Source organism: Macrosteles quadrilineatus, unplaced genomic scaffold (genome assembly GCF_028750875.1).
Source record: "Macrosteles quadrilineatus isolate MER2022 unplaced genomic scaffold, UCM_ALF_1.0 Scaffold_1__1_contigs__length_201487025, whole genome shotgun sequence".
In the NCBI taxonomy this organism is placed as follows: Eukaryota; Metazoa; Arthropoda; class Insecta; order Hemiptera; family Cicadellidae; genus Macrosteles; species Macrosteles quadrilineatus.
This window is the reverse complement of record NW_026542594.1, coordinates 173,790,128-174,078,485: the sequence shown is the minus strand read 5'-3', so window position 1 is coordinate 174,078,485 and position 288,358 is coordinate 173,790,128. Positions and strand designations below refer to the sequence as shown.

General features: G+C 33.7%; 4 protein-coding genes across 6 annotated transcripts; 1 reads left to right on the top strand and 3 right to left on the bottom strand.

The window, feature by feature from the left end:
- Positions 1-67,011: 67,011 nt before the first annotated feature.
- LOC128990216 (stabilin-2-like) lies at positions 67,012-84,038 on the bottom strand. 2 transcript variants are annotated; one of them, XM_054412512.1, is made up of 7 exons: positions 83,934-84,038; positions 77,438-77,617; positions 76,613-76,798; positions 74,699-74,887; positions 73,948-74,039; positions 72,942-73,044; positions 67,012-67,896 (listed from the first exon to the last, which is right to left on the bottom strand). In XM_054412512.1, exons 1-7 carry the CDS (start codon positions 84,016-84,018, stop codon positions 67,685-67,687), a joined length of 1,047 nt encoding a protein of 348 aa, XP_054268487.1. In that variant the 5' UTR covers positions 84,019-84,038; the 3' UTR covers positions 67,012-67,684. The 2 variants fall into 2 exon arrangements, with proteins under 2 accessions (XP_054268487.1, XP_054268495.1); XM_054412520.1 differs by having other exon boundaries at positions 73,948-74,030.
- An 8,347-nt stretch (positions 84,039-92,385) lies between these two features.
- Positions 92,386-93,081, bottom strand: LOC129002663 (pickpocket protein 28-like). The gene has a single exon (XM_054430642.1). The coding sequence runs from the start codon at positions 93,079-93,081 to the stop codon at positions 92,386-92,388; it is 696 nt and encodes a 231-aa protein (XP_054286617.1).
- A 72,667-nt stretch (positions 93,082-165,748) lies between these two features.
- On the top strand, positions 165,749-270,054 carry LOC128990201 (atrial natriuretic peptide-converting enzyme). 2 transcript variants are annotated; one of them, XM_054412493.1, is made up of 16 exons: positions 165,749-165,859; positions 206,760-206,786; positions 224,286-224,472; positions 251,300-251,513; positions 252,328-252,529; positions 254,047-254,207; positions 256,015-256,120; positions 257,157-257,295; positions 257,848-258,054; positions 258,948-259,155; positions 261,319-261,467; positions 262,281-262,452; positions 265,115-265,217; positions 266,438-266,576; positions 267,687-267,805; positions 268,674-270,054. In XM_054412493.1, exons 1-16 carry the CDS (start codon positions 165,818-165,820, stop codon positions 268,848-268,850), a joined length of 2,352 nt encoding a protein of 783 aa, XP_054268468.1. In that variant the 5' UTR covers positions 165,749-165,817; the 3' UTR covers positions 268,851-270,054. The 2 variants fall into 2 exon arrangements, with proteins under 2 accessions (XP_054268468.1, XP_054268475.1); XM_054412500.1 differs by lacking the exon at positions 206,760-206,786.
- Positions 270,055-271,904: 1,850 nt separating this feature from the next.
- LOC128990229 (pyridoxine/pyridoxamine 5'-phosphate oxidase-like) lies at positions 271,905-288,024 on the bottom strand. Its single transcript, XM_054412532.1, has 6 exons — positions 287,932-288,024; positions 276,369-276,526; positions 276,039-276,138; positions 275,002-275,073; positions 273,076-273,278; positions 271,905-272,244 (listed from the first exon to the last, which is right to left on the bottom strand). Exons 1-6 carry the CDS (start codon positions 287,932-287,934, stop codon positions 272,112-272,114), a joined length of 669 nt encoding a protein of 222 aa, XP_054268507.1. The 5' UTR covers positions 287,935-288,024; the 3' UTR covers positions 271,905-272,111.
- Between the last annotated feature and the right edge of the window lie 334 nt (positions 288,025-288,358).

The following is a 288,358-nucleotide window of genomic DNA, read 5'->3' as shown; positions in this document are numbered from 1 at the left end:
AAACATATTTAAATCACCATTAAAAATAAACGTTTCAAAAACAAAAAAAATTGGAAATACTAAAGATTAGGACTACATAACAAATTTCATTATTATCGGACCACAGGTGTAGTCTGTAGTTCTGTACACATCCATACACCACACAGACATTACTTCGAAAACCACTTTTTTGGGTCCAAATGCACCCAAAACTGACATATCTACTCTAAACTCAGAACTCAAAAAATGTTGACGAAATCAAAACTTCTCCATATACTATGTATAGGGGGAGAAAGTAAAAATTAGTAGTGCTGCATCCTGTTGTTAAACCTTAGACCTTTTTAATGATATTGAATATCATAGGACCAACTTGTGTAATTAAAACAGCTTGCAAAATGCTTTAATTAGTTTTAAATATGACTACTGATAAGGTTAACATGGGAATCTGTAGAGCTACTAGGGCGGAGCCCAAAAGGATCTTTGAGATAAGAGTAAGTCTATATGTTAATCGTGAACGTAAGCTATCATGATACTAAATTTCAGCTCAATCCGACCATTAGTTAATGCGTGATTTAACTTCAAACAAACAAACAAACAAACAAACTCACAAACTTTCACTTTTATTAGTAAGATATCCAAGCATTTTACTTAACACTTACTTAACTCATTAATTTATCATCGGCTATTAAGAGTAACTAATCCAAGACGCTATTGACGCTATAGGTTAAAAGTATAAGGTTATACATTCAATGCGTAAACCACCAAGATAAGGTTAAGGTAGATAAAGACAGAAGCTGCATAATAAATGAGGAAAGGTAAGAGGAAACTTGACACCAAACAAGATATTATCAACTGGCCATAACTAGAAGATGAAGACCACTCTGTTGGAAAATATAGACTTAAATATACTACTGTCAATAAACATTACTATTTCATTATGATGCGCAATGACTTGATAAAGAACACAAATCGTACAATATTAAATTTGAGACAACAGTGCATTTTCTCATTATAAAAGCTCCATAAGTTTTTTTTTAATACATGTAAAATCATTAGCAGAAGGAGTTGATAGCCAATAGTGAACATTATAATGTTAAGATATGTAATTATAATTTCAATAATTTTCCTCTATGTTATTTTTACAGCTGTGCTATTATTATTAATGCAGCTTTGTCATATAAATAAATGATATGAGTTTGTAGGTAGATGTGAACATAGCAAAATGTCTAAATACATAATTATTCTTTCCTGTATCAACAGTGTAGTTATTTTCTTTAATTCCAACATGGTAGCAGAGCTTTGGTTTCGTTAATTTAACAAAAATGTCTAAGCCCAACCATTCTTTCCTCATCTTTAATTTCAACATATGAAGGTTCACAGGGGTAAAATCAAAACTAAATTATTCTTTCACCATAGCATTTTGAAATATAGAAAAATTTAAGGTTGCAAAAAAATAAAAAGTAATTTTATAATTTGCATCCTGATTTCTAAAATACTGTAACTAATATTGTTACTTTCTCCTCATATACATAGTAAATAAAGAAAGTATTTCTTTTTCGAGAATATTGTTTAAGGTGAGTGTAGATAAATTTTTTAAATAAAATGTTTAACCTCTAAGTAATATGTCAAATCCCCTATTGCCGTACAAACCACATTTTAAAAGTTATAAAAACTTTTATGATATCCCCTATAAAAATCATAGCTACTCTCACCGACAAAAAGGTTTGTTGACAAGCTATCAGGAGAAAGTGTGTGTCAGATTGTTCATAATGTAAATTGTTTCTGTAATAATATTTTTGATTGTCAAAGCTGTCAACGTTATCAAATCGTAATGTCAATATTCCAAGTTATTTATTTAGAAGGAATTTAACAAACCTTTTTTCACATACTACGTACATTCGTTGAACTCAGGATGTTTCACATTTACAAGAGGAATGTGACATTTCTATGGGGACATTTCTGTTATGAGCAATAATCCACATTCCCATGTAAACCATCCACTAAGGTATGTGGAAATCTGCGTTACGTGTTAAAAACATGTTTATTATACTTATTACAGACATAAAAAAGATGTTGAAAAATCACCTAAATATTCTTTACAACGGATGTTCAATGGATTATCATATTAATTTTTTTTTTGTTTTCATTCAAAACAATTGTATAATATTATCCAAATCATACCATATATAAATTAACATATCGAATAATACAAACCTACACTACGTGACACCTACAATGTACAATACACAATACACAATACACAATACACAAAACACATAGCGTGGCCATACTAGGAAAAAACTTGAAAAATTATTTTTCAAAATTGGACCGTCCAACACACAGTTTATTTAAAAGGTTGTTTATTCTATTGATCTTTTTATTAAATTAAATGTTTCAAGACCAAACAAAATTACAACTAAAGGGTTTTATTTAAATTTAAACCAGATCAGTATTATTTTTCTTCTATTTCTTGTTGGTAAATGGTTGTTGAACATGCGTAAGAAAATACCAAAGGGAATTTCAATTAGTGTGATGTTCGTTCCCTTGACTGTCTCTAATGCTTGATAAATGGCACTGGGCTCTTTTAATTGTGGTCAGCCTTTCTGCAGTGCTTTCTGCTTGCTATATCTTAAGATATCTACAAAGAAAAATATTTAAATTATAAATAATGTTTTCCCTCGATTACACCATAAATCTTTGGTGTCTAAAATAGGTTTAAAGCTAAATTCATAATAATATACACAAGCCAGAGAAAAACTTGCAATGTCTAAATGCTCTTCTGAATAGGTTAATGTAATAAAACTACACTGTAGTAATAAGGATAGTTATAAAGTCATTGTTGATAGATTATTTGATACTTTGGTATTTAACGGATTAAATTGATAAGATTTAAATTTTTTTAAGTATCAAAATCTTCCTAACTTAACTTAAAAAATAGTCCACACTTAGGTTAGGTTAGGTAAGGTCTGGTTAGGTTAGGTTATAGTTTTTGGGTGTAGTCAGTATAATACCGATTATTTAACATAATATCGCATGTTACTATTCTTTAAGAGAGGACGCAGTTTCTATTGTAGACATGAGTGGTTTATCCATTAACATTATATGTAATGTTATTAACCGTTGTGTCTAAATTCAATAAACTTTAAACGTTAGAGAAATATATTTTAACATTGTAAAAAGTACAAACACTGAACAAAATACTAAATTGAACGACTGACTCACGATGAAAAAACAATAAATAATTAACCAATAAGCTGATATTAAAATATAGGAAATGAGAATATTATTAATTCCCAGTAGATTGAAAATATATATTACTAACAATAGTAAGTAATAATAAGTTTTGCCTTTCACAATTAACATAAAACTACTTGAAAAAGGTGATACATTTTCAGACCATTTAAAATATAACTTTAAGCATTTTTTCATATAATTGTTAAAAAAAAATGTATTGAAGTAACATAATGTTAAATCAACAAAAACATAATTTATCATCCTCCATTGCAGGATCTCTACTATAGTAATGTAATGTTGGTGTAAAGACATTAAGATATTAGTAGTACTATAAACACGGATACAATTTAAATTACACAAAGCTACAACCAATGAAAATTATACTAACCCGAACGTTATTAAAAATTATGCATTATCGAAAATTTATGTTTATCAAAGGAAAATATAATTTTGAAAGTTTGAAACTGCAGCAAGAGAAAATCAGTATTGTCATAACAAGAATTGCAATATCTGCACCAATTTAAACTTTTGCACATTCCCCTTGTCTCTAGGATATGACCAAGCAAGATTGACTATTGTTCTCTTTATTGTTTTCCTACAAAAGTGCATCAACCCTTTAATTTTGTTTTTATTTTGATTATCTGCAAAGTAAATTGTACCCTTGAGCAAATAATAACTAATATCAAAGTATTTCTAATCAGGCTTTATAAAGTATTATGAAGCATTTTATACGCAAATGCTACTAGATATACTAAGCTATTACCTATTACTTACATAATTTGGTATTTTTACATGCACATATTAGAATGAGTTTTTCTCATAAAATATATATTCATTTACGTAGTTTTCTATTAAATGTCAGTGTTTCAGGAATTTTTCAGCGTATTGTTATTTTATATGCATTCATAACGTAAAAGCGTATACACTGTAATTGAAAGGCATCTACAGGAGTAACACCTTGTTTCTAGATTGTAAGTTACTACTTCCTAAATCGATCCTATCATTTGAAATTACTGAACAAACACATCTAAAGTACAGTAAGAAAAAACAAAAAAGAACACTGGTAAAGTTTAAACTTAGAATATTTTTTTTACTTATTCCTAGAGGCCACATAAGGGGTATGTTATCTAATATACATTAGTTCTTATTCAAAAGACACGTACGTGTCCAATACGTCGCCTTGAATGGGTGAGCTATGTTTGATATTATATCAATAGTTTTAAGCATATTTTTATATATTTAAATTTCTATAAAATCCAAAAATATTTATAACTTAGTCAACATATAATTTTACAGTTTAAGGTCGTATAAGTTATAAGTTATGAAACAATATAACCACTACTATGTTTATAGAACTTTCTACAGTATTATAGCTTTAGTGAATGGAAATAGTTAATTAAACTGTAAATATAAGCACGATGCTCGTTACTTTCTCCCCCTATACCATAGTATATGGAGAAAGTATTGTTTTCGTCAAAATATTTTAGTTTGAGTTTTGAGTGGATATATTCGTTTTGGGTCCCCCTGGACCCAAAAAAGTGGTTTTCGAAGTGAAGTCTGTGTGTGTGTGTGTGTGTGTGTGCGTGTGTGTGCGTGTGGGTGCGTGTGTGTGTGTGTTTGTGTGTCTGGATGTGTACAGAGCTAGAGACTACACCTGTGGTCCGATTTCGATGAAATTTGGTATGTAGGTTCTAATCCATGGTATCTCCAGGCGTTTTTTCATTTCTTTGAAATTTTGATTTTTAATGGGGATTTTCTCATAAAAACCCACAAAAACCGGAAAAACCGGACTTTCTCAAAAATGGCCCGAACGATTTTGATTAAAACTTAGTATGTTGTAGCCCTTTAAATTCTGAACAAAATGGTACAAATCCCATTTCTATAAAAATTACGGTTCAAAAGTTATGGTAAATTATGTTATTTTCCCATAAAAACCTCATAAAATAACGAAAAATAGGATTTTAGACAAAAATCCAGTTTTGATTTAAAATAGTAGGTTATGATCCTTACAATTTTGATAGTTTTTTTAATTTTTTTGAAATTTTGATTTTAGATGGGGATTTTCCCATAAAACCCCATAAAATAACGGAAAAATAGGATTTTCCCAAAAATGGCCCAAACGATTTTGATAAAGATTTAGTATGTTATAGTCCTTTATATTCTAAACAAAATGGTACAAATCTCTTTTCTTTAAAAATTACGGTTCAAAAGTTATTGTAAATTATGTTATTTCCCCTTAAAATAACGGAAAAATCGGATTTCCCAAAATTGGCTTGAACAATTTTGATAAAAATTTAGTATGTTATAGTCCTTTAAATTCTTAACAAAATTGTACTAATCCCATTTCCGTATATTTACTCTCACCGTTTACACATGATAAAGGTTGTTGACAAACTTATGGGAGAAAGTATGTGTCAGAATGCTGATAACGTTTATTTTTAACTATGTAAGCCCAGTGATATAAGCCTGACAAGTGAGTTCAATGGGAATTTCAATTAGAGCAATGTTTGTCTACTGGACTGTCAATAATGCTTGTCAAATGGAACTGGATGATGTTTAATGAGGTTGGATTCTGTTATTTCAGCAAAAAAAATAAACTTAACTGATGCTCATTAACTTAACTCAAATGCTATTATTTACAGGTTTGATCATGAATTCCTAACTGTACTTCAATCACTTCCCTATACATGTGTACTTCTGGTCCATCCTGGACTTCCGGTAAGGATCAAATTCATCATGTTAAATTATAAGAGTAACTCCTGTTTTATGAAAACAATTTCAAACAAGGGATAATAGTCCTCCGTTCAGTATGTAGTTATGAAACAGTTAAATAGTAGTTTGCCCTGAAGATGGGTAGCAGCTACACTTTCGAAACGTCGGCCTCTAGCTTAGCTTATTATTATTCTCATTATTATTATAACGACGCGGTCATTACCCAAGGACCTAGATTTGACAATAAGGAAAAAGTTTTTTGCGTTGATTAAATGGCGTTTCCTCAAAACAAAAGTGACATGTGACAAAAAAGCAATGCGTTGTTTGTTATTAGATGTTAATGTAAATAAGATTAGATGTTCTTTATTCTACATAAGGTCGTTTATTTATTTGGACTCAGCCTTTGACTGATTTAGCATTGGGAAAATATTTCTCAAGCCGGACAATCTTGAGGGATGACAATAGTAGGCGATATTTCACCAGAGAATGACCACCTACCAAGTTGTCACTTTTAGTTGGGCCTCCACTCCATCTTTTGTTATAAGAAAAATTGCCAACAGCAAGGCTAGATGATATTTTTCTTACAAGTTTGGGACTCAACAATTTCCTAAGTCTGTAATGTTAACAATCTGTTAAGTTGTACCGAAAAGCTGGTGTACCAGACAAAACGCTGAATAAGACATTTTTATTTTATTTATCTTCTATCGAAACGCTACGTGTTTATGATATGATTAAATTTGCAGATTAATTTTACTCAATGCAGAGAAAATTATTACAGTTTTCAATTAATTGTTATATTCATTACTAATACACAGTGGCCTTTACAATGAAAGGTTATTTTGCAGAATTAACCCATTTTTTTACTTGTGTTCCTGATGGTAAGTAAATTGTAGTTTCTATTAATAGTAGTGGGACGGAAAAAAAAGTTTGCAATCTTCATAAGTTTCTAGATCGCAAGAGAATATATTGTTTCTCGAATTACGTAATAATAATTTAACAAAACTGTGAAGTTAGTTGATTGAGTAAACAGTTGTGTCATAAGTATTAAGTTGTAAAATTGTATTTTTTCACATTACATTATCTGATTAAAAACAATCCAACAGTGTCGGTAACTTTAACATTAAAACATACCTCATAATTAATTATTATGTTGATCTTTATTTATTTCTTTTTATTATTATGCAGGTTATAAGATAAGTGAATATAACGTTATTTCAAGCGAAATTCAATTCGTGAGACAAAATTAGTTAAAAGAGGTTTATATTACAAAGTGAAGACTACTAAGCTTCTAATTACAAGTTGACTTAATAAAACATCTTCCACGACTGCAACTATCTCATTAAGCTAAGTTTTATTGTTTTACTGTTGTAAGCCTTGAGGATTTTATCTCTGATTTCTATTCATATCTCCTTGGCCACATTTTCTGTTAGGTTAAGGTTTACTTAAATACGTTTGTACAGTATTGAGATCCCGAATAGAATGTAAAAAAAAAAACACCCTCAATATAACCCGAAATTATTTCGTTCAAACAAAAAAAAAACTATTAGGACAATTAAATGTGTTTTATTATTTTTATTTTTTTATTGTTATGGTAGATGTGTTATCATCATTAGTGGCTAAGTAATTTTTTCCTTTGAACATGTACAATTGTTTTTATTAAGTTTAAACCTTTAACATTGATCATGTGTATTTCATTGACGTTTTTTTAAACCTTTAACATTGATCATGTGTATTTCATTGAAGTTTTTTCGTAAGGGCACTATATTCAAAGAAAACTTTGGTATTCGAAATATAGAACAACTTTAACTCATATCGTAAAACTAATTAAATATAGCATTCAGTTTTTAGCCATGGCTGACTAATACACCAAACTTATTTTTCGTACAACAATTAATTATTACTATTATTAGGTGTTATAAATTATTCGTATTATTTTTATTTATAGTAATAGTTTAATAATTACTTAACTTGTTATATATGCTGTGTTGGTTTAACCTATAGTCAATGGTTTAACTATCTGGTAATTGCCAGCTGTTGTCAATCTTAATATTGTATGCTTACTAATAATTAAAACACATGTTATTAATTTAAAGGAGAGAATGTAAACAAAATAGAGTTGAGTTTATGTTGGTTTATAATGAAGATGGTAGTAAAATGGTTCAAATAAATTATTGTCACTACTTTCACTAAGTACTCACATTTTTTTGTCAGTCTATTCGTAACATAACTAATTGGTCAATTAATTCAATTATTCGTATTATTTTTTTTGTTATAGTAATAGTTTAATAATTACTTGACTAATTGGTCAATTTATTATTGTATGGCTTTTGGCTTAGAGAGATAACCCTGACATAGGATATCCCTTACCTACTTTTCTTGATTTACTTGTTATGGTGATATATTTTTTAGGTTTCGAACGTCCTAGTCATGGTAGTAACAAATAGGTAAACACAATTATAGTGACTAGCGTTAAATGAACCTATTGTACTAGGCCTGCGGGATATAAATTCCTTAATATCTAAACCAGCCGCATACCTATACTCTGCTTAAGTCGAGGCCTTTGTTTGACCTAAAATAACAACTACCATGCACATGCGAAAAACCATCCCTCATACGGATTATCATTTAATCAAAATATGCAAAGGGGAAAAAGTTAACAATGAAATTTAAGAGACAATATTTAAAAATAGGTTTACAAAGCCGGCAAACATATTTACAAAGACTGAAAAAGCAATAAGAATGGATTACTTTCAAACACTGTGGGATAATCTGTAAAAAATCCTTAAAGAGTTACGCCAGTTTAGAAATTTATTTATTTTTGGTGATGAAGGATTTAAACCGCTTGTATCTTAAACGTATTAAAACGTTGAAACATCACTGTGACTCTTGTGGCTTTTGGCTATTAATTTTGTTCACTATTATAAATTCTAAAATAATTATATATATATATATTTCATTACTTTCTAAAAGTTGTGAAACGTAATTTCTTGATAGCAAAGTTTAAAATTATTACGTACTTTTAGTTATATATCTAACCTACCTTTTTATGTACGCAAGTAGTATATATATCCTCTACCTTAACTACTACTACTATAGTTTGTTGTTGAGCGGTGTTTGGGCGTTGTCCGAGTTGGTGGCTATACTCGCTGTGCCCAGCGGTTTCTTTGGCTAATGTGATATTAGGATATTGCTGTGTGCTGTCGACCTTGTCTGGGTCGCTTGATCTCAGCGCTGTTGGAGATGGAAAGTAAGCGTTGTCAATATTGCCTTGGTATACCTTGAGAGATTTGGTTGGGAGTAAAAAAATAAGACTAAAGTAAAAGAAAAAAAACTTATTTTATTGTTAGTAGTAGAGTGATCACACAAATTAATGTTTAAAAGTATTTATAAAGCACATAGAATGATCATTGAGAGAACATTGGTTAACATATTGTATTTTGAGTAAAAGCGATTGGTGTAAAACTGACTCAACTTGAAGAATCCTTTGTCTGAAACGATATCGGTCCAATAAGCTGGTACACCTCCGATCTTCGTAGTTGGAGAAGTAAAACGTAGTGTCAAGGGGATTCGAAAAGGTGAGTTCCTTTTTGTGAGACATGCTGCAAGAGAGCTGGAATAGGTCTGCCGATTGTGAATATGGGGTATTGTATTTAAAGACAAAAATTGAGTAAGAAACATATATTTTGGTCTTAAGCCCTACACATATTTAACAGATCTTGATGAGTTACTTCTGGAGATAAGATGTATCGACCAGTGACGTCTTGGTCTGGTGGAATATCTCCACGTTGTTGTTCGTCCTTTTCTGATCTCTGCTGATCCCTGAAGCGAAGGTATGCGCAAAACGGTGAGTTGTAGTTGTGATCGCCGATGGGATCGTCTCCTTCTTCCCATTTGAAAAGTCTTACTCCGCAATAGACACATTTGGTAGTATCCTTCAAACTGACCATTCTGATGAAGCCTCCTTCGGCAAGATGTTTGGCTGAAGGTGATTTGAGTTTCCAGTCAGTAAATGTTTTCTCCCTCACTGCAGGATCGTCTATGTCTATTAGTTTAGGGTTTTTTGAACACCAATCAGCGAGAATGTGAGCGTTGGACTGTGTGCAGTAGAAACCGGGTGCATACAAATGATGAAACAAACACTGATGTGCTTGTTGTTCATCAATGGGTGGGAGTATTAAAATGTCACTAGAAAGCGGTGGACATCCCAAAGTCTCGAGACTGATCACCGCTCGTTGGTGGTCCAGTATTTCTTCTAAAACTTTTGCCTTCTCATTTGAAGCAGCATAAAGTAGCTGTGTACTACAGCAAATGTCCTGCAGTGCAGGAAGTAGAGATTCATATTCGACACTCCCTGTGTCAAATCCGATGCCGTGATAGTGTTTGCTCAGCCACCTATTATGTCCTTCAAACGCCGAGGCGTACCATTCACCACAGTCAGGTTGAGGTCCAGTATATACTGATGTGCTTGTGTCCTTAGGTAATTTAAATATCCAGTGTTGAGCACATCTAGAAGCCAAGTCCAAAATTGTAAGCTCCTTGATTATAACCTTCTTGTTGTTTCCGACAAAAGCACTGAAATCTATTACTGCCTTAGCAATCATGATTGTGTTGCCCGCACCAACTGTAGGAAAACGTCTGAGTGAACTAACTGGAAGCTGTGGGATATATAGCCTTTCCCCCTCCACACTTACATTATTTTGCGAACCAAATTAGTGGAAGGATCGTATGTGAAAGACTTGTCGTGTATGATTAAACAGTATGCAGTAGTATTGGAGGGAAAAGCTTCACTGGCTTCAAACTCCAAACGAATATCGACCGGAGCAGACCTGAGGGATTCGTTCTGCTTCGAGCAATCAATTACAACTACAGGAGCGTGATTTATGAAACTGCTAACGTTCAAAAGTGGTTGTGAAGGAATATTGTAGTACGATTCCTGGAAACGAGTGTACATATCGTACAAGATTGCGTACCGGTTCTTACTGATATTCAGTTTTAAATCATCATAAGGATAATTTATGGAATTAAGATGAAGCTTAAGATTGGATATCTTACAGTGATCAAAACATGCTGCTGACTTCTTGATGTTGTTTTTGCGCCCTTGCTGGAACGCTACCATAACATGCCTAGGTTTTTCCAGTTGAGAAGCAGTCTTTACTGACCATGACTGTTTATCAGACAAAGGTAGGGAGGGATACTCATAGAGTTCCCAGCTTCTAAATTCTACAGGAATGCTTGTACCCCGTTCCAAATGGCGAAGCAAGGCGATCCTTTGTTTGTCACTCAGTGTAACTTATGGGACTCTCCAACACAGTTTTTCAAGTTTAACCTTAACGTCTTCAGGAGTTGTGTCAGTAGCACTGGCAGCAGTCCACAAAACTGCATTCTTATCGCCTTCGGATCTGATTAGAACCAGTTCATGGCGACAGTTGACAATTACTTTTCTGTAATCTTCTGCAAACCCTAAAAGTTTACTCAGTGGTATGCAAAAACTGAAATTTCCTTCGGAATCTACTACATGTGCTTCTAGTGTTGATGACAATCGGTCAACTGTAGATGGCCAGCCTGAACTCCCTAATCCCTTCAACGAAATCTCGTTTAATGAGGCGTAACCTTTAAGTGTAGATGTTATACCAGGATTTTTTACACGATCGATCTCTACACCATTGATTTCATACCGTATTTCATCGAACAAAAAGGCAAAAGCGTTTGTTGTAAATCCAGTGTTTGCAGGCTTAGCGTTGTCTTTAGTAAGAAGATTCCCTTCGATGTACAAATAGCTCATTGAAGGGAGAACGCACAGATCTTGTTGTTGTATAGGTATTCTAATTTCATCGCTGTTCTGCTAGAAGCATATGGGAAATGAGTGTGGTATTCCATGTGTGATATTGTATCATCAAATGGAACACTTTCCAAAATGTTTAATATATCCATTACTGAAGTACTTGAAATCCCAACGAGCGTAAAAACCGTTGATTAGTACGTGTTAACCGCTTGGGTGGTTGACTAACACTGTTTACCCTTGGCTTGCGGGTGTCCAATAAATAGCCTTTGTTCTCTCTCTGCAGATTAGAAGCACACTTTGAAGGTGTGGGTGGGAAATAAACATAACCCATTGTGATGACTATTTCAATCCTGTGACTCTTCTAATATGTAAACAGGTTGTTATACGTTCACCTCTGAAATCCACCAGTCTTTCGTCCTGATCAACAATCTTAAGCGTAATGTTACTAATGATCTTAGTGGTGATCGGCAGGTAAATGACGGAGTTTGGAACTTCAACCAGCTTATATCCGGGAGGTACAGAGGGAAAAAACTGATAGATGGTGTGCGCTTGTCGATTATTTACGTAGGACCCACTCGGTATATTACACTCCAGTCTTATTGTGTTTATTTTAAAGATATCTACTACGTTCTTTGAGTAAATTTCATTCCCTGGCTCTGCAACTTCCTTTTGGAAACCCAAAAGAGATCCTACAGAGTTTGGTTGAGAGAAATCCACCTGTACAGTGCTCTTCATGGAGGTCTGTAAAGTATTATTGTTAGTCCCTAGGCGTATCCAATACTTTTTCTCAGACGACTGTGGTAATAGCTTAAACTTCTCCCTTATAAAGCTCTCAATATCCTGTACCTCATAAGTGCCGGTAGGGATTTTAATCACTTTCCCATTGTCAAAATGAAACATATTATTGGTTTCATCAATATTAGGTATCGAGTTGTAAGTCTCAAAGCTGAGAAGGCCAATCTCGTACTCACAATTTGGATCCAACTCAACCGGCGGGAAGTAGTCAACAGAGAGTGTAGAACTCCTACCCGAAAGCACAAACGTCAGAGACATGACTGGACGGGAAGGGACTAAAACATCTTATTTATAACAGATATTTATTAGGTTGTAGACAAAAAATATAAACACAAATGCCCACAGTTTTCACTCTTATTGTCTACATCCTGATAAGCAGTCTTGTTGTAGGAGACATAATTCCCCTTCAGATATTTGTGAAGTTCCAATGGTGGTGTAAGATCTCCGTAGCTGTCAAAGTACCTTACAAACTCCCCATTTTTCTTGTAGCAGACCCAATGTGTGCCGTGACCAGTGCTGTCGTCCAAGTTCACTATTGCAGACTCATTTTTCCACGGGCTTCGTGGTAGCCTATCCCGCATAAATACCCCTCTAAAGTGTGGAATCTTTAATTTCCTTGCCCAATACACCAAGTCAAAATCGTATAAAGCACGTTTGGGCAAGAAGTTTATAAGTTTTTTGGTTGCTTCTGGTATGGGGCCATGTAAATTCCGAGTCCCTTTTTGTAAGGTCTAAAAAACAAACCCTTTCCATTGCGTAAAGCGATAGCTTCCATGGTTTCGTTATGTCTCTGCAGCTCTCCCAGGCGTTTCTTTGCATCTTTGGCTTCAGTTATTGATTTAGCCACACCAGCGGCCCCACCTGCCAAGCTACCCAGTGCACTCAAACCTGCGAAAATTGGCAATAACGGCAACACACCTCCTGACTTGGGTAATGCGAGGATGCGTTCTCTACGACGCAAATGGTCAAACGCAGCACGCTTTCCTCTTCGCATGGATTTGATAGCTTGTAGAGCAGACGTGGCGGCCTTTTTCAAACGACGTCTACCTCCATCTTTACTTTCCTTATAAAATTTCAGTCCTGAGCCCTGTACAGCGTCTCTTGCCTGTCGCAATATGTCGGAAAAGGTAAAAGGTTTGGAGGTTAGTTTCTTAGTAGCACTTCTCCTCTTCTTTCTGCAAACGGTCCTTCTACGTTTAGTGGTTGTACCCATTCCAGACTTGGCTTTGCGAGCTCTTCTCCCTCTCTTCACCGTACCCGCACCGAGCTTCAACTTTGCATTCATTGCACTGGCGACGACCCAGGAGGCGAGCTTCTCACCAAACGGTACACCTTTAGAGCTAAAACGTGTCCAAGCTTTGTCAGCAAGAACTCTGTCTGCAGCTTGACGACTAGGAAGATCTTTGTTCTTGCTATAAGCTATGTCGTGTTCTTTACATGCCCGATCCAACAAGTTAATTCCTTGATCCCCACGCTCCAGACGCTTCCTCAAATCTGACCCAGGGCCACAGTACTGATACCCGGGCAAGTGAAGTTCGATAGGCAAAGAGTCTATCCCGCGATTAAGTAGTCCTCGACCTCTCGAGATCCTGATCATACTGAGCTAGTGATATATCACTGAATCCTTATATATCACAGCTGCACTTTGTATGTGACGCTTGTGGTGTAAGGATGAAATTTCAAAAGCAACGTGACACGTTCACTGTGGACAACTCAGTGGACAAACTGATCACCACTGACAGTGAAGTTGAGAAACATGGCAGCCTCCTTCCTCGGTCCATTAGGTCTATTGTGTGTGGACCGTCAAACTGTGGTAAAACCAACTTAATGTTCAGCCTTCTGACTGAACCGAATGGACTAAAATATGCCAACATATATGTGTTTAGTAAATCACTAATGCAACCAAAGTACAAGCTGTTAGAGCAAATAATTAGTAATCTTCCATATATTGGGTACTTTACATTTAACAACAGTGAAGAGGTACCGGATCCAGGAGAGGCAAAACAGGACTCGATAATGATTTTTGACGACGTGGCTTGTGACAAGCAAGATAACATGAGAGCATACTTTAGTATGGGTAGACATAGAAATGTAGACACATTCTATCTCATACAAACCTACACCCGCTTGCCAAAACATCTAATTAGAGATAATGCAAATCTCATAATTCTGTTTAAACAGGATGAGCTCAACTTACATCATGTCTACAAAGATCACGTAAACACCGATATGACGTTTGAAAAATTTAAAACGCTTTGTAGAGCTTGTTGGCAAAAGCAAAAGTATGGATTTGTAACCATCAATAAGGACTGTGAAATAAATAAAGGTCGTTATAGGTGTGGTATAGACACGTTCATTACTGATATATAAGGTCAACTGCTTGCCTTCACATGTTATAACAGTATCAGATTGGCCAAGAGAATGGACGTATATACTAGTGTCCCGACAAGAAAACGCCCTAGGAAGAAGGTTGGTAAAAAATTCAAGCTTAACTTAAAAACCTACCAACGACCACCGAGTAGAGAGCAGGCGATCAAACGAGAACTGCTGAGGTTGACCGATTCCGTTCGAAAGAAGTACAGACAACTAAGGAACAATGCTGAGCATGTAGAACAATTGTTGGAAGCCCAAGCCAAACCGCTTGTAAAACCCCTACAAGAGACTTTGGAAACACGTCTGAATGACTCTTATAGATACATTAAGAAGGAAGAACCGGAAGATGTAAAAAAAGAAAACATTTTAATAGAAAAGATACAAAACGAAGAATGTGAAGTGGATAAGTCAATGGACATGTCTACACAAACACCTTCACCTAGTCAAATACAAAAATACCTTAAACGACTTTCCGGCCCCTCATATAAGGACAAAATAGACTCCACATATGGAGTTAAACTCGATGGGAGAGGTAATATGACCATTGGCAGTTTAAGGATAAAGTTTACCAACTCGCATGTAATTGTAAAAGATCGTAGCTACGAGGCTACACCAGGACTCCTGGAACTTCTTTTCATGCAGGTTCCCGACAAAGCTTCCATTACACAACAAGACCTACAGTCTTATAAGGAGATACTGCAAGCTTCCAACGCCCATCGTCAAATGTATTCCGCAGAAAAACCTATAAACAGCAACAGAGGTAAAAAGTACTCAACTGTTATTTCAGTGCTGTTTCCACCAAAGTACAGTGTGGCAACATCGGCATCACCCTCTGGGAGTGGAATAACTGTAGAAAGCATTGAACCGTATAAAAGCAATGCCAATCTACTGGTAAAACGACTTAAGACCTTAATTCTCTCGAAAGAAGCAGGTCACACAGCTCACAGTGAAGAAATACAATACATAATAGGTTTGTTACAATTAAACGGAATAATAGCTTGACACAATGAGTGACTTATCAACTAAGGAGTCTTTGTCGGCATCCAAGAGAGGAATTGTCAACGAGCTGCATAGACAAGCCAGAAAGAAATTCGTTAGAAGAAAGGTTTTTGTACGCGGTATAGATGATTTGTGGCAAGCCGACCTGATAGAAATGATTCCTTATGCTAGGATAAATGGAGGGAAAAAGTATGTTTTGATGGTGATAGATGCGTTATCAAAATATGCATGGGCAGTGGCGTTAAATAACAAAGCTGGAAAAACGGTTGCATCAGCATTGGAAAGTGTGATTGAAGGAAGCAGTCGGATACCACGCAACATTCAAAGTGATCTCGGCACTGACTTTTACATTAAAGAGGTTAAAACACTAATGAAAAAACATGGTATCAACCACTATAGTACGTATAGTCCATTAAAGGCCTCAATCGTTGAAAGGCTGAACAAAACGATAAAGAACTGGATGTATAAAGAATTTAGCGTACAGGGTAACTACAAGTGGCTAGAATTACTTCCTAAATTGATTAAAAAGTACAATTTTAGGGTGCACAGATCGATAGGTATGAAACCAAAAGACGTCACCAAACAAAATGAACAGTTTTTGGTAAAAAAGTTAAATATGTCTAAGACTAGTAGTGTCGCTAAGTTTAAAGTAAACGACAAAGTGAGGATCTCAAAATATAAAACGTTGTTTGAAAAAGGCTACACTCCAAATTGGAGTACCGAGCTTTTTAAAGTAGTTCGTGTACGTCAGTCATCTCCCCCTGTATACTACTTACAAGACGAAGAAGGAAACGATATAAAGGGCGCATTTTACGAGCCTGAACTACAAAAAACTAACTATCCCAACACATTTCTTGTTGAAAAAGTACTCAGACGTAAAGGAAACAAAATATACGTAAAGTGGTTGGGATTTCCATCTCGGTTCAACTCTTGGGTATAGTAAAAACGAGCTACACAAACTAACTAGGACGTCTGACGGGATCAAGATTTATGTCAAACGCCTTGGTTTTCCCTTAGTGGGTTTAAATAGGCTAATATCATGTTCGTTTCACCATTCTGGTTTGGATATTGTTATGATAAACATATATTGTACAAGCTATGATCAGAAGACACGTTATAGACAAGTTTGGACACTCTTTGTATCAAGAACAGAAGCGTCACTTATCTGATGATGAAGATGACGATGCGTATGTGTTGAGTGATGATGGAACCAAGAGGTTCAGAGCTGCAGTGGATCCTGACGTATCACGTCAAAAAGTGTCTAAAGGTTATCTAAATCGTTTCTATGTGAACAAAGACGATTTGAAAGAGGTAGAAGGAAAGTTAAAGACATTTGCTGTTAGCCTCGAAGAGCTAAATCAAGCAGTTAAGGATGTAAAAAAATCAATAGTCTCCATAGAGGAATCTATTAAGACCGACCTAAACGACATAAAGGAAAAACAGGTATCCTATCACGATAGACTAAACAACTTACAAGAATCGGATAAGAAATCATCTAAATTAATTACAGCGTTGGATGATAAGCTCAAGACGCTACAAGACTCGGATGAAAAAACGTCTACATCTTTAGTATCTTTGGATGATAAGCTCAAGAAGCTGAAAGACTCAGATGAGAAAACGTCTACACGTTTGATATCTTTGGATAAAAAAATCAAAAAGCTACATGAATCAGACGAGAAAACTTCTGCATCGTTAGTATCTTTGGATGATAAGCTCAGGAAACTACAAGACTCGGATGAAAAAACGTCTGCATCTTTAGTATCTTTGGATAAAAAAATCAAAAAGCTACACGAATCAGACGGGAAAACATCTGAATCGTTGGTATCTTTAGAAGAAGAGATAAAGAAACTGCAAGAATCAGATGAGAAAACATCAAAATTATTAGGAACCTATGATAGAAGGATAAACACGTTGGATGAATCAGATGTCAAAACTTTAAAATTGCTTACAAATATTGATGCAAAGCTCACTGTATTACTTACGACACCAAAATTATCTCTCTCTTAAAATATCCGCACGCGCGCGCGACCTGTCTAGACTTGTTTTCAGTTCAGTGGATTTATCCTTGACGCCATCTGCATCGCAAGGTCGATGATCGTACCTGTCCAGACCTGCACTCCGTATAAAACCTAGAACTGGTTTGCTGGTTTAGCCAGTATGGAAGCGTCAGTGAAGCGGTCGGCACCAGTTCCGCGTAAAGATCTTTCGCGAGTGAAACGTAAACGTACTAAAGCTCCGCCTGCTTTACCAGTGCATAATGTAATATACTCCGATGTAAATACTATGGACATTGACCAGCTTCTTGCATCTTTAACTGGTGAGACTCTACAAGACGTATCTGATTCCGTACACACAACAGCAGGTGCGGTCGAAACAAATTACTATACCCGCGAGTGCAGTCAAAATGTCAACGCAGTGGAAGAGGATTACGGTGCAAAGGATGTGGAAGAGTACCGGCCGGAACAACCGTCAATTCAGAAAACACCATCCAACTCGTCAACAACAAAATCTACCACACGTGCTAGGTCGAGCCAGGTTTTTCGCCAGAAAGATCATCAAGGTAATCTACATGCCTCAATTTTGCCACAACTGCCGCCGCCGCCGCCGCCGCCCCCTCAACATTCGCAACAACTATTACCATCAGCAGCTAAGTTATCTTCATTACCAGCCTCAACGTCGTCTTCAGTGTCATATACGTCTTCGCCGTCAGCACCGACAACATCTGTGGTGAGTCACTCTCATAGTATACACCAGCCACACAAAGCAGCTGTGCGTTCTGATCAGCAGCCTAACTCATGGGAACCACATCTTTTACTTAGACAGATTTATAAAGTTGCAAACCAGGCTCATGCAGCTGTTGGTCTCGATTCAATTAAAGACTTTTCTCCCTCTATTTGTTTGGTAAATAATCAAACCTCAATTGAATTGACATTTGAAGATCTTTTGAGTCTGCAAAGCTCTACAGTTCACCACTCTATCGACAAGTTTTACTCCGATGAAACTCCATTCAATCCGTTCTATCTACATACAGTCATATTAGAACAAAGACCAAATGGATTAGTATCATTTTGTAACTATCGTCTGAGAAACAAGCCGGTTAATCACAATTTGAATTCCGTTACACTTTCAAGACCTTCAAGTGAATCTGATATCATTCGACAGACTCCCAGAGTGGTTCTTCAAAATGATGGATGGATCTCTTTAAAACGGTTGTTCCCATCCCTTGAGAGCTACTTTAATATCCTACTTGAAATAAACCCAACTGTGCAGTTTCTGATCTCTCGTTACACACGGTATTTTACCAAACACTATAAGGTAATGGCTCTACTTTCTTCAAACACTACAAATGACTTAGCTTCAATGTCATTGGACAAACAACTCGTTCGCCACATTACAAGTGATTTGCCACGATTACTTTCTGACTTGAATGAAAGAAGGTTGCCTGCAGAGCAGAGACTCAAGATTTTTGGTATGAACGGACGGCACTTAGAACATCGATGTTGCCGTGGATTGATAGCGAGGTTCGACGATTCTGTGTAGCAAACATTATAGAGGCTGTATTAGAGAACATGAAGTATTTGTCAAAATGGTAAATATATAATTGGTGTATTGAATGTATCTTATTGTAATATATATTTTTACTGTAAACTTTTGCTCCTTTATTTATCTCCTTTACCTTTAGCTAAGGTACAACAACAATATAATAGATGTCAATTTACTTGATGAGTCAGGTATACAGTGGTAAAACACTCATTGATTTTGTTAACAAAGATTACTTTACTTGAACAGCTGGTCAAGATCTAATTATTTATGACACAAGACGTAAGCCTGTGTTGTCAAGACCCACTTAGTAAGGTGTATTAAAGTACAAGAGAATTCTTTTCTTCTTTTTTATTTGAAATATTAGTACAGATGTATATATACAAAGGTCATATACAGTTGACAGAACCAACAGTTCAACATAGTTGCAATATTCAATACAAGATGATAAAAGCAAAAAGAAGTTTAAAAAATAAATACTGAACGATCACAAGTATAGAGTATGTTTGACTCTAAATAACCATAGTTTACACATTTAAATATTCTAGTTAATCCGTTTAATTTTAAATAAATACATAGAAAACAAAGTTGAACACAAAACATAGTTACAATATTCAATAAAACATTAGATGATAAAACAAGAAAAGACATAACAACTACAATATATGGACTATGTTGAGTCAATTTTACACAAAGCACATGAAAAAATTCAATTGTTAATCTGTTATATTTTACACAGAACATAAAGTTGACAGGGTATTTAAAACATACAATATTTAAGTTAATCTTTACAAAAATACTTAGAATAAAAAATTAATAAAAAAAATTTAAACCCTCAGAGAAGACAAACATCGATCCACAGGTTGTCAACCGTGTGATCATAAATCTAATAAGGTCTGTAAATTTCAACTCGCTCGAAAGAGTCGACAATTGATTCGTCACCATCACTGTCGTTGTCCCAGTCGTGTACATGGGTATGTTCTGTACATGAATCCAAACTGTACAACTGGAACAACGGTGATAGTACGCAATAATCGCACCAACTGCTTTCTTGCCTTAGAATATCTCTTACGAACCCACTGGGATCGACACCAAAGTGATGTACTGTACTAAAGAATCGCCAATTCAAGGACTGCCAGTGTTCTTCATAATCGTCAAGTGGATCGGAGGGTTCACACGTTTTTATAAAACACCTTTTACATAAACGGTACGTACTAGTGTTACCTATAATATGCTCGTAGTATTCAAAAAATACATGGCCTTTATCTGAATACGATGGCCAAAACTCTGGGTGAACCCTACTGTGATGATGGGTCACCATAAGAAACTCATACTTGTCTAGTTGGTTAAAATTCAAGTATCGGTATTCAAATTGTCTGCGACTAAATGGAAGACAATATCTCTGAGACATCCAAATGTGTTTGAGTCTCTTACAAACATCGCGTTTTATTGAGTTTGGCAGTATCGATAGTATTTCTAATTCATCGAGACTATCTATATTATTTATACTATCTATGGCTAGACAAGTCGACGTAAGAGTTAAATCATATAAAGTCATCGTCGTTGTTTTCATTGCTGTCCTCCTCAGCAGTAGGTTCTTCCGCGATCGTCCTAAGTTTATAATGCCCGTAGGGAAGCGTGTTGATTCGGTCATTAGTAATTACTCTCTTGTTGTCTGAAGCGGACAGAGATAGTTTAACAACTGTTTTCGTTGTAATCCTGAATAGCCGGCTTTGGATTAGATTGAATTCGGCTTTTTCCGGTTCAAATCCTTCGAACAATGTTCTTTTATAGTCTTCAAACGATAGGTAACGTTTCACGTAGGATGATTTTATACCCTTTGCTTTTTTAGAAGTGAACTCTATTTCACTTTCATCCGACCCGTAGCGATAAATGTACATTTTAGAACGTAGACCGACGTACTCTTGAATTTGTTTTCCTAAACGCGATTCGTCTTTGAAACAACCGATTTTACCTTTGTTTGTGTCGTCTTTGAGCGGATGTCCTACAGGATATACTGACATATCCAGGTATGCAGCAAGTGTGGGCTGTTTTAATACTTGGAAAAGATCGCGATCAGTGGTCAAGTGCAGCAGATAACTATCTGTGTCTGTGTACTGCAGCCTTAACTCTTTGTCTGTAAAGTGGTTACAAAGTACGTCGTAGTAGAACTGATACATGTGTACTTTGGACAAGTCAAGCACACACATTCCTGCATAGATAGGAGCGTTGAGGATCACCGTTTTTCTTTGCATGTACACAAGTACGATGTTTTGGTCGATTATAACATGTTCCACGAATTGAGGGTTCCGAATAAGCTTTTGCAATGTACTGTCTTTAGTTACAATTCTGACGTCGCGGTGGTTACGCTTGTTCATAAGCAACCTTCCGTAGTTCGCATTATTCATCAATTTGAATATGCTTTTGTAGAACTCGTTTGTCGACTTTGCTCTCATTTCCGCGTTAAAGTCTACAAACTTTTTCATAAAAGGTGATTGTGAAAACGAGATTGCTCTGTGGACCTTTGTTACAATCAATCCCAGTTTAACGGCCTGTTGAAACACGGAATAATGAGCTACATATTTCGTTTTATCTTTTAGTGTCGCAAGCAGCTTTTTGTCCTTACTTCCCGGGGGTGCTTCTAGCTCAGGCAATGGCGGAAGGTACTGCAAACGATCGTGAACATTATCAGGGACTTTAAGATCACACTCTAGTATGTATCCGGTTGGATTATCCGAAGGGACACTGGACCAGTCTAGGTTTTCGGGTGACTCTACAAACTGAAAGTGTCCAGTTGGAAGGTATTTGCTTTGGGATGCGCCATATAAGTTTATGGCATCAAGCATAAGAAGCCAGCTCTGCTTTTCATTGGGATCGTAGTCAGCGGTATTGATTAAATGAGGGTTGTTTGCTTTGGCATAGCGGGTCACACATTGGACTAACCCACCTCGTATGCCACTTTCAATCATCAGTAACATATCAGGATCGGTAAGTAACTCAAGGGTTACACGTGTCATACGCAGCATCGCTTTGTAGGCAAGTCCAGGTGCGGTGTACATATGACAACAGTCGATCTTGTACGCTTCCAAACACGTTTTCCTAAATGATGTCAGAACGTCTGCAAGAAGGCAGACGTCAAGTTTCAAGTAAAAATCATGGAAATATCCAAAGGTTTCCATTTTTAATTTTTCCCAAACTTCCATCGCAAATGTGTAATCTTCCACCGAACACGGTTCGTTATTGAGTTTGTCATAAAATGCATCACGGTTTGGTAAGCTTATTTCATCAAATACTTTTGCTGACGTTACATAACTATAAGGATAAACCCCTTTACGTCGGATGAGATTTAAATTTTCAGTGGGTACGAGTTTCGACGATTCTACGAGTTCATTTTCTGACAAGGTGTCGGCCAGTTTTGCCAGACTCAAAGACATCAGTCTAAAGGAATCAAGAAAGCGCAGCCACATACGACCCACTCGGACTGATATCGATATGTACTTATCGTTTGTACAAGGGATAACCTTTACTTCACAGTCTGGGACTGATGATAAGCTTTTTATGATAAAATTACCATCGTAATTCGACATGTTGTGACAATACACCGGGATGTAGTTTATGGTAGAGCTACGTAAATTGCATTTACTGCAGATCACGTGTCTCATGTTACCCGATATATGACAGTGGTCTAAGACCCTGACACAGGTGCTGTCATTGAAAGCACGATCACACAGCTCGCAAGCCATGGTTGATTCGAAGCGCTCCGTCTCTTGAGCTGTTAGTGGTTTGACCGGTTCGAAACGCGTATAAAGTTGTTCGACACTCGCTGCAATTTGTTGCATATGAAACATAAACGACTGAGCAGCATTGGGACTACGGTGTACCTGCGGCTCCGTACTGATTCCTACTTCGTGCAATTTCTCGTCAGGTAGTGTTGACTTTACTAAGGTAGCATAGGAATTGGGTTCGTGACATTCGAATGAACGATCAGAGCCTACTATTGGTACAAGAGTAGCTTCAAAGTCGGCAATAACAATGACCGGCACCGGGATTTGATTTTCAAACTCCTCGTATTTTAATAGGTTTTCACCTTCCTTTGGTAGGCGAGTGTTTGCGAGTTTAAATTTTTTACAAAGTCGTAGGTGCTCTTCGAGCCATGACTTTGGATCCGGTTTACATTTTCGAACCTCACGGTGCGTCGAACACCGTTTGCAAATTACGATCTGATTGTGTCCGGCAGCCACTTGTGGACGTATCAGTTTGGAAAAATTAGATATATAAACATAGTGAGCGTTTTCGGCTGACTCGCGATACAATAATAAATCTATGTGGTCCTGTTTCTCATCAACTACCCGTAGTGGTGTTATATCACAGCCTGGAGCTGTTTCGAAAACATTTACCGAGGTATTGGGATTATTCAATTCAAACTTTGCGATTGACGACACTGTCACAGGAAATTTTATTCCCTCAAAGTTGTATACGTGCTCATAGTCAACGAACGATTCTTCAGTCAAGACTGAATTTACATCTACGTTCGGGAGGTGTTTCACTAGTACACTATATTTAAAACATTTAGAGTCTGTATTACGAACATTGATTGTGGCTTTCCTTTGTGTTATACGTTTTGGCAGTACTGTGTATGCTTTCCCAGTGGGTTTCTTAAAAGTAAACCTACTTACTCTAAGCGTTAGCGTTGACGGATGGTCCAGTGTCCATCCAGACCCCTTCCCTTCGAATTCAGACTCCTCAGTGAGTAGCTTGGCACCGTCTTGGGCGAGAATGTCTTGGAGATCATCGCTGCCGCCGTAGACTGTCCTGGTAGATGTTTTGAAGTTGAATTCTTCTTGCGTTCCTTCATGTTGATGGTTGAAGACTGACAACACCACCATGTTGTATTTGAGACTGGGCGATGTTTTAAACTCTTCTCGAAGCAGTTTCTCAGCAACCGGAAGTGCAACACTCAGGAACGCTTTCGTGTCACGGTAGTAAGCGTTGGGATTGTCAATGATAAAATCCCGACAACTTAGTAGACCTCTTTTCATGTACCATTTTAATCGAGGTGGTGTTCCAGACTGCTGTGATGTGGTGGCGCTCTGTCGAGTCGTATGTAGTTGGACGTTTGTAGACGTTTCTGGAGTTTGTAGTCGAGAGGTTGGAGGCACAGCTGCAGACTCCTCGAATCTCTCAGCAAGTGGTGGGCTGCTGTTCCGTAGCTTCTTTCCTCTAGAAGACGGATGAGCAACGTCCTCATCAGAAGACGATGTAGATAGAGTATGTTTCCTACCCTTGCTGAATTTTTTTGAATACACTTTAGTAGCAAGACACATTTGCTGGTGTCTCGCAAACGCTTTCACTGATATAAAATATGCTTCATGACAAATGGAACATTCTATAAACTCCATCATAAAAGAACATTTAACACACCGAGTCACACACACAAACACCGAGCACACAGATGTTACTACTACTCTGAGCACTGAGCGAATGAGTGCTGATCACAGAATGCTGAGGGTATTTATGTCGGGGTGTACCCTTGACACATGGTCGTCCTTAACCTGAATCGTACATTGTCATTGACCCATTTTAAGGGTTGTCCTCAACCCCCTTTTGTGTCCTCGACCTATTAGTGGATCAACTTCCTAGACCTCGAAGTTTGCATATAAACACGTTGAGGATTACTGGAGTACTCATTCTACTCTTGGTACTCGTACTCAACGAACCTTCCACACGCTGGTGAGTAGCAGTTGTTTGTCTCTCTTGATTACTAATTACTACTTTATTTCAGCTCTATTTTTTTAAAAAGGTTTTCGTAAGAATTAACGATAGTTGTTTATGAACTGCCACAGTCTTTTGCAAATTGTGCTGGCAGTTGTAAGAGGCATTTTTCCAATTACTGCCTACAGTTTTTATCATGTTTACTGCGCGGCTCGGTTTTATTTGTAGGTTTTAGCGTGGTTTTGTGTATACATACGTTTTTTATAAACAGAAGCTGAAGCGTGTACAAGTTTTGTGAGTTTGACCATTTTATGATGCATGCTAAACTTTATTTGGTTTACAGACCTCTTGTTTTCTGGTTTCTAGTTACACTACACTACTTTTGGGTTGTGAAAGTAACAATAACAGTAAACAGCAGTACATTTATTTTTATTTGAATAAATCGATAATCTCGTTATCGTCTATACTATTATATCCTGACGACGATGATAATGACGACATCAATTCGTCAAGCTCTTCTGTCAATTCATCATCGTCGTCAGGTATCACAATTGGCGACGGCATACGTGGTGGTGCTGCTGTAGAGGTGTGTGGTGTGTGTGATGGCTCAGCAGTGTCTGAGCGTGGCTGCAGCGGGGGGGAATTGAGTATGGAGCAGAGCATCAAACATTGTTTTTTTGTAGGCGGGCCCTGTCCCTCTGTCGGTCTCTTTCCCCCACGGTATCGAACCAGTGATTCGTGGCGCATAGCCGCCGCCATTCTTCCAGCTGTAACAGATTGTTTAGTTTAGAGTACAGTTTGTCAAATCGGCGTTTTACTGTGGATATTGGTGTGTCTTGGTTTACAAGTGTTGTATGAGTTTTAACTATAACATTGACAAAATAGTTTATCTGGTTTACAAAGAATATTACCGTTCACTGCCTAGTTGTATTTTTAACATCAAATACTTTGTGGTTTTGGCTGGAGTTTTGATAGTCGGTGGGAAAATAGTAGTTACGCCTTGATCAGATTTATAATATTACTGTCATTCGTCTGGCAAGTTTACCGTAGTGCTGGATCGTAGGTTTCTTAGGAAGGTTGTTATTTTCACATATTTACTTTGACTACGTTTGTTAATCTTCAACTGCTCAAGTGTTATTCGGACAATACTACAATAGTATACTTCATAGCTAGGGCCAAAAATTAGGTTTTACCAGCTCGAGATATTTTTAAGTTTGAGACGAAGTCGGGAAGGAAGGTTGTTATTTTCTCGTATTTACTTTGACTACGTTTGTTAATCTTCAACTGCTCAAGTGTTATTCGGACAATACTACAATAGTATATTTCATAGCTAGGGCTAAAAATTGGGTTTTACCAGCTCGAGATATTTTTAAGTTTGAGACGAAGTCGGGAAATCGATCGAGTGCTGCAAAACCATTTCGGTCCGTGGTACGAACGCTATTTTTCACCACACCCTATTACCACTTTTCACGACTATAGCCAACACAACTACAACTTGTTATGTTAAGAAATAATTTCAGGAATCAGCAAAAATAAAAGTTGTTGCTAGGCAACGGTGATAATAACACAATTCTATTGCAATGCTATGGATTTTGATTGTGTAAAATGCGAGGGCGTTGGAGTGCGACCATGTTGGATTTTTACCTCCATAAGAACAATGTTAAACTTAAACCCAGATATCTCACTTATTTGCCAATATAAAATTGTGAACTATGTTTCAAATTAAAGGCATATTTGATACACATCATTATTGCGGGAGACTTTTTAACAAAAGTAAAGGGATTTCTAGGAATATAGAATACAAAACCTATATATTCATCAATTTATTTTAGCTTTGCTAGGACGTTATAGAAGAAACTATTCCGCAAACATGATCCGAAATGTTATTAAGATTAAAATAAAATATATTTCAAATCATTAAGTCAAACAGTAACAAAAAATATGCTTTTAAGTGAAGGCATGTTCCGCACATTTCAATAGGAAATTGCCACTGGTTTGCATGCGCTCTCCTGGCATCGTTAGTGTCAGCGAAGATTTTTATTCTGACTCCAACGCCCTCTTGCCACCCTATAAAAACCTGCTCGGTCCCCAAATTACGATGACAGCTGGCTAGCAAAACGTAACTTTCAGCCCGTATGTAATACAGCCAAAAACATAGTGTGGTGAAATCTCAATTTAGCGTACTAGATAAATAAACCCCGGTCTCCAAACACAAAACAGCGGCAAGTGACACGATCGCAGCACTAACAGGATTATATGTTTCAGAACCATGTCTGCTGATCTCCGTACAAAACTGAACAAGCTAGTGGTTGTCGAGGGACCCTCTAGAATCGCAATGACCGAACTTACAAACCCTGCTGGCTACACAATTACAGCGGCACGATTACACAGCCACGCACAGTACGGGATTAGCGTTATTCTAGAGGTATTAGTGGACAACATAGTGAGGATGGTGTTTCTTCCAAAACGGTTCGGACAAACTCTGTCCCAATCGGATGTAGATACGCTGGGTAACGGGACATACAAAGTTAAATGTACCGGCATCACCAACCGCTCTCCAAATGTTGTAATATTTCAATGAGAAAATATAGACACATATTAACAGACATTTGTTATTATTCCACTACCTTATTTACCTGGTGAATAGCTGGTGACGTCTTCTACCACTTCGTACGTCTTTGAAGGTACAACATCGAAGTGGCGTCGAAGCTTCGCCAGAGCTTCCCTCCCCTCGGCGATGGACTCGAACTCAAACAAGACGTTGAAGATCATGTTTCAAACTGATGTTAAGTTTGGAGTACTTAGTCTTTATACTATCGGCTCCACTCACCGGCCATAACCCGAATTGCAGTTTTCGGTTACCTTGAACTGCACACACCTTGGACTAATAACCGCATTGCAGCTGCACTTGACATTACACAACGGATCCGCTAACCCACTGACTACACAAGGTCGCCGCACCGGTTCGCGGCCACTGCAATATCCTAATATCACATTAGCCAAAGAAACCGCTGGGCACAGCGAGTATAGCCACCAACTCGGACAACGCCCAAACACCGCTCAACAACAAACTATAGTAGTAGTAGTTAAGGTAGAGGATATATATACTACTTACGCAATTTGAATTATTGTTGAATTTTTCCACAAGGTAACGAAGAAACTTATTTTGTTCTATCTAGTGCTAATGTAAATGATGTTCACATAAAAAATCGAAAAAAAAACAATGAACAATAGCGTGTGGATGAAAAATCTACTTGGACGACCTTGGGATTTTAATGTGAGCACTTTAACTGCTTGGCCGCCTAGACGATTTGAAACTATAAGCGTGATTTATTTATTATAAAAGAAATATTGATTCTGATCAATCTTTTTATCACTAAGCTTAAGCAAGATAATATAGAATTTAAGGGGAGTAATAAATGCCTATGAATTGGTTATAGTTATTTATAGACATGGATATTTATATGTTTGTGGAAATAAAGCAACAATAACAGTAAGGTTACAAGATTTTCACTTTGGTTCCAGACAATGCGAGAAGTTTAAATTGTATCTGTGTTGTTACTGAAGTTGTTGTTATTATGGAACAAATTTGCTCGGAAATGGGGCTTAAGACATTCCATTTCTCTTAAACTGCATTTCGTATACATAATAAGTAATTTCATACATTTATTGCAAATATACTGTCAACTTTAAAAATATTCCAATGCTTAATACATTTTTATTTTATCATTACAGATACGGAATAACAATAAGGGGTTTTTTTATTTAAACCCCAACCCAACAGGTAAAATTCGTTGGTAATTTCTTTCACCTTAAATCCCTTTTAGATTCATAAAAGCCACGTTTCGATCAAGGTGTAGGCCTATTATGCGTCATACCAGTAGCGGCGTATGTTTAAGCTTCCGTTATTACATTTTAAGCCTCTTAAACAATGTTTGTTGTTGTCATTTCTTTGTTGTATCAACTTTAATTCCTTTGTCTTCTTTTCAAGCATCATAAAATTAACGTTATATTATGTACGAGATTATTTATTAGTTATATAAAGCGGTTATAAATTCAAAACACACTTTTGTAAAACGTCTTAGAATGTTATTAAAATTGTTTGCTAAGAAAAAACAAACTCTTTTACAGGTATCAGTATTATCCAAATATATTAGGTAACTAACTAATTTACCCTATAGTAAATATTTCATAGTTTACTTTTCTTTATTTGTTGTATAACAATTAAAAATATTGAACGATAAATCCCCAAACAAATGCACAAAACAGTAACCCAAGGTTAATGAATAATTATTTCAAATGGAATTTTGCAACATTTACAACAACATTTATTATTTATAAATGGTGTAAAAAGGTGGTTTTATATTTATATAAGACCCCATAAATACTGCATACTCAAGTAATAGCAATTTACCAAATGGTTATTACAATAAACTAAACCAAACAACTATATGTTTATTTAAAAGCAATATAAACCAGTCTCATTACCCAGATAATTATGTCTTTAGATATGCAAGCAAAAGACTGAACAGTTCTTGATCCAAACTAATGCGTTAAGTAATCATATTAATTAACAATCGACGTAAGAGTGTAGGATTTTTTTTTTCAGTGACATCTCATACCAAATTGTAATAGAAACTAAAATTAACCTAAAATTAAGTTTCTGCTTTGCTTGTAAGGTTGGCAAGCTTGTTTTCTTGATCGGTTTTGTACGTGCCAACGTAGAGGAACGTGTCTTCTCAACTGTTTTGCTTTGCTTCTTCACCTCTGAAATTGGAAACAAAGACTTATGGGCTGAGGAAATGTTTAAAACCGAAAATATTAAATTCATTTAGGATTAAATTTAATACAGTTATAGGATGTGTCATAATACAAACCGCAGCTTATAGTGACTAACGTGTATTTTTGAAATTATAAATTTTATATGGTAATTCAGTAAACTTACGAAATAGTAGACAGTTAAATCATCGACATAAATATAATTCTATGGTATAATATTGTTAAATAAAAATAATAAACAGGCCTTGAGATGTACGCTGTTCCAAATAACTAACTTAAAAAATAATTTTAACTATAACATATTTTTAATACATGCCTTCTCTGTAATTTAAAAACCCATTTCACAATTGAATAAAATTATCATTGGAGCTTATACTTTCGGTTACATTTAAACTTGTAGCTAAAATTACTTAAATCTATACTTATTTAATACGCAAGCAGGATTTTTGTGACAATTACTCCTCCGAAACTACTGAACCGATTGACATGTTTTTGGTGTCATTGGAAAGAGCGTAACGTGAAGTTGTGCAGGAAACTTTTTGTTTAGGTAAATAATTAGAGAGTGAGGCCCTGGGACCCTTTAAAGTTTCTTATTTCTCCATAAGGATAACATGGGAGATAATTTTTATTTACAGAAACATATGATGTTACTTGAAAATAGTCAAAGTCTACTACATAATAATTGCTGTGTATTATGACTCTTAATGTATACTACATTTCAATCAAGGATTGTGTACCTTAAAGTTTACCCATAATGGATCTTACTACTTTATTTTAATGCTGGGAATAGTAAAATTTAGTTGAGAATAAGTTAACATGATTTAGAAAACTTTGCTATAATAATTTATGTATTTAAAATCACAAATCTTTGACATTATTAATTCATTTGAAACTAAACAGCTGATCGACTAATCAAACAAATCATCTAGCCTAGACTTCATGTGAATAATGTTATTACACAAAACTAGATTTTTTTTTACCAATAACTTGATTCTTTTTTTACTTGTGGGTGTATTTTGAGTTTGCAGAAAGCACCAAGCCAAGTAACTTTTATCTAATTTTCTGTATAAACTAACAGTATTAATGAATTACTACATGAACTTGACAAGCCAGGTAATTAATTGTCAGTATACCAAGGGGAAGAAGAGTGGGTCCTCGAAAACAGACGAAGGCGGAGTCACCCATCTAGAAAACTCTGACCAGGGTAATCTTTCTGAAGGTAACTTTATGACTAAAATCGTAGTATTCATGGAAGTGCTTTTGTGATAAAAACATTGTTTTTTTAGTGTTTATTTTTAAAAGTGTGCTTTCTTCAAAGCAGCATTTTATGACCCTCAAAATAAGCTATATACCTATTGGTTGGATATAATAAAATGTTTTGTTAAATGTGTTTTAAAAATCTTAAAAAAAAACTACCCTATAGCCTTGCTCGCCGCCTATAACAAACTTGAACTTGGAACACTTATTAATTTACTAAATATAATACACATACATCTAGAAAATGGCTGGACTGCTCCTCTTCAAAGGCTTTATGATTACTGTATTTAATTTTCGACGTCGAGTCAATATATAACACGATGAATTTTTTTTCTAAATTCCTACGTTATTTTGCGGCGCATTGAGCCGCACAGGTTCACTAGTATATTTTAATTTATGTAATGATTACAATGATTTTCCTAACTCTAAAATTTAATTGTTAAAACATGTTTTAGAACAAACTCTGCTAATCTCGACTATTATGAAAAACTTGTAAATTCAATGCAGAAAGTTAAAGGCCGAAATCATGGCTTGACAAGCTTGCTGGCAGTTACATGTAATGTCCAAAGTTTGGTTGTAAAGTGACGAAAGTGTATGGTTTCTTGTGCCCAGTCTCGAGCTAAATGCAGATTTTAGTAAATAATTTCAATGTCCTTATAGTATAATATTTAACTGACATGTTTCGTAGTTATTCAACACATTAACCATTATCTCACATTGAAAAGACGTTGAAATTAATTGTTGAATAAACAAGTGTTAATACCGGTAAGATTAGAATAAGGGAGCCTTAACAATTAATTAAAGGAGGTTTTAGCTTATTGTTGTTATTCCAATAGCTCAGGTTATTTTAGGCTACGCTTATTTATATGCTACAAAAAATTAAGCTATGTTATGTTATGTAAGACAGGTCGAAGTTTGTTAAAATAAGTAGTTTAACTTTGTTAGCTGGGGTAGTGTAGTTATTTTTTAAATAAATTATCTACTGTTTAACCTTTTACCCTTCTTTATGAACTGCATGTTGTACGTGAACCTAATCATTCAAAGCCAAGTGTTTATCTGGTAGAATAAGAAAATTATAAATAGTGAGTAGTGGCACCGAACCCCAAGCCCACGGCATCTTAGTCTGTTATTCAATGTCCGTTTCAATACTGACTAAAGAACTAAATCACCTAATGCACTTTTATCAAATAGACTACTTCTTTATTCTATGATTGTGGCCTTTAGACTATTCTAAATTACAATCAGCTCTAGAAGGAAAGACTGGTAATGTAGGTATGGCATAGAAATCATTCTACCTGAAATTGATTAACAAGAAGCAATTACATACGTTCTACAGGTTGTTGAACAATCAAAGCAGATTCCATCATGTATACTAATTCGGAAATCTCTTAAAAAAAGGTTTTTTATTGTGAAAAACAAATTATGAAGCTGGATGCAAAACATCATCCTCATTCAAATGCTAAACAAAAGGTTAAGAGTAATTTGCTATGAAATCCCGCAGTGTAAACCGACGAAACAGAAGAATATAAAAGACTCAACTCGAAAATACAGTAAGCCTGCATGGCATAAATGTGGCTTATAGTAGTCTTTATGCAGCTTTTTCGTTTGTTTGTTGAAAGCATTTTATAATATACATAATGAATTTACATCTCTTTAACATCAAGTCAATAGTCTAAATGTGTTTTTAACCTAGAACAAATATAAAAACAAAATTACGTTTATTCTTTGGATTCAGCATGTTTCCTTTACAAGTAGAATGCGACATTTCTAGTGTTGTAGGCAATAATACACATTCCCTTGTAAACCATCCCCACTGAGGTATGCGGAAATGTACGTTATGTGTTATACAATATTTATTACACTTTTAAATTACAGACATAAAAAGATGTTGAAAAATCACCTAAATATTCTTTACAACGGATGTACAACGGATTATCGTATAATTTTTTTTGTTATTTTCATTCAAACCAATTTTATAATACTGACCAAACCATACGATATATTGAATTAACATCTCAACTTATACAAACCTAAATTACGTGACATATACAATACACAATACACAATATACAATACACAATTCACAATACACAATACACAATACACAATACACAATACACAATACATATAGCGTTATCAGACTAGGAATAAACTTTGAACAATATTTTTCAGATTGGACCGCATAATGTGTAGTCTACGTGCAACCAATACCAATATCAAATACCCCCGCCGCAGCAAACCTACCGACTAAGCGAATTTCCATTTGTCTGAATTGATTTTCAGTTAAATATATTTTAATAACATTAGGTTTAACGAGTACCTAGGTTTGCTGCTACAAGGAAACTAATAAAGTGTGTTTTTGAGTAAAATATTGATAGCTTAGTACAAAATAAATAAATTTGCCAAGTTTGATCAAAATATATCCACAAACAAGCAAACTACAACATTTGACAATATTTTCCATAAGAATAACATGGGAATTTTAAATTTACAATTTTTTAATTTTCTCCGTTACTAATAATCGAACAAAAATACTTGTATATACTAAATTATTTGTTTTTTTAAGCTCTTTAATAAGGTCTAAAGAGAAATCGGGAAATTTTTTGTTTTGAGGGTCAAAAGTGAGAAAAACCAATTTTTACCCCATAAAACCCCCCGTAAAGCCCCGTTCCCATGGTCCGATCGTGCTGGTTCGCGAACTCATTCAAGTTTATCCCGCTTTACACCTTTAAACCAAATTTCATCAAAATCGGACACAAAATACTCAAGTTATCGCGTTCACGGACGTATATATATATATATATATATATATATATAAGTATATATATATATATATTTATAAGTCTATATATATATATAAGTCTATATATATATATATATATATATAAAAATTTGAACGAATGGTGTTTTTGGCCTCTGGGGACATCAAAATGAAAAAGTAAATCAGTCCCGGGTCTAGGTCTTACCGTGCCACCTACGGTAATAGCTACTTCCCTATAGGGAAATTCGCTAAAAATTATACTGAACAGTGTTGAGAAGTTTTTTTTTACGTTATTGCAATATGTTATTATTAAATAAAATGTTTTAAGTCCAAACAAAATTACAACTTAAGGGTTTTATTTAAATTTAAACCTGATCAGTATTATATTTCTTCTATTTCTTCTTGGTAAATGGTTGTCAAACATGCGTAAGAAAATACCAAAGGGAATTTCAATTAGTGTGATGTTTGTTCACTGGACCGTCTCTAATGCTTGACAAATGGTTCTGGGCTCTTTTAATTGTGGTCAGCCTATCTGTAGTAGCTTTGCTTTCTGTTTGCTTTATCTTAAGATATCTACAAAGATAAATATTTAAATTATAAATAATGTTTTCCCTCAAATAGGCTACACCAAAAATTTATAATGTCTAAAATAGGCTAAAGCTAATTTCATAATAATTTACACAAGCCCGTGAAAAACTTGCAGAGTATAAATGCCCTTCTGAAGAGGCAAACTAAATAAAATAACACTGTAGTAATACGGATAAATATAGACACATCATTGATGGATAATTTAACAAAATACCACATGTTACGATTGTTTAAGAGACGCAGTTTCTATTGTAGACATGAGTGGTTTATTCTTTACATAGCCTACATTACGTGCAAACGATTACGTTACTAACGATAGTAACAAGAATAAATACAATTTTTTTCAAAAATTTTATATAAAACCGCGTAAAAAATGTGATACATTTAAGAGCATTAATATTAAAAATATAATTTAAAGAAATGTTTTCATTTATTGTTAAAAAAATATATCTAAGTAACATAAGTTAAATTAAAAAAGAAATGGATCATCCTCTGTTAAATGGTCTCTACTATAGTACTTACGATGTTGATGTAAATACATTTTTAGTACAGTAGTACTATAAACACCAATAAAATTTAATTAACACAAAGCAACAACCAATAAAAATTATGTCAACCCAAAAATTATTTAAAAAATTGCATGTTTATCAAACGAAAACATAATTTAGAAAGTTTCAAACTGCAACAAGAGAAAAATAGTATTGTCATAACAAAAGTTTTACTATCTGCACCAATTTAAACTTTTCCACATTCCCCTTGTCTCTAGGATATGACCCAGCAAGATTGACTATTGTTCTCTTTATTGTTTTCCTACAAAAGTGCATCAACCTTTTCATCTTGTTTGTAGCTTATTATTTTTTTTATAGCAGTAATGCAAAATGTACCCTTTTCTTAGTATAATACATCAAATAGTTTTTAATTGGCCAAAAATATCAACCGTATAAATATATAATTTTTTATTACAGTATTTTACATGCACATATAGAAAATAAATTATTCTAATAAAATATTTTGTATATACTTATTTTTTTTTATTCAAACATGTTTGTAACTAATTATTAACAAAACCAGTTCATTATGTGTGAAATGTACTTAATTTCACAATATTTTTACAAGTAAATTGTTGTAATTTTATTTTTATAATACCTAAACTTCCTCTAAAGAATTAATTAAACTATAAAATTTATCGTATCGTTATAATTTTAACTTAATAAATTATGCATTCATTACATTAACCCGTTTTAACTGTAATTGAAAGTCATCTACAGAGGTCACATCTATTTTCTAGATTGTAAGATTATATTTCTTAAATCCAACCTATAATTCTATATGATTTAACCAACACATATTTACAGTTCAGTAAGTAAAACTAAAAACACACCGGCAACGTTTGAGCACAGGATGTTTGATTTACGTATTCCTATAGGGTATATAAGGGGTCTGTAATCTAATATACGTCAGTTCTTATTCAAAAGACACGTCAGATATGCCCTAGTCCCTCGGAGTAATACGTTGCCTTGAATGGGTGAGATCTTTTATTTTATATCAATAGTTTAAGCATAGACATTTAAAACTTTTTTAACTTCAAAAATTATTGATAACTTAGTGAACATATTATTTTACAGTTTAAAGTCATATAAGTTATGAAACAATATAATCACTACTATGTTTACAGAACTGTATAGAGTATTAAAACTTTACTGAATGGAAGTAGTATATCAAACTATAAATATAAGCACGACGCACGTTTTTAACTAAAGAAGTCCAGTGATATAAGCCTGACAAGTGAGTTTCACTGGGAATTTCAATTAGAGCAATGTTTGTCTGCTGGACTGTCACTAATGCTTGACAAATGGAACTGGATGATGTTTAATGAGGTTGGATTCTGTTATTTCAGCAAACAAAATAAAGTCAACTGATTATGTCAAATGCTGTTAGTTATTGATGAGCTTCTTAATGAATTCCTAATTGTACTTCAGTCACCTACCTATACATGTGTACTTCCGGTCCACCCTTGACTTCCAGTACGGATAAAATTCATCATGTTAAATTATAAGAGTAACTCCTGTTAAAAAGAAAACAAATTAAAACAAGGGATAATATTCTTCCGCAGTTTGTAGTAGTTATGCAACAGTTAAATAGTAGTTTACCCTGAAGATGGGTAGCAGCTACACATTCGAAACTTCGGCCTCTAGTTTAGCTTATTATTATTATTATTATTATTATAACGACGCTGTCATCACCCAAAAACCTAGACTTGTCAAATTAGGAAAATGTTTTTACGTTGATAAAATGGCGTTTCCTCAAAACAAAAGTGACATGTGACAAAAAATCGATGCGTAGTTTGTTATTAGATATTATTAAATAAGATTATGGGTTCTCTATCATACATAAGGTCGTTTATTTATTTGGACTCAGCCTTTGACTGATTTAGCATTGGGAAAATATTTATCAAGCCGGACAATCTTGAGGGATGACAGTAGAAGGCGATATTTCACCAGAGAATGACCACCTACCAAGTTGTCACTTTTAGTTGGGCCTCCACTCCATCTTTTGTTATAAGAAAACTTTCCTAAGAGAGGCTAGATGGCATTTTTCTTACAAGTTTGAAACTTAACAATATCTTCTATCGATAAACTTCACTTGTTTATGATATGGATTACTTTCGCAGAAAACACAATGAGTAAAAATAAGTATAAATAGGAAATTTAAGCCTAGGATTTTCATTACTAGGATACAGTAGCACTAAAAGGTATATTGGATGACGAATTCATAATTGTATTTCACTAACCCGTGTTCCTGATAGTAAGTGAATTGCAGTTCCTATTAATAGCAGTGTGTTAAAAAGAAGTTTGAAATCCTTATAAGTTTCTATATAGCAAAGGAAATATTTATTTCTTGAGCTACGTAATAGTAATTTAACAAAACTGTGAAGCAGAATTGAATCGGTAAACAAGTGTTTCATAAGTATTTCATTGTAAGAATGTAATTTTTAACATTGATTATCGGATTACAATCAATCCAACAGTTAGGTTAATCGTAATATTAAAACATACCTCATAATTAATATTTATGTTAATCATTATGTATTTCTTTTCATTTTCACGCAGGTTATAAGTTAAGTGAATATAACGTTATGTCAAACCAAATTTAATTCGTGAAACAAAATTAGTTATAAGAGGATTATATTACAAAGTGAAGAGTACTAAGCTTCTAATTACAAGTTGACTTAATAAAACATCTTCCACGACTGCAGCTATTTCATCAAGGGAAGTTTTATTGTTTTACTGTTGTAAGGCTTGAGGATTATTTTGTATTTTAATCTTAGATTTCTACAGAATTTTACAGTATTTTTTCAGATATCTTTAGATATTCCCATCTACTCAGTCCTTTTTATTTAAAGGTTAACTTAAATACGTTTGTATTTAGGTTGCAAATAGAACGTGGTAAAAAAAACACACTGAATATAACCGGAAATTGATTTATTACAACAAATAAACTAGTAGGACAAATGAATGTGTTTTTTTTTATTTTTTTTTTATACAGTACTAGATGTGTAAACTCCATCAACGGCTAAGTAAATTTTCCCTTACGGATATGCACCGTTGTTTTTATTAAGTTTAATTAGTTTACAATGACCGTTGTGTATTTAAATAATTTTTTTTTGCAAGAGCATTATATTCAATCAAAACGTTGGTTATATAACTATGGAACAACTGGCTTTAACTCATAGCGTAAAACTAATCTGAATAAAGCGTTTAGTTTTTAGCTATAGCTGACTGTTTTACCAAACTTATTTTTCGAATAACAATTAATTATTAGCTGTTATAAATGACTCGTATGATTATTTAGTTGCAGTAATAGTTTAATAATTACCTAACTAATTGGTCAATGAATTAATGTATGGCTTTTGGCTTAGAGAGATAACTCTGATATAGATATCCTTTACACCCTCTTATTGTATTTCTTGTTATGCTGAAATACGTTTTAGGTTCCGAGCCTCCTTGTCACATTATTAAAAAATCTATCAAATCTATCAGTAATTGGTGTAAAAAAAAACCTAGGCCGTGGGACAGAAATTCTTTAAAGTTAAACCAGCCGCACTCCTGTATTCCTACTCTACTTTATTCTAAGACTAAGCTTTACTTACACAACAAGTATAATGTACAGGTGAAAAGCCATCCATCATACGGATTAACCTTTTAGCAAAAATTGTTAAGGGCAAAAGTAAACAATGAAATTTAAGAGAGAATGTTTAAAAATAAGATTACAGCGCCGACAAACATATTTACAAAGACTGAAAAAGCAATAAGAAAGGATTACTTTGAAACACTGTGAGATAATATGTAAAAAATCGTAAAAAAATTAAGCCAGTTAAGAAAATGTATTTATCTTTGGTGGTGAAGGTTTTAAACCGCTTGTATCCTAAACGCATTAAAACGTTGAAACATCCCTGTGACTCTAGTGGATTTTGGCTATTAATTTTTTTCTTTATTATAAATTCTAAAATAATTAAATATATTTTTCATTAGTTTCTAAAAGTTGTGAAACGTAATTTCTTGATAGCAAAGTTTAAAATTATTACGTACTTTTAGTTATATATCTAACCTACCTTTTTATGTACGCAATTTGAATTATTGTTGAATTTTTCCACAAGGTAACGAAGAAACTTATTTTGTTCTATCTAGTGCTAATGTAAATGATGTTCACATAAAAAATCGAAAAAAACCAATGAACAATAGCGTGTGGATGAAAAATCTACTTGGACGACCTTGGGATTTTAATGTGAGCACTTTATACTGATTCTTATATTGTTTGTTAAAAAAAATCCAGCAAATTTAGTTATAGTATGTAAGAAGCAAAATTGATTTATTTTAATTGTTTGTAGTGGTAACATTGTTTCTTTTTTCATTTCCCTCACTAAGTTTGATTTCATTCATAATTCTGTATCTCATGGCAGGCAAATCTCGTAGACATTGTAAGTACAAAATATTATTATCCATTATAATCTAGGAAAGTTAAATCTGAAATTAAAATTTGTTTTAAAAATACAATTGAACATGGATATGGGAAAATAATATTCACTGTTGGTTAACCTCAAATACATATTATGTTAAATTAGGTTATAAGTATGTTAACTTGCAAAAAGCATTGTACATTGTACGAAAGAAAATGGTAATTGAAATTTATATTTAGAATAGTTATATTAGTAATATTTATGCATTTGTATATTTTTTTACAGACGAGTTCCTGTATTAAAATAGAGCTCTACGGAAGGCCATCATAAAGTAAGACTGTTTCAATTAAATAATTAGGTATTTAGGGCTGAGATACAGAGGTATAATTTAACTAAAGGAAAAGTATATATTTGTTATGATTTCATTTATTTTGTTAATAAAATGTCAGTGTTATACATGAAAATGAAATGGCTTCTTTTTAACTTAGGCTGATTCCTATTGAAGTTATATAGTTCTGTAGTATAAATCATTACATTTATACTTTTATTGGACCTTACGAGTATAACTTTAACTGCTTGGCCACCTAGACGATTTGAAACTATAAGCGTGATTTATTTATTATAAAAGAAATATTGATTCTGATTAATCTTTTTATCACTAAGCTTAAGCAAGATAATATAGAATTTAAGGAGAGTAATAAATGCCTATGAATTGATTATAGTTATTTATAGACATGGATATTTATATGTTTGTGGAAATAAAGCAACAATAACAGTAAGGTTACAAGATTTTCACTTTGGTTCCAGACAATGCGAGAAGTTTCAATTGCATCTGTGTTGTTACTGAAGTTGTTGTTATTATGAAACAAATTTGCTCTGAAATGGGGCTTAAGATATTATTTTGATCTTAAACTGAAATTCATATACATAATAATAATTTTCATACATCAAGTGCAAATATACAGTAATCTTTAAAAATATTGCAATGCTTATTCAATTTAGTATTTTATCATTACAGATTCGGAATAACAATAAGGGATTTTCTTATTTTAAACCCATCCCAACAGATTAATACTTAACAACAGGTAAATTTTGTTTGTAATTTCTTTAACCTCAAAACCCTTTTAGATTAATAAAAGCCATGTTTCGCGATCAAGGTGTATTATGCGTCAGACCAGTAGCAGCGTATGTTTAAGCTTCCGTTATTACATTCTAAGCCTCTTAAACAACGTTTGTTTTGTAATTTCTTTTATGTATCAACTTAAAGTTCTTTGTCTTCTTTTCAAGCATCACAAAATTAACGCTATATTTTGTACCAGGTAACTATTTAGTTATTTAAAGCGGTTAAAAATTCAAAACACATTTTTGTAAAACGTCTTGGAATTTAATTATAATTTTTTGCTTAGAAAAACAAACTCTTTCACAGGTATCAGTATTATCCAAATATATTAGGTAACTAATTAATTTACCTTATAGCAAATATTTCATAGTTTACTTTTCTTTATTTGTTTTATTACAATTAAAAGTATTGAACGAAAAATCCCAAAATAAATTCACAAAACAGTAACTCACGGTTAATAAATATTGATTTCAAATGGAATTTTGCAACATTTACAACAACATTTATCATTTATAAATGGTGTATAAAAAGGTGGTTTTATATTTATATGGGACCCCATAAATACAGCATACTCAAGTAATAGCAATTTACCAAACGGTAATTACAATAAACTAAACCAAACAACTATGCGTTTGTTAAAAACCAATATAAACTAGTCTCATTACCCAGATAATTATGTCTTTAGATATGCAAGCAAAAGTCTGAAAATTTATTGATCCCAACTAATGTGTTTGGTAATCAAATTAATTAACAATCGACGTAAGAGTGTAGGATTTTTTCAGTGACATCTCATGCCAAATTGTTATAGAAACTAAAATTAACCTAAAATTAAGTTCCTGCTCAGCTTGTAAGGTTGGCAAACTTGTTTTCTTGATCGGTTTTGTACGTGCCAACGTAGAGGAACGTGTCTTCTTAACAGTTTTGTTTTCTTCTTCACCTCTGAAATTGGAAACAAAGATTTATGGGTTAAGGAAATATTTAAAATCAATAATATTAAATGAATTTAAGATGAAATGTAATATAGTTATAATAGGATATGTCTTAATGCAAACCGCAGCTTATAGGGACTAACCTGTATTTTTTAAATTATAAATTGTATATGGTAATCCAAAAACGTATTATATGGTCGATGAGTAAATCCTCAACATGAATATAATTCTACGATGTGATGTTGTTCAATAATAATAATAAACAGTAAAAGGCCTTATGCTGGTATAAATAACTAACTTAGCAATTAATTTTAAATAAAACATCCGAAATCATGTAAGCCTCCTTTACAAAGTACATATTGAATTAAATTTATCAACGGAGCTTACTCTTTCTGTTACATTTGAACTTGTAGCTAAAATTACTTAAATATATTTTAATTTATGTAATGAATTACAAGTTAAAACGTGTTTTTAGAACAAACTCCGCAACTCTCAATCATTATGAAACCCTTGTAAATTAAATGCAGAAAGTTAAATGCCACAATCATGGCTTGGCAAGCTTGCTGGCAGTTACATGTAATGTCCAAAGTTTAGTTGTAAAGTGACGAAAGTGTATGGTTTCTGGTGTTCAAACTTGAGCTAAATGTAAATGTCAGTCAATCATTTTAAAAGCTGTATAGTATAATATTACACAATCTACTTCACAACTACTCAACACAATTAACATAATCCCGAATCGAAAATACATTAAAACGATTTGTTGAATAGTTTTAGTAAACTATTTTTTATACCGGTTAGATTAGGTTAAGGTAGCCTTATATAAGAAGAGGTTAGGTTTAGCTAAGTCTTGTTAATTACAATAGGACACGTGATTTTTGGTAAGGTTTAATTATATACAAAAAATATTTAGTTATGTTATTTTGTGTAAGACCGACACTTAAGGTCCAAAGGTTGTTTATATATTTTATAGCTTCTGATTTGGGTTAAGGGGTATATTTTTTACTTTCTCTCCTCATGCATAGTTTATGGATAAAGTAGTATTATTTTCGTCAATATTTTCAAATTTAAGTTTTGGGTAGAAATGTCTGTTTTAGGTCTCCCTAAACCAAAAAGTAAGTTTTAAAGTGATTTCTGTTCGTGTGTGGATGTGTATCGAGCTACAGAATACACAGGTATTCCGATTACGACTAAACTTTGTCTTTTGATACCAGTTTATGTTGTTTCTAGTTTTTATTAATTTCTTTCTGAAATGTTATAACTTGTGACTTGTTTACACATAAGATAATAGAAAAATCTTACTTTTAAAAACATATGTCCCTCTAATTTGATTACAATATTTGGAAATGGTTCTTTTAATTCCAAACGTAACTGTACAACTATCGCAGTAAAAATTACTATTTAAAGTTACTGTAACTTTGATTCTACCCATACCTACTCCCACCGCTGACATTGAGGAATTTTACAAGATAATTGGAGAAAGTATGTGTCAAGGCTTATTTAAACCTTGCATTTACACGCACACAAGAGACACAGGTATGTGGATGTAACCTATCATTTAAATCCAAGTGTTTATCTGGTAGAGTAAAATATTTCTAAATAATAAGTAGTGGTGCCGGACTCCAACCCCACGGCATCTTAGTCTTGTACTTGAAGTCCGTTGGGATACTGACTAAATAACCAAATCACCTGATGCACTTTTTTCAAATACAGTATTACTTTATTCTATGTTTGTGGCCTTTGGAATACTTTTAATTTTACAATCATGTCCGTAAGGTAAGACTGGTAATGTAAATATAACATACAAGCAACTGTACCTAAATTTGATGTACCAGAAGCAATTACAAACGTTCTACAAGTTGATGACCAATCAAGGCAGATTCCGTTACTTTTACAGTTTTGGAAATTTCCAAAAGAAGTTTATTATTGTGTCAAACAAGTTAAGAAGCTGGATTTAAAACATCAACTTCATTCAAATGCCAAACAAAAGGTTGAGGGTCATTTACTTTGAAACCCCGAAATGTAAAACAACTTTAACAATAGAATATAAAAGACCGTTCTGGAAAATGCAATAATTCTGCATAGTATAAATGTGGCTTACAGTAGTTTTTATGTGGCTTTGTTTGGTGTTTGTTCATTGCACACAGTTTATTAAATTGTCATAATGAAATATTTCACTATACGGTTAAATGTATAATACTAATTATTGCCTATTTGTTTATTAAAGGAATATATAATTTTGAATTTTTGAAACTGCAGCGAGAGAAAATCAGTACTGCCATAACAAGAATTGCAATATCTGCACCAATTTAAACTTTTGCACATTCCCCTTGTCTCTAGGATATGACCCAGCAAGATTGACTATTGTTCCTTTATTGTTTTCCTACAAAAGTGCATCAACCCTTTTATTTTGTTTGTAGCTTGTTATTTATTTTCTTTAAATAGCAGTTAAAATGCGAATTGTACCCTTATTACACATAAAATAGTTTCTAATTAGGTAATATAAAGTGTAAACGTATATAATTTAATATTAGAGTATTTTACATGCACATATTGAAAACCAAAGTTATTGTAATAAAATATATTTCATTTATGTATTTTTTATAAGGTGATTGTAATTATGTAATAATGTATTATAACAGTGCATTGTGTGTGAAATGTGCTTAATTTCGCATTTGCTTTACGAGTAAAGTGTTGTGATATCATTTCTGTTACCTTTTCACTTTCTCTAAGGAATACTTCATTTTAGAAGGATTTGTTCAGTGTATTTCTATTATTTATATGTATTTATTACGTAAATCCGTATACACTGTAATTGAAAGGTATCTATAGTCACGCAGAGTCTCTAGATTGTAAGTTACTATTTCCTAAATCGATCCTATCATTTGAAATTACTGAACAAACACATCTACAGTACAGTAAGAAAAGACAAAAAGCACACCGGCAATGTTTGACCGCAGGATATTTGATTTACGTATTCCTAGAGGGTACATAAGAGGTATGTAATCTAATATACGTCAGTTCTTATTCAAAAGACACGTCAGATATGCCCTAGTCCCTCAGAGTAATACGTCGCCTTGAATGGGTGAGATCGTTTATTTTATATCAATAGTTTAAGCATAGACATTTAAAACTTCAATTACTTCGAAAATTAATGATAACTTAGTGAACATATCATTTTACAGTTTAAAGTTATATAAGCTATGAAACAATACAACCACTACTATGTTTATAGAACTTTCTACAGTATTATAGTTTTAGTGAAGGGAAATAGTTAATTTAACTTTAAATATAAACACGACGCACGTTTTTAACTAAAGAAGCCCAGTGATATAAGCCTGACAAGTGAGTTTCACTGGGAATTTCAATTAGAGCAATGTTTGTCTGCTGGACTGTCACTAATGCTTGACAAATGGAACTGGCTGATGTTTAATGAGGTTGGATTCTGCTAGTTCAGCAACCAAAATAAAGTCAACTGATTATGTCAAATGCTGTTAGTTATTGATGAGCTTGTTAATGAATACCTAATTGTACTTCAATCACCTACCTATACATGTGTACTTCCGGTCCATCCTGGACTTCCGGTATGGATCAAACTCATGATGTCAAATTATATGTGTAAAACAAATTAGAACAAGAGAAGATTATTTTTCGTGAAACATGTAAGCATACATAAGTACTGTATCTAGCTATGCAAGAGCTGAATGGTAGTTCGTCCTAAAGATGACTGATACGCACTTCAAACATCGGCCTCTAGTTTAGATTATTAAATGGCACAGTCACCACCCGAAAACCTAGATTTTACAATGAGGAAAAAGTTGTTGGTGTTGATTTTACAATAGTATTATCTCAAAACACAAGTAATATGTTACAAAAAAGCTTTGCATTGTTTGTTATTGCATGTTATTGGATGTTCTCTATGATGTATAATGGTTTATATTTTTTAAATTTAACCTTGGAAAAACATTTCTTCTCAAACCTGACAATCTTGAGGGATGACAGTAAAAGGCAATATTTTACCAGAGAATGACCGGCTACCAAGTTGTCACTTTTAGTTGGGCCTCCACTCCATCTTTTGTTATAAGAAAACTTTTCTAAGAGAGGCTGAATGGCATTTTTCTTACAAGTTTGAAACTTAACAATATCTTCTATCGATAAACTTCACGTGTTTACTATATGGATTAATTTGGCAGAAAAAACAATTAGTAAAAATAAGTGTAAATAGGAAATTCAAGTCTATTTTTCATTACTAGGATACAGTACCATTAACAGGTACATTGGATGATGAGTTCATAATTGTATTTCACTAACCCGTGTTCCTGATAGTAAGTGAATTGTAGTTCCTATTAACAGTACTTTGTTAATAAGGTGTTTGCAATTTTCATAAGTTTCAAGATCACATCGGAATATTTATTCTTGAATACGTTACTGGACAAATCATACGATATATTAAATTTACATCTCGACTTTAACAAACCTAAACTACGTGACACATACAATACACAATACACATAGCGTTACTATACTAGGAACAAACTTTAAACATTATTTTTCAAATTAAACCGCATAATGTGTAGTCTACAATCAATGCCGAAAAATCATACTAAAAAGTTTATTTAAAAGGGTTTTTTTACTATTGCAATGTCTTTGTTATTAAATAAAAAAAAATCCAAAACAAAAGTACATCTAAACTTAAATTTAAACCTGATTAAAATTATTTGTCTGGACTTAAATTTCTTGTTGGTAAATGGTTGTCGAACATGCGTAAGAAAATACCAAAGGGAATTTCAATTAGTGTGATGTTTGTTCACTGGACTGTCACTAATACTTGACAAATGGTTCTGGGCTCTTTTAATTGTGGTCAGCCTTTCTGTAGTAGCTTTGCTCTCTGTTTGCTTTATCTTAAGATATCTACAAAGCAAAATATTTAAATTATAAATAATGTTTTCCCTCAAATACATCAGAAATTTATGGTGTCTAAAATAGGTTGAAGCTAATTTCATAATAATTTACACAAACCAGAGAAAAACTTGCAGAGTATAAATGCCCATCTGAATAGGCAAACGTAATAAAATTAAACTGTAAAAACACGGATAAATATAAAATTGTCATTGAAAGATAATTTTAAAAATATCTTCATTTTTATGTTGTTTGTTGTTGTTCCGGATCGGTATGACATACAATATAAGGTTAAATTACATGTGTCTGCCAGTCGATCCTTATGTGCTGTATCCTATTACTAGGATTACTATTACTATTTAATAGGACACAGCGCATAGGATCGACTGGCGGACACAGGTAATTTAACCTTTTATTGTAAAAAAAACCGCATGTTACTATTGTTTAAGAGACCATGTTTCTATTGTAGAAATGAGTGATTTATTCTTTACATACAATACGTGCAATGTTACTAACAATAGTAACAAGAAATAAATTTAACTTTCCTAAAAATAATATAAATCTACGTAAAAATGTAATACATTAAAGAGCTTTATTAATAAAAATTTTAAATAATTATTTTCATGTATTGTAAAAAAATATATTGAAGTAACATAATGTTAAATTAACAAGAAAAATTATTTAGCATCCTCAATAAAAACAGGGTCTCTGCTATAGTACTTATAATGTTGATGTAAATACATTATTAGTAGTACTATAAACACGATATGATTTAATTTACACAAAGCTACAAAAAATGAAAATTATACTAACCCGAACGCTATTAAAACGATGATGCATTATTGAAAATGCATCTTTATCAAACGAAAACATAATTTAGAAAGTTTGAAACTGCAGCAAGAGAAAAGGAGTATTGTCATAACAGAAATTGCACTATCTGCACCAATTTAAACTTTTGCACATTCCCCTTGTCTGACGGATATGACCCAGCAAGATTGACTATTGTTCTCTTTATTGTTTTCCTACAAAAGTGTATCAACCTTTTCATTTTGTTTGTAGCTTATTATTTTATTTATAGGAGGAATGCAAAATGTACCCTTAACTTAATATAATGTATCAAATAGTTTTTAATTGGCCAAAAATATCAACCGTATGAATCTATAATTAATTTGGTATTACAGTATTTTACATGCACATATAGAAATTCAATTATTCTATTAAAACATAGTATATTGTAGAACATAGAATATTGTAACTAATTATTAACAAAACCAGTTCATATGAGTGAAATTTACTTAATTTCACAATTAGTTTACAAGTGTTGTGATTTTATTTCTATAATACTTAAACTTCCTCTGAGAAATTAATTAAACTATAACGACTTATCGTATTGTTATAATTTTAACCTAATAAAATATGCATTCATTACATTAACCCGTTTTAACTATAATTGAAAGGCATCTACAGGAGTAACACCTAGTTTCTAGATTGTAAGTTACTATTTCCTAAATCGATCCTATCATTTGAAATTACTGAACAAACACATCTACAGTACAGTAAGAAAAAACAAAAACACACCGGTAACGTTTGAGTGCAGAATATTTTATTTGCGTATTCATAGATGGTACATAAAGGGTTTGTAATCTAATATACGTCAGTTCTTATTCAAATAACACGTCAGATATGCCCTAGCCCTTAGGGATAATACGTTGCCTTCAATTGGTGAGATATGTTTTATTTTGTATCAATAGTTTAGGCATATTTTTATAATTTAGTGAAAATATCAATTTAGAGTTTAAAATTGTAAAGCTATGAAATAATATAATTACAACTAGGTTTATAGCATTTTGTAGACCATTAATTAAAACTTAAGTGAATGGAAATAATAAATCAAACTGCAAATATAAGTTCGACACGCGTTTTTAAAATAAAGAAGCCTAGTGATATAAGCCTGACAAGTGAATTCAATGGGAATTTCAATTAGAGCAATGTTTGTCTGCTGGACTGTCACTAATGCTTGACAAATGGAACTGGCTGATGTTTAATGAGGTTGGATTCTGTTATGTCAGCAAACAAAATAATTGATAATGTTATATTTTCTAAATTATTGACGAAGTTGTTAATTAATTCATAATTAATTGTATTTCAATCACCTCCCTCAACATGTTACTTCCGGTTCAACCTTGACCTCAAGTATGGATCAAATTCATCATATTAAATTATAAGTGTAACTGCTGTTTCATGCAAACAAATTAAACCAAGGAATAGGCTCCCTTACAGTTTGTAGTTAAGCAACAGTTGAATAGTAGTTTGCCTTGAAGATGGTTGGCTGCTACACATCCGAAACGCCGCCGGCTTCTAGCTTAGCTTGTTATTATCATTAGGCAAGCATGTTTTCTATTCACCCAAGCCAATCTGTAATGTTTGTTATTAAATGTTATACAATAAGATTGGATGTCCACTATTATGCTTAAGGGTTTAATTTTTTGAATTTAGCTTTGGGAAAATATTTCTCAAGCCGGACAATATTGAGGGATGACAGTAGAAGGAGATATTTCACCAGAGAACGACCACCTACCAAGTTGTCACTTTTAGTTGGGCCTCCACTCCATCTTTTGTTATAAGAAAACTTGCCAACAGCAAGACTAGATGATATTATTCTTACAAGTTTGGGACTTAACAATTTCCTAAGTCTGTAATGTTAACAATCTGTAAAGTTGTACTGAAAAGCTGGTGTACCAGACAAAACGATGAATAAGATATTTTTTTATTTATCTTCTATCGAAACGCTACGTGTTTATGATATGGATTAAATTTGCAGATTAATTTTACTCAATGCAGAGAAGATTATTACAGTTTTCAATTAATTTTTATATTCATTACTAATATACAGTACTCTTTACAATGAAAAGGTATTTTAAAGAATTAACCCATTTTTTTACTTGTGTTCCTGATGATAAGTAAATTGTAGTTCCTATTAATAGTAGTGAGTTAAAAAGAAGTTTGAAACCTTCATAAGTTTCGATTGCAACGGAATATTTATTTCTTGAATACGTTTTAGTAATTTAACACAACTGTGAAGCAGAATTAAATCAGTAAACAAGTGTTTCATAAGTATTTCGTTGTAAGAATGTAATTTTTAACATTGATTATCTGATAACAATCAATCCAAAAGTGTCGATAACTTTAACAATAAAACATACCTCATAATTAATTATAATGTTAATAGTTATATAAACTTTTTTCTTTTTTATACACGTTTGTAAGCTAAGTGAATATAACGTAATTTCAAACGAAATTTAATTTTTGAAACAAAATTAATTATAAGAGGATTATATTACAAAGTGAAGAGTACTAAGCTTCTAATTACAAGTTGACTTAATAAAACGTCTTCCACGACTGCAGCTATCTTATGAAGCAAAGTTTTATTGTTTTACAATTGTAAGCCTTGAGGATTATTTTGTATTTTAATCTCAGATTTCTATGCCCATCTACTCAGTCCTTTTTAAAGGTTAACTTTGTATTCAGGTTGCAAATAGAACGTGGTAAAAAAACACACTGAATATAACCGGAAATTGCTTTATTACAACAAATAAACTAATAGGACAAATGAATGTGGTTTTTTATTTTATTTGTTATACAGTACTAGGTGTGTAAACATCATCAACGGCTTAGTAAATTTTCCCTATCGGATATGCACCGTTGTTTTTATTAAGTTTAATTATTTTACATTGACCATTGTGTATTTAAATGATTTTTTTTTGTAATGGCATTATGTTCAATCAAAACGTTGGTTATATAACTATGGAACAACTGGTTTTAACTCATAGCCTAAAACTAATCTGAATAGAGCGTTCAGTTTTTAGCTATAGCTGACTGTTTTACCAAACTTATTTTTCGAATAACAATTAATTATTAGCTGTTATAGATTACTCGTATGATTATTTAGTTGCATTAATAGTTGAATAATTACCTAACTAATTGGTCAATAAATTAATGTATTGCTTTTGGATTAGAGATATAACCTTGACATAGATATCCTTTACCTACATTTCTTCATTTAATTGTTATTTTGATATATTTTTTAGGTTCCGAACGTCCTAGTCACTGTATTAACAAAAAGGTAAAAACTATTATAGTGACTAGCGTTAAATTAACCCATTGTACTAGGCCTGGGACCATTATAAATGCCTTCAAATCTAAACCAGCTGCATTTCTATACTCTGCTCGAGGCATATGCTTTACCTAAAATAATAACTAAAATGCACAGGCGAAAAACCTTCTCTCATACGGATTAACTTTTTTATCAAAAGATGCTAAGGCGCAAAAGTAAACGATGCAATGTAAGAGAGAATATTTTAAAACATTTTACAACGCTGGCAAACATATTTAACATAGTTACAAAGACTTAAAAAGAAATAAGAACGGTTTACTTTAAAATACTGTGAGATAATCTGTAAAAAGTCCTAAAAGAGGTACGTCAGTTTCTTTATCTTTGGTGATGAAGGATTCAAACCGCTTGTATTAACGTATCAAAACATTGAAACTTTGCTGTGGTGGATTGGTGGATTTTTGCTCTTCTTTTTTCTCTATTATAAATTCTAAAATAATAGTTATTATTTATTATTAGTTTCTAAAAATGTGTGAAAGGTTGTTTCTGGATAGCAAGGTATAGAGTTATTACTTTTAGTTCTATGTTTAACCTATCTTTTCAAATTATATCTATGTACACAATATAAATTAATAATGTTTGTCATGAGTGAACGTTTGTGATTCTAATCTATTTAGTACCAATGTAAATAACGTTAGCATGTTTTATCAAAAACAACCAATGAAAAACAGCGTTGGGATCCAGAATCGACTTGGACGGATATAGACCTAAAATCTCCTTCGGCAACTGATCCCTCAATATCAAGTACTGTAACAGCTCGGCTGCTCAGTCAACAATTTTGAACAATTTAAGGGTGGTTTATTTATCATAAGATATGGAATCTGAGCTATCTTGTTATCATAGAGATTAAGCAAAAAAGTGTATTGAATTTAAAATTCGTTGAAAAGAAAATTGGAAGTTTATAAATTAACTATAACTTTTGTCATAACTTTTGAGAGTACGTTATCCTAAAAATTTAAATTGTTTTAGAAATAAAGCAACAATATCAGTAAGGTTACAAGATTTTCACTTTGGGTTCCGACAATGGAAGAAGTTTAAATTGTATCGGTGTTGTTACTGAAGTTGTTGTTATTATGGAACAATTTTGCTCTGGAATGAGGTTCAAGACATTATGCTGCTCTTAAAATGCATTTGGCATTAATAATAAGTAGGCTACTTTCATATCTCATTTACAAATATACTGTCATCTTTAAAAACTGTTAAGTAAGTTTCAAGAAAATGTTATTATTTCTTGTACTGTATATAATTTATGCATTTGTATTTGCCGCCGACAGAGAGAGAGTAGGGGTTTTCAATTGAACCTAGTGGGGTCAGCACAATGCCCATTGGTGAACTTGGCGGAAGGATATTTTTGCGAAGTTTTAGCGTCGCATCAGGACGCTTGCCGAGTCTGTTGGTTGCCGGGTTTAACTAACACATGCCACTCTGACATAATTCATTTTTTCTGCCATTGCGGATTTCGCTCTCATAGTTTAATTCTCTATTATTGCCACTCGGATTAGTCCGTGGCCCCTTTATGCAGTACTCATAACATTTTCACCTCTTTAAATTAAATCAATTTTATTAACCAGTGTAAAGTCAGTTTTAGCAGTGAATCCTCCCATTCCATTCTACCGCGGTCATAGGAACTTCTTGTGAGCGCTCATTTTGGCTGTATGGACTTTTAAACGTGCGTTATTTTGTCATCAAGATCAAGACACCAACATAAGAAGATAGTGTCAAGTGTTGTGCCTTCGTCTTGAGGACATTCTACCATCTACCATCGCAACTCGAAACCCATGTTTCGATCAAGGTGTATTATACTTCAGACCGGTAGCGGCGTATGTTTAATCATCCGTTATTACATTTTAAGCCTCTTAAACAATGTTTGTTGTTGTCATTTCTTTGTTGTATCAACTTAAAGTTCTTTGTCTTCTTTTCAAGCATCACAAAATTGACGCTATATTTTGTACCAGGTAACTAATTAGTTACTTAAAGCGGTTATAAATTCAAAACACATTTTTGTAAAACGTCTTAAAATTTAATTATAATTTTTTGCTAAGAAAAACAAACTCTTTCACAGGTATCGGTATTATCCAAGTATATTAGGTCACTAATTTAGCCTATGGCAAATATTCCATTATTTTTTTCTCCATTTGTTGTATAACAATTAAAACTATTAAACGAGGAATTCCAAAATTTAATCCTAAATCCTTAATCCTAAAAAATTAATCTAAAATTTAAACGTAGCACAGAACAGTAACTCAACAATAGTTAATAATTATTTCAAATGGAATTTTACAATATTTACTAAAACATTTATCATTTATACATGGTGTGAAGAATGTGGTTTTATATTTTGTTGAAGCATAATAAAATCTTTTATATGACCGTATAGGTACTGCACCCTCAAAAGTAATAGCAATTTGCAATTACATTAAACTAAACTAAACAACTATATATTTATTTAAAAGCAATATAACCAGTCTCATCACACAGATAATTATGATTTTTAATATTTTCGCAAAAATCTGAATTTAAAACAGTAAAAAAATAATTATAATAAAAAATTAAAACAGTTCTTAAACCGAACTAATACGTTTAGTAATCAAATTAATTACCGTTCAACATAAGAGTGTAGGACTTTTTTTAAGTATAATCTATAAACAAATTATTGTTATAGAAACTAAAATTAACCTAAAATTAAGTTCCTGCTCAGCTTGTAAGGTTGGCAAACTTGTTTTCTTGATCGGTTTTGTACGTGCCAACGTAGAGGAACGTGTCTTCTCAACTGCTTTGTTTTTCATCTTCACCTCTGAAATTGGAAACAAAGACTTATGGGCTGACGAATAATTTAAAATCAAAATATTAAATGAATTCATGATTAAATGTAATATAGTTATAGGATATGTCTTAATGCACATCACAGCTTATAATAGTGACTAACCTGTACTTTTGAAATTATATATTTTATATTTTAGTTCAAAAACGTATTAAATATTTGATGAGTAAATCCTTGACTCAATAAAGATTCTACAGAATAATATTGTTGAATGGAAATAATCAACACTAGTAGGCCTTGAAATGTAGGATGGCCTAGATAGCTAAATTAACAATTAACTTTAACAATAAAATATCTAAAATAAAAGCCTTCCTCGTCATGTAAAACCCTTTTCACGTAATAAATATCCAATTAAATTACCAACGGAGCTTATACTTTCAGTTACATTTGAACTAATAGCTAAAATTTCTCTAAATATATTCTGATTTTTGAATTATTACAATGATTTTAAAACTATAAAATTTAATTGTTAGTTTTTATAACATATTTATAACTGCTACTCTCAACCATTATAAAAACCTTTGTAAATTAAATGCATAAAGTTAAAGGCCGCAATCATGGCTTGGCAAGCTTGCTGGCAGTTACATGTAATGTCCAAAGTTTGGTTGTAAAGTGACGAAAGTGTATGGTTTCTTGTGTTCAGTCTCGAGCTAAATGCAGATGTTAGTGAATCATTTCAAAATCCTTATAGTTTAATATTTAACACATATTTCGGAATTCAACACATTAACCATTATCTCAGATTGATAAGACGTTGAAATAAATTGTTGAATAAACAAGTGTTGATACCTGTAAGATTAGAATAAAGGAGCCTCAACAATTAAAGGAGATTTTAGCTTATTGTTGTTATTCCAATAGGTCAGGTTATTTTAGGCTACGCTTATCTATATTCTACGAAAAATTAAGCTATGTTATGTTATGTAAGACGGGTCGAAGTTTGTTAAAATGAGTAGTTTAACTTTGTTGGCTAGGGTAGTGTAGTTATATTTTAATAAAATAGCTACTGTTTAACCTTTTACCCTTCTACATGAACTGCATAATGTACGTGAACCTAATCATTCAAAGCCAAGTGTTTATCTAGTAGAATAAAAAAATTATAAATAATGAGTAGTGGTTCCGGACTCCAATCCCAAAGCATCTTAGTCTGGTACTAGAAGTCCGTTGGGATACTGACTAAATAACCAAATCACCTAATGCACTTTTATCTCATAGAGTATTACTTTATTCTATGTTTGTGGCCTTTGGAATACTTTTAATTTTACAATCATGTCTGTAAGGTAAGACTGATAATGTAGGCATAACATTCAAGCAACTATACCTAAAGTTGATGTACCAGAAGCAATTGCAAACGCTGTACAAGTTGATGACCAATCAAAGCAGATTCCATTATTTCTACCGTTTCGGAAATTTCCAAAAGAAGTTTATTATTGTGTCAAACAAGTTATAAAGCTTGATTTAAAACATCAACTTCATTCAAATGCTAAACAAAAGGTTGAGGGTTATTCGCTTTGCAAACCCCACAATGTAAACCAACTTTAACAATAGAATATAAAAACCGTTCTGGAAAATGCAATGATTCTGCATAGTATAAATGTGTCTTACAGTAGACTTTATGTGGCTTTGTTTGGTGTTTGTTTATTGCACACAGTTTATTATATTATCATAATGAAATATTTCACTATACCGTTAGATGTATAATATTAATCATTACCTATTTTTTTTAGATAAAAGGAAATGAAAATCCTTTATTGAGGTGAATTTAGTACCTCATGGTCCTTTCATACAGTGAACCTCTAAAAGAGGATAAAGGTTGGGAACCTATTAGTTAATTGGTCTAGTGTTACTGGACTTATTTATATAAAATTTACCCTTAATTATAATATTGAATTAAACCTTTGATACGACAAAGGAATGTATGATTAAACCTTAAGTTACTAACCACACACAAATAATGAACTTAGTAATTCTAATAAAAATAGTGTCAGAAAAAATATACAAAATAAATTTTTAATTAGTTAAAATATTTTCATCGATGATAATGTTTTAGAACAAATCTGGGCATTAATTAGTTAAACATAATGTTGTTAAATTCTATTTGTTACAATTCAAATAAGTAGGCAGATACTTTGGATAAAATCATAGTGCTCTCTGCAGCACATACTCTCTCTCTCTCTCACTCGCATCCGGTTGAAATGTACGTCGATAATAATACAATTTATGTGTTTAAACGATACAAAAAAAAAACAGTAACAAAAAAATTATATTCGTAATTAATTGCGCATTCATGGTAAAAAAAAGTATCTCTAACGATAAAAACTGAATGTAACAGGAATTCGTAATACAATACCCTACTTTACCACTTCCGTTAACTCTTTTAAAGAACGATTTATTTAAACAACATTTTTTCACATACACCATATAACAACCATCTAGCGTTAAAGACTTTTTTATGCGCATCAATGTATAATGCAGAGTTCTGACAAACCAAATAAATAATAGCAATGCAGAAAACATAAGGCAGAAAAACAGTTTTGTTTCATTCCCCTCTAAAGCTCTATAATGAACCAGGATATTGTACTGAATAATTAAACAATATTCTTAAATAAGGGTTGATGCGTTTGGTAAATGGTATTTATGTTTGTTAATAGATTTCTCAATAAAATGCTTTGAAAATATAATATTGTTATTGTAAACTTTTGAACGTTTGCTGAACACGTATTGAACTATTTGTGTTTTTAGCGCTATTTAATTATATATTTTCACAAGTTAGGTTATATTTACTTAGGAAATGGTATAGTATCATATTTTTTCAATATTTATGTTAATGTAAGATTTTGATTGGCTCTATCTCATTTTGAGTTTATTTGTGAGATAATCTATTAGGTTGTGATTTCCATTTGTGTCAAAATGTAAAGGTTTTGAGCAATATTTTATTTATGATAACATTTTTTTTATTAGTAGATTCGTGGTTGGGTCAAAAACCAGTTCTAATGAGTAGGTAGATATTTTAAACGCTAAACAGAAAAAAAAACTGAGGCTCTCAGTAGTCTTAATTACATTTGGTAGAAGGGTATGTGGATTATAATGGAATGGAATGCCAATTAAAACTTTGAAATCAACAGCGTGCAATTAAGTATACAAGCCTTTTCCCCTTTTCTGTCTGATCTGATATAGATTATTAGATTATATAAACTCTATGTCTCTATGTCAAACAAATAATTGGCCAACAATAATCTTAAATCTGAACTAAAGCAAGAGTAAGTAACGATTTTTTTACTGACTCAATTCTGGATATTGATAGAACGTATTTAAATACTTTACTAAATATCATTGGATACCTTGAAATATCTTTAAATATTCTAAAGGTATTGTAAGGTATGAAATACCTTCTATCAATATCGTATATTATTTAGAACTGTGTTGTAGTATAAATATTCGCTATGGATTCAGCACGAAAGTTAAACAAAATAATGCAAAAAATATTAAATAGCACATATTTCTGATAATATATATTCACTGTATAACACTATATAATTACAAAATCATAATTGGGCTCTCTTTCACTATTTTACATATTACTGGTTGTATTCCCCGAGCAAAGCTCGGTCCCCAGATACTCTATTTAAATATACGTATATTTTCAACTAATTAAGAATTAGATTTTGTGTTTTCTGTGATAGTTGAATTTTAATACAAAATTATATGTGTACGTTTCAGTTTTTATAATCAACGTGTTGTATAATTTGTAATTGCATTCGAACTGTTATACTGTACTTATGTTACTGGTATGTGGATCTGCTAAACATCTGTTTAAAACTAACACATCATCTGCATATTGAATAGGATCAGCTGTTTAGTTGTCACTGTTGTAAACGACGTCGTCAGCACCCAAACTGTTTGTTACTAGAAGTTATTCTTGTTGTTGCACATGATGTAAGATAAAATGTTATCCAGATTACACCCAAAACATAACGTTTATTTCTAGTTTATTAACCTTACCTCGTAATTATTTGTATATTTGATACTTGGCTGAAATACTTGTTCTTACATTATGCAAATACATAATTTTATTTTATAAGGTTTTACTATATCTCAATTAAGTAGTATTTATGTAATGTTATTAGGAAATAAAATCATCCTAATAATCCATTGCGACATCGACTTCCAACCTGTTATAAGATTATAATTTTCATTGTGCTTTTGATGTACAATTATTTAGGTTTTTTATCAATATCCAGACACAACTGCCCACATTCTGTACTATTAAAACAACCGATTTACCACATCAAAATGCAACTGTTACCAACAGAGAGTGTTACACATATTGTGTGTGATTAACCACAAAATTTCGATTATTTTCATTAACATATTTGCTATAGTTTTATTGTTATTCTAATACGATACATAACCATGCACAAAGTAAAATTAAGATATGCTTCCCCCCTCAAAATCGTAAATAAACTGTATACGGTAATATAACAGAATCTTCTTTTAAGTCTACACGTTTTAGATGTACAATACAGAAAGAAGATGTTCATCATTCTTTGTTACAAGTCATTCTCTTCGACAGCTGATTTCCGCAAAAGCGATCAATTGTAATTTGATATTTGGCTGCTTATTTAAAAATGTATTTCACTTTGTTGCTTTTAATGACATTGCTACCAATATTTCCTTTATATATAAGTATTAAGTTACCAAGGTTAACATGTGCAGACAATAGTTGTACCAAAACTTGTTTAAGTAAATATATATCAGCAATTCCAATGAATGCATTAAATAAAACTCTCAACACTTAAATCAACAATCTTTCATCTTTGTTTTATATCGCTTATTCAGTACCATGTTGTGACAATTTAAAAAAATGATTCCTTGGTCCTTTGTCATAAATAATTTACACTTTAACATATGAAAAAACGCTTCTACACTAAATAATACAACTCAGCAACACACATAACGTATATTTACGATTCACATTTTTTAACATATTATTTACAAAGTGGTTGCAGCTTCATTTTAGCCCGTGTATTACAATAATTTCCAATCGTACGCTATGTTTATTCACAAGCTTTAAATGGCGTGTTGAATCAAAACTTTTCTTAAAATACTCGGTGTTTAATTTGAAATTCTCTACTCAGCCTTACACCTTGAGGCTAAAAAGAACTACTTAAGACCATCAAAACTTGTAATAAAAAGCAGCTGGTTCCGTTAGAGTAGGGAAAAAATAAAATAAAATATGTTTGTTTCAAATATTTCACTTTACCAGTTTAGGAGTTCAGTAATGAAGGAACGCACGCAGTCATACTCTAGCGTCAGTTTACGGGAGAAGTTGAGAAGCGTTAAACTTTGGCTCGAAACCCTCTAGCCTTAATTGTGGACAAGTCTACCAACTTTGCGAAACTAGACAGATAAAAATATCCCATATTTTGTTGAGGCTTTGTTACTAAAAACTGGCGGACATTAAAAAAAATGCAGTGTATAATATTTTTAAATTGGATGTTTTATCTTATTCTATCTACGGACTAGATATAATGCAATATGAACGTGATATATTAATGTAATAAATTTCCAATTGATCTAATTTTGTTCATATTTGTTGGTATAAATTGACCCCCAATTAATCATATAATACACACATTACCCATTTTCATTAGTACGAGGAGAAAGATTCCTTGATAATAAATACACATATCTATAAGACCTTAAATCCTTTATCAAAACCGTCTTCACTTCTTGTTTGACAGATTGAGTCTCCCTTTAACACATAAGGACATAATTATATAAAGTAGCTATGTTTAAAATATATCACTCTAATAAAAAAAAATGTATAATTTTTTAAAATATTTAACTAAAAGTCAAAAGCAACTGACTGTTAAACTATTCACAAAAAGTTTTAAAATATTTTATACAGTAATACTTTGTTTTATTGTAAACCTTGTCACAAAAATTGTTAGGCTCTACATCTGTAAACATTCCTTATATCATACAATAACGTCTTGATATTAATAATTTTATTTTAGATTTGAAAGCCACAAATTTTGGATTCAAAACCTAAGACAGATGAGGTTATTTGTCCAGTTGAAGGACTGACCGACTTGTTTACTAGAACCTCCACGTGTTAATGGAAAAAGTCTCGTGTTTTAACTTTTATCTTGTTTGCTTCCTTGAACCTAGAAACTTGACTGATTCATGCAGAGCTTAAAAGGACAGTTGTCAGCTGTTTCACACTTTAAATAGATTATTTTGTCAAAAACACAGCAAAATTAATGCTCAAATATATTTGGTCTAATCAGTGACATGCCATGAGGTAACTAGTCAAATAACACCCCAAACAAAACTATTTTAACCCATTTTTTAAGTTACTCCACTTCAGTTTGTCAGGAAACGTAGGCCTAATTAGCTACTGCACTTTGAAAAGGCCAACCTTTACAAAGTTTGTATTTATATAAATAGTTAATTGGTTATATAAATGGTGACAGAATTTAAACCCTCAAAAACTCTTCAATTGGGGTACCAGATGAGAGGAGTTCTTAATTTTACTTTAAGATTTAGAATATAAGACGATATAAAAATGCAATGGTAATTAACTACTTAACTTTAATATATTTAACGGAAATAGGTTTATTTAAATAACATTTTGCACTAAATAGCAAGTTTAAAGAGTATTGTACAGCAAAACAAACCATATTGATCTTTGTTTGTAGCGTCTTAATAAATAAATAAATAAAGGGGGGTTTTACGCAACCCAAATCCGTACCCTGTGGGTGTACGAACGTAGGTATTAAGCTAGATGCCAAACATAATTGTAAATTTGCATAACTTTGGATTCGTTGTTCTTTGTCGAAAAGGTATCTTATTATGGCTGAATTTTTTTTAAGTGATTCTGTTACATAATATATTGTTTTTGAGCCAATGTTTTTTTTTAGTTTAACTTAGTAATACACCACGTGTTAAACTAGTTTTAATTTTATTACATATAATTTGTGAAATAGTCAGTTGTCCTAGGTGTGGCCTGGCAAATAAATTAAACACGCGTATAATTTAAGATATATATAGTAATTACAATCGATAGGAGCTATTTTGGTTAAATACTGTTGATACTGTACCTCAAGCCGTATTCTAAGATATTTAATTATGTTGAAAAAATTCGTTTAAAGGGCAAAGACGTCCAGACTTTGCAAGACGAAGACAACTTTATTAAGGCTTAAGTTAATACAAATACAAAAACTTTCTTAATCGCCCAATTTTTGCAGGGAAGCAAACTGGAATTTGTTAGTTTTTTAATAGTTTTTTTAAGCAAGGTAAGGTTTTATAACTACTATTTTAACACACCTTATAGAACGATTTTTGATTTATGATTTATGATAACACATTTATGATTTATATATTTTTAAATGAAACACTAATTCATTTAATATAAAGCTATTTAGGTGATATTTATGTTATAATGTTTCGAAGCTCAGTCTGCGTTCAAGGAAGTAAAATAGACAGTTAAGCTGAATTGTTGTCAAAAGTTTTTGTATTAATTTTTTTTTATCTTACCTCATTAAAAAAAATGTGTGACGGAAATAACTCAACAGCATAAAAAGTGAGTTAAAGTAAAAAATAATGTAATTTACTAAAGAAAATGAGACTGAGATTACATCATAGACATCTTACAATTTGCAAGACTTGTTCCATGGGCATGAATATAAAATAACTATTTGAATTGGTTGAATTACACAGTTTAAACAATCTCTTTCTTAAGGAATGTTTAACTGAGGTTGTTTATTTATTTATTTTTATTAGATTTTTATACTTCAGTTTTTGTGGTATTTTGACATAGACGATATGTTAATATAAATGCATCATATTACTGTACTTTGTTCAATAAATAATTAGACATAAAGAATTTAATTTTACACAGATGAATATTCATAACCATTATTTTGAAACTCTAATTTAATCGCTCTGTTTAAGTAATTACAACCTTATTTGTATAATCCGCGAAGTTACAGGCAGCTGTATGTAAATTGTTTTGCTACTTCGAATAAAGCTAAGCCAACTTTTCCCTTTCTTGAAACACGTCATATTTTATGAAAAAAATCTATGATTTTTTTACAATGGAAATCTGTTAAAAAAGATTGGTTCTTTGTTTTTTAACCTTAAAACAATTTCTTTGAGTTTCCCTTTTTACTTACTGGACACCCTGTATTTAAACTGTTAACTTTCATCGTAATAATAACAGTACTCACTTGATATGTTATCTTCACTTCATAATGTATTCTATATATGTATGAAAATACAAGCTTAACCAATAGGTCATTCTTCAAAAGCGGCCGAAGAGAAGTTTTTTAATTTAACTACTTAGCCGTTCACTTAAATATACAGCATCTCTTTGGTTGAAGTAAAACATTATTTCTAAAAACACACATTTCTACATAAAGTAACATATTATCGTTAAAGTAGGCTTTAATTTCAATATTTTAAGAAAATTGTAAGAATTGCAAACATTTCTTTTAATGTTACCTAGGGCCTACTAACTGTGCATTACGTCTTTATGTCAATACATTATATAAAATATATATTGTTTTCTAATGTTACAGAGTAAGCAATAACCAGAACATTTGCTTTAGGTTATCCAATTCAGTCGATATTTCTTCGTAACATCTTATTACCAACCTTGGGCGAGTCAGGTAAATTGGATCTCCAAAAATAAAGTATATCTAGTTTCCCCTTTCAGAAAATTTTGTTTTGTTAATAAAAGAAGGATATTTACAAACAGAGTTTGAACGCAAACGAGACATCAATAATTGTATTGTATATTGCAATTTAACTCTACATTTCTTTTAATTATCTCCCTAACCGTTAGGCATACTAATACTTCGATATTATACATTATTTTTTTAACCTCTACAAAATGGTTTCAGAAGGATTTGTAAAATTTTGTGTTTTGATGTAAGAAAACTTAAAAAAATGTTACCTTATAAAACCCTGTTCAATTAGTCCGATCATACTGGTTTGTGAAATCGTTCGAATAAACGTAGGTTTCCACGTTTGCTCCAAATTAGATCCTTTTTACTCAAGTTATTGCGCTAACGTACACATACTTAAATATATATATAGGTACAGTATATATATATCTGAATTTGAACGGATGGTGTTTTTGCCTCTGGTACCTCAAAACTAAAAAGGTTATTGGTCCCGGGAGGCTTACCATAAGACCTACAGTAATAGCTTAATCCCTATATGGGAAATTTGCTAAAATGTATATACTTATTTCTAAGTGCTGTAAATTATTATTTTTACTGCAGTTATGAAAACTCCATAATGATGAAAATAATTTTTAAATAGATAATACTAAGCAAATTTCTGACACAGAAAATTTATTGCCAGAAGATATTTCTCGTTGCATATCACTTCTTAAGTTAAGTTGCATTAGTTATGTTTGATATTGAGCTAAATAATTTTAGTCTTTCGTAATAATGGGTTGTAAGAGCATACCCCAATGAAGTTCAATGGAATTTCGTAGTATTGTAACTGAAGGAGTGAACACGATACCTACGGCCTACGATGATGTTCTAACATAGACAAATACCCTGTTATTATTCGAACTGCCTAATGAAATTTAAGTAATTTAGTATTATTGTTACAACCGCTCAGGTACCAAAAAACAGGACTTTATACATAAAGACTGTAAATTATTTTAAAGGGAGAAATCTGAAGCTCTCAAATTTGTGTAGGTGGGAATGAAAATTTTAATACCAAAGTCCGTAGCACTAACGTTACAAATGTGCCAAATTCTTTTGCCTAAAAGTTATAACACAAAACAGCTGTATTCCTTATCTCAATGGCTTTCATGTTATGACATACAAATTTAAGTTTACTCTACATATCGTATCATATTCAAACGTGGTTTTGGGAGAGCTTTCGCACTCTATAATTTAGTTTTATTTTTTTACCCATTTGTTTCTATTAAACTAACCGGATACAAAATTACTTTGAACAATCTACTACTCACTATAAAATCACCTCTTAGACACATCATCAAACAAATTAACAGGGTTGCTTTCCAGCTTCTCAAGTTTAAAGCAAACTTGTGATTACGAAACTCGATTCAACTTTTACGTTGATTTTGACGGATAAGGGGATGTCAGCAGCAGATAATATTGTTGGATTTAAGTGTAAATTACTTTTTAAACAGCTAGTAGATTTATATCAAGTGGGGATTTTACTCAACTGGACAGTTCGATGAAAATACATTAATTGTTTAAATAGTTTTTTTTTTTTTTTATTATTATTGTATAGTTACCTCCAGCTAGATGTAGTAAAAACTGTGCGCTAAACTTCAGAGAAGAGCAATATCGACTCTACTAAAGTAATGATGGCCAAGTCTATATTGGGTTTCAACAACACATTAGCAAACTTTTGATCCTTTTATAACTCACACAGCATAGTTTGCTTGATTGTTTTCCCTAGGTATTTGGAAGATAAAGAAACAATGGTACTGTCCATTGTTTTTTTTTTGTTTATAATTATTTAAATACCTATTTAAAAATAGCCTTTATGTTTAATGAGGTATATATTTGCTTTAAAAAAAACTTGCTAAACTAGGTTGAAAATTTTAGGTCAACACAAGCTCTTATGGCTTAATTTCACAGACTATAATTTATGGATACAAAAGAAAAGACTGCTTATTACTTCAGCAAAATAAGGGGTAAACACATTATTTTGTCTATGTAACCTAAGGTTTTTGAAATGTCTGTCTTAATTCGTCTTCAATCGTTTGTCAGATGTAATAAAGGTTACTTTAGTTGTGAGACGAAGTCTCTGGTTTGGAAGTTTTTGAATGACATGATCCCCCTTGAGGGCTCGTAGAGTATCAAGAAATGTGTTTACATTAATGGGTAAATATTAAATATATTCTTTATTTATTTTATATTTGAATAGCGTTACACTTACCTGTTATTGAAAACTACGACGATATTATTAAAACGAATGAATAAGTCACTATGCAGAAATGTTTTTTTTCAAATAACTCATTAAGAGTTCGAATAATGGTTTATTAGGATGGATCGTTATATTTTCTAGTACAAATATTACTGATAGAAAAATATAAATAGAACTTTCCATAACTTTTTAGATATGGTGGTGACCGAATGCTTTAGCCCTTTTTTAGGTCACATCCTAAAATTATAACGTGTATCCATCATAGTAACAATGGTTTATCAGTACTTATATTGAAGAGTTAGGATCGTTGAAGAAATTATACTGACAGATGACTAGAGGACGTTTGCCGTTTCTTTACAACAAATCCATGATAAATTACTTAATTATGCTAGTATCCCAGGAAACAAATGAGGCCATTTAGGACCCCGTTCAGCAGACATGCTCAGCATTTAGCAGTATTAGGGGATTCTTTTTATTGAGATAAATTACATCGAGGGGGCATCATTTAACATAGACATTGTAAGTTTCTTACTCGCAAACGGCTGCGAAAGGTTTTAATTTTGGCTTAACTTCTGGAAATAGTATGTCTACTTGCAGTCCTTGCTCACCTTGGAATTGATGTGTTAAGTGCAGTTTATAAAATGGAAATGTTGTGTATATTTTATTTTAACTCGATCACATTTTTAAGCTTGATTGACCAACCTGGTCTGGTATTCCTTCAACATGAGCTCATTAGCTGTAAAATTGAATACAAGAATAACACAACTTAAGTTTTACCATTTAAACTATCTATGCAAATACGAGAAAAAAATATTTTTAACATGTGATACAACCTACGAGTTTGTAACGGCTACGTTTTGCTTTAACTTAATCAATGTACATCAACCTATAATAGAGTCTTAACTAAATCATAGGTACCTAATTACAGGCCAATGGATAATTAGAATCTATGATCGAGCAGTCTAAGGTGAGACATCGTCATTAACTGTCTCCGTTATGTAAAATTAAAAAATTAAAAAGAGCAAGCCATGGTTTTTAAATAGTTAATCCATTGACTATGGACACGCTACTGTGATATTCGTTAAAATCCTATCTTAAAATTGAAACTAGTTTTACAAAGAAAAATATTTAATCCGGGTATCATTCAAGTTGTCATCAGTAATTAGTTTATATTGTTCGTGGATAAATGTTGTTGAAAAATGATATTGTCTCAGCATGATAAACCGAAAGTGCAAATATTTAACTATAGACATATGAGTTTAGATTATATATCAATCTTTCTACCTACTATCATAGATTAAAGAGTACATACTTCACGTAATGCTAAAATGTGTTAACACTTTTTGGGCCAAAAAAGCAACTAAAAAAGCAACCTACTTATGTAGAAAAGGTTAATGAGTCATTTAAATTAATTCTACAGTTTTTACTTTTATTAATTTTCAACACATAACTAATTTACAACCTAATGAATCTTTCCATGCTACAATATTAATCTAAAAACAAAATTTAATGTAGAATTAAAACTTATAATAAAATTCTACATATGACAAGGTATTATACATTTTAGTTATTATTTTACAAGTTCACTAAAACATAATTAATATGTAGTTTTTCCTCTTGTCATTTGTTAACTCAAACTAAAGACACTAGTGGTGGTAATGTAATGTTATATAAAATTCAGTACATATATTAACGATTGTGTATCCAAATCACTTAATGTCAAACCCATGTATATTTATGTTAAAGATGAAAAACACAGAAAAGACCTTGTATGGAAAATGTTCGTCAACTAAGATCATGGACGTTTTTCTATCAATCATAATATAATTTGTTTAACGAAATGGTAAAGCATAGCTTAGCTGTAGTATTCGAAGTAGCAAAGCAGTTAACGTCCTGCTGCCTGTAACTTCGGGGATTATACTAATAAGACTTTCATTAATTTATATACAATTTTAAAAATAAAACATGTAAAAAAAGAAGTCACAAGAGTTGTAGTATTACGCTTATCCTTAATATTTTATAAACGAATCGTCAAAATATCACAATACACATAAATTACGTAAATAATTGCATCTTTACAGTTTTTGCTTTTAACCTACGGTTACACCTGAGAGCAAAATCAAATCCTCCTCAGTCATCTCATCTTTTGATGGTGGTATAAAAACCCGAAACCTAGTTGTAGCAAAAAAAAAGTCACGTAACCCTTTGACACATTAACATAAAAAAACTGCGGATTTGGGAACGGGAGGTTTTATGGGGTAAAAATGGGGTTTTCTCATTCTTTAAACATCTCATTATTCTCTTTCTTAAAAAAAAAACTCATTTCTTAAAACACAAAACTTTTATATTTATCTCTAGACCTTTTTAAAGAACTTAAAACCCCAAATAATTTAGTATATCAAATTGTTTTTGTATGGTGATTGGTTACGGAGAAAATACCAAAAGTTGTTAATTTAAAATTCCCATGTTATTATTATGGGGAATATTGTAAAATGTTTTAGTTGACTTGTTTATGGATATATTTTGATCAAACTTGGCAGATTTATTTATTTTATACTAAGCTATTATCATCTTAATGAAATACACAATTTATTAGTTTCCCTGTAGCTGCAAACCTATGTACTCGTTAAACATAAATGTTAATTTAATAAATTAATTTAAAATCAATCCAGGAAAATGGAAATTCGCTTAGTCGGCAGGTTTGCTGCAGCGGTGATATTTTGTTTTTAAATTGTTTTATATAGCAAATTGTATGTTGCATTCAGTGGTTCACTTGCACATTGATAAATCATATAAATGTGTAAAATAATTATCTAAAGTGTAATTAAAGAGCAGTTAAATAATCGTACCTCGTTCTTAATAAAATAAAAGTTTGCTTTCCTCCAAAAAAAGGTGCGATTAAGAAAGTTTTCGTTTTTGTCTTAACTTAAGTCTTAATAAAGTTGTCTTCGTCTTGCAATGTCTGAACGTCTGTCCTTGACAACGTTCAACATTCATGTCCAACATGAATACATTTGTTAATATCTTAGAAAACGGCTTGAGGTACAATGCACCACTTACCATATTTTAAATTTACACGTACTATACATAGAGGAAGAAACTAAAAAGATGTTTGATGTGATTTGACATTTTTCTTTATTTGAATGGAAGTTAAATATCAATTATAATGGCTGAATAATAAGAAAATAAAATCAAAACTGAGAAATATTATACATACACAACTTATAATATTAACTTGACATACATACATAGATATACATATATAAATATATATTAATATATGCACATATAAATATATCGAATAAACTGTATGCGTAGGATCTAGTTTAGGCATTAGATTCTCATCAATAGATTTAAATTTTTTCACATACAAATTGTTTAGCCCAGTCACATTTGAAGTTAACAAAACCAAAAGAGAAAGCTGCCAAGCAGTGGTAAGAATCATCGTCAGGCTTACCATGCGCCCAATGATATGAAACTTGTTGTCCAGTTGATATCCATACGAAATTCGGATATTGGTCAAATTCATGGCCACCAACCCATACTGAATTTATCTCTGTATATTCTGTAAACATTAAAGATATTATATCCTATTGTGGAAAACAAAATAAATGGTATCTGCAAACCATAAATATCATACAGCATCATCTGACTCATAGGAGGCCGTCCCCCTTAGAAGTTGCTTATGCATTAAAAATTAACAATAACCCCACCGCAGCAAACCTGGAGTCTAAGCGAATTTCAACTTGTTTGATTACATTTTTACTAAAATATTTTCATAAATAAGACACATTTATTCCCAATTTAAATAACATTAGATTTAACGAGTTCTTAGGTTTCATGCTACGGGGAAGGTAAAACGTGTATTTTGACCATAGGTCAATAGTACTGGTATAGGATGAAATAAATAGATTTGCCTAATTTTATCAACATATATCGTTAAACAAGTAAACTACAACAAATTTCATTTTCCCCTTAAGAATAACATGGGAATTTTTAATTACCTTTTTTTTTAATTTTCTCTGTGACTGTTAGGGGTACAACAGCGCTTCAATATACTAAATTATTTATTTTTTAAGCTCTACAAAGAATGAAAGCTTATGGTTTATAAAGAAATTGCAAAATCTTTGTTTTTAGGGTCTATAAAACCCCCTAAACCCCTGTTCCCGATTGTGTTGGTTCGCGAACTCGTTCAAATAAATGTAGGTTTACACGTTTGTACCAAATGTAATCAAAATCGGATTATATTTGCTCGAGTTATCGCGTTAACGGACACACACACACACACACACACACACACACACACACACACACACACACACACACACACACACACACACACATATATATGTATATATGTATGTATGTATGTGCACATATATATGTATATTATATTTGATATTGTTCACGTGTAGGGCTACTGTAATTAATATTGATAAATAATACACCATATCACCCTTTTATTAATTATTTTTAATGACTGATGCATTTTAACACTAAGGACATGGTCACAGTCTTTCACAATTTTATTAAATATCTTATTTAAATTATTTATTTAATAACATTGTGAAAGACTGTGACCATGGCCTTAGAGTTGAAATGCATCAGTCATTAAAAATAATTAAAAAAAGTTTCTATGGTGTATTATTTACTTATATATATAAATATATTTGAACGGATGAGGTTTTTGGCGTCTGGGGACCTCAAAACGAAAAAGTAAATCGGTCCCGGGTCTAGGCCTTACCATGAGACCTACGGTATAGCTTATTCCCTATATGGGAAATTCGTTAAAAACAATAGTGCTGCACTCTGTTGCTAAACGTTGTAGCTTTTTAATGCTATTGAACATCATAGATAGATAGAACCAACTTGTTTAGTTGAAACAGCTATTCATTCCTTTAAAATATGAATACTCATAAGGTTAACATGAAAAACTCCAGAGCCACTGGAGCGGAGCCCGAAAGGATTTTTGAGATAAGAATATGCCTATATGTTAATCGGGATTGTGAGCTATCATCATGCCAAATTTCAGCCTAATCCTACCATTGGAAAAATGCGTGATTGAAACTTAAACAAACAAACACACAAACAAAACACAAACTTTCATATTTATAATATTTGCCCGTCGGCTCACCTGACACACTTTTAGGGTTTTTTTACAGCTATAACCCCGCTAAAGTTGTAACTTCGCTACGGAACTACTCTATCTGAAACAGCCTACATTAGGTTTTTACCAAAAATACTATTCCTGTTCTGTTTCCTTTCACTTAACTTTTAGGGTAATTATACCCTAAAACAAAATTGCCCTAAAGTCCAGCTGGTTTCCTCATTAACCCTTTAAAAAGTATTAGATAACCTATCTTAAAGTAGCATTAACCTTTCTTTTGTGACACTATGTTTTCTGTCTCTGTATTGGCATGCTTCTGATTTGATAGTATTGTTGAATTTTGCCATCCCTTATTTTAAAATTTCTTGGGCTACCAATATTGCATTTAACCATTTTTACCTTAGTTTATGTAGGCAGTTTTGGCTACGTATCTTATTATTTGTTTTTTAAGAGACTGTTTATTTTAGGGAAAGGAGGGAAATGCTTTTACGCACACAGGTAGCAAGCCTGCATTGTGAGACTCCTGAATTTATCAGACTGCTCACTAAAAAAACCCTCTACTCTGTTGGATACAGAACTGGAATTGTTTGTCGTACATTACTTCAACTCAGGCCAACGTGTGACCTAAGCCATCAGGGCTCGCTCTGTTTCTGGCATTAAGATTTTTTATGACCTACACCGCATCCCGGTCAAGGTCGAGCTTCTTGGCACGGAGAATAGCCTTAATGTAATGTGACACACAGGTCCAATTGTCCTCACCCTCCGTCATCATCGGTATGACCGTGGCCACTGACAGCAGTCCTACTAACTGTTGAGCCTCCAGGCGGGGCCTTTCCCAACGCTGGCAGTGGAAAAAAGTATGTTCTATGTCATTGGTAATGCCTGGGCAGTATATGCAATCGGGTGACACGGCTTTGCCCATCCTGAACAGGTTCGACCGGAAAATGCCGTGACCCTTCAAAAAATTGGGTGAGGTTAGTTAGACGTTCACCTCTCCGCACCACCTATTAACCCAGGTTCGGACTTGCTGTATAATTTATCTGGTCTAGCGTCCCCGTGTCTCCTGTTCCCAGCTCTCCTGCCACAGCTGGTAGGTGCGGGTGTGTTCCTCTGTTCGTGCCTGGTCCTCTCCACGTGCTGATAAATTGCCTTTCTCTCCGCCACCAAAAGTTTGACGGGGATGATTCCAGTAACCACCAGGACGACGGGTTCGGACACTGTTCGGTAGGCGGATCCTGACGCTGCACTCGGGCGAGCCGCATCCTATATACCTCCTTATTGAGAGCGTCTGACCACACCTCAGCACCGTACAAGAGTACGGACTAGACCGAAGACATTAACAGCCTTCTACGACTGCACCAAGGCCCTCTGACATTGGCCATCAACCTATTAAGGTCGATTCACACACATCAGTTACGGCACGTCACAGTAAAGTCACTTCAGGCACGTCACAGTTAACAAAAATATTCTTTGATGGATTTTCTATTGCGCTATCTACACTCATCCGTTGCAGTCCCGTCAGTCACTCTGCTGGCATCCGTCAGTCAATTTCAGATTTCTTTCCAACGATACTTTTTGATTGTTCGGACGCCTGACGGAACTGTTTGAGGTTAGAAAATAGTGTTATTGTTATTTAAATGGTTGCGTTTGTATTTTGAGTACTGTTTGTAACAATCAACAAGATGGACAATGATAATTTGATAGAATATAGGTTTATAACTTTAAAATTTTGACTATAAATTACTGTGAATTTTAGAGACGGAAGACTGACTGAAACCAACTGACGGACAATTGACTGATAAATTGCGGATGCAACTGTGACTGGACTGTAACTGGACTGTAACGGAACTGTGACTGGACTGATGTGTGTGAATCGACCTTTAAGAGTAGAAACCACCCTAGCGGCCTTGTCCGCCGTACGGAACATCTGATCCCGCCAGCTAAGCTTGCTGTCCACCATGACCTTAAGGTACCCAAGGTAGGAAAAGATTGCAACACATTATTGCAAAATAAATAAATAGTTTGTTTTGACATGAGAAAAATGTAAACAAAACATCTGATCGGCTGTTATGATCTTATCTTGGTTAAAATCTGTTGGGAATAGGCTGAATGCACAGGTGTGCTATAATTTATCCCTGTATCAACATTTAACGAAATCTATAAATAATGTTTACGAAATATTTTACAACAGTTTGGCTAACTGTAAACCTACTAGGTACTAAAATAAAGTTTTAGAATTAAAAATTTAAATTTTTTTAGGTTACGGCTTTTATTCGGTACGTATTTCGGAAGAACTAGCATTAGCAATAACTCATAAAATGTAATAAAGTCCGTACTTTAAGCACTTACAACATGTTTTAACAGCTTTTTTATTGATTTATGTATTTTTATAACGTAAAATATACTGCTTTGTAATGGAAACTTTGTAATCGTGGTAAAATGGCTACTGCCTAATTTTAAGGTGCCAACATAAGTAAAAAGTCAGTTTTTACTGTTTTAACTTTAAACTGATTTTACTTGAAAACCATCTGAGATAGAAAGGAACTGGGAATACAAAATTTGTAGATAATCTTATCCCACACTGACAATTTTCCCTCATATTTAAGATTGAAGCCTTGGTTCAGCTCATACAGACCAAATTTAAAGTCTTGCATGGTTAAATTTCACCAGAAATAGCCCTAACCCCCCCCCTAAACCCCTCTTAAATTTAGGATTTCCAAAACCCCCTCTTATTGCACAGCAACAGCATACAAGAGATATCCATGCCAAATATGATCATCCTAGGCCTTAAATGTTTTGAGATATATAGTCATACATCTGTCAGTGAGTCGTATTTTCGTTTTATTTACAAAGTGTTTTTTTTCAACTCGCAACCCAAATTAAAGTAACTGTGAGACACATTTTAATGACGAAACAACCATATGTGTTGGTATTCCTGTTTTCTTTACTTCATTTCTGATCAGCTGATATGCGTTGTTAAATTTATTGTAATCAAGACACAAAACTGCGTTTCCCCAATCTCGAAGAGGTAGAATAATAAGTAAATCATAGATTTTATACATAGAAAGGGTTAAATTGAGTTTCCAGGTGTGATTCCAGTACCTAATAAACTACCTATTATTGACGTATAAAATTTTAAGAAAACCGAATCGGAATTAAAGGAAAACTTTAATTTCTAAATTTTAGCGAAAATCAAATCAAGCAAAAGGAAATTCGCTTAGTCTGCTGGTTTGCTGTGACAGGGGTATTTTTGGTTTACAACTGATTCGGTTTCTTTAAATTAGTATTGACATTTCCAAATTTAATAAATAAACTTTTTGGGTCCAGAGGGTGTACATAGTATACGTAGCTATTAAAGAATACATAGTTTACATTTTTCCATATGATATGTATAGGGAGGGGAAGTAAAATTCGTTTCGACAACTGCATGAATAATGTTGTTACTGGCATACTGTCATAATAAGTGCAATGATTGAGTGTGATGAGTTTAATAAGCTACTTACCCCTGAGGGTGTCAACAAAGTCGTTCCATTCATCATTACTTTCGATTGTCGCTAGTTTCATTCCACGATAATTGCAATCCTTAAGGGCGTCCAACCAACTTTTCTGTAACATATAAATGGACTATCATCTATTTACAGGTTGAATCACTTCAAAAAGATTTCTTGTATTTCCCCCCTTAGTACGGGGTTGGCGTATAAGTAAACAATTATTATTGCAGTTATACTCGTGTTTTGGGTTTGCAATGGGGAAGGACACGGTTTAAGGAAATTAGATTCTTTAAATTTACGGTAAGTTTTAGTTAAAAAATCTACCAAAGCAATAACGTTCTTCAAATACACCTAAACAATAGAAAAAAAGTAAATGATCCAACCTATGTATCGTGTATAGCGTCGGGGATTAGTTGTCCGCTTGTCACTGTGTTAACGTCACGAAAACGATTAACCAACGAAACACCCTTGCAATAATAGCGTTTGAATGTTGCACAAATAATTATGTTACCTCTGGGAAGATGACATTACAATACTAGACGAATCCACTCAGTAGTAATTATACAATGTAAAAAAGCTAGTTTTAAATTAACACATAAAAATAGCTTTAGAAGCTACCTTCTTCTTTTTATTTGTTTAAATTTTACGACCAAAATTTTTTTTTATTCTAGTTGTTTACTCTAGACAAAGAGAACGACTTTTCTTCTAAATTCTCTCATACATAGAGTAAAAAGGTTGACGTCTATGGATATATGACATTACTACTTAATTCATACTGGCCTGCGACTCGTGCGTAAACATTTCCTTCGTGTGAAGCTAAGTCCCACTTCGCACACTAGTTACACTAATAACTATTTCCCAAGAGTTTCATTGTATTGGCTAGAGAACTTTGGTATGCAAAATACACAATTTTGCTCCCCCCGCCCCCAAAAAAAACCCTGTCACCTGGGGCAAACGGCCCCCCTGCTCCCATATCTGCGTTGGTCCTGTTTGCAGTCGGTGAACTTAATATACTGACCTCTTCTTCAACACGTATGAAGGTTTTCTTTTCTTGTATTGGCTTTTGTATGACTTCCTTATTGTCTGTTGTTGTTATTGAACCTGCAACAGCTTCACCCATTGTAAATTTAAGTAATTTTCATCTAAAACTACATTCGTGCTTTAAGTTGATCCTTGAAAACTAAACTAATCTGACGCAGGGGTCATTAAAATAAACTGCTATAACTGAACTATCTTTAAAAATTGTAATGGTAAAATCCACAACTAAACAGTTTTAAAAGTCTGTGGTTTTAGAAAGTGCTATGACATAACTGGCTTTTATAAATCTGCGACTATAAGCTATAATATAATATAAAATACTGTAATTTTTTTAATGCTTAATCAAACTTAGAGCCTGCAGCAAGCTCGCCCATTATACACCATGCTTATTATTTTAAAGAAAATGCAGCTTCAGTTTTTCCGTGTTTAAAGTAGATACCCTTAAATTTAAGAAAAACAAATCAAAGAAACAGTAGGTTTTTATAAATTACAAATGCCAAAAAATAACTTATCTTGTAAGGTGAGTGTGGCATGATAAAACTCTTTTACGTTCTTTGCCAGTGAAAATACCTAGGAAATCTGTTCCGTAATCTTGTAGGATGACAAATTAAAAAAATAATTTTACTGGAATTTGGTGGACGATATTAAGTAAACGCTTCAATGATGGCGATCCTTGTAGCTTCAAAGGACACTATTTTTGGGTAATTTCATAGCAATTCTATTATACTCACCATAAGGCACACATTCATTGTAGGCATCTCCTATGAACCCAACTTTACATGAACACACAGGGTAATGGTTCTTGACGTGACATTCTGTGTTGTTGCCACACACTCCGTCTTGACAAGGATCTACACACTTCTGCAGACGACATGAGCGGTCTTCCGGACAATAAGAATTAGTCTGACATTCCGGAATCCCTGCGACACAAGAATATCACAACTATATAGCTGTTGAAACAGTCCAATACATGTTGGATTGATATTCTAGGTCCCCGGTGATGAGATCAGAAAAATACAATACTAGAACTGTTGGAGGAACCGAGCCCACCAAAACTTTTTGTGTTGATTTGCCAGATTCAACGTGAAAACGAACCATCTCTTGACATTTTAAAATTCAATAATGATACATTATTAACTGTAATAAATACATGTAAAAAAAACAGTAATGACAAACTGTTAATGGTAAACAGCGAAACGTAACGCTAAGGTTTTTACAATTAAATGATAAACAAACTATCTACAACAAAAGATAACTAAAATACCTACAGTAATCTTACGGAACTAGTTGAATCACGTTGATGGACACGATAAATAATAAGTGCATCTCAAACTCAAAGAGATCCTGGCAGCAGGTGTGGCCAACCTGGCCTACGCCGACTCTCAATAGTGCTGAGGTTGTCTATCCCTGCATAACATAAGAGGTATTCGCAGGTCTAGAGAGACTGGTGCGAGAGAAGAGCACGACTAAAGTTTCAACCACTGGTGGCGCGAATATACACCGAGTCTAGGGGACGTTGGACCGCCAGGCTCATCCCCAGCACCTGGCAATGGGTGAAACGGCAGCCAGGCGAGGTTAGGTATTTTGTGACCCATTTTTACACAATATACCCTTATAATTAGATTAATTCGTAAATAACAAGGCAAAAATGTAGTTCAGATTCCACTATAAATTATAGGTTCCTTAGTCGACAGCGCAGACCTGCCTATGGAACATGTCGTCCTTAGTCACTAAAAAGACTACAAGATCGTCACACTCATCGCCATTCATACTTGGCTTAAATACCTACCTATGGTCACCATTCCAGTTTAAAAATTCTTTAATATTAGACTAGTCACAATTACTACCGGGCCTTCTTGCACAAAATTAAGCAGACCTCCTGCCCGGACTGACTGTACTGTCCCAGCAAACCAGACACGGCCGAGCAAACCTTCTTTTTCAACAAGTGGTATGTCCACCGAGCTTCTTTAATTGTTGAGTTTGGCCTTGACATTAAAACACCTCACTGATTACTCCCAACAACATCGTCGGAGCTATGCCATGTGGAGAGGGCACCTCCTCGACCAGCCTAAGCCTTCGAGAGAAAAAAAGAAGGAATGTCCTCATGGGATAGTAAAAAAGGCCTTGCCCGAAGTAATGTGCTAAACTGGCAAAGGCTAGTGTCTTGAAAGATGAGATCTTTAGCCAGTATTCCGGGTATATTAAGCCCGTTGGGATCTGGCACTACCAAAAGAATATTTTATCTCTCAGTGTGTGTAAACGCTTTTTAACCTCCTCCACACAGAAAAGATAAACTCACAAAACATTTTTAAGCACAGTCCTACCAATCTAGTATTATATAATATGCCACAACGTTCTTCATCACAATTTTTTTTTTAAGAGGTTGGTGGCCTTGTTTAACCTTGCATTTGTCCGCCCACATAGACTACAGATCTGTGCGTGGAACGTATCCAGCAAAGCAAGGTGAGCCGGTACAGTACAAAGGTGAACTGTACTGATAAAAGTTAGTGGCAGTGACCGGGATCAGAACCCACGACACTACTGCCTTGGGCCCGACGCTACCGAATGAGCCACCGACTCACCAAATTTAAATTTATCAAAGTTTATTTTTGAAGTTAAATTTATCAGGTGAAACATTTTCTTACTCTTGGGACTGCAGCCTATGTCTTGATTATAGAAGAATCCTTTGAGGCAGGCACACACTGGTTGATGGTTGACCACTCTACACACAGTATTAATGCCACAATAGTTCAGACAGGGGTCTACACAATTGTGACCAATACAGCTCTTGTCTGTTGTACACATGGAGTCGTCCGTGCATTCTGCATTTTCTATAAGCATAAACAATATCTTAAAAACATTATATAGAAGTATAATAAAAGAGGATGTTGGTTTGTATATTTTAACAATTGGCGGTAATAAACTCAGACATCTTGGACCAATGGCCACAAAACTTGGTACATACAAGTATAATTTCATGCAGTAGGTTTATAAGCCATAAAAATTTAGGGCTTAGCCTTTGGACCATTTTAAAGAAACCCATGTCAGCGATTTTGAAAGAATTTTATTTTTAAAATAAAAAATAAATAAAACAGTAGTAAAATAAAACAAAAGCTCATTGAAAGTAACATTATAAATTCTCGATCCAAAAATATTCTCCTTAACAAAATAATATTTCACGTTTGGGTAGTAAAATGATTGAAATAAATTAAATAATGATTTTTATTATGATCCTTAGTATCCTGGGAGTTTGTTTTGACATGTGTACATGGTGACACATCAATGAGATAATAACAAAAATCAAATCACTCTCTTTCATTAGTTATGAAATGAGGATAAATAAAACAAAATATGTTTTATAAACGTATTCTAACGTCTTTTTCTAGAGTTTAGTACTTTTTCACCTTCTTTTCTTTGTATTCGATTTACAACCCCGAAGAGCATAAACTTGTACATCTAGTCCCACATACCTGACTTACATTCCGTAAACGGGTCTCCTTCGTAATTGGGCTTACAGAGGCACAAAGTAGCTCCTTCGTGTACCACACATATTGTGTTCAGCCCACACACTTTGTCACAAGGATCTTTGCATTTTTTAGCTATGCATATATTCCCTGAAATACACTCATCGTTCGTGAGACACTCAACCCCTGAAACATAGATATAGAAGATGATTAATTGAACGAAACATTTGATACATTTAATAGCTTTAAGAATTTGTATATTATCATACTTTTATAGTGTATATGGTACGAAAAACATAAAACATTACTCCCTCTGCAGCAAACCTACAAACTGAGAGAACTTATATTTGTCTAATTGGATTTTTACTAAAATACCTCCACAGACAAGACATATTATTTTCCATTGAAATAACATTATATATAGCGAGTGCTTTGTTTTGTTGCTACAGGAAGAATTACATAGGATTTTTAAATATAATTTTTTTTTATCTGTAACCTCTAATTGTACAAGTTTTCAATATACAAAATTGTTTATTTTTAGCGAATTTCCCTATAGGGAAGAAGCTTTCACCATAGGTGGCACGGTATGACCTAGACCCAGGACATATTTAATTCATCATTTTGGTGTTTCCAGAGGCAAAAAATACTATTCGTTTTAATATAAATAAATGTATATACACTGTATCCAGCCTAAGGGGTTCCAATAGCTATTTTTTATATTTTATGCCTGATAACTTCTTAACGGGGGCCCATTTTTTTTCTATTTTAGGTATGTATTTCAATTTTTAAAATGTTCTGTCATTTTCCCAATATGGCCTCCAACTTAGTTTTTTTCTTATGGAGACCCTGTTTTTGACGATTCTTTTAGAAAGTAAATGCAATAAAAAAGTTTTTATTTCCAACATGTTTTCTCTGACTACTTGCTTAGAAGCTACCCGCTGTTACAACTAAGAAACAATTACTTGCAGTGTACATGTAGCTCCTAATCGAGTAAGTTAAGGGCGAAAATGCGAAGAGTAACTAAGTTTTAAAATTGCATCTACATTCTTAAAAAACCATTAAATACATCAAAGATAATTGTTCCATCGTTTCTAAAATGGCCGCCCTTTTTCCAAAATGGCAGCAAATTTGAAAATATGAAAAATTTATATTGGATGGCGGTACATATAGTATACAGGGTGTCCTGAAACTCTCTGGAACCCTTTTGTATATTTGTTCCTTAGGTTAAAACAAAGCAAAACACCACATAAACATGGTTATAAGATGCCTGGTTTTCTATCTGCGTTGCTGTATGTGATTTTCATAAATGTATCCATAACTTTCAAACTCCTTAAGCGATTGAATCGAAGCTTAGTACGTAAAAGATAAGTCCAATGTTTACACAAAGCATCAGATTTATAAATTGTACCAATACAAATTGGTGGCCATTTAAAGTTTTTGCCTTAAATAACTTTAAAATAAGTGATGATACAAAGGGTATCAAGGATAAGCGTTTTTAAGAATTTGTATGACAAATTCAACTGGTTAAGTTGTAAAGATTGGTTACAAAACAAACAAGTTATAAAAGTTTTTGTGAGACCGTGTATATGAACGTAACGATGTTTTAATGTTTTCCCATTGTTGCCACGTTGGTGAGTAGTACAATCATATAAGGAATTTCCCAGGAAAAAATTCCCGAAGATTTTTTCTTAGTGGTTTCTAATGTATTTTTTGGCGCTGAATCCGATTTTAAACTTTGCCACCTCGCCAGAGGTGAGCTAACTTCAGAAATCGCGAAAAACTAATAAAATACTGTACTTGTTTTACTTTTTTGCGTATAACTCACAAACGGAGTATTTTTTTGCAATAACTGTAATTAACTAAATTAAAGTACACTAAATTCCCTACAATATACGTACAATAACTTTATTTCTACGATGTTCCAAACTGACGCTAGAGCGCGCTCAAAATTCATCATTTTCTTTTACCTATTGGAAAACGTAGGAAACACCATTATAAATCCTTGGATTAGTCACCCAACGAACTCTATTTAATGAATATTGATTATTTTATAACTATATGGTACCATTAGGTCACATTTAGTGGTAAACAAAATTTAAGTGATGTTTATAGTCCGTAATCATAGCAATAAATAAATAACAAAACAATTTTCAATTTAAACTAGAGGACCCATGCTGCTCCGCAGCGTTAAAATAAATATAATATCCGAGAAATAATCAAATTTATGACTTTTGATTGAACAATACAATATCTTGATCGCTTAAATAAAAGCCGATATTTTACTAAAAGTTCTTAGACCAAAACATATAGGATTATATAATTATAACTGGTGAAATACATCTTAAATTGATGTATGAATTCGAAAATAATCAAATTATGTTTTTTAGTCGAGTACAGTAGGTAAATATATGCCGATGCTAGATGTGAAATATTTGCGTGCATGGCATCAATTTGTGACCTAAATCATTAAAATCGGTCAGGTAGAAGAGCCAAACGAACTCGATAAAGGGAAACCAAATTTAACTCCAATAAGAAATACATGGGAAGTGATTTCGTTTACGTATACGCCGAGTGTTATTATAGATAAATATATACCGATGCTTGATGGCAAATCTGTGGAGCATACCTTCATATTTACCAGTTTGAGAACTCAATCATGAAAATCGGTTGGGTAGGGGAGCCAAACGAACTCGGCAAAGAGAAACCAAATTTATCTCCCATAAGAAATGCATGGAGAGCAAATTTCGTTTAAGTATAACCTGAGTGCGATTATAGATAAATACATGCCGATGCTTGATGGAAAATCTGTGCGTGCATACCTTTAATTTAAGACCTCAATCATGTTAATCGGTCGGGTAGAAGAGCCAAACGTAGTCGGAAAAGAAAAACCATTTTTTTTTATATATAAGATACCTTTGAAAATTATTATTGTAAATCATTGTGTCAATTATAAATATAGTTTAATATGCTGGGGCTGCAGTATAGATGCCATTTTCTCCATATATGTACATTATATAGATAGTATCTTTATAAAATGTACACACTATATACAGAAAATAGACAGAGATGTTGACTGAAATGCTATAGACGAGCTTCTATTTATTAAATTAACATGTACAACTATAACTTTTATTTTCCTATTTTCTCCTCACTTGTCGTCTTTATTTTCTTGACTGGCTAGGGGTCCTCGGATGTGGGCTGAGCTTTGAGATGGATGTTCTGTAGAAGGACCTGGGATGTTGTCCTCATCCAAGGGAACGTCTTCCACTTCATCATCTACGATGGTTGGTTCGGAGTTGGAGTAGTTCCTCTCACATTTAACACATATTTTTGAGCAAAAGAGCCCTAGGTACTCGTCGGCAGCCGCAGTTACCTTCTTGCATGAGCATGCTACCAGTTTCAAGAGATCATCTGGGGCTGGGCTCCGTAAGGTAGTAATAGGAACAAATGAGTTTGCAGTCTTTCTCCAGCCCCAACCCTCGGGTGACAACTTCTTTCTTGAACTTGGTAAAACACCCTCTGGGAGTGTTGTTCAGCAGCAGCTTCAGTTGGTAGATATTACCATTCATCTTATAAGCTGATATAATACAACTCTTGAATCGCAGCTTATTCAGCTTGTTAGTGATATGGTTACCACCATACAAGGCCACCAAGAGTCTCTCCCCTGCCTCGGTAATTTCATTTGTTGTTGAATTGGGATTAGATAACCGGCAAAGATAGGTATAGAGGTCGTTATGTCTTATAACTGTCTTATGACTCGACGTCCGCTCTATTCCAACAAGGTAAAGTAAAGGCACTAAAGACAGTCAAGAAAATAAAGACGGCAAGTGAGGTGAAAATAGGAAAATAAAAGCTATAGTTGTACATGTTAATTTAATAAATAGAAGCTCGTCTACAGCATTTCAGTCAACATCCCTGTCTATTTTCTGTATATAGTGTGTCCATTTATAATGATACTATCTATATAATGTACATATATGGAGAAAATGTTATCTATACTGCAGCCCCAGCATATTATACTATATTTTTAATCGACCCTATGATTTATAATAATAATTTTCAAATGTATTTAAATTGAAAACTGTTTTCTTATTTTCCTATGCTATGATTACCGACTATAAACTTCACTTACATTTTTTTTATTACTAAATGTGACCTAATGATACCATATAATTATAAAATAATCAATATTCATCAAATAGAGTTCGTTGGGTGTCTAATCCAAGGATTTATAATGGCGTTTCCTACGTTTTCCAATAGGTAAAAGAAAATGATGAATTTTGAGCGCGCTCTAGCGTCAGTTTGGAACATCGTAGAAATAAAGTTATTATACGTATATTGTAGGGAATTTAGTGTACTTTAATTTAGTAAATTACAGTTATTGCAAAAAATACTCCGTTTGTGAGTTATACGCAAAAAAGTAAAACAAGTACAGTATTTTATTAGTTTTTCACGATTTCTGAAGTTAGCTCACCTCTGGGGAGGTGGCAAAGTTTAAAATCGGATTCAGCACCAAAAAATACATAAGAAACCACTGAGAAAAAATCTTCGGGAATTTTTTCCTGAAAATATAATCTTTTTTCCTCATATGCTTGGACTAGAGGTATGGCGCTAAGGACTGTACCATGCGCGGTCTCACAAACATTGTTATATTTTGCTTGTTTATTGACGAATCTTAACTAATTAAGTACCATTGGCCTTAATTGTGCCACAAATGATATCTCAGAAGCCATTAGATTTTGAGAAAACCCATATTGGGGAATATCAATTATTTATGATATTCAAAAATATTAATTTCAAATTTCTTATGGGAACCCCTACATTTTCGACATAGTTCTGACATTATTTAATACATCTTCCATACCTATACTTTATATCAACTCACTGCAATAAATAATTGCTTAATAAATAAATAAACAAAGAAAAGTAAAAAAAAATAACAGATGGTTTGTTTTTAAACAGCTTTTTAGTTAAAATAACATTCATTTGGAAAAATAACTTATCACCCGTAGAAGAAATTTAAAAAAGTAAACAGGCTAAAAAGCTAGTGATGTAATTTTTCTAATATCCGTGATAATTACTTTCCCTCAATGAAAGCTTTTATTTCCTATATCCTTTTATTCAAACTATAATATATTTAGTAGGAATACAATTGATATTTTGCTTACATCAGCGCACCCAAATGTAACAGCACATAAACACACGCTAAACAACGTTTTATATTTTACAATTGGATGGTAAGCCTACTTGCAGTATTCAAGGTCAGTTATAAAATAGTGTTTAAATATATATGTTATGCATCTGTTTATTTTTGCATAAAACCCGTCATAGGTCGTGGTAGCAATTTAAAATTGTTATTCCTGGTAATTCTTCATGTCCTTGTGTGATAGCATCAATTGTAATTAATTGTAATTGTGCATTGTAAAAAGCTGTCCAGATGAATTGGTACATGTAAACATTGTTATTATCCTACTCTATCCTAAAAAAATGTGAGCAGTAAAATGATTTGCATAGGCCTCTCTTTGAAGACTCGTGGGTGGACCCTTGATTTGTACACTGCAATTGTCTCACTCATCTCTACGAATCTTACTTATTTCCTTTAATCAATGGCAAAATAATAGACTAACTAAAATTATCTCTTAGTTCCATCGGATCTTTATATCCATCCAGCTGTTAGTTCAAACAAATTATATTGCACTACAACAAACCCAACATTTTAAAGACTAATCTGAAAAATGTATTAGAACGTCTAGTATTTTCCTATGTATATTGAAATAATCTGTCATTCTCTTACCGAATAACGTATCAATGATTATAGCATTACACATAGTATGAATAAGTCAACCCTATGTAAGTCATTTCATTTTTATCCAAATACTGAATTTGTGTCACAAATGCTGAATGTAAAGCAGGTGTGTTAAGCAAATGGTATAATACCAAAAGATACTCTAGAATGTTAGCGTCGGCTACTGGACTTATCAAAAATTAAAACTTAATTTCTAAAATAAACTGAATTTTTAAACTAAAATTATGGCTTCAACATTCCCTAATTCTACAAATTATCTTTCTATCAACACAAAAATCATGAAATTCCATCAAGTGATTCAGAATCGTGAAATAAAAAAATACCCCCGCCGCAGCAAACCTGCAGACCAAGCGAATTTCCTGCCTGATTGGATTTACACTAAATTGCCTCCTTCAAAATATCACATTTGTTCCCTATTAAAATAGAATTGTTTTAACGAGTACTTAGGTTTACTGAAACAGGGAGGGTAAAATAGTGGTTCCCCCCTTATTTTAGTTACTGAGATAGCTGGGATGGCATAAAATATATCACAGTTTACAATTACTTGGCCTTTTAGTTTGGCTTGTCTAAAGATTTTGTGTTTTGCAGAGATCAGTAACCTATACCAGTCAATTCTGTCAGTGCCTCAATACATTTAACTAACTGACACTTGCATACGTATTACGTAGATTTTAATAAAATTATTAAAACATTTACCTGTGGTGGTGTTGTTTACAGGCTGAGTCCTCGACTTGACTACAAACAACACCAAGAGACACAAACACACAATTCTCGAATCCATCTTGGTCAACTACAGTATACCTCCTGAACTGAAAAGTGTTTGTGTTAAAGTTTTATAGTACTTTGTTCCGCAGATAGCATTGTATCACATTTGACCTTTTGATAATGACTATTAAAATGCTGATTCTTTCTAAAATTGCATCTTATTTACGAGTACGACAAATCTATAGACTAATCTATAGAGATTTTGGATCGTATGTTATGAAGTAGTCTTCCTTTTTACAAACTTAGAACTGTAAATAGAACACTGCGCAGGGTAAAAGTGGTGGTCAATGAGACCATGTGATATAACTAATACACATTATGTCGTTAAGGTTTATAATAAAAAATGATTTAACAAAAAATATATGTTATATTTTATAGCAAACGATTGAAAACATTTATCAAATATTACATGTTTTCCCTAATTACCTATCGGTACTGCTATACTTAATTAAATAGTTTATATTAACCTGGGGTAGTAAGTAAAAAATGGTATTCTAAAAAAATTGATTGTGTAAAGTATTTTAATTTCATAAGAGAGTTTGTGAATGACTAATCAATTTACAGGTATAATAGTAATCAATAGTAAGATACAGTGTATTGTATGATTATTTAGCGATTAAAATTATATATAATCAGTTTAAAAATAAAAATAATGAAATGTGCGAGTCAAATACACGAAACGCACTATCTTTTTGCAAGACATTTATGCAGAAATTATACATAGAAAAATACGTTAACTATGCCTAAACTAGATTGATGCGTTGCCATGTTCTGGCCTAAAGGTTGAAGTTAAGTAATTGTATTGAATTCTAGCTCAGGGCCCCAGCATAACCCTTTGTACATAGATAATGTAAAATATGTTAGTGATAACAAATAAAATTGTACTATGAATATGTAAAAATAAACTATTTATATTCCTAAATGTTCTCAGTAATTTAATAATAATTTATTTTGCAGCATATGTTTTGCGATTGACGCAGAAACAAATTTAACATACGTATATTTAGAATATGTTCCAAAAAGTGTAGACTAAATAATTTCTCTATTCGTATAAGTTGACGTGTTTTTAAATTTACAGAATATAATTAAAATTTATCTAGCAACACTTGAAACATTGTATTAACAATGGCTTATACTGTTGACTCACAGGATGGTAAATAAATGTAAAAGATGGCAATTAATCGATTTCGATTAGACGCTCCAATCATCACGAAATGCGAATGTCCGGAACGTTCCCAATACGCCTGTTGGGTGTGATGATGATTGGTGTGTATCCAAAAATGTAAATTTAAATAAGTAAATACAAATAAAATAAACATTTCATTCATTTAAAATGTATACAGGGTGACATTTAACCAAAAAAGGTTTATATCATGGTAATAAAAAGCTAACTATTTTGTGTACATGGTGATCGGATGTCCCCTATGGTTGGCGGCCCATAAGGAATATGTTGAAAATCTTAAAGGTAAGCATAGGTACATTAAATTAAATGTATTGTTGAACTTAAAACATGCCACATACCGGGCATTAAAAGGACAATCGAGTCAAAATGGCAGCTGTTCAAAGATTCATTGAATTTGCATTTCTATTATACGCTACTCTCTCAGGTTCTGCGCCCGCTAAAAGACGGAATAGAATCATAAACGTAAGCATAGGCCAATATGTACATCAAATTAATGATCTTTATTAGTATATATTAGTTTATTAGTTTATTAGGATATAATTAGGAAAATTTTAACTCAAATGAACAACTTGGTATAATATTGCAAGCTTTTAAAGATTTAAAATGGTTGATTCGATAACTCCCTCAACAGCTGCCATTTTTTACTCGCTTGTTCCGGTTGGCGGTTTGCGGTATTGTTTTTAGATCAACCAGACCTTAAATTTGATGTACATATCAACCTATGCTTACCTTTGAGATTTGCAACTTATTCCTTATGGGCTGTCCTCCATTGGTGACATCTGATCACCATGTACACGAAAAGGTTGGTTATTATTACCAGTATTGATATGTAAAATTTGGTTTAATTATCGCCCTGTATACAGATAATACTAAGTGAATTTCTAGCAAATGTAATTTATTGCTAGAACACATGCCTCGTAATGACAGTAACATATCAATCCAACTTATCTGTAAACTTGCAACATTACAACCATTTTCACATTAAGTTAAAAGTTCATTCCTTAGTAATAATGGAATGTCAGAGCTTACATCAATGACATTTTCAATTAATGGATGGGCTGAAAACTTCCCGAGTACAATTTTACATTAGAATTCAAACATGAAAACATGTCCTGAAAAACTTATTATTTGATTTGCCTAATACAATTTTAGTACTATTTTAGTATTTTAATTTTAGTATTTTAGTAATTTTAGTACAATTTTAGTACAGTCTTGCTAGTATATCAACAGCCCGGGGAACAAATGAGTATTTTATCTGTGAAAATTTTAATTATTTTGAAGAGGGCAGTCTGATGCTCTCAGGTGTGTTTAGGTGTGTAGGTGTGAATATAATTGTAAATACCAAAGTACTGTTATCACTAACGTTATATAGGTACCTACAACATTCTTTTGCCTATTGGAAATTATAACTCGAAAAAGCTGCTGGATACTTTATCATAATGGTTTTTATGTTATCAAATTTAAATTTGTGTTTACTCTCGAATCGTATTATATTAAAAATAAAATACGTGGTTTTGTGAAAACTTCCGTACTGTATAATTTAGATTTTTTCAATTAATTTGTTTCTATTAAACACAGAGTAGATACTAAATTACTTTTCTACTCACTGAAAATCACCTCTAAGACTCATCATCAAACCAATTAACAGGGTTGCTTTCCAGCTTCTCAAGTTTAAAGCAAACTTGTGATTACGAAACTCGATTTAACTTTTACATGTTGACGGATAAGGCCATGTCAGCAGCAGATTACATTGTTGGATTTAAGTGTAAATTACTTTTTAAACAGCTCTATGTAAATCAAGCTGGTATTTTACTCAACTGGACAGTTCGATGAAAATACATTAATTGTTTAAATATTTTTTTTTTTATTGTATGGTTATCACCAGCTAGATGTAATAAAAACTATGAGCTAAACTTCAGAGAAGAGCAATATCGACTCTACCAAAGTAATGATGGCTAAGTCTATATTGGGTTTCAACAACACGTTAGCAAACTTTTGATCCCTTTGGCCCCGGGTACGATACGAGCGGCGAGCGGCGAGCGGTGAGCGGCGAGCGGCATGAGCGGCGCCGCTCTGACATCGGGTCTCATTTGGTTGCGTGTAAATTTGTTGAGGGTGGCCACCATCGATGTATATAAAACTAACATGTCGATGGTGGCCACGATACGTCTGAGCGGCGAGGGGCGGTGAGCGGCACCGCTTAGTGCCGCTCATGGTTCCAAGTCAAAACCGATTCTCGCGAATACGCCGCTCGCCGCTCAGGTGAATCATGCTTCAGTTCGGCCTAAAACGACAGGGAAACAACAAACAATTTCAACAAATTCAACAACAAATTCAATTTTGCAAACATGCGATACGAGTCGATACGTGAGGTGCAGTCCAGGTAATGTTTGTGGAATGACCAGCAAGGAAGTTTCAAAACACTTCAGTCACCAGAAAAGTATGGGGAAAAATTAGGGTTAAGGTTTTTCTAAAAACTAAGTTTTTCTTTAAAGGTAAACAATTGTCAGATAGCAACCAAAGTTGCAATACGTCTTGCAGGTAAGCAAAGTTTACCATTTTATACTAAACTAACTCATAAACTTGGGAAACTTGATTATCGTTATAAATGTGCCGCTTGTATCGTAGCCACCACCGCCGCTCAGGTTGCCGCTCACCGCTCGCCGCTCGTATCGTACCCGAGGCCTTTATATTTTACACAGTATACCTTGCTGGATTGTTTCCCTAGGAATTTGGAAGATAGAGCCACAATATTAAGCACCGAAGCATTTTTGTTTGAAATAACAAAATATCATTAGTAAATACCTATCTAATAACATCCATTATGTTGTTCTATTATTTTGTCTTTTTCAAAGTCAAATTGTTGTTATAATTAACGGCTTTTGGACCAGTACTAAGCTTTTATTTGAACGAAAGTAGGTTACACGAATAGTCTGGGCTGATTTACTTCAACATTATATACAGGGTGGAAAACAGTCCCGGGACAGTTAAATATTTCAACAACCTAAGATGTAATAAAAACCAAAAAGATGCATGGTTATTGTCACAGATTATACGATGGAGGTTAAATCTTGCTGAGACCATATAACAAAATTAGTGTCTAATAGTCACAATTCTCAGTGTGTTGAAACCCCATTCAAATTAAACATATTTCTGACAAGCATTCAAAGCATAAAACTTATTTATTTTGACATCTGGCTGAGAGAGATCAACATATTTGTTTCCTTTTTATTAGCCTATCCATATTTTCCTTGTTTAAAGTAACTAGTATCCACAGAAACCTTAACCTAACTTTTAAAAAGAGCTTTAGATTTGTTTTAGTTAGTGTCAAATATAAAAACACGTTCACTTTTATTAAGGTCACTTTTATTTTGTAAAACACTTTCGAAAATCAAAATAAATTTATATTACACCATCCTTGGGGTGTAGCGTAAAAACGTCCCTTTGCAAACGGGTTATAAAAACTGTCAAACAATGTTACTTTTCCTGTTTTCAAACGGGACAAGCTTTTAAAAGCATTTAAAGGTAAAATAATTCCGTTCGCCAGCAGCTGTGGGACACATTAGCAGAGTTTATTTTTAGTAAAAACACAGTCCAGGAATAAATCCAAAGAATTGGAGACAAAAAAGTACTGGTATTTTCCGAAAATTTCAACTAAAAGCTGTCAAATTACTTTTACGAGTGATTTAAAAAGTTATAGTATTTAATTTGAAAATAGAAAGCATTATTATGAGTACAGTATTACAGGAAGAGGGGGAAAGTAGGATACAGTACTTACAGTACATCACAGGTTTTACATCAGTGCTTGGTTTTTATATAGAATAACAATGGCGTTCCTCTTATACCTTTAAAGTTTGATTCTTTGGATTAATTTTATTTACCTATCAGATAATCCCATACAATAATTCGTTGTTTTGAAGAATATCACATATATTGTAATCACATAATGGTTTTTTGCTTTATAGTTTCAATTAAAAAAACCCTATAAAACTCTTCTGTCACCATTCAAGAGGTGTATCATAAACAGACACATATATGTTTTAATACATTCACCATTTAAAGTCCAAGCAAAACCATTACAATATAGTTCATTCCTTATTGCTACTTAATAAAGAAAGCCACCCTTAAGAGAAAATGGAAGAAAAGTTAATAAATTAGTTACTTTAGGTGAGTTTTTACGGAAAGTTATTTTGAATAAGAGGACGCCACTTCTACTGAATTCGTTAACAAAACTCCGGAATTGAATAATTATTTCGTTTCAGTCAAACTTTTATTTACAGCTCTCCAAAACACTATTAACTTTCAAATTTCTAATCGAAACGTTTCCCATTATCCTTGAGAGCATTTTATAATTTTACCTGACTTTTCAGGAAAGGCTATTTAGACATATTAAGGTTTTTTTAACCCTAATTAATCATTTGAAGTGCAAAAAAATATATTCCCAAAAACTGGAAATAATTGTTCATCTTTTATTATAAAACAAATTGAAAGTGGGTGACTTTTAATTTTGTAACTGTGTAAGAAAGATGTTATCCTCAGTAAATTTATTTTTTATTTAATATTGTCGTAACTAAATGATCCAACCGAAATTATTATTAAGATACTAAACTTCAAAAGTTAAGTTTAATATAGCTTCACTTTAATTAGTACTATACTTAGTAAGAGCTGTATCTATTGATCGAAGGAAAAGAAGATTCAATAACCCAATACAGTCAATATCATTAAGTTAAGTGAATATTGAGAAAGTAGGCCAACAAAACAATAATGGACCTGGAATAGGAAACTTGGTGCGACCATAACTCTTTTTGTCTATGGTGATTTACCACATACAATGATCAAGAAAACAACCACAGTAAAAATATTATTCACCAGGATTGAGGAAACAACAAACCTAATTTTGAGAAAACTAATTTACTCCGTTAATTAGGTTAAACATTGACTTTGAATAGTAACGTTTGTACTCAATATACGTAGACCAAGTGTAGACAGTGATTGTTTGCTTGTTTTTGTTTTTATTACAGAAAACGGAATTAATAAAAGTAGTTACTTTCAGAGGGTGTAGAATTTTTTAATCTATAGTTAATAATTAGCTCTTTCAGTCTTGTATGCTGAGAAAATAGTATTTTTCAGCAATATCCATCGGTGACCAGATAAACTATTTTTCCTTGTAAAACTGGTTGCAATTTTAAAATATGATTTTAACGAATTTCGCAGTAGCGTGTCCATACTCAATGGACTCTTAAAATCAATGGCTTATTCAGGGGCCTTGCAGTTGCACATTTCACACCAGGGGATGCAAACTCTCAGTTTACAGTGATTTTCCAACTTAGACTGCTTAGATAGCCAAATAGCCAATCATAGCTCAGAACTAACAATACATTGGCCTGTAATAAGATACCTATGATTTAGCTACCGCTTTATTATAAAGCAATGGACAGTGATCAAGTTAAAGCTAATCGTGGCAGTTATAATCTTAACTCATAGTTCAGAAAGGATATACTTTTTGGTTGCCACTGTAATCCTTGGTCAATGAATACACAAACTATAGTTTGTGTATTCATTGCCTTGGTCGTCTGGATGTCGACCAGTTTCGACACTCAAGGTAACATTGTCCAGGCTTAAAACGTGTTGTCACTCCTAGGAGGTTATCATAAAGTCCTTAAAAAATGTATACGAGACACAAACAAACATTTTAACGAATAAATAACACAGTATGGCCATACAAGAACACTATCAAGGCGAGGGAAGCGAGTTCAGGTCGCCATCTAGACGACTAAGGATGGTTAACAGTGGCAACAAAAAGGTCTCTAACCTCTAGAATAATAATGTTAAGTAGTCCGGAAGGCAACACCTCAAAAATGAAGTCATAGTTTGAAGCACATCCTAGAAATAGCTTTCTGTCGTATGTGTTGGGTTGTACTAGCATAGGTACTCGAGAAAGTGAAGTTTTGGTTTTGTTTTTCTTGTGTACAATATTACAGCCATTTTTCCTAAATTTGATGATGGAAAACGAGACGAGGTTTGATGAAACAAGTTTCTATAAGCTTAAATAGGGGATCGAGTAAAAATAAAATATACAATAATCCTTCCATTTAATACAATGTACGAAACACATCAATATTGAGTATAGCAAGGATAACATGTAAAAAACTAAGGATTAAGGATGTCAAAACTAAAACCTTTCGCAGACGTTTGCGAGTAAGAAATTCACAATGTCCATGGTGAATGACGTCCCCTCGATGTAATTTATCTCAATAAAAAGAATCCCCTAATACTGTTAAATGCTGAGAATGTCTGCTGAACGGGGTCCTAAAATAACCTCATTTATTTCCAAGGATACTCGCCTAATTGAGCCATTTATCAGGGATTTGTTGTAAAGAAATGGCAAACTTGACTCCCATCATCTGTCAGTATTATATCATTAATGAACCTGAATCTTATCTATAAGCATTGACTGTATGTCAATGCTATCGTCAATGCTATAAGTGATTACATTCATACCACATGAGAAATCATTGCTAAACATTAATGATCAATACTACACATTATAACTATGGGATGTACCTAAAAAGAATTTAGGTGGATTGCACAGTTTAGTGAGTTATGTAAATAAGAACAACTAGTCATTATAAAATGTGTAATTGTGAAGATCCAACTTTTAGGAATAATTTCTATAAATAGAAAAACGCTAAATTACAGCTTAATATTTTTTTACACTCAACGGAAAACATTTTTATTGTTTTCAAGTAAATTTGAAACCTAGATATAATCTAATCTAATGAATAATACTAAATAAACATGAAAATAACGAAAATCCTCCAAAATAACGTAAAAATCGTATTTTATGAAAGAAAGGTTCAAACTGTTTTAAATAAAATTTAGTTCTTTTAATTAGTTTTCTAATCACAGTTAATGTTAGTTTCCTTATGAATCATAGTTACTTCCAACGCTTCTATAATAATGGTTCTAGACCAAAAATATTTGAAAGATTGTTGATACAGTACTATTTAATATAACTTTGCTAATAGATTTGAATAGCAAGCATAAAAACAAAGTTTTTTATGAAGCCTGAATAAAGAACAAGACTACTTGAAGCTGTTCCATGTTAATGATAAGTGAGAATTTAAACCTTAAGAGTAATACCTTCAAAATGCATTTTTAACTTACATGATACAATGCAACAGAAAAGCCATGCAATATTTAATTGATCCTTCTAATGGAGCCCCAGATCCTCAGCACTACGAAGTACATAATTTCCCACAATGCCATTATACTGAACCCATTGAACACTCCCAGAATTCCCGCACTGTACGCTATAAACTCTTCCATGCTGTTGATACTGTGACGAAGAGTTGTGGAGAACGTGTTGTATTTGTAGACTACCTTCAACCTGAAGTGGACGTCAGAGTGCTCGTTGACGTTTTTCTTCAAGCCATGTTCCTTTAGCTGAATGGTATAATCTAGGGACACACAGTCCGGCAGACAGTTGCAATGTCCACACCATACGCCGGTCAGACAGTCCCGATACTTGGGCTTACCACAGATATCTGTAGTGTTGAACCTAGGTTGGTTGAAAGTCACACACCCGCACTTCCTGATGGTGCAGTTCAATCTACACTCGAGTAGACAATTCTTTTGAGAGTAAAACCTGAATATTGATAGCCTTCTCTCGTGAGAAAACAAACAACCTTTAGTAGAAGGTTTGAGAGAGTGGAAGTTCTTTTCTGGGACGATTAGCTTAGGAATTGTAAGTATAATTACATCCTTACTGGTAGAAAACGCTTTGTAATCGAGGTTTCCTAAGGTGGGAATCGTTGCAGGGCTGTGGACGCTCAGTAGAAACTTTTCATCACTCCAGACAGTTCTTTTTTTTCTTTTATTACTTTTGATGAGCATTTTCAAGTGGAAGGATTTGTTTGTGTAGACCAGTTCGTTTCTACCTTCATCGCATTTGGGACTCAACACATCTTCAAGAATCCATTTACAACCACTCAGCTTGTCAACAATTGACTGGTTCACTATGTAATACACCACGTTGTCGTTTAAATTACTTTTGTAATGTAGACCATTATATGTTCTACAAACGAACTCATCATTCAGTAAAAAAGGAGGACTTGTATCGACAGTGGTACTTAAAAAGTCAACATACTCTCCAACATTGGTGTCATAAATTAGCGAATCCGTGGCAATGATTTTTCTAATTGTATCAAAAAAGGTGTTCTCATCTGCTGAAGGTATTCGCAGTGCTGTTGAACAATGCAGAATTTCCTGGTTGGGCAGGAACAAACAAGGACGAAATTAGGAAAATTGCAATTTCCTCTTCGTTGCAGAACATGGTTAAAAAATTAACGTTTTTGGAATAATTTTTGATTTTTGACAAACATTTTTTTCTAAGATCCACCTTTTCTGGGTAGTCAATGCTGAGAGAGAAACGGACACAATAAATGACAGCTGGAATTGGAACGTCACTTACATTCGTCAACGTGTTTGTGAGACTTTGAACTGTTGGAGAACTCTGCCAAGTGTTGTAGGCATTGTAGATGTAGTAATAACTCACAAGTAGAGCTGCAAGATGTACAAACCCCCATAGAAACTTGTGAAGCCAATGTAGTCTGCTTTCTGCCACGTAGTGGAGACCAGGGATGTTGAAAGTGCTAAGTTCCTCCAGCAATTTCGGTGCTCGAAAAGACTTTTTCTTGCTCTCTCTCTTGTTTACGGTACAAGATTTTAAAAGCACTATCTCTTTTTCTAACACTACAATTTTCTCCAAGCAAGATGTTTTGAACGAATCAACATTATCTTTTGTATCTTTCAATTCTTAATTTGCTGAAGATCTGACTTTCGGTCTGGTTCATAAGTCTCTTCTTTAGACATATTCAAATTTGTCTTGCTCAATGTTTATGTTAAAACAAAATGCTGTAGTAAGTGTAGCCTACCTTAGTAGGTATATATATTTAACTAGTATATATATTTAATAAAGAAATACATTAAATATCTCACTCATATAACTTTAGAACATTTTACCCAGTGCGACTTGAACAAAAACAATTTGAAAGTGAGGTAATAAACTGAAAACGTGATATTACAGGGGCGTTGTTTCACGGTCAAAGCTAATAATAATAGACTCGTGTGAAGCTCGTTGCATGGGTGTTTGCCTTTCGCGTTATGTCCAGTGTTAGTGTTCATTAGAGTTATGAATAATGTACCGTTTCTCTTCTGTGTTACGTTATATGTGGATTAGTTTGAGTTTAAGTGCACAAACGTATTTTTGTTATGAACCATAAGTGTACCAGCTTTCTAAAGGATTCATGAGTATTCACAGTTTATTTAGTATTGACGTAATACAGGTTGTTTGATAATATACAGTGTGTAAATTAAGTATGGAAACAAATCTGAATGTTTAAAACCGAAATATATAGAAATATTCAGTTTGTGGCATTGGTTGTTAACAAAGGTTTCGCAATCTTTTAAATTAAAAATATATTTTAACCCCCCTAATTGGGTAGGGGTGGCTTATTTTTCAAATAACAACCCCTATTGTGTGATCCCTCATTTTGAAGGGTTTGTCAAGAGAAATACAATGACATAAACCCGAGGTCAATATCTCAGCTATAGCCAAAATGGCAGGTATTCCAAATTTGGACTTATGTGAAAAATCGCCCATTTCAAAAATTCAAAATTTGAAATGGCAAAGGAGATTGAATGGCTAGGGGTGATATGTACCTCGGGTTTGCGTCACAGTATTTATTTTGACAAACCGTTTAAAATGAGAGGTCACTCAATAGGAGCTGTTTTTTTTATGAAATTGTCACCCTCTAACCCCCCTTGGGGATTAACAAATATTGTTAATGTAAAATATCTTGTACAATTAACAATTAATGCCAAAACTGAATAATTCTGTAAAAAAACACAGATTTGTTTCGAAATTTGTGAAATTGGTGCTAATTGACATAAATCAAATTTTGGAATACCTGTCATTTTGGCTAGGGGTGAATATCTACCTGGAGCTTGTTTCATTGTATTCCTCTTGGCAAACCCTTTAAAATGAGGGGTCACTCAATAGGGGTTGCTATTTAAAAAAAAGTCATCCCCTATCCAACAAATGTTAGGGGGGCTAACACATTTTTTTTATGCAAAGTTCTGCGGAACCTTTGTTAACAATCAATTCCTTGAGCATAATATTTCTATATATTTCATTTTTTTATAAAGATTTGGTTCTATACTTAATTTACACAATGTATAATTATTGTACACCATAATTTTAAAGTATCAGATTATCAAATGTATGGTATGTACTCTTTATATTTTTTTTATCATAGTATTAATTGAACAAACAAATATATTGAGCCCTCTTAATGAACCAGCAGCCTCTTTAAGCGTTATTTGAAATTTAGCCTAAACTACTGACTTTACTAACTTTAGAATTTCCTTGGTAGAAAGTTAGCTTCATGTGTTTTCTAGTGTAAACTAAGTTTACTCTAGTTAACTGTGAAATGGATAAAGAGTAGGTTACATATGTACAATTTATATTTAATATTTACTCTTTATTTATTGTTAACATAACTGTATATTAACCATCATTTTATTCTCCAGTAAGGCTCAGTAGGCGTCATGTAATTCCAAAACTTCCAAACCAGTGACTTCGTCTTCCAACCAAAGAAATTCTCATGACATCTAATGTTTGAACGAAGTGGGTTGGATACCACCGAAAACGAAGATTACGTTTAAAACAATGGTCTTCCCGCTTATTGTTCTGAGGTAACCTTTTTTCAACACCCTGTATAAATGAATGCCATAAAAATAATTTCACATTTCAAACACTGTAAAAATTTAACACTAAACTTGTTTTAGCTAGCTTTAATTTGACTTCTCCTTTTAAAATAGGAAAAGTAAAGCTTTTTGATAGTTTTTAAACTCGTTTCCTAATAAAAGTTTGTTTACCTATTGTCACCCGACAAAATGGGCTTCTTTGTACAGAAAGCTGTTAATTGCTGCATTTACTTACTTTTCCGCACACGTTTTACTTGGTCGCACAGTTTTTATTTTGTTTCACACCAGTATTCCAACCAAACAACACAAAACAGCGAGCTTTTATTATGCACGTAATCCGTGTTCGCTTGGACATAAACTGGCAAGACTTTTAAGTTAGGCCTATTACGAATACGATCAGCTGGTGCAGCGCTTCACATTTCGTTAAATGTTCGGATTTAACCCAACCTAAAAACGTGTTGTACAGTGTTTGAAGACCAATTATTTATATGATTTACCTAACCCGCCATGTTAAACTTCCCTATCCCAAGCGTGATGTATATAACTTCGTTAATTCTCGAGTGGTGTAAAGTTGAAAAAAACTCACTCGGTGATGTAATGAAACCCATTTAAATAACATTGAGTGCTTAACTTAAAAAATATACCTCTATGGAGCCAACGACGTTCAACGATAGAAATCAGCTGCGCGCTTGAATTTTATTGTTATGTTTTGAAGAATTTTCCTAACCTAGCTTTTGTTCGTAAATGAACGTTACTGTTAGAAGATGAGTGAAATGGATAATGAAAAATATTGTTCGTAACCTCCTGTATATTGTCAGGTCAGGTAAAATCTTGTACGTTACGCGTTACGCAAGAGCGCGTTTACATCACTTAGGTAAATTATGCAACTCGCCTAATTTATTCACCTAATTATTCACCTGCGTGATGTAAAAACGCTCTTACTACACTTGTAAGGTAAATAGCTATTATAGTAACTGTAGAAACAATATTACACATGATATTGTTTCTACAGTTACTATACTACACAAGTGCAAACTGTCTTTGCGGCACTCCAGAAACTTTCCACACTTGCCAACGGCTCGTACGTAAACATTTCTCTCGTGAGCAGCAAAGTGTTAACTAGTTACACTCGTAACTGATTCAGAACATATTACAAGAAAGGCGTAAAATACCCTTATTTTTATTTTTTAAAAGTAAATAGTAATGATTGATTTGAAAATGATTAAGATAACTCTGAAGTCTTTTTTTTTACTGTAAAAGAATTTATAAACACATTAGAACGATCGTTTCAGCAACGTACATATGATGCCCTTCAACGTTAATCTTTCGTATTCTAAAGGAAGTGTTGTCCTGTATTAAACTAATGAAAAGCTACGCGTTAATTTCCGCAACACTTCAAAACGACGATGGTACATCGTAAAATGCAAATAATTCGCTTTATTAGCAAGAGAAATATATATTGGGCAGTTGTTACTGTCAAGCACCTAAGGAGAAATAACTGCGTGATGTTGAAGGTGCTTAAACTCGTAAGAGAAAACGTGGCAAATATAAGTCCTGTTTTTTCTACATCTTTTGCTATCTGTAGAAACATCTCAACGAAGAAGATGTGTTTCCTGGTTACAATATTGTTATTTTGTTTTCTACAAACAATATTTCCTAAATGCTTTTGTTTTTTTGTGTGTTTTATTGTATTATTTCTTGAAATTGTATATTATTTTTAGAATTCTAATAATGTTTTCCTAACACTAGAACAATATTTGTTGAGTTTGCTTAATTTTTTACCATAGGTTTTTTGGATATATTTATATTTTAAAAGTCAATAAACCTTAAAACACCCCCGCTGCAGCAAACATGCAGACAAAGCAAATTTTTCTTAACCTGGTTGGATTTTCACTAACATATGAGTTTCGCAACGGGGTGAGTATTCAACATAGAATAGTAATGCTCTTTAGATCAGCTGCATGAAGATATATATTATTTACTTTAGAAACAAAAAAAAGCTTATTTGACAAATTTATATTGTAAATGTATTTTCTTTTTTTATTCAGATCATGGTGTTAAAATGGTCTGGGCAACCAAGTACAGTGCATAAAGTGGTAAAGCTGTTGCGTGTTTAAAAATACTTAACTTTATAATTTGATTTGAAAAGATAGGCTAAACTTATTTTTAAATGAATAGACTAACTTTCTTTCAATACCTTACTTTTATATATGAGGTCAATAGATCCATAAGAATCTAACATACCGTAGTGTTGCAATTAAATCAGTTACTCCTCTTCCTTATAGGTAAATGAACATTACCTGTTATTACCTTAATTCTTCAACTGTATTCAAGCCTGTAGCTTGTTATATTAATTGTAAAGAAAGCTATGAGCGAAATTCTACAGATAATTTATTAACTTTCTTTGAATAGACATAACCCTCATACAAAATAACTCACACATTTCCACATTGAAAATAAAACACCATAAACAGCTCTTTCCAGTAAATATATAAACATCTGTTAATTTTATTGACCAGCTGTTGATCAAAATTAATTGTAAACTTCGAAAGCATGTAAGACGGATCCGTTTGGAAATCGGCCTGTGGTGCAGAGTCCTTGGAAAATCAGTTCATAGATATACTTTTTGGCAACTTCATTCTCTGAGATCATTTTAATGTGTAATATGCCTATATTTTTATTTTATTAGTGACCTTAAACAATTAGGCCCTACCACAAATTTGATTTTATCACTTTAATAATTAATACAATAGATTTCCTTAAAACTTTCAGACTTATTTTCTTTAAGTACTGTAATATTGTTTTCATAAAGTGGATTTTTATTGATATGTTAACAGATTACTAAGTTCTTGATCAGCATTGTAAGCGTTATAAAATTTACGGAAAGTAACTAAAGGAAACTTCTTATAACACTTAAATCATATATTTACGCTTATACCGTTACTTACAAGACGGTAGACGCCTATTGGGTCTGATGATTATGAATGTCCAATCGAAATCGATCACCACTTACCATCTTTGATGTATATCTACCGTCTTTTGAGTAACAGTATAAGCGTAAATATAAGTTTTAAGTGTTATAAGTTTTTTTTTTTTTTTTCATTAACTATCCGACACAGAGTAGCATAAAATAGACAAATTTGCCAAAATATTTTCATGATATATCCCTAAACGAGCTAACTACAACAATATACAAATTTATACTGCATAAGAATAGAATGGGAACTTTAAGTTTACATATTTTTGGATTTTAAATATGGAGATAAATTATAGTCAATCTACAGTAAATATTGAAAAATCTTCATTTTAACCTTAAAATAATGTGTTAAATTGTTGACTAGTTTACACAATATTCCTTTAAATTCATCGGTTTTATAATTTATACGTCCTCTAAGAAACTTGTATTCCATTTAGATTAGGTAGCGAATAATATAACAGTGAATCCAAGAGTTTGTTTTTCTCCCACCTACCTTAACATTGTAGTTACGGGAAAACGTGATGTTGGGAAAACACTTTCCCGTCGACGTGGGCTTCAGACTCGTTTTGCTGGTAGGGCTTCAGACTCGTTTTGCTGGTAGAGTCGACGTGGGCTTCAGACTCGTTTTGCTGGTAGGGCTTCAGACTCGTTTTGCTGGTAGAGTCGATGTGGGCTTCATATTCGTTTTGCTGGTAGGGCTACAGACTCGTTTTGCTGGTAGAGTCGACGTGGGCTTCATATTCGTTTTGCTGGTAGGGCTTCAGACTCGTTTTGCTGGTAGAGTCGACGTGGGCTTCAGACTCGTTTTGCTGGTAGGGCTTCAGACTCGTTTTGCTGGAAGAGTCGACGTGGGCTTCAGACTCGTTTTGCTGGTAAAGTCGACGTGGGCTTCAGACACGTTTTGCTGGTAGAGTCGACGTGGGCTTCATATTCGTTTTGCTGGTAGAGTCGACGTGGGCTTCATATTCGTTTTGCTGGTAGAGTCGACGTGGGCTTCAGACTCGTTTTGCTGGTAGGGCTTCAGACTCGTTTTGCTGGTAGAGTCGACGTTGGCTTCAGACTCGTTTTGCTGGTAGAGTCGACGTGCAGACTCGTTTTGCTGGTAGGGCTTCAGACTCGTTTTGCTGGTAGAGTCGACGTGGGCTTCAGACTCGTTTTGCTGGTAGGGCTTCAGACTCGTTTTTCTGGTAGAGTCGACGTGGGCTTCATATTCGTTTTGCTGGTAGAGTTGACGTGGACTTCAGACTCGTTTTGCTGGTAGGGCTTCAGAATCGTTTTGCTGGTAGAGTCGACGTGGGCTTCAGACTCGTTTTGCTGGTAGAGTCGACGTGGGCTTCAGACTCGTTTTGCTGGTAGAGTCGACGTGGGCTTCAGACTTGTTTTGCTGGTAGAGTCGACGTGGGCTTCAGACTTGTTTTGCTGGTAGAGTCGACGTGGGCTTCAGACTCGTTTTGCTGGTAGAGTTGACGTGGGCTTCAGACTCGTTTTGCTGGTAGAGTCGACGTGGGCTTCAGACTCGTTTTGCTGGTAAAGTCGACGTGGGCTTCAGACTCGTTTTGCTGGTAGGGCTTCAGACTCGTTTTGCTGGTAGAGTCGACGTGGGCTTCAGACTCGTTTTGCTGGTAGAGTCGACGTGGGCTTCATATTCGTTTTGCTGGTAGAGTCGACGTGGGCTTCATATTCGTTTTGCTGGTAGAGTCGACGTGGGCTTCATATTCGTTTTGCTGGTAGAGTCGACGTGGGCTTCAGACTCGTTTTGCTGGTAGAGTCGACGTGCAGACTCGTTTTGCTTGTAGGGCTTCAGACTCGTTTTGCTGGTAGAGTCGACGTGGGCTTCAGACTCGTTTTGCTGGTAGAGTCGACGTGGGCTTCAGACTCGTTTTGCTGGTAGAGTCGACGTGGGCTTCAGACTTGTTTTGCTGGTAGAGTCGACGTGGGCTTCAGACTTGTTTTGCTAGTAGAGTCGACGTGGGCTTCAGACTCGTTTTGCTGGTAGAGTCGACGTGGGCTTCAGACTCGTTTTGCTGGTAGAGTCGACGTGGGCTTCAGACTCGTTTTGCTGGTAAAGTCGACGTGGGCTTCAGACTCGTTTTGCTGGTAGAGTCGACGTGGGATTCAGACTCGTTTTGCTGGTAGAGTACAAAATTAACAGTATTGATAAATCATTAGGGACGAAGACTCGAATTCAAGCATAAAAATGTCTTCACGCTTACTGATTGAATTACGAACTCACTATATACAATGTTTTCGCTTAGAGCATTACTTCATGTAATTTTAAAGACATTTAGAAACTAGTTTCAATATTTATAATTAGATGAGCTTAGTACTAGTTTTACGGGAATTTATGCACGCATTTGTCAAATGCAATTAAAAATGCTATAGACTGTTTAACCGACGACGATGCTCTCCTCATATTTTATAAATGTTCAAATATTTTTTGTTGTGTACAAAAATAATAACTCAGGAATTTAATGGGATGCTCATTCAAATGCTAACAAAAGGTTGAGGGTCATTTGTTTTGAAATCCCGCAGTGTAAACCAACTTTAACAAGAGAATATAAAAGAAAAAAAAACTTGAAAATGCAGTAATCCTGCATGGCATAAATGTGGTTTACAGTACAGTAGTAGTCTTTATGTGACTTTTGTTGTTGTGTGTTCAATAAAAACTGATAATTATATGCAAAATGAAACGTGTGTGTTATAAAAATATCGAGTACTGTTCATTAAATATCCTATATTGCTTTTGGTGGAAATATATTGACGAGAATCCAATGTGTTCATTTTTGCAGGACGTATTCTGAACGTAATTTTACCTAATCATAATATTATGCTGTGGGTTGTACAAATGTATAAGGCAAGGAATGAATATATGATTAAAATTTGTATTGTAAACCCACGATGCATAAATACAGAGCCTGTAATAAGTTAGCATTTCTTAATGACAGTTATGTAATAGTAAAACTCAGTAAAACCAATATTGAAATATAAAAGATAATTAAGTAATTTAAAACAATCCTTAAGAAAAAAAACCTTAAATTAACAACAAATAGAAACCCATACCCTACTTTTTTCCATATACTGTAACACAATTGAAAATAAAATAAAAACAAAAGTTTAACAAACTCTAATTACAAAAAAATTCTGATGGTCAAGTATTTTCATTGAATTAAAAATGTTGAGAACTGACAAACTAAATAATGGCATGCATAAAACATAAAGTTGGATACTGTTTTGTTTATTTTTCTGCCATAAACTCTGTAATGAACCAAGAAATTGCACTGAATAATTCAACTATATTCTTGAGTAAGCTTAAGGGCCTTTATATTTGTTGCTAAATAGAGTGTTAGCATTCAGTTTTTAAAATTTGCTACAAATAAACTAGTGACATATTGCTAAAAACATTTGTTTTCGTAGAGCTATCTAAGGGTATTATTTTCCAAGATTGTTTTAGGTTAGGTTAAATTTTAGGAAATGATATTTTATATTCTTTTTTGAGATTAAGGTTTATTTAAAATTATACTTAAACACATCTCATTTTCATTTATTCACATGATACGTCATTTTTTTAGAAGTTAATTGGATGTAAATGAAATAGGGAGAGTTTTTTTTTTTCATTGTCTGGGGTGTAAAAACATCTGTTTGTTACGTTTTTCATGAGAAAGTTGAAATAGTAGTTTTCATCATTAAAAAGGTGTATGAACAAGAAACAACAGTATCTTAGCAGGGCTTTATACGGTACATTATCTTTCTTAATTTGCAACAACAAGAAGTAACTTCAAGTAACAAACAGTTTGTGTGCTGACGACGTCGTTTACAACGACAACTAAACAACTGATCCTATTCAATATGCAGATGTGAGAGTTTCTGACATAACTTTAGAATATCCACTTAACAACACAAGTATAACACTGTGTTTGCAATTACAAGTTACACGAAAAAATGTGTATAATTAAAATGAACACAACACTTGTTAAATTAGAAAGAGGTTGTTTATCCGAAAAACTATGTTTATGATAATTCAAACATTTATGACTCATAACAGATACGTCAGGAAAGGGAGGTTGGCTCTTTTCCTCATTAACTGTTTATTTCAAAGTTTTAATTGTCATTTTGTTGCACCGCAATCCAAAAAAAGTTTTACCGGATGCGAATAATACTGCAGCAAGCACGAGAGATATTTTAAGTCATCTGAGGTATTTAGAACTCTTTTTCATCATACTGTCCGGAAAGCAGTCGTTTTTAGTTATCTAAATCATCAGCAATATCATCGTTTTCGGCTAACTTCAAATAGGGAAGAGGAAAAAAACATATAGTAAATTTTTCACTGTATGATGAAAATAGGGGGTTCATCACACGGAGCTAAAGTGTCTTTTTGGTACTTAATCGTATTTCCAAGCTCGGCTGTGTCTCAATTGCAAAACACGATTGCGTAACAAAAAGAGCCACTTTCGCTACGTCTTTTAATATAACAAATTCACGACACTTCACAAAGCTGAATCAAGACTTAGATCGTAAATAAATAAGAGCTTAAGAGTTTATTTCAATTCATATTTGTATAAATTCGTCAATTGAACTGTAATGTAAAATCAACTTTGTTACCTCTCACTGGTTAAAGAAAATTATTTAAATGATAATAGTTTCGTATTTATACAAAATATAAAATCCCAATTCAGTAATTCTTTACAGAAAAAAACTAGCAAAGTTTTTGATTCAGATTTGTTAGACACCTTATAAATAGTTTAAAAAATATAAAATGTATCTAATTGAGAAAATATGTATAGTACCTGTATTAAAAAAAGTAACATTTATTTTAGTATCATTAAACCACATAGCACGCATAATTTATCAAATAAGGATGATTTTAACCTCAGAACAGTATTTTTGTGCTGTTATTGATGACAAATATAATTGCAATGAAGATAAAAGTAGATGACAATGTAAAGGTTTTAGAGATACTACTATTTTACATGAACTTTTAGGAGGTAGGAATATTGGCGATTCTTTAAAAGGCTGTAACCATTCACCATTCATTTCAGCATTTGAATAAAGATGACCTTTACAGTGTCAATTTAGTTATACTGTGTGATTTGCCTCGAATATCTATTCTTACATAAGAGGATAACCGATGATTTATATTTATGTTCTAAAATTATGGTTTTTATGCTCAATAAAATCTTAAACACATTAAGAGCACGAGGAGGTCGAAACCAAACTTGACTCTCTATGTTATAAGAAAAACAAAAACTTATGATGGACCATAATGGATCATTGAAGTTATTAGAATTATTTATTTATATAAGATATCATCATAATTTTAAATCACTCCTAATAATCCCATTTTAAAAGTTAATTTCTAAAAAATAAAGGACAGAGACACCGACAGACTATTTAGATGGAGTCGACTTTATTAAGACTCTAAGCTAATACAAATACTGAAACTTTCTTAATCGTGCAATTGTTTTGCAGAAAAGCAAACTTTTATTTGTTTTTCGAACTCAGATTAATAGTTTTATAAGAGTAAGGTTACTACTTTGTAATACAATTTTTTTTCAAATATTCTATTTACTTATATGTTTTACTTTTTTTAGCTCATTACAAATTAAACACTACGTTCAAATTATAGCTAAGTTACTAAGTAGTTATAGTGCTCACCTTCTAATCAATTACCTGACAGCAGCAAATATAATTTATAAGTTTTCTTCTTCTTAACATTAATTGTAAAAAACAGACCCTACCTAATTTCATAGGGTAAAGTAATAGTCTTAAGAGTTTTTTATTTGTAATTAGTAGGAAAATTTTAAAATAGACAAGAATATTAACGAGTGTATTAGTTGATTCGAAGTCGATGTTGAAATTTATAAAACTTATTATTTAACAGTTTATGAACAAACAAATTAAAAATTAGTCTGATCTATCGAGCTTCCTTTTTCTACTAAAACTGATTTGTCAAATGCACTTATCAATTATTGAAGGTTTAAGTTTGTAAGCCTCTTAAACAACTACAGAGATTAAAACACAAACCTATCTCTGTTTTTCTTTTTAGAGATAACCTTCACAATAAAGATAGTATTATTTAGTTATTGTAGATAAACTGAAAATTTACCAATTCGCATCAGCGATTTTGGCGAATTTCTCTTTAGGGAAGTAGCTATTTACCATAGGACCTATGGTAGGACCTATGGTTAGGACCTAGGCCCGTACCCGATTTATTTTTCATTTTGATGTCTCCAGAGGCAAAAACACTATTCTTTAGAATTTTTGTCCCTAAACTACTCGTACTGCTTTTGTAGAATTGTTCCTTGCATTAAAACGAACAGAATTTTCGAGACCCCATGCCTAATTTTCCGTCTATCAGTTCGTATGCGTTTTTTACAAATTCCCTTATAACTTCTTAACGTGCCAATTTAGAATCTTTTAATTTGGTACAAATATGTAAAAATACATTACAATGAACCTTACAGATAAAACAGTTTGTATTTATTTACTATTTCAAAATGGTGGCAATTTAAAAATTGTAATCTTTAATATCTCGAAAACGAAAATGTTTAACGAAAACAGAAATACAAAAAGTTAGGCCTACTAGATCAAAAGATATATCATATGACACCTTAATTAACCAAATCAGTAGAAAAATAACAAAGTTAGGACACCTTTTTTTAACCAGTATTTAATTATAACAAACTATTACATTTTAAATGATTCTTTACGTGGACTTGTGCATGCTATTCAGCTGTTACTTGTCCTTTTCTTTTAACTAATTAATCAGCTTATAGTACTGTTTTAACAAAGAAATATATATTTTGCTACCACTGCTTGGAAATTATCACATTGACAGGCATATAAACATTACGTAAAATAGATACGATATCATGATTTATTACAATTGTTTAGCGTTAAATAAGGTTAAAGCCCTTTTTGGCTGAAATCTGTGATAAAGTTTGATAGACAAAGGGTCATTGTTTAAAATTATAGTTTTTATATTAGAACAGTAAAATATAATATTTATGGTATTTGGTTTTGACCAATGAAACAAGTAAAACAATAAATATATCATTTACCATAACGTAATAGGTCAGATACGACGTAGTAAAAATAACGGTTAAGAGTCAGTTAACTTCTGAAATTATAGTGTCTACTGGCTTTGTATGAGATATTGTAAGGCACTGACTATAACTAGCAGTTTATTGTGAATTAATGTACATTGAATGTGTGACTTACTATTTAAGTTATTTTTAGTTACATCCTAAAGTTATAAAGCGTATCTATCATACAAATTAGTTACAATTATTTCTCATGAGGTATGTATTTGATTACAGTACTTATTATGAAGATTTAGGATCGTTAAATAAATAATAATGACCGATGACTGGATGACTTTTGCCGTTTCTTTACAACAAATCCATGACAAATGACTCTATTAGGCGGGTATCCCTGGAAACAAATGAGGTCATTTGGGGCCCCGTTTAGCAGATAGTCTGAGCATTTAACAGTATTAGGGGATTCTTTTTATTGAGATAAATTACATCGAGGGGACACCATTCACCATGGACATTTTGAATTTCTTACTCGCAAACGTCTGCGAAAGGATTTTAGTTTTGACATCGCTTATAGAAATAATAAATGTAGGGCTTGCTAAATTTGTGATTTATGAAATGGAACGGTCATGTATATTTTATTTTAACTCGGTCTCGTTCAAATCTTTGTTCTACCCGACCACGTTTGGTTTTCCTTTAACACATTAAAATTCAAATGCTGATATATTGGACGCAACAATAACACAAAGTTACATTATTTCAACTGTCTACGAGAGATAGTACATATACAAGATAATTCTATATTATTTAACATGTGCTGTAATCTATGAGTTAAGTTTATAACTACCACGTATTGGGTTTGCTTGATCAATGTGCATCAGCCTATAATAACACGGTAGGCAATTATATGTACCTAATTAAAGGACGATGGATAATCAGGTGTAATGAATAGTTGATCAGTCTAAGGTCCTTCCTGGATACAACACCGTAATTCAAAGTTCGAACACCATCTTGGTCATGTGTAACTACAAAACATAGGGAATTTAAAATCCCTAAACAAGCCATGGATTTAAACAATACCCCCGCCGCAGCAAACCTGCAGACTAAGCGAATTTCCATTTGACTGATTGGATTTACACTGAAATGTCTACTTAAAAATATAACATTTATTCTTGATTTAAATATAATTTAAGTACTTAGGTTTGCTGCATCAGGGAGGGTAAAACTGTTTTTTTTTTGTAAAATGTGAATAGTTAGTAAGAAATAAAAACATTTTCCAAATTTGATCAAAATATGTTCACAAACAAGCAAACTACAACAGTTTACTTATTCTCCTTAAGAATAACATGGGAATTTTAAATTTACAATTTTTTGGAATTTTCTCCGTAACCATTAGGCGCATAATAACGCTTCAATATACTAAATTATTTGTTTTTTTAAGCTCTACAAAATGGTTTGGAAAGAAATTGCTAAATTTTATGTTTTTTGTGCAAAAATGGGAAAAACCTATTTTTACCCCATAAAACCCCCCGTAAACCCCGTTCCCATGGTCCGATCATGCTGGATCGCGAACTCGTTCGAATAAACGTACGTTTACACGTTTGTACCAAATTTCATCAAAATCGGATCATTTTTGCTCGAGTTATCGTGCTGACGGACACACACACATATATATATATATATATATATATAAATTTGAACGGATAGTGTTTTTGGCCTCTAGGGACCTCAAAACGAAAAAAAATCGGTCCCGCGTCCAGGTCTTACCATGAGTACTACGGTAATAGCTTATTCCCTATATGGGAAATTCGCTAATAAAAAGAGTAAATCCTTTGAACTCGCTACTGTGAAAAAAGACGTACAACTCCAATTTTAAATTTTAAATTAGTTTAACAAATAAAATAGTTTAATTAATCACCGATGTATCTTGCTGTCAAATGTAATTAACTTACTAGGTATACTAAAACAAAAGGGTAGATAATTAATAGAAGACTACATTATGCAATCGTCCATCGTCCCACCTACTTTATCAATAAACAAATCCTACACCCGCTATAAATTGCTCATTTGACTGGGAAAAAAACACACACACACAAAATAAACACAAATTACACTTGGTCTAGGTGTAGGCATATTGAACGTAAACGTAAACTCAAAGTCAATGTTAAAACTTGGTTAACATTTACGACGTATTTCCGGGTGAGGCGTTCGGAAAATACGCGAGTCCGGTTTTGACCCGGTTGCCGGATAGCTAGTCGTGCTGGGTTGCTGTTCCAGGGGTCGAAATGTCTAACGAATCGTCAGTAAAGGGCGGACTAATAACCTGAAAAGAGAACGGATGTCTCAGACACAGGGTATGAGATATAAAATCTCCAACAATCGAACCCACGTTATCATCATTGCCATATTTGTTCTCTATATGTGGAAAGAAAGGTGCGCTGCGGGCGAACCACAGTTCGGGACGGAGTGCTGTGGGCGAACCACAGTTAGGACGGATCGCTGTGGGCGAACCACAGTTAGGACGGATACGTCGATCTTGGGGAACGGGAAGAAGCTAAGCTGCAAAATATGATTATTTCACACCAACACCTACAATACAGTTAAATAAAAACACGCTCACACTAGTAATCGCTAAAACTACATTCACCTAAAACACCGTTATTCAAGACACACGTATTATAATAGTCACTACTATACTGCAACACCTGAAATATAGTTATATAAAGCACACAAATATTAGTAACCTGTTTACACATGCTGTGGGCGAACCACAGTTAGGGATCAGGGAGTGCTGTGGGCGGACCACAGTTAAGGATAGGTTATTATTGCTAAGAGCTGTGGGCGAACCACAGGGAAATATCGCTAAATACAGCTAAATGCTGTGGGCGAACCACAGGGAATTATCGCTAACTATGACTAATTTCCGTGGGCGAACCACAGAAGATTAAAGCTAACTAAAGCTAATTGCCGTGGGCGAACCACAGAGATTAAAGCTAACTATGGCTACGTGCTGTGGGCGAACCACAGGGAATTATCGCTAACTAAAGCTAAGTGCTGTGGGCGAACCACAGATAGGATCGGAGGGTGCTGCGGGCGAACCACAGGGAAAGGTAGTAGAGAGTAAATGTCTGTTCTGGCACACGAAATTTTGAGGAAAAACACTGTCTGTTCTGGCGCACGAAATTTTGAAAAACACTGTCTCTTCTGGAACCGAGCTGGCTGAAGCTGGGAGGCAAGAGCTCCGCTGATGAGGTTTAAGTAGTGTAGCGTTGCAGAATTTCTTACATTTACACTAACTAGAGACTCTGACCGTCCTACATACCAAATTTCAACTCTATATCTCAAACGGTTAAGGAGATATTAATTGTAAGGTGAAGGTAAATAGTTAAGCCCAAGTCCTACATTTATGATTTTTTTTTTAAATCCTTGCATGCGGGTCAACTGTATTTTATGTCCTTAACATATGTACAAAATTTCATATAAATCGGTTAGTAAATAACCAAACACAAGGCAACTTTTAAAAATTCACATGATCGTGTGTAGTGTGCAAGCTTATGAACCATTCCGAATTTTGTTTGCACTAAAACAAACTAGAGACTCTCACCGTCCTGCATACCAAATTTTAACTCGATAGCTCAAATAATAACGGAGATATTACATATTGGGCAAAGGTCAATAGTTAGGTCCAACCCAAACATGTCCTAGAGGAATGAAAATTATATAATTATATAGCTCATGTATGTAAACCTTCTTTGTGGAATTTCTTAAAAATTTTCTTATTTTTGCTCTATCTCTTACCGTTTCCAAGATATAAGCGATTAAAGAATTTATTGGTAAAAACAAAATTAAATTTAAGTATAAGTTTTTAAAAGGTTAAAGTTTCAAAAATATTTAAGTTTCAAAACGATTCTAATTCTTAAATTGTGTTTTACTCACCAAGTTAGTGGAAGGAGATGCTCACTGAAGCTAACACAAAACCACAGCTTGATTGAACAGAGACATCAAGTAATATACCCAATCTATCATGATTCTGGCTGACGCAAATGAGTGATAATCATGAGCATGTTGTAAAGGACGCACGTGGTGTTAACAGTCCACTGTGCAACAAAATTTTCCACAGAATAACAGAAGTTGGCAAATGCACAAATTAGTGATTGGTAATCAAACATGGTGACCCGGAGGTCAGCGCGCCGCTGATAGCTAAAGATTGCTACAGCATTCTGTTGCCCTGATACCCAAAACAGTAAAAACATCTGTTAACTTCGATATATCGGTATTTAGTTCGATTCGATATATCGATATTAATTTCGAAAATCGATTTATACAGTTCGATATTATTGTAACTATATTCCTACTACATTCTGCCAGCCGGATAACTGTTTCAGAATTTGTCTAAATCTTTTCTTCAATATTTTTGTTTTAAAAATCAGTTCATTTGTTTGAGTTTTGTTTCAAATGTGTCCTTCTATATCATAGTACCTTAATACTTTTCCCTAATTGGTTTTGTTTATTTTCTGCGTATTTAACTATATTACTTTAGTGACTATGTTGATGCAACTTGTACTCTGCCCACATCAGCTTTTCTGATGCAACTTGTACTGTGCTCACATCAGCCTTTTGCTGATGTAATTTGTACTCTGATCACATAAGCAATCATTTAGTGACGCACGAGTGTTAGTATAAGTAGTGGCTAAAACGATGGAGCATTCAGCTTGAACACTCAGTTGCTCCAGTTCGTCAACCCTCACTACGCCTTCAAGCTCCAAACCATGTAAGTTTATTAAGACTTATTGTTAAACTAAAACACTTTAACATATTTTTAACTTAAAACTTTAATGTTGGTTTAATTATTTTATAACTTAAAGTCAAAATAACATTTGAAAAGTTGGTTAATTTTTAATCAAACTTTTTTATTTTTATTCTGTAAGAATAACTTAACTTGCTAAGTGTTTACTAGTGGTTTGATATTAATTATTTTTTGATTGTTTATTGAAAAATAATTCTTAAACTAACTTTGCAAGAGCACAATATTGACTTGTTAGGGTAGCTAAGTTGTTTACTAAACGTTTTAGTGTAGGATAGTTTTGTACTGAAAATTCTTTTAAATTATTAAATGAATATTTCTAAAATGTTAATATGTGTTTTTACTATGGAATAACATTTGTTTCATTATTTTTGTAACTTAGTAAACACAGAGTTTAAATATGTGAAACATGATTAGCTTCTTTATTTTCTTAGTTAGTAATACACTTATATGTTTAAATGCAAAGTAATAGTGATCTAATAATATTGGTTGATTCCAGTTTGAACATCTTGCTGCTTAGTTCCGGCTTAGTACACCATCTACCATCCTACACCGTCTTGTTGCTCAGCTCTACTCCACTACGTCCATACACTCTACGCCGTAAAACTTAAAGTAAGTTTGTAATGTTCAAGTAATTATTTTTACGTAAACTTAATTTTTGTTTGTTAACTATTCCATTATGTTTCTGATTTTTAACACACACATTTTAACACTTATATTAATTTAATATCAAAACTATAATGCCATTAAAATTATATGCTTATTGGATTTTAACACATATATTAATTTTTTATTTAACTTGTATATTGTGTTATAAACTGTAACCCTGATAAAATACAATAGTTAAAAGCTTTTGTTTTACAATTGACTACCATGTAACATAACTAGTGAGCCAAAATATCTTAATAACAATAATTTTTGTATCTCACCATCCCTGCAACATAAATATCTATTTTATTATTGCTGCATTTCAAATTCAATACTTGAGCTTAATTTATTTCAGCTTAATAAAGGTTTGAACCATTTAAGTTGGTTTGAATATAAACTAAACTATTATATATTACTGATTACAGCTTACTAATTTACTGTTATGGTTTCAGGAATCTGCGTGTGTAAATTCGCTCAACCTCCGATCTTCGCTCAACCTCCAGCCTTCGCTCAACCTCCAGCCTTTGCTCAACCTCCAGCCTTCGCTCAACCTCCAGCTTTACTCTTTAACCACTTTCATCTTCCAGACTTCTAGCTAAACCCTCAATTAATCAGGTATGTGCATAGTTAAATTATTAAAAATTTATTTTAAAATACCATAAACTATTAATAGGTTTAAACATGCCAACGTTTACAATTGTATCTTATTCTTAATTTCAGAATGAATTCAATTGGATTTCTAAAGCTGTCCGAGCACGCTTTCATCCCGTATAGACACACAAACAAAGCAGCAGGCTTAGACCTAAGATCGCCAATTAGGGTTACTATTCCTGCAAATGGGAGAGCTTGTGTGTTGTTAGATCTAGCAGTTACACTGCCTGCCAATTGTTATGGCAGAATTGCACCGAGATCTGGTCTCGCGTTAAAAAAATGTATAGATGTGGCAGGCGGAGTGATTGATGCGGATTTCGCTGGTAACATAGGGGTTATACTGTGCAACCATTCAGATGAGGATTATATGGTAGAAAGGGGAGACAGAATCGCACAATTAATTTGCGAAAAGATTTGCTATCCGCAGGTGTATGAACTAGTTTGTATGGAGGAAACAGAAAGGGGTGCAGGAGGTTTTGGTTCTACTGGACGATAGATTGCAATCTGTAATGTAGCAGAAGTCTAGGATGGGAAATTTAATTTTTATTTAACAATAAATTTTATTAACAGTTTAATATTATTACTATATTACTTGTGTAATAATAATAACATTAGTAATTTTACTTATTTACAGTAATGGCTCCAACACGGCCAAAACAAGAAGGCATAGCTTCAAAATATCAAATTAAAATATTGCAGATATTTAAAAAATATAAGAAAAAGTTTCATAAGCTAGTTGTAAAATAAGATTTTGGATAGGCGGGTTTCTTGTGTTAGTAATTCACTAGATTTAGTAGTGGGTTAGTTGTGAGAATGTAAACTACATTTAACTTTAAAACCCAAAGCTCAAAATCAAATATTACTGTTTCATGAAATGCTATTGCAAGTTTAAAAATTGTAACATTTTTTTTACATATTTGCAGTCATGAGTTCTCAGACACCGTCTAAACAGTCAGTTGAAGAGGGCGTTGTAAAATCTGCAGTGGGCATGATCAGTCTACTACATATAGTGCAAAATCTAATTACTCTTGGATTAAATTCAGTAGAACGATGGCTGAATATAATTCCAAAATTAAGAGACTCAGAACGATTCTATTCTCATCCTGAACTTGCGAATCTCCAATTGCTGCTAACTCAAATATCTCAACATTTACATTCAAAACTATTTGAATTTTTCCCTAATGATCTATCACAAGAAAAACTCCCAAGACTCTTGGCTAAGGAAATCTCATCTAAAGATCTAATTAAATCCATCAAACCTTTGTTAAAGAAAAAAAAATTCAGTGATAGGTTCTTCTCAATTGAAACAAGCAATTTTTTTAATAAAGCAGTGGAAGATGCTTTGGCTTGTTTTAATTGTGGTTTATCAGAGCCCGAGGTTAGCATGATTGAAGATGATGATAATGATAAACCTTCAGTTCCAAAAAGAACCCATGAGCCCAGTGTTAAAATTTCCCTTAAGAGGAAAAGAAATCGTTCACCATCTCTATCTGAATCATCTGAAGCATCATCGGGTGATGAACATTCCGAGGCACCTGATTCCGGATCTGAATCAGATAACTCAGACAAGTTTGATAGGTTATTTGTTGTAAAATCCACAAAAAAATCCTCTAACATTAGGCAAACATTTCAAACCCAAAAGAAAAGATTGAGGAAGAAACTTATCACACCCGGTGAGGAGGGGCGTTACATGATTAAAATTGAGCTAACTGACACTAAAGATCTTAAGAAATGCCCAACAAGCAAGTTTTGGACTAAAGTATCAACAAAAGCTATTTTCTTGACAGAGCCAAAAACACAAATTTTTAAAAAGATAAGGAATGTTTTGTATGATGTAGGAAGGGAAAAGAAACTCCTGGAGTTGAGTGTGAGGAGGTTAAGCTAGATAGAAAAGCTAATTAACAAGCAATTGTTTGTAGGTGTAGTATGTTAATAGGTAGATAGCTCATTACTAATAACTTATAAATAGTGGTGTTAGTTACACAATTGTAGAGGAGAAACCATTCTTAATAGTTTTATTAATCCACAGGATGGAGGTAAGCTCGGAAGGGGAGATGGAAACGGATGATGAAAGTGTTGCTCGAACACATTCCAGATTTTACCGGTCGTGTTCTGGACCTTTTGATGAATTTGTTGAATTAAGAAACGCATTCAGTGGAAACTTAAAAACATTTTATCTTAAAAATGGTGATGAGGAAAATAAGGACTTGTGTTTTTTGTTAATTTCGGTAGAATCAAAAATTAAAAGTATTATTCAAAACCTTTTAAGTGACTATGGGGCTTTAAAGTTCAATATAGTTAGTGAATGTACTTATATCAAACCAGTGACAGATGAAATACAACTGAGAACATTTAAAACTAAAAACAAGGCTGTACTGGAAAGTTCTTCAATAAACTCAATCTTGAGAAAAATGTTTAGTAAGCTGTGTAATGAAGAACATGAATACGAAGGGAAGGGGTCAGGATGGACACTGTCAACCGTTGATGGATTGCTTCTGAGATTTAGCAGGTATAGACCATTGCGAGGAAGCATCTATATTCCTCTACCAAAGGAAATCGCATTAAAAAAGCCATCATCAACCCCCAAAACCATCGGGATATGAACTGTTTTGAATGGTCTCTCCTAGCAAGATACACAAATGACTATAGAATAACGGCTAAAACTTTAGAACACAGACACAAATTTGACTTTACAGGAATTTCCTTTCCCACACCAATCAAACAAATAAGTAAATTTGAAAAACAAAGTCCTGGAACCAGTGTTAACGTTTATGGTTTAAATCAGCAGAACATAGTCTATCCTTTAAGAATAACCAATGAAGAAAAACCTAACCATTTTAACTTGCTTTTTATCTCAAAAAATGGGGTTAACCATTACTGTTATATTAAAGATTTGAGTAGATTAATTAGGAAACAATTAACTACCAACACTGGAAAATTGTCTATCTGTAAACGATGTTTTAAACATTACCAAGGTCCTAAGAGGAAAGTAAATCTAACTGCCCATTTAACTGACTGTTCCAAACAGACCCCAGCAAGAGTAGTAATGCCATCCAAACCTTCAGTAAATAATCAATCTGTCACGTCAAACATTTTGAAGTTCAAAAATCATCACTATTTATTTAAACTGCCAATTGTTTGTTATGCTGATTTTGAATGTTTGCTATTAAAAACAAACAAAAAAGTTTCTGATAAGACCTATGTTAATAATGTTCATGAACCAATGAGCTTTGGAGTGTATGTTGCTTATGATGATTCTCTGCCGGCTTATATAGCTAGCTATTTGCCTAAAGAACCTTACATTTATCGAGGGTTGGATGCTCCAGCAAAATTTATGCATTACATGAAAACTCTGGCTAATTTAATTGGTGATTTAACACAATTAAATGTCCCTATGTTGCCTTTAACAAATGATGAGAAACAACGGTTTAAAAATGCCACAAACTGTGAACTGTGTGACTGTGAATTTACATTGATTAATTGTCCAGTTCGTGATCACTGTCACTTTAGTGGGCGATTTAGGAATGTGCTGTGTTCACAATGTAATCTTAAGAGACAATCTCAGAAATTTTTACCAGTTTTTATGCATGGAAGTTCTAACTATGACAACCATTTTGTAATAAGAGAATTAGGGTCTGATAATTACAGAGTGGGTGTAATACCTAATTCAAAGGAAAAATATGTTACATTTTCCAAATATACTCAATCAGGCATTACTTTAAGATTTGTGGATACTTATCGTTTTATGGATCGATCATTAAGTGAGTTGGCTAATAACTTGCCAAAAGAAAACTTTTCCCATACTAAAAATTTTTTTCATGAATCTGATTTACCTCTGGTCACTCGTAAGGGAGTGTACCCATACCAGTATACGGATAGCTGGGAAAAACTAAATGACAAAAAATTGCCAGATAAATCCTTCTTTTACAAGGGTTTGGGAGATCCAACGATGGTTGATCCAGAAAACGATTCGTACCCTTATCAACTAGAACCGATTGATGAAAATGAATATCAGCATGCAAAAACAGTCTGGTCACATTTTAATTGTAGGGATTTAGGAAGTTATAGTGATCTCTATCTTAAAGTAGATGTACTACTACTTTGTGACACATTTGAGAACTTTCGATCAATTTGCCTTGAAAATTATGGATTGGATTGTGCTCATTACTTTTCTTTACCAGGTTTAACATTTGATGCTATGTTAAAATACACAAAAGTAGAATTAGAACTGTTTACAAACTATGACATGTATTTGTTTATTGAAAAAGGTGTAAGAGGTGGAATCACATCCTGCTCTAAAAGATATGCTCGTGCTAACAATAAATATATGAAAGAGTTTTATGATCCAAAAGTAGAAAGTTCTTATCTAATGTATTTTGATGCCAATAACTTATATGGCCTAGCCATGAGTAAATCTATGCCACTAAATTCATTTGAATGGATGAGCAAACGAGACATGACATCTTTTAGAGTAGAAGATATTCCTGATGACTCTTCTGTTGGTTTTGTTTTGGAAGTTGATGTTGAATATCCAATTCATCTCCATGATTCACATAATGACTTACCACTTTTTCCTGAAAATAAACCACCACCAAATTCTAAGCAAACCAAACTGTTAACTACTTTAGAAAATAAGGAAAGATACATTACCCATTATTTAAACCTTAAACAAGCTATTCAACTAGGCTTGAAAGTAACAAAAGTCCATAGAATCTTAAAATTCAATCAGAGCCCTTGGCTTAAACCCTACATAGATTGGAATACTGAAAAAAGAACATTAGCTAAAAACCCTTTTGAGGAAGACTTGTATAAAAAAATGAACAATGCCATGTTTGGTAAGAGTATTGAAAATATACGTAAAAGAATGTGTCTTGAACTGGTGACATCACAAAAACGTTTGGATAAATTAGTTTGTAAACCTACATTTTTGAATAGAACTATTTACAGTGAATCCTTAGCTGCTGTCTCTTGTTCAAAAGAAAGTATTGTCTTTAATAAGCCTATTTATATAGGATTTACAGTGCTAGAGCTGAGTAAACTTCATATGTATGATTTTCACTACCAAATCATAAAAAGGTTTTTTGGTTCAAATGTTAAACTCTTGTATTCTGACCCAGATTCACTTTTTTATGAAATTATCACTAATGATATATATGTAGACATGAATAGCCCTGAACTAAAACAGTATTTTGATACTTCTAATTTTTGTAAAAATCATCCATGCTTTTCAGCTAGTAACAAGAAAGTGCTAGGTAAATTTAAGGATGAATGTTCTGGCAAAATAATTATTGAATATGTAGGTTTGCGTCCAAAGCTTTACTGTTATGAAATATTTGAACAGGTTGTTAAGAAAAAAGCTAAAGGTGTTAACAAAAAGGTTGTGGAAAAAGCCATCAATTTTGATGATTTTAAAAAGTGTTTGTTTAATAGAGACTTGAATATTTGTAAGAAACAAACTCTGTTTCGATCAAAAGATTATAGAATTAATACCATTACAATCAATAAAATTGCAATGAATGCAAATGATGACAAAAGACACATTCTAGATGATGGTATTAACACCTTAGCTTATGGGCATTATAAATTATGTCAGTGAAATATGTAAATAAACTTGTATATATGATATTAATTTGTGTTTTTAATTTCCTTTATTATAATGGTATAAGGTTAACATATAACAACATATTTTTTAAATCAAGATTTATTTTTATAATACACTATTTACATAACTTTTTTGACAGTTCCAGACAATGGAGAGTAATAAACTAATCCATCACTTATAATCAAACAATATGCAGCAGTATTTGCAGGAACTGCTTTTGTAGTTTCAATTTCAAGACGTACATCAATTGTACCACTTTTTAAAGTTTCAGATTGCTTAGATCAATCACATACAAATAATGGTGAACTCTCAATGAAGTCTTTTTTGCTTACACATGGTTGATCATCACTTCCTGCATAGAAAGAAGATTGAAACTTTGCATAGTACTCATATAACAAAGCTTTGTTTCCATTCAATGGATCATATGGGTAGTATATTCCATTTAAATAAAGCCTTATGTTATTTAAATCACAAAAATCAAAATGTGATGCATTTTTATTATTTTTTTCTTTACGTTCAGTTTGAAAACCTACAATAACATATCTAGGTTTTTCAATAACTGATAGTGTCTTAACAGTCCATGTTTGAGAAGTAGTTTGAGGTAGCACAGGGTACTCATGCATTTGCCACCTCCTAAAGGCAATTCTTAAAGGTTGATCTTTTTCCACTAGTTTTAGAAGTGATAGTTTAATTTCATCATCAATTTTCACATAAGGCATTTTCCAGATAAGTTTGGTTATTACAAATTTAACAGTTTGTAAAGATGCTGCAGCTTGCAATATTGCATTTTTGTCTGATGAAGACCTTAACAATACTAGTTCTTGTTTCACATTTAGCAATATTTCTTTAAAATCTTCAGCAAAACCAAGCAACAGCTTGAGTGGTACACAAAATGAAAAGTTGGTTTTATCTTCAAGTACATCAATCTTAGGTAATGTCCAGCCAGCGTTCCCCATCCAGTGAACATCTCCAGGACGTGATGTAAGTATATTTTTCATTGTAGTAGTAATTCCAACATTTTTTACTCGATCTATTTCTGTTCCACATAGCTCATATCTTATTTCTTCAAATAGAAATGCGATTGCATTATTTATTAGATTAGTTGTAGTATCATCATTTCCATCCTGTTTTTTCAAAGTTCCCTCAATTAAAATATAACTCTCACTTGGTAACGTATATACATCTTGCTGGTGAATTGGTATTCTTATTTCATCACTGTTTCCAAAAGTGTTTGATGAATAAGGATTGTGAGAATGAAATTGAAAGTCAATGACACTGTTGTCAAAGCTTGATTCAGAATTTATATTTAATATTCGATTCATTTCTTCTTGAATATTCCGATATTTTGCAAAAATAACAAATTTTCAGGGGATAAAGTTTTGATAAACTTATTGTTACTACGCACTGTAAAGTTGGATGTGGATGGCAGGGCTGCTCTTTCCTCAATGGCTGTATGTTGAATGCTGGGATATTTATGTATAAAGGGTTCTCTTTTTTGATTATAATTCCTAAAAAAGATTAATCCCATTTTTTATCTTCGCTGCTTTTCTCTTATAACTATACGTATATTTATATTTTCCCCTCTCAGATTAACTAACTCTCCGTTTTGATCTTCTAAAGCAATTATAAACTCTTCCAAACTATTTTGTTTGTTTATTGGAAGATAAGTTATCGTATTTGGTTTCTCAACAATTTTAAACCCTGGTGCTACAGTTGGATAAAACTCATGTAATACATGTCCTTCAACACCGTCAATATAAGATCCTCTTACAATATTACAAGTGATCCGTATGACATCTACTTTGTTAATGGAAACTTGATTGGGTGATTCAGTCCATTTATTTGGCTCAACCATGATATTGTCACTAAATCCAAGGAGAGACCCTAATGTTCCTTTTTTTGTGAAGTCTATTCCCTTGTCACAGAATATTTCACATTTTAAAGTGTTATTGTTAGCAACAAGTTTAAATTTAATATCAAGTTGCTGCCTTTCTATTTGCTTATTAATAAACTCATTTATACTTTCAATTTCATATGATCCTGTAGGAAGGCTAATGACATCTCCATTTGAAAAATATAATTTATTATTTTCAACCTCCTCCACGTTAGGTATTGAATTATAGGTCAGCAAATCATGGAACCCCATTTCCCATTCATTTGATGTTGATAAATCAAATGGTGGAAACAGCGTATACCTAATACGTGATGAACTCCCTTTTATACAAATCATTATGTATGACTGGCTAGAAAGTCTAAACACAAATGGCTACAGTTCACTTCATCTTCCTTTTGTATAGGAAAATAATTATATCTAACCTCAGTGTGATAAGGTCCACTGTTAAAGTAGCGTTGAAGTTCTACTGGTGGTTTAAGATTTCCAAAGCTGTCAAAATATTGGACTCTGAATCCATTTTTTGTATAACACACCCAATGTGTCCCCTTTCCATTGTTGTCATCCAAATTAACAATTCCAGTTTCCATTTCACTTATATTACGAGGCAGTAAATCCCGCATAAACACTCCTCTAAAATTAGGTATATTTAAACGTGAAACCCACTTTAAAATATCCTTGTTACTAAGTGGTCTGTTAGGAATACTATTTATCTCCTTTGTTAAGTAGACGTTCTTTTTTTTTCTTTGTACATCCTGATCCTTTATAGGGTCTAAGATATAAACCTTTACCTTTTCTTTTAGTTGCATTAGCTTTTCTTGTATTTTTCTTATTTTTGCATTTACATCTTCTCTTTTTCTTTACCTGTTTTTTTCTACCAGCACCAAGTTTATTTTTAGCTTTCATTATATTTGTAATAGTCCAAGCTGCTGTCTTTTCACCAAAACTTGAATCAGAAGCTTTCACTCGTTCCCAAGCCTGCTCAGCTAACTTTTTGTCAGCAATAGATCTGTTCTTACTATCAGAAAATTTGGAATATGCAATATCATGAAGTTTACAGGCTGAGTCTAATTTGATGATACCTGGATCACCACGAGCCAATCTAGTCTTTAAATCCGTTCCAGGACCACAGTACTGATAGCCCGGCAAATGCAGTTCTGTTGGTAAGATGTCTATAGCACGGTTTAAAATGTTCCCAGCTGCGCCTGTAAGACTACTGATCAGGCCGGAGCCTCTTGGATAACTGATGCGACCAGGTCGGGAGAACATCATATTTATTAATGATTTTCAGCTCCTGATTTGTCTTTATTTATTATCGCTGGTGCAGGCGTATTAGCTTTTGGTTGCACCAAAGCGTTTTCACTCACTCCAAACAAATCACTCCAATCACAAGAATGCAATGATTTATTTACTCTTTTTTTCCATTCCTCTTTAGTAAGCTTTGGTTTGTTTTTCTTTTTCAAATTATTATGAATTGCAAAAGACATTTCAGCCAATACATCAGCAATATATGAATAGCTTATTGCATCTCCTTTTGCTTTAGGAAAACCTATGTTTTTTATAACATGTCCCTTAGCATCATATTCTTTATTATCTTTTAAGGCTAGAGTATTAACTTGTAAATAATGAATATTTACAGCATCATGTGGCAGTTTTGGATCACTTACATTACAAATATTTAAATTCTTTGCATTAAACACACTTTTATCGACAAGTAAAGCATTTTCCTTAAAAGTTCTATAGTTTACTGCATCACCATCCGCTATAGGAAAGCTTATATCTTGCACTCTGAATTGGTGAAAAGAGTAACTGTCAAGCAGTTTTACCGGTGAATTAGAAGTAAAATATAATTTATTAACAGCATCACCATCACTAATTGGTACATCCAAATTGCTTACTCTAAGCCCTTTCGCATCATACTCTTTCTTTTCATTCACCAATAAACAATTTCCAACAGATGTATTAAGTGTAAAAAGATTTACAGCATCCCCATTTTCTGTTGGTGTTCCAACATTACAAATCCTTTTGAGTTCAATATCATAATCCCCATTTTCTGTAAGATTAAAACCATCACCTTTAGGACCCTTTTGACCTTGCGCAATTTGAGCATTACCAGAGCTCGAGTAGCGTCCAAATTTATCAACACTCATCATGAAGTTCAGAACTGAAATGAGAATAGAGATAATAAAACAAACAGTTTAATTACAATTATTTGTTTATTTGTTGAACATTTAAACATTGATATGAGCCGTGACTTGCCCACCAAGCGTCCCACCAATGTCACGCCTCAGTTTTTTTTTATAGTGCGAGTACTGGCTTTGCGCCGGAACTCAGTCGGTTTGGGTCGGGCAGCAATCCTGCAACCCAGAGTCAATGTCCGCCTTCTGTCACATATTCACCAGAAGGCCGGCGATTGTCGATTTGTCAAGACTTGGTTGTCTTCGATGAATATCAGTGTTCATCCTTCAATGTCACTGTTAATTTTGTTCTTCTGTTCGTCGTCAATTCAAGTCATGATTTAAGTGTTTTGCCAGTCGTCAGATGAGGTCCTGGATGTGAGGTTTCATCAGCCGCTGTCCTCGGAGAGGGTCGCCCGGAGGGACACGCCATCTTCTGCCTCCTTGGGCTGCCTACGGCCCAGCTTCTCCGGGGACCATTATGCCGCCCTCCATACAAACATCCGGAGGTGATGTTTTCCGACATCCAGATGGAACACCGCCACTAGTGTGATGTGAAAAGTGCCACCTAACGCAAGTTATTTTTGAAAATATCAGCTTTTTTAAAGACTTAAATCTCTAAAGGGGCCCCCGAATAATTTATTATTTGTTATTTATTTTTAAGCTAATTGTTATTTATTTATTTGAAGGTTATTTATTTATTTAAAGTTTTAGTCCACTGTTACCTTCCTTTTACAGTTACCACTTTTAATTATTTATTTGTTAGGCCTAATTTTGTTACTGGTACCAGTTCTTGTAAGTTCAGAAGGGTAGGCTAAATTCCTTTTCATTAAAATTTTTGATAAAATAATTCTTTGGATGGCTGCTTTGTTGTTATTGTTGAATTTTGAGATTAATTATAGGCTTTGTTGACAACTGTTGTTTTGTTTTTGATATTCACCCACGGCCTTTCACTGTTGTTAGGGATGTGGGGCGGCCACTCGCACTGTCACTATGGGGGGCATGCTTCCACTAGTTGTTCGTCTGGGGGCGGTGCGAGGGGTCGGCTCAGATGGTAGCAGAGCGTGGTTTTTTGGTTGCGTCCTGGGTGCCTTGTCGTGAAACTTCGGTTTCACGACTTGGATACTTAGAGATCCGATCACTGTCCACGTTCTGATTTGTTTTGAAGGGCCGTGGATGGATTTGATTTTTGGGTGATTCTGGTCTAGCAGTCTTAGGAATTTTTGAAGAAATGTTGTCGTGGTGGGGTAAGCACACTGTTGTAGTTTTTATTAGGAGCTCGCCCTTGGCCGAGTCACCGGGTGGAATCTGGTTAATGACTTGCTTCCTTTGGGAGCAAGAGTGTCAAAAGCATGGCCAAACCCAAAATTGAAACTGTGTGTGTGTTTACCTCATCACACAAATGTTAGGTGTTGTTGTTTAGTGTATGTATGTATGTGTGTATGTGGTGAGTGTAAGTCCGTGTTTTTGTTTTGGTGGCTTAGGCGGTGTGTATGGGCAGGTTCTTCTGTTTGGGACCTCATCTGACTGTAGGCATTTCAGTCCAGAGTCTTTAGTTAGTTAAGTTTGTGAATTGTTCGTTGTAAAAAAAATTTTTTGTGTGTGTTTTGAAGGTAGACCGACTGACTGAGAACAAAATGGGTTTGTTTGCTCCACTGCCCAATCCCATTGCTGGGGTTTTGAGCGACATTCGCCCGGTTGATGGTTTAGAGGTGGAACCTTTGTTAGAGTTTTTGGGAAAGGTGTTGCACCTGAAGGAGTTCCCAGGCATGGAGGACTCAGTAGTGTTGGAACTGCTGGTTCCACTCTGCCTGAGACCTCTTGGTGACAAATTGTTAGACTGTTTGAAACGGGGAGTAAATTTTGACAATTTTCACAGTGAAGTGCTTGAGCTCTTTGTCCCCTTCAGGGTCATGGAGAGATTGAAGGTTGAGAGAGTGTTTCGACCTCAAAAATTTGATGAAACTCTCAGTCAGTATGTGGGTGACATTTGTGGCGTGTGGCGTGTCCTACGGCTGGGCATCCCTGAAAACCAACTGGTGGACATTGTCTTGCAGGGGTTGAAGCCTGAGGAGCGGTCCAGACTGATTTTTGCTCCAAAGCCTTCTTCTTTTGCAGACCTGGATAGGTTGGTCATCCTTTCACGGAGCGTTCAAGACGCTGATTGTCAGAGGGAGCACGTTGCGGGGCATCTTCCCCGGACTGGTCCCCATCCCGCTGTAGCATCCGTGTGTCGAGGTCCCGAAACACCGCAGAGACAGAGGCATCCTATTGTTTGCTTTGGCTGTGGTCAAACAGGTCACATGAGACGAGTGTGTCGTCAGAGGGTTAATCTTGCGACTTTGTCCAAAAACCTGAGTAGCTCGCAAGGGGAAAGTTTGCCTAAACCGCCCTGTGAGAAAGCTGTTTTGGAGAAAGTCAGCAGGAATTTGGTTTCTGTGAGTACTGCCCCTTCTGGGAGTGCTGGTTTTGGGGAGCCTCTGTCGCGGGGTATGAGGGAGCTTGCATGCATGGGAGTGAAAGCGGCGCGCTCAACTTGCCCACGACTCAACATCTTCTTAGGTAAAACGGTGCAGAAGGCCCTTGTGGATTCTGGGTCAGCCCGTTGTCTCATTTCCCTTTCCCTGTTTGAAAATCTAAAATCTTCTGGGCTAATCAAGCAAGTTGAGCGAAGTACCCACATCTGCTGGACTGCATCAAAATCCCCACTTCCTATCATCTATGAAGCCCGTTTGAAATTCAAGATTGAACATTTTTCTTGGGTTTGGAGTTTTTGGGTAGCCAAGGACCTTTGCATTCCTGTCATTTTGGGAGCGGATTTCATCAAGCATTGTGGCCTGATTTTGGATTTGGGCAGAGGCCAGTGCTTCTTTCGTTTCGCAAGACAGGTGCTCATTCCTTTCGCAGATGAAATTGTGGATGGTGCAGCTGTGGTAGAGCCTGAGACACCCAGCAAACCAAAGGTTGATCCATTAGGGCATCTGACTCCTGGCGAGGCTGAAGCAATCAGAACATTGTGTTCTCGTTTTCCTGAGGTGCTAACGCCAAAGCTTGGAGTCACCAATCTTTTGGAGTACGAAATCCGTTTGACTGACACCCGTCCAGTTCGTTCCCATCCTTACAAACTTGCTCCACCCAAGATGGATACACTCCGTGGAATCATCAATGAGCTTCTTGAAAATGGGGTAATTGAGCCTTCTCGCTCAAGTTATGCTAGTCCAGCTTTTCTAGTTCCAAAGCCAAATGGCAAGTCTCGAATGGTTCTAGATTATCGCAAGTTGAATGCTCAGATTGAAATTGACTCTGTCCCTCTCCCTGATTTGCACTCTGCGTTCGATTGGTTCGGTAAGGCCAAGTATTTTTCCGTCTTTGATTTGAACCAGGCTTACCATCAGATTCCTTTGAAACCTGAATCTCGACCTCTCACTGCCTTCTGCGTTCCATGGAACTTGTACCAGTTCACACGTGTTCCCATGGGCCTAGCTGTGGGGGCCCAGACCCTCACCAGACTTCTGGACTCCATCTTTCATGACGTCAAGTTCAAATTTGTGTTCAACTATCTTGACGATCTTTTGGTGTACAGTGAGAGCTTTGAAGACCATCTGGTTCATCTTGAGGAAGTCATGAATAGGTTGCTTAGGGCTGGCCTTACCGTAAATCCCGAGAAAGTTAGTTTTGCTCAGGCTGAGATTTCCTTCCTAGGTCATCTAGTATCTTCACGAGGTGTCTGTATCGATCCGGCTAGAACCCAGGCTATCAGGGAGTTTCCTCCTCCCCGAGATGTCAAAGGCATTGCCCGTTTCATCGGCATGGTGGGTTTCTACCGGCGCTTCATCCCCAATGTGGCTGAGTTGGCGGCTCCTCTCAATGAGCTTCGGAAGAAGGGCGCCAAGTTTGTTTGGGGTGAAGCACAACAGATGTCTTTTGATCTTCTGAAAGAAGCTATCATGCAACCTCCAGTTTTGGCGATGCCAGATTTCAGTCGAAAGGTTGTTTTGCAAACCGATGCTTCCTCCGTCGCTATTGCGGCTGTGTTGTCTCAAGAGGTAGATGGTGTTAGGCAGCCAATTGCGTATGCCTCACGCACTTTGAACCCATGCGAAAAGAAAAGCTCTTCTGTGTATGAGTTAGAGTGTTTGGCTGTCGTGTTTGGAGTGAACAAGTTCAGACGTTTTTTGGAACATAAAGAGTTTTTGCTGGAAACCGACAACCAAGCGCTCTCGTGGCTCCTTGCACATCCTCGCCAGCTTGGGAAAATTGGTCGTTGGGTGGTCCAAATATCTTCCCTCAAATTCCAAGTGCAACATGTTCGAGGCACGCAGAATGTGATTGCTGACACTTTATCCAGGATGTACCATTCACCTGACGACCAACCTTCTGATCAGGAGGAGCACACAGGGTGTGCCGTGCTCCTGGAGTTTCCCCTCGCCTTTTCTGAGTTCACCCCACATCAGCTAAAAGAGCCCGAGCTGGCTAAGATCATTGGTGAGCTTCAAAATGGGGGAGCCCACCCCCCGTATTTTCTGTCCCAGGGTGCCCTTTGTTGTCGAGACCGACAGCGAGGTAAACCCAAGATTGTGCTGCCTAGTCTTCTTGTACCCATGGTCTTTGCGTACTTTCACTCTTCCCCTGTGGGTGGGCACTTAGGGATTCACAAGACCATTGCGAAGGTTAGGGACATGTTCATCTGGAAGGGTATGGACAGGGACATTGCGGCACGAGTACGTTCTTGTCAAACATGCTCGCTAAGCAAGCCTGCTCAGAATACCAAGTATGGGTTGTTGTCATCTGAGGTGGCGGAGAGACCTTTGGAGAAGGTTTTCATAGACTATGTGGGGCCTCTCCCACGTAGCAAGTCAGGAAACAAATTCTTGCTTGTTTGTGTGGATGCCTTCTCCAAGTTTTGTTGGCTTTTTCCTTTGAGGAACGCCACTGCACAGCTCACCGTGCAGGCACTTCGTACCCATTTGTTCCAACATTTTGGAATACCCGCCACCATTGTTTCCGACAACGGAACTCAGTTCGTGTCTCACCTTTTCAAAAGAATGTGCTTTGGGCACGGTATCCGCCATGTGACCACTTCTCCTTACTATCCACAGCCTTCACATGCTGAGAGGTTCAACAGAAATCTTCGATCCGCTCTCATAGCTTTTCATGCTGACAAGCAGACCACCTGGGATCAGGAACTTCCTTGGATTCAATTTGCTTTCAATACTGCACACCATGAGAGTCACAAGGCGGTCCCTTTCGAGCTGTTGTTGGGCTATCCACCCAATAATCCCTTGGCAAATGTGTGGAAAATTGGCGACCTTCTGCCACCCCCTGGTGCTGCCAATGTCAAGGCAACTTGGCAGGCGGCTAGGAGGAACTTGATCAGAGCTAGGGAATTGGTCCGGAGGAAGCACAATCGAGGTCGGTTGGACAATCCTTTCCAGGTGGGGGATTTGGTTTTCTGCAAGGCTCATCCGGTCAGTTCGGCCGTGGACAAGAGAGCCGCTAAGTTGTCTCATCGGTGGTCAGGTCCCCACCGCATCCTGAAGTTCTTGACTCCTGTCTCCGTGCGGCTGGGAGATCCGCAGACTGGAGAAGTTTTCCGGAGGGCTCACATTTCTCATCTGAAGCCTTTCCGGGGAAAAATTCCGTAGGTCATCTTTCTTTACTCTTGTGTCTGAGTGGGAAGTGCACTGGGCCAGAGAGCTTGATCACCTCTTCTGTCCCTTGTGCGCTGCTGAAGATTTTTCCCTAGTAAATTTTCCAGCACTGGCCAGTGCAAACCCTGGGGGTGAGTAGTCCCTCCAGTTGAAAGACTTTTGGCGTTCCCCACTTCAGACATTTGAGTTGATCTGTTGGTGTTGAGATCTTCTAGAATTGGGAGAGGTTGTTTTTCTTTTTTTTTTGGAGAGGAAGTCCTCCTTTGGGGGGGGAGGTTGAGCCGTGACTTGCCCACCAAGCGTCCCACCAATGTCACGCCTCAGTTTTTTTTTATAGTGCGAGTACTGGCTTTGCGCCGGAACTCAGTCGGTTTGGGTCGGGCAGCAATCCTGCAACCCAGAGTCAATGTCCGCCTTCTGTCACATTTTCACCAGAAGGCCGGCGATTGTCGATTTGTCAAGACTTGGTTATCTTCGATGAATATCAGTGTTCATCCTTCAATGTCACTGTTAATTTTGTTCTTCTGTTCGTCGTCAATTCAAGTCATGATTTAAGTGTTTTGCCAGTCGTCAGATGAGGTCCCGGATGTGAGGTTTCATCAGCCGCTGTCCTCGGAGAGGGTCGCCCGGAGGGACACGCCATCTTCTGCCTCCTTGGGCTGCCTACGGCCCAGCTTCTCCGGGGACCATTATGCCGCCCTCCATACAAACATCCGGAGGTGATGTTTTCCGACATCCAGATGGAACACCGCCACTAGTGTGATGTGAAAAGTGCCACCTAACGCAAGTTATTTTTGAAAATATCAGCTTTTTTAAAGACTTAAATCTCTAAAGGGGCCCCCAAATAATTTATTATTTGTTATTTATTTTTAAGCTAATTGTTATTTATTTATTTGAAGGTTATTTATTTATTTAAAGTTTTAGTCCACTGTTACCTTCCTTTTACAGTTACCACTTTTAATTATTTATTTGTTAGGCCTAATTTTGTTACTGGTACCAGTTCTTGTAAGTTCAGAAGGGTATTCTAAATTCCTTTTCATTAAAATTTTTGATAAAATAATTCTTTGGATGGCTGCTTTGTTGTTATTGTTAAATTTTGAGATTAATTATAGGCTTTGTTGACAACTGTTGTTTTGTTTTTGATATTCACCCACGGCCTTTCACTGTTGTTAGGGATGTGGGGCGGCCACTCGCACTGTCACTATGGGGGGCATGCTTCCACTAGTTGTTCGTCTGGGGGCGGTGCGAGGGGTCGGCTCAGATAACACCATTGTTTTCCAATTCCAATAATTCCTCAATAATAGAATTTATTTCATTTTTATGTCCATTATTTCCTGCCTCTTGTGATCCATATAGTAGACGCAGCCGGTCAACAAGCTCATTTGGGTCATCAAAGTAAATATATTCTGGCTTTCCATCGGCTAATGTAACTCCGTGAGAATCTGATTGTGGAGCAAGCATATCAGGATATGTTGTCATTGGATTTGCTTTAATAACATAATCTTGCTGTGGTAATTTATTTTTTCTACTTTTTGGAGTAGTTTTTAAAACACCACTACCACTTGCACCATTATCCCATTCATTTAATATTGGAGCAATTATATGCAAATATTTATGACCTCTGTTAGACCTTCGTCTACCAAGTGCTGAATAATTCACCCGATAAACATTAGTATCTTTTAAAATACCTGCATAACTTTTTAAATCTTCTTCAGTATAAATGTATTGGTTTGGTGAATTCATAAATATCAGCTCATAAAGCCCTCTTGTTCCTAAATATCTCACGCCATTTACTATAATGTCATTTTCATCAATTTCAATTTTTTTATCACCAATCATCCAGTCATTTCCCTCTACACGAACACCATAGTTGTGGTCAATAGGTTTACCCCCTCTAATTAATTTGAGAAAATAATCTTTAGCTATATTGCCTGTGAAAATACGTTCAACAAATTCCTTAGCATAGTGTCTTCCTTTTGGTGTTTTTAAAAGAGCCTCACCTGTACTTGTTGTTTCATAAACCACTGGCTCATGTTGCATTTCTTCAATACTTTGTTCATCGTCTCTTTGATTTTTGTACTCCATTTCATTTGTATCGAATGTGGTACTAGGGATTGCTGGACGTTTGGAAGGCGGTAGACCTTCATTTCCATCATCATATTCATAGTCACTTTCATAATCCTCTCGCGTAGGCAGATTAATCTTTTGTTTACGTTTCACTCCTTGATCGGGTGTGCGTATAAAATGTTTAACTGGGGTTGCTTCTTCAAAATTTTCACTAGGTTTTCTCTTGCGATTATTCATTTTCTCCTTCTCTGATTTACTTTCTTCCTGTTCCTCTAGTAGTTTAATCAAAGGTTCAGCAACAGGCTTCCACTGCTTTTCCAGTAATTCACTATTATCGGTTAATTGACGCTGTAGCGCTTGATGTTTTAATTTTATATTCCTTCTAAGTTCACTAATCTCCTTAACCATTTCTTCCTTTGTTTTATCTTTAACCCAATCATCATAAAATTGTTCAGCCATTGTTTGCTGTCAACATATGTACTGGTAATGGTTAAAATGTAAGATGGTAGAGAGTTATATCTTCTCCCCACCACTATTATCAAACATTGATAAAAACGTCTAATCCATTTCGATAGCGACCTTTACCTATTTCTCTGTCTTTGTCTATCACTACAAATGAATTTTTCCCACTACTCCACACTTTTAAACACATTTCTTTAAAAGTTCCAAAAGTCATATCAGTGTTAACATGGTCATGATAAATATGTTGTAAGTTTCTATTGTCTTGCTTGAATAAAACAATAAAATTAGCATTATCCCTAACCAATTGTTTTGGTACATAGCTGTATGTTTGACAAATATAAAACGTATCAATATTGTTATGTCTCCCCATTGAAAAGTAATTTTTAATATTTTGCTGTTTTTCACATGCAACATCATCAAATATCATTATTGAATTAGGAATGATTTCAGAAGGATGCAAAACTTCATCATTATCTGAAAACATGAAAAACCCAATTTCATCAATTTGTTTCATTACACACTCGAGAAATTTGTATTTCGGTTGGTATAAGGATTTAGAAAAAATGTATACATTTTTAAAATACAATCCACTTGGTGAGAAAAGAAGATTTAACATCAAATTAGTTTTTCCACAGTTTGATGGTCCACAAATAATGCACCTGATAGTATTTGGGAGGAGAACACCATGCTTTTTGCTGGATGATTTTTTATCGTTGACTCTAATAACCTTATCCAGATTAACAACGCTAAAAGAATTTTTTTGTTTGGTAAATTTCATATCTTACTTCACACTAACTCACTCTGGCTAATCCAACTATCATGTGACTTGTCAAAACCCAGCCACCGAACTAATAGTCTGTCCCCCTTTCTCCTTATAACCTTTTGAACTAAGTAAATATCTGAAAACCTAGTTTTACTTAGTTCTTCTTGATAAAACCCACCTTTCAACACTTCTCCTTTTGAGTCTTTCAGAATATAAGTTGGTGGATTAGTTGGTTGGACTTTTGACACGGTATAAACCTCATTGCTCCACCTTGGCCAGTAACCTTTTGACAATTGTTTGAATCTTAAACTTATTCTAACTTTATCTCCCACCTTAAACTTTTGCTTATACACTTTTAATTTTCTACTTCTGACAATTCTCAAGAGAATTTGTTTTTCATTATCTTTGTTTACATCAACAGGCTTTATACCAATTGTTCTATGCACCTTATTATTATAACGTTTAATTATGTCAGGAAGAATTTGCAACCATTTAAAATTACCTTGTACAGTAAATAATTTCCACATTTCACCTTTTAAAGTTCTATTAAATCTTTCAACTATTGATGCTTTTTTATCTGAGTAAGTATAATAATGATTTATATTAAAACTTCTTAATAAAGATTGAATTTGTGAATTAAACCATTCTTTTCCTTGATCAGTTTAAAAATGCTTCATTTTATGAATTTCCAAAATAGGTTTTAATGCAATAACAACTTCTTTAGCAGTTTTTGATTTTAAAGGAACAGCAATTGCATATTTTGAAAAACAATTAATCATAGTCAATATGTATTTATATCCATTGTTCACTGATGCAAAAGGTATCATTTCTACTAAATCAGCTTGATAAAGATCATTAATACCTTTTAACTCTACATACCGTGTTGGAAAGTTTTTTCTTGACTGTTTGTGTAACTCACTAGCAATCTCAGCTCTGATATTTGACATTTTTACTACAGTGCTTGAAAGGGAATGATGAAAATAATTGGTACAGAACACTTTTAACATAAAATTATATATTTTACAACACATTCAATAATACAATTATCAACAACCTTTTATGTATTTACAATAAATCGCAATATGGTGATGCTTTTTTGTGTTCCACCATTGGATCTTCATCAGGATTCCACTGATCCAACATAAGGCCACAGCTTACACAAGTAGTAGCATCATCAATACCAGTATAGTAGAATCCAGCTTGAACCATCTTCTCTATGTTTGGATAAGCTTTAGGGTATGCTAGAAAGGTCTCTCTCATCACATCTTCCATTTCCCTTACATTTCCCTTTAATAGGCTATAATTTTTAAAATCCATGACACATTTTTACTCATTTCACAATCTGGATTTGTTAATTTATGTACAAAATTAATGTGTTTTAATGTTAACTTTCTAGAGCCAGATTCCCATCCACATCCGCAACAAACAATATTTTCAAACAATTTAGTTCTATAAAATCCAGATTTAATTAAATCACTTTTTTTAAAATTAAATAAGTTGCAACATGAAGCTTCACCTGAATTACTAGATGTTGAGGAACAAGATGCTGAAGTTGGTGACTCCATCATGGTATATTAGCAACTGAATCAAGTAACGTGTTTTCATTTTTAGCATGCAGATCAAAGGTTATCTTATGTTTGCAAAAATAGCAATATTTTCTTTTGATAACTGGACCATCAATTTCATCACCTTCATTAGCAAATTGATAGTGTTCTTGACAACGCAAGTTTTCTATGATGTCTGGATCAGACTGCAAATGCAGTGGAAGTTTGTGATAGATATATTCTAAGACATTCACATAGTTAATGATAAACTGTTTTGGCAGATACTTAACCAACTCATCCTGCATCATATATCCTTTTTCAACCCATTCTTTTATTGCTAAATCTATATTTTTACTTGTGTCAATAGCAACCTGCTTCTCAATATTCCACCATTGTAGTAAAACATGAACATTAATGTATGCACAGTTATTTGGGGAATGGCTAAAACTGCAAGTTTTGAAAGAACCTAAGTGCACTCTTTCTTTTAAATTTGATAGCTTTGGACACCCAAAATCTTCTAGATTGATCACCTTAACCTCAAACTCAGACAGAAGTTGAGCAATAAAATGTTTCTTTTCCAAACCCTTAACATACACATTTCCTTTTATATCAATATATTTAAATATATCTTTAATTTGCGAGTAACCTTTGAATCCTGAACTCCAATATAGACCATGCAAATGTCGTTCAACCCAGTGTACTTGTTTCCTCACTGTCTTTGGTAACTCATGTAGACTGCAGGGGGGTAGAAAAAGCTGAAGCTCGTATATCTGGCCATCTGTAGATATAATTGCTAGCTCCTTAATGATGAATTCATTATCCTTATTCTTGAATCCTTGGAAGTCCAAAATAAACTCCATTTAACCTGTAAATTATATGATATATTTTATTCCCCATCCTCATAAGAGCTTTCATTTAAGTCTGAATACTGGTAATTAAATCTTTTATAAAACTCTTTGTTTATATCGGTAATTGATTTCTTTAATTCTGTCCATTTATCTACATCCAAAGAAATACTTTGTCTTCCCAGTGGAGAATTAATTGTTATAATAATTTTTGTATTAGTCTGAACATTTCTAAATTCCACTTTCATATCATGAGTAATAATAAAACTTTTAAACAAATCCATTCTAAAATTTACCTGAGCACTCAAACAGCAGCTTGAAGTCCGTGATGCAAAATAACATATATCACTCAACTATCACACCATTTATATACCAGTAAATCACGTGTAATTATGACGCAAATATAAGTCAAAGTTCATGGTTAAGCTAAATAAGCACATCCAAAGTCCATGTCAGATAAGTTGTTTAGTTGCTATAACGTTCCTCAAATGCTTCACTGATTGTAGGAAATATTTCTTGAAATTTTTTCCATCTTTCACCATCCAATTTAATTACACTATCTCCCAACTCTATTTTTACATATGCATTAGTTTTATTATCCCCAACTTCTATCTTAAAATCATCCACAACTGAAAACACTTTGTTTTGCTCCTTTTTAAAATCATGCCTTTTAATAAACTCTTGATCAATTTCATGTAGATATGGTTTTAGTTTTTCCCATGCTTGAGCATAAATAACAAAATTATCACCATTAGATTCAAAAGCAATATATGTTTTATCATTAACTTCTCTCAGTAAAACCCTAAAGTTTTCAGAGATATTGAACATTCTTTCTTCCTCCATCCTTCTTAATGGGTGTCAAGAACTATACTAAATGATATAGCAAATAATACACACTTTTATACCAAAAACAAGCTTTATTTTATAACTAAAAATCACTTAACAAATCTCTCACAAAATGATTAGCATCTTCCTCCTGAACACATGTTACTTTACGATCTTGTAATGGTTCACTACTCCTCTCTGACGGTGCATACTTTGTCTGTGCTTTGTACATCGATGTATCACCAGGTGACCAGCTAGTTGAGGAAACAATCCCACTCTGAACAGGTCGCCCTGAGCTGGAATTAGCTTGACGTTCATATTGCCTTTGATATGGGAGGGGAAAATCCAGGTAAAGGTTCCTTCTTAAATCCTGGCCAGGAGGGTTTCTTTGAGGCTGCTGCTGCTGATTGTTTTGCTGAGACATTATAGTCTATTCACCATGAAATCTCATTAATAAGTGACAATTACCATATAATGCAATATAATATCAACTGTTTAGAGCATGCTTATCAGAGATCAAGTTAGCTCAGTGCCAAAGTATTAGACTCAAAGTGGTAGGGAACCAAGGCATTGCTCACTTGATCTCATTTTATGAACTTTTTGCTTGATTAGTTCATTATATTTTTGATAGGTTGCGCAGCAAGCGCTTTACTATTCATATTGTGAACTTAATTCTCAATTAGTTTGTTACATTTCTACTAGGTTGCGCAGCAATCGCTCTGATACCACTCTATAATCCAACAAACCTATATGAACCAAGTAAATACACTCGCCTTTTGAAACAAAAAGCTCGGTTCCAGAAGAGACAGTGTTTTTCAAAATTTCGTGCGCCAGAACAGACAGTGTTTTTCCTCAAAATTTCGTGTGCCAGAACAGACATTTACTCTCTACTAAAGGTAATTATCACTAACTATAACTAATTGCTGTGGGCGAACCACAGGGAATTATCGCTAGCTAAAGCTAGGTGCTGTGGGCGAACCACAGGGAATTATCGCTAATTACGACTAAATGCTGTGGGCGAACCACAGGGGATTATCGCTAACTACAGCTAAGTGCTGTGGGCGAACCACAGGGAATTATCGCTAGCTAAAGCAAAGTGCTGTGGGCGAACCACAGGGAAAAGGAATTAACGCTAACTATAACTAATTGCTGTGGGCGAACCACAGGGAACTAAAGCTAACTAAAGCTAATTGCTGTGGGCGAACCACAGGTAGGATCGGAGGATGCTGCGGGCGAACCACAGTTAAGGATGGTTTACACAGATATTTACACAGATCACACAAATAAGCTAGTATCTCGATTATTCCATCAGATCACACGTCTTGATGTCACACAGTATTTACGTGTTTAAACTACAGATAATTCGTCACACAAAACGTTAGATATCTTCGATTATAATCGTTCAGTGAATAATTTAAAACCACACAACACACAACACACAGTCAATATGACTACAACAGCTAAATGGTTTCCTCCTATATTGAAGGATGAGAGTGATTGTAAATTTCTATGAACGTAATTATTGTTCAATCAAGTTCAATAAATAATTACAAGTAAAAGTATCAAATTATGTGAGAGGCAAAATGTCAATTGTATGTCTGCAATGATGTTTACTCTTGATCAATGCTAAATGTACTGAACTATATACTGAACAATTAGTGCAAGCAGGTTTTACGTTAAGCTGACTATCAGAATATTCAATGAAACTTGATCTTGCACTAGACTTGAACGAACGGAATAACAAATGTCTGATTCAAAGCAAGGCGATGACTACCTTATACAGAGTCGTCGTACTTGGTCCTCGGAGACCCGTGCGTGGTTGACAGTCGTCTGTCTCGTGCCCTCGTAGTGGGTATGGTCGACTCCCTGACTCGACTATCAGGTAACGTGAAGTCTGCTCTCTCGTGTCCTGGCCTCGACTGTCTCTAGGAGCTGCGTGTGGTGCAACGGCCGGGGACGACGCTTGTGCGCAGGTAAAGTTGGGCATGCGCAGAGCGCCCGGCGCTGTGCGAATGGAAGCCGCCGACTCAAACGTTGGCGGGATTTACAAATTTACATTTGTGACATTGCATTGTAGTTAAATCGGCCCCTTACACGAAAATATATCATGGCAAAATTTAACATGTTACACATTGTATATTTATTTCCTCAAACTAGTGTTTCGAATTTGGTTTTTCCTATGGATTATTGTTTTCCTCGGTGTATGAGGTAAAATCAGGTTTACAGGTGAATTGAACTGTACCAAGTTTCCCATTCCAGGTCCAACATTGCTGAAGTCTTGTTGACCTACTTTGTCAATATTGACTAAACTTAATGATATTGGCTGTATTGGGTTATTGGACATACGTATTTTCTATCGATCAATAGAGACGGCCCCTACTTAGTGAACTGAAGCTAAATTAAACTAAACTTTAGAAGTTTACCATTTAATAATAACTTCGGTAGTATTTTCGTAGTTTCGTATTTATACAAAATATAAAATTTCAATTCAGTAATTCTTTAAAGAACAAAAATTTAGGTTCGGATTTGTTATACACGTTAGAAATAGTTTAAAAAATATAAAAAGTATCTAATTGAGAAAATATGTATAGTATCTGTATTCAAAGTAAATTAACATTTATCTTAGTATGATTAAATCACATAGCACACAAAATCCGTTGAATAATGATGATTTGAGCCTCCGAACAGTATTTTTGTGCTGTTATTAATGGCAAATGTAATGAAGAGGAAAGTAGTTGATAATGTAATGGTTTAAGAAATACAAATACTATTTTACATAAATGTTGAGGAGGTAGACCTATGGTGATTCTTTGAAAAGCTGTAAACATTCGCCATTCATTTCAGTATTTGGATAAAGATGACCTTTGTAGTGTCAATTTAGCTATACTGTGTGATTTGACTCGAATATCTATTCTTACATGAGAGGATAACCGATGATTTATATTTATGTAATAAAATTATGGTTTTTATGCTCAATAAAATCTTAAACACATTAAGAGCACGAGGATATCTAAACCAAACTTTACTCTATATGTTATAAAAAAACAAAAACTTATGATAGACCATAATGGATCATTGAAGTCATTAGAATTATTTATTTATATAAGATATCATCATAGTTTTAAATCACTCCTAATAATTCCATTATAAAAATGAATTTCTAAAACTTCAAAGGACAGAGACACCGACAGACTATTTAGATGGAGTCGACTTTATTAAGACTCTAAGTTAATACAAATACTGAAACTTTCTTAATCGTGCAATTGTTTTGCAGAAAAGCAAACTTTTATTTGTTTTTCGAACTCAGATTAATATTTTTATAAGAGTAAGGTACAGTTTTATTACTACTTTGTAATTACACAAAGTTACAAATATTCTATGTATTTATATGTTTTTTTTTTCTTTATTTATATCTTTAGAAATGAAATACTGCATTCAAATTATATCTAAGTAACTGAGTAGTTATAGCGCTCACATTGCAGTCAAAATATTGGCAGTTCCATCCATCAGGGAAAAGTTGGCTTTTGGGCGGTTCAAAACTGGACTTATCTGTCCTTGATCATTAGGCTTTAATTAAATAAATGGTCCTGGCTAATGAAACAGCTGATCTCACTCAGTTACGAATGTACACAAGTCATCTACTTTCATTCTACATTCATCCTTCAATCATATTTATTTTTAATATACACATACAAGTAGGTAGCGTTCCTATCTCAAATATGAAGAAGCTTCGGATAAAAATCTATGAAAAACAAATAAAAGACTGATTGCAATCAAGTTTTCAGACAAATTTCAATTCGATTCAAATGAAATGAATGAACATTTTAGAGAAATAGGCCTAACTAATGTCCCAAAAAAACCAGTAACAAAAAATCCAAACAAAAAATCGCCTTGAAATAGTTTAGACTTATAATGTTATACGACGTTATAAGTCTACTATTTTATCGAAAACGGAAAGACAAATAAAAGTTACTGGATCAAAATATATATCCTATGAGACCTTAATTAACAAAATCAGTTGAAAACAACAAAGTTAGGACGCCTATTATCAACCAATATTTAATTCAAACTATAAGATATCTCAAATGTTACATTATGTGGACTTGTGCATGCTATTCAGCTGGGCCTTGTACATTTCGTTTTACTAATTAATCAGCTTATAGTATTATTTTAACAATGAAATTCTATATTTTGCTATATAAACATTACAATATAAACATTACGTAAAATAGCTACGATATCATGATTTATTATAATTTCTTTTAGCGTTGAATAAGAATAAAGCCCTTTTTGGCTGAAATCTGAAAGGGTCATTATTTAAAATTGTAGTTTTTATATTAGAACAGTCAAATATAATGTTTATAGTATTTGGTTTTAGCCAATGAAACAAGTAAAACAATAAATATATTATTTACCATAACGTAATATGTCAACGTAATACGACGTAGTAAAAATAACGGTTAAGAGTCAGTTAACTTCTGAAATTATAGTGACTACTGGCTTTGTATAAAATATTGTAAGGCACTAACTATAACTAGCAGTTTATTGTGAATGAATGTACATTGAATGTGTGACTTAACTATTTAAGTTGTTTTTAGGTACATCCTAAAGTTATAAAGCGTATCTATCATAGTTACAAAACAATAGTTACATTTATTTCTTATGAGGTATGAATGTGATTACAGTACTTATATTGAAGATTAAGGATCGTTCAAGAAATAATAAAAACAGATGACTGGATGACTTTTGCCGTTTCTTTACAACAAATCCATGACAAATGGCTCTATTAGGCGAGTATCCCTGGAAACAAATGAGGTCATTTAGGGCCCCGTTTAGCAGACATGCTCAGCATTTAACAGTATTAGGGGATTCTTTTTATTAAGATAAATTACATCGAGGGGACATTATTCACCATGGACATTGTAAGTTTCTTACTCGCAAACGTCTGCGAAAGGTTTTAGTTTTGACATCGCTTATAGAAATAATAAATGTAGGGCTTGCTAAATTTGTGATTTATGAAATGGAACGGTTGTGTACATTTTATTTTCACTCAAATCTTTGTTCTACCTGACCAAGTCTGGTTTTCCTTTAACTCTTTGAGGGTCAACAGCTGATATATTGGACGCATCAATAACACAAATAACGTTTCATCATTTACTGTCTATGAGAGAGAGTTATATATAAAAGATAATTATATATTTAAGATGTGCTGCAAGCTATGAGTTAAGTTTATAACTGCCACGCTTGGAGTTTGCTTGATCAATGTGCATCAGCCTATAATAACACGGTAGGCCATTATAGGTACCTAATTATAGGGCGATGGATAATCAGATGTAATGAATAGTTGATCATCTAAGGTATTGTCCTTCCTGGATACATCGCCATAATTGAAGGTTCAAATACCACCTTGGCCATGTAAAATGTGCAACTTCAAAACATAGGGAATTTTAAATCCCTAAATTCCCTAAATCCATGGATTTTAAAACGTCTGACTATGGACTCGATACTGTGAAAAAAGACGTACAACTCCAATCTTAAATTTGTAATTAGTTTTACAAATAAAATAGTTTAATTATTTACCAATAAATGTTGCTGTAAGATTTAATTTCCTGAGTATACTAAGTAGAAAGGTAGATAATGGAGTGTCTACTCTTCCTTATGGTCTTAACTAGCATATTAAAAGACAGTTATTTCTAACTAAATATTTTAAATATGTTGGTTTTATTATTGTTAATGTTTGTTTTTGTAAACAGTTCAGCTTTACATTGACCTTAATAAAAAACTTGAATTCGATACAACTATTGATTTTATAATTTACTTTAATAATTAGTAGTAGACTACAATATACAATCATCCATCGTCCCCCCCTACTATCACAATAAACAAATGAAATCCTACAACCGCTATTAATTTCTTATTTAACTACTTAATTAAAACACACACACACACACACACACACACACACACACACAAAATAAACACAAATTATTACACTTGGTCTAGATGTAGGCATATTGAACGTAAACGTCAGTATCCAAAGTCAATGTTAAAACTACTTTATATATTTATTTCCTCAAACTAGTGTTTCGAATTTGCTTTTATTGTTATTATTGTTTTCCTCGGTGTATGTGGTTGAATTGGGTTATACAGGTGAATTGTACCGTACCAAGTTTCCCATTCCAGGTCCAACATTACTGAAGTCTTGTTGACCTACTTTGTCAATATTGACTAAACTTAATGATATTGGCTGTATTGGGTTATTGGACATTCGTATTTTCCTGCGATCAATAGAGACAACCCTTAGTGAACTGAAGCTATATTAAACTTCTCTTTTGGAGTTCACTATTCAATAATATCTTCGGTCGAATCATTTAGCTATGACACTGTTAAATAAAACTACATTAACTGAGAATTAATATTTGTTACTCAGCTACAAAACTAAAAATTTGCTACTTGCATTTTGTTGTATAGTAGAAAATGAGCAGTAGTATGTCTTATTTTATATATCTTAACTCTTTAGCGCTCTAATGTTTCATTCGTGTTACCCAAATTGCCCTTTTCTCTATAATTTTAGGGAAAAGTATAAATATTCTCAAGGATTAAGAGAAAAGAGTGAATTATAAATTTTGAAGTTAACAGTTGGAAAACTGTAAATAAAGGTGCTACTCAAACGGAATAATTATTCAATTCCGGAGTTGTTAACTAATTCAGTAGATGTGGCGTCCTCTTATTCAAAATCACTTGCTTAAGTAACTTATTCATTAACTCTGCATCCATTTTCTTTTAAAAGTGGCTTTCTTTATTAGAAAACAGAACATAAACGACATTCTATTAGAATTAAATATTCTTTGGCCATATATTAAATGGTAAGTGTGTTACAAAAAATTTATATACGTATTTTTCTCCGTTTCGATAAATGTATATTTTTAGATTCTGGTCTTCATTGGTGTCAAAAACACAAGTCTGATATATGGTGCATTTGTTAAAGCAAACTTTGAAGCTAAAGGTCAATATGTCATTTCAATTGACATTTCTTTAAAATCTAAAACATTTCAAAACTGCCTATTGGGTCTGATGATGATTGGAGTGTCCAATCGAAATCGATCACCACTTACCATGTATTTACCATCTTGTTATTCAACAGTATAAGTGTAAATATATTATTTACTACGTGTTATTAGACGTATAATTTGCTGTTTTTTCAGTAAATATAATATAACCTAACCAATCTTGTCAATGCAAAAATGTTAATAATCCATTCGCAATAATTTGTGATTCTATATTCAAAACTTGGATAATTAACTTTGTATTACAAAATGTTACATATCAAGATCTAATACATTTATTTAAGTTATTTTGTTAATTTTCGATCAAACTTTTAATTTGTAGACTTAATTCCTTACATGACTAAATGCAAACTATTGACACCATTATTAATGCAATGGACACCGGTATTGTTGTTATGTTATGTTAGTTGAAATCAAATCCATTAGTAAACGCTTTTGTAACCAAATCACTTGATGTCAAACTCAGTTTAGTAAAGCAAACGTCAGTTATCGTAACTTGAATTAGTTATTCAATAGTGTTGGGTATTTTGACACCCTATGACAGCTGTTTCTCGTTATTATAACTTTACATACCATTGTTGCTGGATTATATTTTATATGTGTACAAAAATAGAGGAGAAATTATAGCGAAACTTTTAATAATATAAAATAAAATAGGCCTAGTAAACTAATAATTTTAGATTACATTTAATTTGGCGCAATAATTCTTCTTAGCAAAAATTATCTGAGATTTATTTTTACTTCAAAACTGTACAGGTATTTATTATTTTTTATCTTAGATTTTCATCCCAAACCCAATGCTTGGAAAGTAGCTTACCTTAGATATCTTGAGGAGTTTGTTGATCAGAATAACATGGAGTTGCCTCCCTAGCTGTGGTTGAGTAAATTTTACAGATTAAATATAAATAGAAACACAAATTTCATGATGTTACATTTATGTTTCATTTATTTCATATGGAACATAATATGCAATCATATGCATTTCAGACTAAAATTTTACTCTTTACTTTTTTGATCTGTAAGTTTTTAGAAGAATATTGAAATTCGTCGATATAGGAAATATTAAAGTGTTAAGACTTGATAATAAGGTTTTAAAACACTTAAAGGAATTTTATTCAAATCTGTTTAAAGAATTGAGAACTTTAAAAAAAGGGTGTTACTTTGTGCTGCGTCTTTGAAATTCCAAATTTTCGTGCTGTGTTCAAAATTTGATCTCAATAATTTACAAACAACAGGAGTTTGAGTTTACTGGCTCTTAAATTATAACTATTTTCTAACAATAACGTTTAAAAAAATTAAATTTGTCACAGATTCCGTTTACAGAATAGACGAAACTTAATTTGACGAAAATTAAGCACTTAAAGTCGAAATATTCTAATGTTATTTAAGTGCTTATTTGATATGTTCAATAAAACATATCATTCATAGTTTCTATTCCTTTTATTTGTAAATTCAAACTATTGACCCTAGGGGTGTTAATGATATATAGTTAGTTACAGCTTAAATAAGTACAAGTATTATCATATATTACAGGTAAGTATTGGTTTCATTATGTCTAATGTATGTGATTTGATATCTGTTGGAGCTACTTTCTAGGTTAAAAGATAGAAGCTCCAAGATTATCTACTAATACACATTTAAAATGCATAAACTTCAACATTGTTAGAAATTATTATCACACATAAACACAAATATAAATAAATCTTTATTGTAATTTTATACTTTTAGTAATGAATAAATGAATTTCAGTGCTTGTTGGATAGCGTTTAAGACTTTGATAGATAGTTTTTTGTCGTTTGCGTCCAAACGCCATCTAGCTCAGGGATGTTGTGTTTCACACTTTGAAGAGTTGGTTGCAGTTTCTTGTAACTTGAAGGAGTAAAAAAATCCGGACTAAATAATAGTTTAAACTATTACATGTTTTATTTCATAAACGTTGTGTTATAATGGGTTTATTACAACTATAACCAAAATTTACAGGCTTAATCTGTACCGTTACTCGATCTATCACTTTTTTGTATAGTTTTTATTATTATAGCCTTTATATAATCTTTAAGATTTTTTTTTTCGTTTATCCTAGGTCTTTTGAGGAAGTAATACTTTTGTTATAGACTCAGTTTTTATCATTTTAGAAACTCTTATTCTTTTTCTCTTTACATAAATCTGCAGAAGAAAGATATTCTCTACACCATCGAGTTACTGTATAGCACAATCCCACATATGACCTATTAATCCTGGGAATCAGACTTGGAAACCTAGAAGAAAAATATTAGTGTAGTTTTATAAAAAATAAGTACTGGAGGGATATTTTTACAAAAACCTACCAGTGATGCATTCAGTTTTCAAATAATAAAAATGTATATGCTTTAAAATGTTTAAGCCAATTGTAAATGTTATTTGACAGCTTTTAGGTGACAGTTTCAGAAAATACCAATACTTCGTGGTCAACCATTCATTGTATTAATTCCTCGACTGTGTTTTTACTAAAAATAAACTTCGCCAATGTGTCCCACAGCTGCACACAAACGGAATTATTGTACACAATCCTTTTACCAATAAAGGGTTTTAAAAGCTTGTCCCGTTTAAAAACAGGAAAAGTAACATTGTTTGACAGTTTTAGGTCCAAATTTGTTAAAAGGTTGGTTCAGAAAATTTTGTTTCCAATATATAAACAAAATTCAATTACAAGATTAAATCTCCATTATCAGTGCTAAAACGTTTGTTGAATAAATTGTTGATAATGTTAATATGGAAATAACATGCATTATATTGTGTTTGACATAATATAAAGTCGTGCATAAATTTATCACGATGTTATTTCGTAAAAATCACACCAATTACATCCAAGAATAATGAAACATGATTTTAATTAACTTTCATCCTGGCAAACTAAAAAGTGGAAAGTTTCGCGAGTGCAGCAGGAGGCACTTTGCGCTCGCGTTACACATTATATATTTTCTACAGTTACTATAATGCATATAAATAATTGGTTTTTCAAACACTTAATACCATGATTTTAGGTTAGGTTAAATACAAGCGTTGAACGAAATGTAAAACACTGCATCAGCTGATCTTATTATCTTTAACTTTGGCCAACTTATTTTCAAGCGCACACGTATTACTTGCCTAATAAAAGCACACTGTTTTGTGATGTTTGGTTGAAATACTGGAGTGCGGTAAAAAAGGAGTGCGGTATAAATAAGTATATGCAGCAATTAGCTAATTTGTGTGCTACAATCAGTGCAAAAAAAGCCCACTTTGTCAGTTAACTGCAAGAAAATGTATTCGTCCACAGAAAATTGAATTTTAAAAATTAATTAACTATTTAATAGTATTCATACTAGTATAATTTCACTTAACGAGATTTAAAAATATCAGAACATTTCATTTCAGGATTTTGAGATGTTCTATACTTCTACAAAATACTGTGACGTTTTACTAAACTTACAATACACATCATACTATATAAGTCATTCACAAACGTAAAGGTCTAATATCGGTCGTGTGTCAAAGCAGTAGAGAGTGCATTCACCTTCTGTGTCGCAAACTATTCCCAAGAGAGAAAGTGACAGCTAATTTAAACCACCTGTTGTTTAGACGGCGGGAGTCAAATTTAATCCAGGCGAGATTCAAATTTTTAAACCCCTGCATTTTACATGTTGGCATTTTGTTATCAATTCTATTTATTTGCTTTTTCATACATTGTTTATTAACAGTTGAATTTTTGTAGCATGTTTATATTTAATTTTAAATTATTATGTTTAAAACCCATTTCGTAGAACAAACCATTTTGTAAGTATATTGTTGTAGTTTGCTTGTTCATAGAAATACCTTGATTAAAATTCGCAAATCAATTTATTTCATACTACAGTATTGACATTTCACTACAAACCATACTATATTACCTTCCCTACAACAACAGTAAACCAATGTACTCGTTAAATTCAATGTTTTAGATAGCAAATAAATACGAGCTGTTTAAGGGAATATTAAATTGAGAATGCAATTAGGCAAATGAACATTTACTTAGTCTGTTGGTTTGGTGTGGCAGGTTTTTTATGTACTTCCAAAATCTGTTTTGTTTTCAGTATCCATTTCAATTAAAAGTAATATGTTTTCAAAGGTAATTTAGTTTTAAGCTATGTAAAGAACACGAGCCAATTTTAAAATTTTGTCTGGCTGTATTTTATTTCTAATTATAATTTGTAATACGACTTATGAGATGGCAGCTGTTTTACTAATGTCAATATAAACTCTGAAATTCTGTATGTCACATTTTGAAAGCTTGTAACTTGTTTGATTTTTATTTTATAATTTACCAAATTGGGTATTAAATCACCCATGAATAGTGAATGTAGAAAAGTCTTTATTTGAACACGTATAATTGTTTAGTGTAATTTGACCTGTTTACAGTACATACCTAATCAAATCAAATCAAATCATTTTATTGGGCCAAATTAACAATTATACAGTTTGCATTAGCCAGGTCAATACAAATATACTTTACTATACATCAATTACTATTATTTTCTAATATTTACAATAATAATTACAAATTAGAGCTTTCAAAACATTTCAGGAATTCTTGGACGCTATAACAGGTTACACTTAGCAATTTATGTTTTAATTGTTTTTTGAATTTTGAAAGGCTTGGTTCCAACTTAAGGGATAATGGAAGTGAGTTGAAAAGCTTTATGCCAATGTACAATGTGTGTTTTTTTTTTTTTTTTTTTTTTTTTGAAAAAAGAAGTTTTGTGTTTAGGAATTGGCAAGTTAAATGAATTTCCCAATGTGTATTGGTTTTTAGTAGAGAAGTCAAATTCAGGAAAGTTTTGTTTCAAAAAGGTGAGAGTTTCTAGAATGTAGATGGAGGGAAAAGTCAAGATTTTTGAATTGAAAAAGTACTCTCTGCAGGATTGACGCTTACGCAAGGAGAAAATAGTTCTCACAGCCATCTTTTGGATTTTGAAAATAAATTTGGTTTGTTTGCTCTCAAATCCCCAAATTGCAACAGCATATGCCAGATGAGGATAAATGAGACCACAATAAGCCGTCAGCAGCACATTGAGATTTTCATTGTTTATGAGATTGCGTAAAACAAAAATTCCAGAACTGAGTTTACTTGAAACGTGTTTGGCATGGCTGCAAAAACTAAGTCTCTCGTCCAAGATCAACCCTAAAAAATTACAATTGCAGTTGGGTGGACCTCAGTCTCGTCCAGGAGGAGACTAAACCCAACATCTCGTCTCTTACTTAAAATTACTATATTACTTAAAATTCAACGGTTGTACTCCATAATTTATACCCCCTCAAGCAAGCTTGGATTACATTTAGATAAGGTAACGAATAATTTAACAGTGAATCTAAGATTTAGTTTTCTCCCACCTACCTTAACAATGAAGCCGTTACAGGAAAACGTGATGTTGGGAAAACCCTTGGCTGGGAAAACAAGCCACGAGGGAATACAGTATTTCCAATGTTGAAAATACATTTTTGGCGGTTAGGTTGTTAGTTGGACGGATTACACATTTTAGAATGTAAAATATTTTTTTCTTGAACTAGCTTTTTTATTTCTTGAAAAATAATATTAGACAAAAGTATGCCTTAATTAATAAACGTTACTGTACTGTAAATGGGTTGTCTATTTGTTTTAAATTAGTTGTTTTACTTATTTGTAAATAATTAGTAATCAGAGTAATGTATTTGATTTTGAATTGTTAAAATAATATAATACACTTGCTAGGTAGGAAATTCATTAGTTTTAATTTGTGCTGATCAACACGTTAAAATAATACTGACAACCACATTTTTTCAAGCTAAATGTTTTCCACTATAAACAAATGTTTAACAAACCAAAAAATTTATAATTTCATTTTTATTATCGATTATCAATTAATAATCAATGCTTTTATAAACTATGTACTCGGCGAATAAATCTTACAAACATCTTTCCTTCTAAGGGCAAGATAGATTATTGTAAAAACAATCACTAATAATAATAAAAATTTATTATATTCTCAAAATAAAATAAACCATTGACGTTTGCCATGTGACGAATGTTCGAAATTCCACAATTACGATGTACAATATTGAACGTCAAATATTCTCTCCATTGGTGGCGGTCAGCATGTATTGCTCTTCAGTCAATATTTTAACCAACTCCAATTAATTAGTGGGTCATTGAACTTTACATGAGGACAGGAGTGATGGAAAATCATAGTTATTAATATCTCTTACAACGATAACTGATCATTCAGTTGACTTGCTATCAATATTATATCACTTTAATACAATATTTTGACGATTGGATTTAGTTTGTTATCAATATCATCGTTTATTTCAGCCAAATAACAGAATGTTTTTAACGTTTTTATAGTTTTATAACAATTCATTCATCAATAATATAAACTTTTATGGCAGTTTTCCAGTTTTCTGTGATTGCTTATCAGTAGTGTATTATGTTTAGAGTGATAATCAATCTTATATTAGATTTTTCTATCAGTATGATAATCTTTAACGGTAATAGTTATCCATTAGTATGGTATTCGTTATCAATACAGTATCTTTCGCCTTGATAACTGGATGTATCATCATGATTTGTTATCAATAAAATTTACTAGTATATTAAACTAGCAGAGTACACATCCATCGTACGTGGTTGGCGTATACGTGTAAAATGCCTATTTATACTCGTGCTCTGCGTTTGCAATGGGGGAGGACATGAATTGAGAAGATTTGGTTATTTAAATTTACAGTACATTTATATGTACAAATATCATTGTGATTCTTTATCAATAATTTTATCTTGATTGTAACTAGTGTATTATCTTAACACACGTATATTAATTTTGCTTTAAATATCATAATCTTTTACCGTAATAGTTATCCTTTATTTTGTGATTCGTTTCCAATACATTATCATTGTCTTTCGGCTTGATAACTGGGCGTTTGTTCGTTATTCCTTATCAATAATTCTATCATGCCATACTATTGAATATAGCTACCCCTGGACTTATTGTCGTCTAGACTTATTGTCATACCATATCAAAAAGTCCAGGGTTTTTTGCAATATTAGTAGGGGAAGGTCGGCTAAAATGGGGACTCTAGTGGTTTCCACATTATATTTTGCTTAAAAATATTGCTAAACTTTTGAAATTTAGACAGAACAAGACTACACTAATGTGTTGACAGAAACTGGTAGCTTTTGATCAATTATTCCCTAGATATAACAATAAAATTATATATTTTTTAAATGCATACATTGTCCCCGTTTAAGACGACCTTTCTGGTAAAATGGGGACGCCATAAGAGCACATGCAAAATTGAGTTGTTTAAATGAAAAAGCATTTTTATTGAATACAAAACACATCAAACTCATCATATTACCTCTTAAAGTGACTAAACATGTTAGAAAGATTGTTATAGAAAATAAAAACTAAGAATATCTCAACTTAATAGATATTTTAACATATTTATGGAGTTCAAGTTTTTTTAATTAAACTTTACCATATTTATATCCTTAAGCATATCAGTTAGAAATTTATAAAACATATAAAGTAGTAAAACACTGGTTCATGCCAAAAGTGTTTAATGTGTATACGTTATTATCCTACAGTCTGTCCAAAATGGGGACATTCTTATAAAACGGGGACGTCCCCATTTTGTCCTACCATGTACGTCCCCGTTTGACCCGCCACTGTATTAATAAAACAAACATGGCGTACCTAGCCTCCACTTTGAGATTTTTGGATAGAAGAAACGACAAATTGTAGCCTAATAACTGAAGATAGTGATCAAACACTTACTTTTTTTAACTCTCTATGTTGGGTACGTAAAAAAACAGTTGAGACACGAACAAAAATCCAAAGAATAAATCGTCAAATATATAAAAGTGTGCAACATGAAACTTATAGTCAGTATATCAACGGTAACTAGCTCAAAGTAGAGTGAAATGGTTAGTTCGCAATAGTTCGTCAAAGATCAGCTGATAGCAGCACTAGTTTAGCAGTACCGGAATGTCCCCATATTGCCTAGCGTCCCCATTTTAGACAACTCTCCCCTACGTTGTTTTGTTTAGTTTGGGATTTCCTTGCGTAATTATTACAGAAAACAATTTTTAGTCAGAGCTGAAGATGGTTAGTTATTTAAATTTTTATACATATTTCTATGATAAATCATAGTATATTTATTTGTAATAATCTTTTTAATAACATTACATGAACTCCAGATAATTAGGTAACTTAATACAAACAGTATGACTTATACAGTCTACTCTGCGCCGGGACCGTCCACGTCTTGTGATATGCCTATCAATAGTAATTAAATGTTCGTTTCCTGTTATTTATTTTTGTGTGTGCGTTACAGCGATGTCGTATATGTTTTTTTAACCCTGACGATGCCGTATTAATGGCGAAACATGTATGTTATTTACCTTATATATATACAAACATTTGGATTACTGGACAAGGTAAATTGTACCATAATACTTATTATTCATTATATTAATCAAGGGACCATAAACTTGGAATTTATTGTACGACTTATATTACCTATATTGTGTACTTGAAGCTGAAATTAAATATACTAAGATATAAATATATATAACGAATGTACAAGAATATGAAGATCGTTGGCAATGCGTTGACTGTTCTGTGACGGGCTAAGATGACTGGAATACCATCATAGTGTTTCAATCTTTATCATGGGAAGAAATAATTTGGAACCCTAAGAATTGGTTTTAAATAACGTGTTATTTATACTTTACAAAACGGGAGCCTAAACCGAAGAAAAACAGAAACATACTCCCTTAGTAGATTTCTCATCCTAATGGAACAGCAGTAGCCAATTTTATTGTTAGTTCCGTCTGGTGCACTGCAGAGGTCGTGTTTAGTTTACAATCTTGTTATTTCAGTACCGGTCATTCAAATCCTCGTTTAACCAAAGAAGGTGATCTAATCATAAACAATAACTCGTCCCCACAAGTCATGAAATTAACCCTTAGATGATGGAAACTAAATTTCTTCGACATTAGCAATCTGTGTCACCGGACATGAACTAGACACGAAAAACGAGCTTAAAAATTCACAATGGGATAAGAAGTCTACTTCTGTTGGTTAGTTTATGCCTAAATCATGCAAACAACATTGTAAAAATGATTATTGGACATAACAATACCATCTGCTCTAAATACCCAAATACATTCAAACACTGTGTTTATAGATCTTTAACATATAGCTGTGAGTCATCGACCGGTCTGTTTCACTCTCGATTTCGAGTGGTTCGACGGGTCACTTGTGACCTGGTTCATCGCAAGCTGAAACCCGTTAGTTTTCTGTGGGTCACTTCCCCTTCCTTCGACCGTCTCGACTACGTTAAACACTTGAGTTATGTTCGGCTGTAAAGCTCATGTTCACCTAACCTTGAAAGTTTTATAGCTTTAAACTTTTTACGTAAGGAGTTAGATGATTCGGGTACCCCCGCTAACCCGTTTGATACTAAATGCATCATCTACAAAATAGTTTCTTATTTCATATTCCAGAATTTGTAGATGAGTCACATGTTGTAAATTTTGTTACAATATTGACATTTTAGTTATGGCAAGTAGACTATTGCATTCTATTGTACAATCTAAGTATTTGATGTGTGTTTTGGAGGTGTGTTTACGCATGAGTGTGTTGATTTTGACTAAACGTCTTTCTCTTATTTAATGATTAATTTATAGAGTGTAATTTAATCTTTGGGAAATACACTACAGTATAACAATATAGTATAATAATGTATAAAATAATCTTTTTTATATGAATAAATAATTGTTTAGTGAAATTGTCTAAAGTTATGACATTAAATTCATCTGTTGGTTTACAAGAATGAAAGTAATATAGAAGGGTATAATTATTAATCATTAATTTGATAAAAATTTTTCCTAGAAATTGTTACCTATTTTATTATTATTATTAATTTGTTATGGCCCTTGGAGAAATGAATTGTTATTTTCTACTAAATTAGAGGAAAGATTTATAGTTACATAACATATAATATAGGCTACAGGGTGATTGGTACTCAGTGTGACAATTTTTAGTGTGTGTAAGTACAAAGTAAATTAAGTGTGATGATTCATACAAGAGGTTCCAAGTCTACAAATTGGCTTCCCATAAAATTATTTTAAGTTTTAAAAAAATAACCATGATTTTAAACTAGCAATTTCGCAAATACCTGCAAAATGATTTGAGTAGAAAATGTCTTTTTCGTGTTTTACATTAAATTTTGTTTAGGAATAATAGAAAACTATGGAGGATCAATAGTAAAAACTCCATTGTAAATAGATCCAAAGAAAAAAATTAAGATGTTTGACAAAAATTAAAAAAAAACATTGGTCTATTGAATTTTTCTACACACTGCATACAAGAAGTTGGCCAAATATGTTAAAAACTGCGTCATTTTAAAAGCTTTCCAACCATATGCTACACTATTGAGCTTAAGGTCTCCTTATCTACGCGTTAGTGGTTTGAAGACTACAAACATGGTGTCTTTAACTTTTAAAACATTGAAAGTCGGCATATATTAAGCAAAACTTGTATTTTCCTTTAGGTTCGAGCATTAAAAACAGTAAAAAGATTCCCTGTTTTCTAGTATTCAAACCAATAGAGAGGAATGTTTTTGGTTGGAAAGCTTATAAAATGGCGCATTTTTTACATATTTAACCACCTTCCTGTATACAGGGTGTAGAAAAATGCAATAGACCAATGTTTTGTAAAGTTTTTATCAAACACCTTCATTTTTATCTTTGAATTTATTTACAATGGAGTTTTTATTACTGGTCCTACGTAATTTTCTATTATTCTTAAACAAAATTTAATGCAAAACACGAAAATGACATTACCTACTCAAATCCATTTACAGGTAATTGAGAAATATCTGTATTAAGTTTAAAAACATAGTTTTTTTTAGCTTGAAATAATTCTTTGGGAAGCTGATTTTTAGACTTGGAACCTCTTAGATGCATCATCACACTGAATTACTTTGTACTTACACCAACAAATTTTTGTTATACTGAGTAACAATCACCCTGTATATAATTGCATCATAAAATATAACAACTTAGTATTAATACTAAGCTAAAAAACTTTATTAAAGGTCTATATCTACTTTTTACGATGTATTTTTTTCTCATGGGATTTTCTCATCGGGTTAAAATCCCACCAAATCACCAATGGATTTTATGAAAGTGATAATGCCGCAACCCCTAGGTCTAGCCTGAAGTACTGTAGTGTGAAAAACAATCCCAGGCCGTCCCTAGCGTCCTATGGCAAAAAAAATGCTCTATGTAAATGCTTATTTACAAATAGATGAGTTTGTTACATTGCATAATTGCAACATTTCTACCTAGTTTTAAATACCTGTTTTGAAGGTTGTAATATTACTATGATACAATAAAAAGGACTGTATTTGACTTCCAAAGTCATATACAGATGTAAACGTAAACAAAAGCAGAATTTTGTAAAATCAAAGGGTAATATAATAAAATAAAAGCTAATAAAAGCAACTCACAACCCTTTTACATTAAACCAATTAGGGTTAATAATTGGCTCCAGCTAAAAGTACGCAAGGTTAATTATTTGAGATGTTTTGAACTCGTTAAACGACTTTACACCGAATAATTTTAAAAATGATATTCCTCATTTGGATTTTAAATACAGTATTACTTGGGTTTAATCCTACCTCATTTTGTTTTAAATTCGTGGAACTATTTTAGCATATTATCGATCCACTAAAACAAATACTTTTTATAACCATAAATTTCTTAATTATATACTAATAACATATTTTTTGTAGTGTAATTTCATAAGAAAGTAAAGACGCGTTTTTGACAAAACAGTTGTAAAAGCCATATTTACTTATCCATTTGTTCGTAGGTAGGGCATATACTTAAAAATATGTAAATAACTAATCATAATTAAATTATTAACAATGCTACTACAACTACAAAGAGGTTTTGGTAGTAAGGTAAAAATATGAAATATTACTATGTAAAGTATAGCACGGTTTTTTCACGAGATGAAAGGAAAGCAGTAATGCGCATAGAGGAATTTCTAATACACATATTTTACATTCAGCACAAAGGCTTCAAAGAGAAACATTTTATAATATATATCAAAATATGTAATTTTGATTTTGTAGAAGATGTTGAGGAAACTAAATACATATTTTGTCTCAGTACAAATAACGTCGGATTGAGTAGAGAGATTTTTCCTCACAAAGTTATCATTTTTATTCCCTTTTGAAAGACCCATCATTTTTGGAATTTTCTAGACTGTTTAACGTACAATTTAAATTGGGTTGGGAACCACCTGATCATAGTTGATCCTTATTAAAAATGCCTAAATCCCAATGGATTGGGTTTGACTCTGAAATTTAACCCCCCTCCCCTTCACTATTATAGAAGTCTCTTATCGTTAAATCAGTAGCATCCAGCCTAAAAACTGTTCATTGCAAACATTTTATTCATATTGATTATTACCTACTGTAACGGAATAATACTTCAATAACAATAAATCTTTCACATCTCATCGTACTTCCGAATTATCTTCACTCTTAGAATGCTCTTACATTTTGTACTCTTTTTAAGCTTGTGTAACAAGGGTTGAAAGAATATTATTCCAAGTAATCAAGGAATGGAACACACAGTCATGTTGTTTAACTCGTTTGCATTAATTGCGTGAAAACAATTACCTGAACTCTACTAATTAGTTAAACAGTTACCATGTTTAAATGTACTTAATTGTATGTTAACCATGGACTATCGGATTAGTTAAAGATTAAACTAAAATAAGAGGTTTTTTTTAAGACATAAGTTTCTCTAGTAGGAAAAATAGTTTTAACCTGTAGCCATCCCACTGATTTATTCTGATTTATTTTAAAAATGATATTCCTCATTTGGATTTTAAATACAGTATTACTTGGTTAATTTGTTTGGAGTCTATTTAAGTTGATACCATTGGAAAGGACAACTAATAAAGTTTCATTTACATTGGTTTAGGTGTCAATCGTTGTGTTTAATTGTTGTATAATGGCTGAATTTGAAGATATAAAAGATTATCGTGAGTTGGAAAACGGCAAATAGAATAATTTTCTTGGGCATTGTGACAGAATAGTGTATTCCGCTATTAGGGAACAAGATTCAGCAATTAGGTGACGCACCTAATCATTTAATCATCGCATAATCATTTGGATGTTAGAAATGAACTTAACAATATGCTGCTTGATAGTTTGATCAAGCGCGCTGTCTGAATTATGACACACTACAGTACTGAACTGGCCTCCAAGATCTCCAGAACCCCAGTTGTGATTTTTTCTTTTGGGGGTTCATCAAACATAAGGCGTAAACATCACCATTAACAGATAGCATACATGTGATCCAGCATTGGGTTACCAATGCTAGCAATCGATTAAGACGCTCTTATCAAAGTATGGCAAGATCATAACTATATGATTGCATATGACGTCTCCATAGAACTGCAACAAGCTATATCACATATTTATCTGGTCATATCACAAGAGGTTTCCATGTCAAACATTTATAGTAGTTTTGTCCGCCTCTGACGAAACCTTTAGATTTTTTCTAAGCTGTAACCAATTTATTTCTTTGTAGGACAAATAAAAATATATTTTATGTACCCTTAAAATCATCAACATAATTTATAACAACCCTGTATTTTAAGTTTACTTTCAATACTTTCATACGTTCTTTCTACAGTGTGTGTTAAATAAAGGTATGTTTTTGACAGTATTTTTTTTAATCGTGTTTAATAAAGAGAAATATCTTCTAACTTGAAATGGCCATCTTTTTTTGTTTTGTAGAAACATAGGCTACCTAATAATGGTGGGCTCTGGATCCTTAAGTTTTTGAAATAATCACAGCTGAAAACCAATAGGTGATAAGATTTGAACCCGAACTCTTAAAACAGCATTACCATGCTCTAATCACTGTACCAACAGATACAACACTTAAAACATATTTGGAATACGTAAACAGCGTGGAAGTTTTATTTAGGTTCCAGACACCGACAAAGGCAGTCAAATAATTGTTTTCTAACTGTTTCATTATGTACCAGCTGCGTATTCTTCCAAACGCCGCTTTCACTTTAAACGCCATAAGCCGTGAGATCCTGAGGCTGTTTGGAGGTACTTCCTGAAGATTTAGTGCCCAGGTGGGCAGGACCACCCAACTCAAAAGTGGCGCTTGTAAGAAGTCGTAAAAGAAGACTTGATGTTGTGTAACTGACTAACACCATCTGGGAGTGATGGGGTGTTGCAAAATAACCAGTTACATGTAATTGAAAGATTGTTAGTTTATTTTTATTTATTCATGTGAATGCCAATTGAATTTTCCAATGTTTTGAGAGGGAACGGTCCAAACCCTGGTCTTGATGCCATCTAACTATTCTTTGATAGTTTCATCTAATCATTATGCTTGTAAGAAATTATAGTATTTAAGGTTTATCTGTAATACGTGATAAGTTAATTCAATTATTACGTACTAAAAGTTTTACCGTAATTTTAATTAGAGTATGAACCTATATTAACAGTCGACCTAAAGATTTCGCTTAAAGTCGAACGTGCTATTTTAAATTTAAAAGCGAGCACTATAAGTAATTAATTGACCCCTTACACAAACGTATATCTTATTTATTAATTTACTACGTATTTTAGACCCGTATTTTTTATGTAGAGTCAACGCATTAAAACAGTCTTCGTAATTTGGAGGACATATGTTGGCAGTGTTACTTGATTAATTATTGTCAGGCTCTTAGTAGATAATATCTTCAATATTTAGTACTTTCTCATCAACTTTAGAGGTATATATCTTTTCCTGGATAGTGACATGTAGCCAATTGGCGTTTCTTGGTGTAGACTACGAACCGCGAAAGCAGTCAAAACATTGTGCAAAATTATATAAGACCAAAACATGGTCATGTTTGATTGCTGTTATTAGCCCAGTTTTGTTGCAAGATTGCGAGAACTGCAGATATTGTATTAACTGAGCTTTATGTAATTTTAGACATCGAAATACTTGTTAGCTACCAAACAGTTTATGTTGCGTCGTAAAGGAATCTAAAGTTGTACTTGGTTCCGGATTTCAGAATTATCATTTATATCAAAATGTTTGTACATTGTATTTCTGTAAGTTTTTTTTATGCATTACGAAACCGTCAATCTGATTACTGCAAAGCTTTATGCTTGTTCTAGGCCTGGCAAGGTCTTATTCTTGCTTTTAAAAACAATTATTAGGTTTCTAATTCCCAATGTTACCATGTTTAGCTGAAGCTAGTTTTATTGTGTTTTTTTTTCTCTTAACGGTTAAAAAATCTATACAGTTGATATGATTTGTCTACATTTGTCAAATGGTTTTTACCCTATACAGCTTAACACGCATATAATTTTAACTAAATTCCTATTATTTTTCAGTTCTAGTATATTGTAGTTCTACTGTATTGAGAAAACTTAAGTTTTTTTTTGTTTTCTTTTAGATAGGTTTATACTTAAATTAAAGTGACAAAAAAGCTTCTTGTACGTAATAATTTATTAATTGCTTATCACATAATACAGATAGACATTAAGATGTATTTTATGTAAGCATAATGATTAGATAAAACTATCAATGATGCTATCCAACGAAGGTTAGACTTTAGATGAGAATATTATATGGACCGCTTACTTCTAAAAACATTAACGATTGCAAATGTTGTAGGAAAACATAGGCAAAATACTGTACTACATCCGTTCAAAAAAAGCTATATAAATTAAGTAATATCACATTTTATATGTGTGTGTGTGTGGGACTCAAATAATAGAAAAGTGTTATGAAATATAATCTCCGCATTAACTCAACACAGTGATATGATAATTTGGCAACATCATAAATCTACCAACTATTTAATGTTTCAACTTTGAACTTTATGACAAATTAATGACATTTGGAAGTAATTATTTAGGATAAATTATGTACGAGTTGTTTCCCCGCAACTGTTTCACTAGGTTCGGGTTGGTTTAGGACGGATGTCAGTTAATTAAATCCATGGTTTATAACCCTCTGACGTCATTTTTGTGGATTTTACGGATTATGTTGTATTTAATTTATTTCATTATGTGTACAATGTCTGATTACTATTTTAACACAAAATTCATCCCAGGTCTTTTAACATGTATTTTTTAATTCATTTTATGATAAAATGATCAAACTTCTTCTTACTATATAATACAAGATAGCTCAAGAATAATAGTAAACCAATTTAATTTTGCTCAATGGTCAACGGCAAAAATGTTAATAATTGAAAATTTTCTGAAAATAGCGTTAAAATGAGTGGGTATTTTTGTATTTTCTATAAAATGTAATTTAGTTACATGTAATTTATATAACATGAACAGGAATCAACCATAGGCTATTTCGTTAAATAATTTGAATATAATTCATTTAGACCCAAAATATTGTAAAATCTTTTACACACAACACACTTTTACAAACATTATAATGAAAAATATTCAATATAATAAAAAAAAAACACCCAATATGAACAAATATTTAAATAAAAACATTTAACTAACAATTACATCCAAAAGGGTTAAATTGCTGAAACAACGTGAACAATTTGTTAAAATGTCTACAAATAATCTCAAACGATGTAGAAAAAACACAACATTCATCTGCCACGTTTTCTGTTACGAGTCGAAGCACATTTAACGTCACGTAGTTGAAACACCTGTTATTTTTCTTATCCTTAGATGCTTGAGATAACAAAGGTCCAATTAGTGTTATCTTTTGCAAAAAGAGTAGAAATATGTTGTACTTCATTTTTAATTGCTTAAACTTTCAAAGGAAATTTACTTTTACTTTACATAGCCGTGGGTTTTTATTCCAATCTTCTAGCAATCTTCTAGCAAAGCTAAGCGTAAGCCAGTACAGGTCAAGAATAAACTATCACTGCTGAATTTTAATTACGACAAACGGATGTTAACCTACGACATAGCCAATAACTCGTAGTTCATCTACCAACTCACCCAAATAACTATACTTTTGACTTTGGGAAATGCACAAATATTCCATATGAAAGGTGCCCAACCGTTTTGTAGCAGCTTTAAATAACTTATTAAGTTGGCACATACCCGGTTAAACATGGTATCAATCAATCAATCATTGAGATTGGGACGCTAAATAGGTGCGTACTTACCCAAATATAAGTGAAGGATGAGTGTAGAATAGTTTAGATTATATGCGTAGCTTTCTTACGGATTAAGATCAGCTATTTCATTAGGTAGGATCATCCATATATAAATCCCAAAGTACTTATGAACCTTTGAGAAATATAAAAGTCTTACCCCCATAAACCATATACTTAAATGTGTTCGTAATGACGAGAAACCTTGTGCAAAACTATCCATTATTTCATAAATAGCCTTTTAAGGTCGTAATTCCTTTCTAAAGGGGACATTCCATATACCTAATGTTAAAAATACCTCAGCTGTACTTATTTGTTTGTTGTTCTTTCAATGTATTATCTTATTAAAATCGGGTGTACTGTATTCTGTTTTGTTTATTACAGCTTAACTTAACCAATCAATAGTTTTATTAATACTTATGAAGTCAAACGGGGTGAAGCAAGGCCCCACGTTTTTCTAGTGGGGCCTTGGGTGAAGCCCGTGGGTAACAGCTAGTTTATTTAAATCACAATGATCGATTTCGAAGTTCAAAAACTGATGATTCGAATTTTCAAAAACTAGTTACTTTTAGCATACATGCAGGAGATGTGTGAAAACCAAGAGTGAACGTATTTAATCTACAAGATGCATAAGTACACTCCAACATGCAATACATCCTATGAGTCATCAGCTTGAGATGCGCAGTGTGTGATCATTGTGTTGCGCCGTACTTGGAAGTTACACGCATGTGCGACGTTACCGCAACTGTACACAGACGCGGCCTAGAATACCGATCTTGGACTCCGTTAGTTCATCGTCTTATCCTGATCTAGTGTCTGTCTGTGACGTTTCTGGTCCATCGAAGATCTTGACAGCAACGACAGAAACCTTACGTGGTTAACGGTCGTGTCGAAAATAATTATGGTGAAGCGCATCACTGTGAAGAGTCAGAGTTCGAAAAATAGACAATGCGACACATCATCATCCACCCTAGGGTACTTTTGAACCTTCAATTTGTTTGTGACCAAAAATGCGTGGTAATCGTAGCAGCACAGTTACAAAACACTATCAAGTATCTTAACCTTTTACTAAACTGCTTGAGGCCTAATAAAATATTGCTAAATTAAAATCTTAGCTTTTATTGTAGGTTTTTTACGACCTTCTTGATCTACCTACCTATGTTATAAAAAACTCATAACCTTATCTTATTATCGTATATATAATTAATTTATACATCTTTGTTGAAACATAACTATAGCTAGGTTGACATATATGAGTAGGCCTCAATATCGTAACCACAATAGTCTAACATAATCAAACCTTTCAAAACTCACTTTCAGAATTAGCTTTCAGTGATGTTTCCCATCTACATCAATAAATCTATCTGTCAACTTATCCCAACACAAAAATTTACTTTAGTAAATAGTATTATAAATTAGTTATTACTTTCTTATTGTTCTTACCAAACTATAATTTCCAATTGTTTGTTTCTTAGAATAACAAAATCAACAGCAACAGTCGAAAGTTTCAGACAAGTGATGCATATAATTTGATCCAATCAGACTGAGAGATCATCAAACCAGAAACGGTTCTCGTTCACTTGGCTCGGAACTAGGCTGGAGAAATGATTCCCATATTTCCGTCCTAGAAAGCGAACAGGCCAAATGATCAGCTAGATCAGCTAGTGTGCCCAGGAGCTTCATTGTGCTTTTATAAAGGAATTGGAACAGCTGATTCATTAGCTTTTAATGGCAAATCTCCTTTGGTTGGTTGGGACAGTAATAATGTACCAAAACTGTTTAATTAATAAATTAATTTATATGTGTTATTTATTTTTAAACACATGTACAATCGTTATTGTATTGATGGAGTTAATTCAATCTCAATATCCCATTAACATATATGATATTACTCTATCATAAAGTCGTATAAACTTCATAAAATAAGTATAAGACAACAAATTGACCTCTCTTACTTTTAGTAGTGACCATTTAAAACACCAAATTGGTTTGTGCATTTCCTGATACATTAAGTTCCAACTTGTTATGGTGGATGTGGTTTTTTCTAGTCACTGTGAAATGTGAATTTTTTTTACTGTCAGTAAACCGTTTTCGAATTATCGCAGTGAAGGTTGTTCAAAATACAAAACCTCCATGATATTGTTTTATTAAACAAATTAATTTGAAGCTATATTACAAATTAAGTTCACATTGAAAATAAAAGAATCTATTTTCTGGTAGTCAATAGGAATAGTCTAAAAATAACAGTTAGTTTTATAGTTACGGTACTATAAATTTCCCACTAATTGTTTCGTGTTACACTTATTGTGGTAAAATTTAATTTGACACATGTACTATGACACTCGTATAATATAAGACACAATATTCCTCGCAAGTTTAAGCAGTCATATTTAGCAAACATTTTATTACTCAATACTTAAATCAGTAAAAGACGTTCCCTAATTAACTCGGTGTCTGCCAGACATAGTAAATTTATTGACGTGCCTTATGAAAGACTGTAACAATTTTAAACACTCATAACATCACGCTATCATGAGTAAGATGGTCTCGTACTAACCCCCTGGAAAAAATTAACAATATTAACAGAATAAACAATAAACAGTGTACTGACGAACCAAACACCGTATGTATGTATATACAGGGTGCTCATAAGAGGGTGTCACAAACTTCAGGGGCTGATAGTACTCATCAATCTTAACACAAGATTCACATAAACATAGGTCGAAAAAGTTTCGTTCAGCCGCTAGCCGCCATGTTGTATGTTTTACAAAACAATTATTTATATCTCAGTAACTACTCAAGCTACGAAAACCATACCTTGTACATACATTTATTGTTTCAAGAGGCAATTGCAGAAAAATAATCATGTAATTTTTTTTTATGGTGCCCATTTAAAATCTTTAAATTTAAATTACTAAAGAATGACTGGTTTTATCAAAAAGTAACAGGAACACTTTCATTTATTATTTTTAATTTCCTATCAAACGATACCAAGATCAATAAAGATCAAAGATCAAGTTAAAAAGATCAAATAAAGAATAGTTGAAATATCATGATTTTTAGTTGTAAAATGAGGCAATCCTGACTAGTTCAGCCTTAATCTACCCCATTTTACAACTAAAAATGGTGATATTTGCATGTGCAAAGTTTGGTTTCCGGAGCTTGAATAGCTCTTGAGATATAAATTGTTTTCAAAGTTTTTTCGACCTATGTTTATATGAACTTTTTTGTTTAGATTGATGAGTACTATCAGCCCCTGAAGTTTTTGACGCCCGTTTATGAACACCCTGTATATAAAACTGAAAAAGAAAAGTAAAACATACAATCGAACAATCGAACGTTGAGCTCTAGAAAGTTAGTTCAATTCCCACAGTGTTTCATAGGTTCCATGGGAATCATCCTAGAACAGAAGTGACAGTCCCATCAGACGCTCAAAAAAATCACTTTCCACTTTTGATTCTCACAGTAAATCACTGAAAGCACTTAACTTGCCACTTATCTTGAGTCTTTAATGTGAGAAAATTTTACAATATCAATCTGCAATTGTAGATCCCTTTTACTTTCATTTATGATGTATCTTTAATAATTAGACCTACTATTTTTGCGAATTTACCATATAGGGAATAAGCTATTACCGTATGTCATATGGTAAGACCTAGACAAATGGTCCCTAGAGTCCAAAAACACCATCTGTTAGTCAGCAGGTTTTCTGCGGCGAGGGTATGTAAATCGTGTACTGGTACTTCAGGAACTTATTATCTTATAATTTCAAAGATTAAACACTTGTTGTACTAATAATAACCCGTTTGATGATAGGCTTGTTCATTGGTAAAACATTGGAATTCTTTCCTTTAACCCAATGCTAATTAGCAGGCCTATTACCTTTGACAAGTGTTATAATAGAGAATGCAATATGCGTTGTGTGGGTCTAAAGTGTATTTGACCCTGGTGTGAACCCTTACCGACTAAACACCTATTGGTCCAGACAATGAAACGCTGCCAATTTTGACAAGCTCAGATTGCCTTAGATTATATTAGAGTAACACTGTTTTTACAGTACCCCAGTCACCGAATTGAGGAAATCCAACTTCTCTCCCAAAGATTTTAATACGAATACGTGAGATTTCTTTATGTCAAAATATCGTCTCAAAATCCGGTCGAACTGTATAATGGTTTAAAGAAACCATTTTATGTACGTTACTTGAAATATTTATAACTACGGTTAGCAAGGTGGGTTTGTAATAGATTATCATTACCTTTTGTGGGGTTTTATTTAAGTCACATAGTTGAAAAAAGGTTTTCAATGAGTGTTGTCTTACTGTTTTCCTGTAGAAACGGTTGGTCTGCGAATGACATATGAGGTGAAACAGCAATGGCTCACCATCTTGGATTAAGTTTTTGAAACAAAATAACTACAGTAACTACAAAAAACAATCCATATCAAAACAATTTTCAGTTATTCAAAATCCAAACCAACCGAAATTAGGTAGTATGAACAAACAATTACTTTTTAGTCAAAGCAAATCTAATTTCACCTTGCAGCAAATATTGTACACAGCCTAATATCATGTTCAGCATCTAAAATTACGTCCAATAAAATGGAAAGTAACTCAAGGGCTATGATTGACCACGTTGATGCGAAAGTTGGGCGTAACAGGACATGGACCACGAAAGGGAAACTCCTGGACGTCCTGATCCTGCGTCCTTCGTCCATCAGCTGACGGACCATGAAGAGAAAACGTCACCTCGGAGTAACAAGTCGCATGAAATGAAAGCCGAAAGCCGAAAGCCGCACTAATGCGGATAACAGCCGCTTTGTACAACGTGTTAGTTCAGGAACAGCTCGTGACTTTCTACAGACTTTGGTTATGTAGATCACACTTGTGGAGCGAGGGAGGGACTGAAAATGGTTGGGTCAAATAGGAACCATGGGGAAAAGTATGAGTTATTGGGACAAATTATAGAACTCAAGTATAAAAATATGTGAAATGGTTTGGTAGTACAGAACCATGGGGGGACTTGGTTGGGTAGCCGAATGGTTTTAGTGCTCACCTAACAATCAAAAGGTCGCCAGTTTGATCCTGAGAAAAGTGAGTAGCTTTTTGATGGTTCCAAACTGGACCAAGATGTTCCTGATCATTGGGCTTTAAATAAATGATCATGGCTAATGAAAAAGCTTATTATAGTCAGTAACAAAGCTACACATATCATCTCACACCATTCTAAACTCATCTTACACTCATATTTGGGTAAAAAAAACTCACACCTAGGTGGCGTCCCCATCTCAATAATTATTGATAATTGATATAATAATACTAATTAAACGGCTGGTCTTAGTCAGTAACAAAGTTATACAGATCATTTTACTCCATTCTACACTCACCCTTCATTAATATTCAACTTCAAAAACTCACCATTATGTTTCTGACTCAATATATAGATAGGTTATCTATCGATTTTTGTAAAATTAATTTAAATTCTACAACAGGACCCGTGCTCCAATTACGAATTTTAAAAGGGCTCAAAACTCGTTTCCGGAGGAAAATGAATAACAAAATGCCCTTATTTCTCCACTTAAACATATGGTATATAAATAAAATAACTAATTTAAAATTAATTAAATTTGTTGCATTTGGATAAAAAAATCATCATTTGTATACTAATATTTCATCCAACAGCCATACTTTGGCACTGTGGTAGCAGACGACACAGGATAAATTCATACAACGAATGAAGTCTCATTAATACAAGAGGATATTTATCTCGACCATTGATCATTGCTGACACCCTTTTCCTACTTCTAGACACATTATTTTCTATCCTAGACCATCGCATGACCGATTAGTGACTCTCTCTCTCTACCCATCTTCATCTCCAACCCGTTATCCTGTTTCCTGTCAGCCTCACCCTTCCGTCAGGATAATTGTCCTTTCAAGTCAATCACAATCTGGGAGCAACTGAACTTTCCAGCTAATAAAACCCAACTGTAGCACAGGAAGAAATTTAATACACAATCTTGGTTGTCACAGGCCAATTTCTTTTACTGTTTACTCATTTGGTTCGGTTGTAAATCGTCACGCCACTCGCTCGAGTTCGTTAAACCTTTCTTTGTTGAGTAAAGAGCTTCAGAACACGAATCTTGGTTTTATTACTTTTAGTCTTTGACAAAGCTGTGAAGAATAACATCAAAGATAAGAAATAATCTGATACGGTTTATTATACTCGTATGGTCAATAAAATCGACGTTACAACATCATCGTGAAAATGTTTTAATATTTCACTACATTGAATTTTACTTTATACATTCTTTATGTTAACGATATACATGCTATTTAGAGTATTCATTAGTCCCCCCCCTTTCATGAAAACGTTTTCACCAACCTCCTTCCGAAGGACATGTTTCTTAGACAACTTGTTGTCGTAAATATATTTACATTAAATAAGCTACCTTTCCGTAATTTTGTTCAAAAAGTTATCCTCTTTTATAATAAAATAGTTTTTAATATTTATCATTTCAACTAAAATTAGTTCACCATTTATTTTTAAACACAATTCAATCGTTGTTTACTAATGCCTATAATTATTTAGCATCGCAATTAAACTACGATAATACAACAATAAGTTCAGGCACAAGAGTGTTTTAATAGGCTTACCACTTTTGGTGAAAAAAATTAACCTAAGCCGGTTTAATTATCATTTATGACTAAGCCTTGAAACTGTGGAGTTTCATTTGCCCCATTACTTATGACGGTTCGGTGGATTCATATAAAATCGGCTTATATACTTACTCTCGTTCGTATTTATAAATACTTGTTCGTGTTTGATTAGGTTAGAACTGTATTCTGACTAAATAAAAATACACTCTATTTACACATCGCGTTTTACAACTTATTTTTAATATTAGTCTTGTTAATTAAAGACATTATGACACAGTAGTGTAGGCTTTTTTGTTTTTGTTCCAAACAAAATACCTAGCAAGTAAAAGTCCAAATTTGGTAATGCTCCCCGAAGGACAAAAAAATTTACTCCTTTCTATATTTGTATTAATCTTACAATAGCATATTACGAGCTGCCATACTCGTGCTTCGCTCCGGAAAGGGGACTCGAAAGAGAATAATGCTGTTCATTTAAACCTGCTGTATGAAATAGTTGCACGTTTATTATTTACTTTAGAAACAAATAACTTTTTACAACTAAGTTTAGTAAAAAAAAATTTCTGTTAAACTCAGATAAGGGGTCTTAAAGTATTTAGACCGTTCCCTGACCAAAACAAATTCGCTAAATCAATCATCACACACCCAATTTTATGCGCAACTGTGTACACTAAAATACAGGAAAAGCGTAACCAAACGCACACCATATACATAGCAAATCAATTTGCACTACTTGAAGACGATCCCCATAAGTAATTTCCGTATAAGCCCAGCTTCTCAGGAAGTGACCTCTTATCAGCGGCAAGGGAGAGAGAAAGAGAGCGAATGATACAGATGATACTACTGCGCTTGCGTGGAAGTGGAGGGGGGCGTCACCGTGCACAAGACATGCTCAGTTCTCTCCACTAGTGGTCGGGACTTGACGGCGCGCGGACCAGTGGTTGTGCGTGTGTGTGTGAAATGCCTACAGTGTTTCGTGTCATACACCATGGATAACAACAACAAGCGCAAAGGCTCTTGGGACTCTAAAGTATGTACCTTTATTTATGCATTTTTTAAATAATATTTTCCGATTGTTACCTTAATTATTTGTGTCTATGGAAGAAAATTCCCTCACTTATATTATAAATAAGTAATTGTGGTAATGTTTGAATGTAAAAGTAATTGAATATTAGAATGACTATTTGGTTGTTTATCATATGTTTCCAATTATATAACTAAGATAAGATTATCGGTTGGTTATTAGTTGACTGGATGCTGCATTATTATCAATAAGGGCATTGATGCTGAAGCTTATTTCTTATCAGGTTTGGCTGGTTTGGATGGATTAGGTTGGGGTTTAAAAATGATTTACAAGCTATTGTGACAGTGTGGATTTTAAAGGTAATAGGAGCAGATTTATATTTTGGTTGTATATCAACCATTTTCAAATTATCATAGTAAGAAAGTACTATGATGATGATCGTGTGTGAAGATAAGTTACGTATTTTTCCCCTAACTAAAGTACACAACAAGTATACAACAATTTAAGTCTTCGTACTTTATAGGAATGCGTAAATCTTCGGCAAGGAACCTATTTGCATGTATTTTCTCAATTTTTTTCTAATACAGTGTGTGTACTCTATTTACTTCAATGGCCTTATCAAAGAAGAAAATATAACTGTTCAATGTCAAGTAAAAATATTTATTGTTTTGCAAATTGTGTATGTGGATTTACGCTAACGTAAAAAATAATATGGTATCCAGGTTGTTAAATTTTTATTTGCCTTCTTTAATGATTGTTGAAATTGTCATATTGTACTACTTCGTACAGATTTTGAAATGACTTTGGTAATATGCATTGGAATTCAACTATAAAATCAATCTTTACTCCAAAATAAAATGTTTTTATTAGGATTTAAATAATCGATACTACTTTTTAAAGAAAGGTGAAACATTGTCTTGCAGCAAAAATAGTAAAATTGCTTTGTAAAATTTAAAATCCACGTGTTTTATCCCAAAAGCTAAAAGTGCATTACAGCATCAATCCGTGTAAAAGTCTTGCGCTCACTGGCTGGAAAATCGTCATGACATCTTACGGTGCTGAATCTCGGATTTCTTTTACTAAGAGGAAAAACATGTTTCAGAATAAATCAATGTTCATATGTTACTCGTATTACTCGTTATCCTACTAATTTTATAAATGAGAAAGTTTGGAGGTATGGATTGATAGATGTTTGTGACAAGTATATGTGATAAAAACTAAACCGACAGGGTTGAAATTTGGTATGATAATAGCTCGAATTCCCGATTAACATATAAACATATTCTTATCTCAAAAATCCTTTCGGGCTCCATCCTAGTGGCTTTGGAGTTTCCTATGTTAACCTTATAATTATCTATGTATTTCTAGGCAAGGATGTTTCTTTAAAACCTTTTTACTCAGTTCGTGTAGCCTAACATCGAAAGAAAAATCTACGCATACTGTTGGAATTATATTTTCCTGTTTATAGGCAGAACCCCTTCATAAATTAAAATAGGCTAAAAAATAAGCAAAAAAAATGAATTTAAAATGTAAAAAATTAACATCGACCTTAAGGTAGCCATGCTGGTAACGAAATTACAACGAAAATCTAAACAAATGGAAGAAATTCCAATCACATGTTTTATTTACAGCGTAAGGTGAAAATAGAGAAGTCCGTACACTACATATTTTTGGTCGACCACTGGACGACCTCTAGTACGTATTAATACATAGCCAATAACGTGTAATGTATTTTTTAATTTCTTTTGGAGGCTGAGTGATCTCCTTTACTCCACAACTGCTCTTAACCCTAGTTCTATTGATTTTCGTGGATATAAGGACAGTGATGCGCCTTTACCGTTATGATACGGCTGTTCTATTTTATTTGTGACAATCGCCTATTTAGTCCAGGCAAATTAGATCAAATATAGGGTGTGCTGCCCAAAAAATCGTCTAAAGCTGGAAAGTGTTTTGATACCTTTTGTGGGTCCCAAATAAGACTCCTGTGAGTTTGCGACGGATTCTGACGTCTGCTTAAGTTTTGGGAGTCGAAAAACTATGAAAATTTTGCACTTTTTTCAGTTTTTCGCTTATAACTCCTAAATAACGAATCCTAAGGAAAATGTTGTTCAAAGGTGTCTTTTAGTGCGTTAAATTCCGCGTCGATTGATGTTAAATACGTCAAAATCAAGCTAGCCGTTTAGCCGCTGTAGCTTTTCAAAGGTGGGATACTTTCATCAACATGGCCAAAAGGTTGATTATTTGACCAGTTTTCGGCTTAAAACTCCTAAACGACGCATGCTATACAAAAATGCACCTGTAGTTAGTTTGGAAAACACCAAATTCTGCGTATAATGTTTTTTTTATTAATCAATAACGGCAATTGATTGTTACCTACTTTGTATGGACGCTATTTCATTGAAAAAAGTATTAAAGTTAAAGTTGGGAAATTTTAATAAAATTGGTAACAACACAGATCCTGTCCTTAAATGGATTATGAATTATTAGATAGTGGTTTATTCCATGATGGTCATCTAGAGGTTTATCTAATAAGGTGTGAAGATAGTAAGACCCCCTATGTAATTTTAAGTCTAATATTGTTGTATGAGGTTCCGAAAGTTCTAGGATTCATCCCAACCACCCATTATATACGATCTATCCCTGTATTCATCTTTCAGTTTTTGGCTTACATCTTCTAACGCATGCTATCGAAAAAATGTTCCTGTAGTTAGTTTGAATATAATTAATTGTCCGCGTAGAATGTTTTCCAATTCATTAAGATCGGCTTCACCATTTAACCGCTATTGATTGTTAACACTAGATCAGATGCTGGTCAAGTTTAAAATCTTACCATTGAAATCTGGCAAACAACCAGCCTAATTACCAAAACCATAGGGGATATGGCAGTGAATCTATCCACTAGTGTGACGTCATGGATCGTGCAGCATGGCCTATGAACAAGTAAGTGCTCAACATCTTACTGTGGAGAGCTTTTTCTGAAATAGGGGAATCAATGATGTGGACCTAGCCCGATGGTTCGCTGGCAGGCCCATCGCAGTGAATGCTACCCATCAAGTTAAGGTATATTGTGGGATCACCTCTTCAACATAATATTATCAGCAAGTTGACAATATAAACTCCACGGATACGGCGAGATCAAAAAGAAATTCATCAAATGGTTCCAGTGTCAATATCCATTTACTGAAAATAGTTCGCTCATGTCAATCAGCTCAGCAGTTATCCCATATGATAGCATCAACGCGAGATATGTATAAAGCATAATGGAAAGGCACAGCTTGCAAGAAAATCGTAAATAGGCAAGCCTATAATGACCATAAACTGTGCAGAATAAAAGGAAGTGGTGACATTAATCGCGAGCTGTGATGGCAACAGCAAAGGTTAAAGAAGAATCAGCCCCCTCAGTCAACACGTGATATTCCACATTAAATCCAAGCCTCAATTCGAATCATATTTTGGATTAAAAATAGGTCCGTGCCCACTAGCGCAGTTTGATGAAGAAAGCGTGATGTAGAAGAGTCGAAAATCTAACTATTCATGTAGCCTAAAACTACTCATGCTGTTTACTCCAATCAATGTGGATCTCACTGTGTTCTGACGGGTTACAACGCTTGGCGAAGTTGCAGAAGCAGGTTGGCCCTATACATGGTTGGGAGCAGAAAATATCCAAATGAAGTGAGGGTTGGTCTCTTCTAGAGGACACTTTCAACTAATTTTGACTTTGATTCTAACAAAAGGGGCTGCTCATCCACCAATCCTTTAGAGCTCATTTAAAATTGTACTTATAATTCAGAGAGATGGTATGGAAAATTAACGTCAATGGGTTAACTCCCATCACTACGGCTAATCCACCGGTTCGACAAGAACTTCTCAACTCCGTCTACCTATCTCGACCATCGTGTACATGTTAAAAAGGTTTACATTTTCTCGCTCCATATGAAATGCAGGGATATAATGCACTACTGTCTGTCACCGAATGTCACCATTTGTGGCAAGACAAATAAGAGCAAAGAATGAATCCTTATTCTTAAGATTCCAATGATGAGAAGTAGAAAAGTTTTATGATAAAATCTACGAAAAATCCCAATCGTTTTTTTTAATTGGCTAAATACATAGTAAAACTATGTACATCCGTCCCATTATCATCTTTCGTTTATTAAGCTAAAAAATAACATTTTTGCTATATTTAATAAAATCTTTCTCGTTGTAATATCTTATTATATATTAGAATCACTCAACATCATTCCAGAGTGTCCAGAGATGGGATCGTATAAGTGGAAGCTTAGGACGAATCCTAGAATTTTTGTAACCCCCTCAACAATATTAGATTTAAAATTGCATAGGGGGGTCTTGCTACCCTTCCCTTCACACATTCTTGGATAAACCTCTGGATGATAACCATGAATTAAACCGCTTTCTAGTCATTCATAATCATAATTCTACGCAAAATTTTGTGTTTTCCAAACTAACTACAGGCGCATTTTTGTATAGCATGCGTCGTTTAGGAGTTGTAAGACGAAAACTGGTCAAATAATCAACCTTTTGGCCATGTTGATGAAAATATCCCACCTTTGAAAAGCTACAGCGGCTAAACGGCTAGCTTGATTTTGACGTATTTAACATCAATCGACGCGGAATTTAACGCACTAAAAGACACCTTTGAACAACATTTTCCTTAGGATTCGTTATTTAGGAGTTATAAGCGAAAAACTGAAAAAGTGCAAATTTTTCATAGTTTTTCGACTCCCAAAACTTAAGCAGACGTCAGAATCCGTCGCAAACTCACAGGAGTCTTATTTGGTACCCCCAAAAGGTATTAAAACACTTTCCAGCTTTAGACGATTTTTTGGGGAGCATATGTCTAATTTGCCTGGGCTAATTTTATATCGTAAAAATAAGCCTTTGAAAACTTTAAACTGGTGTAAATTCATTGCCATTGTTTCCACAATAATCACCTGATAAAATAATAATGATAAAATATAATATGATGGATTAGGGTCGGAAACGAGACCAAATAACCTTCTCAGGCTTGGGCTTACGTAGACGATTTAATTAAATTAAATCCGGTGATTGGATGAACGGTTTAGTAATTCATAAATTGATTACACAATTAAAAGACAGTTAATGTAAATATTCAATAACTATTAAACTAAACTGAATGAGAAAGAGTTGTAATTAGAAACATCAAAATTATAAGTACTGATTTTAAATTATGTGTATTTTAAATACACAACTCTACTTAAAAATATAATTTAGGTTGAAATGTTTCAAAATTTATAGATTGTAGAGAGGGTATATATAAAATACCTTTATTCGTTTAGCTTCAATCTGTTTTGTGACAGAAAATTCTAAATTTATACTGAAATCCCGTGGGATAATATCAATAAATCAAACTGCTCGCAAAAACGTTCTGGTTTCAAGGCAGCGTATAATCAAATTAATGTTTCTAGGGAAATTGAATTGCGTTGACACATTCGACATGTTGCTCGTGTTAGTTTCGTTTGAAAAATCATTCGATTAGAATTCGATTTTGTTACGATTGATTGACTTACATTTGCAGTTCCATTTGGTCAAGGGATAATGTAATGTGCATTATACTGGCTAATATCCTTTTTGTCTGAACTGAAGGTAAAGAATTCATTTATTTTTAAATGTGCATTTTACGTTATTATATTTACACATTCTCTAAACTAATTATACTCAATACCTTTTTTAAGTTCTACCTATTTGAGCTGATTAGTACAATATAAATATAGCAGTTTAACAAATTATAATATATATTTCGATTGCGTTATACCATCTTACTGTCCAGCATTAAAATCCATTTAGCATGTAAGATGTGTGACGTATTTGTACCTTTTAGTATCCTAATAAAATCATGATCACGAGACGTATTTTTATGTAATTCTGAATTTATGTTTTTATGAAATCTCACACAATTTATGACACTTCAACCTAAATGTTTGTTTTATTTTAAATTGAGTTTGAAGACTATTTTTATTTGATTTTCAAAAGTATGTCCGAACACTGTAGTTAATGCTTATCTTACTATCAAAGTAGGGAAGTTTAGCTACAATACCCTGGACCACCTGGTAAAAGTTTTTGGATAGTTACGTCCACTAGTTAGTAAGTTAGATAAGTTGCATTATGTAGAGAGCGTGTTATTATTTAGGCCTACTATTTGTTTCTTAAAATTCTGCTTACTTTAAAACCAACCCAACAAAAAAATACAACCTAATTATAAGCTATAGTATGTCTTGTAATTTAAATATTTATGATTGTCTTATAACCAAACGGTAAGCATAAATCTTAAAACTAACATTTAGTCGAAATCAGCGCACTTTAAACATTTCCAACATAAAACTAAACACATAGAACAGGCAATATATCGCGATACATTGAGAAGTGTTGAACCAATCAAAATCAATGTCCAGTTCTTTTAACTAATATTTTTTTAGCCTGTTTATAATTAATTAGAACAGCTGATGATTTAAAAATAATTAATAATATTGTAAAAAAAAACATTACATTCTGGTTCTTCTTGTTACAATCACTTGATTAATTTTCTCTCATAATTTTTATTTATTATACACAAACACTCTACAATCAATGGTTATGCCCGATTAATTCATTGGTGAAATTATCTTAAATTGCAAGTGGAACTAATCATTTGTTTTCGATATCGTTTAAATGTCCGAAATCGCTGGGGAAAGCGCTAATTAGTTTTTACCATGCAATTATCCACACCTGACCGGGTCCAAAGTTCATTATCCGTTCTGCAGGCTCCGCTGAGCCGGCGATTGTTTACAACAGCGAAAAAACCACGCAACTAGCTGAAGGAACCGCACGTCAGCGAAATTCCCCCTCGTCTCTCAAGAATTTGTCAGCCAAGGCTTTTTGCCCGGTATTCATCATCATGTACTTTCTCTTGTGGATTTTGTGTATATTACTAATTAGATAATGGGGTAAAAATTGCAATGTTCCTCTATTTTGACTCTTTAACTATTTTCACAGTGTACACTTCGTCAAGTTTTAGAATCCACAAATATTAGAACAGAAACCGGTATGGATCATAATCATAAACATAAACCAATTACGTAACTGGCCCCAGGTTATAGTACTGTAGTATGTTTTCTGTGCCCCCAGTCATATACTTATAACATTAACATATGGTTTAGACAGTTCTGCAATGTTAAATAGTGTTTACTTTCGGGCCAGTAACATAATTTGTTTATGTTTATGATCTATACCGTGACTGTTCTAGTATTCGTAGATCAAATAAAATTTTTATAATAGTCGAGATTATTAATAAACTGTATATTTTTACGGTTCTTAACTATCTTAACCCTAGCCTAACTTGACAAAATCCTAGGCTGTGCTACGATTAAGTTTAAGATACTGGACCAGTGCCAAAAACTTTAAATTTACGTATAAATCCTGAGAAGTCTCTACCTTTTTGATGTTTTCCTTTAACCAGCTACACTCAATCGTTGAGAATTTAATAAATGACACTAGCTAAAAATAAACAGCTGATCTTATTTTGCAAGCTGTCCGAGTTTTCTTGTTCCATTAAAAATCAAAAATCTGGATCTTATAAACAAAATGACGTCACTGGTCAGAAAGTAAACATGTATTTATAAATATTTAAATAGAACAGTAAACAACTTCGAAACCAGCTGTTACGGATGTAAGTATGGACATTGGGGCCACTGACTTCATTTGTTTAAGTTTATGATCCATACATAGTCAATGTCTATACTGTTTCTGTTTAAATATTCGTAATATATTCGTATGTGCGTTTCATTATAGACAAAAAGAATTAAATATAAACCGTCAGCTTTGCTGCGGTTACCATAGGTTCTGGCACACACCACTGGGAGTGCCATGTAGTTACGGCGTACGCACTACGTAACTACATGGTGCTCCCAGCGGTGTGCGCCAGAACCTTTGGTAACCATGGTAACCGCAGAACGGCGACAGTTTATATTTAATTCTTTTTGTCTATGGTTTCATTCCCCATTATAACGCAACAACGCATAGCTGCTTTTAGACTTTTCTATTTAGTGTGGATTTTACAGTGTTTTACTATTGCATTGTTCGCTTTGGTTATAGCATGAGGGATGTTTAGCAAATTGGTGGATTTTTTACAATAATTTAAAAGCTTACCACTTTTTACAGCAATATTACACGATCACACTAAACTCTTAGTAAAAGCTGTATCCGGTGTTACGAGTTTTACACAATAAACTGTTTCTGGGTATTACTTCACACGCTGTGCTCGGAGTTGCGTATATTTCAGGAGATATTTGCTATGCTTGACTAGTCATGGGCTTACCTCAGTTATACGTTAGGTGGATTTCCCCGATAGACTTCTCACCATTTCCAGCACGACTCAGTTCCAATTTATATCCATTCTTGTTTAACCTAAAACGTTCTTCCACAGACAGTTGGTCAACGAAATATATGTTTGCATTGTTCATGTTTACGCACTGAAATTAATTCCGATTAAATCAGTATAAAGCTTTTTTGTACTACACATATGAATGATGGATATATAGATTATATGAAGTGTCTATCGTCAAACTAAAACAAACCAAAATCTTACTGACGAATGGAACATAGAATTGCTTAGTTAAAAAATATAAAAAGATATGCTGATCTACGTTGTCTGGGATCCATGTGTCGGCTGAGTTTGTGAAACTCAGATAAGTATATTGTGTAAGGTTAAAGTTGTTAAGAGAATATAGAGTTTTATTACTACCTGGAACTGTAAACTTGCTATGATAAAGAGGTGTGTGTTAAGAAATGAAGAGAGAATGATTATGATGATGGTGGTTAGTATGTTATGTTAAAAGAGTTAACTAGTAAAAAGCACTTTAAAGTCTAAAAGACATTTTGGTTGTCTGAGAGTACTGTAAACTGTATATGTATTTTTAAATCATGATGAATTTAACTAACCCATGATTATTTAGAGGCCGATATCTAAATAAACTTAAACAATTGCCATCCTCTATGGAAAGTACTCATTCTATTGCAAAAGATATATATCAAATAACTGACCACGAGACAAAAAATACGTATATTTGTACCCACACAAAATCAAATGCAAACCTAAAATATTCATCTTTCAACATTTCAAAACATATTCCACCTCAACCACTATTTGCACTCCAAAACCTTTCAAAGCTCGGTTTTCTAACCTCAAACATCAATAGTCCGCTTTCCTAACCTCAAACATCAACATGTCCGCTGCACAAGTTTACCCGCCAAGTGGAGCAGTTTGGCGGGAAAGGTTTCGCAGTCAATGCCTGACACATCATGTCACATGACAGCTGGCCTTTCCATAGAGTAATGGCACTATGATGGTCCCGTGGGACCCATATCGTCCTGGCGTTGCCAATGGCTCCCTGCTAATGGCCAATGTTAATGGGGATGGCGGACAAACGGCTAATGCTTCTCATTATAATCGTTTAATGATTGATCGGTTGTAATGTGATTCGGTGATTAATGACTGTAATGATATTGTATTTCAGTTTAGAGGTTGTAGTGGTTTTCATTTACGCTAATCTATTTTGTGTAATTACCTTTTTATTGATTATTATTATTTACTCTGTAAGAGAATGATAGAATTAGTTAAAACAATATTAAAATATTGCCCATCATTTTAGAAAATATACTGTTATACTAGGATATATTTAATTACGAACTTACAAAAGACATTAGATGGTAACAAAACACAAATTTAATTCATAATTATTTCAATTAATGTCTCTTTATTTATGATAAATACATCATTCCACTTATATTAAGGCACTAGCACCTAAATTGACAACACAATATAAGCAGGTCCACATATTTGGTTCATAAAATCAGTTTTAAATATTGAGGTTTTAGAGAAGTTGAAAATAGCAATTAGAGGGATAAAATTGCTTTGCTATACTCTCTTATTTAATTTTGATCTACATTTTTTTGTTAATAGAGCTATTGATGTTTTGACTGTTTTCGTACCGTTAAATTCCTTTACCATTATAAGCCTTCAGAAATATTATTATATGCGTTGCTTTAATGTCACAACATATTAATTTGTCATGTATAGTTTTCAAAACTGTTTTCACTTGGAAATACAATTTTAGACTAAGAAAACTACTAAAAGCAATACTTGTTTTCTAAAAGGGGGTTACAAAGAACTAAATAATTAATAAACGAGATATTCAACGAGCATTTTAGCTCTTAGAGAAAATATTTCACAAATTCCTTTCCTGAGTTATACGGTATGCTGGTATTTGTGGTTTATGTGCAAGTATTTACTTGTTTTTCACTAACCGCATTTCACACGCTAATTTCCTTTAGACATAGGTATGTCTATGTAATATACAAATAATTTATAATTTTGTATTGCAATTATTTTGGATGAAATTTTTATATAACCTTTCCAAATTTACAAATCTAGTACGACACATCATATGACTATTTTACAAGTTTAATAGTTTTAACTGGTTTCAAAAGATTAAGAAATTACTTTCAAAATTTGTTTTCTACATCATCAGTTTGTAGTAATACAAATCAGTTATATATTTAATTATTTACGTTAGTTTCATAGTGTTGAAACTCAATTTTAACATAAACAAATGAAACACTATGAGGAAGCAACTTGAGAATCAGTTTGGATTTTAATAGAATACGAGATGGGCTCAAATTTGCTTTTTTTATTATAATTTATCTATTTATTGAAAAAATAATTTCCATCAATGAGGTTATAGGTGAGTGATTTGGTTGTTTATACGCAATAGATTTATATTATTCCTCTTTATATTGTATTATCTGTCTTCAATAGATAAAGTAAAACATAAAATGTTACCAGTTTTCATTTACAATTTATACACTTTCTATAAATCTCAATTATTTGCCAAAAACACAATATTATGATCTTTGCCACGATATCTTTTGTTAAATTACGTTACCAATTGAATTAATACTGAATAAAGTGAGGAGACATGAAGCCGGTTAAATGCTTGTTCTGGCCTTGGTCCTTGGCCGTGATTCTTGACCCGGATAGTGGTCCTAACATTCACTGACCAACGAACCTCTTTGTAACACTAATAATTTAAATTTCTAGACTTTGGACCTTTCCCTCTTATTCCTCTCTGGTGTTGGAGAGTGTCAAAAAATTTTTTCACCACACTATCATGTTTTTGGCTGTATTACATACGTTAATTGGTGGCCGAAAGTTACGTTTTGCTGGCGATGCCAGCTGTCCATAATTTGGGGACCGAGCAGGTTTTTACAGGCCGGGGCCGCAAAATCAGCTGTCCGCTTACCTACTTAAAACATGAATGCATTTTAAATACATAATCAAAATCCATAGCATTTCAATAGAATTGTGTTATTGTCACCGTTGCCTAGCAACTATATATTTTTATTTTTGCTGATTGCTCAAATTATTTCTTCACATAACCTTAAAGTTGTAGTTGTGTTGACTATCAGTGTGCATTATTATTGTGGTGAATAGTGGTAATAGGGTATAGTGTGGTGAAAAATAGCGTTCGTACCACGGACCGAAATGGTTTTGCGGCTCTCGATCGATTTAAGTTCTCGACTTCGTCTCGAACTTAAAAACTATCTCGAGCCGGCAAAACCTCATTTTCGGCCCTAGGTACGAAATATACTATAAAGGTACAGAATTACACACGTAAATATGCTTTTTCAATTCCTAGAGGACCCATGCTGTTCCGTAGCTTTAAAATAAATATCATATCCGATAAAAAATCAAATTTATGATTTTTGATTGAGTAATACAGTAACTTGAACTTAACTGATTCAAATGATCAATCGCTCAAATTAAAGACTAAAATTTACTGATTATTTTAAGTCTAAAACATATAAAAAACATAAACAATACTGGATTGATTATTAATCATAGCAACCCCTTATAAAAATAACTTTTATGTTGGTTGTTGATCTTGCTTTTGCTTGAAACTCGTCCGATTTGATTAACTAATAGCTGTAACGGAAGCCGGTATTTCACTGAAAGGTCCTTAGACCAAAATATATAGGATAATATAATTATAACTGGTAAAAAGCATCATAAATTGAAGTAAGAATTTAAAAAAATCAAATGTATGATTTTTGGTTGAGGAACAGTAGATAAATATATGCCGATGCTTGATGTCTGTGCTTTTATACCTTCAATTTGATACGTCAATAATGAAAATCGGTCGGATACAAGAGTCAAACGAACTCGACTCTTAATAAACAGGGTGGCTAAACAGTAACTTGCACCCCTATCTAACTTTTTAACTGTTTGAGATATTTGAAATCTGTTTGAGGCAACCTTCTTAGATATGAGGGGCTGTTATGAATGGTCCGAATTCTATTTTCTTTATCTTAATTGTTTAGTTTTGTCAAGATCTGTAAAGTAAAACCAAAATCGACCACCTTCCATATTGAAAATTATTGCTATGAGCAAAATTTTAAAAGAATTACCATTATTATTGTAGCTCCTCATATCTTAACAGGTTGCCACAAACCGATTTCAAATATCTCAAATAGTTAAAAAGTTAAAGGGGTGCAAATTAATTTTCAGCCACCCTCATGGTTATTTGGATTTGAAACGTTTCAGGGCGCCATTTTGTTATTAGTAGCCCGATTTAGGTTTTCTTTATGTTAATTGGTTTGTTTTGTCAAGACCTGTAAAATGATACCAAACTCGAATATACTTGCCTGTTAAAAATATTAAGCTACCCCATTCCACCGCTGGGTAAGGGCAAAATTTTCAATTTACCCTAATTATTGTAGCTTTTCATTTCTAAGAAGGTTGACGCAACCTATTTCAAATATCTCAAAAGGTTCAAAAGTTAAGGGTGATGTAAGTTACTTTTCAGCCACCCTGTACATGACACAGCTGATTGATTTTGAACTAAGTATAAACAATCTCTGATAGATTTGAAAAATGTTCTCAACTTTTTATTTCAAATTGAGGAACTTGCAAAGAATCTTCAAGCTGTAAACTACCTGGTGAATAACAATTCGGAAGCTAATAAAGTTTTAAAGGTTTGATTAAGATTCTTCTGTATGTTATGGTAATTGCTTGATGCATAGTCAATTTGTCTTCCTTCTGAATGCGAAATAAGTCTTAAACGAGGAGTACATTATTTGTCTTGTTGATTGTATGGATGTTTGTAAAAGTTCCATGTCAAATACGAATAGATTTGGTTGCAAAACGTTTGCTAACATTGTACAATCATAAAAATTAGGTTTAAAATCTTTATTCAGTAGTAATGATTTGATATCCAGAATCAGATTATATTTAGGTTAATAATCACTTCAATAATATTTTTTTTACATTATTGAAACATGAGATATTGATAATCGTCTTGAGAAACAATTCATCATGAATCCATAAGAGGTGCAAATTATTTTACACTACAAAACTGAAGTTTAAGTGACCTTAGTTACTATTTTCTTTAATGATTATTGTTGGGTAACCCCACAGCCACACCAGTAACTAAATAAAGGCAATACTGTCCATAGTGGAACAGATGCAGTAGTATCTTGGTATCATATTCAGGTAACCACTAACCATTTCAATGTGGGATAATGTTCTGACCCAGATTGGAGGTAAAATTTGTCACCTAAAACAGGAAAGCAATAGCCTTATGTGAGAATAATCGTCTATGCAAATATATTTTAGTGTGAAGATTTCTATGTTAATTTTAACCCATTCCTTACAAATCTAATATTAGGGATGATTTTTTTTTGTTTGAAGTACAGGTTTGTAGCTACATATAAAATTTAGATATACTGAGTAGCCTACTATATTGAACGTAAAATAATATATTTCATCACTAGTGACTCTTTTTGACCCGATGTTAAGTTTTTTTTTTATGAGCGAGGGTTGAAAAGACACTTTTTGCCCGTGTGGTAAACTATATTTTTTGTCATAAAGAAAACGAAATAATATTTATGTAAAGATAACCTCTCAAAACGACTTCCAGCTTGTTTTCAATTCTGCTAATGCAAATAAGCAGCTGTTTAGTATGTGATTCAACCATTTCGTCTATTTCGATTGTGTTACAGTACATTATACCATCGATATGTCGAGTGATCGACAACAATTTTCTACAACCTTACCTAATTAATCATCGATAAATAATTTCGATCGATACTATAGCTACAATCAAAATTTACTAATGCTTATAACAGCTGATTTTTACTCCCTAGGGACTAAAAATGATTTTTACTCCCTAGAGAGTAAACATGCTACCCACACCACAATGCATGCTTTAAAAACGGCTGTTTTTGCTGCAGTATGACGAAAAAGCGTTTTTGTACTTATTATTCAATATTCCCGTCAACGGTGAGCGGCGTATGCGATGTATAGCATAACAATGTGTGGGGGTAGCCGTCTAGACCAGCTGGTGTTTCCCGCTCAGTGGTTCGGAACCGACGGTCGTTGGCCAGGGTAAGTTTCCACTGTCGAGAAATTTCCGGCAAATATCAACTGACACTTTCAGCTACGTTTCCATACAAACAGTGAAAGTAGTAAGAGGTGTTAAGTGTCCAAAGTCTACTTTTCTAAACGGAAGCAATCAATCTGTTAGAGATAATTTATTGTGGGACAAATTAATAATGGAATAGTGTCAGGCTGATTTGAAGTATTTAACCTGTCGAAAAGTTCAAATCTTGTTATCTTAAATTCAAGAAATTGTTATTATAGTTCAACATGTCAAATACTAGTCTAAATTAACTGACAGGCACAAGAATAAATGCATATTCTACAGTGCTACTACAAAAGAGAAATAGGTATTAAAAATAAGAGGAAAATAGCACAATCAACCACATCGAATCTCCATCCATCAAAATCCATATGCAATTTTACCCATCAACATTTCAAGCTTGAGTTCTCGGTAGCGGTTGTATTGAATGGACAGTGTTGATGGATGTTTTTTGTTCTCCACTTTTTGACACCGTTCTAAACATTGTTGTTTTCAGATATAGTGTTTCGGTTTTGTACTAACCGTGTTATGTACTAGGCTCATCTCCAATAACATTACGGATCAAATTTAAGAACCCGATACATTTAGAGGTGTGTGTTTGGATACCAACTCTTTAAAATACCATCTACAATTTTACTGTGCCTTAACATTTCTAAAAATATACCTTTTGAAGGGTATAATTCAAATATTTGAAATAAATCTGTTTCTAGATACAATTAAACTGTGTAGGATTAAATTCATTACGTACCATCGGATTGGTTGCTTAGCTTTATAGTATGGGATTATGATAAGTAATATTGAGCAATACATATCATTATCATTATGAAAAGGGGACGCCACCTAGGTGTGTATTATAAGGCAAATAAGATTCAAAGATGAATGTAGAATCTTTGACTATCAATGTAGAATATTGTATAGTTTTGTAATTGACTAAGATCAGCTGTTTCATCAGCCAGGATAATTTTATATACAGTATTCATTTCTGGTTAACTCAAATGCCATTGTAATCCTCATAAAATTTACAATAAGAATAAAACAAACTCATTGTAGTGTTAGATGAGATTTTACTTACATTTTATCGTAAAAGTTAAAACTGTCCAAAGACAAAAATTACAATTTTACGAGCCTTATTAGAAGAAGGCTGCTGCAGTCCACTGAAGGTATCAAATATTACAAAAATATTACAAAAATAACCTTTATGTTAACGATAAATCGCATTCATACATAGTATACGTTTTTTTCATGACATCCACCATAATTTTTTCTCTTAATTTATCTTTTTATTCTCTTACGGTTTGAGTTGGGAATCTTAAATAGGCATACAGTAATGCAATCACCTGTATCATGCAGTTGGATAAATAATTTGATTTAACAGTATAACCGGACACGCTGTACGGTATTTATGAATTTATGATCCATGTCGTATTCTGTTCTAATACACGATGATAGTTACAAGACCAAGGTTTAGACCGTTCCTAAACTTAATACGTAATATTACCATGACTTTGTAATACATAGAAAAGTAGCAAACAATTACTTGTGGATAATTTGTTCTAAAATGTTAGTTCCATTTTGCCACTTAAAAACTTTTTCCTTTTCCACTATAACAAAACCCTCATAATTCTTGTTTTATTCTAATCCACTTAACAAGTACCCAAGTACCTGAGTGTTATATGATACTGCCGCCCTTATAAGGACCGTAATAAGAGCAAATGAGGGAACGAGCGACCCAACCAATGGACCATGGAGAGCAGTAACGGTATGGCGAACCCACCGTAATCTCACCCTGTAATCCTACTTGTGTCTATTACGACTGCACTGTAATTGTAGATACTTTATTTGTTTATTTAGAGTTATATTTTCATTCGAGTATAAATTATCTAAATGGAAAAATGCATAAGAGTGGAAAGAGCATAGCTAACACTCTGTTGAATTAAATATCTCGCCTAATGCTACTTAATTATTAATACTTTTTAATAATGTACATAACATAGATGTGTGTAATATAACACAGAGACTGTGTATTTATTATTTATACTGTTTCAGGTCAGTTATTCCAATATACCATATGCAAGATTTCAATTTGTTGTATAATCTAACATTTTTTTAAAGTTATCCATTATCTTATGAAAAAACTAGCTGAGTACCCGTCATTCGTAAGGGGTTGGTATACAATGCTTATTGTAGTTAAATACTCGTGCTTTGCATTGAGAGGAGACACGTTTTGAGAAAATTTGGTTTACTATAATCTACGGTATACTATAGTATATAGAACATCTACCATAGCCATAATGTTCTACCACTTCACCTAAACAATAGAAAGAAGTAAAGTTCTCACACTCAGGTTTTTGTTGCTGCTTGGTTCAAATTAGCTGTTGTCATAAATGTATAAAGAACTAATGGTGCTGCACCCTGTTGGTAAACCGTATAACCTTTTAATGCTATTGAATACCATAGAAACAAATTGTGTAGTTGAAACAGCTGGCAAAATTATTTAATTCCTTTTAAATATGAATACTCATAAGGTTAACATGGGAAACTCTAGAGCCACTGGGGCGGAGCCCGAAAGGATTTTTGAGGTAAGAATATGTCTATATGTTAATCGGGAATGTGAGCTATCATCATACCAAATTTCAACACAATCCAACCAGTAATTAATGCGTGATTGAACTTCAAACAAACAAAGAAACAAACAAACAAACAAACAAACACACAAACTTTCACATTTATAATATTAGTATGATTAATATTCAACTTATAAAACAGAAACATTTTGGCTATTTAATTATATCAGCTTTCATTTAGAATTTAACTTTTAATTGCATTAACTAATCATAACACTAGTAAGACTGTTTAAAATTACCAATAGGAAACTAGTTAGGGTTGAATATAAGTGTTTACATTTTTCCAATAAGAACGCCTCTAAAATTATAAATAATACTAAACAGTTAACTAATATTTTTCTGATTGATTTTCCTCAGCTTCCATAAAAATGTGAGTTAAGAGAAAATATTTCAAACCAGGTGGTATGTCTGTCTCGTAACAGCTGTTGTTTTAAACAGGTGAAACGTAACAGCTGATTCATTGCCATCTGCCTCAGTCAGCTGTTTAGCTAGATGCGTGATGTTGCCAGCTGTTTTATACGTGTCTAGTGGAATGTAGTACATAAGTAGGTCTACACAGTATACACATTTTGGTACAATTTTCTTTGTTGACTTTGGAATATGTAAGTAGACATCCCCAACTACTACTCATGGTATATCGCGATAAATCTGCGGCAGTATTTTTTTATTCTACTAGAGTGCAGCTAAAAAACTAAATTTGCCCTCTTAGTTTTTGATACTTCGAAAATAGATTGGATATAAAAACCTTTTGTATCAACAAGTTGTCCTGTAACTTTAGCTTGGTTAATAAGTGTGTGTATACGATACAAATCTGTGATTATCATTGAAACTACGGTAGCTATTTTATTCAATTCTAAACTGCCTACAATCCTTCCATTCAATGCAAATTTCATTCAATCTATTTACAAATAAATAAAGTAGCTGGGGAAAAAGTTAGAGATTAGTCCATAATTCGAAATTGGACCCAGTTTTCAATGAACACTAGCTTTTTAATAAATCGTTCTTTTAAAAGAACAACTTATATAATCAAGGAATGCTTGTACACTCCTTCTTCACTCAAATTTGGGTTTAAATAGTCCCGTTTCACCCCAGTATTAGTTGTAAATATGTAATAATAGTAATAATAACGATACACAACAGTTTGGGAAAAGCGAATAATTAACGGTTTAAATAAATAAAAAGGGTATAATTCCGGCACAGAAAAAGAGGAAAAAATCACTGGAACGTGGACAGACACAAAATTAAGCTTTTTAATATGTGGCTTAATAATGAAAAGTAATACAGGGCAAATAAAATAAAACATGGAATTATTTATTAACTTGTTCCTGAAAAAAAGTCCTTCATGTCTAAATGCATTAAATTGTTTTGAGGATATAATTAAATATTTTAACTCATATTCCCTGCTTATAATCAATTATTGTTAAGCTATTAGTGGTAACAGACTAAGTGGTAATGCAATTGTTTCAAACTATGTTCAACCACTAAGTTCCCCGAACACTCATGTACAGTAGTTAAATTCATCGATTAAATCTATAGTCAAGTAGGTCACTTAATTAATCTATGTACGTGTTTTTGAGGATGTGTATGTATTAATTATTAGTGAACATCCTTCTACATGCAATAAAAAAAGCCTGTATCATCCAGTTTTTTTTACTCCTTAAAACAAACGAATTCCCAACAGGTTATCAAATTCAATCGTCTTTAAGGGTTACTTAGGGTTTAAGGGGGGGGGGGTGTTTGAGAAGTCCTCGAAACCTTAGCAATTATGAACTTTATATACACAGTCCGCAAATAAGTGCATATTTTGAAAATAAATGTATTAATTTTCTTTAAAGGCAGACTCTACGGTTGTATTTAAATATTTAATAATTTAACTGACTTTTCTTGGGCAGTTATATATTTTGTTTCTAAATTGTATTTTGTTTAAAAAGTTCATTATTGTCCAAAAATTAAAACAAAATCCAATTTCTGTGTACCCAAATGTGAAATACATCTTTTTTATTAAATCCTGATTGAAAGCATTTTCTAGGTTTAATTAAATGTTACAATAACGACCTAAGCAAAATATATTGTGATACACTATTTTTTATCAAAATATTAAAAAAATTTATATATTGTATGTAACTTTCAAAATCCCAAAGGTAAAATTATTAATATAAATGCATTACATTACACCTTGTGTATGTATAGTGTTTCATTTACATGTTTCATTGCTGTACGAGTAATCTGAAATTATCTAACATAATCTGCATGGTAAATTAATTAATATATATATTCCAAATTTCCAGAGAGCAATGGGAATTTAACATTTATACTCTGTGCTTTCAAAGGGGTTCACGGATCATCCTACGGGGAACTCGAATATTTCAACATTTCTCAAAGTGGAAAACAACAACATTTCTCCTACAGTGTCTCCTTTAGCATTAAAATTCTAAAAGTTTTTTGATCAAGGAGAAACCCCAATTATATTTTCAAATACTCATAGATGTGTGTACGAATAGTAAAAAACTTATATAAAACATAGGAAGTGCAATACATCAAACAAATATGTATTATTTCATAACACTTTCTCCTATATAGAGTGGTATTGTACCCGATTGTTACACAATTCTCTCGGAGAAACGATTTGTAACACACTGTATTTCAGTCAGTGCCGTGAGTCCATGTTTTAGTATTTATCTTGAATATACAGATAACTAAAACTGTAAATTTCAATATGTACTAACATCTGTAATATTTTATTAGCAAAACTTGATAGCAAGCTCAATACTTGAGACTTATGAAAATTAAATAAAAATGTGCTTTATTCACGAATATTAAATTACTAAATAAAACATTAGAAAGCCCCTACAAAATAAAGTATGCATGACAAAATCTTTGAATAAAATTAGTTTGTCATAGTTGTAGTAATTAACTTTTCGTGGAAGACTTTTAAAACTCAAATTCCTAAGTAGGCAAACGTATGGAATATTTTATCCTTTTTTATTTTCAGTTTGTTTTTTTTTTTGTTAAACCAATTTTAACAGTGTATTAGCAATAGTTAGTGATTTACTGAAAGAAGAAGATTGTAATGCCAAGTACATCTAACAACAAAATGGGTTAAAAATTGTTCAAATTTATTACATATTTTTTACTCAGAAAACAAAAAACAATACAAATAACGTAATAAAAAGTTCTACCAGCTAGTTAAATGCTCTGTTTAGTAATATATGACAAGAGCTTTAACCACATCGCAACTTAATTACTAACAGTTAATTAAATGGCCGTAATTGATAAACGAATAATCTCGTTTGAGCCATAATGACCTGTTTAAACAATTCTGCCTTGCTTCATGACAATATTGCGATTTAATATCTCCAGTCTGGTTTATTAATTACATCTATTTTGAGGATCCTATTAAATTATTTAACGTTTGACATTTCAACCAGGCAAATAATCCAAATTCTAGGTATAATTTAAATTATGTAGGCCTAATTTGTTTGTGATCGCATGTTTACATACCATTGTAATTTTCTCCACTTGTAATTTATTTTTGCAGTAATTAACATTTATTACGTAGAATTTAGTTGAGTGGTAGGTTGATTTTGGCTGGGCATTTTCCATTGTGTATGTTATACATTGTGTAACTTACCAACTAATTCGATATTAGCTCTAGTCATATTGCAGCAAAAACAGTAGTTTTTATTTAGTTCATTGCGGGTCCAAGCAGCGCTTTACTCTCTAGGGAGTAAAGAGTGTTTTTCATCCCTAGGGATTAAAAGTCGGCGGTTGTTAACTCAGTTGTAGATGAATTGAATCTGTTGAAAGTATCCATAGAGTTTTTGAGTTTAACTTATTATGCCTTCTTATGAATAGTTGGACATATCGATGGTATAATACACCAACATAATGGTAATAGACAAAATTTAATAATTTTGATTCCCTACAACAGCTGCTGGTTTGTATTAGCAAAATTGAAAACAAGTTGGAAGTAGTTTTGAGAGGCCATCTTTACATTAACACTATTTTCGTTTTATACTTCGTTTGCTTAAATAATGGTGAAATATAACGAAAAATATAGTTCATCACACGGTTAAAAAGTGTCCTTCAACTCTCACTCAGTGAAACTTGAGAACGGGTCAAGAAAAGTCACTTTCCGCCCTAGTGATGAAATATACTATTTCTAGATAATTTGTTTAGAGAGTTGAACAGCTGTTTGGTAAGTTTCGTTACATCTGTTTGAGTACTTTCTAGAAAGTAGTTTCGTAAAATGGTTAATAGTAATGCAAATTATGTGTTATGTGTTATAAAGAAAATAATTCATGCTGCATTTAGTTAAAGCAAAGTCGATGAAAATAGAAGGTGCGTTTTTAGAGTATAGGCCTATACTTAAAAAAACATTATCTACATCCCCCTCGAATCTTCCGTTTTGGACGCTCATGTTAAAAGTCCCACCAATCGCCAATACTGTAGTATATGTCAAAATGAATCACATTGAAAGTTATGAAGGCAACTGGCCTAGATCCGTAGGTATATGAATAGGCGTATATATATATATTGGCGTAATTAGGAAATAAATAATCAAAAATCTTATATCTGTTAACGGAATAACTTCTCCACGCCTCATCATTTCCGTTTTCTTCATTAAAGACCTACAAACAAGGGTGGATTCCGAACCACTAAGTCACAGCTTTATCACAAAGCCAAACGATTGGTAATATGTATAACGTCTAAGAACAAGTCCATCTGGGTTACTACATCAATAAATCTTCTACATAATTCTACAAGAAATGTAATCCATATTTCATCGTATATATACAGTACTGTGTTTGTCTCATCCCAAACAACTCATTAAGCACGCCGAGAAGGCGTTGAATATGTTTGCTTGTTTGCATTCAGCTTGCTCCGCACAACCGTCGCTTCCTCCATTAACACTGACAGCTATCTGAATGTCAAAGAACAAATATCGCCTTACATAAAGTCACTTCTTCGTTACGTCACTTCGGATTTACTTAGTTCAAAGAAAGTAGCTCTATGGAATGGATTTATACTTTAGTTTCTTATTGAAATATTTTTAGAGTGTATGAAGCGTCGTCTCTTTAATACACTATCCATTCATGGTTAATATTTTAATAAATCGAAAGGAATTGTAGAATGTTCTTACAAAAATAAAAGTAGTAATTACGAAAGTAAATTTTTTTGTATTTGTTATATCCATTCAAACGAGTGTTAAGTTTTTTTTTTGTTGCACGGTCCCATAGTAGGAAAATATTTAACTTTTAAAGTAGTTCACATATGTAGGCTTAAAACTTTGAATACAACCCTAAGCTTAAAATTGTTGAATATATGAAACAATTTCGAATTTTTTTAATGCCAAGAAATCTTTGCCAAGTACAAATACAATGATTCCATCATCGCCCATGAATAATAAAAGAACAATGAATTCGAAATGGCTTTTTGCTTAAAGAAATAGCTCAGATTTGTTATTCATACTTCACACTTAGTTTACTGGTTGAGACAAAACCTACGTAGACTTTTTGGGTATTTAACCCGAATCTGGATAAAATTAATGGTGTAGCAAGGTTGCTAGGGATTGGCGCTATACAGAAATTAATTAACCGATAATATATAAATCAGAGTCCAGTTTTGAACCATATAAGTAATTTAGGAACGAAATAGACAAAATCCTCAGGCCATTTTACTAGGGTTACATACATCAAAAATAGCAAATTCAGAAGACCAAGTGAAGCAGTGTCTTCACAAAACCTATGTGAAACTTTTTCAGTTCTTTAGACTGATCAATTAATTTATCCTACTAATAATATTATAAATGAGAAAGTTTTGATGTATGTATGTATGTATGTTTGTGACAAGTAAACACGAAAAATCCTGGTCAGATTGGACTGAAATTTGGGGTGATGATAGCTCACATTCCCGATTAACATATAGGCATATTGTTATCTCAAAACTCCTTTCAGGCTCCGCCCCAGTGGCTCTGGAGTTTACCTATGTTAACATTATGGGTATTCACATTTAAGAGGAATTAAATAATTTTGTCAGATGATTTGACCAATAAAGTTATTCCATGATATTCAATAGCATTAAAAAGTTAAAAGGTTTACCAACAGGGTGCAACACTATTATGTATTTTTCCATTGTGATGACAGCTAATTTGAAGTAAGCAGCATCAAAAAGCTGTGATACACTATAAAAACTGTCAAAGTAGGATTTTTTACAGTAATGTTTATGTTTTTAATTTAATACATAATTTGTGATTTTGTGTGAATGTATGATAATTTACTTTTTTATATTGTTCAGGTGCAGGGGTAGAATAGAATGGCCATGGTAGATGTGTAATACTATACTGTATATACTATACTATCTGTAATACTATAGCATACCGTAATTATAAAGAACCAAATTCTCTCAAGCCTTATCCTCCCCCATTGCAAACGCAAAGCTAGAGTATAACTGCAATAAGCATTTTATACTTATAAGCCAACCCCGTACGAAGAACGGGTACTCTGCTAGTATAATATATTTTAAGCTTTATCGTATAATATCATGCTGGGCCTATTATATATTATCATCTAATATTTTATTTAAATTTTAAGACACTTATTTAAACAATCTCGCCTTCTTGTATCAAGGTTGTGAAGTGGATGCTGTTGAAATAGATAAATATAATTAATTTAACAGTTTTGGGACATTTTGTACTTTACGCTCAAGGATTGTATGTGTATTGTCTGGAAACCCACCAATAAAGCTGACAAGTGTTTAGAGCGTGGGACTTCGGTCACTGGGGTCCGGGGTTCAATTCCTGCCAAATTACCAATAGATTTATCTAAGTGATAATGCAGCAACCCTTAGGTCTAGCCTGAATGTGAAAAAGAATCCCCGGCTAGTGCTTAGCTTCCTAAGGAAACATTTGATGAAGCTATCAATATCAGGATTAAACCGGCAATCATCTGACTAATAGGCCACACATCTTTACCGCCAAAATTCTCCAAAAGCGCAGCACAAAGAGATTTGAACTGCATCAGTTGATACCCGACTAAGCGTGTCAAATGGGTCCTTTTCGAGAGCATCTTTGTCACGCTATTCTACAATCTGGTTTTTATATCTCGCTTTGCGCAAACTGCATCGTTTACACGATTATTATGCCTTCTTCAGCACAATGGGGAAAGCATTACGATGGTTTTGTCGCATTGCGTAACGCATCACGCGAACGCACGATAAGGAATTATCTAAAGTAACTTCACGCGTTATTCGTGTATTTTCAAAATCTGTCCAAAATAATGCGCATAGCCTATCTTCTGTATTAAGTATTCCTAATTGCGTGAGAAATAATATTTGATTTAATAACATGCTACATACTGTTCTTGTGTTTCATTCATTTTTTCCTCTTTTAGCTTATACACAACATACATCTTTTCAAGAATAATATTTAAGAGGGTTTTTCTTAAAACTACCCTTCAACCGCATAGTATTATTCTGTTTATTTTTATTTGTAGGCCTACTCGCGTATTTTTAAATTCCAACTGTTTTAGTGCTTAGTACAGTTCCTCAAAAGTAAAAGACAACTACTGACCAAATTTAGTATGTAGTTGATTATTACGTTTAAACGTTGAAGCACATTCTAAGAGTGTAGTATTCTATAGCGGAATCTACTTGAAATATTCAAAGCCAGTTCTATTAAACTAAAATTTCAATATCAAGTTTTAGGTTAACAGTTAAACTTTAACAAAATAATATTCTGTAGTATAAAGTTTTTGTTTTTAGTTAACCTGTTCATAACTACAAATTACTACACTACACTGCAAGTCATTTTTAATTTTCAAAGTAAAGTCCACGAAGTGCCTCTAAATGCGGATTGGTATTTAAAGGCAGCCACTTTTCTTTTGTATGATAATACGATTTTGAGAAACATTTCAAACTTTAATCCGCAGACTAATTGAGAAAGTTTTTTCAAAGAAACATTTCAAGTTCACTAACTCATTGTAATCACCTGGCATTGAAGTGTAAACGAAGTTTGCATGAAGTAATGAACAGCTGATTTGCATGGCTGTCCAGCTGCTAATTTTGTCTGCATTGTTTATCACTTGGTAATTAACACCTTTGAGAACTAGTTACCTGTCGGTCACTGATCCCTGAAGTAACTGTTATATTTATGGAACTGTTTGTGCAAATGTCACCAACCACCTACAAGGTTTGAGGGGTTTACCTTAGTGTCAGTGTAAACCTGTAGGTGACATAACATCGAAATGTCAAAGGTTAAGCTAACATTTACTACATAAGAGTTCAAATACACATTTATTTTTTACAAAATTACATGCAAATGTGATAACGATTCTACATTCGGAATGGACAAGAGAAAAATTGGTTTGTGAGTTGTTTTAGGTTTTTATTTGTTTTGATTATTCACTGAGTTTGTTAAACGAAAATTTCAGTCATTGATAGTTTATTTGATAGTGATTTTAGCATAGTTGGTATATTAGATGGATTGAACACCTTTCATCCTGGAGACCCGGGATCAAATATCTGTATTCACCATTGCAATGGTAAATCCGTGACTAGGTGGGATTGAGCTCCTTAAGCTCCCGATCCACTTATTCAGGAAAAAGGACCATAATTTTAAGCGAAAGATTAATCAGCATTTGTATAATCGTCATCGATATTTATCGATTTTCCTTCAAAGGGTACATCAAGAAGTATAAACTTCCAATGACAACAACTTGGTACCTAATACAGAGGTTGGTAAGTTAATTTGACTAATAACAAGGTAAATGAATAAATATATAAATATAAACACGCAATAAATATAAAAAATGACTTAGAATAGTCAAAATTCAAAATTATTTTCTAAAAATAAAATAGCGAAACTGAAATCTTAAATTTAGACAGATTTATTTCAAGGTTTTCTGCAGCTGTATGTTTCCTGCAGATGTTATTTTACATTCATTCTTTAAAATTTTGAAAAATGTTCAACTGTTCCTATTTGTTTTAGGAAAATTCCTCTTTTGAAACTAAAAGACAGTAAATAACAATGAGTTCAAAAACATGTTTAACTATTCTTTTAAGACAATAGTTTGAAAAGAAAACTAAAAATATGCTACAGTATCTCTAGTGTTTGGTATTGACTAACCAAATTAAACACATCATGGAGTCTATCACTTTAAATACTGGGTAGTCGGACTTACGTCAATGGGCATAAGCTAGTATAAAGTATATTAGTTTAATGTAACGAATTATATTCACCAAGACAATAAATTATTAAAGTAATTACATTTTTTACAACGCAAGAATTTATTTAAGGGTGTAAATAGCACTTTTAAATTTTAATAAAATGCTTTTGCACAGTCTACAATAGTATAAAAAACTGCTTCAAAGAACTATTCGAGAGTATATGTGTAAAGTTTTGTATTTTTGTCGTAAGTAATTTTAGTATAATATTGAATTTTGGATATCGTACTTTTCTGGTGCGTATTTGACAAATCTGTTTGAAAGCGAAGGTTGAACGAAAACAGATTAATTTAGTATGAGAGATTAACTTAAGACAAAAACAATATTACGAACCCACTGTAAACTACTTCAGACACAAATTGTGAAATCTGTTAGTCTTGTCCACAACAACAAATCTTGATAGTTTCTGATAGTTTTGAAACATATTGTCGACAAAATTTTAACCAAATAATAATTCATAGCAAGTTTTTTGTATTGTGTAACTTAAATAAAAAAAAAACACACAAATTTATGGTTTATAAAAATTAAGTATTAGAAGTTACGTTGTAAATAAGATGTTTCTGTAATTACAAGTGTAAAGGAAAACGGACAGCAAACTCTAGTTAAGTTTTTTGTAAATTTGTACTAAATATTCGTAAAAAATAAACAATTTTTGTATCTTATCAGAAGTCAAGATATTTTGTTTGAAGTCCGTTGTTGGTGATAGGGTTGTGTCGTTTAAAAGATTTTAGGACGTGTTCTGCCACCTCTTAGTTAAATTTAAGTTTCACGACCTTTTGTTATCATGTTTAAGACCCCGTCTTCATGTGTAAAGGAACCCAACAGATTTCTCCATAAACCGAAGAGTGTCGTAAAAAATAAAATAACACATTTGAACATTGTAAAAGAAATTAGAATGCTCACGTGGGTGTCTTAAGGATTTCAAACTCAAATATTTCTTGGAATCTAAAATTATAGTTTTGGAGTGAGCGTTTAAAAGATTGTGTAGCCTAATCTATGTCGCTAACAAGTGTGTCTGAGTCACAAAAACTGTAGTTAGAGCGACAAAGCATGCTTCCGTTGCTTGTATTAGAATCCCAATTATATCCGCCACGTTAGGAAAGGTGTACGAAATTTCTTCTATCCTATTTGTGAAGTGAGTATTTGGAGCAAAATAGGGATTAAGGCCTAAAAGTAATACTTGCAGCCAAAACATTTCAGAAGGTGTATTTACCACTCACTAATCGCTAATCATTCTATCGATCCTCTCATTTCACGACTTCTTTTGTATAAAAATGTCTTGATGGTTGGCCACTGGATCGTTAAAATTAGCACTAATAGGAAACTACAGCTGTTTCATTCCTTTCATTGGCACATCCTCAGGTTTGTTGAACGCCAGCTTTTCTATAAAATATCCCTCGGAGTTGAGTTCGTCATGGTTTTACGAAAAACATGTAGACATTTACACGCACGAAAACACGCAAAAACATTTACATTGAATTAATGTTTAAATTTTTTTTGGGCTTGTTTTCGTGCTTGTAGATGTCTACATGTTTTTCGTAAAACCATGCCGAACTCAACACCGAGGGATATTTTATAGAAAAACTTGAGTTTAACAAACCTGAGGATGTGCCAATAAAAGGAATGAAACAGCTGTAGTTTCCTTAAACTACCGCGGATCGGAGACAGAGGCCAGGTAACATAAACCTTATTAGTGCTAAAAATGCCTACTCTAACAAACAACCTAACCTCACTCATTGTTGTGAGAAGATATATATTTACCGTTGCCGGTTACTCATCTTTTATACCCCCCAGGAGCTGTAAATCCTTTGCCTGTTGCCAAGGCCTTGTGAAGCAAGCCTAGTGAGTGAGCGTAGTCTACGTGGATTCTAGAGTAGGCAAACCATTGTAAGCACATCTTTTATCCCACAGCATCCCCCACGCTTTCCTGTACTTACAAAAGTCTTGTGAAACCAGAAACACTTGCTTAACTCGGGAGATGAGTCAATATAGCGATGCATTAAGTATCTCCAAGAGTTTACTATCAACAATGTATTTGATAGCAAATTCTTGGACATAAGATGTTGTTCGAAGGTTTATTGCAGGCAATTTCCATCACGATTGTAAAATACCCCCGCCGCAGCAAACCTGCAGACTAAGCGAATTTCAACTTGTCTGATTACATTTTTACTAAAATATTTCCATAAATAAGACATATTTATTCCCTATTTAAATAACATGATATTTAACGAGTGCTTAGGTTTGCTGCTACGGGGAAGGTAAAAAGTGTTTTTTGACCATATGTCAATAGTATAGGATGAAATAAATAAATTTGCCAAATTTTATCAATATATATCCATAAACAAGTAAACTACAACAATTTTCATTTTCTCCATAAGAATAACATGGGAATTTTAAATTACACTATTTTTTAATTTTCTCCGTGACCGTTAGGCATACAACAGCGCTTCAATATACTAAATTATTTCTTTTTTTAAGCTCTACAAAACCGTTTAGGAAGAAATTGCAAATTTTTTGTTTTTAGGGTCAAAAATGGGAAAACCCCATTTTTACCCCATAAAACCCCCCATAAACCCCCGTTCCCATGGTCCGATTATGCTGGATCGCGAACTCGTTCGAATAAACGTAGGATTACACGTTTGTACCAAATTTCATCAAAATCGGATCATTTTTGCTCGAGTTATCGCGCTAACGGACACATATATAAATATATATATATATATATGAATTTAAACGGATGGTGTTTTTGGTCTCTAGGGACCTCAAAACGAAAAAGTAAATCGGTCCCGGGTCCAGGTCTTACCATGAGTACTACGGTAATAGCTTATTCCCTATATGGGAAATTCGCTAAAACAAACACAACGTTTTGGGATCTGGAATCTGATCCCGTCCTCAGGTAAAAAAACTTAACTAACACATTACAACTAACAATACACAAACGCCCAACCTAAGTTGGAATACTTAATACACTACAGAAGGTAGCAGTAAAAAAATATGCACTGTATAGCAGTCATGATACAACATGCAAATAATAACTAATCACAAAACACCTGAATCTATGAAAGGTGTAACGTAAAAAGCTCACACAATAGAACACTAATAGTACCGTTCGCAATGACTCCACCAATGAGACTGAAGCAACAGTGTTTGTGTATTGTTAGTTGTAATGTGTTAGTTAAGTTTTTTCACCTGAGGACGGGATCAGATTCCAGATCCCGAAACGTTGTGTTTGTTTTTTACAATCGTGATGGAAAATGTCCGCAATAAACCTTTGAACAAAATTGAACTCGCCATCACCACCAATGAACTTCAAACATAAGATGTATTGGGAAGAGAGGCAGAGAAGTAAAATATCGTGGTTGTTATGCGTTTTTTTTTTTTTTTTTTTTTTTTGTTTTTTTCTATGTCTTATTGTATACTTCCTCTGGAAGCCTCTTCTTTTTGTGCACATATAGAATATAGTATATATTACCATGCATGCTGCAATAATTCTGAGTATATTAAATGCACAAGGCTATGTGATTATACATTCTGTAATAGTTCTGAGTATATGAAATGCACAAGTTTATATATTATACATTCTGTAGTTCTGAGTATGTGAAATACACAAGCTATAAGGTATTTGCTTCGTAAGTATCGACGTTAACAACATGTAATCAAAGTTTTACTGATGCTCTTTATGACACTGACAATGAATCAACAATGAAAGATCTCCTATAAAGATCTTTTGTATCAAGTAAACATACAATACAGTATACATACAATATAAATAGTTCATGTAAAACAGATATTAGACATATACGGTTTATAAACTTGGCGCAACTCTTAGCGATCCTTAATATTTGAAAATGTTTTGAAACTTTAGTATTGCGGATAAAAATTTCTCCCAAGAAATTGGTGGCCAACCAATTTACCACCGTTGTAAATAGGATGAATTTTAACACTCTATCTTGAATTTGCATTTCTCTGTTATTATATTGAGACAGTTACGTTACGTAACTCCATTAACGTTTCTCCTTTTCTGTATGCATTTCCTCCAACTAGTGAAGGAAAGTGGACTTGTGTGAAAGGAGGCAAGTGGTTCACTCTGACGGATATGGAAGATGGAACCCGGCCAAGTGGGGCGACGGCCTTGATAGAGCATAGAGCACGACGAGCACCCGCACACGGAATAGAGCATAGAGCAAGGAAAAGAGTTTAGAACACTTGAAAAGCCTTAACTTAGCAGCCATAGAGCATAGACTTCGTGATGGAACCCGGCCAAGTGGGGTGGCAGCCTTGATAGAGCATAGAGCATGACGAGCACCCGCACACGGAATAGAGCATAGAGCAAGGAACAGAGATTAGAACAAGGAATAGAGTTTAGAACACTTGAAAGCCTTACCTTAGCAGTCATAGAGCATAGACTTCGTGATGGAACCCGGCCAAGTGGGGCGGCGGCCTTGATAGAGCATAGAGCACGACGAGCACCCGCACACGGAATAGAGCATAGATCAAGGAACAGAGAGTAGAACAAGGAATAGAGTTTAGAACACTTGAAAGCCTTACCTTAGCAGTCATAGAACATAGACTTCGTGATGGAACCCGGCCAAGTGGGGTGGCAGCCTTGATAGAGCATAGAGCATGACGAGCACCCGCACACGGAATAGAGCATAGAGCAAGGAACAGAGATTAGAACAAGGAATAGAGTTTAGAACACTTGAAAGCCTTACCTTAGCAGTCATAGAGCATAGACTTCGTGATGGAACCCGGCCAAGTGGGGCGGCGGCCTTGATAGAGCATAGAGCACGACGAGCACCCGCACACGGAATAGAGCATAGATCAAGGAACAGAGAGTAGAACAAGGAATAGAGTTTAGAACACTTGAAAGCCTTACCTTAGCAGTCATAGAACATAGACTTCGTGATGGAACCCGGCCAAGTGGGGCGGCGGCCTTGATAGAGCATAGAGCACGACGAGCACCCGCACACGGAATAGAGCATAGATCAAGGAACAGAGAGTAGAACAAGGAATAGAGTTTAGAACACTTGAAAGCCTTACCTTAGCAGTCATAGAGCATAGACTTCGTGATGGAACCCGGCCAAGTGGGGCGGCGGCCTTGATAGAGCATAGAGCACGACGAGCACCCGCACACGGAATAGAGCATAGATCAAGGAACAGAGAGTAGAACAAGGAATAGAGTTTAGAACACTTGAAAGCCTTACCTTAGCAGTCATAGAGCATAGACTTCGTGATGGAACCCGGCCAAGTGGGGCGGCGGCCTTGATAGAGCATAGAGCACGACGAGCACCCGCACACGGAATAGAGCATAGATCAAGGAACAGAGAGTAGAACAAGGAATAGAGTTTAGAACACTTGAAAGCCTTACCTTAGCAGCCATAGAACATAGACTTCGTGATGGAACCCGGCCAAGTGGGGCGGCGGCCTTGATAGAGCATAGAGCACGACGAACACCCGCACACGGAATAGAGCATAGATCAAGGAACAGAGAGTAGAACAAGGAATAGAGTTTAGAACACTTGAAAGCCTTACCTTAGCAGTCATAGAACATAGACTTCGTGATGGAACTGATAAGATTCATTAGAGCAACTCATATCTATGTTCAAAAGGATAAAACACAATAATTTCCAACACCCTATAATTTTGAAAATGCTGAAATTTAATAGATAAATTTGTCATTATCATGATAAATTTAATTACTTCTGATCTCATTTGAAACACAACTAAATAATTTCCCCATTCATCTTTTCTTACAACTCCTTTTGTTCATTATAATGTATGATAGCTAGCATAGACTCTGTAATATTACTATTACTATTATTATACTGGATAGAGTATTGAACAAAATATAGAGATTGGTGTACACTCTAAAACTGCGGTAAAACATAGACAAAAAGGCGATGCATAGCTAAGTGAGATGAATCTAGATATAGATAATATATCCAGGGATAAGCACAATTTTTGCTGCTAAGCGTCTACAAATTAAGGGATGAAACTATGATGCAGGAGCAATTTAAAGATATCAAGGTCAGAAGAAGTATGTAGAAACATGTAGAGAAAACTTGGGCTTAAAAGGTGGGTACTATGAAATTATTTATGTCTAAACACAGGGATGTAAAAGAGAGATTGAACAATACAGTATCAGGTTTAGAGGACAAATCAGAGATAGAGCATAGAACAGAAATTGCAGACCTCAAATAAATAGATATCAGCGATTACACAACATCAACAAACAAAGAATATCGTATTCACAAGAATTACAAAATTTTTAATACTATTAGTATCATAAGACAATGATTAAGACTCTCCCTAGTAGGTTGTATGTGAGGTTATGTGTCATTCTCAGCAGGTGCGGTTGTGACACAGAGTGTCGACATTGTGAATCGTGGCTCTGGCTTAGTCACTGTCTTCTGAGACAGATGCTGGGATGGACTAAGAGACTACTAAACCAGTGTTTGAAACTATTAGTATTCTTTGCAGATGGTGACCTACAGTAGTATTGTTGAGTCTCCTTCAGAGAGGTTTTGGGTGTTGTGTGAAGTGTTGAAGTTAGTAAAACTCACAAAGATATCGTGATTGATTTCTCTAATTTTGAGAGAGTTAACATTTTGATATGAGTTAGCAATGAGATAAGCCACTCATCATACACTCTCCGTTCAACCTTGGCTTAAAATACCTACCTTCGTATGGTCACCATTTCAAGTAAAAGTATAATAACTGTTACCAGATTTGGGTCTTTTCAAGGAATTTAATGATTATTGTTGTGGATGTGCATGAACAATCCTAATTTTAAGAAAGATTTGTGAAAGTTATAATTGTAATCCAATATTCGAACACGAATTAGAGAGGAATTCTGATTTTGAGGAAAGTCCAGAAAAAGCACTCAGTTTTCTAAGATACCTGAATTGTGAGTAGTAAGTCTGCCCTTTTTGCCTGCTTCGAAGATTTTTCCTAAGGCGTGAGGAGATGGAAGAATAATAAGGGTATGCGAAATTTGTTAAATTCTTCCTAAACACCAAAGCTGCTAGAGTGACCTTCTGAATAACACACCTACTAACTTCTTACGTTAACTTCTTCGTCACTTTTTTGCGAAAATTCCTCACAAAGTCCTTATCAACTCATATGAGCTACAGCATCAACTCAAATGACATTGGCACTGTTATTTTCAAAGTTGAAAAGTTGTCAAACATCCCACCCACTTTGGCCTGCTACAAATATGTTGTTCAGTACGTGTTCAAAGATCAGTGAGGGTAGGGACAATTTTTCGAATTTTTCTCATCAAGTACACATTTGAGACAAATCCATATACACATCAGTGTTCACACTAGAACAGTTGATGATGATGATGTCTGCGATGATTTCTGCGGTTGTCAGTTGAGTGATCATCGTCAGTAAGGAGATACATCGTCACCTTGTACCTACTCAGTTTGACGTTAACGGTTTGCTGTCGTGACTCTTTCAGCACCGCAGAAGATGAGATTACTTTACGGTAAACCTCGACAGATAAGAAATATTGCTGATCTAACTGTTCATACAGTCCTTGGGTTGGGTTTCCTTCTTGATTACTCTGTTAATATTCTATCCAGCTGAATATAATTAATAGATAAAAACCTAATAAATATATAATTTTGAAGACGTAAGAAATTATCTATACAGCCCAGCATTTAATTTTGTTTTAAAGAAGAACATTCTCGAAGGGCCCTTTCACATATTTTACTACAATAATATATGTTCTCCCATGATTGATGTTTCTGTGATATAACAGATGATCCTAATACAATAAGTTGTAATTTTATATACCTTGGTAAATGGTTGACGAGTTTGGTATAAATTAGTAATTTTTATCTGCACACATTATCGAGGACTTAATTATATTACCATCATACACTTGGACTTTGAATACACTTGAATAAGTTCACGAGCCAGGAAGATCCTGGGAACAAAATGCTATAAAGTTTTTAAATTTGCAAAATTTTGTTTTTAAATTTTCACTTTTAAACATTAAAACTACTTCCACTGTGTAGAACTTCAAATAAAATAAGTCGTATAAATTGAAGCGTTGTCGTCCGATTTAAGGGTACGGAGGAAATTTAAAAACTATACATTAAAAATGTTCATGTTATTCTTATGGAGAAAAGTAAATTTTTGTAGTGCTTGCTTGGGGTTACTTTGTGATACAACTTTACAAATTTGTTAAATAAACATTTTACAAAAACATCCTTTCCCTTTTCTGTAACAGAAAAAAATAGGTACTATTTAAAACAAATTTTAATTGAATTGGAAATAAAAAATATTAAGGAAATACTTTATTTATAACTTTTAGTATTTATTATTATACTTTATTAGGTAATATTAAGTAAAAATTCAATTAGACAAATGTAATTTTGCTTAGTCTGCAGGCTTGCTGTGGTGGTTTTATTTAATAGTTAGCATACTTTGCAGCAAGGGATACGAGATGCAAGAACATGACAAACTTTTAAATATTTTAAAAGGTTTTCGGAATTGGTTAAAAATAGCTTCAACCAATATATTTCTGCTCTGAGTGTTAAACGCGTAACGAGTCTCCACGAGCCAATGATTGGCAACGAAGTGGATTAGAGGGAATTGTAGCGCCAATAGCAATAATCGGTTTAATTCAGCAATAGCCGTGCTTGATGAAATTCAAGGGCCTCTTACGTAACATTTACAGTGGTCAGGTGGCTTGAAACTAAAGGAATGGTTTAATACTGTAAGATCTAAATCATTGACTGTTTATTGGACTCTTATCCCTTAATTCACAACTATTTAACATTATAGTGTGCTGATCAATACAAGTGTATTGACATATTTATTATATTAAGTCATATTTTAAAATATTGAAACAGTACTATGAAGGAAACATTTCATCCTCATGTTCAAGTTGTAGAAAATAATATTGAGATGTATACTGAAAGTACTGCAGGAAAAACCGTCATACCAGCTATTGTACATTTTTCAAGTAACATGACTTTTTTACCATAGAATGTTTTGTTTCCACATCAATTATCATATCAACCAATTGTTTAACTAATATTGGCTGGATTCACACACCAGCAAATAGTTTTGCACATATTTATAAAAAAATTGCCTTAGGTCCAATTGAAAATCTGGCTTAGATTGGCCAGATTATAATTTATAACATTGCAAATTTTACGATGGTTGTAAAATAAGTCAAAAGCAACACATAAAATATATTATTATATTCAAAACATAGTTTTCCACACGAACGATTTAAACATACTTGATCGTTCTCTATAGATTTTTAATTTTTTTTAATAAAATCAAAAAATTTTCTTATTCGATCCAAAGCTTATAATTACAATTAATAACATCCAAAAATGTTTTTCATGATGAAACTAATTCCGATATTCTAGTTGAGCAAGACAATAGATATGATTATAAATTTTTGTTAACAGTAAGTATGAATATCTAAATATTTGCAACTGCTCCTCTAAGAATTGTCATTGAATGTCGATAACAGCATGTTACACTAACCGACTATTCAACTTACACATAGCTATCTGTAATCAATGCCATCTAAATGGTATCACAGCCTCGGTGATCACGCCGGGAGTGAATTGGTGCGATTACACGGACAGTTATCTGCGAGGCTCTCAAGTCACGCGGAACTACTGGAGCGGCTCAAGTCACGGAAACGGTCCAAACCGTAGCACAGAACGGCATAGAGATCGTTGACTAACACCGTCTGACAGACGGACAGATCTCGACTGGGTTACGGAACAGTTCCTCTTGGCAGGATAGTGGTTATTAAAGTACTACGTGATTTTGAATAAACCGTTTGTTTTAGTGTATTTCCATAAAAAAATTCAATGGTATTCAATTTATTTGAGAATTGGTATGAAGACCTATTAATTATTAATTGGCTCAGGGTCTATGTCAACCAAAACTTAGGTACTTTGGTATTATACCGATAACACTTAAATTTGTTAACCTTAGTTAAATTTAGGTTATGGTAGGTTAGGTAAGGTTTTCTTCCAGTTATCTTATCCTATCCTAATCTAATCTAGGTGTGGTAACCTAACACAATTTAGGTGTGGTTGGTATAATACCAAAGTACCGAAAATTAGTATGATTCAATGTGAGGATAGGCGAATCAATAGCCTTTTATGTACCGTTTTAATTCATTATTTTCGTGTCAATATATGTTTAATTAATTTTTATTGGCCTGTAGTGACAGAAAACTGAAGGAATTTTTTTTTGTGAATAATTCAAAGAAGGTGTTTATTAGTGTTTACACATTTCCAAACTTACCTTGTTAATGATAATTTATTTTTGTAAAAAAATACAACCGACTTCAAACGCTCTAAAAAGAATGAAATAATTTCAATAAAGTAAACTTTTGTATTAGGCATGCTCACGTATTTTAAGTCGGCGCGGCTCTATGATGATTTTTGATACAAAATTGAAAGAGGGTGTCCATATTGCAGGTGACTATCTATAACTAAAGGTGTTAATCTGCATGTCTTTTTCATAGTTATGCGTTAAGTGTTATTTTATTACCGTAATCAGAGATCGGCATTAGAGTGGTATTAACGATTATCTTTAAAAATCGTATAACGCATTTAAATGTTTTTTAATTTGAATAGTAACGTTTTAATACTAAACTAGCTTCTTTTCCCTATCATAATATCAAACTAAATTATTTTCCTATTCATATAGAACATTTGTGTGTGTTATTTTCATAATGCATTTATTCTGAAGTAGGCCTAAACATAAAATACAAGAAGATATTTCCTTTAATATATAAACAAAACAGTTCAGTATGTTTTTTTTATATATTTATGTTAAGTTATCCAGCTACTATTTATTAATTTTCAAAATACACACACAATATTTAGTTTCAATCATATTTGCAGTTTAAGCCGCACCGACTTGAAATACGTGAGCATGCCTAATACAAAAGTTGACTTTATTGAAATTATTTCATTCTTTTTAGAGCGTTTGAAGTCGGTTGTATTTTTTTACAAAAATAAATTATTTCATGATTTTTAGTGACTGTATAAGTTTTTATATATTAAATACTTGAGGATTTTTTATAAGCAAAACTGTTTGACACAATCAAAAGTTCCACAGAACAATCATTATTTTAAAACTGCTTGAGTCACCTGTTCAGGTTACATAATCAATGGGTATGAAAATAAACATTTTTAGATATTCCTTAAGAAGGAAAGAGTTGTCCATTACATTAGGCCTAATGAAAAACTAATTGTCTTTTCTAGATACATTGACATGTCAGACATCATCGTTTCCTGCAATCGGTGTACTTCTACATTATAAAAAGAAATACAGTAACGTCTCAAGCCTTATAGAATGAAAGTTATTCCTCAGCTACCAGCACTAAAAAATCCCTCAAAAGTGGAAAATTGGTCGTTAACACGTATAGTACCTTTGGAAAATATTATATAAAAGATTGGTTCAGCTTAAAGTGGTGTAAGTCATGTAGGCTACATAAGGGAAGCAATTAAGGTGTACATTGTTGGGGGTTTTGTTTGCTCAAGATATATATATCATCTTCCTCTAGGACTTTCCAAAGCAGGCATAATAGTATTGATATGATATAGTAACTGGGTAGAGAATATTAATAAACATTCCACATCTGCAAATGAAATATGTATATGAAAGATTGGTTCAGCTAAAAGTGGTGCAAGCCATGTAGGTGGTTTTGTTTGATCAAGATATAGCCTAGTCGAAATTGCAAATCATCTTCCCCTAGGACTTTCCGAATCAGGCATAATAGTATTGATATGATATAGGCCTAGTAACTGGGTAGAGAATACCAATAAACATTCCACATCTGCAAATGCATGTTTAGTAATTAAAATATTTATCACTTTTAAGACAATTGACGATTATGCACTGTCACACTTCTTCGGTCGTGTAAGGAATAATTGCATTTAATTTATATTTAGACCTGTTTTACGAATGCTTTGGTTTTCACAATACACCTTTATTTGTCAATATCATACAGCTATTCACTGAAACATATATGTTTTTGTAAGTCAGAATATTCAATACTAATAACAGAATTACTGTATACACAAATCAGGTCAAACGTTAAAATACATTTTTTATAGTAACCAAAACAAAATGCATTTTTCTCAATGTAATTCAAAGGCTCCATGGCAAGAAATAGTTTATTGATCAGTGAAGCAACTGTTTTATGAAGAATTGTCTGTAGCTTCATTTAAATGGTTTCAACTAACAGCTGTAAGAATGTTATTATTATTTATTGCCTTCTCTGCACAAATGTAAACAAAACAAATGTTGAATATTTAAGGTTTTCAGAATATTTCACCGAAACAAATATTATACTTAAACATAATATATAAGGTACCAAATAGAAATTCTCCTGGTTATTTTGGTGGTGGAACCACACTGATCGGTAAAAGAATCACAGAGAAATTGGTGAACATACATAGAAAAAAAAAACATCGCCACAAACAAATTGAGAACCTCCTCCTTTGTTGGTAGTGGGGAAGTCGGTTAAAAATACATGTTTCCTCCTTGCCAAGAATATTCTCATGCAACTTAAACTGTTGATATACTACTGGGAAATGGGTATTTCATTTTTACTAGCCAGTTTAGAAGAGAAAGAGTTTCATTTGAGCCTCTGTAGAATGCAGCAAACTACTAGCTGTAAAACACAGTTCCCATTCCAATACAGCTGGATTTTGGTGTTTTTTACTACACTAAACTTTAAAACCATTTTTACTTTAAACTTCATACCTAATGTCCCCAACAACAATTATAGTCTGCAACAAAAACACAAGAGAACGCACTCTAATCAATGTTATCTTTTAGCAAATAAGCTGATATAGCTAGTTCGCGTGGTGGAAGGAAAATACATAGGTGTGCTACTCCCATCATATTCTGACGTCACTCAGATTGCAAACAAAAGATTACCCGATTGTAAGTGTTAATTAGTATTTGTTTTGATTTGGTTGCTATTGTATTTAAAATGAACACATTCAACTATTTTGAAAACATTATAAAAACAATAACAATCAAATCAAAACAAATACATACTAATTTGACAGTTACAATCAGGTAATCTTTTGTTAGCAATCTGAGTGACGTCAGAATATGACGGGAATAGCACACCTATGTATTTTCCTTCAACCATAGCTAGTTTGTATAGATTGGATGTTTTCTCCGTCATCCAAAGTCAATGATGTAACTTAATTCAGTATAATATAGTTCACCCCTCGAGTGAAAGTGGGTCTACATTGTGCATTTCGTGCACGACTAATGCAATGTCCACGAACTGTCGCTCGCTCGGCACGACATTCAACTAATGATCCTTGAAGAACAGGCAGGTGCCTACATTTATATTTTCATAACATTTCACGAAATTTAAACCATAACAACTCATTCTACGTTTCATTCTCATCAAAATTGAAGTGTAAGTGTCTCTAGTGTGCTGACAAGCCCCTTTCAATTGGGGGAGCGAGCTGGCGTAGTGGTTAGAGCGCGGGACTTCAGTCCCTGAGGTCCTGGGTTCGATCCCCGCCAAGTCACCTATGGATTTTATCTAAGTGATAATGCCGCAACCACTAGATCTAACATTAAGTAATGTGAAAAACGATCCCAGGCTCGTGCCTAGCGTCCTAGGACAAAAAAAGTCCCTTTCAATTAATACTAGGTAAAGGTCCTAAATTCTTCATAGAAGAACATCGATTGGGCATACAAGGGAGTATGCTTAATCTATGATTACAGCCTCTTTCACTTGCTGCAGATGTTTGCCTTTTAAAATTAAATGGTATTTTTTTCTTGCAACTTTTATTGGTATTACAAATTTTCTCTATTCACCAATTTATCTTGCAAAGCAGATTTGTGATCCTTCCTTTCTTCTATTCTTATACAATTTTAGTTCATATCCGGAATAAAACTAGGATTGTTTTGAATAGTCTATGAGTGTTTTCGTACATACTGTTACACCTAAGGAGAAATAGTTAATATTTCAAAAATTAAAAGAATTTGTATTACAATCTCGGCTAAAAACAAATTATCTTAGTCATTAAAAAAGCTACACAAGACATCACACTCAATCACACTCATCCCAAAATCATATTTAATTAATATTTTGGTTGATTAAACCCTATAACTTACATACCCAGTCCGAAAAACAGTGATATTAGACAATGAGTGTGGATTGGAGTTAAGTGCCTTGAGTTGCTATGTTACTAGCTTTTTCAGCAACAAAATTTATGACAAGCACTTTGGATTTTCTTCAGCTATGATTCTTATTCGACCCACATAGATGATGTGGCAGATAGCACTGCAATCTGTGAAAGACATCAACGCGCGGTAGTCATGAAGTCGCATGGTTTACAGACTTTGGGAAACGGGGCACAAAATCACGCATACAGTTGTACATAGATTTGCAGATCTTCTCACAACTCTAGTTATCTTTCACCATAACCACTGTTTTGTGTTCTCATACTTAGCAAGACTCATATTTATATTTCTCACACATTTCTCTTAAACAGTCTGTTAAGTGAATTTTAAACTGAATGTTTTCTGTTGCAGACATCCAAGTTTACAGACTGTTTCCGGGTATGTTGTTTGTTTGTCTGTTTGCTTATTCGCTTTCTTAACAATTGATTCGATAATTTCAACTAAAAATGTTTACACTAACTTTTATTTAGTACAACAGTTACACAAATTATATAATTAATTAATAACACTTTATTTAATACAAACTTTGAATTGCAATTTTCAATCAGTTCAATTTTGTATTTTTGTACAATAATAATGACAGTAAAAATGTTTATTTGAATCTTATCGTTCATTATAAAAGTTGGGTATTATAATCAAACTACCTAACAAAAACGTATTGCTACTAATAAAATTGCTTTAAGGCCACCCTAATGTTTATATACTTATAAATTGCTATAATGCTGCTATTTATTTACCTTGATAACAAAAAACTATACATAGTATAGTTTAGTATAGTATAGTAAAGTGAACAAAATCTAAAACAAAATACCTTCTATTGCAAAGGATTTAGTCATAGGCCTGTGCGTGGACTCGATTTGCGATAATTATTAATTAAAATGGGAAGTCGAAAAAATGTATAAGAAAATTTTACAAAAAAATAATTCGTTAAGTGTTCATAGGTGTTCATATATTAGTCTAAACATATCCTTTAATGCGTACGTATTTGTAAAGTTAATATATTCCATTACGCTAATGTCTACATTTTACTGCAGCACCTTAATCAAAAGAGTACACATATAAATTGGCATTTTAGATGTTTTATTGGTCGGTAAATTTGTATAATTTTCATAGCCTTCATCTCCTTGTCTGTGACGCACTAAAATAAATATTGATGTAATATTTATGTACAGTGTAATTTGTTATTTAGCTTACAATGCTAGTAAAAAATAAAATATCGCGTTACCTCAATCCCTATATTTAAGACAATGTCATATTTAACTTCAATGTGAATAGAGGGTGAGTAAAGAATATAATTAGATGACCACTGAGCTACAACTAAAATACAACTGGAGGTAGCACTGACTCTGCTGGAAAATCGAGACGCTGTAATTTTGTTAGGTTTGTACCAATTAGGAGAATTAGCTCATTGGCTTAAAATGTATCAAGTTTAGTACTATGTACTTTATCCCCTAGTAAACCAACGTGGTCTCGCAATTCTCTCATCGATTTAATAAGCCTAATCTTCAAAAACAGTTTTGCATAGCTTCAAATTAACAATGGTCTATTGATAAAGCTTCTTATCTAAACCATGTTTAATTTATTTTCTTCCTAACCCCACACCAAAGTTTCTTCATCCACTCGTGACATTGAGGCTAACAATTCCACTTCTTCAGCCAGAACCTACTTGCTAAACTAACCTGTGGACCGAGACTCCCAACGTTTCTTTTACCTACTTGTTTAAAACTATCAGACAGCCGTGAAATCAAACCTTTTTGGGCCGTTGTTTTCGCTGATCGGATAATCTTGATTGTCTGAAGAAACCTGGTAATTTACACGGAACTAGATCATGACCTGATCGAATTTACATGAAACCAGTTCAAGCCATGAACGATCTGGCTATGACCGATCACGCTTCAATTATGCATGCTTAATGTCATTGGTAGTTTCTTGCATACGATGACCCCTGCAGTTTATATTGCACTCGAAGACTGTTGAAATGGCATTTCAATCTATGCTAATTCAACAACACGTAAACTTGGATGATTCTAAGATGTTAATTGTCTGTGAAGCGGATAGTGGTCACCTTCAATTCTGAATGCCACTGGTTTCATTCAGAGCGGAATTGGATCCAGGGCCAGATGGTGTTGTAATATAATTATACAATAATATAACTATGCTACCCATCAAATTTAGACATAAAATTGTAAAAATACTGAGGTTTAACCGTTGTTTAAGCTACCATAGTTTGAGTATGTTAAACGCGTAATACAGTACACCAATTAAAACATTGAAAGCACGTGTTTTTATAGTTGCAACTGGAAATTAGAAAGACGGAGATTTTTTTATTGTGTGAAACAGTGTCAAATATTGCTTAGCGAAACTATGATTGTGTATATTCATTCCCACAGGCTGCAAGAAAGATTAGAGGAAGTTAATTTGTTTTAAAACTTTACTATGTGTAAAGATATTTTGTTATTTATTGATATTTTGTTACTTGACTAATAAAATATCTTAATCTATAATATATTATAACACAAAGTTATTCTACGAAAATTTAAACCGAACAGTGTAAAAGATAGAAGCTCTACATCGCTTTAGGCAAAACAATGAAAACTTAAAAAAATCACAAAAGTTTTATTTTTACACTGTGGTTAGTGTCCATAATTTTTTCATCTGCTTTCGTTTTAAATATTTCAGTACATATTTAAAACAAGCTTAAAAACAGTACAAACAAGCTTTTACTAAACATTCTACATTAAAATGCCAATCGTGTTACACTTAAGGAAGCTGGAACCAGTTGGCATTTGTTCCACATCAAGTGGTTTGATGGACGAGCCACGGTTACTGTTGTGGAGCAATAACTCCACTCGGGGTGGAGCAGTTTGGAACCGGTTCCAGAGAAAGTTGCAACTGCAGCTTGAATCCGCGACTTTCTGATCGTATCTGCCGAGTGCTGCTCTACTCCCCCTTACATAACCTGTTGACGACTTCCTAGAGTGACATGGTGTCCTTAGTTGGTGTCAGGTTACGACGATGTGAAGCTGTTGGTGGGACAGTAAAAGAAAGTTGATACCGTCAAGTTGATGGATGAGATAAGATTGGTGTTATTGGCAGAAGAAGGCTGGAAAGTTAGGTTAGGTCATGTTTAAAAAAGTTTATGCAATTACAATTGCATACTGTCCGAAATCCCTAATCGATGAGAAATACATTTGTAGTAAGTTCGAGCTAGTTCAAAGTACCCATTGCATTTTCTTAGATTAAAAAATATTAGTTCAATTTTTGGAGGCGGTGGTGAGCTGGTCTAGTGGTAGAGCCATATAACTGGTCTATGGTAGTGTCTATAGTAATTCTTCGGTCCCTGAGGTCCTGGGTTCAAATTACCATTGGATTTTATCTAAATGGGGATTCCTCATCCTAGGTCTAGCCTGAAGTGATGTTAAAAACCATCCGTGTCTAGCGTCCTAGGACAAAATGTTATCTTATGTGAACCTACCATCCTCACCCTGTCCTTATGTTGTCTTAGATTGCCTTAAATAATTGAACCCAATCTGAAAATCTGAATCACTTCTGGACTTTAAACTTCTAAACTTAACAGAACATGTTTTATATTATTCATTTTCATTTTGAAAGGAGGTAGGTAAGTAAAATATTACTATATTTATTGTAACGAAATGACTAAATTGTTCAACTACTTTCATTCTGGCATACATCTACAACCAGTTTCGGGATCAAATGAATATTTAAGCTCTTTAAATATAACATACGGGAACCCCTCTACTTCCAATGGGTATATCTACTTATTACAAGGATCAGCAACTTATAATAGCGTGACCTTACTTTCATTGTTTCTATAGTGGTATATTAATAATGTACATATTTTAATGGGTCGCTCTTTTATAAATAGAACCCGGTAGTTTTTGTTAGGTAAGTGCATATTACATTTACAACTGCGGCGTCATATATTTTATTAGTAAGTGATTTCAGTAAATTCTTTCGTGTGGAAATCGGAATTTTTTACACAATCAAATCTTAATTAGAATATTGTAATATTTTGTATTACATTATTTTGTAATAATCTTGTAATGATTGTAATATTAAATTGATAAAAAAAACCACGATCAAGGCATTGTGGTTAGATTCACAGTGTTAATCTTGAAGTGACTTTGCCCCTCCATTAGGTAAATTACTGGCTTTGCTAATTGATGAGTAAAAAGAGTAATTTCAAACAAACAACCTCTAGTCTCTGCTCAAGCTATTTTTAGGAATTTATTGATGTGTTAGGTCTACAGTAGACCTAAAATGTTTAGATGTCGATTAAAGTTTTCCCTCTCATTTAATGATAAATTTTATAACATGTAATTTATCTTTTGACATAATTGCAGACAATAAGCAATATTTTACAATACAATTTCTTAAATAATAATACAAATAATATAGAAAGAAATTAAAGAATAATAATATAGATATAACATCATTTTATTTTGTAAAAAAAAGTTTAAAACCCCACTTTACACTCTTTATTTACTTAATAGATACAGAAGGTCTGATGAAATTGACAAATCAATTAGTAAACATGTTTTATCATTGAATTCGAATCTTTTAATTTAGTATTCCTATAATATAGTAATATATTAAAGCCCACATTATGTGTTTCATGTTAGGGACGTTTGAATGCGTTGATATTGAATTATCTTTCTCGAATCTTAGGGTATTAAGATTTAATCATTTAAGGTTTGCTCTTGGTTTATAATTTCAGAGAAAAAACAAGCATTTATAACTTATTGCTCTCTTCGATTGAGATAAAATAATTTTATCCAATAAAATAACAAGAAACAAAACACACAAGCAACGTATTCGTAGAGCAAGATCATTTAAAAAAGTCTTTGGATGACCTATAATGATAAAGAAATATAAGCCTTGTGTTTAACCTAGGACAACACTGAACTATTTTTGTAATCGTTTTAACCATTTTTTAACTCATCTGTCAAGATAGCTCGTGACATCTCATTGATTTGTAAAGAGCATTCTTATATAGAAGGGTGTGGAGAATTGAACAATTGCCTCAAAAAAACTAGACATGCTAGTTGAAAGATGAAGACATGACGGTCTTCACGGACATTTCTGGCACACGACTGTCGTACTCGTCAAATTACTACAACGGGACTCGGATTACCTCACGAAACTCTGTTTATTAAATGTAATTTTAGAAAGAAAGCTCGGAGACGGATCTACGGTGCTTTCGAGTAGGTAGTTAGGAATTGTGACATCTTAGTCATCATTGAAGTTTGATGGAGTTCCTCAATCACTGAAACCATTACTTATAAGTTATGGAGTGTCCTAAATGATTTTTGAATGATTTTTTTCAATTATTTCATCTTTATTAATATAATCTACGATCTGTAATGATCGCTCAGAAATTTTTAGGTCTGAGCTCAACTAAGTTGATTGAATATCCATTTTCCAACATTTAGAAGAATTTACAAACTTAGACTCTTGTACCAAAAGAATATTCGCCTAGGTTCTCATCTCACACTAAAATATAATTACATATAACTGGTAATACTTACACTTTTAATTATATCTGCCCACTTTAGAATTCATGTTCACTCACAAATGCAAAATTTTGAGTAATTTTAATAATTAAAAAGAAAATGTCTTGAGGATTCAGAGTAAAAAAACCCCTTGTTGTTTTGCGCTCGAAAATAAAATTATTGTTTTATTGGAAAGGATTGTGACAAATATTTACGATTAGTCTGACTAGCATCACTAGAGGCAGCTCCATGACTTTGGAAGACCTATGGAGATTTTTAAATTTCTATGACAATCCACTGCTGGTTACCACACATCAAATCTACATGAGTACTTCTGAAACTTGATATGGTAAGTGTGTCTGGAGGTTAAAGTAATAATCCACCGAAGATTAGGAAAGAGGTTCATGATTCTCAGTCAAGTTCACTTTTGGTTAGCATATGCCAGTATGTACCTGAAGTGTACCAAGATTCCATTTCGTCCAGAACCTATCCATGCCACTTCTGTGTGGTCTAGAGGTAACAGTCATAGTCTACCGACAACCGAGAAAGAAGTTAAAGGTTCTCAGTGAAGCTCACTCCTGTTTACCTTATATCAGGATGCACCTTAAGTGTCCCAGAATTCCAATTCTTCTCAAACTTAGACACGCCACTTCTGTGTGGCCTGTAGGTAAAAGTCATGGTCTACCGACGGCCGAGAAGAGTTCAAGGTTCTCAGTCAAGTTCACTCCTGGTAGTCTGATATGGTTCGTAAACAGCTTAATTAACACACTTACACGCTGAAGTGACTTTAAACTCACTTATCTGCGAAGATATTGGATTCACTTTGCTATTTCTTCTTTCTAAATCTTCTAAATTGGTTTTGGTAAATGAGACACCAATTTCTCTCGGGAAATTGAGATGTTAATTTTATTACTTGACCTTGACATAATCTATTCAATTTTGTTTTAGGTTGAAGTCAAATCTAATTGAGTATTAATATTTGAATGCAGACATAATAACACATAAACTTTACTCAAATTCAATGACGAATAAATTTCAACCCTCTATTTATAAACAAGTTTTTTAACCTTAAATTACCTCGAAGAGACTTCATGTATGATATATGTATTTAGTTCTCTAGTATAACAATTCAAATGGTTAGCTGCAATGGTGAAATATTTAATTTAACGATTTTAAACAGCTTTTACGGTATTTTTTGGGGAGACGGAAGGAGTGACGTAATTATTGAATACTTCGGCTGATTACTAAAAGTTATAAATGCATTTGATTACAAATAGATCACTCACAAATAGTATCCGGATCTCTGTTCTCTTTAGTCCAGTCACCATCGTTAATAATCTACGTGTTGGTGTCATTTATTTTCTACCTGTGGTAGAAAGTCTTTGATTACACTTGTGGTTACATAACTCTTATGGGAGAGAGTGAGAGAGTTGATGGATGCTTCAACTTTTTGTCTTACTTTCATAGAAAGAGGGCAGCTTTTTATCGAGATTAACGGAGATTGCGAACTTCCTAACGTGTTTTAAAGAGGTTTTATCATAAAAACGTTTTACTTAGCCTTAAAATTTAACATCTTTCCTTCTCCAAACAATTGTTTGATGATTATGTATTAGGAATGTTCCGATTGCAGGCCTAGAATTGACGTAATAAGTCGGCTTCTACTAATCATTGTTATTATTACCTACAATTTGTTGATCAAAGGTCAACACCCTTTCTCATGGGAAGATTCTTTGACGTTTTTGCACACAGAATATAATCCCATCTTCCAGTGTCTTTGAACCTAAAACAATCAAAATTCTAGGTTGAATTATATAAAAAAAGATTGAGCTATAGTTGCTCTGTACTCGTCGTAGATAATACTACCCAAGGACAAGGATATACATCTTTTCTCAAAGGACATGTTTCTTCGTTTCTGTAAATAAAAACCCATACTACCTTCCAGTAGATAAGAACTTGTTACAAACCAAATATTAAGTTCAGTTCCGACTCCTAAAACACGTAAAACCATTGTCTGTACTGATCGTCATTAAAAACTTCCTCAACTGTTGACTCTCTTTCGCAATAATCAAATTTAAAGAACTAAATACCTGTTCTTGTCAATAAAGAGTATATCACTGTTCACCACGCCACACCAATAGGCAAGATGCTAATATGAATGGGCAATGTACGCTAATGGTAGGCCTAATGGGCGCCTAATGGCTATAGAGGACGTTAACTACAGCCAAGAGTCAATCCCGGACCTCTCTACCTCATTGGAAATTTGGCTGCGAGATAAAATCAAACGATTATGGCCCATTTTAAATTTCCATGCAGGTGTTTATGAGGATGGTTAATTTTCCAATTTGTGTTTTACGATGTACGGTATAATTTTGATCCACTTTTGGGAACTGGGATCCATAAATTGTTCAAGTGCTTTAAATAAATATAACGGTTATGGCCATAATTTTAATTATATTTATTTTCCAACATGCTTGTTGTAATAATTCTAATTGTGTGAACATTACAATATTTTGTTGCGAATTACATAAAAAATTACAGACATGTTTTACAGTTTTTGCAATGATTAAAATAACCCATACAGGTTAGAAGTATGTTTGCACTATTACTTAGTAGCAATTATTTACCTTTTGAAATTAATTTTTACATAATCATGGCTTGTAAGATATTTACGAAGTATTTCATTAAAATGTAAGCCATTTTTGTCACTAATACTTATTAGCTTAATTCAAACAATTATTTTACTTCGTTCCACCCTGTATAACATTAGATGTCTTAGTTTGATGTTATTTGACGTTCTAAAGTTATTTCCCTAAAAACGAGTTCGTTACTGGAACTATTAAATATTTTGCACACCTCCCTCAGTGTTTTGATCCGAAAATTGAACTGAATTTTTTATACAACCCGCGCATGTTGCGACATATCTGACGATTACTGTTATGCATACTATATGAACATTCCCCAAACCAATTGGCGTAAACCCCTTTAATGTAAACACACCGGTTTTAAATAGCATAATCATCGTGTTGCAGTTAAGTCATTGACATCATTTTATTGAGAATATGTAATGGTATTGTACTATTTTAGTGATCGTAACAATACATTTATTATCATTCTATAAGATTCGCTCCTGGAACATTTAACCTAAAAACTGCTGAAATCGACAAAGATCCATATAAATCTATGAGTTTAAACAGGGTTGACGCAACCCATATTACAAAGTATAGAATGTCACTGTTTAGGGACAAAACAAGCCCAAAAGTTGGCAGCCCTGCTTTCTTGGCTTCATTACTGATCAGTCGATAAGCATCGTTTGATTGCTGTCAACACGGTTGAATGATGTTGCGATTCCATTGTGACTTCTGAGTAATACAGGGTTATTACAAATGATGTTCCTGATTTTGATTATAAATATTACTGGGTTAATTTGTTTCAATACTATTTTAGTTGGTACCATTGGAAAGAAAAACTCATAAAGTTTCATTTACATTGGTTTGGGTGCATATCAGCTGTTTGTCAAGTCAATTGTTAAGACAAATGGCTGCATTTGAATGTGACTTGTAGTAGTAGGGCTGAACTTAACAATGTGCTGCCTGAGATATGGAACGAGCCCGGTGGTCCGAATAATGACACACCCCTGAGCTGGCCTACAAGATCTCCGGACATCACCCCCTGATTTTTTTTGGTAGGGATACATCAAAGATAAGGCGTACATACCACCATTATCAGATAGCATACTTGAGATCCAGCAACGGATTACCAATGCTTTTGAAACAATAGACCTAGACACACCTTTCAACGTCTAGCAAGAGCTTGACTACATTATTAGCATCTATCGTACCACAAGGGGTTAACGTATCGAGCATTTACAGTTCTGTGTATCTGTGTCAAAACTTTTTGAGTTTTTCTAAAGTTGTAACCATTTTATTTCCTTGTATAACAAATAAAACTATATTTCATGTATGTATGAAATCATGAACATCATTTGTAATAACCCTGTATAGTGTTTTTGCTAGCTCAAAGAGTATGTATTATAGGAGAATACAATAAAAGTAAATCATTTGTTTTATGCCAAGTTTATTAAGTTTACAGTTGAGATTCCTTTAGAAAATAAATAATCTGCAGTTTGGATAAAATGTAAAAATCAATAGGATTATAATGTTTTTATCATGAGCATTAATAAGTTTTAGAATATTGTTTCATTCTAAAAACAAACAAGTAACTGGTTTGCCTTATTCGCTATAAATTCTCAATACAATTAATCAGTTTAGACAACAATCAGGCAATGTATATCAGCTGATATATAATAAAGGAAATGAAACAGTGCTACCAACTTATAAGCTTGTTTTATCCCTAAACAATGACATCTAAACCGTAAATGCTCGTAATTTGGGATTCGTTAAGAAAAAAAACACCCTGTATATTGATTAAACTTATTTGCTGTTTTAAAATTTGTAGTTTTATCAGTAACTAGTAGTTACCCGGCGCGCTTTGCTGCGCTAACAAAATACATCTGAAAAGCATGGTTTTTCTACATTTAAAACCGACGATAGTCATGGATTGCCCTAGTGCCTTATAATGGTGATTGCGAAAGCAAGACACTAAGGAAATTGTAGTTGCTTAAATTCAGAGGGTAATTCGGATGAAATCATCAGTATTCTTATGATTAAGACTATTTCTCCCTTAAACCTACCACTGATAATTTTTTGCTTTAATCAATTTTGACGTCATTTTTTAAATCGTTAGTCTGGTAACGTTGTACAGCTTAAGTGGATTTAAGTTTCGCAATAGTATTATTGGAGTCCCTTCTTTTAATGACAGTAATGTGGTGGGTTTATGACAAATTGAGAGCATTTGAATACCCGAGATAGCACGCACGGTTATTATTCACTTAATAATTTATGTTAGATTGTGTGGGTATAAAACGAAAGATAAAAATACTAAGGCATTGTCATCCCTTTTATTGTTTATAATACTTTGATATAGGTTTTAGCGAATTTCCCATATAGGGAATAAGCTATTACCGTAGTACTCATGGTAAGACCTTGACGCGGGACCGATTTTTTTTTCGTTTTGAGGTCCCTAGAGGCCAAAAACACCATCCGTTCAAATTCATATATATATATATATATATGTGTGTCCGTCAGCACGATAACTCGAGCAAAAATGATCCGATTTTGATGAAATTTGGTACAAACGTGTAAACCTACGTTTATTCGAACGAGTTCGCGATCCAGCATGATCGGACCATGGGAACAGGTGTTTACGGGGGGTTTTATGGGGTAAAAATATGTTTTTCCCATTTATGACCCAAAAAACATAAAATTTAGCAATTTATTTCCAAACCATTTTGTAGAGCTTAAAAAAAAAAATAATTTAGTATATTGAAGCGTTATTATGCGCCTAATGGTTACGGAGAAAATTCAAAGAAATTGTAAATTTAAAATTCCCATGTTATTCTTATGGAGAATAAGTAAACTGTTGTAGTTTGCTTGTTTATGAACATATTTTGATCAAATTTGAAAAATGTTTTTAATTCTCACTAACTATTAACAATTTAAAAAAAACAACAGTTTTACCCTCCCTGATGCAGCAAACCTAAGTACTTGTTAAACTAATTCTATTTAGTCACACAGTTTATTTAGATATGACAACTTGATCGTAGCGAGTGCGACTGCTAATGTGTGTATTGCTGTAATAACATCGCATTATCTACACTCGGATACGTCATTGGCGGCCGTACTGAGGAGATAAATGATACTATTTAAATAAAAGATAAGACTATTTAAATTGGGAATAAATGTTATACTTTTAAGTAGACATTTCAGTGTAAATCCAATCAGTCAAATGGATATTCGCTTAGTCTGCAGGTTTGCTGCGGCGGGGGTATTTATGTTTTTAATATTTAACATTGGAGAATTTAAACGTTGTTGAGTGCACAGGTGTGCTGCGATTGGGGTTTAATACATTTGGACTTATTCAAAAGTAAAATAATTTTCTGTGCTGCACTCTGTAGAAACACTGTGGCACTATTTCAAATCATGACTAATGCTAATACAGAATGTTGTGATTATTCAAACCTAGCCTACAAAACAGTTAGTGAAAGTAAACATCTGCTTTTAAATTATATTTATTTGTAAACATTGTAGATCAAAAAGTCTGGCATTGGCCTTGACACATACATAGTTGCTCTTTTATAGATATAGATAAATCTAAATGTATTCGACAATGTTACAAACAACCAAAGAATCAATACATCAAACATTTGGCAATTGATTGTTAAATATGATAATAAGCAGAGATAGAGTCTGTCGATTGTCTGATACCATTTATGACCATTTTCAATAGCAATCGTGACATATTGAACCCCTTTTCGCGCCCTATTAAGGGTCATTTCGCGCCATTATTTTGGCCATATATCACCATACACGAGGTCTATAATGGTTTTAACCTTCGCGTGACGGCTTTCAGCACGGTAGATGACAAGCACGAAATGCTTAAATAAACACGCATTATTATCCATTAAATTAAAAACATACCCACAACATGTACGGTTTTTAAATGTATTAAATTGTTTTCACATGTAGATTTTGAATGTGTGTTTTGGGATTCTTAAACATATTTACTTTATGCGTTTTGTTTTATTTTGATACATAATTTACCAAAATTATTTAACTTATTACTTGAGTATATATTTTGTGCTTTGCAGCTTGTGGATTTTGTGTTTTAAAAACAATTAACTACAACAATAAAACAATTACTATTAAACTTACTTATTTAAATATCAGCAATGCAATTGCCATATAATACTTCAACAGACTAAATAATTTCACAAAATATTTTATTTGTTTTCAACCAATGTAAGATAATATACAACAAAAAATATACTTTTTAAAGTAAACCAATTAAGCTTAAAATTTATTATTTACCTAGGACTATTTGGATGGAAACCATTAAATGAAATAGTTCTTACGAGATAACACGTTAACCCTAAGAAATCAGGAACTTAATAGTAGTTAACCGTTTTTTTATTAGTGTACTAACATTCACTACTCATAACTTCAAAGAGAGGTTATGTTATCGTTTATAACCTCTCATTGCCACTGAAAGTAATGCAACGACTCTTTGTACCAACCAAACTAATTGCACCACTCGTTTGCAATTAAATTTGGTCTTAACAACTGAATAGTTGAAGTTTAAAACATTACAATTTTACTTCTTTTCTCTCAGTCCTTGGACCTCATTGGTTCGTTTTCGTTACTCATGGTGTTAAATAAAACAATGATGTTAAGTAAGTAAACAATGCTGTTAAGTGAATCTTTTTTATTCAAAGAATTGAGCCGAAACGGCTAGTTAAAAAAACGGTCGTAGGTAAAAGACTTCTGATGAAATGCACCCCTTATTGTTCTGTTTTAAATTCTCTTTCTTCCCATGACATATTCAAAAACCAAATATCAATTCATTCGTTGCAGTCCCTTCAATTAATCATGGAACATTGAAATTCGTTGCAGGCAATATTACACAATACCATATCACCAACTCCGGTAACCTTTACGCTATTGAGGAGGGGATTATGAGACTCGATGGACCATTTCCAAAACACGACTTACTTTCACTCTTCCAGTATCATAACATAATTACATGCACGAGTACATAACAAGCGATAATATTTATTCCACACACAAGGATTTGCTAATCGTATGTGAGCTGTGGGTTGCGCCATGGGAATTCGCCAACAATTGGTTCACATTATGTAGAGGAATATTAGGGTAGGTAATTAGCTTATTACGAGTAGCCGCTGGTAATTATGTAATTAATTACCAGTTTAATGGTAACGATTATGTAATTTTCCCCTTTGACTTTGTGAATGTGTTTTATAGAGTTTTTAAAGGTCATCCGGAATGAAATCATGAACTAGTAGCTGCTGTACCCGTATTCGCAACATAATAGTGTTGGACTCTGTTGTTGAACCTTGTAAATTTTTAATGACATTGAATAATGTACAACCTAGCTTATTTTTTTGGTTGAAACAGCTTTAAAGATTATTTTATTATTTTTAAATGTGAAGGGTAAACAAATAGTAAACATGGGACACTTCAGAGCCACTGGGGTGGAGCCCAAACGGATTTTTGAGATAAGAGTTGCCTATGCGTTAATGAGGAATATGAAATTTAATCATACCAATTTCAGCCCAATCCAATAAGTAGTTAATGCGTGACTGGACCCCAAAGAAACAACTTTATTTTATAGTATGATATGATTAGTATGATGATTTAATTAAATATTAGCAGCTTTACTCTTAATTTGCAACGATATATAAACCTCAAACTATACAAATGAATTATTTCGTAGTTTCTGAAAACAGCCAGCTAGTACTGCCATTAATTGTAGTATTGTTCATGTTTTCTATTATCAACGGCATAATTAAAATGAATAAATTAAAATTACTTATCAACATACTGTACCTATACTATATAATTTGTGGCTGTATGATATGAAAAGCGCTCGTAAATGTAACAAACCGATTGCAAATTATTTATTTTTGTTACTGTTTCTATGAAATAATGAAGCCAATTACATAATTGTTACAAGCTAAAACAGCTGTGAAGGCAGGAGAGGTTTTATTCCTACAGGATTTGATGATCAGGAATAAGACTTAAATATTCTCGAACATTATGTGGAAATAATTTACAAGGTTCACATTGATCAGTACTTGTTTATTCACAGAGAAGCTGTGCACACAGGACATACATACATATATTGTTTTGATTGTATGTGAATACATAACATATACGAACGATATGGACCAACTAGTATTTACTTGTAAAAGTGTATTTTTTCCTCTATAACACAATTTACATTCTGTCATCCTATTTTTCCAAATTTTTATTTTCATTCTTGCATAGATTTTACAATTTTTTCGTCTTGGTCTTTAAAATTATTATCATCTTGCTTAGATGATTAGCTACATCACGTACATCAACTCCCACCCACCTGAAAAACACTATTTTACATTAAGAGAAAAATACATGTAAACTTAGCTCTACACAATATCGAGTGTGAACTGCTACTAGTCTACTGAATTAAATATTTAACTTTAACCAATTATTTGGACCTTACATTGTAAAATTATTTTAACAATGGAAACCCTTATTTTTGTAACTTTGCACAGAATAATTTCTCGACCCGTAATCAACATTTTATCGGTTCAATCATGAGTATAGTCCAAACCTATTGATGAGTAAAAACTTGACCCATCTGTCCTTGATCATTGTAATCTAGTAACCTAATGCTTTTTACCTAACATGAAATGGGGTGGTAGATTTTTTTCTTTTGTGTTGTGTGTGAGTATCAAGATGCTCAATCCACATTTTCGACCTCGGCGACCTTCCGCATCACCGCCAAAAAGCTTAAAACCGGCAGAATTCCGCCTTTTTACGTTTGTCCGATTTTGACCCTAAATCATTACTTTTTCGTGAAAAACGAAGATGATAATTTTTAAAGAAAATTAAATTACCTATAGTTTAAGGCCAAAATGGTTACTACCGGCCTAATAGTGTCTAAGATATAGCTCAGCAAATAATGGTTAAAATTGCAAAATTTTGAACTTGTTTTACGTTTTACCTTTCTCATTATTTTTCCTTAAAACAACCATCATTATTTTAAAATTACGCTGAATTACTTACAATTTAAGAACAAAATGTACTAATGTTGGACCAATATTAATGGTCCTGGCTATACAGTATAGAGTTCAGACAGTATAGTCAGTTACAAAGTAGTCACCTAATTCATCCAACATTTTTCATTTCCTTTCATTTCAATATCTTTATTCAATAATTGTACATTGTACATTGAATAGTGTCAAATTCTTAACCTAGTAAATACAGTTGTAAGCTAAAATTACAAAATTTATATAATACTAAGAAACTACCAATAAAATCAGGTTAATTGGGGAAACACCTCTTTAATGGAGTAAGGAGCGATTTCTATGACATAATTTTTTAATTTGTTTTTAAATTTGATGTTGCCAATGGGTTTTAAATGATTTGGAAGAAACCGTAAAAACCTTCTTCCGGCACAGTTGGGCTTTTTTTAATAAAAGATGGTTGCGACTATTTTCTCTTAACTGTTCATTCTCATCTAAATACACACACCTTGGTGTTTCGGTGTCGTAAGATCTATTTTAGTTTCATTTGAACACTTTTGAGTCTCATTAGCACCTTTAAGGTTCAAGAACTTTCCACTTGTTTACAAAAAAACACCTTTGCACCCCTCCCACGGTTATGAAATATCCACACGTCATTTCCCATATTTTGATCAACAGTTCAGAAGTGTAACCACAAGTCAAGCTAGTTATATCCGTCATATTTTTGTCACAAGATATCCTCAGTCCCCGGGGTGTAACCTGATATCCGTAACTATAACCGATGTGGTTACAAGCGTAACCATGACAACCCAACCGTTACTTGTACCAGAACCTCAAACATTCTTGTTGAAAATTGAATAATTCTAATACTCGGCTTTTTCTTCATTTTACTATCATTAATTATTAATCGAGAATGGGACACCACCTGGGTTTGTTTTAACCCAAATATGAGTGAAGTACGAGTGTAGAATGTAGTATTTATAATGTTAATATGTAGTTTTGATACTGAATGAGATCAGCTGTTTCATTAGCCAGGATCATTTATTTAGGACAGCTGGGTCTAGTTTCCAACCATCAAATAGCTACTGAATTTCTCAGGACTGATCCAGCAACCTATTGATTGTCAGTCGAGCACTGCTATTTGTGTCGAATAAACTTGCTATTTTTGTAGTAAATTATTTTGAGTAGATTATGGCAATGACAGTAGATGTTTCAAATTCAAGTTTTTCCAAACATTCAAGTAATTTTTCAACGAATATCACTTTATAATTTGTATGTAACAACACACAGTTTATGTTTTAGTTTAAGTCACGGATCCTAACTAACAAAACCTAAACTAACCTTAAACAGTATTTGAAGATAATTAAGGCAATTCAATTTGAATTAACATGGTTTAACAAAATGGTTCTAAAGGGCACACTCAAACTACGCACAAGAATTGAGGTAGACAAATGGAGACGGGTCTATTTGCTCGATTTCGATTGTCACTAAATCTCTATCTTGTAGAACCTTGAGGAGGAGAAAGGTAGTGGGTGCTCTGTGGGTCAGCGATGTGGGGAACGGTCCAAGCCCGACACGAGAAAGTATAAAGTTCAAGGCCTTGTACATCTCTAACCTCTAGCCTCGAGAGACTCGCGTGGATTTACAGCCAGATGGAAATGCCACGCAACACTGTTGCCTTACAAAATGATGTTAAAATCGCACAGGTTTTACTGGAAAATACAATATTAAAGTAGGCTAACACCTTATACAAGTTTTACCACTTAATTATTGTTAATAAACTATTTATGGGACTTTTCCGTGTAATGTGGGTCCTAAAAATGTTTGATTATAGATTAAACTTAGGCTATTTTTTGCTACATTTTTAATCTCTATGGGTCATATTAAATTTATCATGATATGATATTTAAAAACATTAAGACAACGGTGGTGAACTAAAACGTTAACAATCGTGAATCAAACATCGATACAAGAGATTAATTCAGATTTTTCTAAGGAATAGTTTACTTGCCCTAGCAAAATGATTCTAAATGGTTAATGCTGCAATATATGATTACATGACTTAATTACTAAGTGTGTAGATTGTTTGATGGATGTTGAAAGTTAAACAGCTATACAATTTATTTCTTGTGAATATTTTGTGTATTATTACACCACCTGACCTGGTGAAGACTTAATGTCTTCGTGCTATACAGTATAATATACACCAGAATCCCCCAAAATAGTTGGTCCCATAAAACAATACAGTACATTTCTATCAATACCATATTAATTTCTCTATTATCATACAACATCGGTATCAACACTGGAAAACCTCATTCGTCGTGGAATAATTACCACACATTAAATTTGTATTCATTTAGACCAAAACCTCTATATAATCAACATTTGTACACACAATAAACATTTTTTTATTTATGTGTTTATGTTAAACTAAAAAAACTCGAAGCTCAAAATACCTTTTGAACTAGTAAAAAGTGTAAGTTGACGTCCGTAAAATTCTGTAAATTCTGTGTGGTACTATGCTGTAACTACATATACTGATGCTACGATAGAAAGAGATTACGATAGTAACTATGCGATTCTATGATACTACGATAGTGATACTAAAAGACTTTGATACTATGATAATTGTATACTTCAATAACTATGCTTATACACATTGATACTATTATATTTTGATAAAGACTCTACAATACTAATTGCACACATTCTTTGCAGATCTCAGTGAGTTCCGTGAGCACCAGACCCTACTGGACCCGGTCTGAGACGCCTAGTTCGATCCTCTCCTCGGACAGTGACATTAGGTTCACCCGCAAACTCGGAGACCACTATCGCTGCGGATGCTGTATTCTTGCTTCATTCCTCGTATTCATCCTAGTCGGCACCCTCGCACTGTATGCGGGATGTGAGTATCCGTGTGAAACTTACACATTGCTTTTGACTTCGCCAAGCTTGTGGTTAGAGCTCGGGACTTCTGGCGAAGTGTTATAGGTTCGAATCTCGCCAAATAGTATTTTTAATGTCCTGAGCTAGTTTGGTATCTATCTTGAGGTGTATGTCCATCAATGAAGGATATAGAGAATGTTCTCAGTATTTGCGAACTCCATTCACCAAAATGCATTAGAGATATTATTAAAACTTTATACTGTGTGTAAGTTTACTTTGGTGTAAGTACCTGCATTCAGTAATCCAAACTGCTGCTTGTGGCAACTATAGTTAGTTTCGGTTTAGCTAGGAACTATCTTCAGGTCGTATAAGGTAAACGACACCTTGTACAGCCTGAAGATGGTTCCATAGCAGAACCGAAACTATAGTCGCCACAAGCAGCAGTTTGGATTAATGCATGCAGGTATTTAAACAATTATAAATATTCAAAAGTAATCCAGAGGCTAATAACTCTTGAAAATGTGTGTAAGCCTATGTTCCTCTTTGTACTGTTACATTTGTTAACGTAGCCCTCACCCTTAAACAAATGCCAGTGAATAATTTTATCTACATGACTCCATACTATTTTTGGTTGACATTCCTTGACAAAAACAAACAGTTCTCTAGATAACGGAAACTTACTTTGAAACTCACAACTGCTGAACTTCTTTCTGCGATTATTTTCACAATTGGGAAAACTTCGGGTTGTGTATAGAGGTGAAACTAACTTTGGAGTGGATACAGGCCTACTCAAAAGCTTTTGAACTTGGTCGGTTATTCAAATAGGGAATGGTGTATGGTTAGTTTTGTTGATATGATGTGAAATACATAATCTTACACCATTTTAGGTACAAATTTTATGAACTAAAATATAGCATGATTATTTTGAATTAATTAAATATATTTTTAATTAATATTGCAATAGAAATACTAAACTGAATAACACTTTAAAAAACTTTGAAATAATATTTTAGTGCATGCTTTTAGTGCATGTTTATGTAAATCAATATTATATAATTTACAGTTACATTATTATACTTTCGTAACTTTTAACCTGGGAATTCCAGCCTGATTAAGACACAAGCCTCCAAAATCCCAGGAGGCATTGTTCTACAAGTAGGTCAGGCTAATCTAGATGCTCTTGGCAGAAACAACGAAATTACTATGATCAAGGTGGCACTATTCACTTCAAAATGTAGATGTACACTCGTGGTGCTTCAGATCAGAAGCTGGAAGATTATGGAATGGAATTTAAATATGTCAATTCAAAATATTACAGCAGCGCGACCTCGACAAATTTACAAATCTTACCAATTAGGCCCAATTAATAGATATTTAGAAAAAAATATTTTTTTGCTAACGAAGATTAAAATATATTTATATTTACGAATTCTAAGGCTGTTCATGGCAAGACATTTTGTCGCTTGTAAATTGTGGATATAAGTTGGAATAGTAGTGTCACTATCAGAAAAAAGTGCCTTTGAAATAGTATATTACGTTACTAGTCCTGAAAATAAGTGTTTACCATACGAGTCCGGTACACACATTTTGGACGAGTTACGTACGATAGTTTACGCCATACTAATAAATCTGTACAAATCCTTATATATTTCCACCAACTAAAGGACTAAAAATCACTAGTCATAACCTCTAAGAGAGGTTATGTTTTTGTTTATAACCATTTATTGCAACCTAAATACAGTATAGTCAGCTGATTGGTGTCTGGTAAAACTCATTGCAGTACAGTAGTACGCAATGAAACCCCATTTGAATAAGCTGGCGGCAAACAGCTGTTTTCTGGACTAAATCCTTGCGTGGGAAGTTCGTCAAAATAATGTAGTGTGGTGTAAAAAATATTAAGCTTTGTATTAATTAACAACAGCGAAAATCGAAAATGCTTTCTCGTTTTGTCTCGATGTGTGTGTCTTCGAGGATTGTGTATGAATCATTGGCATTTGATGTATGTAAATTTCGTGGTTATAGAGAAATGGAACAAAATCCATCCACTATAAAACGTAATAATACAATCAAGAAGGCACTGGCAGCTATCAGTTACTGCTCTAGAGTTATCTGGCCCACTAGTAGCTGAAGGACCGATTAGGAAGGCCGTTTCCCGCAACAATAGAACGTAGAACCAATTGTATCACGGCGTAGTGTCATTGTAATCCTAGTTACTTTCACTGACTATTACGTCATTGGATCTCCGTGTCCTTTCTCGGAGAACTGTTCGTTGTTGGATGTGAATCTTAAAAATTCTAAAATGGTGGCGGGCCTTTATCTTCACGATCGATTCTTTTTATGGTCTTGAAGGAAGATCTTCATGGTTAGACAACTAAAATATTAAGGTATATACAATCAGGTTTGTATGAAAAGCCACGTTAAATGATAACTCCTCTTGTAGGTAGGCAGGAAATTCAAAATCAAGAAAGAGACTAACTCCGTTCAAACAGCCGTGGCACCTGAGGGATTAGGAGGCCCCAAGGGTTTCTATGGGTTCTCCTAATCCGTCAGGTGCCATGGCTGTTTGAACGGAGTATAGCAAGGACGAAAAATGGTCCCGAATTCGGTTGGACAAGGTTGGATTCCGATAACGCTTATTTCTTACAGGCTCTCTCGACAAAAGCTAGAGTCATATTCTCTAGACCACCATTTTAAATCTCTGATCCTGGTTCGAACCTAAACCCCCCAGAAGGAACTGTTGAATGTTTCTTCTGAATGTCTGGGTAGCCGGGGGGTTATAGTACCTTAAAATCTTTCCACGCTAGGTCGTTTCCTGACTCATATACAATTTGTCATTGGGATATGAATTAATGATGCTACCTTACAAAAAGGTTGACGTCAGCTTGTAACAAGACCTTTGGTTGTGGCATTTTCTTCAAAATATAAAAAAAGCCTTTGACACAGAAACGCACAAAAATGTAAATCGAACTCACAGAAATAACTTTTATGCTTTCTAGACTAAAATAATGAACTTTTAAATACGACCTCAGTACATACGCCTTCTCTAGTATCAAATTTTTACTTAAACTAAAATTAAATTATTCTTAATGTGTCTTTATAGTACCTTTAGTGCCACCAAGTTGCCTATGCTACTTCATAAAAATAAAGTTTAAGTGAAGGTACAGTAATGTATTATACTGTATACTATTTACACCTAATATGACCTAAACCTACAAAGATTATCCATTTCTTTCTCTTATCTTATTTACCATTATAGTCATACAAGCCTGAGAAGGCACTTGTTACTGGTAGAGGTGAATTTTGACATAAAATAACATTGTGGATTGAAATTACTATTTGCCTTTCTTAACCGATTAGTGTTAGTCGAGTGTTACTGTATTCCCAGGTTGGCCTAACGTATGTTTCGTGGATCGTTTAATAGTACAGCGTTTTTACCCAATCCGTGAAGAAGCCAGTCTCAATGTTTGTCTACCACTGCATAAAAATGACATGCAACACTTGTAAACAGTACGCAAAATACCTCATTTCCGCTTTATCCATTCTCACTCGCTAAATCAGCGGATTTAACTGTTGTTATTTCATTAAACACTACCATTTGGTAAGCAAATAATATAACCTATAAAATCAAACATAAATTAAATGAAAGTTTAGTTACAACTAAAAAGTTAACCCGTGTGTTATAAGTTGATTGTGGTGTTGTTCAAAGGTTTATTGTGGACATTTTCCATCACTATGGTAAAAAACAATACACAACGTTTCGGGATCTGGAATCTGATCCCGTCTTCAGGCGAAAAAACTTAACTAACATTAAAACTAACAAACCTACAAAATTATGTAACAAAATTAGGTACAAAATTAGGTAGGTATGTAATTAGGTAAAATTAGGTAGGTACAAAATTGGGTTGTGTATTGATTGTTACCATCGTGACGGAAAATGTCCGCTATAAACCTTTGAACAACATTAACTCACCATCACCAATAATGAACTTCAAACAAAGAATTGATTGTAGTTGTAGGAAAAATCTCATATGGATTACGGTACAAACTGTCATCACCCTTTCGAAATGTATGGCCATCTACAGTCATCGTTCAGCAAATTCATACTTTGCGCTCTTGGTCCACAAACAGTTTTACCGTCGTATTGAACATAAGTTTCCAAGCATTCCTACATCTCGCATACTCCCTTGATCTTTCGCCTTGATCTCCTTGCAGAGCTCCGGTTGTGACAATGAAGCCAGTCTCTCACTTGTCTCAGAGGAAAGGCTGCATGTATGTGTCTCAAGGCCACATGGCAAATTAAAATAAGTCTTATCCGTTAGACTGTAATTCAAAACTTCTTTGTCTGGCACTTCTCATTTGATTTTTGCTACGGAACTTGGATACGTTACGTTTTATCATTGACTTTTGGATACTGTTTCTTCATTCATAATCTCCTTAATAGGTTGCCATGTATTTTTTCGGTATGATTAGGTGGGTTAGGTTTGTATTGATTGTTAAGGCTTATATCGATAATTTGGTCGACTGGTGGTTTGCGTATACAAGAGTAACTTTCCATGGTTGAATTTTATTAAAATTTTCTTGCATTGAAACGTCAAGCTACTTTATTGTTTAATGTATTTTTTAAGTAATCCTAAGCCAAATTCTCTGACCCTAATGGTTTGCCTAGCCATGAAAACTTGTTTCTGTCTGTGTATCAAATATTATATGGGTATTAAGATTTTACAAATATCATACAGTTTCATCAAAGGTGTGGACCATTTGTTATAAAACATATAACCATAAAAAGAATTGATAACTTTGAACGCCAGCCCTAAGGGATTAAACGTTGGTAATAAGACAGACAAATTCCCAAGTAAATATAGAACAACTTACTAAAATTTCAAGTAAAAAAAGTAGTATTTAGTAAAGCATAAAGCACAAACTCCCAAACATCCAAAGAATGAAAATTCAATTACAAAATTTCCCAAAACGCCTCCTCAATAGCACTGTTCTTTTAGCAACAATAACTATTTTCTCAGTTTTGTTCACCTGTTTCTCACTTCACCCTCACAGTTTGTGAACTCTCAAGTCACGACGTAGACTCATAAGGTCTTCGCCATCTCCCGTTTCACTTGCTTCAGTCACGATTCGATCTTGCAATCGAGAAAGGTCTTCTTCAGAACACTTACAGTCAAGTGCTATCACTTCACGTCTGGCGTAATAGCATCTTCATCGTATTTTTAACTGTATGATTCCATCCTATATCAATAGTATGTTTCTTGACAACCTTTTTTTCTCAGCTCGTGTGCATCGCAGGGAAAATCTACGCATACTGTTGGAAATATATTTTCCTGTAGATGTGTAAGATCCAATAAATTAAAATTGGCTCAAAAATTAACACACAAAAATAATTAAATAGTTTATAGAATTAACATTGACCTTATGGGTTGCCATGCTGGTATCGAAATAACAACTAAATATAAACAGAAAGTCAAAATAAATGGATCAAATTCCAATCACATGTTTTCTTTAAAGCGTGGGGTGAAAATAAAGAAGTCTGTACATTACATATTTTTGGTCGAGTTTTGACCACTGGACACCTCTAGTTTAAATAACAGTGTTGATATTCTGATACTTTTTCGTACTTTACAACGACCCATAAACCTATTTCAGACTGTAAAGTATTACTATATACCGAAGAAAATAGAGTAACCTATTTTGTTACTGTAATGTGAGTCAATAATTTCAAAATTTTCAAGCTTTATTACTGATAAATTTAAAGTTTCCATTCTTATAGTATGTTCTATTTACTACTAAAATTTGTTCTATTATTTAAATGGATGGGATCGTAACCGCGTGTTTAGAAAAACATACATGATATTATTTGCTCACAGCATATTAAGCAAAAAAAAAAAACACTTAAGGATGACCATAAACTGTATTTATATTCCACTATTTCTGAAAATATGATAACATCAGCCACTCATCCTACACTCATATTTGGGTTAAAATACGCACATAGTGACGTTCCCATCTTAAATAATTGATATAATTAATTTTTTTCAGTGATCAACTACGTGATCAAAAAATGTAAATATAAATGTTTGTGTTTTTGTGAGCGATTTCCACAAACGGCCCTTGTTTATGATTATGAAATAAGTAGCAAAAGAAGAAGCTAAACAGGGCGATAAAAGAGGCTGCAATATGAGATTAATTAAAATATTTTAATAAAATCCAAATCTTTTCATTAAGCATTTGTCATACACTTTTTATTGTTATTATAAACCCCATATTTACATATTTTTTGCCCCTGCCTCTTTTAAATGACCTTTACATCTTCTATCTCAAGTCGTATCTTCAAACATTATTTTTTTATTAGTTGTTTCCAACCAAAACAAACTTAATCACGGTTTTGTCTCTCGCATAAACTCGGAGGTTGATCACCCATCAACATTTTATGTCAACTGTAACTTTTATAAACCATAAACATGTTTGCCTACAATTAGCAATAAGAGAAGGGAGGTTGGGGTGAGAGGGAAAAGTATCATAATTATCTAAATAAGCTGACCCAGTTAGTTTGTTTATTATTTGGTTTTTTAAGGGCGGGGGAAGTATAATGAAGAAAAAGTGTTTAGGTATCTAATTCATTTCGAAACTTATCAGAAATCATATCGTGTTATTTGAATGGAAGTATGGTCAACTAGAAGGAGATTAGAATCAAAGTGCAGTGTATTTTAATTGAGTATCAGCGAGGGAATGAAGAAAAAGAAATTCAGGATCATGTGAATAATGAAAACTTCTCGTATTAAGTCAATTAAATGAGATATTAGGAAGAATAGAAGCAAAGTAAGATGTATAGTATCTGCGTATTATATTTATTTATCTAAATAAGCTCGAAATTTGTGTGAAAATAGTAATTGGAAAAGTAGAAAAAAAGTAAACATTTTCAATAAGAGGAGTTAGAGTGAGGCGTTGTAAAGGATCAGTAATGTACAATAAAAAATTAAACTTGTGTCAAGTGAATTAAGCTTGGGAAAATATAAAATGAACTATTGACAGAAAGATTTTGTAAAATTAGCAATACACATGGTTTCTATCTAATAAAGGTGGTTACGAAATTGAGAACGATATCCAGTATTATCTAATCAATTGAGACGTGGATTTTAAGTGAATGGAAGTAGAGAAGATGGAAAAATACGAGAAATTAACGAAAGAAAAGAAATAGAACAAATAAAATTTACATAGTAGATAGTTTACGTTCGTATAATTTATAAGACAGAAAGGTGGTCAGAAATATCCAATTGATTGAGACTTAAGTTTAAGTGAAAAAAATAAATCAAAAACTAATGGAAAAAACGAAAAAATATGCAAATCGTAATATTTGAGCACAGTAAGCAATAAGACAGATTCATTAAGATAATCAATACCTCAAGGATTTAAAAAATAAGGTGTGTTTTTATGTATTAATAAAATAAAAAAAATGTGAAAGAGAAGAATATAGAAGGCAAGATTCAAATCAGAATGTTTATACACAGGAATGGAGTGGATTAGTTTGGTAAAAGGTATCAAGGATTATCTAAATAAGTTGTAAGTTTTTTGTTTTAAGTAAATTGAGCTGGAGGGAAATGGAAGAAAGATTTAAACCACAAAGTAAAATAGGTCTCTAATGGTGTTTAACAGGCGTAACCGAAACACTTTAGGCTTAGAAACGTTCTTGTGTTTCGGTATTATCAGAGAGTGCAACATCAAACTGCATGTTTGCCTTTCTTTTGATGTTCAACTTTCACCGATCGCCACTTCAACTTTCCCTTGTAAGGTCACTGTTGAAGCCGGTTTAACTTTGACCCGGAAATTGTGATTTTAGAAAGTATTTCTTGTTTTTTTACAGATTTCAGTTATTTTGAATCCATCATTTGTATGGTAGAAGTTTTGTTAGGTTTGGTAAAGTTAATATAGTGGTGTGATAAATAATCTGGTACAAATTATTTACAGGATCTGGCTATTTTATATAACGTGAGATTAATTTAGCCTTTAATAACGAACTTCTTAATCAGCATACCTGTTTATTTTACTGAGAGTAAATAAAAATACGTCTAATAACACTTGAACAAAATAATAATAATAATAATAATAGTAAAACAATTATATTTCACTTGTTATTAGACGTATTTTATTTATTCTCCATTCCAATACAAGAAAATTAAAATAGGTTGTAATGTTACTTGCGTTTAATGTTAATCCACGTCACAGACATCGATGTGAATATGTCCTAGTATCTTTGTACTTTTCCCATAAATCTTGAATAAGTTATAGGCCCTAAGGGATAGACAATCTTTGGTTATGTTAAAAATTCAATTAAAGTTAGACATATAATATAAGTACCTTGTTCCGTCTTCAGGCTTAACTTAGTCTATGGATATCTATTTTTGGGTATAAAGACCCATTATCAAATCCTTATTGAAAATAAGGATTGAAAAAGGTGATCCATAGACAAACATTGATTGGTTGGTGGTTAGGTGTCCATAGACAAACATTGATTGGTTGGTGGTTAGGTGTCCATAGGCAAACATTGATTGGTTGGTGGTTAGGTATCCATAGACAAACATTGATTGGTTGGTGGTTAGGTGTCCATAGACAAACATTGATTGGTTGGTGGTTAGGTGTCCATAGACAAACATTGATTGGTTGGTGGTTATGTGTCCATAGACAAAAATTGATTGGTTGGTGGTTAGGTGTCCATAGACTAAGTTAAGACTGAAGACGGAACAAGGTAGGCCTACGTAGAATATTATATATTCGAATATCAGTCTTGGTGTCAAAGATGTTAAAGATTGTGATTTAACCAAGACAAACATTAAAATAGGAAATGAATCGAAATTTAACTTGTAAAAGTCAAGAAGGATGATTGGGAAGCACAATTTTCAGCTGCATAAGAAATAAAGCTATCACACCACAAATAAGTATATTTCCTGGGTTCTATACAAAAAAATAATGTTTTGCAGCCATTTAATTACTCTATTTCCTAAAATCATCTATAATACAAACTTTTAACTGCTCCTAACAATAAGCCCCGATTTTTTTGGTTATTCAATACAATATTTATAAATAATTAATTTTAAGAGTTGATTATTGCCATGAATTCGAATTCAAAACTACATAGTTGTATGTACTATAGGAATCATACATCCACTAAGGTAGTAAATTAAACAATACTTAATTTAATTCTAGAACTTAAAAATCATTTATGTTCCAGCCTTCTTTCTGCACAGAACATTGGTTATTCATTTAAAATTTGAAGACTAAATTAATTTATGGAAATTCTATTACTCCCTTTTTGTGGGGAACAAGCTGGTCTATTGGTTAAGAGCGCGGGACTTCGGTTCCAGAGGTCCTGGGTTCAAATCCCGCCAAATCGCCAATGGAATTTATTTATGGATAGTGCCGCAACCCCCAGGTCTATCCTGAAGTAATGTGAAAAACAATTCCGGGCTCGTGCCTAGCGTCCTAGGACAAAAAATTACATCCTTCAGTAGCGAATGTCCAAGTTGTCACGTTCATAGTAATTGTATACATGATGGAATCCATTGCGTCCTCACTCGGATTTAACTGTTGGTATTTCTATGAAATACTACCATTTGGTAAGCAAATAATATAACCTATAAAAGCAAGCATAACTTAAATGAAAGTTTAGTTACAACTAAAAAGTTAACCTGTATGTTATAAGTTGATTGTGGTGTTGTTCAAAGGTTTATTGCGGACATTTTCCATCACGATGGTAAAAAACAATAGAGAACGTTTCGGGATCTGGAATCTGATCCAATCTTCAGGTGAAAAACTTAATTTACATTAAAACTAACAAACCTACAAAATTAGGTAACAAAGTTAGGTACAAAATTAGGTAGGTAGGTAATTAGGTAAAATTAGGTAGGTACAAAATTGGGTTGTGTATTGATTTTTACCATCGTGATGGAAAATGTCCGCAATAAACCTTTGAACAACATTAACTCACCATCACCAATAATGAACTTCAAACAAAGAATTGATTGTAGTTGTAGGAAAAATCTCATATGGATTACGGTACAAACTGTCATTACCCTTTCGAAATGTATGTCCATCTACAGTTATCGTTCAACAATGACGTACTTTGCGCTCTTGGTCCACAAACAGTTTTACCGACGTATTGAACATACGTTTCCAAGCATTCCTACATCTCGCATACTCCCTTGATCTTTCGCCTTGATCTCCTTGCAGAGCTCCGGTTGTGACAATGAAGCCAGTCTCTCACTTGTCTCAGAGGAAAGGCTGCATGTATGTGTCTCAAGGCCACATGGCAAATTAGAATAAGTCCTGGCTGTTAGACTGTAATTCAAAACTTCTTTGTCTGGCACCTCTCATTTGATTTTTGCTACGGAACTTGGATACGTTACGTTTTATCATTGACTTTTGGATACTGTTTTATCATTCATATTCTCCTAATAGGTTGCCATGTATTTTTTCGGTATGATTAGGTGGGTTAGGTTTGTATTGATTGTTAAGGCTTATATCGATAATTTGGTCGACTGGTGGTTTGCGTATACAAGAGTAACTTTCCATGGTTGAATTTTATTAAAATTTTCTTGCATTGAAACGTCAAGCTACTTTATTGTTTAATGTATTTTTTAAGTAATCCTAAGCCAAATTCTCTGACCCTAATGGTTTGCCTAGCCATGAAAACTTGTTTCTGTCTGTGTATCAAATATTATATGGGTATTAAGATTTTACAAATATCATACAGTTTCATCAAAGGTGTGGACCATTTGTTATAAAACATATAACCATAAAAAGAATTGATAACTTTGAACGCCAGCCCTAAGGGATTAAACGTTGGTAATAAGACAGACAAATTCCCAAGTAAATATAGAACAACTTACTAAAATTTCAAGTAAAAAAAGTAGTATTTAGTAAAGCATAAAGCACAAACTCCCAAACATCCAAAGAATGAAAATTCAATTACAAAATTTCCCAAAACGCCTCCTCAATAGCACTGTTCTTTTAGCAACAATAACTATTTTCTCAGTTTTATTCACCTGTTTCTCCCTTCGTCCTCACAGTTTGTGAACTCTCAAGTCACGACGTAGACTCATAAGGTCTTCGCCATCTCCCGTTTCACTTGCTTCAGTCACGATTCGATCTTGCAATCGAGAAAGGTCTTCTTCAGAACACTTACAGTCAAGTGCTATCACTTCACGTCTGGCGTAATAGCATCTTCATCGTATTTTTAACTGTATGATTCCATCCTATATCAACGGCATGTTTCTTGAAAACATTTTTTCCCAGCTCGTGTACATCGCAGGGAAAATCTACGCATACTGTTACAAATATATTTTCCTGTAGATGTGTAAGAACCATTTATAAATTAAAATTTGCTCAAAAATAAACACACATAAATAATTAAATAGTTTATAGAATTAACATGGACCTTATGGGTTGCCATGCTGGTATCGAAATACAACGAAATATAAACAGAAATCAAAACAAATTGAATAAATTCCATCACATGTTTTATTTAAAGCGTGAGGTGAAAATGAAGAAGTCTATACATTACATAATTTTTGTCGAATTTTGACCACTGGTCACCTCTATAATATAGTTTAAATAACAGTGCTGATATTATGATACTTTTATCCGTACTTTACAACGAGGTATAAACCTATTTCAGACTAAAGTAAAGTATTACGGTATACCAAAAGAAAATAGAGTAACCTATATTGTTACCATAATTTGTGTCTATAATTTCAAAATCTTCACGCTTTATTACAGACAAATTTCTAGTTTCCATTCTTATAGTATGTTTAATTTACGATTAAAATGTGCTCAATCATTTAAATGGAGGTGATCGTAACCGTGTGTTTAGAAAAACATACATGATATTATTTGCTGACAGCATACTAAACCAAGAAAAATACTTAAGTATGACAAACTGTATTTATATTCCACGAATACTGAAAAATATAATAACATCGGCCATTATTTTTTTTTCAGTAAATCAACTACGTGATCAAAAAAATTAAATATAAATGTTTGTGTTTTTGTGAGCGATTTCCACAAACGGCCCTTGTGTATGGTTATGAAATAAGTAGCAAAAGAAGAAGGTAAACAGAGTGATAAAAGAGGCTGCACTATGAGAATAATTAAAATCTTTTATTAAAATCCGAATACTTTCATTAAGCATTTGTCATACACTTTTTATTGTTATTATAAACCCCATATTTACATATTTTTTGCCCCTGCCTCTTTTAAATACCCTTTTACATCTTCTATCTCAAGTCGTATCTTCAAACATTATTTTTTTATTAGTTGTTTCCAACCAAAACAAACTTAATCACGGTTTTGTCTCTCGCATAAACTCGGAGGTTGATCACCCATCAACATTTTATGTCAACTGTAACTTTTATAAACCATAAACATGCAATGTTTGCCTACAATTAGCAATAAGAGAAGGGAGGTTGGGGTGAGAGGAAAAGTGTCAGATTATCTAAATAAGCCGACCCAGTTAGTTTGTTTATTATTTGGTTTAAAAAAAAAAAACATTATTATTTGGGAAGTATAATAAAGAAAAAAGTGTTTAGGAGTATCTAATTACGTTCTAAACTTGTCAAAAATCATATAGTGTTATTTGAATGGAAGTATAGGCTAATGGAAGGAGATTAGAATCAAAGTGCTATGTATTTTATTTGAGTATCAGAGAGGGAATGAAGAAAAGACCCATTCAGGATTATGTGAATAATGGAAACCTCTCGTATTAAGTCAATTAAATGAGATATTAGGAAGAGTAGAAGCAAAATAAGGTGTATAATATCTGCGTATTGTATTTATTAATCTAAATAAGCTTGAAATTTGTGTAAAAATAATAATTGGAAAAGTAGAAAAAAGTAAACATTTTCAATAAGAGGAGTTAGAGTGAGGCGTTGAAAAGGATCAGTTGGTACTGTACAATAAAAAATGTAAGCTTGTGTTAAGTGAATTAAACTTGGGAAAATATAAAATGAACTATTGGCAGAAAGATTTAGTATAATTAGCAATACATATGGTTTCTATCTAATAAAGGTGGTTACGAAATTGAGAACGATATAAAGTATTATCTAATCAATTGAGACGTGGATTTTAAGTGGATGGAAGTGGGGAAGAGGGAAAAATATGAGAAGTGAACGAAATAAAAGAAATAGAACAAATAAAAAAAATTTACAAAGTTTACGTTCGTATAATTCGTCAGAGAGAAAGGTGGTCAGAAATAGCCAATTGATTGAGACTTGCCAGTTTAAGTGAATAACAATAAAATAAATCGAAAACTAATGGAAAATACGATTAATATGCAACGTGTAATATTTTAGCACAGTAAGCAATATAATCAGGATTCATTAAGAGAATACATCAAGGATTTAAAAATAAAGGTGTGTTTTATGTATTAACTAGCTGTACCCGCGGGCTTTGCCCCGTTTAACTTTACAAGTGAGCTCGTTCGCATTGCTCAATCACGTCCTGGTCGAAGTTCGTTCGCTACGCTCACTCACCTTTTGGTTGCAAATTGGCTGTAGTTATAAATATAAAAAAAAAATAGTGCTGCACCCTGTTGGTAATCCTTGTAACTGTAATGCTATTGAACATCATAGAACAGAACACCTTGTTTAATTGAAACAGCTGTTAGGATTCATTAATTCCTTTTGAATGTGAGTACTCATAAGGTTAACATGGGAAACTCCAGAGCCACTGGGGCGGAGCCCGAGAGTCCGTTCAGAATAAAAACAGCTTAGTTTTCCTATTTAATGCCTAAAGAATCAGTGTACCAAATTTCAGCCTCCTAGGTAAATGGGAAGTGGGAGAATTAGTGATGAGTGAGTGAGTGAGTCAGTCAGTCAGTGAGGGCTTTGCCTTTTATATATATAGATAAAATGAAAAAAGTGAAAGAGAAGAATATAGAAGGCAAGATTCAAATCAGAATGTTTATACACAGGAATGGAGTGGATTAGTTTGGTAAAAGGTATCAAGGATTATCTAAATAAGTAGTAATGTTAAAAGTCAAAAATGGAAAGAGAAAAGGGCTCAATACTGAGCAGAAAATAATTTAATTACTCACAAAAGAAAAGTATATTCAATCATAGTAAAATGCTACCAAACTATTATTCTGTAATCACAACATAACAATTCATCCAAAAATCATATGTGTCAAAATTATTAAAGTTCATATTTTTATACCAGCTGAGAGAAGACAAAACAAAATATAAACCGTAGATTATTGAAATCAAATTTTTGAACACCATATCTAACATGTACATTTTTTTAAGTAAATTGAGCTGGAGGGAAATGGAAGAAAGATTTAAACCACAAAGTAGAATAGGCTCTGACGGTGTTTAACAGGCGTAACCGAAACACTTAGGCTTAGAAACGTTCTTGTGTTTCGGTATTATCAGAGAGTGCAACATCAAACTGCATGTTTGCCTTTCTTTTGATGTTCAACTTTCACCGATCGCCACTTCAACTTTCCCTTGTAAGGTCACTATTGAAGCCGGTTTAACTTTGACCCGGAAATTGTGATGTTAGAAAGTATTTCTTGTTTTTATACAGATTTTATCTATTTTGAATTCACAAATTTTATAGTTGAAGTTTGGGTAGGTTTGTGAAAGTCAACATTGTTGTGTATTATGATAAATAAACTGGTATAAATGATTTACAGTTATTGGATATTTTAATGCTATATTAATTAAGCATTTCCTAACTAGCTTAATCAGCATAATACGTGTTAATTTTACGGAAAGTAAATAAAAATACGTGTAATAACACTTGAACAAAATCTATACTTATTTAATACGCAAGCAGGTTTTTTGTGACAATTACTCCTCCGAAACTGCTGAACTGATTGACATGTTTTTGGTGTCATTGGAAAGAGCGTAACGTGAAGTTGTGCAGGAAACTTTCTTTTTAGGAAAATAATTAGAGAGTGAGGCCCTGGAGCCCTTTGAAGTTTCGTATTTCTCCATAAGATTAACATGGGAAACAAACATTGTTATGAAACTACAGCTGTTGTCGGAAATGCTGTTCTGCTATTTAATTTAATTTGTTTACAAGGAGAATTGTTTCATGGTGCCATGTGGTCAATGAATTATACTTTTGAATATATTTTAAATGCTATACACTATATAAAATGATATTACTGTAATACATTAAGAGATCTTCATTTAAAAACCGGTTATCAATAAGCACGATTGAGCCTTTGCCTATAATATGTTTCCTGGTAAGTGTGTTGTAACTGTTTCTCATAGTAGATTATAGTATCTTAAAGTAAAACGGTATTATTCTTTTTTGCATTCTCACCCCGTAGCGAAGCACGGGCAGAGCAACTAGTAATAATAATAGTAATAGTAAAATAATTATATTTCATGTGTTTAGACGTATTTTATTTATTCTCCATTCCAAACCCTTTCCTAAGAAAAAGTACAAGAAAATTTACATAGGTTGTATTGTTACTTGCGTTTAATGTTAATCCTCGTCAAAGACTTCGATGTGAATATGTCCTAGTATCTTTGTACTTTTCCCATAAATCTTGAATAAGTTATAGGCCCTTAGGGATAGAGAATCTTTAGTTATGTTAAAAATTAAATTACACTTTGATATTAAAAAATGTTTATGAAACCAAGGCTAACATTAAAATAGGAAATGAAACTAAACTTTTAAATTGTAAAAGTCAAGAAGGATGATTTAAGAAGCAAAATTTTCAGCTGCATAAGAAATAAAGCTACCACAGCACAAATAAATGAATATCCTGGGTTCTATACAAAAAATATTGTTTTGCAGCCATTTAATTACTTTATTTCCTAAAATCATCTATAATACAAACTTTTAACTGCTCCTAACAATAAGAACCGATTTGTTGGTTATTCAATACAATATTTTTATAAATAATTAATTTTAAGAGTTGATTATTGCCATGAGTTCGAATTCAAAACTACATGGTTGTATGTACTATAGGAATCATGCATCCACTAAGGTAGTAAATTAAACGATACTTAATTTTATTCTAGAATCATTTCTGTTCCAGCCTTCTTTCTGCACAGAACATTGGTTATTCATTTCAAATTTGAAGACTAAATTAACTTATGGAAATTGTATTACTCCCTTTTTGTGTGGAACAAGCTGGTCTAGTGGTTAATAGCACGGGACTTCGGTTCCAGAGGTCCTGGGTTCAAATCCCGCCAAATCACCAATGGATTTTATTTATGTGATAGTGCCGCAACCCCCAGGTCTATCCTGAAGTAATGTGAAAAACAATTCCGGGCTCGTGCCTAGCGTCCTAGGACAAAACAAATTACATCCTTCAGTAGCGAATCAGCGAATGTTCAAGTTGTTACGTTCATAGTAATTGTATACATGATGGAATCTATTGCGTCCTCACTCTAGTTTATGATTTAAAATCAAATATCATCGAACGCTACATCCAAACACGAGTTTGATTAACTCATTGTGAACTTGACTTGCATTCTCTTGCGTCAGTTTTTCCGAGGGAAAGTTATGAATCGAAAGTTTCTCCTGAGACCAGACCAGACGTCAAACTGTTTGTCATGTCCTCATCTCTCCTGTCAATAGCCTTCAGATCGGATCATCACTAAGGTTATTGGAAAGTGGAACTAAATCCAGCGAAACCGTAGCGTGAAATGGCCTTGGGACTGAGCAAAGTCACTGTCACTCAAAACAGAACAGTTATACAGGGTGAATAAAAAGTCAAGACCCCCCCCTTTAATATTTTCCCCATTCAATATACAGAGATATCCTTTTGGTGGTCGTGCAATCTTAGCAGGAAGTTTCATTTTATGATTTTGAAATTTTTAAGTGTTCCCCCAAAAGGGGGGATTTGGGGGGTAACTCAAATATTTTAAATGTAAACCCCCTTCAAGTGATACCTCATTTTGAAGTGTTTACAAAAACTTAAAGAATGGTGAAAACTAGAGGTCACTATCTCTTCTCTATCCAAAATGGTAGCCCGTCAAATTTTGTATAAAATCAATCGTAAAATTGGTTCGTAATGGTAATATTGGCCACCATTTTGGATAGAGAAGAGATAGCGAACTCTGGTTTTCACCATTCTTTAAGTTTATGTAAACACTTCAAAACAAAGTATCAAAAATGGGGGTTTACGTTCAAAATTTTTGAGTGTCCCCCCAAAAGGGGGGATTTGGGGGGCAACTAAAATTTTTTCAATGTAAACCCCCATCAAGTGACACCTCATTTTGAAGAGGTTACCTAGGATGTGTAAGTCCATAGTAAACATAGTGCCCAGCGATAATCAACCAATTTCATTACCAATAACTGCTAACGCTTCGAGGTGGTAGCTCACATTCCCTATTAACATTTAGGCATATTCTTATCTCAAAAATCTTTTCGGGCTCCGCCCCAGTGGCTCTGTAGTTCCCCATGTTAACCTTATGAGTATTAAAGACAATTAAACAATTTATTCAGCTGTTTCAACTAAAAAAGTTGGTTCTATGATATACAAAAGCATTAAAAAGTTATAAGATTTACCAACAGGTTGCAGCACTATAATTTTTTTTTGCATTTATGTAAACAGCTAATTTGAAACTAATCAGCAACAAAAAACTGTGATACGCAATGAGAACTGTCAAAGTAGGATTGTTTACAGTTATGTTTATGTTTTTAATGTAATGAATAATTTGTGATCTTTTGTGCATTTGTAATAATTCATTTTTCTTTATTGTTTAGGTAAAGTGGTAGAACATTATGGCTATGGTAGATGTGTAATACCATTAGTATACCGTCAATTTAAAGAAGCAAATTGTATCACACTTTATCCTCCCCAATTGCAAACGTAAAACTTGAGTATTTTAAACCTATATGCCAACCCCGTGAAGGACGGGTACTCTGCTAGTATTAGTTTAAATGTGTTTAATTTGGTTTGAAATGTGTTCAATTTTCAATTTGACACAAATGTTCTGATTTGTGTCGATCATCTGCGTGAAAATTAAAGTAAAACTAATTGACAAAATCTGACCGAGCCGATGCTATAGTATTCCTCCGTTTTATGGAAATTATTGTTTTTAGAATTTCAACATCTTTAATGAAAACGGAATTTTAATCTGAAATGAGACGGACCTACCTAGGCATAGTTTCCAAAAGTTCAAGGCGATCAAATGAACAATATGGAGATGCATGAAGGACAAACAACCTGAATTTTTTTTTTAAATTATTTCCCTACTATTGCCATGTAAATCAACCAATAAAATAGTGCTCATAAATTTGTCCTAAAACAAACCCTTACAAGCATTTTGTGTTACGGTACATTAAGTACAAAACATAAAGACTTACTTTTAATTTTATATAATGCATTTTCAATTCATTTGCTTTGTTAATTGATAATATTGTTGACTTTGACTTTGGATACTTCAAGAGGCCTTTCTTATCCTAAAATTTATGATTGCTCATTTCCGTTTACGTTTAGGGATGCTCAAGTCGGCTAAATGTTTTGACTGTTATTTTACAATTATTTTTTGGAGTCCGTTTTACCCTTTGTCTGTAATATTAGAGAACACACAGTCGTTTATTTTTTTATTTTGTGTTAATAGTGTTATTTATTACAACATGAAATAACTAGTAGGCTAAAAATGAAAAAAACACCCACATATACAAAAACATAAACATATTTTACAGCAGATCCAAAAGTAAGAACCATCTCATGGCATACATTCCAAATTTATAGAGTATGAAACAACTGGATATGCACTATTTCGAGCAATGCAGATCCTAGCAGTAAATAAGAAAGGATTGTGAATTTACAAATGATAACGTCGAGACGATGAAACCCCAGATGAATATCTGGGGAACAAAAGAAGGCGGCACAAAACAAGATAATGGTTCGGCTACAGTTGATATAGCACTTGGCATTGTTGTAGCTGAAGATGATAGGATCTCCAACACAATGCTTTGTAATGTATGAATGCTTCTGGATAAATGATTATGTGCTTCTTGTGGTTCTGAGTTATTAAACACGTTTTAGCTTACATTAAATACACGAAGTGTATTGCATTACCATGTTACTATTTGATATCCCTTCTGTTTTAACAGCTCAATGCAATTGAATTGGGTATCTTGTCAAACGCATATGATGTACATGGGTAAGCCCTAGTAAAGTTCTCAATTTTTTACTTACTGTTGTTTTTTATTGTCTAATATGGGGTTGAAAATAGTTTTTCTTTTATACTAAACTCGCATTCAAGCGATATTGGTAATGCCACTGTGTTAAAGAAATGCCTATAGTGTTATAGTGAATTGTTAAAGATCAAAACTGTAACAGAATGTTTAAGTTAGCCAGAGTTCACTTCCAAAACTATTGTTGAACTTCTACAGCAAATAGCTCCTAAGATCAAGTCTATATTAAGAACATGAAGCGTTCGTAGAATTCTTTCGACATCTCAATATTGCCTAACAAATCTGTTTACGACTTGATTGGGACCGTTACATAACCCAAATCAAGACTTTTACACCTAAATTGTGTAAAAACAGATTTATTTTGGGGGTATTACACTTTGATGCAAAACTCTCAAGCTTCAAAACAAAAACCTGACGACCTTCATTCCACTTACAGAGAAAGCAGATGAGTCTTCCGCGTCCGTGTCTTCAGATTAACCTCTCGCCGCCGCGACACTAGAGAAACCATAAGCTTTCCCAACCACTACCGCTAGATTTCCCTCCAATATCGCCGTGAAATGGCGGGAGCAGTCAGCTGAGGCTGTGCAATTCGCGGGTAATGTCACACTGCCAGCTATTTGAAGATTTTAGTCGAAATTCCTACTGGCAGATTTCCCTCTAATATTTCAGGGAAATGGCGGGAGTGTTCATCTAAGGCTGAGCAATTCGCGGGTAATGTCACACTATCAGCTATTTGAAGATCTCAGTCGAAATACCTACTGGTAAATTCCCCTCTAATATTTCAGGGAAATGGTGAGAGTAGTCATCTGTGGCTGTGCAATTCGCGGGTAATTTCACACTGTCAGCTGTTCGTAGGGTTCAGCTAACATTCCTACATACAGATTCTCAAAGACTTAGACAAAATGGTGGAATCAGTCAGTTGAGGCTGAAATGTTGGCGGGGTAATACTAGCAGCAAAACTACTCAATGCCAGCTAAAGATGGATTTTCTCAAATCACGGCTACAATACGTTATTCACAGCAGATTTCCACACCCTTAATGGATATGACGGGAGTTATAGCTTAAAAACTAGAGTATCTTTTGAGGGTAGGCATACAGTATTAGCTGACTTTGTGCTACTAGCTAAATGATGATCTCATAATTAGACCATCTTTTCTACTGTTAGCAGATTTCTTTCCAATATCATCACAGTGAATATGGCTGGAAAATCGGCTGTCAGATGATTGGCTAATGTTGATCATATGGTTGTATAACTGGAAGGTAATGTAGCCAGTTGATGATGATCTCAGATAGCTGATACCATCCCTACCCCCCTTCTGGTAGATTTCCCTCGTCACCCTTTAACGTGGATATGGTGCGAGCAGTCAGCTGAGCTGTACAATTGGTGTGTAAATGTTAGGTTATGGATGATCTCAGATCTCTTATACTATCTCTACTATTAGCAGATTTCCCTCGAATGTCACCTCGATGCGTATGCAGGGTAAAGTCAGCTAATGCTGTACAATTGGCGGGAGATTATGATCGCAGCTGGATGATCTCACTTCTCTGATACCACCCCTACAATTAGCAGATATCCCTTGAACGTCACCTCGGTGGAAATGGCGGGAGCAGTCAGCTGAGCTGTACAATTGGCGGGTAAGCTGTCAGCTGATGGATGATCTCAGCTACTGTAATGACCGTCATCTCTGAGCTATTAGGCGCGCCTCTTTCAAGTATTCAGGACGTCAACAACAGGATGTAACCGAGTAAACGTCCCGACTTGTTTTACTCGAGTCACGTTGATTGGTAACATTGTTGCCCTGGTTTGTTGATTGGGCTAGACATACAAAAGTTGATTACTGAGGCCTTATTTCCGCAGTGCTAGACGTTTAAAATGTTCCCATAACATTGCTGAGAAAACGAAGTAGGTCTAAAGTTTTCATCGTATTGACAGTTATTAAAAACGTAAAGTAAATTTGGTAAAGTTAATTTGTGACATACAACTGAAGAATATACAGAAAATTAAACAGTTCTGATAGAAGGCGCAACTGTGTTGATTGAGAAATTTAAAGACCATTTCTAAAACCAATATTATGACAATATTATCTTTTGTTTTTATATTAAATCCAAGTGTTTAGTTTTAATGTTAATATCCAATAATTTTACGTGAAACCCCAATCAGAGGATCAGCAATATTAGAGCTAAGTTTTCAAAACAACAAGGAGAGCACTCTCATGAATATTCTGTTACTTTTGAACAGTTATTTCGTAAACAATTTATCAAAAATATCAAATTTATCGTGGGGGAGTAAACAAAGAAAGAGGACGAGACCAAAACAATGTAACCCTGTAACCCCAGATCTTCTGTCCACCCGTCAGTTCTACAAAGGATGGACACTCCTTGTATTGTAATATTGTAATCATCTTCTGGAACAATGGCTTCCCCTGACAGTCTGGCCGCACCTCCAAAACTAGGAGAATTACCACACATCAATTACTGTTCTACTTTCAGTTTTGGTTTATAAATCGAACTGGTCTTCAAGGAAACTAAGAGAATAACTACGATGTTTACATTTACGGTTTTGCACTCCTAAAATCTTATTTATTTTACACTACCTCACAGCTTATTTAAAACTGCAAAATATTATTTTGCGTTTGAATACTCTGCACACGGTTTTGACATTTATAATAGTAATGGCGTTCCATAATCGTTGGTTTTGCAAACTGTTTAATTCTTGCAAGCTTCAAAAGTCTTTCTTACAGTTTACTAGATGGTATCCCATCCCAGGCTGAAGAGGGCATAGTCCTAAAACAACCACAGTAGGTTTTCAGATCACTAGAATATCACAACGCGACTCGTTTACAAAACACTGACAGATAAATAAATACAAATATATTGTAAGAATGCTTACTCAGCCTTCCTACTCTTCAACGACCGCAAGTGTGTGTGTGTGTGTGTGTGTGTGTGTGTGTGTGCGTATGTAAGAGTGTGTCAGTGTTCCACGGTAACGGTGTTTTGTCCTTGAACCGTGTCTGACCCCTGACTCTGACTCACTGACTTGACCCTTGCTCTTGGTCTTGGATCCGTCAGTCTCCGCTGGAAGTATCTCTATGTGGAAGGTTTCTGTCTTATTTGTCCACTGAAACTACCCTAGGATTGATGGTTGATAACATGTCGTTTAAGGGTAGAAAAGAAGAATGATGGGAGAGTGAGAGTCTTCCTCTGGAACTTGCCATATATACAAAAACCATAGCAATATACAACATAATTATTTTCCACGTACGGTACCGACGATCACAGACAAACCTTTGGTCCTTGGTCTTATGTAATTTTTGTACGGAACCACATTATAATTCTCATCAATGTACATATGATACCTATTTCATCATAATTGTTTCATGTTTTGTGTTTTGTTTAGAAGAACATCAAAATTATTTGATTGATTCGTCTGATTTGCATATTCGTACTTCGACAGCCGTGTTGTCACTATGACTTTTGTAGCAAACATTGTAGGAAAGCGGACATTTTGGAGCTTTCAAATAACAGTATTGACTTCAATCCATGCACAAAATAATCTATCAATAGTGGCATTAGATTTTAAATCAAATATCCTTCAGTTTGAAAAAATTTTGCTCATTTCTCTTGATGGACGATTCCCCTAGAATAAATCCTTCTAAGGTACGGTACTTCCCAATGTAGTATAATTATGACGATGGTGAGCCATGCACGAATTGTGCATTTCAAAAGGGGCTTACAACCGTTGGCAATGTGACAATTAACATGAGACAATGTGCAAAACATCTTTTCCGGACAAACTTAAAGTTTGTTCATAATCCGAGGTCAAATTAAAATCTACCTTTTACTATAATTTGCCACCAATCACCAAAACCTTAAGGTCAGCAACTGGCATATTGAATGAACTATGTTCCCTGTACTAAGACTGTTTGGTTTGGTTTGGGCGTGTCAGATGTTGGCCAACGATCCGTCACCTAGAAACGTATAATTTGGACTGTCAGAAGTCCCTTTCGCTAACCCGCTGTCGCAAGGGTTAAAGAGAGGGAACGCTGAAAAGGAAATGTCAGTTTAACGTTTGTAACAGTTCTTCTTTGGGCTAGGCACTCACTAGGCAATTTCTTGTCGCACGCTTGGAAAAGGATGAATTGAACACATTCCGATTAGTCAATCATTTGACTAGAATACAGTTATGTTGCTTGGAAATATAGTTAAATGTTTAAATACAAACTCAAACTGACGAAAAGTATTATAAACACTTAAAGAGAAAGGAATGGAATGGAAGTAAGAGGTACGACACTTTGCCAAGAAGGGAAAGGAAAGGGAACAACAGAAATGGAACTAGACCGTTCTGCAAAGTAAATATGAATGGCCTTGAATCGTGCTGTAAGCAGTGTGCGTGGTTCATGCTTGTAGGTTAGTGTGTGATGGATACAGGGTGTCCACGAAAGGGTTTAGCTTAGACTTTTCATTTTATACTTTTATGCACCGAATGTTTTTTCAACCTTACACAGTTCAAGTGAGGTTTGAAAGTACTCGTATATTGTGAAAGTGTCAGCTTCCTGTCGTTTGCAGAAACAAAATGGTGGCATAATAAAAGTTTTACCGATTCCATTCCTTTATTAATTACTTTCTAAGCTAAAACCTAACTTGTTACTGGCTTGTGGTTTGACATTTTAATTTTTGGGCAGCTGTGTATGATTTCAAAGTATCTTATGCCACCAAAACATAACTTAACCTTCTACATGCAGTTTCTTTCAAACAATGACTTGTTTACCAAAAGGGTTGTGGGGAGGGATATGCTTCACTATTACTGTACAAGCCCACATGACCCATAGATCCATATGCTTCACATTTTCAATTTATTTGTATATTTGGTGCAAATAATTATAAGACAAATACAGTACATGTATTTAGGGAAAAAATGTTGATGATTTTAAGCTAATGTAACAGAAAATAAATATACTTTTCTTATAGACCTTGTGGGTTGATAGATCACCATTCACCAATGAAAAAAGTATACCTAAGTTACCATTTATTATTTGTAAGTAAGGAGAGACAGTATAGAGCAAAAATAAAATACAAATATTCACAACTCTCGATATTTCTTCATAATATGATGTATTTCCTGTGTTTTCTTCATGTGTGAGTGTAGGTATTAAAAATTCATGATCTTCTCTTTCAGAGTTCACATATGCTTTTAAACCTATATCCTTGCCTTCTTCAACAAACAATGGATAAGAAGAAACCTCTTACATTATGTATAGACTACGGATGAGGATGGGACCTGACTTAGGCGAAGATAAAAGGAATTTTCAAGCTTCTTTTGTAACTGGACTTAAAAGACCTCAGCCTAAATCCGACCAAGATCCTTGTAACTTCTCATTTTCTTATTTTACCTTAACTTTTAGGTCATAGGCATTTTCTTTGTCTGGTTAAGTTATTATTTTTTATAAAAAAATTGCTAAACGGGCAAAATCGATAACTGGTAATTCCATGTATTGCCTCTAACAACAATCTGTTCCGCTTGCCAAAACTCTGATGGGATCACTATAATACACTTTCTCTTTTCGTTCAAGAAAGGTTGTGGGGAGGGTTATTGCTTCTAAAAACGTTGATAACTGTCTTTGTTTGGCCATTATATGTTTTCATGGCTCAATCAGAATTCTTCATTTTAAGATCTGTTCAACAATAAGTGGTCACAATCCAACGTATTAAACCAATCAATTCAACAAAAAAGTTGTTTTTTTTATCAAAACGAACAAATGTTCTATTTTCGAAACCTAACCTACATGATAAATTATGTAAAGTTTCAACAAATTCAGTACATAAACGGCCAAGTAATATAAAATATATAACGACTAAACCCATTTGTGGGACACCCTGTGTCTATTGCATGCTACTGCCAATAGATAAAATAAAGGGAACAGTGAAAATGAAACTAGAGCGTTCTGCAGAGTAAATCTAAATGACCTTGAGTTGTGCACAGTGCGTGATTCATTCACGTTTGCTAAGTGTGTGTTGTGAATGCATGGACCAAAGCCTGGACTGCTGATGGAGTGCTAACGTCAATAGAGCAAAGAAAGTATTGTTCTGGAACGAAAAGAGAAAGTGTATTATATAGCTAGTAATCCCATCAGTGTCAGCAAGTGGAACAGATCGTTGATAGAGGCAATACATTAAATTACCGGATATTGATTTTTCCCTTAACAAATTGTTTAACAAAAATTAATAATTTAACGAGACATATCAAATGTCTATAACCTAAAACTTAAGGTAAAATAAAGTAAATAAGAAAGTACAAGGATCTTGGTTGGATTTAGACTGAGATAGTTTAAATCCAGTTACAAAAGAAGCTTGAAAATTCCTTTTAGCTTCACCTAAGTCAGGTCCAATCCATAGTCTATACATAATATAAGAGGTTTCTTCTTGTCCATTGTTTGTTGAAGAAGGTAAAGATATAGGTTTAAAAGCATATGTGAACACTGAAAGGGAAGATCATGCATTTTTAATAAATACACTCAGACAAGGCATGAAGAAAACACAGGAAATACATCATATAAAGAAATATCGAGGATTGTAAATATTTGAATTTCTTTTTTTGTTCTGTACTGTTTCTCCTTACACATTATAAATGGTACTTTCACTTTTTATCATATTTTTAACTGGTAAATTTTAATTTATTAGCGTCATTTGTACAATGGTCTATCAAGGAATTAAATTTATTTTCCGTTAGATTATTAAATAGTACTAAAAATAATTAAACTTTTTATCCTAACTATGCATGTCTGTGTGTTATAATTGTGCTTACCAATAATATACAAATAAAATATGAATGATATGGATCTATAGTACCAGTATCAAGCATTTGGTAATAAAAAAACTATTGTGTACATTTTAATATGGTACATAATTACTATACATTATTATAATAAATTAATTTTTTTCTCTCTTTAGGGCATGCCATTTTGCAATAATGTGAAGAAAAATATTTGCATACAAAATTAAACTAAATAAACGGTATCAGCAAAACTGACTCGTACTTTCTCCCATTAGCTTGTCAAAAACCATGGGTAGTGGTGAGAGCAACAATAAGATTTTATAGGTAAAATAAAAAAAAAATTGCAATAACCTTTTAATTGTAATATTCTCGGCAATGGAGGTTGTACAATTTTCTTTAGAACTATTAAAAGGGCCATAAACAAACTAAATTGTTATCACAATTATTTTACCCGTTTTTGTGAAACTCTGATTCGTCCACTATTTTATGGGTTTTAGAGAAAATCACCATTAAAAATAAAGATTTCAAAAAAATCTTTAGACCCAGGATTAGTACTTACAGTTTATTCTTAAACACCTCACTCTTGCTATGTCAAATGATATTTTGAATGCCTTAGGGTTCCTATCTTGAAACATTTCAACCATTGTCTAATCAATTTTTTTCTTTTACATTTCTTTTTTTTAGATTTTATTCTTGCTAACCAAGAAGAATTGGAGATCTTAAATAATGTCAACCATTTCCTAGTTTTGTTCCTTTTTCTTTATTACCTCAAGATTTCTTTGTTGAATGATTTTAACTATTGTGTCATCTCGTTTCTTACACATTTCTTCCTCTAAGTCCTTACTTTTGCTACCCTATGTGGAAAGATTTTAACCATTGTCTAATCTAGTTTCTTTTCCCACAGACACATATCTTTCCCTGGAGCCTGGAGGAGAGCAGGTGTTCCGGGGCTTGTTCCGGGTGATCCAGGGGGACAGTTACATCCCCCCGCTGGCTGACCCCTCCACCCCGGAGTTCAAGAGAGCAGCAAGAGAGTACAGAGAGGGGTTGAACCTGGTCTACAGGAGGAGTCACTTTAGATATCCTTACTTGAAGAGTGAAGTCCTCGCCTTTGACGGGTCAGTATAGTTCCACCTGAAATGAAAAGTATAGTTAGATTTTTGTGTACTCAATACTAATGGAGTTTTTCGTATTCCAAAGGTTATGAGCAAGGTCCAATCATGTTTTCATATGAATGTATCATTTATCTTTGAATTAGTATTTTTTTATGGAGAATTTGGAGAACAGTGGAAACTAGCTAATAATGTTGTGCTTTTCTAGGTCAAAGTAATTTGTCATAAATTTGAATACTTTTTGAGGTTACAAATAAACAATCAGTAAAATTAAATGGTCGAACATGTCTATCTAGTCTAATATTGACCAAATGAGTTTTATAACCAAGTTGTCCATAAATTACTAAGATATCTGATAAAGGGGTTTGGATCAGCATTCCTGATGGTTTCCCCAAAATCTTTGACTTTTGTCTTATCTTACACAATATTTATGATGTGAAAGGCTTTGACACCACAATACCTGAAATCACGAGACAAGATTTAGAAAAATTACATCTTGTACTATGCCACCTTGGTGCGGAGTTGACTTAAGTTTTGAGTGTTTAATGAACAAAATATAAGTTATCATAATGTATCTTTCTTTTTTTGTTTTTTACCAACATATCATATAGTTCTACAGTCATTCCATTTTAAAGCTCAATGATCAAGGACCGATGAGTCCAGTTTCAAACTAACTAAAAACCATGTAGAAAGTGAAAATTTCACAATTTCATTCTGTATGGTAAAAATATTGAATCACAGGATGGTGTATTTTATCCATAGTTTAAGCACTAAAAACCTTTGAAAACTTACACTACTGACTATTTATATTGATTTTCAGGGAAGACAATTCTGATCTCATAGTTCATTTCAACTTGTATTTCGACCCACGGAGGTACGAGATACCTGCAGAGGAGCTGAAGAACATCTTGGCGAGGCACAGTCAGAGTGTGTACCTTAACAACAGAACGTTGGACCTGAGCAGCATACACATATATGAGACCAGTCCAGGGGGACCTAGCAGTCAGAGTCCTAGCACACAGGTACAGCACACACTATTGGTCGTAAACACTTCCTACTAAATAATTAGTAGACTGGTGTAGGTGTAAATTGTCCAGTGCGGTGACGCTCACTGTTGTCGTCGAAAAATACGAGTTACTTATCAAAATATAAGTTCTTCGGAAAAACCAGAGTGGGAATGCCATTCCCACGTGTTCCTCTTCCACTACACCACTGTTAGTAGAAGATATATGAGACAATTGAAACTTGATTAGACAATTTAGAGTTAGAGTTCATCTTATTACGTTTAGGTGAGTGTGGACAAATCTTCAAGAAGAAACAAATAGAGAGGAAATCTGAACAATCTATTCTTTGTTTTATTATAATCCGTTCACAAAATGTAGGCGGATTTAGGGGAAGTTCCTCCACAATTTTTTTCTCTCAATGTATTTTGCAGCTGATTGAGGTTTTTGGCAAACCTCAGCTGTTGAGCTGTTGTTTAAAAAGATAGGATTTATTGTTCAAGTAAAGGAGATTTTTCCCTATAAAACGGCCTAAATTTTGTAAACGGAGTATAATTCAGTGAACCAAAACGTTATTATGTGACCAACTGTTCTGATGATTCTGTTGACACCAGGATATTTTAATAAACAGTAGCAAGATTTTTTTTTATTTTTATGTCCCACCTTCACATTCTAGGACGCTAGGTTTTAGCCCAAAACTGTTTTACACATTAAATTAGGCTAGTCCTAGAGGGTCTTGGCGTTATCACAAAGATAAAATCCATTGGTGATTGTTGGGATTTGAATCCCGGACCTCGTGCACTGAAGCCTCAAGCTCTACCACTTAGCTCTACCAGTAGCAAGATACTAAAACAGTATAATAAGTGTGTATTTTAGTCTGGAAAATCAACTGAAATCACCAACACTGACCAACTGGCTTATGGTATCAAGACTAAGACCATTCTATATTATAGATAAATATCTGCACTGGAACTAAAAACATTGACACTGTCAATTTCTCCAGGAAATCTTAATCAAGAACTTCTTATTCCTGACAAAATAGAAGAGTTTCTACCATTCCCTGATGGTCATAGACAATAGACAATAGACAATATTTCTTTATTTACACAATTCATAGAGAATAGTAATGCGTCAACAAATTTTTGATGGTTAACTTAAAACTATTTACAACATTGTACGGTTGAGGGGAAGATCCACTGGTGCTTTTTTTTCAGGAATTCAGCTTCTGTGTAGAATGGTCTCTCCTGTAGCCATGATGTCAATTTTTTCTTGAAGTGTGACAGTGGTAGTGTCTTGAGCTGCTCAGGTAGATGATAGATGAAGCTATTACCGTAGTTTAACATACTAAGACCATCGATCTCTATTATTATTACAATAGAGATCGATGACTAAGACTAGTATCCAATATTCAATGGTAAGACCTATTTACTTTTTTTATTTTGTGTTCCTAAGGACCAAAACAGTATTTATTTACATTCTATCGATGTAAAGCCCTATAGGTTTTCGTCTCTAATTCCTGATCACAATGCAATGTCTAGGTGACGACACAGCCCCCGCCAACAACCACTCCTGCCCCCCGCACCTGTTCCCCCCGTCAGCTGCCGTACTGTGCGGGGGTGACCAACAACATCACCACCTACCCCAACCTTGTGGGACATCAGAGCCTACAAGAGGTGATGGACGATGTCATAGCCTTCAGGTCAGAGACAAAACTCTTCTTTCACTCACTAATTACAAATTTTCGCAATTGTTTTGCCTTGAAATTGATGCCAAGATTTGCTCTTGTAAGATATGTCAGTGTCTTGACTGTGAAAGAAGTACTAACAATCAAGGGCAAATTATTGAACTACGGTACATCGACAATTCAATAGCAATAGTTTAACTTTCCATCAATAAAACATTCTTTAGTTATTAACAAATAACAAATAATGAAAATTATTATTTTCAACTTACTGTAAAGTATGATGACAAAAAGCAACTTACAGACAGAGTTGGCAGTATACTTAATTTGACTTTTATGTGTATTACTTTAAAAATTATGAAAATATTCTAAATTCTATGCTTAATGGAAATATTGCTTCACTTAAGTGCTTCTTTATGAAAAAGCTAGAGAAAATGTTATATTCCAAATAAAGCTTTAGGAACAGCTTCATCCTGATCCTAAAACCTTTACACCCTTGAAAAAGTGCTTCATTATGGGGAAAAATTAAATATCATGCTTGATTTATAAAAAAAAACTTGAAAAAGTGACTGATTCTAAAAATATGCTTAGTATAGTGGTACTAACTGAGATGCAGTTTCAAGAAAATCTTGAATAAATTTACTGTATTTTCCTTATGAAATTTCACTTATTTGCAGAGTAAAAATAGAACCATTCAATAACATTTTTTTTTTTTTTCGGAAATGCAAATGCTGGTCAAAACTATTATTTACAAAACATTTTTTTTCTTTGCACTAGCTTCTCGTTGCAATATCAAAGTACATATGGAAACTTTCATCTCCATGAGGCATGATTCACCTTTCTCCAATCTCTTCTGCCAGTATTGCACATAAGCACATTCCCACATCACGTGAAATGCCACTTCCATCATACTGCAATTGTGCAATCTATGTGCAAGCACTACATTTTACATAGCATTAGCAATTTTACGGTTATATGCCGTCAGACAGTTGATTTGATTAATCTATTACGTATTAATGTTGTTTCTCTGTACTACTTTTATATACTTCTTCGTTCATGTACGAAGAAAGTATTTAATTTTTTCAAAATTTTTAGTTTGTAGGAAGTAAGGCTTCCACTGTGGTCGCAATCACTAACATAGCAACTAGTGTATCTCCTAGTATTCCAACGCGGTCGTACCCAGAAGATCTAGTACTTAGTCTTATTTTTAGTTTGGGTTATTGTTAAGGCTCATAGCTGAATATTAATGTATCCAAACAAAGATTGTAGCAAGCACAATGATGCTTCTACCATCGTAGCTAGTATTGATAGCAAACAAAATCATGACAGCAAGTTGCAACTTGACCAATAACGTTCACCATAGGGATAGCGTTTATAAACAATTTGAATTATCATTATTATCATCAATTTAGATGGGGCAAGACCTTAGTGTATATTTCAACACAAATATGAGTGGATGATGAGTTTAAATTATTCCTAGCATAACATGTTGTCCTGCGTGTTTTCCCTGTTGACAAATAACAATGAAAATAGACATGAGGGGACTCAGGGTCCCAGCACGTCAACCGAAGCTTGTTGTGCATAAAAAACTAGACATATGTAAATACAATAGTCTATCTATGAATTGTCAATTTATTGATGTTAATAAATTAATGTAATTGTTGAAAGATTTCACTCCCCCAAATTCTTGGTATCACCGTAAAATTGCTATATTCATTCTGAATGTGTTCTATACCGCTAATTTTAGTCAAAGATCAAACAACATCAGAGTACCACCTTTTCTTTAGAAATTTACTGATATTTAAATAAATTATTTTTTCTCCAGAGAGCTGGTGGATGCTGAGTGCTACAGACTTGCGTACCAGTTTGTCTGTCATGTTCTACAACCTCCCTGTCTACCTGCTGAAGAGAGAGGAAGACCAGCAGCAATGGTGGGTAGTGGGTGTCACTGGAAATTCAGATATAAGAGAGTTGTTTTTTAGGTAAGGGTCGTTTTTGCGTATAGCTCTGTGCATCATGTGTACACTGCAACAAGGCTTCTTACTGCTTACTAGCATCATTTGTGAACAGAATGGGTCCATTTGAAGCTCTGTAGCTGACATGTAGACTTTGTACGTTCTAAGCAGCCAAATTGTGGTGTATATGTATGTTATCAAAGATTACACATGCTACGCAAAAATTTTGTGTGGCATGTGTAATCTTTGATGTTATCTACGGAACTTTACACAAAAACAGACCTTACTTAAAAACAACCCTCTTAATTAAGATCTTCAGCTGATATTTTATACTGTAACTTAAAATATACAATAACATGAATCATATACAGTATTATCTAGCATTCAAACTGTCTTCATTTAAGGGTTGGTCTTTGTTCATATTATTTATAGTCTTAATAAAACATTTTCAGGAAGGCTGATTTGTGCATTAAGAAGTTAGCAGGAACACTGCATCAATAGATTTCTGTTGTTTTAATTATGTACTTCCTAAAATGCAAATTGACTGATAAAAAAAAATTGACTGATGAAAAATTGTTCTAACAGTATTCTATCAAAAGTTTATATTTTGTAAAAATAAAATGAATTCTGAATATGTTATCAAACCTACACCTTTTAATTTGAATACTGCAAGTTCTCAACTTTATATAAATCTGAATTTTCTTTTAGTTTGTTCTTCGGGTCAGGTTATATTGCAAGAGTGCATAGAAGAGGACTCAATGATTTTATCTTACTGTATTTTACAATCAATTTACAGTGTGCTTTTGTTTCTTGATTATAACATGAAACAAACATGACCATCCACCTCATAATAAATTGTTTTATTTGCTTATAATAATTTGGTTGGGTTGGGAAAAAAACAAAAACAAAGTATTAATCATCAAAACAGACCCTACATACATACCTAGAAGAAACAAACCTAAATATTATATTCAGCAGATCGTAGAATCTAAGGTTATTCTGATGTTGACAGATCCGGCCCTGTCGAGACTTCTGCCTAGACTTCTGGTCGGGCTGCGGACAGCGACTTCCTCTCAGGTTCCAGGATGCTCTTGACTGCTCCAAGTTTCCTTCCTTCAGCACTGTCGGAGAGATGTGTATTAGCAAACCTGGTAGGTGCAGACAATTTGTATTAATTAAAAGTGGTAATAACTAATAACCATATGTCTTGGCAAACGTAGAAATGGATATCAATTTCTAACAATGTCTCCAATTTATTTTTAACATACTTTGATGCTGCACAATTTTTTTCTGTAACTAATTATTACTCCTGGTATTCTACACTTTTCATCCCTTTCAGTCCAATCATAGGGCTCAATTATCTTAACAAGTTCCAAAATGAAATTTTACATTTAATTCACTTTGGTTTTTTTACATTACAAATTTATAAGTAAGTATGGTAAAAGATTGTGTCAGTTGGGATAGTGTATTGTGTTGGGAGTGATATCGGAAAAGGTCTCAACCACCACTAGAAAATTGTATTAAATTAATCCAACAGCAATTAGTTGTTGAGATGACTGTACAGAATAACAAAAGAGACAATGGTGTAGGAAGGGTTTCTGTGCAAATTCACATTTCATTTGCCACTCTAATTGACATGATCTACAATTAAACTATCTTGAAGAATAGGAAAAAGCTATACTATATTGAAAATTAACTGGCAGGTTGCAGAGAAAGTTTGGAGTTGAGGGAATTATCAGGACGACTGTGTGACGGTTGGCCAGACTGTGCAGATCTGTCCGATGAGTTGTTGTGTCCGTACTGTAGACCTGGTCACATACATTGTCCTGGCAGTGCTACTTGTATACCTGCCTACAAGAGATGCAATGGTCAACCCGACTGTCCCGACCACAGCGATGAAAAAGCTTGCTGTAAGTTTGTATTACAATACTATCTTTTGTCCATTTATGTGGATCAGCTGTATTCATTGTTGCGCACAAAGAGAACATAGCTCTTAGCATGCTCAGAACTCTCAAAACTTTATATAATCACACAATAGTGGTACATAATAGAGCTCTTTTTATCCTGCGTTAGTGATAGGGATTTTATATGACAGTTTACCTAAATAATTTAGAGAGTACATTGGTTTAACACTTTCCCTACTGCAATAGTACAAAATTTTTCATTCATATGGACCATCGACGCACATATGCGACGGCCGGTTTCTACCCATAGACTGCCATCGCATATTTGCGTCAGTGTCCAAATGTTATTAAAAAGATTATATCATTGAAATGGTCAATTTGAAGGCCCAGAATTCTCTGCACTGATCTAGGGGATGTCTGTTGCTTATGTGTGTCACTTGGTCTGTGGATATGATGATTAGTGACGTCATATGATAGTTGGTAAAACAGTTTTTTACTTTGCTGCATCACTGGCCCGTGGTCTGCCTGTACTGTGAACCAAGGGACACCCAGTCTAGATGCGTAATATTAAAATGTATAAAATCTCGGTCGGGGGCAATGACTACAGCGTCGCATATATGTGGCGACCGGTAGCGAACGTTTAAAAAAAATTATATAACTTTTGAACACAAAAATAACTTAATTAACTTTGGTAAACAAATTACACAAAATACAACTTGTTGAAAAATGTTTTAACAACTTTTTCTAAACTATTGAGCCTTAATTTATATAGAAGGAAATATTTGTATGCTTTTTAGGACTTCAAAAACATCTTTCTATATCTTTTATGTAATCATTTAGTTAACTTTACTGAACCCTCCAAATCCTCATTCCTGACAAAATGATTTGTGGTTGTACAGTGGCAGTGTCCCCAAGTATCGCTGAGATGCCAGCTTTACGAAGTGCTCACCCTGGCCCTTCAGTAGCATCTGGTCACGTAGTCTTCAATGAGAAAGGCTCTCTAGGCAAGCTGTGTGTAGACAACCTCAACCATTCTCTTGCTGGGCTCAACCAGACAGACGTCTTACTCAATGTGGCTACTTCGCTCTGTAGAACTCTTCTGTTCCAGTGAGTGTACTTGTTCACTACCATGCAACACTGAAACATTAAGAAATAGCACTATGAAACAATGATGATGATGATGAATTATGAAACAATGAATATAGTCAGAAACCAAGCTATTCTGATAATTGTACTTCTTTCTACACCCACTCAATATTTGTATTTAAATCATCGACCCAAATGTGTCTTTAGTACATGGTAAATTTCGCTAAATAAATTGTGAAATAAGTTGTGGATTAATTTACTTCTGGACATCACAGTTGATACTTGTATCATCATCACATTATAGCCACTGTCAAGAGCACACATTTTTAGTGTGACCAACGTCAATAATCTCACTCTCCAAATCTCACTTTGATTGGGGACTGGCAACTTCCCCACTTAGTTAACATACAATGTAGTTAAGTATGCTTAAATTAAGTGCAGGTGGTAAGTAAAGCGGTGTCTGCACGAAGACAGCTGGCAGACAGGTTACCTGCTTCAGGTAACTTTAAATACACTAGGACGCAGGTAACCTGCCCCGTAGCCTACCTACCTACTGTACTAGACTCGTGTAAACACGGCGTTACATCCAGCAACTTGCCTTCCCTACTTTCTCTGTCTATAGAAGCAGGGCCGGATCTACAAAATATGGGCCCCCCTGCAAAAATCTTCCAAGGGCCCCTAGAGCTGGCATCAATAGCAGGGAGGCCTTATTTGCGAGAGGGGGGGGGGGAATGTTTAAAATATAGCTAGCTGGAACTGAATTTTAACGCTATTTTAAAGATTAAATATTGATCCTGTTTGTAAAAAAACGTTTTCGTTAAAATGCGTAATTTTGTAAATTTTTTAACTAAAAAAAACAGCAAACTTCAAATAAAGCTTTTTTATTCTTATGTCAATAGGATTTCTTATTCTTTCAAATAGCTTTACAAATTATAAAATACATATTGTACAAAAAAAGTAAAAGGTTTTACATAAAGAATTTCAAGCATAAATAATAATGTAAAATAATAAACAAACGACTCAATTTAAACTTAGTTTCTTTTTACACTATATTTTCAAGATAAGATAGGCCTACATACAAATCATGGTTCCAGAGGGTGGGGCAGACGGGCCAAAGCCCCAGGGGCCCTGGGCTCTGAAGGGGGTCCGGCCTGGTCAAATGTGAAATCTTTTCTGTACATGTAATCTGCTAAAATCTTTGATTTTAGCATGGTTTTTCAGTTCACATATTAATTTTTAGAGGAATAAAGTTGCAACTATGAGCAAGAGAACTAATCAAACTATCATGCGTTTTAGATATATTGTTAAATGTTTAACAAAACGGCACAGAGGCGGCTAGACACTAAATCGTGAAAATAGGGGGCCCGAGATCGCTCAGCCCAGATGCCCGTGACAGCTCTCGCCGGCCCTGAGGTCGTTAGATAACGCTACAGAGGTTATTATTAGTCCCGCCTGTACTACTACCTAGGAGGATTAAACATTTTTAAACATATGTTTAATCCTCCTAGACTACTACAGACTTATTGCTCAGCTCAACTGATAGTTGACTAAGTTGACACTACGTCCACGTCGATCGAACTGTAGTGGATCTGTGAAGAGCTGACTGGACTGAGCTGAGCATACAGACTGGACTGACTGAAAGTGACAGTAAACCACAGATTAAACTGTCTACGGCGAGGTCCCGAGTTGTTGACGAGTAAAATCAGTAGGTCTAAATTTACTCAATAATTGTAACTTTAGCTTTGATATTGACAATATTTGTCTGTCAAAACTAAACTTACCGTCCTATTCAATTATGTTTATATGCATTAAAATAATTTTAAATCATAGAGCTCTTTGGGCCCCCTAAGGGCTTGGGCCCCCCTGCATTGCGGGGTTTCGCGGTTCCTAGATCCGGCCCTGTATAGAAGCTGCTTTGGCCAACAATCCAGGGGACTGATTAAAAACAGGAGTCCAAAACTATCTATCAGCTAATAAGCCTTTCAGTGGACAAGTCTTCTCCTGAACAAACTATACTCTCCTGAACTCATGAACAAAAATACCACTAGACCTCACACCCTATTTAGTTCTAGGCTTTGACAATCTGTGCTAAAGCTATATACTTTTTGTGATTCCTTTGTGAAAACATAAAAGTGTCTTATTCTTTGTTCAGCTGATGTTACTACTTTGTTTGATGTTTTGCAGGAGCGTAGAAGAGTTCCACTTGGAGACAGACACGGAGGCGGGTGTCAGGAACTATGTGCAGATGGAGAATCCGCTAGCAGAACAGATCACCTTCGTACAGGTTCCCTGTCCTGGTAGATCAGTCCTCCACCTCACATGCAAGGATGCCGGTGAGTTCACAACTGTACAAAGACAAAACAAATCAATGAGATAGACATGTAAAACATGTAGTTCAACAAGGATAAATTACACTTTATCTTTCAAAATTTGTTGAATCAGTGAATTTTTTTGGCAATTTATTTTCTTAATTTTAAATGTTCCAGAAGAAAGGTTTTGGAAATTTTTCAGCGTATTAGTTATATGATTTTGTTGTCAAAGATATAGTTTGAGCTAAATTTTACATATTTCTTCATAAAGGTGTCAGTAAATAATTATAAGGACCCTTTTATAAGAGAAATAATTTGTTGATATTAGGAAAAGAGTATAGAGGGCTAGGTAGCTTACGGGGTTTACAGTGGTAGTTTTTTTTTTCTTTTTTTTTTTTCGATAGAACGATAGAGGGAAGGTAGAATAAAAGAGTAAAGTCTAAGCTGTCCAATCTTGCTAAACAACACATCAAATTTACACTTTACAAAACAAATTAGAATATTTCACTGTCACTGGCGGCATTTTCAATCAAGGAAGGTTCGAGTTGCAGGAGGACATTTTAATTTCTTAGTTTTTCTGGGACAATTTTCAATTTTTCCCCTCCTCGACTCAAACCTTTCTGGGTTAAATATGCGTTCAGTGACAGTGAAATATTATTTTTTTTCATTCTTTCTTTTGTATAGAATAGAATAGAATAGAGTTATTGTATAGTATAGTGTAAAGTTATGTTTCTGTGCCATTCAGATGAACCTGCTATCCTCATAAAAATCCTTAAAACCTTTCTTTCTAGTTACATCTTTAACCTCAATATATATAACTGTTTTCTTGCTGTCTAGAGTGTGGTATCCAACCAGCTCACAGAACCACAGGTGTGGAAGGTCTTGGCAAGATGGCTGCCCTAGGAGACTGGCCATGGCATGCAGCCCTGATCAAAGATGGTGTCCATGTATGTGATGCTACTATGGTCCATCCCCAGTGGCTTCTAACCAGTGCATCCTGCTTCCAAGGGTATGAGATAGCTTCTTTGCATCTTGTATAGTACGTTAGCCTCCTTTAATACAAGGCCGAGGTGGTGAGACATAAGTGTGGTAACACCACTGTCCCGACAAACCGAAACCACTGTTGCACTAATTTAGAATGGAAAAAAACAATGTTTATGTTTACATATTTGTTGATACTGTTATTACCATGGTATTAGCCAATTAGGCATGCCAGTGTGACGTTGCTAAAGAAACGCCGGGGCCTTGTCTTAGAGGAGGCTTTGATCTAGGTTACTGTATGCGTAATTATTAGTGATCATTAGATGAATTAAAACTTCATAGCGATACTTTGCTTACATTTTCCCAGGTTATCATGTCCAAGCTGAGTTATACAATGAGCGAAATCATCAGTAAATAATACTTTAGGGCAAAAACTTGAAGTTTGATGGGTTTACCAATTGGACAACTCAATTACTTGAAATGTAGGAATGTAGGAAGATCTTTTTCTCCTAAACTAAACCTTTTACAATGCTAGTTCCTCTTATATGGAAAAGTAACCTTTTGTGGTTAACGTGACTTTGATATGAGAGAGGAGCTCAATCCCCAAACAATCCACAAAATGTTAGAATATTTTAGATTACTCACTCTTAAAAGCGTTTGGTTTTTGTAAAAACTGACCCTGAAAAAGATAGTAATAAAAAAAATCTGACTATTTTAATGCTCTTAACTTCTCCTAAAACATAGGACCTAGACTGTCCCTTCTTCTTCTTCTAGCTCTAGGAAAATAATAGTGTTAAATACAACACACTTATACCACAAATACAAACAACATGACTATGATATTGACATAAGGTCAAATCAAAATCAAAACACAACTTAGAGGATGTTTATGTCTAGGCTCCCTAGTGGAAGAGATCAATATATATCAATACAAAAATTGTATATTGATACTTATTGATACGTATGTGTATTTGGGCCAATACACATCAATACACATCAATACATATCAATACAAGTAAATAGGATCCGAGTCATTAGCTTATTTGAAAATAATTTGTAGCTTGTTAAAAAACCATTTTTAATTTGTTTCAAAACATTAAATAATATCAACTATGCACTAAAAATAAAATACAAATTAAAAAGTAAAAAAATTCTTGGCAAAAAGTTTAGTGGGTTCCCGAAATTTGAACCGGGGACTCCAGCATGGAAGCCGGGTGTCTTAGCCATTACACCACGGACGATACACGTTGGACTGAGTAATGATAGCCATTTTGAATGCGAGAAGCTGTGTTAGGCCTCATAATTAACTTGAAAAAGATTTTCAATGGCATTTGTGTCATTTCAAGCATGTACCTATATGCTTTAACATGTTTCAAAACTGTTTTATTACCAGTTCAAACTGTTTTCTTGTTACTTGGGTGATATGAATAGTGTCAATACAATTTATTTTTATTGATTTCTAGAAATAAGGAATTCAATAATGAATTTGTGAGGCATTTTTATCCCTAACGATAACCCAATAAGCAAAAAAATTGTTTAAGGTTGTCGAAAGCTGTATTACAATAATTGTTGTATAACAATTTTAAAACATTTTGATATAAACTTCATATTACAACAATTTTGATATAAGATTGAAACAATTTTAAAATTGTTTAACAATAAGTTTTTTGGAGTTGAAAAAAATAAGTTTCAATACGAGCTGTAACTGTTTTACAACAATTTTAAAATTGTTTTACAACCACTTTTTTTAAGTTTAAGAAAATCAGTTTTAATACAAGTTGTAAACTGTTTTACAACCATTTTAATGTTTAGCAATCAGTTTTTGGCAGTTTAAAAAATAATTTTTAATACAAGTTGTAACTGTTTTACAACAATTTTAATGTTTAGCAATCAGTTTTTGGCAGTTTAAAAAATAAGTTTTAATACAAGTTGTAACTGTTTTACAACAATTTTAAAAATTATATATTTTTAAATTACCTATATTGAGTTTTAGGTACCTCAGCTAACGCCTATGACCTAGAACTAGAGTTTTTCCTTTTTTCAAAAAATAACATTTTTATTACTGTTTATTTCACAAAGTTTACATTGGTATTTTGTATAATCCATAATGTTTATATGTGATACATTTTAGAGATATTTTGCATTTTATCTATCCGTATTGATGTCTATTGATTTATATTTACATCTAACATATTTAAAAAAATATTCTCTATTGATATCAATGAACGATTTGTTTGCTCAAATGATCTATATTGATATATTTTATGTTTATAGATGTCTAGTGATATGTATTGACTAAGTTTTCAGTGATGTCTATTTGTTTGTATTTACTTGTAATGATATCCACGAACATCTATTGATATCACTAAGCATCTAGTGATATCAATAGATTTTTTCTATTGATTTCTATTGATGTCTTCCACTAGGGCTCTCTTACCGAAACTATCAAACCTGTCCGCCACTGCAACCCATGTTGGTACAGGTTTAACCATACTTTATGTATGTCACAGTAATTATGAGACTTTCTAACTTAAACTCTAGTAACTAAGTTAATTTGTGTTACAAAACTAGAACAACCCGAGAAACAATTGTTACTTTCATACAACCTTTCCTGTATGGTGTGGTTTGCTTGATGTGAAATAGTCCCTCTCGTAATGTAAAAATATAACATGTGTGTATTGTATCAACAGGCAACAGAAGGCGGAGTGGGTGGCGAGGTTCGGAAGTGTCCGGCTCACATCCACAACTCCGTGGCAGCAAGAGAGACACATCGTGGGGATGACAAAGTCACCAGTGAGTATGTTGGGCGTTAGTACATCACAATCAGACGTTTGATTTAAGAGCAGACCTTTGGTTCCTAGAGATGAAACAAAAAGAGAAGCTTTTAGTTGAGAAGAGTAGGCTGCGTTCAGGACCAGAGGCCGAAGAGGTTTTGGGTTTTGTTAGGGGCCCAAGGAAGGGAAAATTTTCTCTGCAAGGAGGCGAGGAGGGGCGCAACCATCTCTTGGGCCCATAGCGTGTCACATACAAACCACGGGCCTGGCTCTGTTGGTTAACTCTATTTTAGTCAAAACCATCGACTACAGGTAAATGCTGCCAGTGGATTCTCAGTTTGTAATAATCTAGGGACTTTTAAAATATATGTTTCATCCTATTGTTTAAGAAAATCCTTCAGAGTTGATTAGACAACGTGAAATCACTCTACATTTATTATATGGACGAAGTTATTGTTAGCTTATATTATTAACTTAAAGTTTACTTTATCTGACTTAGGTAAATGACAAATTTATAAGGGTGTTTAATCTATCCTTATCTATTTAGCTGATATTAAAATTGTTTTAAGTTAAATATATTTGCTGCTCATATTTTTGTCCGTGTTACTTTGTTTATAGTTGAGCATTCAACATTATTTGGTAACCATTCACCTTCCAATTTCACCACCTTTGTCAGTTACCCAATGTGGGTATTTATATCTTAGAGAGTGAAATGGGGAATGACAGCCAATTATCGTGTAGTTTTGGTGAAGAATATCAGACTGAGAATCATATAGTTGCTTAGGAATTGTCCTTTTAACCTATTTCCTGGTATTAACAGTAAGAGGAAGGATGGACTTCTATGGCTTAGTGAATTTGATTTAGCTGTATGAAAGGATCCTAGGGATCTTCATTTTATTTCTCTTCTTAAGGAAAGTGGTTTGCATGATATGGATGTAATTGTGCTCCCTCCTGCTTACTGTGCAGGGGATTTTTCTCATTTTTGCACCTCAAACAAACCTAAAACCTCATGCGCCTCGGGCCTACCAAAGCCCTATTAAAGCTGCCCTGCTCTTTTCATTTGAGTTGTTAATATAAAACAACACAGGTAAATTTTACTCAATCTATCTTTTTGGCTTACTAAAGAGACAATATGAAAGAGTTTTTTGAGGAAGCCATTTGTTTTCTTTAATGTAACACTACACTGCTGTTATAAGCTAGTAATTTTTTATAATAAATACAAACTTGTTCAACATCTAGGTGGAGGGCAGCACCATGGTCCTTGTGAAGCTGGACTCTCCGCTACAAGTGTCTGACTTTGTTCGACCAATCTGTCTGCCTCGTCTTGGAGCACAGCCCGTGTACACCAGCTGTCACACGCTGGGTTGGACAAGAAATAGTACGTGCCTTAAAACAATCTATCATAAGCCGACAGAACTTTATGTCTAAAAAAAGTACCTGACTGTCGATGTTAAAATATTTTTGAAGTTCTGAAATTACTCCAGCAACATTTCTGCTTACACTTCTAATTCTAGACTCAATAGATGTCATTGTTGGGATATCAATTTACGATCTAAAAATATGTTTAAGTTAGATCTAAAAAAGTAGTGATGGACTGTGCCAGAAAGGCAGAGGACTCTTTATACCAGAGAATAATTTATGTATTCAGGACAAAACAGGCCTAAACAAAAATATAAGTTAGTCTCTCGTTGCATGGCTGAGGCTGGTTCTTCTATAATTACAAAGTGGTCCATACAATAGTTTGATAAGAAAGATTGAAATCCTTTTGAAACATACTCTAGATTGTGATTCAAAAGTTTAATTCAAGTGTATTACTTGAGAAAGTCCCAGAGACTTCCCTACATCCAAATCTAGTTCTCATCTGTCAGGGACCATAGTTTGCCTGAAGAATGCCTGGGGTTTATTTTCCCGGTTTTATTTCCCCAGGCTGCCCTTGGTAATAATACCCTTTAAATAAGCCAAAATTAGCATAATTTCTTAATACCGCAAAGAGCAATTCTTATCTGACAGAGGAATGATAAAATAACATCCAAAGCCAGTATTTACATCGCTCTTGAAGCTAGGCGCCCAACGGGTGGCGCGACACGGCGTGGAAAAAAATTCTCCTCAAATACGGCAGTGAGAACTCGGTTGAGAAGTTCTTCTTGTGTAGCCGCACCTCTGTTGAGTTACCTGGTGGGTGCGGGGTAGAGGCCCGGAAACGGCGTCTGCCCTTCGTCTGCCGCTCATTCGGGTGCTTTTGGAAAGTATTGTGAGCCCTTCGGGCGTGTTCAGTTCCGGATCGAAGGGCACTGTGCATCCCCTCCACAAGAATAATTCACCGCGCAGCCCCGCACTTCCGCTAGGGTTGCTTGGTGGGCACAGCCCCTAGAGAAGCGGACGGAATTTTTTCTCCACGTCGCACCGCGTCATCCGCTAGGTTTCCCGGTGGGCCCGTAGCTTAATAGTTTACAAAGACCTCAATATATGACGTGTGATTATGTTGTAGGGGAGGTGCTTCAGAGGGTGGAGCTACTTGAGAGCAATATGGACCAATGTGCCAACATTAGCATCATGTCTGTGAATGCTCTATGTGCCAACAGTGTGTACTCCATGGAAGACTGCAGTGTAAGTCTAAGTTTCTTACTAACAGGATTTTTTTTTATTTCTTCTTGCGCCTCTAACAAACCTAAAACCCCTTGTGCACCTGGGCGCTTTGTAATAACAGCCCTTATGGTTATTATGGTCCTACAGTTATAATTTCTCTAAGTGGGTTTAGGTTAAGGTCTTACTAATTATCTTATGAGTCATGTATATGGGTTCAATTGTCATTATCAATTAAGTTCCAACATATCCATAAACCTTTTAAAGGCTTTAGACTGCTTTCCCTAAAATTATAACCAAAGAAAAATTTTTTTTTTGAAAAAAAAAAACAGCAGCTGACGTGTCCACTAAAACATTACTAATCCTGAATCTCAAAACAAAACACCAGACCTAGATTGTTCTTCATTCCTTTCAAAACTCCATCCTAAAAGTGAAATTTATTTTTTCCTCCATAAATGAAACTACAGTAAAATAATTCTGACTAACCGAATTAAAGAATACAAGGCAGTTTCAGGTAATTTCTTTTTGTTAGTCAATGGTAAAAGTGATCTTAGTTCAAAGAGATCTACAGCAGTACGGTAGTTGTTTATGTTATTTTAATGTACTATCAACTTAAGATCTACAACTGTATACACAAAATCTATTGTTTAAATTAATTTACAGCTGTTTTCTGAACAGTATCTATATCATGATTTGCATTCCATGTTATCCGTTTGTGAAGCCGGGACAACTACCCTCCATGTTAAACAATTCCTATTGTTTAACTAGTTTTCCAATTGATTTTAATTTCTTAATATAGTTTTGTTTAACAAGGTTTTTTATTTGGTGTGGAGCATTTAAAAGAAGTTTTACTGTATAGAAAACCGAGCCTTTAAAATCGTTGGTGTTACAGGAAGAAGAGCTAGCTGGCAGTCCAATGATATGCATCGACCGAGACCATTGGACTCTAGTAGGCATTACCAACTGGAGGATAGCTTGTGCTGCGGCCGGCAGTCAGCGACCTAGAATGTACGACAAGACGACACCCAACGTTGACTGGATACTTACCACCATAAAGGCAGATATTTGATTGAAGGTGTAAACCTATAAAACGTTGAAACTTTGTTTTCAAAACTTGGCAACAGTAAAGAAATGAATCAGTATAGTTTTTTGAGTCATTTTTTCTCTCTTGAAACATATAGGACAAAAAATCATACCTTGGAATTAAATTGCAGCGAGGTACAGTTTTTAAATATGGGTGGAACTAGAAAGATTAAAGTTTTGGAAACAAAGTTGTAGCATGTACGGTAATAAGGAATTTACACTTTGACTACAAGTTAGTAGCTGTAATGATACTGTTTTAAGTATCCTGGAAATGAAAGTTAACTACTAAATTTCCTTTATTTCTACAAGCTATTCCGTAGACCGGAATCTGGGTTTTGAGTTAAAAAAAATACTTAGAAAATAACGTTTAAAGGGTTAATCAGTTTGAATAAATTTGACCAACGTAAAGATATCTATATTGTCAGATGTAGCCAGAATAGTTAAAAGAGAGATGGACGAAACTAAAGGTCATAAAAAGTTGACCTATCAGTGTAAAGGTTTGAATTAAAATAAAGTTTTCTTTTTACTATACAACTGGCTACAACTATATGCATTGGAATAGTATCAACACAAAAATACATGATAGCAGTGTGTTTAATCAAAGCAATTAAGATTATCCAAAAAATGTAAAAATGTTTATCGTAGACAAAAAATCTTTATCGTTCAACTTTGACCACTCTATAGCTCTTTAAAGACATTTTCAAAAGTAAAATTGTGAACTTTTTCATCACTGGTTTTCAATCCACAAATCCCACCCAGCCAATTGATCATTTAAGAATAAAAATTTATAGGTTTAGTTAATCTTGTCTTAGCCTTGAAACTTATAACCAAAGCTCAAGTAACCACAATCCTAGTGTTAAAGAAAACTCAAATTCATAAATCAAATGATACTTGTTAGAACCGTAAGACTAATAATGAATGTAATTATAAATAAACCATATACTTTGTCCTAGAAATATTGTATGTAGATAGCATGAGTATGAGTCATTTACTCCAATAATCTGTCTGTAAGTACGAAGAATATTTCTTGTGTGAATTTCAAAGTTTACCAATGTTGGTGACTAACACCATCATTGATCATGTTGAAGCAATTTTGTGTTATTTATTTTATATACTAACTTAGTAGTACTACTATTTGTACATATTTATTTTGTAATTAAATAGTTTTGTAAAGATGATTTATTATTGTGTTCATGATGTAAATTATTAGATATAGTAATAATTATATGTTAAGTAAATGTTTTTTATTTATTTTGTTTGAATTATTACAACCTCATTCATTTTCTTAGGATAGCAGTACAGGGAACAATTGCCAAAGAGTGCAAGAGGAATGAGGTTGGGGAATCTTTTAGGGTACAGTACAGCGAAATAAGGTACCTAATGGCACCAAGGAACCACTCTTATGTGACAACACATTCGTCTTTAGCTCTATAGATTGTGGATATTTATAGGCATGCACTGTGGATGCGATACTCCCTGGTGTGGATTAACGTCCACACGAGTGAGTACTACGACTATCCGCAGTACTATCCTGATAATTAGACCAAATCGTATATACCAAGGAAAAATGTGGTTCGGATTCCACTATAAACTGTAGGTCCCTTAGTTGCCATTAGCTGTATGGGTTATTAATTAACAGCTGTGTCTAAGGAATGTCGGACTTAGTCACTAACAAGACTACAAGATCGCGCCACTCATCCTACACTAATCTCCATTCATACTTGGCTTAAAATACCTATGTATGGTCGCCATTTCATTGAACAGTATTAACAGTATAGTATATGTGCTGAAAATATTCTTGTGACAAATAGGGAAAAGCTTGAGCACAGAGCGCTATGCCGAAATTCCTATCGCACAGGACACAGTGTCTTCCTCCGCCGTGAGTGTTGTATTACAAGGGGAGTGGGGAGTAGTGTTAGGCTTTGCCCTAGACACCAGCACTATAGTGTGTCTAAGGAATGTGTGTCACATATCGTTCACAAAATTTCGGCGGTTTGAGGGGAAGTTCCCAAACCACCTTTTTCTGACAAATAAATGATGCAGCAGATTGACGTTTTGGCACATCTCAACTGTTGAGCTATGTTTTAATGGTAGGATCAAAACATGGATACAATATAGATTTCACAAACACCACATAAATTTTGTGAACGGAGCACGAATGCTAGAAAAATACCCGTATGGATCATAAACATAAACAAATTACCGTACGTTTTTGGCCTGAAAGTAAACAAACCCACTATACTATTAACATATGGTTTTTTTAACTTTTGGGCTATAAACGTCATTTGTTTATGTTTATAATCCATGCCGGGTCTTTTCAAGAATTTGTGGAACAGAGTATAGTTCTAGACATAACATAAGTGTACCATTGCATGAATAGACTGTGAGCAGATATGAAAATGGGACTGCAAGCGTCCTAGTGTTCCCGCCAGTCCGTGGGAGTTCCTTGATCGCAAATGTTTGGCCTGATCGTGCAGAACAGAGTCTACCTATTCCATGGTCCTGGCAGGAAGTTCGTCTTACCTTCTTGAAGTGCTGAACCTTAAGGGTCAGTATCTTAAGATTGACCTATCATATAACTAATTTAAACCCAGTTAAAGCACACTGTAAAATTTGATCAGTACAGCAATTAATTATTTGACATTGGTCCATACAAATTGCATACCTACATTGAAGTTGGAATACACCACTTAAAATACTGTACAATTTTAATTTTTTTTTTACAAAATCACATCTAATGGCAGCTTATGTTAACTAAGCTCGAGGTAACTCTGGACCCTGTTCTTTCTAGATTCTAGGGTTTTTACTCTTGAAAGCTACATAATCTCTTATCATGTAAACATTCTCAGTGACAGCAAATAAGGTAGGAAATGGGATTTTAGACACTAGAGCAATCTGTGACTGGCTCACTTAACTATGCTCTTTAACAAATTGGCTACAGCTTGTGCATATATAAATGGGACGTCTACTTTAATATCCAAAAGCTATAGTTCTAGGTGAGTTTGAGATGATGTGTTAGATAAAATTTGGGAAGTTTAAGTACCAACAAACAGTCATTGACATTTATTACACAACCAATTGTTTCACATCGGAATGTAAAAGTAAAAATAGTATTTTGTAAATCCTAATCACATTCATGTTTTAAGATAATACTTTAAGGGATTGTGCTATCAGTTATCACGTTTTGATACAACACAAATTTAAGTTTTACGAATTCAGCAAATTAAACACGTTGATCAAAATCTGTTCAAGCCATGATCCTCTCCGACTTCCAAACCCTGGCTTCTTGATCAGCTGTGTGGAAGGCTAGGCGGTCGCCGATGTAGTTGTCATAAGCGTAGTAGAACTCCATAAAACTGGGAATCACTTTGTAGAAGACACTGAAAACAGAAAATGAATGATCAGTGCTGAGAATGGTTCACAAATTTGAAACTGAATTAAGAAATAAATACCTTTGAAAACCTAAGGTTTCCACTTTCCCTCCATATATTCTATGTTCGATTGATAGAAGAGGACAAATTCACCAAACCTTATTTATTTCTGAAGGTCAATACTCTTCCAGAGTGATTGAATGTATTACGTCTTGTTACCAACACGTCTTGTTGGATTGACATGGATTACCAGTAGATATAGCTTGATTTGTCTTTAAAACAACAAGACCAATGTTTCTACATATCCTTTTGGTTTTCTAACTAAAATATTCTGACACAGGCCATCTTGGTCATAGTTTCAAAATTATTTATATGTTCATGTTGGTGTTCCAGGCTCAACTTTCTGCTGTGCTGGGTTCCTATATGACCAAATCAGCTGGGTTATATATATATTTATATAGTCGATGGTTATAGCCTGAAGATGGCACTAAATCGGCGCTGAAACTAGTTGTTGTAAGCAGTTTTACGCAATGGCACTTTTAAGAGTTGGGGGCTACTACTGGCGAAAGTACATCTATTTTGTCCTAGAAATCTTTTTCCCACCCCCCCCCCCAAACACCACGGTAGCCCTCCCCCCCTGAAAAGGTCCTAGAACGGTTACTGAATTTTAAGGATTACAATAAAGTTGGTATTCAAACAATTTTAGTGTAATAAATAATACCAGAATACCATACACATAATAGCTCATGGTCCAAATAATTCTACAACATTTATACTTTCAAGCAAGTACACTTCAACCACCCAACTATTTTATTAAGGTGTAAGATGAACCTGACTTACACATGGCTTGGCATCTGTGGCACCACCTTGCCAGAGAGAATATCCTGCATCATCTGGTCATGTTTATCCTTGTGTTCCTGCCAGTCCGTGGGGGTACCTTGATCGCAAATGTTCGCCCTGATCTTACAGAATAGAGGCTCTCTCTCCCATATCTCCTGGCAGGAACTTTGACTCACCTCCTCGACTCTGCCCTCAAGACGAACCTGGAGAGAAAGTTTGCATAAGAGATTAACCCAACAGTAAAACAGGTAATATAAGGTTTGTTGAATCTGACGATCTAGTGGCCAATCCATCATGAAACAAGTTATTAAAAAGTACTTAGAAGAAGTCGATGACTAAGTGGATTAACCCATTATTGGCAGAATGATAGTCAATTTGTTTTATATACTAGCTGTGTACCCGTTCTACGCACGGGGATCTTATAATATTCAGTTGAAACCTTCTTATATAACGAACAGCAGTTGGTTTGCATATTTTAAGATATGCTGGCCAAACTATTATACATAGCTTCATTTTATGTTGTTTTTTGTTGTTCCGGATCGGTATGACAATCAATAAAAGGTTAAATTACCTCTGTGTCTGCCGGTCGATCCTATAACGGTAGGCTTACTTTTATTTTTACTATCTGATCTCGTTTGCATGGCTCAATCACGTCCTGGTTGAAGTTCGTTCGCTACGCTCACTCACCTGTATGTTGGAGCTCGTTCGCTGCGCTCACTTTCCTTCAGGTTAGCTCGTTCGCTACGCTCACTTGCCTTCAGGTTAGCTCGTTCGCTACGCTCACTCGCCTCCAGGTTGCAAATTAGCTGTTGTCATAAATGTAAAAGAAATAATAGTGCTAGTGCTGCACCCTGTTGGTAATCCTTGTAACTTTAATGCTATTGAACATCACAGAACAGAACCAACTTGTTTAATTGAAACAGCTGTTAAGATTCAATAATTTCATTTCTCATAAGGTTAACATGGGCTTCCAGAAATTCCACGTCAAAAATCGACAAAAACTTGATTTTCAAGGGTTTACTGTTAAATATCTAACTGTCTCATATTCGATGAAATACGTCTAAAACCATCTCATATATGTATAGTATTTGGAAAATAAGTTTCAGGCGGGACAGTGCTATAGTTATTGAGGAGTAGTTGTAATAAAGTGCGTATTTTAGCGTTACCAAGAGAATGACAGATAGACAGACAGACAGACAGACAGACAGACAGACAGAAATTGAGATAAGGTTTGATTCGGTTTCTCTGACCTATGAAATGTAAAAATAACCAAAAAGTTCATTATTCTAAGCAATGTACAGACAAAACTCTAATTTTATTTATATAGATTACAAGGTTAAAGTCATCAATAATACAGTAATAATACAGTAGACTCCCTCTTATGCAGACACGTTTTAACCAGACATTGGTTTAATCGGGCTACACACGGCAGAAGTGACACCTCTTAAACCTGACAATATTTAGCACATTAGTTTAACCTGACTGGATTGACAGGAAGGGGGCGGTACTGAAACGAGTGTTCTCGAGGGAAAAAAATTTTCACCAGTGATAACGTGTCTAAATAACGGTCTAATGCTCTCGCAAATTTAAGTAACATGTTTGCCACTTGGCTTAGTTTTCGAGTGATTTTAGTGGCGCGCACATGCATCATACAATTTTTACATCGGGGACATCGGGGTAGCTGAAAAAACGGTTATCTGTTATACAAACTGGCCTTGGTCACTAGGTGTCTGGGTAAGAGAGAGTATACTGTATTCGAGTTTTTTTTTAGTTAATTTTTATTTTATTTTTCTGACTGGAGAAAGTGATCACAACATTTTCAAAGGTGATGGAATTTGTACTTTAAGGTAGAATATATCTGTGATTAATTGTCAAGGTAGCAGTAAGTGAAATGCATTACATTTACCGTAATGGAATATTTCTTACCTGTCTATTTATTTTTTGGCCGTCCTTTACATATGACCAGAGAAAAGCCATTGAGGCGTGAGGGTTTTCTTCCTGCAAAATAAAGTATAAATAAGGTATTAGAACCAAAATTTTAAAGATAACAATTTCATTTTATATGATTATCTTCAATAAGCTAAATGTAAGTGAGGAGATAATGCATGAATAACAGGAAACCCACTAAAGTGAATGTCAAAGTGCATGAACTGCTTCAATGTAAATGGTCAAACATTGTATTGAGTCATAATGAATGAAAAAGAAATAAAATAAATTACATTAAAGGGATCCATATCAAACAAAAAGCTTGGAATATACCTTAATTATTTTGACTTTCTTCGTCTTCCATCAAAGAACTGGAAAGGAGTTCCAACCCAGCAATCTTCCCTATCTTTATAGATAATTTTAACCACTACATTTCTTTGCGGTACAGTATGAAAATATATAAATGATGTACTGTGTAAAATTGTGCTTTTGGGGATTCTTTTGCCTCAAGGGTAAAATAATATCAAGAAACCTTAAACCTTTTAGGTAACCTTAAGGCTTGATATTCTTGTAGTTTTGTTTGGACACTTTTTGTTGAACAGTCTTCTTATTTTTTTAATTCTCATCATATATCTAGTACATTTCTTTATTCTTCCTAAAAGTTTCATATTTGCTGCTTGAAACTCACTTTCTTCTTGTTTCTATGTTGGGACTAAATACTCACACACAATTTGGTGGGAACTGTCGCTAACAATCTAACAGACAAACCCGTGAATTAAGTTACATTTATAGTTCGGCCGCTTAGAAAACGACCTGCGCGCTAATGCTAAACCAATGCTGGAGGAGGTCGCTTTCTAAGCGGCTGAACTATAGTAGGTTCGTTGGTGTGTTTACTTTATTGCTAAAAGTTAAGTTAAAAGTTTTTCCTACAAATTGACAATTAATAAATTTTCTCTCAATGCCAAAGTCTGCTTTATATCTACATGATCTTTTATCCAGTCCTACTCAACTCTGAGAATTATTAATTTTGTACTTACCAGTTCTTTTGATTTTCTACTCCGGCCGTCTGTCATGATGACGATACCGTCATCGTCCAACCTTCTTATTAACACATGTCTGGAACTGGGCTTTCCATCCCTGAAACAACGTACAAGATACAAACAATGTCAATTGTAATCCTACATAAGGTACAATCGTACCAGTTGAAACAAATTATGATATAAATCAAAGTAGAAGTACATCAGGTCAAGTCAAGAAAAGAGAGCTTCTAGTAAACAAATTATGAAATTATCTGTGTAAAGTAAATAGCAATTTGAAACGAGGATTAAAATGCTGTATGCTACAATCAAATTACAAAAACCTCTTACTTTGAACTGGTGGACAGACACAGAGCGTCTGGGTTGACTAGATGAGAAGCTCGTGCCTCTGTTAGCCATTCTTGGAACAGCTGGAACGGGTTGGAGCCTTGGAAGTCAATGTAAGCAAGGCCTGACCCCTCATGTTCTACTGCAATCTTTTCTCCCCTCTGGAAATATTTTTAGTTAGCTACATTTCTAGTTTAAATGTTACTGTATACTTGTTAAAATATAGGTTAAACTGGTATTATGATGAATCTGACCACGAGTGCTGTCCGCAAACTAAGGTCTTTAGCGAGCTTCCATCGCAACCAAGCAAAATAATTCAAACTAAGACCAATGTTCCTTACTTCATTGACTACTGTACTTGTAGTTCCCATTCCAATGGGCGATTAGTCTGACTTACTATTAAATACTTTAATACTTTAATACTTTTCAATGAAATGGGGACCATAAAAGGCAGAATTGAGTGAAGAGTTTGGACGTAGAAAATGTGTGCAAAAGATGGAGGGAGCTCGGATATGGACTTAACATTTGCACTAGGGATGGGCCAGATTGGATTTTTAGTTTGAGACGAGACAAGATGGGATTTTGTATTTCTCATAAAATTTTGAGACAAGATCGAGACGGGGTTTACCTTCTCATACATAACGGGAAATGCATGTTCGACATTTCAACCTGATTTTGTAACAATTTTTAAATACTTACTGATTCATGACAGACTGGTTAAATACAAAAATATTAATAATAGAGAAGAATATTTAAAATCTTTTATGAAAAAAACCACAATAGCTATAGTAAAACAATTAATATTAATTAGGCCTAACTTATAAAAAAACCACTTCCACACAGGAAACATGGAGACATCAGTTAGGATAGATGGTCAAATTTGAAAAAATACTAAATTTATCAGTCTAAAACATCAGTCTTACTAGTTAAGCTATAAATTATAAAGTTATAGTTAGTTATCAAGTTATAATTTTTCAGTCTTGTGTTATTTTTAGAATGATTTTGAGTGACTTATTTTGGTATGTTTACAGAACGTAGTAAAACATATCTCACGCTTCTTACACTAACAAAAATTCTCATCATTTGCTATGTCAAAACAAAAAATTATAAAACAATTAAAGAAATTTTTACTTGTAAAGAATTAATCTATATAAATAAAATTAGAGTTTTGTCTGTACATTGCTCAGAATTATACATTTTTAGGTTATTTTTACGTTTTATACATTAAAGAAGCCGAAACAAGTCTCATCTAAATTTCTGTCTGTCTGCCTGTCTGTCTATCTGTCTGACACACTCAAGATGGCATTTTACGCAATCTTCTCCAGGAAAACGAGAGTACCTATCAAGACCCAAGTCATTTTAATGTATTCACTGGATTGGCGAGAGTGTCTTTAGCCATTAAAATATGGTCTCACTACTTTGTAATTAAAATTACGGCCGTTCAAAAATGCAGTTTTGTGCGATTTTTGTCAAGTTTTCTTCCAATTTGTATCACATAATCATCTATGAAACAACGAACAGCTGTTCGGATCAAGATTATTTTTTCTAGCTGTCACTGAAATGTTTACAAATGTTGTTTACAAACACCACAACCATTTCCGATCACGTTTTGAAGGCAAATCCCATCCAAGTGAGATTAAAAACGTTTTTATTACATAAAGGATTTAATTAATCGCAAGTGGAATAATATAGTGTAACCGTAAATTAAATAACTAGGCATCATCCAGGTCAGGAACCAGAAATATGTGTATAAAATTGTTTTGGAGTTTTGATACCTAACCAGAAAGAAGACATTGAATCAAGATTGAATCAGTGTTGTATACGGCTGGGAAACTTAAATTTACTAATGACCGTCGCCAATAGCTTGGAAACAATGTTCCACTCATTGACGGCTCTTCAATGGCGGTTGTGTAAAGTGTAAAGCAAAAAATTACAACTGCAGTGGGTGATTGTAACAGAGGTTTACGGATGATGCTGAACTCGATTTTCCAATGTGTCACTTTCTGTTCCTACCATTGACTATATAAAGTCAATAGTTCCTACTCACCGTGTGATGCAATCGCTGGACCATACAGCCAATAGGCCCATATCCCTTCTCTTGGGTACGTGTGGTACGTATGCTTACCCAATTATTTATAACAACCCTTTCGACAACGATCCTTGATACCGGTACTTTTCCATAGAATACACGGCCTACCTAGGTACTTAAGAAATAAAATTATAAACGTCCAAAAACCCAAAATTGTGTGATTTTTGTCACATTTCCTTATAATGTTAATATATATACCAGCAACCATTGTTTAGAGAATACGTAATCTATTAAATAACAGAAAGTTACGTTGTATAAGGGTTTTTTTTTCAAACTGACACCGATAAGTTTACATTAAGAGTTGTGTACAAATAAAGCAATTAATGGGAAATAACTTTGATTGCCGATAACTTTTTACGAGAAAATTCAAAACCAAGAGATCAATGACCTTGATTAACGCATATAATTGGTCGGCTGTACTACAGTTCTTTACTGTAAACGTTGGTTTTTGGTACGGTACTGGTTCTTTTCCTTTTAACCTTTAGTAGCAGCAAGAATCATTTTTACGTACCAACACATCACAGTAATTTACAAATTAGTTATCGTTGGTGTTGCACCTTATTTATTACAGGCGTAGGCCTATTCAATTTAATTGATGTCTTAACTGTATAATTTTTGCTTTTTCTGTCTGGATTCCAAAATGTTATGCTAAGAAAACTATAACGCATTTTAGTAAAACATTTATTCAGCAAACCATCATGAATTGTTCAAACACTTTGAACATTGTATCAATAGTTCGTGGCCTATTTTGGTAATTTTTATTACAAATTACCAATCTAAATCGTCTATAGTAGGCCTACTGTACTTCATTTCATATAACAAACCGATTCAGATAGCATTTCGACAGAATTTCGAGTCATCTCCGGTCCAAGCAAATATAAATTGTTATGATCAAATTTTATGGCATTAACAAAGATTTCAAGTACTAATTTTATATGTACCTTTTTATGCTTAAAGCGTAGCAGATTCGGGTCGCCGGAAGACTGCCCCCCGGAAAACTACCCCCCCAAGCAGGTTCCTACGTCATATTGACGTCAGAGACCGGGGGGGTAGTTTTCCAGTCACGGACACTCAAATTTAGTTGTCAAACAGTTCTAATCTAACCTAACCTAACCAACCAAACTTGCTGTAACATTTCAAAAATCTGTTTTATATTCACCATACGCATGTTCTATTGTCCAACGGAATTACTCGAATTAAAATTAAAATTACATAGCATGATTTGTCTAGGGGGGTAGTATTCCAGTCGCGGACACGGCTTCCATATTGGTTAGTTAGCAGATTTTGTGACGTCACGTTTCACCTGGGGGGGTAGTTTTCCGGGGGATAGTATTCCGCATCCCTGCAGATTCCCTAATTAAGTTCGGTATTTTTGTGTGTATGTATGATGGTAACGCATTAATGTCCTTGTTTCTCAATGTTTCACGGAAAGGACAAGAGCGCCTTGATAATGAAAATGTAACCCGAATAAAGTGTTAAATTAAGAGGTTGAGGTAGTACCTTAAATACTTTTAACCATTATGTTATAGTCCTTTAAATTCTGAACAAAATTGTACAAATCCCATTTCCGTATATTTACTCTTACCGCTTACACATGATAAAGGTTGTTGACAAACTTATGGGAGAAAGTATGTGTCAGAATGATGATACCGTTTATTTAGTTTAATCATTGGATATAACATATGGACCAACAAGATCCGGGGGACATTTAATTGCGAAGCATTAGTTTTGGCTTGAAACTGTCAGATACTGTATTTGCGAAGGAATAGTTTTGTCAGCATATCTGAAAGTATGCAAACGCAAACCAACTGCTGTGCTTTATATAAGACGGTTTTAACTGACTATGATATTAAGATCCCCGTGCGTAGAACGGGCACACAGCTAGTAATGAAATAAAAACGCTTTCGAAAAGGAAACGCAACATCAACGCGCTCCTGTACTGCAGGTATTGCTTTGACGTTCTGCAGGCGTTTTTTAACGTTTTTTTATCTCGTCTTGAAAAAATCTCGACCAAAATAGAATCTCGTCTAGTAGAACGAGATTTAAAATTTCCCTGATTATACTGTAGTATTTTTTTTTATTCGTCCCGTTCCCGTGAGGGGAGGCAAGTATAATCCTAGGCGTGTAATCCTGGAATCTGACCCTCCTCAGCCTTGGATTGATTTGACCCTTGACACTTTGACTAGTACTGAAAGTTACTATGTATAACCCGTTTAAGAGTTCTGGAAGCTGGCATTGCATGTGATTAGTGGGTAATTGAATTGGGTTTAAGGGCAGGTATTGATGAAATTGTGAGGCTATAGAGATAGGTAGATGATAGATAACTGTGTGGGATAGGCTATAGTGCTTGCCTAGTAATCAAACAGTCACCGGTTCGATCCTGAGATAAGTGATAAGAGTGTAGCTTTTAGATTGTTCGGAACTGGGCCCCACTGTCCTTGATCATCGGACTTTTATTCATTATTAAAAGCCCGATGATCAATTCTAAACTAGTGAAATAGCTGATCTTAGTCAGCCAGCAACAAAGCTACACAGATCATCTTCCTCCATTACCAGTACTCACTTTTTATTTATATTCAGCTTGGTAGCCTATACACACCTAAAGCACGGGTCACACTAGGCTGGCATCAGCGGCGAATTGAAAGAAGCCGCGACTGTCAGCTTAATGTGACCACAAAATTCGCAGCTGACACTGAGCTGACTCAGCCTGGATTGGTGAGCCGGTGATGCTGGTGCCAGCTGCTGATCACCAGCGGCTGGCGACTAGCCTAGTGTGACCCGTGCTTTAGTGTGCGTTGCTGTATCAAAATAATTAATAATTAATAAGTGTAGTAATCAAAGCACAGATAAACTGATTGAAGCGTTCACATTTGGTCGGGCCGGCGAACTGTGTAACTAGTGTTCAGTTCAAGGTTAAGTGATAAGCCAATCAGCTGTTTTTTGCCATGTCCATGTCTTTTCCTTATTATCACACTGAAAGATTAATTTGCTCGACAAAATTACCCGTTTCCTTTAGTACAATGACTCTTGCTCCATGACGATCCATAAAAGAGGATTTACCTGAAGATGGCAGTTGCTACGAAATAGGTCAATTTAAATCCATGTGTGTAGCCCCTGTGCTGTTGGACATATGGAAATATGCCATTTGTTATTAGTAAAACTACATAGGATATTTGGGGTATATGAATTTTTATGTTGAAACAACACTATACTAAATATAAAATGTATTATTGTTGTGTTATAGCTGGGAGTTGTTATTTTTAGTGCTCGTCTAGGCCTAATCATGTTACGTCCACAGTTACGATCGAGTTCAACTGAGAATGTCAACAGCTTGTTGATGGTTCAAAACTTGACCCAGCTATCTTCCGGTAGGAAGGTGTCCAACAGTGTTCGGCTTGGGTGGAAGTTGACGGAAATAGTGAGTAGGCCTAGGTATGCACACAAAACGTGATTTGCTTCCTTTTTACAATTGTGCAGAGGAGGAAGACATGTGCCTTTTGGGGGTCTTTAGGTTAAATTTTGACGTATTATGTTAAGAGCCAGTGTTAAATATACGCAATCTTTTGAGTTGTTCTAGCAATAATTTCTGTTTAATATGCATAAACTACTGGAGTAAAAATCAAAATCCCCGAGTAGCAACTGCTGAATTCCGTTAGGGCCTATTAGGTTTAGTATTATTCACCATTGATGTCTTTTAAATCATTGAAAATTCTCCCTGCATGCTCATGAGAAGCGTGTCCTTTTTTGTTTTCTAAGTAGCTGTACCTTCAGCTTAATGTTGGTTCTGAACTACCGGATCTTCATGAAAGAACACCTGTGATTAAACTCCGCTAACTCCACTACTAGCCGCACCCGGGGAGCGATCTGGTGTAGTGGTTAGAGCGCGGGACATCGGGTCCTAGGGTCGCGGGTTCAAATCCTGCCGAATTTTATCCATGATGGTGGTTGATAATGCCGCAACCCATAGGTCTAGCCTGAAGTAATGTGAAAAGCAATCCCGGGCTCGTGCCTAGCGTCCTAGGAAAAAAAACTGTAAACCGCACCTATCGAGTGCTCTAGTTTAAAAACAATAAATAATGGTTATTTTGAAATATTGCAAAACACATCGACGATTTTCGTTGAAATTGAAATAATATATCAAAATCCTAGTATTTAACAGACTGCTGATTAAGGTAAATTTACATACTAATAGTTATATCACTGGCAAAGCTCCAATTGTCCGTCAGACATTTAATCTATGTATTAATTAATACGTTATATAACCTAAAACAAATGGTTTTGAATCTAAAAATATATTGTATGTTTATTCATTATTCATTCTAAAATTGAATTATTTATTAGTACTGTAACTAGGTGCGGTAAATTCTCCAGATAAACCATTGACTATTGATCTAACTAATCCAATAGTAAATCAATGAATCAACTAACACACTTTTTTGTGTCTCCTGCATACATTTGAATGAATGACAGTTTTTCATGGTTGCACTTCCTTCTCATTAGGGTACTGGAAATTCTAAAATAGCCTAGATCGACTTCAAAAAATTGTTTTGACAAAAACTAATCGTGAATGAAATTAATAAGCCCAACAGATTAGTGGCTACGTCAATATGTTTATTCAAATCACGCAAGTGCTAAACAGGTTATCGTTTTGATAAAGTAAGCTATGTTTGGTTAGAGAAAATGTTCCATGGAACATTCCTTTTGTTATACTTGTTGTTAGTTGACGATTTGATTCATTAGTTTGTAAAAAAATAAATCAACACAGTTTCACAAATAACCCGCTTAGTGTAGCTTATTATACTATATGTAAAGATATTTATTATTTAGTTATTTTTTAGAATAATTAATAAATACCACCGCCGCAGCAAGCCTGCCGACTAAGCGAATTTCCATTTGTCTGAATAGATTTTTAACCAAACCTATTAAAATAACATTAGACATAATGAGTACCTAGGTTTGCTGCCTAAAGGAAACTAATAAAGTGTATTTTTTTGGAAAATATTAATAACTTAGTATAAAATAAATAAATTTGCCAAGTTTGATCAAAATATATCCATAAACAAGCAAACTACAACATTTTACAATATTCTCCATAAGAATAGCATGGGAATTTTAATTTTTTTTTTTTTTCTCCATTACCAATAACCGTACAAAAACACTTTGATATACTAAATTATTTGTTTTTAAGCTCTTTAAAAATGTTTGGAGAGAAATTAGAACATTTTGTGTTTTGAGGGTCAAAAATTAGAAAAACAATTTTTTACCCCATAAAACCCCCCGTAAAACTCCGTCCCATGGTCCGATCATATATAACAATTTGAACGAATGGTGTTTTTGGCCTCTGGGGACATCAAAATGAAAAAGTAAATCAGTCCCGGGCCTAAGTCTTACCGTGCCACCTACGGTAATAACTACCTCCCCATAGGGAAATTCGCTAAAACAGCTTAAATTAAAAAAGGTATAAATAGCTTATTGGACTTCGGTTCGAACCATGCATCCAAACTGAATGAAACCACAAAATTAACAAAATCTACTACAGTAAATATATAAGTCGATTTAAATGTTCCAACATGATTCAAATTCCAAGTGAGTAAACAATTGTATTTACTGTAGTTAATCTAAAGTTATTTTTAATGACCATACAAAATTAACAATGACACTGCCAATTAATTCACAATAACTCAAGGAACGATGTTTTATCGATTAATATACAGTGTGTGAATTAAGTTTTGAAACAAATCTGTATTTTTAAAACCAAAATATATAGAAATATTCTGTTTGTTCCACAATTTTTTACATAATAAATTTTTGTTAACCCCTTTAACAGGATGGCGGTGGGGGTGATTTATTTTTTTAATAACAACCCCTATTGAGTGACCCCTCATTTTGAAGGGTTTGTCAAAAGAAATACAATTACGCAAACCCAAGGTCAAACCAAACCTAAATCCCCTATATGAGTGTTAATTTCTTCCCTAGCCTTGGTGGATGTTCCAAAATTTTATTTATGTAAATAAAGCACCCATTTTGGAATACCCACCATTTTGGCTGGGGTGAGATATTGACCTCGGGTTTGCGTCATTATGTTTCTTTTGACAAGCCCTCAATAGGGGTTTCTATTAAAAAAAAAAACCCCTCTACTCCCTACCCTGTTAGGGGGGTTAAACAATTTTTTGTGTAAAAAATTGCGGTATCTTTGTTAAGAGTCAATGCTACCAACAGAATATTTTTGTCTGTTTCAGTTTTAAAAATACAGATTTTGTTTTAAGACTTAATTTACATATTGTACAGTGGAAAAGAGGTATGGCATTTTGAATCGTTGACTTTGATACTGCGAGTGTAGACCTACCTCTCGTACAATTGTTCTACTGCCCAGTTACGTATATTAGATGGTTTCCCCTACGAATATTAGAACAGAGGCGGTATGGATCGTAAACATAAACTTATTATGTCACTGGCCCAAATGTAAATATTATTTAACATCTTTACCATTGACTATATTAGTCGGTGACATTACTGATCTGTCCAAACCATGTTTAATGTTATTAATATAGGAATCGGGGGAGCGAGCTTGTCTAGTGGTTAGAGCGCGGGGCTCCGGTTCCTGGGGTCCCGGGTTTAAATCCCGCCAAATCACCAATGGATTTTATCCAAGTGATAATGCCGTAACCCCTAGGTCTAGCCTGAAGTAATGTGAAAAACAATTCCGGGTTCGTGCCTAGCGTCCTAGGACAAAAAAATATGTATAATATATATATAGGAATAGGGAATCGGGGCAGCAACGTCATTTGTTTATGTTTATGATCCATACAGTTTAATTCGAGAAAATTGTAATTAAAGTCGTGAAAGGATAAGAAATGATGAATTGGAATTTAACAAAACATCCTAAATTGTCCATGATCATTCATAAGGGTATATGAAGCGGCGACGGAGTATACTTCTTTTGCTAAGCAAATCTAAATACATTTTAAAAATAATAATTTATTAGGCCTAATTAAGATCAATAAGTATTTAATTAAAAAATGATGTGCATAAAATAAAAAAGTTACTTTTTGATGTACTGTATACAAAATTAAATAAATGTGTATAGCATTAAAAAAACTACAAAAATTACACAAATACCCCCGCCGCAGCAAACCTGCATACTAAGCGAACTCCCCTGGTTGGATTTTCACGAAAACATTTCTTTAAACATTTCAGATTTATTCCCCATTTCAATAACTTTAGGTTTACAAGTACTTAGGTTTGCTACTACAGGGAGGGATCAAAGTGTTTTTTTTTATTTTATTTTTTTATTGTTATCGTATAGTTGGAAATAAATACATTTGCCAAATGTTTATCAAAATTTATACACAAACAAGTAATACATTACTTTAATTTGTCTCCATAAGAATCATGCTAAAGTTAAAACTACAGTTTTTTTTGTATTTTTACCATAAACCTTATTGTACGACAATTTCTTCTATTTGCAAAACTTTTTAAATTTTTAACTTCTACACGATGGATTTTAAGGTCAACATTTTCATGTTTAAGGGTAAAAATAAAAACCACTTTTTTGACAAAAAATTTAAACCTTTATACGCCCTGTTCTTATGACCCGACCTTGCCAAATTTAATTAATATTAGAACAAAATCGCCCGAACTATCGTGTAGGGACATACACCACACACACAAACATACACTATTTTATAAGTTTCAACACATTTTCCCATAAAATGATAATAAAATCATCAGTCCCGGGGCTAGGTCATACCGTGCTGCTGCCTACGGTAATAGATTATTCCCTATTGGGAACAAGAATTATTTGAATGCTTGGAATCTAACAGCACAGACCCAAACCGACTTGGCTGGAGCCGGTCTTCTCAAAACAAAACGACAAGCAAACCTCAACCCTGCAATTATGGATGACTGAGATTACATAATAGAGTTCAAAGTGGGCAAAAACACTCACCATTCCATAGTAATATTACAGTTTGGGGGGGGGGGGGGGGGTACAATTATTGTACCCCCCACTATTATAGAAGCACCTGTTACTAGAAGCTCTAGCTCTTATATAACCGGGGACTTCACAAATTCTCCTCTGAAGTCAATAATGCAGTTATGATAATATCACAAGTCGATTAAAACACTACCATTCATAGCCATTGATGTATTGATGTTGAGGTCAACCACTAGAACAATGAAAAAAAATAAGGAAACTTTCCTGCTCACGTTTTTAGCACGATTTTGATTTCACAAGCAGTGCCTATCTGATCGAGTGAATAGTTATATAATGTTCGTGCTGTTTGAATTTGCCTTCTTAAAATTATCTTTTAATGTTTTTGGGTGAAACAAGATATTTATATTTGTTCTGTCATCGTTTAGACATACTCACATTTTTATTGAGTTTAAAAATGATAAGCTTATCAAAATTGCGATAAATACAAAAAAATCTTTAACTTAACCTTAAGATTGTTCTCGAAATTTCGGAATTTCCTCTAACATTGTCAAAACATAAACCCCCATGAAATACATATAATTATTGTCACATCTCAACAATGCCTTAGTAGTGTACGACAGTTCCCATAAATCTTTGATTATAAGGAAATTAGTTTGTTTGATTTAAACTGTATTCAATTTAATGTCGGATTTGATAATGTGTCATTTGCCCCGAAACTAATAAATCCTCAATAGACTGTAGGTACATTAAATTTTCATATACATTTTCATACAAGAAAATTATTTCAGCTCGAAAATACAATTTTTCATTTTAAAACAAAAAATATTTTTTTCAATTTTATAAAGTAGTTACTGCTTGTGTGTGTAAATTTGTTTGTGTAAGCAATATAAGAATTGAATTTAGCATAACTATCAATATATTTCGTCAAAGTCTTCTATATTTTTGTTACAAATAGATATTACAAAATTCAACAAAATTGAATTGTTTAAACATTTTATCTAAATACAAACGATTACTATAAATAATATTTCTTATCAACCGGTATTTTTTATGTTTTGGTATTTAACACTTTACTCGATTTTATAAAGTAGTTCCTGCTTGTTTGTGTAATTTTGTTTGTGTAAGCTATATAAAAATTGAATTTAGCATAACTATCAATATAATTTGTCCGAATTCATAAAGTAGTGTGTTTAATTTTGTTTGTAATAGCTATATAAGAATTGAATTTAGCATAACTATCAATATATTTTGTCAAAATCTTCTTTTTTTACAAATAGATATTAAAAAATTCAACAAATTGAATTGTTTAAACATTTTATCTAAATACAGACGATTACTGTAAATAATATTTCTTATCGACCGGTTTTCAATGTTTTGGTCTTCAACACACTTACCGTGCTTCAAAGATCCTGCGTGGATTAATCAAGAAAATCTTGTGGATCACTCATGCTTCGTCATGCTTCCACTTTTCACAAAAATTAACTTTTCTAAATTCAATTAATGTATGAAAACGATTCGTTTGTAAAATGCACTGCACTTACCATGTTATAACTGACAATGCCACTGACGCCGCACGTGTTGGCAAGTCGGCTGTTCTTCGCGTAGTGACCCAGGCAATCATTCCGCTGCTTTATATAACCTTGGTTATGTAACAATAGTAATCATGACCTGTTCACCTTTCTAAAACAAAAATTTTTGTTCAATTTAAATTTGTGCGCTTATTTTGTACTATAATCGGTATGACAAAGAGTTGTAGGCCTGCAGAAATGAATGAAGTCTACAAGCAAAATATTGTTACATAACCCAGGTAAGCGCGCCAGTTTTAACTGTTTGTAAAGAGTTAGATAAGCGATTCTCAAGCTTGCTCTGGTTGTTACAAATACATTTTAGCTAAGCTACTTCCTCGTTTCATAACACAAACTGTTGTTGTTAGCATTCTTTTTTAAATTTAAAGACTAATAAGATGTG

What these genes read in the sequence shown, in the direction of transcription:
- LOC129002663 (XM_054430642.1), bottom strand. Translation starts at nt 93,081, where the DNA reads ATGCTCATCAAAAGTAATAAAAGAAAAAAAAGAACTGTCTGGAGTGAT.
- LOC128990229 (XM_054412532.1), bottom strand. An exon ending in GCCAAAAAATAAATAGACAG is followed by an intron (nt 273,279 to 275,001) that starts GTAAGAAATATT and finishes CTTTCTCTCCAG; the next exon opens with GTTCGTCTTGAGGGCAGAGT. An exon ending in CCACAGATGCCAAGCCATGT is followed by an intron (nt 272,245 to 273,075) that starts GTAAGTCAGGTT and finishes TTCTGTTTTCAG; the next exon opens with TGTCTTCTACAAAGTGATTC.
- LOC128990201 (XM_054412493.1), top strand. Translation starts at nt 165,818, where the DNA reads ATGGATAACAACAACAAGCGCAAAGGCTCTTGGGACTCTAAA. An exon ending in CCTCGCACTGTATGCGGGAT is followed by an intron (nt 224,473 to 251,299) that starts GTGAGTATCCGT and finishes CTTTTCCCACAG; the next exon opens with ACACATATCTTTCCCTGGAG. An exon ending in TGGGGATGACAAAGTCACCA is followed by an intron (nt 265,218 to 266,437) that starts GTGAGTATGTTG and finishes TTCAACATCTAG; the next exon opens with GTGGAGGGCAGCACCATGGT.
- LOC128990216 (XM_054412512.1), bottom strand. Translation starts at nt 84,018, where the DNA reads ATGGATTCGAGAATTGTGTGTTTGTGTCTCTTGGTGTTGTTTGTAGTC. An exon ending in CAATGAATGTGTGCCTTATG is followed by an intron (nt 74,040 to 74,698) that starts GTGAGTATAATA and finishes CAATGGGTGAAG; the next exon opens with CTGTTGCAGGTTCAATAACA. An exon ending in TCATACGTGTTGAAGAAGAG is followed by an intron (nt 73,045 to 73,947) that starts GTCAGTATATTA and finishes TATATGTTACAG; the next exon opens with AAAAGTTGGTTGGACGCCCT.